This window comes from Ochotona curzoniae, unplaced genomic scaffold (genome assembly GCF_017591425.1).
Source record: "Ochotona curzoniae isolate NIBS_2020 unplaced genomic scaffold, NIBS_Ocur_1.0 contig_64, whole genome shotgun sequence".
Classification (NCBI taxonomy): Eukaryota; Metazoa; Chordata; class Mammalia; order Lagomorpha; family Ochotonidae; genus Ochotona; species Ochotona curzoniae.
Genome location: NW_024466502.1, coordinates 27,896,864 through 28,185,221, shown reverse-complemented (window position 1 = coordinate 28,185,221; position 288,358 = coordinate 27,896,864).

Sequence of the window (288,358 nt, the reverse complement as noted above, 5' to 3'; positions counted from 1 at the left end):
CCTGACTTTTGAAGCAATGAAATTACTCTGAACAGATTTAATATGGTACTTTTAAGTATGATAAAGGCATTATGTATTTCATGAAATAAATGTAGAATAAGTTTAAAAATAAATATAGACAGTCCATTTACAACACTCCAGTGAAATGCATCGGTGTTTCACTACATGTTTCACTGACAAAAAAATAATCACATAAATCTTCCACACACAGCTGCAATTTAGTAAAATATGCAGTTTTCTGTTTTCTATTACTGTATACAGTATAAATTCTTCTGCAGGGAGACAGATGGTGACAAATTTGCAAACAGCATCTGTATTCATACATTTGAAACATTAATTTATCCAGCAATAAAAACTTTGATTTCCCAAAAGGAGAGTTATGTCTAAGAACTAATGCCTATTTTTGAGACTTAAGTGAGTTTTCAATGTTAGTCATTTTTTCATGAGCTACGTGCTCCTGTGGAAAAATATACAACTTAAAAGCAAGTACAGAGAGTTAAAAGGGTCATACAAAACATAAATCTGTATGCCTAGTTTATGTATGTGTATAATTCATATAAATAAATTTTTGACTACCTATACTTTCCATTGTAGAAATGCTTTTGTTAGCAACAATATCAAAGGAGTAACAAGGAAAGCTCTATAATATATACACTAAATTCAAGGCTTATGCTCTGCATTTTTTGAAATGATAAATATTGCTCTGGGCATAATAATGAAATTTCACAAAACAGGAAAATAAAACCTATGTTTATTGGCTAGCTGTATGCTTTATTTCCAGAAATGGTATAGTATTTTAAAATGAACAACGTGAAGTAAAACACAGTAGAATTACAATAGTGCAATTCTAAGTCCTTAAGGTCTTTCCTACTTAAGGGTCCTCAGAAGCTTATCTGTGATCAAACAAGAGTCCATTTTTCTCAGTGCTATAAATAATGCCAAGAGTTAAATCTCTGCAATAAAGAATGCATTTCAATTAATCAATGTTTATTTATTTCATTTAGCTTGCTGCTACTGTTTTCACTGATATCAGTTACTTACAGTGCTAACTCTTAAGATCTTCATGATATCATTCAATTTCTTACGATTAATTATTTGATAACTATTTCACAAAGAATCAAAGCATTCAAACATGTTCTATGAAAGCAGTTTTAAAATCACTTTATGATGATGTTTATCTGTGAACCAACCACTTCTCCCAACCTTAGGAACCAAACCTCTAACAGCCCCCTTGGTGTATCACACTAAGATCCACTTTATCCTGGATTTCTGTTGCTCTACTATGATCTAAGAAATTTTGATCCAGTCACATTTAAATACACGCAAAATATAATTTTCAGATTGTAGACTATGAGGTTTTAAAATTCACACAGCTTTCTCAGCTATTTGAATGGTGACGATCGGAAATCTGCATCCATGCTGCTTTTTTAATTAAAATTTTACCCAAAGGAAAACAGTATTTAACAGTTTGTGAGCTTACTCTCTCTAGAAATTGTGTAGTGAATTGTTTGCTCAAACCATAAGGTGCTCTAGTATCTTGGGCTTTCACTTTCCTGTCTGATCTTTTTTTTTTCCACTGCTGTTACACTTTTGACCCAGTTTAATTGACAGAGGCAACTGCTTTCAAATTGTACACTGACTGATTACCTGAACAGGTAGTGGAAAAAAAAAATATTCAGCTGCGAAGCTGTCTGGGACATTCATTTCAATCACAGTCACACTAAGTTGGAGAGCAGGGAGCATCATTTAGAGGAAGAACCCAGGGAAACTTCACTTGGCAAGAAGGCAGTGACTCCAGAGAATTCCTCAGCCTCCACGTTTATGCATTTCTCATTTTTAATTAATTTCTTCTTTCAAGTCGATACATTTTCATATATCATTGTCTCAGAACTGCTGTAGGGATGGAGAAATCTGAATTGCTTCACTGTTGACATATGTGTTAGGTTTGCCTGCCTCTCACCTTCTGTGCCTGAGAAGAATATGATATTAGCAACTCTTTTTAAAGAACTCTGATTCTTCTGTCTTCAATGATTTCAACTCACCTTAAAACTCAAGGAATGAGAACTTTGTTTACACAGGTTAGCACTGTTATTTCTGTTATTTTTTTCATATCTATGCAAAGTATTAGAAAATAGATCAAAATTAACAGTATTTCTTAAAATTCCAACTGGTCAGTAAATGACTTTTCATTTCAGTCAATTGTTAACTTCTTCAAGTTTCCTTAATCATAGAAGTGTATTTACACAATCTGTATTTCAATATTCTTACAAAAATAGGTTAGGTAAATACATGACTTATTTTAATGCATCTTATTATTTAATATTTCCCCTGATTATTAGCAGGTCTGGGAAAGGACTGCATTAAAATGGCATTAGGGGGTCTTTAAATCAGTGGACTTCTTCAGGTTCTGTCTGAAGATTAGGCTTTGCCTGGTACCACCCAATATTGAGAAATACCTATTTTTATTTGGATTGCATGTGCTAAAGGATCATGTCTCAGTCTTTCTAGCTTTGTGGTTCCTCACATGAAAAGCAGTTTTTAGGAACCAAATGCTTATATCCTCTCCGCTGTAACACAGCCTAATTGACTCTACAGTTTCCTTCTCGAATTCTCCAATCCCACATCCAAGACAGTTGCAGCATTTTCTCTCAAGTCTGTGCTAATACTTGTGCTAATAATATGTGTCAATCTCCAAGAGGTACAAGAGTGAAGGGTGGATGAAACTAAATCAGGGAATCCTAAGGCTGTTAATGGTGGGATTTGTCCACGTGAAACGGAAAGGAAGATGAACTATGTTTAAGCCCTCTTTATCCCGAAGTTTAAATTTCATTTGTAACCTGAATATACACCGTCCCTTGGTCTACTGGCTTTCTTTTGTACTCTTGCCTAAGCAAATCTCCCTTAAAAATAGCATGAACGACATTTTTGGCATTTTTTAAAATTAAGTCAATTGCTTTGAGTCAGCTAATAGAACAGTATAGTGGTAAAAACAAAATAGTTTCCTAGCAGTAAATGGATTTTAAATCAGATGTTTCATTGTAGGTTTTAAGACTAGGATTATAACATGTTATATTTATCTTCTCTGGAGTTTCTATTTGTATTTACCAAGTAGATATTATTAAAAATAATATATGGATTTCCTGGAAATTTTTCATCGTTAAAATGACAGGTACTGTTACTAACAGTATTGATATTAAGTATTGATATCACAAGAAGGATGCTATTTCATTAGATGAGTACTTTATCAAGAATGAAGAGTGTGTGAACAGGCAAAACCAAAGTGAGGGAATAAATAACATTCTATTTGTTTCTAAAGAACAGAAGAGCATGTTCAAAGACAAGCAGGAAATGACTCACCATATGGTAAAAACTATACATTATGATGTTAGAAAGTACTGTATCTTGATGCAGGCCAGTTGGTTCTTCAAAAGCAAAGAACTTCCAATATCAACAAAATATTGATATGAATGTCAAGGTCAAATAAATGTAAAGAGAAAAAATGAATTTATATGAATGTTTTTCATAATGATTTAGGTGGGTTTATCCTAAAAAAGATAAGACATTTTTTATAATTATGCTTTTCCAAAAGAACAAAAAAAAAATAGCCTTACAAAATGTATAGGGTTCTGATCTCTTATCAGACGCACTTTTAGATATAAATTCTGTAGTCTCCTAACAGACGAAACACCGACAGCCAGCATGCTACTGAATGAGAACAGGTTGGAGGCATCTGCAGAAACACTCAGAACCAGACAAGGATGCCCACTGTCACCAGTGCTACTCAATACAGCTCTGTACAATTTAGCCAGAGACGTCTGGCAAGAAAACAATCTCAAAGAAATGCAAGTTGAAAAGCAGAAATTCAAGCTATTTTCTGTTTGCCGAAGACGTGATTCTCTGTATAGGGGAACTGAAAGACACTATTGAGAGACTTTTCACCATGGATTGGTAAAATTCTTATCATCAAAGTGCCCATACTACCAAAAGCAATGTGATCCCAAACAAAGTGCCTACAACATTCTCCTCAAATTTATATATCCATAGATATAGATATATAAATGAAATATGCCAACATTCATACAGAAACACAAGAGACTGCAAATAGTAGAAGAAATCTTAAACAGTGAAAAGAAAGATATATACAGCACAACACCAGACTTCAAGAGGAACGACAGGACAGCTTTCATGAAAACAGCTTGGTTCTGGCACAAAATACACAGGAAGATCAATGGAACAGAAAAGAAATTCAGAAAATAATCAACACATCCATAGCCCACTATTTTCAAACAAGCCAACAAAAATCAATCCTGGGAGAAAGAACAGTTCTCAAAAAAAAAAAAAAGTGCTGGGAAAAACAGATTTATGTGTACAGATGTCTAAAAAACTATCCCCACCTTACACCTTACAAAAATAAACTAAATGGATCAAGGATCCAGGCATACAATTATACCACCAATATCACAGGGAAAAAATTGAAAAAATTGTAGGACACAAGCATAGACAAAATGTTCTTGCAAGAGATCTCAAAAGCAAATATAAATAAATGAAATATGTCAAGCTAAAAATCTCTGTCCTGCAAAGGAAACCATCAGGAAAGTGCAGAGACAGCCAACAGAAATGCAGAAAAGAGTAGAAAAAATGTACACTGTATGAATGAGAAGGGCATCTTGAAGTGACCTCTTTACAGTCTGTGTTTATAATCTTGAGGAACAAAGGATTCTTTCTACTTTTTATTCCTTGGAATATTTACTGAATGCAGTGTTTTATTTTTGTTTTTTAAAGATTTATTTTATTTTTATTTGAAAAGCAGATATATAGAGAGTAGGAGAGACAAAGAGGAAGATCTTCTATCTGTTGATTCACTCCCCAAGTGACCGCCATGGCCAGAGCTAAGCAAATCCAAAGCTAGGAGGCTGGAGCTTCTTCTGGTTCTCCCAAATGGGTGCAGGGTCCAAGGCTTTGGGTCATCCTCAACTGCTTTCCCAGGCCACAAACAGGGAGATGGATGGTTAGTAGGACCTCCAGGACTAGAACTCGTGCCCATATGGGACTCTGATGCATGCAAACAAGGACTTTAGTTACATGGCTACCACGCCAGGCCCCTGAATGGAGTCCTAACCCTACGATTATGAAGTAAAATAAAAATACGTCATTGTAAACATTAAAAAGATTCGGTAGGAGGGTGGGTAACTGACACAGACAGGAGGGAGTGTAACTAGGAAGAATCACTATTCTAAATCTGCATTGTTTGCTTTATATAAACAAAAAAATGAAAACAATCTACCATTAAAAAAGCCATGAGCCTCCAACTACCAGGACTGCAGAAGACAGCTCAGTGATCAGCCTACTTTTTTTGTTCAGATCCAGATTTATCCCTGGTCCCTCAACAGAGGCGATTTTTTTTTTTTAGCATGAAATCACTGATCTTAACAAATGTATAATAAAAATACCTCACCATATTTTTGCCAACTTTTTTCACCTATGAAAGTTTAAACTCTCTAGTTCTGTGAATAGATCAACCTGAACAACTCTGGCAAACCTAGCTTTCTTTCTGGTCATTCCATAGGAAGTGATTTCAACGGCATCTCGTAGTAAATGTCCTTTGCTCGAATTTCTATTCTGGTGTATGACCAGAAAGGAAACTTTTCTGTACAGAAACATTAACTTATTTGCATAAATCACTGACTCAGTGTCTCAGTGTCAAGAACCATGCTATATTCCTTTTCCTCTTTCTCTCTTGCTGTCCACTCCATCCACATAGGGACAATTAAAAATACAAATTACAGGCCCAGTATGACGGCTCAGTGGCTAAACCTTCACCTTGTACCAGGGTCCCAAATGAGTGCCCATTTGTGTCCTGCAGCTCCACTTGGCATCCAGCTCCCTGATTGTGACCTGGAAAAGCAGTAGAGTATGAACCAAAACCTCAGATCCCGGCACCCATGTGCCTCCAGAGCAGGTTCCTGGATCCCGGCTTTGGATCAGCTCAGATTGAGCCATTGTGATCATTTGGGGAGTGAAGCAGCAGATGGGAGATATTTCTCATTGCCTCTCCTTTTTCTGCACATATCTGAACCATCTTTCCAACCAAAATAAACGAATAAATCTTTAAAAATACAAACTGCATTTCAGGTATTTTATAAAAATTATACAGTCTATACATTATTATACTACATTATTTGTTTAATCATAGCATCAAGAGTAAAAAAGTAATATGAAGTTCAGGAAACTGTTACTTTAGAAAAATTAGATTGATGATGCCTGTACAGAGGTATAATTAGGTTCCTGGAATTTGAGCAATTATTAAACCATATACTAGAAATAATGAATGGATTGTATATAATTTCTTCTACAATCAACGTGGTATGTTTCACAATTATTGACAGTAAATACATATGCAACTATTTAATTTTTGCTGTAATAGTTAATAATTGCATTTATTGTATTGCTTCTTTTTGCTAGATATTATTAGGAAGGAAGAAGGTACTTAAAATAAATGTTTGTCAAATGCAAATTTTAGAAAATATTTACCTATGCTATAACTACCAAATATATTTTAATGGAAAAGAAGGAAGGAAGAAGGGAAAGAGCGAGAGACATGAGAATGAGGGAGAGAAGGAGGAGTGAAATGAAGGAAGGTAGGAAGTGAGGTACAAAGAAGAGTATTTCCAAGACACAGAGAACCAGGTCCTTACCCAATAAGTCAATGTTGTTGTCTAATGCCTGTTCTGGGAACAAATTTCCGAAAACAAAAACAAAAACAAAACAACAACAAATCACCAATTTCCCTTGAGATAAACACATATACATATGTATTGATACAGATATGCAAATACATAAATGTGATAGTTCAAAAATAAATGCTGGACAAACTCAAACATTAAGAAACATGTAAATATACTAAAGGTTATGAATATATTTTCATAAAAAAAGTCCATTATGAATTGTATCTGCTATGACTATATTTTGTACTGTCCTTTCTGTTTTATATGTCTGCTTCCAAGACTAAGTTAAAAAACATAATATTCAGTCATTACAGACTAATATTATTGAAAGAATGTACAAGTTAGCATATAACAAGGAAAAGAGAAGCCATTCTAAATTTTCAGACAAAAGTTTGATCCCAAAACCTTTTCAAGAACTTCAAAAACTCAAAAAGAAAAATATTGATAAAAAAGGCACAGTAGAGGTTACAAATATCCCTGGAGTAAAGTGAGGAGCCTGTTCCTGAATGGATTCAGTTGGAAATGCTGGTAACAGCATTGATCATCATGCCCATTTCTCTCTAAAAAATAACGACTGCAATGTAGTTGATCTATGTTCCTGAACACATGTGCAAACTTATAAAACATGCAGTGTTTTGTTATTAATTTGTATGCATTAGCATTGTATTTTAATCCTTCGTATTTTTCAACATTCATTTTTATCTCTCCTGTTTGCTCAATTTAAATATAATTCATGATTTCTAACTAATTCATAGGATTTCATGTTCTATAACTCATATTTTATTTACATATTTCCTTAGTCATGTAAAACTAGGTTATTTCCACTCCCTTGCTGGCTCAAAATATCCCATGTATATTTTGATATTCCTCCTGTGGGATGAATATCAAGTCAAAGGATCACTGAGCCATGGGTGATAAACTTAATTAACAACAAAAAAATCCTGCCAGATTATGTTCCAACATGGCTATACCAGTTTATAGCCATTAATATTACATGAGAAGGGTTACTTGTTTTATCAGTATCATGAAAATATCACTCTCTCAATGTAATGAAAGTATGGTATTATCTAACTTCCCAATTTTACCAAACTTCTGCCCATTTAATTTTATGACACCTTTGATTTATATTGGCTAAATGAATCTGAATACCTTTTAGAGATTTGCATTTAATTTTATTCTCAATAAAATGCTTGTTGATCTCTATGTTTTTTTTTTCCTACTGGGTTTAATGTCTCTATGTCTTAGGTTTTCAGAACTATAATTTCAGCTCTAATTCCTCCCTCCTTACACTCAATGGGTTTTTACTGAGCACTTATCCTGCTGCAAGCAGTTTTTAACAAACAGAATATATTGGTGAACAACAGGGACAAATGAATTTAAAGCTAGGATGGAGTGATTGGGTAAACAGAAATAATACACATGTGAGTTTATAAATAAAAGAATTAAATACTATGTTAAGAAGTGATAAGCAGGCAGCTATCAGAAGAAAAAAAAGTGAAAGAGGATACGATATGGCAGCTGTGAGCACTGGGATACAGGAATAAGCAGAATCACTATGGTAAGACTCTGTAAGCACAGGGTATTTAAATAGACTTTAAAAAGTCATGGACATTATCCCTGAAGACATACAGAAGAATTATTCTAGAAAAAGATAATAAAAAATGGTGGACACACAGTGGATATTTGATGAAGGAGGACTTAAAAAGTTAGGGGACTAGCAAAAGAATAAATATGCTTTTTTTATGCAGTTATATGAGACCATTAGTGAAAATTAGAAATCAGCAGTATGGCACAGTCTGGCTTTTAACGAAAAGCAGAAAATCTCTGTTGGCTGTGTTTAAAAAGATGGTTAGCAGCCAATATTTAAGCACAGGGCTCCACCAGGGAGATAACAGTCAATGCTTTCCTAGTAGTGGAGAAGGTGAGAAATGGTGGAATTCTGTGTATGTTCTGAAGATAAAGCTAAAGGGCAACAATTCCCTGTGGGTTATTCATGCAGTGTGCATGCCAACTGCCAGTCTACCACCTGATTCCTATGCTTACTCATGGTATTCTTTGCTCAACAGAAGCATTTAATTACAGTATGATAAAATCCATCTCATTTTTACAGTACACATAGCAGTGTTCATATAAGGTTTAAGAAATTTCTTTACAGCAGCTATTTCTTATATTAGATTTAAATCTTGACATGCCATATTTTAGTCTTTGATTCTTTAAATTATTTGTCTGTAAAATGTAAAGCAGGATTCTAATGTTTTTCTTCTCAGATAGTAAATCAGTTTACCCAACAATTTTATCCAGCAGCCTTTATTTTCCCTACTGATTTGTAGTATCACCTATATCATTAGTCATGTCTCAGAATTCATGGATGTTAATAAGCCACAACTAGCCTATTTTGCATAACAACATAATAATTGTGATTGGTAATATATTAAGTACAAATTTACAACTTTTGCACAAAAAAGCTGTATACTACATAGCTAAGTTAGATTTCAGGCACCATTAACATTAAGAAATCTCACTGTGTATACACAGAGGACAAATATTTGAATTCAGGGAGATTTTTCAGAGTAACAGCTAAGAACATGCACGGCTCCTGATGGGAGCACCTGGGCCAAAGTCTTCAATCCTCTGTTTTCAATCCTGCTTCTTGCTGATGCACACACTAGGAACCAGCACTTGATGGCTCAAAGAGCTGCATCCCAGCTTCCCAACAGGGAGACTCCCAACTGAGTTCTTGGTAGTAATTTCCCACCTTACCCAACCCTTGCTGTTACAGGAATTTGAAACAGTGAGCCAGAGGATGAAAGAACTCCCTCTGCATCTGTCTTTTTTTTCTCCCTCTCACTTTCTATTCCTCTGCTCTGAAGTTACAAAAAAAGGTTAAAGCTATCATATTTCATTTCAATACTCTGATAAACAGAGTTAGGAGTTTGAATCTTGGAACATGAGAATAAAACAATTTATCCTAATTGGTTTGAGTTTATTAAGAATGAAAACTTATTAAAAACAAATTTTAAAAATCAATAGTTTATATTATTAGTAAATAGGCAGGCTTAGGTTTAATTCTGACTTTACCTCCTCATAAACTGTGTGATCTTATTGGGACAAATTTTCAGTTGCTTTTTCTGTACTAATGATTAAAATATCAATTGCTAAGTTTTACTATGAGGGCAAGTATAATAGAATATGATTAATTAATTTCTCAAAATTGTTAAGAGTGATTCAACTGTAACTCAGCTCTAGAAACAAGAGGTTGTTTCCTCTTACTTCCACTACTATCCACTTCAAGGCTCCACTGTGAAACAATTCCTAGGAGACAGCAGTCTGTGTGCCCCAAAAGCAGACATCTTCTTAGCAGACACTCCTTGACAAGAGAGCACAGAGCTCCTGAAAAGCTCTGGGGAAGAAAATATTATTTGACTGGCTTCATGTATTAGGCACTCTCACACAACTATGTTTTCAAATGAAGAAACACTGTATACGTATTTTCAATAAGTTCTAGGAACAAATATGGTGTCAACCATCACAGACATATAAAAGCATGTAAAGTATATTTACAAATAATCCTATTGGAGTAGTGTTTTTTGTTTGGTTGGTTCTTTGATTTTAAAAGAATGTGTGATAGAAAGAAAAAAACAGAATTACTTGTAATTTATTATTATTATTATTATTATGTTCCTTTTTTTTCTCAGTAGTTGACCAAGAAATGCTTATTTATCAGTTTCCATGTACTTGAGGCTGGGATGATGGCAATAATCTCTCAAATATTGTTTTTCAAATCTCAGTGCTGTTTGATACAGTAGCAAGCATATTCTGGTTTTGGGTTTCCATGCATAACTTCATTGTTTTCCTACTCTGGACTTCAGGGGTCTATTTAGTGCTAACCCCGAGCAGATGTTTGGAACGTAGGTTGATGGTTTAACAGCTCCTGACATAAGCATGACCTTCATAAAATTAAAGCCTGCGTTGTCTAATATGGTATAAGTGCCCTTTTATTTAAATCTAAGTTGGAGTTACAGAGTCAATAATCACTGAGAATGAACCAAGTGTAATAACCCAAAGATGATGAGACTGTATTTGCCCTTTATCAGAATAAGGTTAAAGCGGCTGTCAAGGTGGCAGACGCTAATCAGTGAAACCTGAACAATTATGCCCAATAATCATTAAATGAAGGAAAGGAACTAGACTCCTGGGAAAGCACTAGCATTTGGCAAAACATGATGTGCTTTTTATTAAGACAATAACAGAATTTGAAGCTGAGTGTGGTATCAAACTTAAAACAACATGAATTTCTTAGCTTTTCCCATCAGCATAGTAAGCAGGCATGACACTTTCACCAAATGTGCTCTAGTAAAAAGTCTGTACGCTAGGGAAACTAATCATTTCATCGTCCTCAGGAGAGGAATGCATGCACATTATCTTCTAAAATCATTTGTGATAGGCACAGTATTGATTGAATTTACACTACCTAGAGTTTTCCTGTGTTTGCCTATATGGCATAGATATAATTAAAGAAAATTACTGTTTTTCTTTATCAGGTAAGATAAAGAATAACAAAAGCCAAGTGCTTCACCAAACTAGGCTACTTTCTAACTTTCCGTTAGGTCACCTTCACATGTGCCTAACACAATAAAAATTACTATTACATCACCTCACTAATCAAATACAGTGCAAAATATTTTATCTGACTATAATATTTAATATAACAAAATAAAATGAAATATTCTAAAATATGAAGTTCTTTATGGTACAGAGTTGGAAGTAATGCCTTGTTTCCATTGATGAGGCTGTGTGAGTGTCTATGAAAATGAATTAGAAGATTTTCTTTCCATTGACACAATTTACTTGCTAGTAGATGGGTATTACATCATTTCACATTTAATAGTTCAAGTTTTATTCTTCATGGAGTTGATGTTGAAAACAAAAACAGAAATATCTCTACTATTATATTTTATATCATGTTTCTTCCCCATAAGTATATGAAAAAAATGAGATTTCTTCCTCATAATATGAAAAAATAACATCTCAACATTTCATAGTTCCTTGTAACTATGAAAGAAACATTCAACCTCTCAACATCTTTATATCATATCAGAGGAATCAAGACACACACACACACACACACATTGTTTAGTGGTCAATTCTGCAAATATCTACAAAAGCAGGTGCTGTGGTTGGCCTGAAGACAAGAACCGAGGAGCTCATTCCATGTCTCCCATGTGTTTGGCAGTGACACAACTATCTGGCTTGTCGCTGCTGCCTCCAGAGCCCAAACAGGCAGAAAGAAGTAAAGAGAAACAAACCACTTGGCACTTGGCACCACAGAAAGAAGTAAAGAGAACCAAACCCAGGCACTTGGCCTGTTTTTCCTATTCTTCATCTTTTCTTTCAAATATCATATTACCTTTCCATTCATATTCTTCAAAAACTTAAATGAAAATTATTGAGTGAAATCACTGCTTATTTCCAAGTTCAGTGCGAGTGCCTTCACTTCACACAGTTCCCACATGCTGCACATTTTCTTCCTTAATTGTGCAGCTTACATAGTTCAATAACAAACTACAAGTTAAAAAGCACAGGCCTTAGTCTGTTGTCTAACATGGACAAATTTCCAAAACTCTTGTTTTTAATTACAAAATTCTTCCACTAAGCCCTATCTAAGTAGCCCACCACTTCGTAACAGATTCTTCCAAAAGTATGGGTGCTTAGGACAACACATATTAGATCACAGTTTGCTCAGGTGTCAGGAATGGAAGCATCTCTCCGCGACCCTGATTTAGGTTGGCTGCCGTTGGGGTGTCCACAAGGACTGTGTTCACCTTATGTCTTAACTGTGAAACACTCCATTTCCCAGGTTCTTTTCTCATGGCTTTTGACATCCAATTCTTCATGGACTAATTTCCTTGGTGTCTTGTTGGCTCCTGGGCAGAAGCTGACCTCTGTGCTTTGCCACACTGGCCTTTTTAATGCATGCCCTTGATACTGCTATTTGGCTTATTAATATATAAATTGAGAAGAACCTAAGTAAGCACTCAACCTGCCTGGAATGCAGTCATTTATACCCTTGTCTCAGATGTGACTGTTTCTTTGGATTGATATAGTACAGGTCCAATACACACCCGAGGGGAGAAAATTACAATATGGTGAGAATTCTAGAAGCAAAATATTTTAGAAGCCAACTTTCCTAGGTAACTTCATCTTAATAGAATCACCAAATAAACATACTTTCCCCTCAATTCAGTATTTTAAATCCTTACTAAAAATTGTCCATTTAATATTAGTTATTTTGCATATTCTTCAAAAATGTGTCCAAAATGGAATTAAAATGTGTTTATTTTGATACAAAAATTCAAAATTAACTTTCCACAATATACATTTTTCATGATCTTTATGAAGATATCTCCTATAATATGCCACACTTAGGTCTAAACTCCCTGAAGACAACATTTGTTCCTAACAGCAACCTCAAAGAATTCTTTAACCTAGAAGGACCCAAACAATCCTTGAATGAATGAACGGAGACAAAAGGAAATAGAATATTACCTTCAGATTTTTTTCAGAGAGAAAACATTGAAAAATTAACTTCTTATCTTTTTGATATTTCAATGATCTTAATTTCTTTTGCTTTCCTTTGTTTATACCATTTTATGATGCAGTTTCATAGGCTCTGGGATTTCCCCAGCTCCTCCTCAAACCCTCCCCCATATTGAATTCCTCCACATTGTTACAGTAGTACAGTTCATAACCAGTCATGATTCCTTCATTGCGGGCATGGACCATGCAGAATGTCTAGCATCTTATTGTCCAGATAAATTCAAAAGTTTCATTGGGAGAACATCCTTGGTCTGAAAGTAGAATTGGCAGAATATCATCGCCTCCAATTAGATGTTACTACACAACTTCAACAACAGGAAGACACATCGAAATTAACACAATCATGAAGTTAATTAACATGCTATCGAGTGACCCATATGCTAGAAAATGCAAGTTCTTAACCACATTCTGGATGATAGCAGCCCAAAACCCTCTCATAGGATCTGATGACATAGGAACTACAGCCAGGAGCCCCGGGTGGCACTCAGAGATAAAAGGATTGTAAATTTCCTTCTGGACTCAGGAGAGGAGCTTTCTCTGGCCCTTATCTAGTTCCAGCCTTGGTTCCCAGCCCTCTCTTACACTGACCATCAGGGTTGCTGGTGAGCCCCAAAATTAGTTCAGACAGACAGAGACTAATAAAGGTCAGCTGGTTGATAATCACTCAGCTTGTACCTTACTGATCAGGCTTCCCATTTGGCTTTTCAGATAGACAGAGAGAGACAGTGATACAGAAAGTTTGGAACAGACAGGGAAAAGGCCAACTAGCCTATAATCACTCAGCCTGTACTTGCTGGTCAGCCTCCCTATTTGCTTCTCCTGGACTTTACTACATAGGATGTGGAGTTAAATTCTACCTCACTCACTAGGTTTTTGAGGATTTCCCTGCTCCCCTGCCTAAAACTTTTCTATTCTTCAATTACTAAAATGCAAAGTTCTATAAAACCGTGCTTAATCACTATATACTGCAAAGTTTAACTTGTGGCTTAAGGTTCTCCCCCAAAAACTCTATCAATTTATGACTGTTACTGCTAAACAAGATGTAACTGCATAGAAACTTTGATGTTAAGTTTGTACTCAGCTATTATATATGATGGATATTAATGTTGATCCTTTCACTGTTTCTGTGCCACTTTGATTTAGGTTAGAGTCAAAAACATGTTAACTTGGGAGATCTTAATTTCTTATTAGGAAAAATTAATATGTTGGTATGACCCCACTTAAATACAACCACATTTACTCATTGTATATCTGCTACTTTATGAGGGAGGGACATATTATCCCAGAAACAAATTCAGGTTTCATTGCATTTGTAAAAGAACATGCATCAGAAAATTCCAAACTCTTTATCCCAAATCCTCACAGAGTCAGATTTCTTGGAATGGAGGTTTGTTTATGATGTTGAGGATCTCACCAGTAAATGACACCCTTAGGCTGAGCAGAAGAGAGCATTAGCTTTAAGGGCATATGGCTGATCACTTCTATTTTTTTAAAAAAAAAATCAGTCAAAACAAATACTCAGATATATTCCTCTAAGGGAAGAAAATGCACAAGTTTTGCTAAACAGTTGCCAGTTGTTAAAAGACTCGATTAGTGCTAATGAAGAAAACAGTGGGGAAGGCAGCACAAGTGCCACCTGCAGAAGGCAGATGCAGAGGCTTCCCCCACTGTCCCGGCTCCATGCTAGTTAGCCATGAACATGGGCTTGAGCCTACGGAACTCAAGCACTGGCAGATCATTTTAAAACACCATACTGAAAAACATTCGAAAACAGAATCAAAACAGTCCAGCACTTATTAGCTGACTTAGGGGAAAATACACATGTAAGAGATTTTAGTATATTTCAATGACCAACTTTGTGTACCAAAAAAAAAAGAGTGCTTAGTAGCAGGGTTTGAAACCATTATCTGCCTTGCAAAACTGCTTTCTGTCCACTTGCTGATGAAAGAATCTAGGCAATGAACAGAGCGCTTCACTGTTTTTATTTGTGAAAATAGCAGTTTAAACAAGTGTATGCATTTTATATACTGACCAAATTTCAGTAATGGTCTATTATTCCCAATGCATGGACTTTACCTACATTGCCATGCATTCACCTACTTTTTAATGATTAGTTACTATGTCATAGGTTTTAATACACATGATTCTGTGTATTGGCTACAAGTCACACTATAAGAAATCACAGATCCTTTTGATGTGTCCTCTAACACAGTGACATGACATATATATCCAATGTTTTGTACCTGAGATATACAAGACTGTTTTATTTATCATTCTAAGTTTTTACTTGATCTCAAGTTACACAATGAGATGTTCTTATTTTCTAATTTTATCTTATTTATTTTTCTTGTAAAGACTTAGGTATTTTCACTGGAAAGGCAGATTTACAGAGAAAGATAAAGAACTTCCGTCCCACTAATTCACTCACCCAGTGGCAGCAATGGCCACAGCCAAGCTGATCCACAGCCAGGAGCCCAGAACCTCCTGGTCTTCCATGTAGGCGCAGGGTCCCAGGGTCGTGGGCCATCCTTGACTGCTTCCTCACGACACAGGCAGAGAGCTAGATTGAAAATAGAGCACCTGGCACATGAACCAGAGCCCATGCGGGATCCCAGCCAGCTATCACACTGAGCGCCTTCTTCGTTTTTATCGCTCTTTCATTCTTCCATTTCACAACCTCTTTGAAGAAACTTATGTGATGGAAGTTTGTGCTTTGTTGTATGGTATCGTCATAACAAATAAAGTCTTTATATTCATATTAAATTTTAGATCTTTGGGGGGGTATAATTTTTTTTTTTACTTTTCATATTGTAACCTAGTATTTTTCACAATCAATCCTGTTACTGGTTATATACTTGGCTTAAAGTTTCTTTTTGCTCTACAGCTTGCCTGAATTTGTTTCCACCTCATTTCACTTCTCTATCTAACAGAGATCAACCCTAACTGACCTGCAACCTGAACGAATACTATAAATAAGCTAGTTACTTAATCTCTCTTACAATACCTTTTCTTAAGCTTACATTAGTATCATTCACATTTAGGATGTTATGTAATCAGCTATGATACAAAGTAGGGTATTTCTTTTTTGTTTTTCCACTTGCCCCCTTCCCTCTTACTTGCAAACTACGTTAATTAAGTGCTTACACAGATACACTATGGAAAACTGTTTAGTGGTTCCATAGTCACCAACAGCCCAGGTTTTCTTATTCCTTTTTCATTGTTAGGCACATGACTTTCATTTTTTAGGTCATCCAAAATTTCAAAAACAAAATTAGAGCTCTAGATATCCCCTCCAGGAAGAAGTAAGCCCTTTTATTGTTGAATCAATTTGTGTAAGTTTGCAGACACATAGTTTTAAATCTATGACTATATACCAATGCAAGGATAATTGGGAATTACAATTTTATTTGGCAATATAATAGAGACAGCAAAAACGCTGTTACTCTTACTGAGGAAGGAACAACTACATGCTTACATAGGCTGTTCCGTAGGCATTTCCAAAATTGTGGTTTAAAATTTTTGCCAACCAAAAATCTGAGAATCTTTTTTTATTCACTATTCATTAAACATACATTGAAGGAACAAGCATCATAAGCGCAAGGATCTACAAAATCTGGAAAAATAGGAAAATATAATAAGTACTGTCAATAACATCTTCAAAATAAAACAAAAGGCTAGATTTTGCTGATAAACTATATGATCTGTAACTAGCTATTTAACACAACGTTACAAGAACTTTGTGCTGTTTTCCAATGTGACAGTCTCAATTACAAATGGCTTTTGACTACCTGAGGCAAGCTAAGGTGCCCATGGAACTAACTCATTTACAATCTAAATTTAGATGCCATATACAAAAACTGGCAATTTATGACAAGTAAACGTTTTCCTACTTAGTTTTCTTCATTTCCTCTTCCCATGAATGTAATTCAACTTAAATGCACTAGCTCTGCTCATCATTTCACTATCTCAACTATGTAAATCATTCTCCATTAGCAACCAAGAAAGTTATTCAAACGTTCAAAATTCTTCAGGTTCACAAAGCTGTGTGTATTATTATAGTCCATCAACAACATTTTTTACAGTTTTACAGAAATGCTATTTTATGATATAATTTCTTTTCATATTTGCTTTCTTTTTCAGTTACACTCAGAGGTCTTCCCAGGGTCTGCACTGCAGAAAATAGCTAAGGAACAGAGCTGGGAATTGAACCCGGTGTTTCAATTAGGGAGGCTAACATCTTCAACAGGATTTTAATCTAAGTTAAAAACAGAAAAATAGGGCCCGGCGTGATGGCGCAGTGGTTAAGTCCTTGCCTTGCACGCCCTGGGATCCCATATGGGCGCCGGTTCTAATCCCAGCAGCCCCACTTCCCATCCAGCTCCCTGCCTGTGGCCCGGGAAAGCAGTCAAGGATGGCCCAAAGCTTTGGGACCCTGCACCCACGTGGGAGACCCAGAAGAGGCTCCTGGCTTCGGATTGGCATAGCATCGGCCCGTTGCGCTCATGGGACGGAAGATCTTACTCTCTTTCTCCGCCTTTCCAATAAAAATAATAAAATAAATCTTTAAAAAAAAAACAGAAAAATAATTCATGGGAATTCCTTCCAGTAAAAAAAAAAAAAAAATCGCAGGACTGCATGTTGCTTTTAAACGCTGCTATGTGCCGCAATAGAGTCCATCTCAAGAGCCTTGATGATTTGTTTCTATCCCATGACAACACTGATGGGATAACAATGGTTTTAAATGTCATATTACTGAGTAAATCAAGTTTCTTTCCTAACTCTCGTTCTAAGCAAATTAGCAATTGTTAATGTTTACATTTGATTTTGAGTGTATTATCTTCTATCTTACCACTGCTTCCAAACTTTGTTTCTCTTAGGATACCAACTTAAATGACATAATGTGTGTATCTGGGTTTTGGAAAACATCTTGTGGTATTAGATTGTCATTCAAATATGTTAAAAATTTTTATTCCTGTCTTTATGTAAATCTTTCAGTCACTACAGTGTTATGCATATGTACTGTGTTAATATTTTATAAATTACTTTAGTTTTATTGCTGCTATTCATAGAATATCATCCACGTTTCAATTTTAAGTCTTTAGTGCTTATAAAAATGGCAAAATCCTGTAATATTACCTCAAACACAGCAAATTTGATGAATCTGAGTAAGTTCCTTTTTTGTCAGAGTACCTTTTTCCTCAAAATACAGTATATGCTCACAAAAAACAGATCCTTTCCTTTATACTCACATTTTTCAATTAGTATGATGGAATGTATTTTAAGTATTATATTTAAGTTTAATATTTTAATATAAGTATTTTAGTATGCATATATTTATTTCATTTTCTGGTGCTTTCTACAAAAAGAAAGGGAATGATTGAGAAAATTTTGGCTGCAATTCCTATATCCATTATAGTGAATTTAGCATTTGACAGTTTTAAATGTTACTTATAAATGTGTCTGTGGATTATGCCTTTATTACATGTTGACATGAATGATGCTTGTACATTAAACAAATCTGGTTGTTTCATATTTTTCCATGTTGGAGTGATATACTCTTAATTTCCTATAGAAATCAGCTATGAAATAGTTATTTGAGTGTATTACTTACTGATGGATTTTTAATCGGTTCCATTTGTCCTCATATTTTCCATGTATAGTTTTGATACTTTTAGTTTACTCATTATTGTTAACGTAAATAAAAAATGTTATCAGGCTAACCAGTATCCATAATGACATTTTAACTTTTCAATTTCCATTTTAATTCACTCAATTTATTTTTATTCTTTCTTGTCTAGCCTAACAAAGACTTTTTTTTGGCATTTATTTACTTGAAAATATTATAGGAGGGATGAGACTTCTATCTACCAATTCATTTTAAATCCGATTATATTTTCGTGTGTTTCTCTTAATCAAATATATATATTTTGTCAGAATTTTATGTACTTGTTGAACATATTTTATATCAAAATTTTACACGAGAACTCAAGCTTACATGTGGAATATCATTTAGCAAGTCTCGTAAGGTCTACATTTCCCTGCCCCTATGATCTTTTCTAAAATCCGAAAGAAATTCTCACTATTTTTGTCATTATTTGATTATTTTTTTAAAAGCAGGACTTTGTTATTGTTGGAAAAGCAGATTTGGTTTATTGGGAAAAGGAGAGACAGAGAGAACAATCTGCCATCCACTGGTTCACTTCCCAATACCGCAGTTGAGCCAATCCAAAGCCAGAGTCAGTTTCTTCCAAGCCTTCCACGAGAGACCAGGGTCACAAGAAATTAGGCTATTCTCTATTGCTTTCCCAAGCCATAAGCAAGTTGCTGGATGGGAAGTGCAGCCAGGACACAAACCAGTACCCACATGGGATCTCAGCAATTGCATGGTGAGGATATAGCCCCTGAGTCACTGTGCCCAGCCCTCACCAAATGGTCTTATAACTTTCACATTCATTTATGAAGTTAATATGATGATGACATCATTTAAGATTTTTGTGTGTGTGATGTGACTTCTACGTACAGTTATTTATAATCTCCTACTATTACTAGAATCTTTGAGCATTTTTTTACACGCATGTTAGTGCATGTATCCTGGTAAATATAGTCAAGATATTTAACTAGAAATAGAATTGTTGAGGAGGAAGTATTCATATTTAATATAATTAGACAAGAACAGGATGTCTTTCATGATTATTAAATTTACACTTTACTGAGTATGAAAGTTTTCACTGTCAGATATTTCAAGCATCAATTTCGGAAATTGTGATACATTTCCTTTTTGTTATTTTCAATTTTTCAAAATTTAATTTTCATTGGATTTATTAACAAATAAGTAAAAACACTTTTCTATTCCATGTATGCTTATACTATGAATTCTCTCCTGCCTCCTTAATAACAGGAGTTCATTTTTTAGTCGAACGTACATCTAACCAGTATAAAAGGTGCTTATGTTTGTGTTTCTTACACTTATAACACAGACTTTTTTAATAAAAGAACTGTGACTGACTATCTTTGGTGATATTGTCGAGTCATAGCATCCTTGGACAACTTTCCTCATGATGTTTTCAACATAAAAATAAAATTATTCAAACCATAAGCTTTATTTATTCACAGGTATGGCTACTAGTGAATTTTCATTATTAAACATTAAAAATACTTACACTGCTTTTATTTAGCTTTCCTTTATAAGTAAATTCTAGTGATTGAAAGTGTATGGTTACTGTGAACAAACCTAAGTCTACATGTGTTCCAGAGGCGGATGTCAAACACCAAGCTGCGTGGTTACAGAAAAGGGACACAACAATTAACAACTTGGGTGACGGATGTTTCAACAGAGTGCAGCTTAATCCTTGTTTCTTTGGGTTGTATTAAAAGAAGGATCATCTTAAGAATGTTAAATTAAATAATAATTTGTCTTTAACATAGTAATCAATAAGATGGTTCATAATGCATTGTTTCAAATTTCTCACTTCACTGAACATTCACACACACTCTGGAATGTTCAGGAGAGACCAGTTGGTAATGTGCAGTGCTGATGGTACAAATATTTCCTTATGGGTACTGGAAGATCTTTAATAGAAACAGAACATAAGTGAGTGATTATAATTCATCACCAAACTGGTAGTATTAAAACCAATTGTTGGGGATGTTGGAGATAGCCATTTAATTTTAACCATGAGGGACTATATAATAGCCTTAACATAAAATGAATTTCCTTGAGACACACTGTGTTTCTTGTCATTGATGGTGACTTAGGCCAAATAACCACATGGTGGAGATGTTGTAGAGCAAATTCAAGCATTAGATGGCCTGATGGAATATAGGACATGAAAGGTTACTTCCAAACTCTAACATCTATGAATATATAGAATAATTATGAAGGGGAAAAAGTTACAAGTTTGTCATTGATGTAATGTTCAACTTCTTTTATCTCAAAATTTTTGTACTTAAACTCAATTAAATTAAGCATATCCAGTATATGATACAAAACTTTTCATTATGCTGAACATTGGCTTAATTTTTAAAATTATATGTACTTCTCTACATTATAAATATCTGGCACACAAAAGCTCTAGAAATAGCGTAAGGAGGTTGTTTTCATTTTGCAAATGCATAAGAACACATAAAGGTAAAATAGTATTGAAGATAAATATTACAGAAAGAACACAATAACCCAAAAATGGGTCAGCACAAACTATCCAATTGATTAGATGCTTGCAGAAAACCACAGCAAATGGCAAAATCAATTGACCAATCAGTTTTCCAGTGTTTTATTCTAAACTCAGCCAGCTGGGCAATTAGGCATATACTCGGTGTCTTTATGTCTTTCATTGAAGAAAGCATCATTTTCCTTTGGTAGCAGATGGTCTGGAAGCATATACTGGTCAAAGTTCACTGAGGTGACACTCCTATAAATAGAGTGAATTTACGTGGTAGAATATGCTAGCTTTAGTCTTCAGAATGGTTCAAAACTGAGGCAAATATTTGTGAGTTCATATTTTATTGTAGGCTTTTGTGGCAAGATATGACTCAATTATTTTAATGCAATGATTTCCACTGTTATTTACATGGTGTTCCTTGTATTACCTAAAGGAGTATAATTTCAAGTGATTATTTTTTAAAAAGGATAAAGAATGTACAGTGTTTTGGAAAACCAACTTTGAAAACAGTATTACTGTGGGTTCAAATTGTATTATTTGAACTAAATTTTCCAGTGGTTATTTTTCCAAATGAATATCTAAAACAGAGAAGAATTATAGACTTGTACGACTGAAGATGAAATTGGTGGTCATGTATTTGGATTCCTCCATAAAAATGAAAAATCTACGTCTTAGATCTCAATACTAACTTGAGAAAGCTCAGTTCTAGAACTCATAAACTCAGAGGTTCCCAGGTGAAACTAAAGCTTGCACAATTCCATATCCCCACATCAAATACTAATACAGTTAAAGCTTTAATTTCCTGATGAAGAAGAGAACACTTCAACAGAACCACAGACAACTGGAGAAAGAAATTATATTAACTAATGGTTGATTGTGCATTTAATAAGGAATCTCTGAAAACTTGCTCAAATGTGCTGTTATTACTGTGAAGAAACACCAGTGTAAGTGTCTCAGCTCTCAAGTAAAAAAAAAATTCTCAAAAACTAGATAAAACCTCTTCTTCCTGAGGCATTTTTGGTGAGTTTATGCAGCATCCCTTTACCAAGATTTTATTTTAAATACACATATAAGGCAGGAATTATAAGCATAACAATAGGGAAACCAAGGAACAGAAACTGCTCGTCTTTGACATTCTTGAGTTTTGAGTCCCATCTCTATTTGTAGAGCTATAACCAATGAATAATAATAAAAAGTAATTCAGATGCTGGCAAAGGAATTAAAAGTCTATGAACAAAAGCAAGTCCACTCATTAAGTAAGACAGGTAATTTATCATTTAGAAGCAAACATTTTTAACCATAAATTTTGATATAATTAACGCCTTTATTATTTGTGAAAGTTCACATTTTCGCAAATGAAACTTAAATATGTGATGCAGCATATTGGTTAGTAAAAATGTAATGCACACATCTTTAACTTAGTGAATTAAGGAAAATTCTGATGACTCAAAAAAAATAGTTGATTTTACTCTTCAGCTAATAAAATAGCTTTAGAGATCCTAGTCAAAAATAGTACCTGTAGAGTAGAAGTTTGAAAGTGAGATAAAATCATTAAGTAAAAGATGGATATCATGGGGAGATTATATTACAAACATAGATTGAGATAAGTATTTTTTTTTCCTACAACATTATATAAAACTGAGACACTTCTGAAAGACTAATAGTTTACTATATTTTAATAAAAAGAAACAAAACATTTTAGGGAAAGAAAAGTTTGAAAATGTATTACAAAAGACTAATTTCCACAATGTATTAAAAACTTGTATAAGAATGTGAATATATCAACGGAAAACACACAACTGGAGCTGGTGCTAAATCTCAACTGGCTAACTGCCTGTGTGCAAGTTCCAGCATCCCAGAAGAGCAGCGCTTTGTGTTCCAGCTGCTCCATTTCCCATCCAGCTCCCAGCTTGGCCTGGGAAAACAATGGAGGATCCCTCAAGTCTTTGGGTCCCTGCACCACTTGGGAGACCCAGAAGAAGCTACTGCCTCCTGGCTTTGGATGGGTTCCGCTCCAGACATCGCGGCCAGCTGGGAAGTCAATCGGCAAATAGAAGATCTTACTTTCTGTGTCTTTTTCTCCCTACAACTCAGACTTTACAATAAATGCAAGCAAACCTTTTTTAAAAAAAAATAGTCAAATGTTTTAAAGAGATTATGAAAGAAAGTAAACACAATCGCTCTGAAAGATTTAAAGAAAAAAAAAATACCTGAACTCAGACAATATTGCTCAAAGTTCTATATAATTCTGAACTGAGAATCTATTTCTCACAAGGCAGACAAAAATACATCTTGCAAAAACATTCTGTGGCCAGCCTGGAGAAACATTGTCTTTTTGAAATGTAGTTTGATGATAATAATCATTATTTTATAAATAAGGGCTGGTACGGTTTCATAACAAGCTAACCCTCCACCTGGCTCTGGTTCATGTTCTGAAGCTCTAATTTCCATTTCTGCTCTTTGCTTAAGGCCTGAAAAAGCAGTGGAGGATAGCCTAAATCCTTGGGCTCCTGCACCTAGAAGAAGCTCTTGGCTCCCAGCTTCAAACTGGCCTTGATCATTATGGCCATTTGAGCAGTGATCCAGCAGCTCACTGTCCACGTTAACTAAATAAATCTGTAAGATACACACACACACACACACACACACACACACAGGCAAAAATATTATTATTATTGGCAAATAACATGTATAGGCAAAAAACGTTGTTGCAGATGCATCCTTAAATGTGAAAAAAATTACAATGATTTACTTCCTACATTACTATTTGTATCAGAAATATCTTAGAAAATGGAGTTTGCTGATACATGGGCTGCTATTTTGGCACATGAGTAAAGCGGCTTCCTACAGCATTGGCTTACCAGTTCTGGCTGCTCCACTTCTAAACCAGCTCTCTTCTAATTTCCTAAGGAAAGCTTCCAGAAATGGTGCAAGTGTTTGGATTTTGCTACCAACACTGGAGAAGAGGGAGAAACTCCTGGCCCCTGGCTTTGGCTTTGGCTCTTGTGGCCATTTGGGGAGTCGCCCAAATGTCGCCCAATTGTCCTTTCTGTGTCTTCCTGTGTCAAAGCCTCTCTCTTCTGTAACTCGGGCTTTCAAATAACTACGTAAATCTTTAGAAAAAAATACTGTATCTGCACAGAAGCCATGTTATCATAAAAACAAGCTGTGACATTTTATGTATAAAAGTTATGAAAAACTTTACGGAACATAACAGAATAAGTTTCAATATCAGAAAGCAATTAATAACACTGTAAGAATATAACACTATAGCTACTAAGACAACTGTTCATACAAAGAGAGAGAGAATTTAGAATGTTCATTGTATAAATACATCATATATCAAATTTTTTGACTTGGTATCCTGATTCCATCACTCAAATATCTGGGTCATTTTGCATAATATTCTGATAGTTTTGGTGTCTTAATTACCATGTTAGCATAAAGTAAATAGCAGCATACCCATACAAGGAATTAAGTTTTTTGTTCTCAGTTTATAGGAACTAATTCAGTATTAATTTCAGCAAAATGAGCATACTTATTTTATAATGATATATATTAGTATGAAACAATACTATCTAAGGAATACACAAGCATAATTATAGTAGTTATAATTATTATAAGTGCATAAGAACCTATAGATGAATGAATCAAGAAATATTTTTTTCTGAATAATATGGGATGTAAACTGAAGATAAATTTACCTCAAATAATTATTTGCTTTAAACCACGTGTTCAACATTGTTGATATTTAGGTATTCATATTGTAGTGCTGATATAATCACTAGTAGTCAGAACTGCTTATTCATTTTGCAGTGAGCATCCTACTTCAGTCACGAGCATATGTACTAACAGCAGCATTTTCTATGGGCCCCTGCACATGGAAGAAGCTCCTGGCTTTCAGCTTCAGCCCTGTTTATGGACATGTGGGGAGTGGCCCAGCAGATGGAAGATCTTTCTCTTTCTCTCTCTCTCTCCCTTTCTCTCTCTAACCCTGACTTTCCACATTAAATAAGTAAATATTTAAGAAAAATATATAAGTTGATTTCTATGGATGCCAAAGATCTTTAATCTCTTTAGAGTTACATATGAGTTTCACCATGTTTCATAGATTCTAGCCATATTTCAAAACAAAGAAACTTCAGAGTTTAGGAGAAATCATTGAAATGCTTTAATTACTCATTACCGAAATAACATCAAATCAGGGTTTACCTCATCATAAGGAATTATTGGGAAATGTACGACTAACATTATTCTCACTAATCTGGAGAAAATATTTAACAGTTATTTGGGATATATCTCTAATCATTTTGATTTGATACTACTTGAGAGACAGAGAGAGAAAAGAAAGGGAAAAAAGCAAGAGCTTCCATCCATTGGATCACATCCCAAATCCCAGTCAATGCTTCGGCTGGTCAGCCAAGGACTTGAACTGAGAACTCAGTTCAGACCTTTCATGTTTTGATGCCAGGTTTTTATTGAACTTTGAATGTGTTTTTAAAGATTTTACAATGCAGCTTCATATAACCATAAGGTCAGAAAAAAAAAGTTTCTTACAAATTCAAAGAGCCTAATAAAAATTATTTTTAATCAACAAACACTAAATCCTGTTAAAAAGCTGATAGAAAATTGAGTTTACACCATATTAGTCTTAAAAAATTAGTGAAATAGCTAGTGATTGGTGAAGCCATGGGTTAGCAAGTTATTCTCACCTGAAATAAGAATTATTTTCAATCTTTGTTATTGTTGTCACCATTTACATTTCTTCTACAGAAATTACAAAATTTACTTTCTTGCTCCACCGATCCTGCACTTTGTTTTATGGCTGGCTTTAGCTAAGCAGATAATATGAGGCTTTTTAAAAAAGATTTATTTATTTTTATTAGAAAGTCAAATAAGCAGAGAGGAGGAGAGACAGAGAGGAAGATCTTCCATCTGATGATTCACTCCTCAACTGACCTTAAGGGCCAGAGCTGAGCCAATCCAAAGCCAGGGGCCAGGAACTTCTTCCAGGACTCCATGCAGGTGCAGGATGCCAAGGCTTTGGGCGGTCCTTGACTGCTATCCCAGGCCACAAGCAAGGAGCTGGACGGGAAGTGGGGCTGCCAGGATTAGAGCTGGCACCCATATGGGATCCCGGCTGATTAAAGGAGAGGACTTTAGCCACTAGGCTACTGTACCAGGCCCCATGAGGCATTTTAAACAGAGGTGAAGAACAGAGTTACTTGTAAAGTCAAGGTGACTCTTGCTTTCTGCTACTGCCACAGGAACAATAAACTCAATGACTGAAGTTGTAGAAGACTCAATTCACACTGCTACATTAAGACCAGGCAATTCCAGTCAATTCACTTGAAACCAAGAAGAATCATGGAAATGTGCATAAATGAAGTAAATAAAACAAATTATTACTGCTTTATGCCAGTAAGATTTGGCAGTCATTTGTTACACAATTACAGCAATGGCTAACTGGTACATGTTTGTGGCAATAATGACGCATTTAGAAATATTTGTGATTTTATATTTAAAAGGAACATTGAAGTGTGTACATTTTGTAAACTACTCTCTATACAATTACTCCCCTATCAAAAACAACCCAGAAGTAGATTTTAGATTTAGAATGAGTTTCTAGTAATAATCTAAGTAAAGTATATGAATTATTATAGGTTGAATTCAGAAAACTAACCTTGTATATTAAATACTGAGAAAGGACAGGAGTGAGTGACTGCCTTCTAAGACCCCCAAATCTTCCATGCCACGGTCATGCTTGCATCCTGGATCTGTTCCCGATTCAGTTGCCTACTAATGCACACCTGGAAGCAGCTGACGGGAGACCAGAGTGAATTCCCAGCTCCCAGGCTGAGCCTGGCCAGGCCCGGCCCCGGATGTGGTGAGGCGTTCAGGATTGAATCAGTGTATGTGACATCTCTGTGCCTTCTCTTTCTCTCACCAATAGGAAGGAAATTTCTGTCTATTTAAATACATAGAATTACACACAAATTGTTTTGAAATAAATTTTCAATTAATATATACGTGCTGACAGAGAGAATGAATGAAAATTAAATTTTAAAAGTCTTAAGTAAGTTTCTTACTAGTTACAATTCCCTTGCCTGTTCCGGCATCAAGATATGCAATTAGTCCCCACCCTCCCTTTTTTAAAAATACGAGCCAGATATGATGAAGATATGATAATACTGCTCAACGGAATTTTACAGAAACGATAATGTACAAATTCTGAAACTGAGTCTCAGTAAGCTAAGCTTCCCCTTTTTCACACTTAGAAGGTTCCCTCTTAGAATCTGTCACCACTTTGTAAGGAGGCCAAGACCAAAGAGAGGCTCTATGCAGACAACTGATACACTAGCTTTAACCAACCAACCTGAGCTCTGGAGCCAGCAGCACCTGCTGAGCAGCGTGGATCATCCCCTTGGATGGTCCAGCCTGGTGAAGTTCAAAAAGGACCAGAGCCCTGGATGACTCCAAACAGAGCAGAACTGCCTGCTGGATCCCAACAAAACCCACACATTTGTCATAAGTTAAAATCTTAAAACACTGTTTTTGGGGGTCATTATTTATAAGGAACAACCAAACTCTTAATGAAAAAACTAATTCTCAGCTTAATAGCTTTGTATCCAATTTAGGCGACCCCTTTATAATCCTAGTGAAATATTGCCATTATGTTCTCCATCACCGCAGGCTCTAGAATTTAGGTGTTTTGCATGACTGTAGTTCCAGAAATACAGTTTTCTCATTTCCAGCATAGTCTATAAAGAATTTAGGGACATACTTTCCTCAGAGTGTCTCAAAAATTGGTATTTCCTGAATAACAAATTACTTTTTGTAAGCACCCGAGCATCCACACCAAAATTTTACGTCCACTGATTTTTTGAGTAATGTTTGCTACTTCGATAGCTTTGAAATATCAGGAGATTGCTCATTAGAGTGTAAGTTTTCGAATTTATCGTAACGAATACAAATTCCTATAGCACCAGATCTGAATGTCTGCATGACAATTCAGTATATTCACCAGATTCGTGTCCACGCGTGAACTTGGTTAGTATCGTCCTTATGTAAGTGAAGAATTATTTGGTAAAACAGCACAGCTTTGTCTGCTTTTCATATTACATTAGATTCCGATTTACAAAAGGTCAAAAGTCTCAACATTAATTTCAATAAGAAGGGAGGGGGGTCGGTTTAGGGTAATTGCAAAACGTAACCTGTTATTACAATGCAAACAGCACCTTCCAACCCTTGTGGCCTCATCCTGAGACAGGTAAGCGTATTTCTTTCCCCACGGAGGCATCTCCTTTCCCCGGCCTTCATTGTTAGACTCCACAGAAGCCCCCAAACTCCACGTTCACCTCTTACGACCAAGGAAAGAGATCTCGGCTCTCCTCCCGAAGTCCGTAACACATGACCTTGGGTGCGACTGGGCCGTGAGCTCATACCTGAGCGAGGCTGAGCAAAGCTCGTGGCCCACCTGGCCTCGGGAAAAACGAATCCTTACTGTAGGGGGCGGGGTGGGGGGAGACACAAGTCAGCAGATCTCCACTCCACCCAGTGCATTCACTTCTGAGGTGGGCGGTGAATTCACTGCATTTACACAAGAGCTTCTGTCTCCCAAACATAAGAATATCAAGCAGAAATGCATACACACCGGAAGAGTTATTTAGCCTTGAGGGAACAAGCACATATTGGTGAGCACAAGTGGCTGCCATACACAAAAAATACGACTGCAGGGGCCAAAGAATTGCTCACACACTAGGAAGGGAAAAGAAGCAGAAAGCTGTACCTGTAAGAGGGAAGGTCTGCAGAACACCGTGAAGAGCAGAAGCTTCCAGAAGGGTCTGTGCGCCGGCCCGCGGTCAGCAGGTCCGCCCTCGGGCGCCTTCCGGGATGGAGCGCCTCTCCTTCCAGGGTCAAGGCCAGCGCACCTGCGCCTCAAAGACCTAACCAGTGGCTCCTCTACCTGATTCTGAAGGCGCAACTAGCTGCCTGCCTATCTGAATCGGACATCAGCGTCTTACTTCTGGACTGCTTTTCTCAGGTGAGGAAGGGTGTTCCACTTTAAAGCTGTCATCCCCAAAGGCCCCGCACTGTGACATAATAGGTTAAGCCTCCACGTAAGGTACCGGCAGCCGCACACTGGTTCAAGTGTTGGGCACTTCACTTCTGATCCAGCTCCTTGCTAATGTGCAGAGAAAGCAGAGAGCGAGGCCTGCAGGCTTGGTGCTCCTGCAGCTGTGTGGGAGACCCAGGGGAAAGCTCGCGGCTTGGACCAGCTCTTGAGGCCATTCCTGGTAAGAACCAACAGACAGAAAAGCTCCTCTCTCCTCCCCTTCTCATACATATAAATAAACGCTGAGAGAAAGCTACTCATCCCACGTGAGCAGTAAGTGTTGAGAGCTGCCACAGAAATGCGTTTAGCAAAATACTTTGAGTGCTTTACAAAATATTTTAAGTAAAGTTCGTGTGTAGACAAACAACTTAGCTGAAACAGAGTTTTTGTCCACGCTTGTTTGTTGTTGTTAAAATGTGTTCTTTCTCTGGGTCTCTGATAAGGTGATAATAAACACAGCTCAGTAAGCTTTTAACTTTAGTTCAGAATGAAACACTGCACTTGGATGACTCCAACTAGTTTCTTAGGCTGTTCAAACTAAATCCAGGAAAACCTTGTCTGCTTTTAAACCCGGGGTTTAATCCCTTGTTCACATGTCTCTCTATCTTATGTTTCACTGAAGGATGAGTTTATTATGGCTTTCAGTTTGCCCTTCCTTAAAATTGTTCTCTTTTTCACAATTATCTTCTGACTTGCTGAGATACATTGGAAAAAACTCTTTCAGTGACAGATATATAACAGACTAATTAGTCATATCGGATTTGTGGCAGGGTAGCCACACAATATGATACTAATAAGGGGCCTGCCGTAGTGAATTGGAATTTTAGTTTTGCATTCAAGAAATGACCTGAGGAGTGTAGATCTTGCAAGAATATATAAATATATACATAAATAAATATATGTCTGTTTATATTTTACATTTTAGAACTTTATGTTTGAATTATTTGGTAATTCATTTTACTTAGAACATTACTGGAAAATTTGTTTGTGGTTCTCAGAGGTCTTTAAATGTGGGTTGGTTTAAATGGTTCATGAAGAAATATAGTGAAAATTCACCCACTTACTGCTATTGGGAAAGAACAAGCAGCAAAGTTCACAGTCAACTGAACAAAAATGAGGATTTCAAACCATCTGCGGACTCGGGAGATGGCACTGCTGTCAGGGGAGAAGCGAATCAATATTGGAGATGAATCTCATTTTAGCTACTGCAAACCTGCTGGACCATTTCCTGAGGTTTTGTGTAAAGCAATTGAAGATGGCGCGGTGCGATGTTCAACACTAATATTCAACTTCTTTCTATTTCTAATAATTTTCAAAAAAGTAGTAGGCAAAACATTTTTGACATGATTTTTCTGACTTCCCTCTGCCACCCATAACACTGCCATACTACGTATTTCTTTTCTTTAAAAATAATCCTGTTAAAGGGAAAAATATTTCCTATCTAAAATGAATTTTGCAAACAAAAATGCTTTATTTCTAAATAAATGGTGCCAGAGTAGATTTATCAAATTGTGTGGACTTGAATTAAAGCTTATAAAATTAAAACAAAATCTGTTTTTTATATAGCAATATTTGTAAGAGCTTCATTCTTAAAAAGAACTCTTATTTTTATTAATTTACATATTTGTGCAACTTGGACTAAAAAATTTAAACAATCTATAAATGCAACTGGAAAATGTTCTCATTTCCTGAAACATTGATTTCAGAGTGGGCCATTTTGAGGATTTACTTTTAATTCTGCTAACTTGTGTAGTCTGTATTTTGCCCCTTCTATTGCTCAATTTGCCATGGACAAGGGTAGTATTAAAATTGTGAAAAAGGTTTTGTTGGGTCACTGATTTATTCAAAGGGTATTCATTGTGGCATATTTAAATTTTTCAAATGTAAATTAGAAGAGTGAGGCAGCAGATGAAGGAAGGAGGCGTGCAGTCTTTTTGAAATAGTGGGAATTTAAACAACCAACTTATATATAACAAGTATTGTTATCAATGAAGCTTAAAAAAATATCCCGGAAGAAGGAAGAGCAAATGTGTACACAACAACAGTCAAAATATGCAGGGGCTGTAGTTCAAGAGATCCATGTAAGAAGAACCCGGGATGGGAGTTGAGCTGTGGAAAAGCTATAGCTTTTGTTTTTTCCTCTTTATTGTTTTGGGTATGACTGGGAGTTTAATGATGTTGGCACAAGGCCTGAAATGCAATTTGCTATTTTTATTACTCTGTCAATATGGCACATTAAGGTCTTCAATACTCTTCAACAAATGTTAAGAGGAAAACCTTTTTTTTTTTAATCAAGTACTATAGAAATTAAAACGCAAAATGCCTAGTGCACATTCCTCAATATCATGATCTAAATTAAAGCTTTTGGGTAAATTTTAGTTATTAATTTGAAGTTGTGGTGAAAACCTACACTATACAGAGAAATATAATTTCTAGGATTGCCTCCAGGGATTTTTTTTCAACTATGATCCTTTATTTTTGTGTCCATACTATGAAGACAAAAAGCCAAAAGAGAAGACAAGGTCTTGTTCTTATAGAGCATTTTATTTTTTGATCCTTGCTCGGGACACTAAGGAATTAATAATCAAAGGTCAAATAAAAGTAAGCAACGAAGAACAGAAAGAGTGCAAATGAGGTGCCATTCTGACGCTACCAGAAGCCATGCTTCTGGCTCTGAGTTGTGGTACACTGAAAGGCAAAAACACACCGAACGTCAATACTTCAGGCTTTGCCCTACACCTCTCAAATTTAAAGCACAGCATTTTTTTTCCTGAGAAATTTTGTTCTTGTCTTTTGTTTCAGGAATGACCATTTATGCCATGCAATGTAATTTTGAAAATTGCTTGTAATTGAGGCAAATGTGTGGTTTTGTCCAAATTTTCCACATAATTACTCTAATTCTTCACTTGGTTTTTCTATAAAATCCCAGCATAACAGCATTTAAGGTCATGTCCTTTTGGGAAAAAAAAAATCAAAAGCTTTGCAACTTAATTTAACTTGTAAAATTGTATTGTACCTTTTGTTAAACTGGTATAGTTCAACAGCAAATTAAATGCATAGTTGTTATGAGTTACTGAAGCAATTGGCGATTTTATGTTTACTTTGACTCTTTGCTATTGAAAAGAAACTGAATTCTCCTATCAACACCAAACAAGAGTTAATCCCTTCTTATATTCTAACCAGATCAATTTACTCATGTCTACAAAAATTTCAGATGTTTCACTGTGTTTTATTTGTATAATTGCTAGTTAATTTCAATATTGCCAATCTGTCTCTTTAGATTGGTAAGATGTGAAATTTTCCAATAAGGAACCCACCTTTGCTTTTGCAATTGCAATTGCTCTGTCACAATCATTTGACACTATTTTTATACTACCAAAGCAGTCACAGTTGATACATTAACAATTATATGAGGACAAGGTCTAATAAGATTTTATTTACAGAAACAAACATCTAGGTGGATGGATTTGGTCGATAATACCTAATCTGATAGAAACTGCTTTAAGTTTTTTAGACTGTCTCAGAGCAAGAACAATGATCTATATAATTCTCCCTCTCTCTCTTTCTGTTATTCTATTACTCTTTTGCTATAATGCCATAACTCACAACTTAGAATTTCATATAAGAATTCTTAAACTATATCATTGATAGAGTAATCTCTATTTTTATTTATTACAAATTTTATAAAAACAGAACCAAATGTTTTCCAGTGCAGTAATTAGAATTAATGTCAATTTATCAATATAAAACTTAACCAAGAATGCAATCTCACAGAAGGCTACTTTCCAACTTTTATTCCTACAAAATTATTTGTGTTTTTTTTTAGTTTAATGGAAAATTTGATCCTTGAGGAAATTATATACTTTGTAAAATGCCACAGTAACTTTTTTTTTAGTCTACTTTTGAGAGTTGGAACACTTTCAATATCCTCTTCTTTGAAATTTGACAAAATATGACAACTGCCAACAAAATGTCAAATTTTGGCATTTATTTCAATTTTCCCTTACTGATTTGAAAGACAACTACATAACTAGAGATATGCACACATAATACAACAAAGGAGAAGAAGAGAGGCAACAGAGGGAAGGAGAGTCCTCCCATCCACTGATTCACTCCCCAAATATTCCAATATTTGGTTGCATATTCCAGGTCTCCTCCGTGGGTGGCAGGAACTCAGCTGCCTAAATCATCACCTCTGCATCCTAGGATCCAGGTTGGACAGAAGCTGGAGTCAGAACCTGAAGTCAGGAGTCAAAAACAGGTACCTCAATGTGGGATTCAGGCATCCCAGCCAGTATGGTAAACATTGGGTTGAATCGGGCTCATAACGAGTATTGCCATGTGAAGCACGCTTTAAGTCTATTTTAAGTATGGCCTTTGTAGGTCACCATCACAAAAACTAAGCAACACAAAAATACATGGATGAAAATCTTGTCTTAAACCTACCACCACAAAATTCTATTTGTCCATGCCTGGGATTGTATTTCAATAATAAATGTAACAACAATAACAATGTACACATCTGTATTGGGTGACATGAACAATAATCTCTTTCCTGAGGTCGTTATGTATACTAATTGCATACTCACTAAAACCTTGTGAGATATATGATTTAATAAATTAATTTTTCTTTAAAAAATACCTGAGGCAGAAAGTCCCACATAACTAGTTGTGGGTTCAAGTTTGAACAGAGCAGCCTGACAGATGTGTCTGTCTGATCCATATCATTAAAAACTTTCTATATGGTAACCAGGGGAATACGTAGATAAAATCTTGTATTGTTTGACATAAAAATGTTAAAAGAAAAAAAAAAACTTAAGTGAATAACTATAGAAAGATTTTTTTTTTAATTCAAGAGTACTCATCCTAAGAATAGGTAATATTTTGATAAGATAATATTGGAAGCAAATGTTAATCACTGAAACATTGTACAGATAGAGGATGCTGTATCTTTAAGATGGAATAATAGAATGACTACACTATTCTAATAATATGAGGAAAAGCAGTGTGTGTGGAGGGGTGGGGGAAGAGTGGAGAAGTAGAAGGAGGGGCCCTATGGAAACATATCATGAAAAATTGCTTAAAATATATGGAATGAATAAATAAATAAATATAATAGAGTAGTATTTGTTGACATGGGAAACCCATTCACAACACATTTAAAATTGATATAAATAGCACACAAAATACTATTGTTTTAAATAAGTAATATACCAATGGCATGCTGGTAAATATTTAACCAGTGTTATACCTCAGAAAAGAGAAAGAATTCTGTGCTTTAAATATTACCATGATGGCCAGTTGCAAACTATCAATGTGAAACCTAAGAACATCTCAGACCCAAAAAAAAGTCACACATGGTTGTCTCTAGGAAGTTGATGTGAACTGACTCCAGCAAATATATATTTATATACACTAAATATGTGTTCTGGTAATTTCTGAATAGCTCGCAACAGCTTGCAAGGCACGGTGACAGAGAGGGGAGTTTGAGGGGCCAGTGATTATCAAAAGTGAAAATACATACTTTGTTAGGGCAATCAAATCAGATGCACAAATTATATGACTTTCTAAAGACGAGTGCATACTATATTTTAGGTGGAATATTTCTGATATGTAAATGAAACTGTTAGATTGCTGCAATTATTTACTACATGCTTTGCATATAATTAAATGTTGACATGTCTCTGGCACACAGAATTTTAACAGATGCTTCAATTCTACTCTGGCATTTGAGTTTTCTTTAAACAATAACTTATAAGCCTACATAATTATACAAAGAAAGAACAAGTTTGACTGTTTTGTTAATTATATACTTTTTGTGGGCCCAGTTTAATAATCTAGTGGCTCAAATCCTCACCTGGCATGCACCAGCATCCCATACAGGTGCCAATTCACATTCCAACTGCTCAGCTTCCCTTCCAGCTCCCTGCTTATAGTCTGGGAAAGTAGTAGAGGATGGGCCAAAGCCTTGGGACCTCATGAGAGACCCAGAAGAAGTTCCTGCTTCCTGGCTTTAGATGGGTTCAACTCCATCATTGCCTCCGCTTGAGGAGTGAACCAGTGGATGGAAGATCTTTCTCTGTGTCTCCTCTCTGTGTATCTGACTTTACAATAAAAGTAATTAAAATCACATATATCTTCTAGATCAAACCTATTCCAAAATTATCAGCTATTTTCAGAAAAAAAGTAAGCACAACATCACTTTCTTTTAAGACACAATATTATAGAGTTGGAAAATATGTTAGTGTTTATGAAGTGATAGGAATAGACAAATATGGAGGCTGTGACAGTAAGAACTTCCATTTCATCCTAATCAATTTCCCCTTGACAGTTGATTCTTGAGTTACAGTTAGAGAACAAATGAATACTGGTGAGAGTGATCCTGTGTCCGGAAATGTTGTAATAACTAATTGAGATGGTTAATCTGGTAGATATGTAAACATGACAAATACATACTTATTTTCATATTTTCTTACTTGAAAATAAGTATAATATCATTCATAGGAATATGTATGGATATATATATTGAAATCTATTTATTTATTTAAAATGCAGAGAAAGAGAAATAGATATAGAAAGATCTGAATAGGAAGCAGCGGTGAGGCTGGATCCTGAGTAATTCAATATGAAATCCAGAAGTTCTCCACGCTATACTAACCTTAAATGCCACAATGCTTGCTTCATATACTTGTATTTATTAAAAATTTAACCTTGTCACAGATTCATTCTGTTTTTGTTGATATTTATGAAAATTGTGCCAATTATTATTTCTAGCTGTCCTTGGCTTTTTTCCCCACAAATTTGGAAATAGTGCACAAAGGAGTAATCTTCATTTCTTTAAAAGCAAATAACAGTTTTTGTTTGTTTGTTTGTTTGTTTTGTAAAGACAGAGCCATGACTATACCTCTCTAGTTCCTACTTCATTCTTTTCACAAAGAAGTTGTGGAAACACCATCTCACACTTTGAACTTCATTAATCAGCAAGTTGCATTCAACAAACTTAAGCAAAAAAAAAGCATATGCTTTCATGAACAAGTGAAAAAATAGAATATCATGTTCTAAAACAAGGGAAAAGTTGAATAGGAGGTAACATAGGAAAGCTCATTTTGAACCCAAATATCTATCTGAGAATTTGCTATATTCTAAATTACTAATTATTCAAAAGAATTCAATCCTATCAGACCCTCTGACTAACAAATGATAGCAAAAATATAGCTATGAATATTTGGGGGTGGTTTATTTTTATTGTCATGGCTTTATACAAGCCACTTTCTTTGGTGCAAGCTTATACAAACACTTATTAACTTTATTCTTCAATTCAATTTAACAGAACGAAACCACTAATCATTATGAACTAGGATGTGTTACTGTCTTCTTCAGATGACTAATGGTTGGTTATTCAACATAAAAAAAAGGAAAGAAAAAAAATAGGTTTTGTTTTATTACCTTGATTGTGTGAAACTTAACCAGAACATCCTATTTATACTTTTCATAAACAATAGCTCCAGTAATTTTCCCAGACTCTCCATCTGAAGCCTCTTCTGCCAAAGATGGAAAAACATTAATCCTGTAATATGCTGCATGATGTAAGACTTTCAAAATTCAGCTTTGTGTTAATTCTACTACAAGGTTTGCTACTTTGTGGAAATCAAATGAAAACTCTTAGTTGCTACCTCTGGATAGTTACATCCAGATTTGGGGAAATTACATTGGAAATAACTGTAATTCTATTATTTCAGTAATTTTTTTCTTACCGGTATAATTTGATAAAGACTGCTGTGTACTGCTTTTTTTTTTTTATTTTGCAAAAGGCACTTTATAGTAGGACATATGAATACTGTCGCCTGCAGGGTCACTGCAAGCTGAATATATTTTCTAAATCTGTTAGCTATCATGTCAGCAATTCTTGGAAAACAGATCCAGAAGAGCAGATGGCTGAGAATTTAGGCTCCCAGTACTTAAACTAGTAGTAAAGATATCATTGCTCATCCACAGACCCAACCGAATCTTCGAATTCTTCCACAGAATGTTTCTATATATTCCTTCATTATTTTCTAGACTTGAGGGCTCAAGATAACATGAATCTTAACCATTGTGCATTGACTGTCATTAAATACAGCTTTTGGGGTTTTGTTTCAGAGACTTACTTGCAATGAAACATTTATATGGATTGGGTTGAATCATTTTTGAGTGCCTGATTCTCTGGGAGGGGAAAAATGAAAAACAATATAACTTTCTTTCTGTAAAGAACTATAATATGGGATGAAATATATCTGTACGATATATCATATTGTGTGAATATAATCAGATTTGACCTTGAGCTGAGATGTGAAAGGTTACCTTATAAATCTATATCTACCAATAATCAACCCAATCTTTTATGATTTTAGTTGTATTTAAAATTGTTTTAAATGAATATATCAATAAATTTGAGATTAGATTGTGGAGATCAAGAACTTCAATTGTATTTGCAATGTGCACTTATGGAATATTTATCAATGTATTTTGATAGATTAGACTTTGGATGTTGAAAGAAAGACTTATATTTATGAATCTTTCCATTAGGATGATATTAATAAAGATTGATTAACAGAGATTTTTTATTTAAAGAAATAACAAATCAGAGAGGCAGCACGGAGACTTCTTACTTTTTAACGATGAAGAAAAACGGTAGAGGATTTAAATAAATGTTAAAACTTATTTATTTGAGAATATGTACAAGGACAAGTAGTTCTTGAAAATGAGAACAAATGAAAAAACCTGAAATCAATTACAACAAATACTAATGGAAATATTTCAGAGGATAAGACACTAGTTAGTAAGATATTCAAAATTTATTTTACACTAAATTTTCCACTAGAAATTAATGAAAACAGAAACTCACACATACAAAGCATATACACCTGATCTCACATTTGTTTCTGACTTATTTTTACACATATTTATGTATTTATGTATATATTATGCATGCATGTATGCATTCATTTATGCATTTGTTTTTAAGTAGAGGAAGGGGGAGAGTATGAAGAGCAAGGGTGGCAGGAATCCCATTAGCCAAGTCATCACCAGTGTTTCCCAGATTCTGCACGTTGCCAGGAAGCTGCAGAGTTGCTCCAAAATACTTTAATGTGTGGTATATGCTTCGTAACAACCAAGTCGAAGGCCCACATTGAGCTCTTAACTTTGCTATGCGTTCCATCAAAATGATTAAAATTTGTTATTTAGAAATCTAGGAAATTGTGCAGAACCCATCATTGCTTAGACAATTTATGGAAATTGCCACAATTTTTTTAAAAGACTTGTTTGTTTTTGCTGCAAAGTCAGATATACAGAGAGGAGGAGACAGAGAAGATCTTCCGTCTGATTATTCACCCCCCTCATGACTGCAATGGCTGGAGCTGCACTGATCCAAAGCCAGGAGCCAGGAACCTCTTTCATGTCTTCCACGTGGGTGCAGGGTCCCAAGGCTTTGGGCCATCCTTGACTGCTTTCCCAGGCCACAAGCAGGGAGCTAGATGGGAAGTGGAGCTGCCTGGATTTGATTCCGTGCCCATATGGCATCCCGGCGCGTTCAAGGAGAGGACTTTAGCTAGGCCAACGCGCAGGGCCCCACAATTTTTATGATACCCAAAAGGTTGAAAAATAGTAAACAGAATTTCCAATTTCTTTGAAAAGCAGCTGAACACATACATAAGGATGTTTCCTTTGGAATAGGTACCATGTAAGTATGAACAGTTATTGTTAAATGAGATTTTTAAAATATTGCCAATTTCAAGAAAAATAATATCTTAGTCACACAGCTACTAAGAATCAGGATCAAGGTTTTCAGCTTACTCCTCTTCAAGAAATTCAACCTCTTCTCTAACATCTCGGGAATAAACATCTATTGGCAGAATGTAAAAATCAAACAAAAAAACTCTATAGGAAAATCAAGATCTGTGTATTAGCACTTGAGCTATGTCACCACGTGTGATCCTGGGATCCCATATAGAATGCTAGTTTGCTTTTGTGTTATCTGTACTTCTGATTCATGGTGATGCGCCTGGGAAAGCAGCAGAAGATGGCCCGACACTTGACCCTAACACCCACAAATGAGGTGAGGATATAGCTCCTGGCTCTGCCTCCTGGATCCAGCCCTGCACAGACCTGTTGCAGTGATTTGGAAGTGAACTAAAGGATGGCAGTTCTCTCTGTTTCTTTAGCTCTCTGTCATCCTGTCTTTTCGCTTACTAGATCTAAACAAAGGAGGAAAACACTGGTCTGTTAGAAAAGCACAGAAAGGTAATACAGCACAGAGGTTAACTGACCACTTAGAATGCTGGCATTTCCTAGTGCCTGTTGGAGTCAGTTCTCACCCCTCTGCTTTTGATTCCGTTATCTGCTAATGAGCATTGTGAGAGAGAGCAGAGAATGGTTCTAGCAATTCAGTCCTTGTTGCCCACATAGGAAACCCAGAAGGAAATTCAGGCTCCTGGATTTAGCCTGGCCCAGATTTAGGTATTAAAGATATTTGATGAATGAACCAGAAGGTGGTAGGCATTTTTTTTGGGGGGGGGGGGGAGTCTGCTTTTTTAAATAAAAAAGAATATAAATAAAAGTTGAGGATAAAAAAAAAAAAAAAAACTCCTGCAGCCATCTTCCCCAGCCTTTCCAAGGCCTTTACAGGGAGCTGGATTGCAAATGGATCTGCAGAAGGAGAATCAATGCCCTTCTAGAAAGCCACCATGCAGGCAGCCACTAAACCAACTAAGTCAAGTGCCAGGTCCAGTTTTTACATCTCCAACACATTTCCTTGGCTGCTGTTCTATTCTTTTGATATGTAACATTCATGTATGTTCATATGTAACTGTTTCATGAATTATTTAAAAAGCAAATTATGTAAATATTTGTAACATGTAAGAACTAGGAATCATTATTATCTCCATTTTACAGGTGATAAAACTGAGATACCAAAGCTTATATAATTTACATAGTATGTTGCAGGTAACCTAGGATACTGAAACAAGAATTCAAACCGTAACAGTCTGATCATTTATGTATAGGAATAATGCTGAGATCTTTTGGCTTGTGACATGAGATTGATAAATTTTGTTGAGGTCAAAAGTTGGGAGCCTTGTTGACTTGTTTAGGTTTTTTTTTTCCCCCAATTCTTTTTTTCTTAACAAGCAAGAAAGGATAATTTGGAAAAATATATAATCGAAACAAGTCTCAATAAAAATAAACCTTTTGACAGGCTTTTCTAAGAGCATGTCTTATTTTGCTTTTAAGGATTTGCAATTAAAATTATTTCATCAAAAATTAACATTCCAATTTAGCAGGAAGAATTTTGCTTGTAAAATCCATCACTAGCCAAAAAAAAAAATATTTCATGGGGTTTTGCTGTGTGTCTGACTTCACTATTTCTATTACAGAAACTCTTCATCACCATGGACTTGAATGTTAGGGAAAAAATTAATATGGTTTATAGCAGTAATCCTCTTAAATGCTTGAGACTTTGCCAGCTTTCAACTAACAAGCCAGGTTATTAATGGCTGCAGCCCTACAACACTCAGGGATTATTGTCTGGGTCTGCTGACGAGGCATAGCTAGTGACCAGTTTGTAAAATGCAATCTGTTATTTTATTTCACAACCTGATCAATGATTAAAACTGCTTGAAGTACAAAAATCTGCCTTTCCAGCCAGTTGATGATTTTTTCAATACATAGAATTGAATGGCTCTTTTCATGTGTGATTAAAGGTTCTGATTATTACCTGTGTAAGGTACCTGGCAGCTTTTGGGGGGGAGCTTTTGGTTTGATCAAGTAAACTTAAAAAGAACATCAAGATTAAAAAAAAAAATTAACATTACCTTTAACTTAAAAAAAAATGACAGCTCTGTCAGAGACTGTCTCCCCTCACCTGATTCTTAATATGGAGTTTCTGACAAGTATAGAGATTTGCCTTAATTATTTATTCATTTTATTGAAACCATCTTCATCTGCTTTAAATTTCTAATAAGCTTATTTAAATAAAGAGATTCCTATTTGAATGTTGATTTTATACTTTAAAAATCCTGAAGGTGTCTGTATTTATACAGAAGTGGCATGAAGCAGTGATAATGACTATATCACTAAATGGCCGAAAGAAAATGCTAATCATGTTAGGTAATGACATGATAGCATTCAAACCAAGTTAGTATAAAGTAGCTACAGAAATCAGGGGATTGCAAAACGATATTAATTTGTTAGAATAAAAAATAAAGTGAAAAATTTGCATATTTGTCTTATATTGAACATGAAGGGCATTGTAGAACACATTGCTTTGACAGAGTGAAGAGGTTAAGTGCTTTGTTCTCTCTGCCTCGGTTTAATTCAAAAGCAGGCTTTAGGTATTCCTATAATAATTTTGTTAATTTAGCTTGTTTGTTTAGCTTTCATTTCCCTATTGTCTTAATAAAAGTTTGATTTAATGATCAAGCTGTTTTCTTCTTGCTATAAACAAAATATCACATCTTACAAAGTTACTTTTCATAAATAACAAAGTCCATCATGAATTCTACTGTGTCCTTTCCTGGCAAAAGTGACAACTTCACTAGCATGTATATACTGGAAATATGAAGTCCACACTTAAATATTTCACAATCCATCTCAAAGACCTGTTATGGAGAATGTTTTATTTTTAGTGCAGTTAAAAAAATTTCCCCCTTTCTTTCAAATGATAATGGGCCAAAGGGATGTAGGGAGTGACCCAGTGGATGGAAGCTCTTCGTTGCTTCTCTCTGTAGAACTGATTTTCTAACAAAACATAGATAAATCTTAAAAAAAAAAAAGGTAGGAGAATAAAAATTAAGGCAAAATGTTTGCAGAAATGGAAAGTCATCGTTACTACGTGGAGTTTTTTCATCACCTATCTCCGTATTCCTTTTATATCCATTAGAATCCTTTCTGTGATAAGGGTAAAAATTACATTTTGATGGAGAAGCATTGTAAATGAAATAACTCCTTCTAGACTTAAAAAAGGGTAAAAACTCTATCTTCTGAATTTGTTGCTTATATTTATGGAAATGGAATTGTAAATTCAAAATAATTTTGCCTCTGAATTTTCAATTATAATGCGTTTTTTAAACATTTATTTTTTATTGGAAAGAAAGATCTACAGAGAGAAGGAGAGACAGAGAGAAAGTTCTGTCTGCTGGTTCACTCTCCTAGGGGCTGCAACTGCTGGAGCTGAGCCCATCCGAAGCCAGGAGCCAGGAGCCTCTTCCAGGTATCCCACGTGGGTTCAGGGTCCGAAGGCTTGCGGGCTATCCTCAAGTGCTTTCCCAGCCACAAGCAGGGAGCTGGATGGGAGGCAGAGCAGCTGGGACATGAATCGGCATCCATATGGGATCCTGGCACATGCAAGGCAAGGTAGTTACTTGGATACCATGCTTGGACAGTAACATTCTTACATGCTAGCAAACAATCAAATATAATTCTACATAATTAGAAAATAGTAAAAAAAGCCTGTTTTAGTCTGGAAGTTTCATAAGTGCTCATTGTGTCAGTTTGAGGTTTTTTGATGAAATATCATGATTTGTCCCTTAGTAGTTTCAGTGCAAATGCATTGGATTCTTGCATCATGCAGACCAGTGTAGCATAATCGCTGAGATCTCAAGGTCCCAGGTAATTTTCCTCTGACTAGGCATTACTTTAGGGTCTATTTCAGTTGCTTGTCCCTAGTGATTAAATTGTACTCATAGAGTAGAAAACTCTAATCACTAGTCCAGGGCAGCAAAGTCTTTTCATCTTTCAAATACACATATCTGCTTAGGAAAGATTTCACCAATAACATATATACAGCAGTGTGAGGAGTTTTGCATGAATCTTTTTAAGTGATCTTTTATAGTGAGATAAAGAAGAAACAGAATTCGAGAAATTTCTACAAAAGAGATAGAGGTTACAAAAAAAAAATTATAAAACCAAATATGCTATTGGAATGGGAAAGCTTTACTCTCTGGTCAACAACAAGTGTTCAAATTCCAAAAACCCTCACAGTTTTGAATTCCTGAAACCAGAGTAATTTGCTAGAGATACAAGGATTGAACCAAATTAGTGCTTTATAAAATTATTGATGAGCTCTGACAACCGTTCTTGTCCTTTATCCAAAAGAAGTCTAGAAGATTGATTCTTCCTTTATAATTTCAAATTCTGAATTCAATGTCATAGAACTGAATGTATCTAAATAATATGCACTAATTAAAGTCACACCTGTCTGGACCTCTGCATTGTTACATTAAGAGGGGACTAGCTGGGGAGCAGGAATTGCAGAGTTAAAGGTAAATCTGCTCTTTAAAAAGCCAGCATTGTGTATGGGCTCAGGTTCAGTTCCTAGAGGCTCTTCTTCCAATACAGTTTCCTGCTAATGGCAAGAGAAAAATCACTGGAAGATGATCCAGGCACTTGGACCCTTGCCACCCATTTGCCAGGATGAATCCTGAGGGTCTGGCATTGACCTGGCCCAATCCTGGCCTGGGCAATGATTCTGCAGATAGATCTCTGTTAACTCTAATTTTCAAAAAATACATAGACATTCTTTATGGAGGATGAACTAGATCTATATTTCCATTCATTACTTGCTAAAGCCTTCTGATTTGTGCAAATACATACTTCCTATTCAACACAAATATGCACTGATTATTTTCACTCACACAAAAATATGTAACAATTAAATACTCTGCACAGTCATATATACATACTTTTTCTTAGTAGTACAAGACAGTACATTTTTGAGGATATAGAAAATAAGCTTTCTTCTTATTTTAATATTTATTTTATAACATGTTATAAATGCATTCCTAAATATCTGTCAAAGTACAATACAGACTAACATATTGGATATTTTTGCACCTTACTCCTGGGATGTGCAAGGAATTTTCACATCAATTATCTCATTTGTTTATCCAACATTGCTGTGAGGTGGGAGCAGTTTTCATACTGTGATATCTTTTTTAAAAACAGTACTTTTTGAAGATTCACTTTCAGCTAGACTGTGGCTCAATCAATGACAGAAGGCAATTTTAGGGAAAATTATAGATATACCACTGTGGATACCATCTGCTTAAAAATATTCTCCACAGCATATTCTTTGAATTGCTTAGTGTATCTTATGATTACAACATTTCTTTGAAAGCTCCTTACTACACACTTACATCAATTTCCTCCCAAGCTCTTACATCTGATCAAACTGAATGCACCCCGGGATACTAGACAACAGTAGCAAAATTAATAATGGATGTGATGGGACACATTCTATGAAGGTCTGATATTCAGAATAATTTCTAACAAAGTATCTGGATGTCAATAGAGCATCCCTAAGACTGTGGTCTTTGTTCATTGTTTTCAAGAGGAAGAAGGAAATATGAAGGCCTTGCAACATCTCTCAGGGAAGTGCTTCTGACAAGTGATCAAATCATCGAGCACTTCTTCCTGAAAAGTGATGTTCAGATGTAGCCTAAGTATATTCCTGTGGCAGCTTGAACATCCTTTCCTCTGTGTTGACATTCATCGTAACAATAGCAAAATGTAGACAGAATATCTCACTCCACACCACAGCCCAAAGACTGTGACTCTGAGCCTTGGATATAAAAATCTTATTAATGGAATTCTCATTATATCAAAATGTTTTTGAAAACATTTTTGTCCCTTTGATTACAAGCTGCCAAAATTGTAAGAAACCTGGTAGGGAGAAACACAATGAAATGTAAGAAATAGTTTTTTTTTTTTTTAATTAAATAACTAGTAAAAGCTTCTTAGTAACATGGGCATCCTGCTTCAACATGATATTGTTATATTTTTAGGAGTAAATACAAAACTAGTTACTCAGTTTTTCTACAGACAAGAGTATATTTAAATGCCATTAACTTTTCTTACAGAAATTTTCCAATATAAAACACAAATCTAAATTATTATATTAAGATGTTATATGAGAGCTTGTCACCATAGCCTAGTGGCTAAAGTCCTCACCTTGCACACATTGGTGTACCATATTGGGGCTAATTTGTGTGGAATTGCTCCACTTCCATTCCCACACACTGTCTTTGGCCTGGGAAAAGAGTCGAGGACAGCCCAAAACCTTGGGAACCTGCAAGCATCTGGGAGAACTGGAGGAGGTTCCTGGTTTCTGGCTTCAGATGGGCTCAGCTCCAGCTGTTGGGGAGTAAACCAGCAGAGGGAAGATCCTATCTCTGCCTCTCTTTCTGTAATTCTGAGTTTCCAATACAATAAATAAATAATTTTTTAAAAGATACTATTTATGTCCACTACTCACTGCCAATCTGAATTCATTGATATTCTATCCAATTGCCTAAATATGGGTGCATTCAGATTATTTTAAAGAAAATCCCAAGTATTGTGTCATTCAGCAGTGCTTTAGCATGTAGCTAAATAGAATTTACTATAAGACTTAAACTTACCATTACATATCAGCAATAAATCTTAAATGTCATAACAAGCAATTTAGGTTTCCATATGTTACTAATTGCAAGTTTAATTATTTTGCCTCAAATGTATACATAATAAAAACAGTTGTGGTATCCCACATTTCCCTTAGTATAAAAATCCACCCTTCAATCCTTTTCCTATTTATTATGATTTACTTTTAGGAATAGTCCAGTCATTGTCATGACCTCAGTCTTACTCACTGCATTGTTGTAGGGTCCTTTCGCACGTCCTTTAACTTGTAACCCCTCTAAATGGATAGGCTATCATGCATGTTCTTTCTGTACAAAATCAGACTTTTTTTTTAAAAAAAGAAGAATACCTATTTTCTCCCAATTACATTTCTCCAAATATTGTACTTAGGTACTAATGCAAGAGTATGTACTTAGGACTAAAAAATGTGGATTGATACTTGGTAGCATTAGTGTCTGGCATTTGACATACCCTGTCTATGACTCAGTTTCCACAAATCACCTGTACAGTCTCTTTTCTAACTAATGATTATGACTTTAATGTATACGTTCAGTTTATAATTTTTGAAGCTCATATCCTCTGTAAAGTTTGTTTTAGTGGGAATAAAAGAATAATTCATTTTAAAAATTATTGTCAGGGCTCAGCACAGTAGCCTAGTGGGTAAAGTCTAAAGTCCTCACCTTGCACGTGCTGGTAACCCATGTCCCTGCTGCTCCACTTACCTTCCATTTCCCTGCCTGTGACCTGGGAAAGCAGTTTGAAGATGGCCCAAGGCTGTGTGGAAGACCAGAGGAAACTTCTCCTGGCTTCTGCTTCCTGGCTCCTGGCTCCTGGCTTCGGATCAGCTCAGCTCCAGCCACATGGGGAATGAATAAGCAGATAGAAGATCTGCCTCTCTATCTCTCCTCCTCTCTGATATCTGACTTTCCAATAGAAAAAAAAGTTCTTTAAAAGCAAACAAACAAATCAGAACTATTGGCAGCCAACATTGGTGCAATGTTTGCTTTTATGATAATTTATTTAAAGTATAGAAATGGAGAGTATTGTGAAAACATGATCGTTTTCAGTGTTGCTAGAAGTACACTTAGGAGCTATATTTTATTTTGCTCTAATATTTCACAGAAAGGTACTTGAGAAGATAAAGCACAGGTAAATGAAAATTTACTAGACTTGATTAAGTCAAAAGGCCATCTTTAAACCTTTCTCTGATATGACAACTAGCAATTAAATGCAGTTGAGGTAAGGACAGATACAAAAAAGGTTTCACACAATTTGGTGTTGAGTTATAGTTTTAAAGGTTCAAGCAGTTTGAGGCAGAACAAGAAAAGTTAATATTTTGCTTTGAACAGATGTATGCAAAGGGGTGGATTGAAAGGAGCAAAGACCACCAGACCAATCTTACAGTACCACCTGCAGAGCCCAAGCCACTCTCTCTTTCCAAGCAGTAGGGAAAATGTAACTTTCAAGAAAAAAACCTTTTGGAACTGACCTTGATCGAAATATCTGTCCGATGAGCATTTGTAATGACTTTCAATTATGAAGTCACTATAATTAAATTATCATGACTAACTCGATCATTCCCATTATGCCCGATAGTAGACTCCTTTCAAGATTTCCAAAAAGAGAAAACAAAATGGGTAATGTAGAAGTCCTTCTGAAGACTTCTCTCAAGATAATCAGTTAAATTCTTAAACATCACCTTGGAGGCCTTAATTTCATAGGAAAGGATAAATCTGACTCAGAATGCAGCTCTCTCTTGAGCATGCCCATACTGCTTCGGAAGTGTGTACTTAAGTAAAACTGTATTCATACCTCTACCTATGCCTTGCCTGTTACGCTGTCTCAGAGTAAGATCTGGGCCCAGCAGCCCACAAACAGAACTAAAACAATCAATTTACAAAAGCATCGTACATTTATCCTTTTCGATTTCTTTGCAAAAAAATATTCATTAATTTTTATTTGAATGGCAGATCCACAGCGAAAAGGAGAGAAAGATCTCCCACTTCCTGGTTCATTCATCAAAAAGCCACAATTGCCAGAGCTGAGCGGATCTGAAGTCAGGAGCCAGGAGCCTACTCCAGGTCTCCTGCAATGGTGCAGAATCCCAAAGTTTTGGGGCCTCATCTACTGCTTTCTCAGACCACAAGCAGGGTGGTGAATGCGAAGTGTAGCAGCAGGGACACAAATCAGTGCCCATATGGAATGCTGGTATTTTCAAACAGACGGTTAGCCACCTGAGCCATTGCACAAGGCTCCTTTTTTGATTTTTTGATGTGTTATACATTATTAACAACTTATGTTGAGAATTTCAACTAAAACTTGTTTAAACACAATAGAAATTTTTAATTATAAAATTTGAAAAGTGAAAGTGTTCTTAAAAATATTTTCTTTATAGATGTTTATTTTATGGCCTGGCCCTATAACTTATCATACTAAACTTTAGGTAGTGATAAGTGATTTCCAATAAATTTTATTCCTTTTTTAAAAAGTTCCTTTTTTTTTTTATGATGCAGTTCCTTAGGCTCAGGGATTTTCCTTTCCATCCTTCCCCTCCCCCAACCCTGCACTGTTTTGCCCTGAACTGTAACAATGCTTTAGTCCCTGAACAATAGTCTCAAGAACATCTTTTTTTAAAGTGTGTTCTGGCGTTGCATGTATAGAGAATTGTATAAAGTTCAGTATTCTAGTGTCAAGATACATTTAATGTGAGTGTGGACTAGTACAGCCACAATAAAAGTTGCTATGGAGAATGCTAAGGGAACTGAACATTGATCTGCCTTATTACAACCAACTATCTCACTTCTGGAAATATATCCAAAAGAAATGAAATCTGCATTTGAGAAAGTGATCTGTGATCCTCTATTTAGAACAGCACAATCAAAAATAATGATGACATGGAAACAACCCATATGCCCATTGAAAGGTGATTGGCTAAAGAAAACATGGTACATCTACTCCATGAAATACTACTCAGTAATTAAAAGGAATGAACTTCTACCATTTGCAACAAAATGATACCAACTAAAGATCACTATGCTCAGTGAAATGAGCCAATCCCAAAGGACAAATGTCACATATTTTCTCTGATATAAGGCAACCTTCATGCAAAATATAAGATTATATGTAAGCATTATATGCATATGTTTATCTACTGGATCTTTATAATGGAGCTAAGTATAACATAAAGTGGAGATACTTTGCAGTATACATTTCTTCTTCTGGATAAAAGATGGACTTCCAATACAATTTAAAAAGAGACATCTTTTTAATTTTATCTCAGTCAATCAAATGTCATAATACATATCCACCATATGATAAAGTTTTATTGAATGTAGAAGAAGTAAAATAATATAATAGATGTCCTGGACAATGTACTGCTTAAGGACTTAGGATTCTTAAATTGAAAGCTAAGATTTGACTTACATTCAATTCCCAACTCACAGAGTTGTTTTCATAGCTTTGAAGAAATAGATTGTGAATAATTAACTGCAATAAGAATTTTACTAAAAATTAAGGAATTTATAAGATCATCATTGTGATATATCAGGTTAAGCCACTGTCTGAATTGCCAGCATCCCATACATGTACCAGCTTTGTAGTCATGGCTGCTCAGCTTCTGATCTGGTTCCCTGCATTTCTGCCTGAAAAAAGCAGAGGAAGAAGGCTTAAGTGTTTGGGCCAACGAGCCCATGTGGAAAATTGAAAGTGGAGCTCCTATCTCCTGGCTGCAGTCTTGCCTAGCCCCAGCAGCAGTGGTTATCTGGAGAGTGATTCAGCAGATGGAACATCTCACTCCCCATCTCTCCCTCACTCAAACACTGCCTTTTGGGAAATAAAATAATCTTTTTTAAAAAGTGAGAAAGTTGGACAATTAGGAAAAAGTTAAAACATAGACGTTCTTTGCTCAATAGATGGAAGAACTTCACAAACATCTGAACTGGCTAAAGATAAAATGGGTTATTTTCAGCTATTATTTCACTGTAACTCATTTTTATGGAAATGGTGATAATAGAGAGGTGACTAATCAAATAATGAGAGTGCTCATTGTTATGAATTGAATATTTGTGTCACCTCAAAAATGTGTTAACTGAAATCTTATCCCCAGGATGATGGAGTTAATGTGTGGCCTTTGGAAAGTAGTTTGATAAGAAGTCTAGAACTTATTCAGCAGAGACACTTTCTGTTTGTTTTTCACCAAGTGTAGACATGGCTAGGATATAGCCATCTAGCATCTTGAAAGAGTTCCCTCATCAGTCTTTGGACCTGCAGACACATGTACAGCCTTTCACTCTCGCTTCACACCTATGCTATGGTAAGACATAAACACATGTGGAGTTAAGCATTTGTTCAACAATAATCTGCTAAAGCCACCCAAATGAAGACATCAGTCTAAAAATCTGAGCATACTTAATTGAACTGATAACAGTATACATGGAGAGATATTGTACAGAAGGTTTTACACAAAAAATAATAGCCCAGATGACAAATGTATATTTGCTTAAATAGTTTAATATAGCTATGTCATCAGACTGAATAATCCAATTACATATATATGTATATATATATATATATACACACATATGCACACACACATATATGCTTCAATTAAATTAGCCAGTTTTGTTTTCCATTTTGATTTTGAAAAAGTTACAATCAATACCATTTCTACTGTTTTCTTTGGGGAAATCTACTGGCGTGCTGTCAAAGCTGTGTTGGCAAGACATCAACTGGCAAACATAAACAGGGTAGTGCTCTGCTGTAAGGACATAGATGACCAATTTAGAGAAATGATTTTATAGTTTGCTACAATTTTGCACATTATGGTACATTTTACTTAATTATTTTACATGTTATATGATTCTATATGTTATTCAGTATGTTCATGCAGCATCTGAAAATACAATCTTAATTCATTAGTTGTTAGTGTTAACTTCATCTTTGAATGGGTATGGTTTAAAATGCTTTAGAGTCTTCCATAATATATGTACCTGAAAATCATGTGTATTTAAACTTTTTGTATTGATTCAGTTTACTACTGATTTGTCCTGTGTTTTAAAACAGTCAATTAAACACTTAAAATTACCAAGCCACAGGGGTAAAAAATGTTTAATGGAACCTCTTATGTGTCAGCCTTCTAATATAAACAATCAAAGCTATTTTAGCATGAGAAAGCAAGTAGACATATGTAATAAACCTACTCGAATATCATGAAAACAATGAAATTATTTATAGATCATATCTCATGAAACCAAACTATTATTCTTCCCCTCCCCTCCGGAGATGACTTTATTGTAAGTAATAGAGTAGATGTTGATCATTCATCATATTTTAAACTAATTATCTTTTTTTCCCCATTCTAGAGTCTATGACATAGTTTTAAATAGCAAAGTCAATAACAGTTATCATGATTAAAACTGCATTCTTAATAAGAATTTTATTGTAACATGTATTAATATTAACAAAAATATTCTTGCATTGTGGAGCCATCTGGTTTTTGCGTATTATATTACAGTACCTAAGTTCTGTTATCATAGGACTCAAGGGAGATTTTCACATAATTTTCATTTAGGATATAGGAAGCATTATACATTTCATTCAAAAGAAATAATTTGACTCAAACTCCAAAGCAGCTTAGAAGAAACACATGCCAACTTCAAAAATGGTGGCTCTATTCATAAGCTTACATTTTTTATTATCTATATCCATGGTAAGTTCAAAATAAATGAGTGGATCATACATTTCATGCCCTTGACAGGAAAAAAAAAAAGATTCTTGAGTCAATGAGTCAATTTTGAACCTCTGAAATTCTCACCAAAATAGTGGTAATGTTTTTTTGAATATATGACTTTTAAATCATCTTTTGAGCATACCAGAATCAATTAAACAATAAGTATATTCTCATTTATGAAAGAAATCAATCATCTGTCATTTTTGATTGATTATTCTTCGTTGGAGTGAACTTCAATCTATGATTTTTTGCCCATTTTTCAGCAACTGAAAAATGGTCTATGAATTAGAAATGATATCACATAGTAAATGGACAAAGGAAATGCAGGCCTTTCCCAGTTCATTCTGTAAAACCTTCCTGAAGCTCTGTGGTCAACTGTTAAAAATGTAGGGATTGTTGTTAAGCATAAAACAGCTTCTTACACAGAAAGGAACAAACTTAGCAAAACTGTACCTAAAATTTGGGCCCAAGAAAATTAAATTAATTTTATTCTGTGTAGAGTTCCCATGATTGTTTGATCACATTGTACTTGTCAGTGTGAATAAGCTTTTTTGCGTTTTAAGAACACCTAATTGCACCCTAATAACACTAGTCTAGAGGTCACTGACCAATCTCATCGTTCTAATTATAATTTAGAGAAATGCTTTCATTATCCACGTTTAATGCAAAATGTTATCACTGCCACCGTTTATAACTAATAACCTTGGTGGCATAAAAAATAGAAACCGTATTATTGTTTGTAATTTCTCTACCACTAATCCACTTTCTCATTGCTTTCACAATAACAAATTATTCCCTCTCACCCTCACCCTTGAGAAGTAACCACTGAAAATGTGAAAGCATAGCATTTCTTTTAAAAGTACAGCTAAATAAGAAATGTATCTTTTGCTGACCACTTCTTTTACTGTCACTTTTTTTTCTCTTATATGAACACTGTTCTAAAGACAATTCTTGTCTATTATTCATTAAGCACTGCATCGCTGCCTACGGAAAGAATCTGAAAGACTGCTTAGTGATTAAAGGATAGGATAAAAAAGGAAGAGAGAAACTTCAACTCAATTTAAGTGTCCTTTTCATACAAAGGAAACACATTACACACATATTATGCAGGGTACAGCAATCCTGGGTGTGGAAATTGAAATGGGAATGTTGGTCATTGTATTCATTTGGAACAGCAGAAAATAACTTAAGTTGCATTTATTTTCAATTAGAGGCACAACAAAATAAATTTTTCTAAAATGCAGTGTTTGTGACATGGTTTTTAGACTGTTTGGTACCAAGGTTTCCTGTGGATATAATATTACGTAACATTGTCAGAAATCCTGTGAATCATTTGTTAATATTTCAAAATCTCCATAGTTACCAAGGGATGTTTAGGATTTGTAGCAAGATCAATCTGTTTGTTTTTATCCCTTTGAATCAAAAATGCAAACAGTGAGAGAAATACACATGTGAGAGTCAATTCTGAGCTCTTAAAAAACTTGTTTTTATGGGAAAACTGAAGCAATACTAAAAATATGTAATTTATATATTCATATGTCCATTAAATTTTAGTTTGTAGTGGTTGAAGTGTTGTTTCGGACTAGAAAGAAGGCAAAATTGATAGCTGAGGAATGAATGATTTTGTGGATGCATCAAAGGTGTCTATCTCACTGAAGAGCCATCTTACATATCAAGCTGAAGCGCGCCGAATGTGTGTGTGTGTGTGTGTGTGTGTGTGTGTGTGTGTGTGTGTGTGTGTGCATAGCATTTGCAAGACAGTGAACACTGGCGTAGAAAATCTATCCAAACTGAATAAATTTGGCATTATTCAACCCTTTTAAGAATATATTTAAAATTCTCAACGTAGTACAAAATCAGAATGAAGGTAATTATCCACCATCAAACACAGAAAGTACAGGATTCTATTTTATTGTAAGTTTCGAGTTTTTATGATTACACTTGATTCTATGATTTTTGAGGACAATATCTAGGTTTCATTGGAAGACAGTGTCTGGACCGAACAAGGTATGTTTACAATGTTTACAGCATTTACAAAACAGTGTCAACAAATGGAGTCCTGACCCAAAGATATCAGGCCTCAATAAAGTTTCTACTTAAAAATATTAAAGATAAAATTTAGTTTATAATAGAAATTCAGGGAAATATTGTCATCCATTTTTCTCTCGTATCTCTTACAATACACCTCAAAGAAATATCGCATTGAAATAAGATGAAAAAAACACCAGATGTATCAAAATGTTACATCAAAGTACTCTGAATTTTATTAACAAAATTATTTCCTTAAACTGTATACTATTTAGGTAAATAGTAGTGTTTCATAAAATCAAGATGTGAGAGAACCATATATTTATTGCCTTTTTACATTAGAAATTGTATAATTCCTCCCAGGTAATGCTATCTTGAACAATTTACATATTTTGGAATACAGAGGAAAAAACATTACTCAGCTATTTGCCTGAAAGGTATGAGATGATGACTAAGTATTGAGTTCCAATTACACTGATCAGAGACCTGTGTGGAGCTTTTGGCTCCTGTTGTAGGCTGATTGGTCACTGCTAGACACAAATAGTAGAATTATGTCTCTTTTTTTTTTTTCTCTCTCTCCTCCCTCCTACCTTTCAAATAAATAAAAATTAATAAATATGGACAACACGGTGACTTCCAGGCTAATCTGCCTACAGCACAATCATCCCACATGGGTGCTAGCTGATTTTAGCCCTGGCTGCTCCACTTCAGATCTAACTTGCAGCTGGGAAAGCGAAGGAGGATGGTTCAAGTCATTGGGGCCCTGCACCATGTTGGCAACCAGGAAAAAGCTCCTGACTTTTGCTTTTGGATCAGCTCAGTTCCAGTATTACTGCAGTTTGAGGAATGGATCAGCCCATGGAAGATCTCTCCATTTATCCGTCTTTTGATAAATTAGCAATTTGAGTAAAATTGAAAAAAATCTTTTTTAAGGCCATAAATGTTGATAAAGATGAAAAGCAATATTTATAGGTATAGCAAATTATAGAATATGTTGCTCTAAACAATTAATATTTCCTGTTTTGTGTAAATCCATTGTATTTTAAATTTAATTTTAGTCAGTTTTGACACACAAACCTTTGAGAGCTCACTGGAAAATTATTGATCACTTTGAATTTTGGGGCATTTCTATAAATTCTATCCCAAGTATTCTGAAAAATGTGTTAACCTGAAGTCTAAAATACAAAATAGCAAATTAATTCTTGGGTTAAATTATGACTTTTTAATAATCAAAACTTAGAAAATATTACAGAAACAGTACAATAAATTGTGATCCCATTACATCTGCTTGCCTAGAAAATATTGGACAACAATGAACTGCACAGCTTTGTTTTCTGTAAAGTTTTCAAAGTGCAATAAAATACTCTACCGTAAATCCAAAATGACATGCAAAACTCAGGGGGAAAGCACATATGATCTCTTTCAGTTATTCTAGCAGAAACAATATCATTTTGAACTTCCTGACAGCTCTATTGCTTTCTCTACCGTGAACTTGCTGGGAGTTACTGGTGCTTTCAAGACATGGTCATTCACTTGCAAGTCCAGATTTCACTATCACTGGTGTGAGACTGTAGCTTAAAAACACCCAGCACAAAGTAAACTCATTTGCAAATGGAAAGTAATTTGAGCCATCAACAGCAAAGTAGCCATCTCTTCATGTTTTTTTCATGTTTAAAACCATATTGCCTTAAACATCCTTTTAAATGAAAATATTTTTATTCCCAAGCAGAAAAGTATTTTTGTTTGAAATGTGCAGATGGAACTTAGATTTTGTACACTGAAGCTCTCATTCAAGTGTAGTGTTTTAAAATTTAACAAATAATTGGTTGAGTACAAGCAGTTAATGTTCAGAAAACTGCTTCCCATTCAAGTTTGGTGTCAACAATTAAAAACATATGGGTGAAAATAACAGGAAATTAATTTCTTCCCTGAACAAATTAAGAAAAAGTGACATTTCTATTGTTAAAAAAAAAAAACTCGGAAGGTTCGAACAAAAGACATTTACTATAAATGCAACTAGCATGCTATTATTAAATGTACTGATAGTTTCCATAAATATGCTTGTAATATTGTGCTGCAGGACAATGTACACAAAAATAAATGGAAAAAGTTGATTCAAATTTATATCAAGTGTTTGCTTGGAGAGTATACTACACAGAACAATTAAGTTAAAAGGATCAAGTCCATGTGGAAAGGAAGACTATCAGAGGAGAATGCAAGGAAGGAAATGTTTTGCAGATGTACTGCATTTAAATTAATAAAATCTCATTAGGTTTTATGTTTGCCAATAACGGCAGGAAAAGTTACCATACATTGTAGGAACAATTACCCAAATCTTCACTGTCTCATTAGGTTTGTCATACTGTTTTCATTATAATACATTAGAACTTGCAAGTGAGCCTTCAGTAATGACATATTGTTCCAATTCTCCTTTCAGCAGGCTCTAAGATATTTTAGTATTTGTGCTATAAGCCAGCAGGTGTCTTCACTTTGCTTTTCTGAATCAGTTTTATACACAGACCTCCAGACACAGAATGGAATGTAAAAGGGCTTTCAACAACCACATAAAACTGAGTCTGATTAGAGTAAAGCAATACACAGTATTTTTATGATTTTATGGTAATTCAAGACACTGAAAATGTGCACCTTTAGAGTGTATGTCTGCTGTGGTAAGACCTGTTAGTGAAAGCTGTATTAATGTAGATAAACCATGCAGTATATAAAGTTTAAAGATTTGCATAACAAATGGAAGACATAGAGCTGATTTGAATATCTAAAGCTTTATAAACTTCAATAAGAACAACCAACACTGTTTGAGCTTTCAAGGCACTTGCATTCAAATGAGAAAGATTTAAAAGGATATGATTTTTAAAATGCTTTGAAGCTTCCTATTAAAGGTCTTAGGCAGCTCAAGGTTAAAATAAATATTGGATTTAAGATGGGTGAGAAAAGATTTAGAAGCAATTTAAAGTAGAAATCACTTATCAGTGGAGTAGAATGAATGTTTATAGTTAGTGTAATTGTCACCTGACCTTCACAAACAACCACTCCATAACAGATACAAGAATAAAGAAAAACTTTAAAAAGTTCTCTGTTCATTTCTTAAGATCATGCCAACAAATTTTCTTGGAAACAATAGACCCCTACATTAATTCAGTTTAAATACTTGAAACAATGAAGATCAAAGTATTTGCTGATGTGTTAAGCTACCATTGTAGTTGAAATATCAGTGCACGAAGCATCCCTTTTTATTGCAGATGATCATTCACTGGTATCTTGCCCTTTCAGTATATCAAATATGGAACAAAAGCTATTGCCAAATGAATTGCAGTAGATTCAATATTTTTTATCTCAATAATTTTTCATCTTTTGATTGGGGAAACAACGAAATACTGAGAGATCATCTTGTATCAGAAGTACTTTAAAATTGCTCTCAATCTTTTGAGGCTGTATACAAGAATACTAATTTTGTGAGATATACTTGCATATGTATACATTTAGATATGGATACATGCAAATTGCAGCATATATATTTTATAGTACAACTACTGTAAAACTATATAAACCTACTGTACAGAAATAAACAAAGTGCAAGTCTATCATTAAGTAAGGGCACAATTGTTTAATCAAACCTACCTGATTACAAGCTACTTACATAGCATGGATGAAACTGGCCATTTACCTGCTAGCTCATCTCCCGCAGCAAGCCACTGCTGACATATTCCATATGCTATGTGTGGACAGTTGTCAGAAGGCAACCAGCTCAATTTATTTTACTTAAAATCCTGCTGTGCCAGAGCATCATTTCATCTGTGCCCTAAGAAACATTGAAATTCTGCAGGGGAAGGTATCTGTAGCAAAATCCATTGCTAAGTTGGATATGCATGTTTTATTGAAATATTTTGTAGCCAGTTACATGTGAATTATCTATACTTAATCTACACCAAAACACCAGTGTGAAATCCTGTACACACTATTATACACACTCTGGAAATCAATTTGTCTTCAGTGAGCATGTTTGATTTCAGAAATATCTATCCACAGGGTTAGAATTTTCAGACGAACTCAGTTTCCAATAGGTTGGAACATGGCTTGGAAAATCAATCAAAATGGCTAAAAACAGAAAAAAAAAATGATTGGAAGGTACTTGTGAAGCATCTTGATTTAGCTTAATTTTAATAAATCATAAAGAATGGGGAAAATTACACCTTAAATAGAGATTTATTCACTTATTAATCTCTAGCTTTTCATATATCGTCTCTTCAGAACTTATTTGTGTCTTAAGTGACCTGCATGCCCCATATTTTGGTTACTTAATCTGCAAAATATGATACTAAACATAGATGATGTTAATGTCAGGCACTTCAAAATTCTCTTTCCTGAGCTAACCCTTTTATTATAATATCATTAGAAGTGAGAAACTATCAGCATCACCTTCACCATATTTATAGCTGAAAAAAAATAAATACAAAGAGTCTAGATATTTGATCTGCTGGTTCACTTCCCAACTAACTTTAATAGCCAAGGCTGGATCAGACAAAAGTCAGAAGCTTAGAACTCCCTCTGGGTCCCCCACATAGAATATCTTCATTCTTTACCTTGTGTTAGGAAAGCCTTAAAAAGTCCAGGTATTCTTATTGTCCCATGCATTCAATATCCTCCCTGTGCATCCAGAGATTTTGAGAACACTGGACAGTTCTGTGCAGAAATGGTTAGTTGAGACAGATTATAGCCTTTCAGTTCAGTTACAGAGTTATGACAATAAAGATTTGATTTTTTTTTCCTGACATTTTTTTGCAAGTGTCAGTCTATAGATGGTAATACAAAGCATATGGAAATCCAAGATAATGGAAAGTAAAAATATCTACTTTTCAAGAAAAAGGACCCAATCACAGATTCAAAAAACTCTTTCAGAAAGTGAATTTGTTTTGGGTGCCTGTAAAAATAAGCATATGTGATCCAAGTTGCATGGACACCATAATTTGTATTATTTTAAGGCTGAGGAAATGAGACAAGTATGAATATACTGCATTGTCACTCATATACACATGTTATACACTACAATTCCAGTTAATGATTTATATGTTACATGTATGACACATTGTATAGTTCAATTGTGTAACATTTTAGTAAATAAGATCCCATCTTATGCCGCCTATGATCAAAATAATTTTAGGAATATAAAGGGAGCTTAAAATATCTTCACTCTTGTTAGTAGAATCTACAATGTTGATCAAGTTACATTAACTTTTTTTTCCAGTTTCAACTTCAGGTTTAACCTTTTTCACCTGAAAAATTCAAATGATTTGGCTTTCTAAATGTTTAATTTTTTTCTATAACTTATTCCTCTTTATAAGTTGTTCTTGGCCTCTTTTATGTCATTTCTTTTGTCTAATCTCCAGTTTAGTTGGTTCCAATTTAAAAACAGGTTGTAATTGTCAGTATAGACTAAATGCTGGAAAATATTTGAAATTGCTATTTTGGTTTATATTTCTTTGTATCTTCACCAAAATTGAAAATGTGAGTGATTCAACTTACCCATGCATTATCATTTCCTTGTTTGAGAATTTGTATGGAATTTGTTATTGATTTAAATCATGCTCACAGATATGTTGCCAGTGGAGCAATGCATTGTTTCTGTTTTAGTGCTTAAATGAAGCAACTCGATTTGATATATTTTTTGTCTTAAAATCATGAAGTAAAATAAAATGTTGGTTCAACACAGTGGTCAGAAGGTCTGTAAAGGTTTTTTTTTTTCCTGTGGTAAGAATACAATTTGAGGTATGAAATTTGAATCAAACTGCTTTGCATTTTATTGTGAAAACAACTAATTTTCTCTGTAGTTTCAGTCTTGGAATTTACTGGAGAGTGTCCTCATTCATTTGCCTTTCTAATGTCTTCCTGTATCTCTCTTTTGGGACTGTCAGCATCTCATTATAATATTTAGTTTTCTATTGTATTCATAATAAAATGAATTGTTCCATAATGAAAGTGACCAAAATTACTTAAATTGAAAGCACGAAACTGTGATTAGAGAAAAAGCACCTGAAAGAATGAAAAGAGCATACTAAATCATCTTCATTTTATTTTAAAAAATATACAACCTTTTATTAATTTTTAGAAATTTTTCAAGATATAATCTTTGAATCTTTCAACTTCTATAACATGACTATTTGCCTTTCTTGATTACAGCTGAGATATTAGAGGAAAAATTTATTTTCTCCGGAGACTTCAACTACTTTATTTAATTAGATTATTTAAAAACTGTACTTTTACTTTTGGAATTAGAATGTGAGTGCTTATGCAATCTATAATTTTTAATTCTCTTAATTGCTCACAAGGATGAAAGAAAGGAAGCTGTATAGCTATTCCAGGTGAGATTCCCAAAATAATTAATTTTGACTTTGAAATATACAATATTAAAAAAAAAACAAGTTCTTTCCACTTAGATTTATTTTAAGTTTCATGTAACATTGCATTACCTTTATTTTCTACACAATGAGGGGCTTAGGCAACCACTCCTTCTGAAGAGAAACATACATACACCCAGTATTGTAGTCATGCATCTCACTTATGAGCTTAGACAAGTAGGTAATACTGGTGAAAAAGGATCAGTAACTATTTTGAATCAAAGAATCATTGTTTTTCAGTCTAAAAATGCTAGTTTCATTACAGCATGTAGGGAGTCAAACATTAAATCCTTTGCAATACAATATTACTCATTAAGTTAAATAAAAGCCAATTTCTTATTAGTATAAATCTAAACTGTTTGTAAAAAGATATGCATGGTTATTTCTTGTTTCATTCTATGACAAAGCTTACGAAAAGTCACAACACAGTGAGGATGCCAAAAGTAACCGTGCTTTATTATGTCAAAAGAGCACTTTCAATACAACTTTGTTTTTTGGAATCAGTTACAACAAATGCAATTTTCTTCAGGGCTATTGTTCAGAATGATGAACCACATATACACACATCTGGCCACCTGAAAAGAAACTCCAAGAAAATTTGAAGATACTCCCACAGAAACTTTGATGAATAGAGTCTTTTATCATCCCCTCTATACTCCTACCAAAATGAAAGGGCAAAACATCTCTGAAAATTTGTAGAGCAGTCACATATTCATTGCAAACCGGCAACAGAGATGCTTAACAGAACACTATATCCTACGAACTTGTGATTGCAAACAAGTCAAAGGCTTATATTATGAACAATATCGCCAGAAAACAGTAAACTTCATGATATAAATGTCAGCTTGACATGATGTATTGGTGTGCCACCTTCAAATATTATTCTTTAGATGTTGTGGCAGAGAATGTTCACTTCAGCAAAATATATAGGGACTTGTGACCTTTGGAATTTAACATACCACGGGGGACACTACCTCACAACTATCGAACAAATTAACAAATTCTGGATTAGACGCTCCACTACTAAGAAGGCATTAAATAAATGAAATTGCCCAGGGTTTTGGTGAGTTACACGTTTTGGGGGGCTCTGTATGAGAATTGTAACATAAGTCATTATAGCTTCAGGCACTAATAAGTTATAGGCAGTCACATGTATGAGATAAACCCCATAAGTTACTGAAGTCTATATCATTCTTTCATTATATCGAGGGACATGTGAAATAGCTAAAACTCAGCTCAAAACCCCGAAGTTCGGTAATAAAAGTGAATAGATCAGCACATCTATTGATTTTGCTGTCCTTTTGCTGCTTTTTGTTATCCTCCTCCCCTTTAACATCAACGAGATTCCAGCATTTTTCTTCTGAGACCCTTCTGTGTTGGCATTTCAGGTATGCTGGCAAACATCAAAATAAACTAGGTTTCTGTTTTGCTCTCCGCTCAAGAGTAATTATACTAGTCAGCCAAAAGTCTTTGGTACTTTCTCCTTCTAATAAATAAAGTATATTACTTTATCTCAGAGACAGAACTGTGGAGACAAATTCAAAATCCATACTCAGCCTCATAATGTATGGCGACAAATAAAAAGAAATATGAGGAAATAATGTAGCGTATTTTAATAGTGGTATAAAAGCTGGATTTCTATGATTAATGAAAAGCTCAAGAAGTAGAATAATCAAAATCAATCATTTCAGGAAGCATTTTGTGTGGCTCCCCTGTAAAGAAGATTTTGGACTGACCACTAACGGTCTTTATATTTTGTATTTTTTTAGTTTCATGTGAATTACCATCAAATAGGAAAAGCAGCAAGGGTGATACTACTTGTACGTTAGACTAAAATGAATATAATAACCGGAACATAATAAACATGATATGGTTGAGATTCAATTTGTTAAAAAAGAAGGAGTTGTAAGTATGTATGTCATTTAAAAAGCACTGAGGGCCCAATGCGGTAGCCTAGCAGCTAAAGTCCTCACTTCCACATGAGGGGATCTCATATGGGCATTGTTCTGATCCCGGTGACCCAGTTTCCTTTCCAGCTCCCTGCTTGTGGTCTGGGAGGGCAGTCAAATACTGCTCAAAGCTTTGGGACCCTGTATCTATGTGGGACACCTGGAAGAGGTTCTGGGCTTCTGGTTTTGGATTGGATCAGCTCTGGCTGTTGCAGCCACTTCCCCCAATCAACGAATTGGAATTAATGGATGGGAGATATTCCTCTCTGTATATCTGACTTTCCAGTAAAAATCATTGTAGGAGGACACTGTGAGCCTGGAAGGCCAGTGAGCACAGGTTTACAGTTCATTGGGCAGTATTTGCATGAAAACGACCAAATGGCTATATCTCTTGCATACCTGTTGGGAGATAGTTCCCACGGGTTGAGTAAACAGCATGTAAATGAGAACACCTAGCTTGATGTAAAGACTAAAGGAATTCTAATCTAGAGTGCGATAACAGTTGATGGTTTTGTTTATGAGCTCAATACTTCCTCCCCTACCCCATATGCACTTTCAGAGTATAAAGTCTGATGCCCCTAATAAACTTCGGCTTTGACCATCAGTCAGGGTCCACGCATGTTATTATCGGCTCCGTGCACCAAGTCCGTCGCTGCGGGACAGCGACAAATCATAAATAAATAACAAATAAATAAGTGAAATCTTAAAAAAAAAAGCACTAGGGGCTAGGCATGAGAATGGGAACCTCCTTTCCATTGGCTGCTTTTGGCTGACGGGTGGGGAGTGCAGCCTGGACCAACTGCCTAAAAAGCATCTGGTGCCTTCTCAGTCGGGCAGCCCGAGCACCTATCCCTACCAGGCTTCACCTGCTGGCTGCCCACCCATGAGCTCTGGGGAGTTGGGGGTGAGAAATTACTGCTAGGAACATCCATAAAAAATGTCACTGTATGTGTAGCTGAGCAATGAGTCCTGAGGGACTCTGAATGACAGGGCTGCTGTACCTGAGGTCACTGAGGGGGCTTAGATCTGGCTGGTTGTTTGCAGGGGAGAGACTGGAAGATCTCTATGGGGAAGACTGATCCACCAGCCCACATGGGAGTCCTGAGATGGGCTTGTTTACACAGAACATCATTGACCACTACATGCCATCCAACACAATAGCTAGGGCTGGGGGTCAGTCTAGCAGGGCTAGATCTCAGTAACCAACTGAGTGTCAGAATGGGGATGGGTCACATCATGCAGGGCCATGACACTATCCAGTATGTGAAAGAACCAGGTCCATATTGTCAGGGATATTGTCAGGCCCAAACTTGTAGAAATACAAGTCCCACTGGTTAGTTTAAGAGTTGGGGTGGTGATGGGCTGAACTAGGTGTGATCATGGAACCTGCCAACACTCGCAGGTACTGGGGCCGAGAATTGGCTGGGCAGGTTCAGGTTGCAACACCCACGTGCATTCTAAAACAGAGTGTGGGGCGAGCTGGGACACAACATTCACTAACCCATACAAAGGCCAAGATGGAGGGGCAGGCTATGCTGGGCAAGGGCCTAGCACCTACTGTCACGTGTGAGATCTGGGTCTGGTAGTTGGCCGAGTGGAGGAACTTGGGAAACTCCCCTAAGGGGTCATAGCTCCCACTTCTGTGCATGTGGCCCAGACCCGGGAGGTCAGGCATGCTGGACAAGGTAGCTCCATCCATTGGCAAGTGTGTGAGTTCGTTTTGGAAGGGGTCAGACTGGGCAGGGATGAGCAAACCTTAGCTCACTAGCAAGTGCAAAAACAAGGCTGGAATGCAGGTCATGCTGGGCTAGGCTGTAACACTTGCTGGTCTGCATGAGCCAGGGATGGGAGCAGTTTGAGTAGGGCCACGTGCCAGCATCAGCTAGTGAGCATTGGGACTGGGGGCAGGTCAGATCAGGCCAAGCTATAGCATCCACAGGCAAAGCCAAGGCAGATGAGGGTCTATGCCAAGCTGGGTCAGAGCATTCAATGGTATGAGCGAGATATGTGGCTAGGAACAGGCCTGGTTGGGGAGTTAATGGGATACTCTGGCTAGGTTGCGGCTCCCACTGGCTGAGTGTGAGGGCCATGGTGGGGCTGCTGTTGCGTCTGGACATGGCTGCAATGTTCTAGGCACAAGTGTGAACTGGGTTTGGAGTGAGCCAAAGTGGGGCAGACTCCAACACCCACTGGTAGTTGTGAGAACCAGGGTGGGTGAAGGATGGGCAAGGATAAGTCTCTGCCCCTGCTGAGCCATGTGTGAGCTGTGTCAGGGTGTGGACCAGTATTGGCCGGATTGTAGCACCCAGCAGTAAAAACTGGAATGAGTGAGCATCAGTCAGGAAAGGTCACTATTCCTGCTAGGACAGGAGGTAAACTAAGAAGGGTTGGCTGACAGATTCCCCAGTGGGCGTGAGATCTGACATTGGGAGAGGTTATGATGCAGGAGCTTGGGAAACTCCTGTGTCAGGGCACAGTCCCTGTAGGTGAGTGCAAGAGCCACAATAGGGAGCAACCCGGACAAGACCAGGTAATGGTAACCACCAGTATATATTTGGCTCAGGTTGGGGGTGACCAAGGCTGGGCCAGTTCATATCACCTGCTTGTGAATCTGAGCACCAGAATGGAGTGTATGTTGGGCCAGTTTGGGCCATAACACATGCCAGTTCACATGAAGACCAGGACTGGGGGAAGGCTGGGCTAGGCTAGGCTGTAGCCCCCACTAGGGTGACCTGGAATTATGGGTGTGCTGGGCCTAGCCAGGCTACAGCACCTACTGGCAAGGTGTGATGGACCATGTTAGAATGGGCTGCAGTGCCCAACCAGCACACTTAAGACCTGGCTGGGAGTGGGTATAAACTGGCAAGAGGTGATGGAGGGCTTCCCTGTTGGATCACCACTCCTACTGGAGAGCATGAAAGGTTGGATGGGGTCAGACCAGGCTGGGCAGGGCTACAACATGTGTTGGCTTACATGTGAGCTGAATCAGGGGAAATCCAGGCTGGGTTGACAGTTCCTACTGGTGTTTATTCAAGCCAGAGTGGGTATGGGTTGGTTAGGCTTTGCAGCAGCATCAAGTGACAGAGTGGTATGGGGGGGTGGTGAGGCACTAATTCTGTCAAGTTAAACTGCAGAACCATGTGTGGAGTGCAAGGTCCAGGGGTGGGAGTGGGCCCAGTAGGGAAACAGTGGGTACCTCCCTTTTGGGTTGCCACTCCAACTGGCTAGCATGAAAAGCAGGATGGGAACAGGCATGGCCAGACAGAGAGTGGCACCCGGTGGCAGGTATGTGGTATGGACAGTGGAGCTTGTTGGACTGAACTGGGCTTCATTACCTATTGACATGTATGAGAGCTGAAAGGGATGTGGGACAGACTGGACCAGTCTGTTGTACATACTGGTAAGTATGGGAACCAGGGATGGGGATGAGCCTGGTGGGGGTTATTATGGGTGGCTCCAACTAGGCTAGAGCTGCCGCTGGTTTGCATAAGGACTAAGTGTGCAGCAGAGAGGATCGGTTTGGGCTCCAACACTCATTGTTTTGCACAGATGACAGGGCTGGAGAGAGAAATGACCCAGCAATTGCAACTACCAGTGTACACGACAGACTATGCCAGAACCAGTATTGGCAAGCACATGCCAGAATCAGGTCCCAGAACACCTCAGATGAAGTTTTTGTGGCGATCCCTCCAACTGAATTGCTGGACTCAGGGCCCCAGTCATGGAGCGAATTGCAGGTTCTGTGGTCTGACTATGGAGTACATGTGTCAGAGCTGGGCCTCCTCAGTGGTTTAGTCAGAGCAGTGGACAGTATATTCAGATGCATGTGGAGGATATGGCAGTACATTGGACCCTGCAGAAGGCATCTGATACCACAAAAAAGGACAGAACAAATTGTTCAACTACCCCAACCAAGTGTTGGCAGCGAATAACTGAATAATTGGGGACGCTAAGTTGAACCACGTCAACCAATGGATTCTGGAAAGATTTCATCATGCTTGGAGTGGTGAGTATGGCAATAATTTAGAACTGTTGAACTATCAAAATCTTTTGGGCAGGGCCCCTGGAGCATTTCTGGTGGCTATCCTCCATCCCAGGATATGGAGGTGGTTGGCAGGCTGAGTATGGCTTTTCTCCTTGTATCTCCTTGCCTCCAGATGCAGGAAAGAAAAAAAGAGAGAGAATGTAAAAATCGTGGTCTCCCCTAATTTCCTGTAGCCCTTCACCATTTTTACCCTAAACGACTACGTAAAAATCATCAAAAATATTTTTTAAAATAATAATTCAAGGTGCAGTAGTACAGGGTTCTAAGCTTCACATTGTGTTGTATCTCCAATGGATAGCTAAATAATTGGGAGATCTTCAAAAAGTTCTGGGAAAGGAGAGTTCATGATAGTGACTTTGCACAAAGAAGTGCTCAAATTCATACAATTTTCCATATTATTAATTTTCTGTGACATATTTGAAGCATCATATATTTGCTTGCTTGTTCTACAAATTGGTACGTTGTTCAACAACAATAAGACATAAATAGACAAAAAGTTATTTAGTAACGAAAACAAATCTAAAATGACTGGATCCATAAGCTTTCACTAGCAGACTTGCATAAGTGTGATGTTTAAATGATTACTGCCAATGAACTTAGTCAATGATCTGATATCCTACTTACTGTAGGTAAAAGCTAAACCAGAGTGTGAAACTAAAATGTCACTTGGGCCCAGTGCAATACCTCAATGGCTAAATCCTCACCTTGCACATGCTGGCAACCCATATGGTCACTGGCTTTTGTCTCAGCTGCTCCATTTCCCTTTCAGCTCCCTGCTTGTGGTGTGTGGAAACAGTAGAGGATGTCCCAAAGCCTTGGGACCCTGCACCCATGTGGGAGACCCCAAGGAAGCTCCTGGCTTTGGGATGGCTTAGTCCCAGCCATTGGGGCCACTTAGGGAGTGAAACAAGAGATGGATGATCTAACTCTGCTCCTCTGTATAAATCTGCCTTTTCAATAAATATATATATATATATATATTTTCAATAAAAAACAAGAAACTAAAATGTTACAATAGGTCACGCATTGTATCTGTAAAATACATATTTGCAGAAGCACTGCCATGAGGAAAGACTAGATTTCCATGGAATATGCTCCTTTCCTCAGTGACTGTTTAAAACGACACAAATTCACTTCTCTTCACCACAAACTTTCTTTTTCAAATATTCAGTTATTTATTTGAAAGAGATGCAAGGATTGAGTTACAGGCATCTCATTCATTCCCCCTGGTCAACATGGAAACCATGAACTCATTCTTGGTCTCCCACGTAGGAAGCATGACATCGTGACTTCTGTCACCATCAGATACCTACCAGATTTTCAACAGCAGAAAAAGGAATCAAATGTCTCCTCTAACACATTTATTTTATTTACAATGTAGTAAATATGAAATTATCCTACTGGCAGAATGACCAAACATTCCAGCCTGCATAGGGCGGTCTCAGTTTAAATCTTTCAGCTCGGCGTAATTACTAGTTGCACTCTTTTCAATTTCACAAGTGTTCTGGTTTGGATGATAGACTGTACAATCCTATCAACTTGTATATCTAAGAAGTCGTTTTAATTGGCAGGTATTGGACATCTCCACTTTCCCTCACTTCACTACTATAAAACCATTTATGTATTTTGGCTGTCAATTAATATTTAATCACTTTCAGTCAAATAATTCATCACTAAGTCTTATTTGTATCATGTTTCATTAGTTTTACCAGGATCAAGATGATATCACAAGCAGTTAGAAATTGAAGGACAATAATAACAGTGATCATTACAATTCTAATCAAATATCAAAACGCCATGATGCAGTTCTCAGGGTGATATGCAGCCTAATCTTATCATTTGTCCTCAGCCAGCCTCTGCTCCTTGAATGTGTATGCGCTGCTACAGATAATGAAGAGCTGATCTAATTGAAATTCTGGCATTTAATAAAAACAGCAGCTAAAGAAAGTAAGATCTTATAAGAGCATCTACTGTGTCTCTTGCAAATCATGGTATTCATTATTTTGTGATTTCTTTAGAATCAAATATAATATACTATGGTAATATAGGATATTGACATGCAATACGTCATCCATAAAAGGAAGGAGTATGTTCATGCAAAATATAATTATACAACTCACATAGTCCAATGAAGTTAAAGCAATGTCTCTATTTTTCATTGGCCATTTTGTTTCATAAAAAACCATTAAAAAACGTGATAGCTGAGAGACTCAATTTACTATAATAGTAAAAGAAGACAATGTTTATTTGTTTCATTAGGTCATATATTTTCTTCTTTGGTTAACTTACACAAGGATTTTATTATTACTAATAATATTGACAACAGAAACAATCAATCTCATACATAATGTCTCCTATTAGCTCCTTACTTATTTTAAATTACCAAGAACAAATTGCTGATACCACTTGTCCTATAAGATACTTTATCTTAGGCCCCAGAGTGTTAGCCTAGTGGCTAAAGTCCTTACCTTGCATGTGCAGGGATCCCGTATGGATGCTGTTTTTTAATCCTGGCTGCTCCACTTTCCTTCCAGCTCCTTGCTTGTGGCCTGAGAAAGCAATAGAGAATAACCCCAAACCTTGGGACTCTGCACCCAAGTGGGAGACCCTGATGAAACTCCTGGCTTCTGGCTTGGGATGGGCTCAGCTCTGGCTGTTGTGGCTACTTGGTGAAGGAACTGGCAGACGGAGAATTATTCACTTGTCTCTCCTTCTCTCTCGGTAATGTTGACTTTCCAATAAAAATAAACAAATACTTAGAAAAAAAATATTAAAAAACCAAAAGCTACAAATGAGCAAAAAGATGTTACGTAACTAGTATAATCACAACTGAAAATGATGCAGAAGTTAAGAAGATTCACTGATTTAAAAACAATGTTCTACAGAATACCCTAGACACTAATAAAGAAACAATGACAATAAAATAATTTATCTCTGCAAATTTACCATCCAATGAAATGTCCCCTAATGTAGATATCACTTTTTGTAATTTAATGCCTAATTTATGGAAATAACAAAATATAGATTAAAAATGAAATCTACCATAACATTTAAATCTTTATCAATGTAACAAAATATATTTTCAGTTTAAGAATCACTTATGATCACCTACATATTTGCTTTTTTAAAGGTTTATTTATTTGCATTTGAAAGGTAGATTTTACATAGAGAAGAGACAAATGGGAAAACATCTTTCATTTTGTAGTTCATTGCCCAAAGGGCTGCAATGGTCAGAGCTGAGCCGATCTGAAGCCAAGGGACAGCTGCATCTTCCTAGCCTCCCATAGGAACTTCGGAGCTCCAAGGACTTAGGCTTTCCTCTGCTGCTTTCTCAGCTCATAAGCAGAAAACTGGATCAAAAGTCTAGTAGCTTGGACATGTATTGATGCTCATATTGGATCCTGGCACTTGTAAACTGAGGATTTGTCCATCAAGCCATTGTACTGGGCCCCATATATTTACCTTTTAATTAAGAGATTTATTGAACATTTAACATACAAGTTGTGCATTCTTATAAATGTTGATATACTCACACATGATACAAACATCCTGTAGAATGTAACATCTCTGGGTCTTGTGCTACAGCATAGAAGGTAAAGCTGCCAACTCTGATGCAGGTATATCATATGGGTACCAGTTTCCAAGATGCTTCACTTCCTATCCAGCTCCCTGCTTATGCACCCAGGAAAGCAATGGAGAACAGATTCAATCCTCTGGTCCTAGAACACACCTGAGAGAACTAGAGGAAGCTCTAGATCCTGACTTCTGACTGGCCTAATTCCAGCCATTGTGGCACTGGAGGGATACAAATCGTAGCCATATGGGATCCCAGTGAGTGCAAGGCAAGACTGCAGCAACTAGGCTACCACGCTGGGCCTAACTGGTATAATTATTACCTGGATACTTTCATATGGATAATTGGGATTTATGTTAGAGAAGAATTTTAGGAAAAATCTATTTTCCTGTTTTTTTTTTTTTTTAATGCGCTCAACTCAGGTAATACTTGTCATTTTTAGAAACCTATAAAATTTAGGGTCTTGGGATCAGGTGATGCAGTCTGCACAGTAGCTTTGAGCTAGCATCATCTAGCCTGATAAGTTTAGGCAATTACCCTGGCAACCTGTCTTCATTTTGTTGGGTTTACAAGTACATGCTTGGACCACCGTATCAATCTTCTTGGCATTACTTTAACTGAACTACGTGAGAGAAGTTTCACTGTTGTCCTACAGATCAGCACTGTCTGACCCCAGACTTGGGCATCTGTAATGACTGCTCATAGTGAGCATGGAGACAGCAAGAACAAAGAGAATAGAGAGGATGAAGTCAAAATAATTAAACCCTTGCAAGAATACCACCCTGGTGGCACTTGTGCTGTGACCTAGAGCTCCTAGTGGTCCAATCTACAAGCTGCCACAAGTGGATCAAATCTACACCCTTTACCCATCAGTCTTCAAACATTGCCATTTCAACAATTGCAGGAGTTTTAAGGAGAAAATTTCTGGATCCATATCAAGTGTGTTTCTTTTAGTTTTCATGATTCGAAATTCTGTATTAACTATAAAGGAAAAAATCATAAATATGTATTTGATGCTCCTATGAATCTTTATAATACCCACCAGTCATCTGTCATTTGGTCATAAATATTATTCGGCATCTGTTTTATAACAGAGTGAACAACATAGGGGAAATAAAAATCATGATAATACATTTCTGCCATTGGAGAGTTATATTCAACCAATAATTACTCAATCATTGCTAAGTGTTAGGGAAAGGGAAATGCTGTAACAATTCAAAAATGGGTAAAGCACACCCTTGAATTATAACAGAAAAAAAAATAACTGCATCATAATAAGGCAAGTACCATGTGTTCAGCGCAATGAGCTCAGTGACAAAGCCTGGGATGAGTTTAAAAAAAAGGAAATATTTGACACCAATTCAAATGTAACCATATTGGAGCTTTTAATATGATTAGACTGACATATTTAGTTATTCTTCATTTTTCTTTAGTTAAGATGTGCAGAGAACACAGACAGTCATGTATACATACACACACAGAGACAGAGAGAGAGAAAGAGGTGAAGGGATGAGCAGAGAGGGGAGGCAGCCTCCCAACTGCCAATCATGTGGATCAAGCAAGGTTCTCAGAAAGGAACAAAGGAATTAGGATGTCTAGCAGTCTGTGCCATAGCTCTGACTCTAACTCACACACCCCACTTCCCAGGATGCACTTAGGCCCATTATTGTCAGGGACTGCCGAGTATATCTCTGAATATGTACTATATCTTTACTCTTTTAAAGTAAAGCATGTCCCAACCTTTGTCTTTGGGTTCTTATCTCATGCTGAAAAAGAGTTTGGAATAAACACAACCAAGGAGCTTTCCCCACTACAGTAACTCCTTCCCCAAATACCTTCCCTGCTTGACTGATCAGGATTTAGCTGAGAGCCGGAGAGTCAATCCCATTCTCCCACTTCACTGTCTGGGAACTTGTCACTTACGCTGTCTGCACTGCCTTCCGGGAGCATTGGTGGCAAGTTAGGACTAGGAACCAGAGCTGAGAGACAAACCTAAGTCCTAGACATGGAGCTCCAAATCTTAACTGTAGATAAAACTGCCACTTCAGATAGGCATAGTCAAAATATTGTGGTATGTAGTGTCTTCCTTTATCCTCTAAAATTTTTAGCAATCACTGAATGTAACATTTGTTGAATATTTGCCTCATGGCAATCATAGGCAGAATTAGGTATGTCCATAAACAATTCAGGAATTCTACCTCAATGGTGCAGACAGTGAATCCATTGGAAATTTAGGGTTGGGAGAATCTGCCATGAGCTGAAGCCATGGGAAATAGTTCAGCTGGGAATACAGTATATCAACCTGTGTTTAAAGAAATACAACTCAATATTTTGAAACAATCTTTTTTTTTTAAAGATTTATTTTTATTATTTTTTCATTGGAAAGGCGGATATACAGAGAGGAGAGACAGAGAGGAAGATCTTCCATCCGATGATTCACTCCCCAAGTGAGCGCAATGGCCGATGCTATGCCGGTCCGAAGCCAGGAGCCTCTTCCGGGTCTCCCACGCGGGTGCAGGGTTCCAAAGCTTTGGGCCATCCTCGACTGCTTTCCCGGGCCACAGGCAGGGAGCTGAAAAGGAAGCGGGGCTGCTGGGATAGAACCGGCGCCCATATGGGATCCCAGGCTTGCAAGGCGAGGACCTTAACCACTGTGCCACCGCGCCGGGCCCGAAACAGACAATCTTGTATCATACACCTTAGAGTTAAAGAATATTGACAATGCTTTCCTGTTCTGGTTTACCTCCAGTAAAGAATTTCTGTAACATGGAAAGCTTAGATTCTGAAAAATCTTTTTTAAAAAAAGATTTATTTATTTATTTATTTATTTGCAAAGTCAGATATACAGAGAGGAGGAGAGACAGAGAGGAAGATCTTCCATTTGATGATTCACTCCCCAAGTGGCTGCAATGGCCAGTGCTACGCCAATCTGAAGCCAGGAGCCAGGAGCTCTTCCTGATCTCCCACACAGGTGCAGGGCCCCAAGGATTTAGGCCATGCTCAACTGCTTTCCCAGGTCACAAGCAGGGAGCTGGATGGGAAGCAGGGCTGCCGGGATTAGAACCGGTGCCCACATGGGATCCTGGCACGTTCAAGGTGAGGACTTTAGCCACTAGGCTACCATGCCTGGCCCAGATTCTGAAAAATCTTTATAAATTCATGAGTTTTCATGGCAATGAAAGTTAGTGAAAGCTTTCCAGCTGAGTATTATTGGTGATTAAGTGTAGTTTTCTAGGGGATAATCCTATAACAAACTATCTTTTAAATTCATCTGCTTTTCTCATCTTTAACCTGTTTCCCCTGAGAAATTTCTCTGATTTCCAACAACCAGTGGTAGCTCCAAGTAAAGCAGATGAAATAGAGGTAAGAAAGGAGGAAAAGAGAGAGAGAGAGAGAGAGAGATTGGTTCCTGGAGAGAATCTGTATTTCAATGTATGATTATACTAAGCCACATCGTGATCTGTGGCTCTCTGCTCCAAAAAGTCTCTGTAGTAAACAACATAATGAAACAATAGTTTTGTCAAAATGGATGAAACTTACACGTTTCAATGATGTGAAGTTCACTCTAATTATGTTTCTGTACATTTGAGGCTCGCTTCCGGTTTCCTCTTACTGGCTATGTTTCACATCTGCATTTACTCAGTTTCTCTCAGTTAATCATTTACTAGACAGAATGTGAGGGATTTTTTGTTGTTTGTTTCCAATTTCTAGATAATGCTTACATAGTTGGGCTGCTTTCATAATATTCAATCATTTATCATTATTTTATTTCCTTGGTGATTATTCTAGTGTGTTCAAATTGTTTCTGCACTGTATAAGCACCTGCAATTTTTTTCCTTTTTGCATCTGCTATTTTTCAGGGGTGAAGGGAATCAGGGACCCTAATTTTTTAGTGTAAAACTTGAAAACAAGGAAACTTTCTTGTGTCTATACTTTGAGAGGATTCAGAACTCAATAAAGTTTGATTTTTTTAAATACAATTTAGTAGTGCATCAAAATTTGTAAAATAAAATAAAATGATTTCATTTGTCTTTAAGGATCTAAATACATAAAAGAAAAAAAGTCATTTGGAGTGTAAAAAAGGTACATAAATTATGTATGACATAAATTATGTCAAGACTATCTACAGAGATACGTGGCTTTGTGCCTGCTATGTGGCCTTTTTAAAGATTTATTATTTGTTTATTTAGAAAGAAGAGAGAGGCAGGAGTGGGAGGTATTAGGTCTGCTCTTTCGTTCTTCAAATGGCTACAAAAGCTGTCATTGGTACAGGCTATGAATAGGCACTCCATCTTCGTCTTCCACTGTGCTGAGCCATCTTCTGCTGCCTTCTCAGGCATATTGGCAGGAAACTGAATGGAACTGGAGCAGCCTGGCTAGGAACTAACACTCTTAGAAGGTTTAGGGTGTTGCAAGGGGTGCATTAACATTCAGTACCACAATACTGGTACCTAGAAATACATGTTCTTATGTAAGACATGATTCTTTGGAAGAATTATATTGATATTGAATAACTGGTAAATTTTAATCAAGATTTGTTTTTTATATTCCTTTGTTAAATGTTCTTTCAAATTAGTGGTATCTGGAACATAAATAGTTCAGTAGATTTTTTTATTCAGAATGATTTTATAATGCCTTTTCTTTAATCATTAGCCATGCCATTCAGTCTGTTATTATCGGAAGGAAAAAGAGGCCAAATGTATCACAAATTCCTCCAAAACAAAGCAGCATAGAAAACAACATAACTTCATGCTTAAATACAAAACTTCTCAGGAATTTTTTGGTTTTATTTCTTTGAATTCCTATAAATTAGATGGTTTACATTGTAGACATTTGCTAAGAGATGGGGCATCTTTGATGAGAATCTTAGAGTTCAATTCTTTGTGATAGGAACTTCTCATTCTTCTGTTAGAGATTATGACTATGTTATATAAATTCTAACTGTAACATTTGCAGGTAAGGCTAGTCAAGTTTGTTGTCCTTGTATGTGTATGCAGATATATGCATTGGGCAGGGCAGGTGCATCTCTGGTTGAAAGAAGTAACCCATTTTCACAGCATATTTCCAGGCTTCATATTTATCTGTGACATCATATATAAAACTGCATATTGCTGGGTATTCTATTACAGCAGATTTTTTTTAATTGACCCACCTGAGGCTACCAAAGAATAGGACATATTAGAAATAAATAAAATTGAAGCCCAAATTGATATTTACTAACCACTTATGAGAAGATTTCCAACCTGGCTCTAAGGATGATTCTAACACATACACCGATACGGTCGAGTTACAGAAAGCCATTTTTGCAAGGCTGTTATTCACCATGTTTTTTCAATTCTTCAGAATCTACAGTGATGACCAACATCAGATACTATTAAGAAGTCTTCAAGCGTGTAAAATAATATGATTTCACAATGATTACATATTCACTCCACAGCTGGCTGAGTTTTTACATCTCCATTTGTCATTGATGATTGTGTCCAATTAAATGATTAGCTTTTAAAAACTGCTGCACATTACGGGAGTGAACTTGTGTTCCATTGCACTGAGTGATGCAGAAACAAACTCATTACAGCATGTAATTCACCCATATTAAATAACAAACAGATGGCTGCTGTAAATGAGAGCTCCTTTTTCTCTTCAAAAGTGCCAGGAAAAAGGTGTTTTTATTTATCTTTGTTTCCAGCTTCTTTCTGTTTTCTTGACAAGTGGGCAGCTGGTTGCTGAGGTTTTCAATTGGTGCAGAAGAATGAAAAGCCTGTTTCCATTAATTTCCCCATAAAATAAGTCTTTGAATCATTTCTGTTATAAATGCAAGTGCAGTAGCAAGCTGCTGCTTGATTAATTCACTTATTATGAAGATTTCATCTTTTATAAGAGGGCCTGCAGGTAATTTATCTTGTTTAGTAAGATTAGAAAAATGTAATTATCTTGATACCTTTGGACCCCTCTCATTTTAATTGTGTTCCCATAAATTTCAAACATAAAGATGGGAATTTTTTTGTGCACAAATGTTCCAACATGTGGTCGAAAATGTGCTATGATATCTGCATAAGAACTCATCAAGTAAAATTCATTATGACTGTATTAATATGAGAATCTATACAAATAAAGCTAGCACACAATTATAGCAGTGTGTACAAACAAATATTTGCAGTTCTAGATCCCTAGCCAACTAATAGCTGGAGCGAGGTGAATGGATTTTGGAATTGTTAAAAATAAAACGAACAAAATAACCTTTCTTTTTTTTTTTTCTTTTTGCTGTGTAAAGCATAAGTGTCACTAGGGATATGAACAAACCTGTCTTATACTAGTGAAGTAAATTGCTTTTATTTTGAAATATTACAAACAAATGGATTGACTACTAAGTATAAGTATCTATATAGCCTCATCACGTGTTTCCTCCTACATCTCAGCATTCTTGGGAGGTTGGAATTATCTGACTTTACAGTTTCTATGCAATTTGGTTTATTTATTTCCCAAGAGAGTGAGCGTTTGGTGGTTAGATGCCACCTAGAATGTGCATTTCTCAAGTCACAGAGCCTGGGTTTGAGTCCCTGCTCTACTTCCCATCCTAGTTTCCTGCTAGTGCATAGTCCCCCTAGGAAACAGCAACGGTGACTCTACTGGATGGATGCCCACCATCCATATGAGAATCAAAGATTGCATTCCAGGCTCCTAAATGGACCTGGCTCACCAGTGGCTTCTCGAAACATTTGTAGGCAAAAGATATCTATCTCCTAAGCTCTTCCATTTCTTTTTTTTTTTAATGACAAAAATTTATCAAAAACAAAATTACATACACCCTTCAGGAATGTAAAGAAAGTGAGTGTTCCTATTTTCCTCCATTTGTAACTTCAAATATTCTCTCTTACAGAGGACATGCTCCTGATCTCGATAGAAATGTATCCTTTTCTCTGATCTTCCCTTCAATTCTGCTCAAACCAATATTTTTAATGCCTTTGATTTCACTTTATCTTAGCATTTAATTTGTTTTTGCTGGATTTTAGAAAATATTATAATGAAGTCCTTTTATAGCAAAGTATGTATTTCTCTCATCCTGGAGTAACTGTCCTAAAATAAATATTATATTGCAGCATTATATACTCTTTCAGAGTTGTTTAATCATTTTCTGTGCTTCAAATCAAAAAGCACTTCGTCTTTGGGGTCCCCTTTCAGTAACCCTGAACCATTCAAATGGTGATTTTTGGCAAATTCTGTGTGCTCTGTGCTTCTTCAGACAAATTATAAGGTGTAGTTGGGCTGCACTGAGATATGCTACTTAAGGAATAGCCTATGTCCTTAAAATGGCATGCAATTAGGAGTCTAATTATAATCTTTTTTCAATTTTTATTTTTTATTCGTTTTTAAAAATCAATTGCATCTTTTAAAAATAGATGTATTATCTTTATTGGAAAGGCAGTTATACAGAGAGGAGGAGAGACAGAGAGGAAGATTTTCTGGCCATTGATTCATTCTCCAAGTGACCGCAATGACTGCAACTGCACTCATCTGAAGCCAGGAGCCAGGAGCCTCCTCTGAGTCCCGTTTGTGGGCTCAGGCTCCCGAGGCTTTGGGCTGTCCTTGACAGCTCCTCCCTTCCCCAGGCCACAGGAAGGAGCTGGATAGGAAGCAGGGAGGCCAGGATTAGAACTGGTGCCCACATGGGATCCTGGGGTGTGTAAGGCAAGGACTCCAACCATTAGGTTACCGCAAAGGGCCTTCTTTTTTTTTTCTATTTTTAAATCAGCTTTCATTATATTGCAACAAGATTGTATAGCATCCCATTGAATCAAACAATATAATGAAACACAGTTATAATTAGTATAGAACAGTTGTATGTCTTCCAATTTTTCTTTTTGTGAGAGAGAAAGAGGAGAGAGAAAGATCTTCCAACTACTGGCTAACTCCCCAAATGACTGCAATGGCCACATCTGAGCTTATTGGGAGCTAGAACCAGAAGCTTCTTTTGAGCTCACGAGTGGTTTATGCAGCCGAAAAGCGGGAGCCATTTTCTGCTACTTTCCCAAGGCATCAGCAGGGAGGTAAATCTGAAGTGCAGCAGCCCAGTCTTAAAGTGGTGCCTCCGTGGGAAGTTGGTGTCACAGGCAGCAGACTAACGTACGCCAATGCACTGGTCCTGAATATTCATCTCTCTTAATATCAGGAACAGAGAATAACAACAGCACCAACCAAGAACTTAATCATTTCAGTTTTCTATTGCAGCAAGTGGTTTAAGTCAGCGTAGTATTGTTTCCCATGACTATATGGGTTAAATTGCCATATTTTTTGTCTCAGGTGATATCAATTTAGATGCTGTGTTGACTGGGAGGTCCAAAATTGTCCCATTTCCTAGTGCTGACAATTTATGCTGCCAGGGGAGGGTGGTCCGAGAATTTGGGTCCTTGCCACTCACCTGGAAGAACTTTACAAAGCCCCTTGCTTCTGTGTTCAGCCTAACCTTGTCCATTACAGCCATCTGAGAAGTAAACAAACAGATGAACGCTCTCTCTCTCTTATTTTCAGGTAAATGATTTTGTTTTGTTTGTTTGTTAAGAAGCAGTTTAAGGCCTGCATGGTGGCTCTACTTCCAAGCACCAGGGCACTGGTTCATGTCCCAGCTACTTCGCTTTCCATCCAGTTCCCTGCATGTGGCCAGGGAAGGCAGCAGAGGATGGCCCAAAATCCTGTGACCCTGCTCGCATGTGGGATATCCTGAAGAAACTCCTGGCTCCTGGCTTTAGATCAGCTCAGCTGCAGCCATTGCGGTTAATTGGGGAGTGTGTCAGCGGATGGAAGATCTTTCTCTGTCTCTGCTTCTCCCTGTACATCTGTGTTTCCAGTGAAAATACATAATGCTTTAAAAGCAGTTTTACCTTAGAAAATTAGAGAAAAATTTAAAAGGTATCTTTCTCTTTACTGTAAAAACCATCTGGTTTCAGATGTTGTCACAAGAAATCTTTATCAAAATTTGATCTGGTAAATATGTTGTTTAACATGCTCTGATTCGTAGAGTGAGGGACGTCTCCAAGCCCTTATTAAGCAACAATAATCAATAATAAAATCTTATTCTTTTCAGGAAAATCAAGTTACCCCACCGGTTCTCTATATACATAAATTCTTAGTAAAACAGTCACAAAGAGAAGCTATGTGTTACAGGTACAGTAACCCCAGGACTAAATGGAGTTGATTTTGCAAATGTCTAGAAATAGCAGTGTTAGAATATTTCTTTGTTGTAGTTATTATCACCATAAATCTTGATCAGGCATTGGGAAATTTTAAAATCTATTCTTAATAAATTAACCATGAATAAAATTTATATTTGTTGCTGTATGATATAAATGCATGTCAGTAAAAACATGACCATCATACATAACATGCAGGATCTTCCCATTGCATATTCTATGCTCTGGAAAAGCTGAGATAAAATCTCAACTTCCTCAGTAAGTCAGAGCGTAGTTTAGACCTTACTAATTTATAGGTCACATTGTTCAACTTAGTTTATTTTTTTATTCTGGTATTTACCTGGGTTTCTGGCTCACACTCTCTAAGAATATGAAATGTGATAAATTATGCTGTTCACAAAATAACAGGTTAATGCTCCAAGGTTTTTAGGATTCTGGTGTAAGTCCTCAGAGGCATTTAGTTGATTTTTCTCATGACACAGATTAACCAGCATATCAGCTTATTGGCTTCAGCGACGCTGGCTTCCAAGTTTCACAGCACCAACATACAAAGGACCATCAGAGTGTCTGCATGCAGCTTGCACTTCAGGAAAGGAAAAAAAAAATGAGTTTAGGTGACTCAACTCTACCAAGTGCATAATTTCTGTCTGCACTTTGACCCAAAGGGGGGCATTATATTTAAAACACTGACCTGTTAGCATGCCTGCTTTTTTACTCTGTAGGAAAATGCTATCTTTACTATTAAAATCCACTAACTATAAAAATATTTTTAAAAGTCTCTGTGGGGCTGGAACTGTGTTGTCATAGATTAAGCCATTATCTGTTGTGCCAGCATCCCATAGAAGCACTGGTTCAAATCCTGGCTGATCCACTTCCAATCTTGCTCTCTGTAAATGACCTGAGAAAAGAGAGTGACAAAAGTCCTTGGGCCTCTGCACCCGCATGAAATACCTGACCAAAGCTCCTGGATCCTGACTTTAGATTCACCCCGAACCAAATACTTTAGCCACTTGGGGAGTGAACCAGCTGATGAAAAATCTCTTTCTCTCTGCCTCTCTTTCTCTCTATAACTCCACCTTTCAAAAAAAATGTTTAAAACCAAACCAAACAACAAAAAAAGCCAACCTTAATAAATACAGTCAATGTCTCAGTAAATAAGGTGAGAATAAATACATGAGACTTGTGGAGGGTATATTATAATCATTATAGCACATTTTAATTTTACTGAATATATGAATGCAAAAAGTGCTTTAAAAGGTAAACTAAAAGCTGTCATACCCGTTTTGGCCCAGAACATAGCCTAACAGCTAAAGTCCTTGCCTTTCATACACCTGGATCCTTTAGGGCTGCCAGTTCTAATCCTGGAGGTCCATATTCCCATCCATTTCCTTGCTTGTGGCCTGGAAAAGTAGGCAAGGAAGGCTCAAGGCTTTGGGACCCTGCATCCATATGGGAAACTCAGAAGAAGCTCCTGGCTCCTGGCTTTGGATCAGCTCAGCATCAACCATTGTGGTCACTTGGAATGTAAATCAACAGATGGAAGCTCTTTCTTTCTGTCTCTGCTCCTCTCTCTGTATATCTGACTTTCCAATAAATATTTTTTTTTAAGAAACGCTCTCCTACCCAAATCAAAAGAGGGTGATTCAAGGCTTGGCTCATTTTTGTTTAACAAAGAACAAGAAATCCAATGGGAATCATCCAATCAACCATTTTCCCTTGTGAACAGGTTTTAGTGACATCTTTTCTGAACTTAAGAAATACAGCTAAACCATCATATAAACAAAGGAATCTTTTAGTTAGCAAAAGGCCTCTTCATTTAGATTTATTATGGAGACAGATCATTGCTGAACAATACCCTGAAGTGGTTGGATGCATTATTGTAGAACTCTCAAACTGGGTCTGCTCATTTGACAAACAGAAATCCAGTCACTGACATTAGGGTGGTGGGAGAAAATAGGTATTTATTGCCAAACACAGAGCAAGCAGCCAGACATCTATTGCTTAAATCTCAGGCTCTCCAGAAAGTGAGGGGTAACAGTTCTTGTACATTGCAAACTGGGGATAAGAGATGTATGGCAAGCTCATATCCAAGCTCCTGGTTGGCCAGTGGCTCCATGACCTCTCTTGGATTGGGCAGTGATGTCAGACCCTTTAAGGAATATGTGAAGGCCAGATGAACTCCACTTGGTCTGAGGGTGATTGTGAGTGCCACAGTTACATTCTGCTCAGACCTGAAATTCCCCCACCCAAATCACTCAAGGACCATACCAGCCATTGATGTTCTTAAGTATTAGAGAAGCAAAGGACTTCTTTAGTCAGAGAGATCTGTAAGACCAGATGGATTACACTCTTAAATCAGTGAATTTCCTCAGCCTAGCATGGTAGCTCAGTGGCTAAAGTCCTTGCCTTGCACGCACTAGGATCCCATATGAGCGCCCGTTCTAATCCTGGCAACCCCTATTCACATCCAGCTCCCTGCCTGTGGCCTGGGAAAGCAGTTAAGGGTGACCCAAAGGTCTGGCCTTTGCAGATGGAAGATCTTCCTTTCTCTCTGCCTCTCGGTATATCTGACTTTCCAGTACGGAATAAATAAATCTTAAAATCAGTGAATTTCTTTTTGGTAAAAAGCAAGGACACTTTATGCTAATAGAGACAAATGGGAGGCTGGATTCTGCTTTTACACTATGGGTGTGTCCATCTTCAAGATTAGAATAGAATATATTCATTTTAAATAAATTTGCAGTACAAATGAAACTCCATTATAATAAAGTGATTCTTCATCACCTTTATTGCTCCGGCAGTGGAATGCTGCCATGAATGAATGACTAGGTTTGCTTTTGTATGTTTTTTTTTTTTATTTTATTTTCAAACTCTTCAATCTAATATTTTAGAAATTGGCTTTGGCGTTTTGGAAGATCCTTAAGTAGGTAACAATTCATTATTTTATGTGGCATAATATTAATAAAAGCTGCATTTGGACAGAGTTTAGCATATAAGTTGTATTTTATTAGACAGATCTTGTATATGAAACAACACAAAATGTCTGTCACATTTTCCAGATTTTTCACTTTGTTAAATTTTATTTCCTTCATCAGGCACATTTAACTAACAAAATTAATTTCGATTTCAGTGGCTACTTATGTAAGAATTTGGCTATTTGTACTTTGAAATTGTTATTCTACAAAAGGCTATCCTTCAACCAAGACTTGCTCCTAGAATGCATATTTATCAGTGCTTAATAAGGATTGGTGAACTTGCTGTTACATGTTGTTTGAGACTTAAGGGTTTCCAATAGATGTCTTCGTTTTAATAAAAGGATCTTAAACAGAAAAGGCAGTGTGTATAGAAATGGTCTAATAAAAATATCAAGATAAGGTTGCCTCTACTAAAGTAAGCGAAATAGAAGCAGCTTGGGAAAGAAAAACATATTTCCAGGCAACCTCTCACAAATAAAAAGGGACGTTTTTGGAAGTATATGAAAGGACAGATATGAAATAAAATAGGTAACATAAAGCATCTTAATTTGTTAAAATGATTAGACCGTTTGAAACCATGTGTGTTGTGCAGAGGAGGTTTCCAAAAGCAGTTGTGAATGATTGTAGAAGGAATTAGACTAGGTTGAAAGAGTTGGTGAAATCACTTGCAGAGTCTCTGCTCCTGGGTCTTTCTAGCTAGTAAAACATATAGTGGCTGGATGCTTAATGTCATCCCTTACACCAAAACTCTGCATTGTATAGATTGAAAATAAAGAAGAAAGTTGATATCTCCAGAATTGCTTTGAGAATAATGTGTAAATGGAAACTCGACCCAAGCCACCCCTCCCCCATTTAATAAACTTTTACTATTCAAGCTGTGAATCAGCAAAGCCTATAAACTGTAAGCTTCTCTCCCATGCCTTTGATTCTTGACAGCCTTAATTGACATATATAAATTCTTTCAAAGTGACTTCTGGAAATTTTCTCTAGCATGAATTTTAAAACAACTAGGTAGATGGCTAAGGCACGTGTTTGGATATTTTGGATTTTGGCTGTTTGTTTTGGGTTTGCCTTTTCTTCTTTTCTTTTTTTCTTTTTCTTTTTTCTTTTCTTTTTTTTTTTTTTTTGATTATGTGGAGGATCCAATTACTCTCTGTGACAATTATTAGGACATCTTGTTATTCATTAATGTGTGCAGAATATGATGCCATCCAATAATAACACATACATCTAATAACAGAACTAAGTCATTTTGGTTTTTATTGGTTGAAAGCCTGCTACAAAATAAATGTGAAACAACCTGGAGAAAAGAAGAAAAAGAACATAAAACAGGTACCGACATAAGGGTTCAACAGGCTAATCATCCACCTTCAAGTGCCAGCATCCCAGATGGGTGCTGGTTCTCCCTGCTGCTTTATTTCACATCCAGCTTTCTGCTTATGGACTGGGAAAGCAGGGAAACATAGCTCAAGTCCTTGTGCCACTTAATCCGCCTGGGAGACTCAGGAGAAATGCCTGATCCCTGGCTTCAGATTGGCTCAGCTCCAGCCAATGTCGCCTCTGGAAGCGAACCAGGTTGGAAGCTCTCTTTTTCCTTCCTTCTCTGTGTAAATCTGCCTTTCAAATAAAAATAAAAAAAAATCTTAAAAATTTAAATATTGCATAGAAGTTAGTTAAAATATTTAAAAACAACTTTGATAGAATTATTTATCTCAAACCAAATAGAGATTTTTGGCATTTAAGACCTGGGATCTTGATGTTTATTTTTTCATCTTTGTCTAATAATAGGTAAAATTATAAAGCTACTTGGCACAGATATCAGAGCTAGATTTTAATATATATATATATATATCTTCTTTTAATATATATCTTATGTTCAAACACTTGCCCTCCTATCACCACTATATTTCAGTAGCCATTTATGGTTATGGTTTGAAAACAAGAATGTCAGTGTCTTTTTTTGCCTCTATTGTTTTTATTTTACCATATTCCTCATTTTCTGTTTTGCATCTTTAAGAGTGGATATTGCATATTACCATTGCACTATATAGCATTTATCTGTTTTTTTTTTCTTTGCATACCTGGATTATTCAGTTATTTCATGAAATTTTAGTGCTTGGTATTGCAGTTCAGATAAGTTTCCTGGAGTTTATATTCATCATGTATGAACAATTTTAAGTGAACACTGAAGACCAAAAATAATCTTTATGTCGCCTGGCTTGACTCCAGCTGACATAACTTTCTCAATGTTCTTTTATACTGCACAAGATAAACTTATAAGACACATGGTTGGCAACAGAATGGTTGGTAACAGAATGGTCTACCCTTTTATAGTTCTGTTGGAAAAAGATAGCTAAAAGTAGGTAGTTATTAGAAATTTCAGTTTTTTTAAATTGGAATTTTGCAATGTCAAGGTCATTATTTCCTCAGAATATAAATGGCTGCTGTTTAAAAATTTCTACATCTCAGATATTTCTATGTTATTGCAAAATTAAAGGAAAGCTGAAGAAGCATCTTTCATGAAATTGACATTCCTTCATATTTCATTTTTCTAATTTTCATAAACACCGTAAAGATTGTAATACCAGGCGGAACACTAAATCCGTCAGCAAAAAGTATGTCTTCATGACTGAAGGTTAGCATCATACAATTCAGTGGGGATTTTATCACTACCTTGAATGGTTTCAAAAATTGTCTTTGAAGATGAATGGGAAGAGGGATAGAAGTTGTGTAGCAGTAACATGCCATATATTAGTGTCATAACTTACATGTACATGTCTTTTCCATTAACACTGTATGCAGTGAGATTATTTTATAATAATCAATTTCATAAAAAATATGTGCATGCCTGTTTTCCATGTAAGAAAGAAAACACATGCACTAATATGTATATGCCATTCTTTCTTCTCCCTCTGTGCCTTATCTATTTACATAATCATATGTTTTTTTTCTGTGTCACTCCAAATAGACAGATATTTTCACATATGTTTTCAGAATGTCTATATGGGTTAAATTATTTGGCCTGTTAGATATTAATAAGAAAAGGATAGGGACTTCTAATTTTAGTGGTGTCATTTTTTTTACCCATACAAATTGTTGTATTTGGTTTATAACAGTTTTGCCACAAGGCTTTATGCCAGTTATATCAAAACTATTTTCATGTGCATACTCAATGCTGTTCATGTTGTTTATGTCTCATCTGGCCACCAGATGCACACTTAACCACACTTTCTATCAAAGGAATTGCTTAGGTGTTTGATATGCTGGCTCAGGTTTGTTCATATAACAACTTACCATGGCCCATCCTTTATAACAGTGTGTTTCGTGACATACGGAATTCAAAAGTAAGCTTTAATTATCTCTTTGATCATATCCACAATGCTGTATTTTGGCCAAACTACTATAAAACATCCATATGATTTTTTTTCAACTGCTGAAATTGATTCCCAGAGTAATGAAGTGACATGAAAAAGACAATACCTCTACATTGGGCTGAAGTTAAGAACTCATGTTACATGAGTGTTAGTCAAATATTCTTTTGACTACAATCCTTCTTGAGAATGCTTTATAACGACCTTTTCTCATTTTCAAGTCATTTAACTTCAAGGCTCTAGCAAAGTTATAAAAACCATTCATTTTACTTAAGCACGACTCTACTTCTGGATTCTTTAATTCAATCCAGATATATAACCAAGACCCCTAACACTAAGAAAGTAGGTAAATAGAAAAATAGTTAATTGTGTTAATATCCACAGATTAGTAATGGATATGTAGCTGGCATAGTATTTGATAATTAGAATATTACATGTTTTATTCCTCCAGAAAATTGATCTGACATTATTCTCAATGTATAGATGATATACAATTATATTTAAAGAGTTCAAGATACTTCCCTAAAATGCATTCACATAAGAACTTAGAATCAGGATATATAAACCTCTTAGGCTTTCCTACGTTTCAATTCTTTTTATACTTATTTTATCAAAATAAAAAATAAATGTGGCTTCTTTTTTTTTTTTTAAAGATTTATTTATTTTTATTAGGAAGTCAGATATACAGAGAGGAAGAAAGACAGAAAATCTTCTCTCTGATGATTCATTGCTGAAATGACCGCAATGGCTGGAGCAGAGCTGATCAGAAGCCAGGAGCCAGAAACTTCTTCCGGGCCTCCCACATGGGTGCAGGGCGCAAGGCTTTGGGCCATCCTCTACTGCTTTCCCAGGCCACAAGTAGGGAGCTGGATGGGAAACGTGGCTGCCAGGATTAGAACTGGCAGCCATTTGGGATCCAGGGGCGTTCAAAGCAAGGGTTTTAGCCACCAGGTTACTGTGCCAGATTTGCTAGGACTTTGCCTTGAGTCACAGGTTCTGGTCATATTTCTTTAAACTCTTAGTTGTCTGGTTATATGTACAAATCAGATCACAGGTAGTGTTTGTAGGATAATGACCTCTGGACACCACACCAATCATTGCAAATATGCATTGTATGGAACAAAATGATTTTTCTTGGGATGAAATAAAGAATACAATGGCAAGTGAAGATATGTTGTTCATCTCTACTCATGAATAAAAGCAGGCCTCTCAATGAATCAGTAAAATACATCTTTACAGTAGGATACTAGGTTTTCTACACTTGATTATACCTAAAATGCCCTGATACCGTTAATTACCAGAATGTTAAACTTGTGCTACTAAAAGACTATACTACTGTGATACTATGCAAGAACATGATGGGAAGAAATAGTGGGAAAGAAGGTAGGGTATGCAGAGAAGGAATCCTTATATCAGGAAAACCACATCATGAATAAATAATAACAATAAACAAGAAAAAATAGTAAGTATAACTGATATATACTTTGTTTTATAGGTATATAATGAAATAGGTTTAAATGATTATTATTTATGTTAGTAACACTACTCTTATGTATCTTCAAAGGGAAAAGAAGCTGACATATTGAGTTCAAACACCATATTGCTATAATACCAATGGAAATGGACTGAGAGATAAAAAGAGGAGGGAATAAATTAAGAAGGTGCTCTTGAGAGTTTAATTTATATTGCTTCGGTAGGACTGCGTGTGCCCCACACAACAAATCATAATTGCTTATCCAGTTTGGCCTAATGTCCATAAATCACCAAAATTGTGAAAATTGTGATTAAAGTAACATAATTACTATTTTCACAAAAAAAGTTGTCAAGAAAAAAACATTATAAAATGAATACATAATAACTTAAGAATTATGTCTGTTTGTTTATTCTTCTAAAGATTACTCACCAGAACGTAATATTGACGCATGGACAACAATATTGACACATGGACAATAATATTGGTATCCTATCATCTTTGAAATTCTGACAGTCTGACAAGAAGGAAAATCACATAGTTCATATGTATTCACACTCACAGAGTCATAATGACATGGTATTTTACAGAACAGGAGGCTGAAACACAGTCTTAGATAATCTGATTTCGAATTGATTCAGCTCTGCAGTTGGGAAATCATTTCATCTATGAGAAACCTTAAGAAGGAAAACAGTATGTGAAGTGAAGATCACGGCCGTAGGAAAGATGCACTTGTCCTTGTTCTTCCCAATCCCCGCTTTCTTCTCCCTCGTCCACCTGATCCTCCTCATTGCTCCCTTCCCCTCCATTCTCCCTCTCCTTCTTTTTCATACAGTGTTTCTATCTTAATCAGGACCTTCAATTATACCTATTATAATACCTCCTTGCTACTTTAAAACCTTTTCATATCCTGACTGTTCAGAAAGCAATCCTACAATGGTCTTGTAAGGGTTCATGGAATATGCATATTGTGAAAATAGCTATACATATCTACTGCAAAATCTTGGCACAAAAGTAAATACATCTTTAATTCCATTGTTCCATAAACTCTTGGAAACTCTCTTTTACACATTCAAACTAATAACATCATGCATTTATTTTGTACTGTCAAATAAATTTGTTCGGGCCAGATGGGGCCCAGTGTTTTACATTAACTTTTCAGTTGCTTAATCAATAAGGGATGAAGTAAAGTTTCTCTCAGTTATCATGAAATAAAGATAATTTGCTTATTAATATGAATATCAGACAGATTAAACAAGGTCCCATGATTTAAATTGCACTGAAAAATCCAATCATGGGAAATAAGATTAAACTCTTCTCCTTTACCTTGATTTCTTTTTAATGTGTATTTAAATTATTATTCTTACAGTCTAAATTATTAGGATATTTACTTTTTAAATAAAGATTTATTTTATTTTTATTACAAAGTCAGAGGAGAGACAGAGAGGAAAATCTTCCATCCGATGATTCACTCCCCAAGTGACCACAACGGCCAGTGCTGTGCTGATCCGAAGCCAGGAACCAGGAGCCTCTTCCAGGTCTCCCACGTAGGTGCAGGGTCTCAAGGCTTTGGGCCATCCTCAACTGCTTTCCCAGGCCACAAGCAGGGAGCTGGATGGGAAGTGGAGCTGCCAGGATTGGAATCGGTGTCCATATGGGATCCTGGGGTGTTTGAGGTGAGGATTTACATTATTTACACTATTTACATGTAGACAATGTCAGTAAACAAAGCAAGATTTCTGTTTTGACAAAAACATGTTCTAACTGCCAACACTATTTTAGCTTATCCAGTTCACCAACCTTGAAGGTGAAGCTTACACTCGCATGTCTTCACAAATCTGGATACAAATGTTTTGGAGAATTCAAATTGCAGATACTGAAAGACTTTGCATAGCTTAAAATCCGTGTCTGCCTTAGACTGTCATTTTAGCTTTGAATGTGGAGTAGCAGTCAAGCAACAAACTAGAGTGCAACTGTTAGTAGATTGTGAATCTGTCCATTTCTTTTAGCTTTGCTAACTTTGGAAGCTTTCTGGGTCTCATGGTTGTGTTATTAGTCAATCATCTGTGCTGTACATGAAAACAGGTAGTTTTAAGACCAGCAGCAGACAGACAGGCATGACAGACAAGTGGCTGCCACACTCTCACAATTCAGAACCCTGGCAGGAACCCAAACCCAACAAGCTCAGTCCAGAAAAATGACAGGAACCCAACCTGCCAGAAACAGCCCAAACACACCAAACACAAACCAGAACTCCAACACAAACCCAAACCCATAATCCAGAACCCTGACAGATACATTCCAAACCCAATGAGAACCCTGCAGGAACCCAAACCAGAAAGACACAATCCAGAACCCTGATGACAACCCAAACCCAAGAAACTCAATTCAGACTCTGGCAGAAGCAATCCCAAACTGACAGAACCCAAATTTGGTGGAAACTTAAAACCAATGAGAACCCAGAAATCTGGTCCCTCAAACCTGACAGGACCCCATAACCATTGGGAAGCCAAGCCTGATGAGTCATAATAATGTCTTATAATGACCCTGACTCAAGAAATTATGCTGCAGGTTGGCCCTCTGAAGTCCCAGATAAGTACTCGCAGAAACAGAAATGAGTGGTGAGAAATCCACTATGGGTTAACTCACCTATGACCAATCATGCAGACGACTTATCCAAAAGGTCAGTACAAATCCGCTGAACCGGGGAGCCAGGTTTGACTGCTGTCATCTTATTAAGGCTTCAATTACGAAGTGCAGGAAGGGAAATGCCAGAGCCCAAATTTTCCTATAGTTAACCAATCTAATAGGAGACAGAAGGGGCCAGGTTCGCAGAGCCTTTGGAGCAATGTCTCATTTCTGTGCATTAATTAACCTGGATGTTGTGGGAAACGGGAGGGGTGGGGTGCACAGGAGGAGCCTCCAGTGCCAGTATCATGCCTTCAATGAACTTGAATGATGTGAGGGGAGATGAGGTGTCTGTCAGTTAATCTGACAATTGGTTGCTAGCCATTAACTGGCTGTACCTCATCACAATACTAATAATCAGAGTTAGGAGTATAAAGTAATTTTAATAGAATCACTTTGCTATCAGGAAACTACTTGAATAATTTGTAAAAAGAGGTAGAAATCAAAGAGCAGTGCATATGACTAGACTGACCTAAGGTTTTGGCACATAGATAACTAAGCAACTTTTCTCTCTAGTTAGGCTATTAACGAACAGCTGGATGCCAGTTTGGTGTGCTATAAGGGCTGGCACCATGGCATGCTAGGCAAAACCTCTGACTGTGGCACCAGTATTTCATATGGGCACCAATTTGTTTCCTAGCTGTTGCATTATTGATCCAGTACCTTGCTAAAGATCTGTGAACAGCAGAAGGAAATGGTCCGGGTGGCTGTGCCTCTGCACCCTTTTAGAAGACCCAGAAGAAGCTCCTGGCTTTAGACTGGCCTGGCTCTGGATGTTGTAGCCATTTAGGGAGTGAATCAGTGCATGAAAGATCTCACTATTTCGCCTTCTCTCTGTAATTCTACCTTTCAAATAAAAATACAATAAATCGTACAAAAACTCTGGTGTGCTATAGATTGCAATTCATGTTGCTGCTGTACGAAACTAATAATCTATGTTCATTAAGGTATTAATTGTTGTTTTCACTGTATTTCTATTCCCCTTTCTGAGTGGAATTCAAGAAATAACTGTGTGTTTGCACGCATAACGTAGCCTTCCTATCACTGCTTTATTTTCTCATTTTGTATTCATTAGATGTTTCCTTTTATATTTCCACCTTCAATTTTTATAAATTTTGCCCATGTTATATTTTTACTTAACAGTAATTTATAATTTTAAGCATGCAACAAGAAGGAATGTAGTTTTCTATTGGTATATTTTATTTTTTCTAGATTTGCTACTTCTAATAATTTTTCAATAATTCCCCCACTCTTCCTAGCTATACCTATGCAGGATCACCTAAGACTTGTCTTATAAATTCAGTTACTTTTGTGTTACAAAGGATTTATGCATTTAATTATCCAAAGGATTCATTACAGTGCTGTCTGAAGTCAACTGTGACAGCAAGATTGTCAATTAGTTTCACGGGATACTATACATGAGTAGTTGAGTTTAATTTACAAACAATGTTTAAAATAGACCCTCCAATTAGGAAAAGTTATCAGAGAGTAACTTAAAATAAATGTTAAAAACAAAGAAGAATATGATTACTGCCCAAGTGAATCAGACAAAATAGCAAATTATAGTAGAATGTTTTAATGTAACGTATAAACCCCGAAACATTTTAGAGTATAGAGTCAGTGCATACAGATGTATGAGGAAGATGCACCCCCCATGTTTTCTGTACTGTTCTTGTAAGGACTGTTCACAGTTTTGTTTCTGAGATTAATTCTAATTCTTTCAGCTTATAATTAAAACAACATGAATGGCATAGGGATTTCATGAGGAATTTTGAATTTCTTGAACTATATAATAGAGATTTTATGTATTTGTAACTATAATTCTATACATATGTGAAGAGTTTTCCTTAATAAATAAGAAACACTAAAGAAAAATACAGAAACAATCATCCTGATATCATTTGAAAAAATATATGAAATAAAACTTCATGGGTTGGCCCAGTGTGGTAGCCTGGCAGCTAACGTCCTCGCCTTGCACATACTGGGATCCCATATGGGCATCAGTTCTAATCGCAGAGGCCCTGCTTCACATCCAGTTCCCTGCTTGTGGCCTGGGGAAGCAGGCAAGGATGGACCAAGACTTTGAAACCCTTACCCACATGGGAGACCTGGAAGAAGCTCTGGGCTCCTGGATTTGGATTGGCTCAGCTCTGGCTGTTGCAGCCACTTGGGGAGTGAGCCAGCAGACAGAAGATCTTCTTCTCGGTCTCTCTTCCTCTCTGTATATCTGACTTTCCAATGAAAATAAAATAAATCCTAAAAAAAAAAAACCACTAACAACATCAGTATTTTATTTGTTAAGAACCACGCGTTTTAATGAGCTGAGTAGGGCTGGAGTAGACAAATAGCCTCACAGTTAAGACATCAGATGAGATGCTTGCATCCCATGTTAGAACACCTGTGTTCGGTTCCCAGGTCTGACTCCTATCTCCAGTTTCTTGCTAATGGGGACCCCAAGGAACAGAATAAATGACTCAAGTCATATTGTTCCTGTCACTCATCTGGGAGACCTGTATTGTGTTTCAAGCTCCTGGCTGCAGTCCAGTCCAACCCAACACCTGCCATTGTAGGGGTTTGTGGAGTGAAACAGTAGAATGGAAGCCCCCACCCATACCCCCATCTCTCTCTTTCTCTCTCTCTCTCTCTCTCTCTCTCTCTCTCTCTCTCTCTCTCTCAGTGTATGTGTTGTGCTGTTTCTCTGGCTCTCAAATAAATAAATTTAGATTAAAATGGATGGTATTTCTGAGGAACTTAGTGATAAGAAATTTAATAGTGCTCTCTGATGGTACCATATGAAAGTTTTAGAAAGGTAACCTCAAAACTGAGTTGGCATATAACACTGTTTTCTCAACAGAGGTTTTTATAATCTTAGCAAATGATAATGCCACTGCACACTTTTAAAATACAGAACAAATGGAAACGGACAGCCTGAGATGAAACTTTGTCAAATTGTATTTGGAACAGTGTAGTGGATACATGTATAGTCTCATAGAACTTTTCCCCTTCCGGACCAAATGTCTATTTACATAAATTTCACTTTCTAATGGGACTAGGTGCATAGACAATGTCAAAATTTTTCTACTTCTTACATATTTTACTTTGACTTGTGATTACTTATGGGACAAATTATAACAAATGTGTGGCTTTAAAAAAACATATTCCAGAAGTCTAAACTCATGGAAATGGCATGAATTCCATCCTCCTAGACATTCTAAATGAAAATCCACTTGTTACCTCTTTTAGTTTCTGGAAGTTGTCCTCATTCCTTGGCTCAAGACTCTGTCCTTCATCTTCAAAATTCTTCGTGCCAACCTTGTCTCTGTGGTCACATCCGTTTTCCTTTCATCCTCCTATCTCCCTTTTGTGATGATCCATTTCATTACATTGAGCTCAGCTTAATAACTGATAGTTATATCTCACCTAAAGGTCCTTCAGCTTGTCACATCAAATGTGCTTCTTTTCGTCACTCCTGGCAACATATTCACAGGGGTTGTTGATTACACTTCATCTAGGGGATGAAGATGGACTTTATGTGTTCTGCCACCTCCTTACTAAAACACATCAAATTTTGCTCTGCAATTTTGACCCATGGATTTGACATGGTGATACATAAACTGACTTTATTTCTCATCAGTTCAACCATTACTTAAATGCTCACTATGGGTGAGTACCTATACAATCAAACTGTGTGTAATGGTAACTTAAGGAGAATAAAGAGAGACCAAAAGTGTGTCCAAAACAGACCATATAAATCTGTGACAATCATTATCTATATATTTTTTAAATCAAGGTGTTGCTAACAAGTCTGTAAAATCTAATGGTGGGCCAATAGGAAAGCTTCCTTGGTAAAAATTGTCTGATCTAAGGTTTAAGGGCACGTTTTAATTGCTCACAGGGAAGGAATTGTGTTCAGATTCCAGGTCTCTAAGTTTACATAAGGAGAAGTAGTAGAGCTTTGAGCTTTTAGCCAGAAAAGAAGTACAGACATTAATGAAAGCAGTCATTAGATAGATTAATATGATTCCTCACTGGAGCAATATTAATGATCTTATAAATTAAGCCTCAGGTCTTAAATTTTGTCTTACACACCACTGAGATGAACAAATTCTTGAAAGTAGTAAAATTATAGGATTAAATTTGCATTGTATAACAATACAAATAAAAGTCTAAAGTTTTTGTTGGAAGGAAGGTGTGATGAAAGGTAAGATGTGGATTGTGTGAGAAGTAGTGAATTCTATGAACAACTAGTAAGAAAACTCTAAACCCAGGTAAGAACAGTAGCCCAGACAGCCAACATTCTCATTATTTTTTTTTCTGAAAGAATGTGGGCAATAAAGCAGCATTGCACTTCAGACTTCTGACCTACAATATCCATAGGAAAATATTTTTTGATTAAAACATTGTATTTGCATTAATTGCTTACTATGTAGTAATACAAAAATAGGCTACTAGTTATATTGAAGTATTTTAGAATGGTTACCAAAGAATATAATTTTCAATTTAATAAAGAACAGAAATGCAACTTTTTGTTTATTAAATATTAATAAATGAAAAGGGCAGTGCTTTTACATCATGAACGTATTTATTCAATGTGTAAATCACTTGGGAATATACTGTCCTTCCAATATTTTACAGATTTTATTATAAATCCAGTCACAGAAAACAACAAGATAACATATTTGCAAGGTATTGGAGATTTCAGTGTAAGTTCATTTGGGGACTTGGATAGAAAATGAGAATTCCAAAATTTGCCCATTACCAACAATACTTTTTTGTGTGAATTAGTTCCTTACATGATGGCATTTATTTTTCAATGTGAGCCTTGTAACTAAAAGACTTGTGGTTAATTAAACCTTGTTTAGAAGCTTGTAAAAGCCTAAGCTTATGGCATGATGAAATTATAGACTGTATCAGTGATCACCTATCTTTATAGATTCATTTCCATCATAATTTAGGTAAATGGCTCGCAGAATGTTTGTGAGTCAACTTCTTGAAAAGCACAAGTTGTAGACTCATTGCCACAAGCAGTTTCAACTAATGAATCTATGGTTAAGTTTCTTAATTAAGTAACACAGCAAAGTTTCCATTGTAAGGTTTAATGACAAATCAAGTTATGTGTTACTTTCATTGACTTAGGCCAGAATTTGAAGAGAAGCGCTACACAAAGATATAACTGTGCATGGAGATGCAAAAATAACTGAATGACATTAAAGCATAGAACTCATCATGTTAATATAGTATTGGAAAACATTTCAAGATGCATGCTGACAACACTACTAGTGGCAAGTCATGGGGTTTACCCTGAAGGCTAACTAAGCCTTGAGAAAGTAGAGAGCAGTGTTCACTTTGATTTGGATTTTGCTACTGTTCATCAAGTAGTTGATTGCTACTGTTTTACGCAATGATAAGTAAATTCCTACAGTACATGTGTGGGGTGCCCCAGCAATTCAATTTTTCAGAGGGGAAGTTCTAAACTAATCAAGATTTTAAAATGGAACCAAAATTATATAGCTACTAGTGGTGAGTCCTAGAATATAAATTTGAAGTTATCACTTCAAGTTTGCATTTCTACAACCTGGTACCTGCATATGAAACTCTTAATTGGATAATATAGGTTGAATAAAGCTCCAAGACTTGATAATCATCATAGATTATCCAAATGTAACTTAGAGATTTATTTAATTTTATTAGAAAATCAGATATACAGAGAGGAGGAGAGACAGAGAGGAAGATCTTCCATCTGTCGCTTCACTCCCCAGGTGGCTTTAACAGTTGGAGCTGAGCTGATCTGAAGCCAGGTGCCACGAGCTTCTTCCGGGCTCACCTATGTACGAGCACCCATATGGAATCACATGAACCGCCACCCATATGGGATGCTAGCATGTGCAAGGTGAGGTATTTAGCCACTAGGTAACTGCACCCCGCCTCCTCCCCAACATAACTTAAAACAATCTGATTTGGGGAATGATGTTGTGGCATAGGGGAGCTAAGTCTCTGCCTCTGGGATCAGCATCCGATGAGCACACCAGCTCAAGTTTCAGCTGCTTCACTTCTGATCCAGCTCCCTGCTAATAATCTGGGAAAACAGCAGAAGATGGCTCAACTCCTTGCACCCCTGCAACCGTACTGCAGATCCAGAAACAGCTCTCGGCTCCTGGCTTTATGACTATTAGGGAGTGAAGAAGCAGAAGGAAGATGCCGCTTTCTTCTGCCTCTGCCTCTCCTTTCTGTAACTCTACATTTTACATAAAAATAAAATAAACCTTTAGAAATTCCGGTATATCAACACACATTTATGAATTTTGGTTTTATTTTTGTTTATGCTATAATTAGTAATAGCTTAAATAAACATGAATGCCCTAAGGTATTTAGATTTTAATATTATACTTAGAAATTTCAAAGTACTTTTCTAAATTTGAATCCAAATGTTACATTTCAAATATTTTGTTTCTTAAATATCTGTATATAAACAAAAGTATCTTTGCATTGAGAGTTACAGACTTAATTTTGTAAATTTCTTATTCTGACTTTTCTGTCATTGGCTGAAAAATGATTTTTACTTCTTTAAATAATTAATAAATTGATACAACAAAGCTAAGAGATTATTGCATATCAGGTCAATAATTTGTGTACTAAGATGGATTAATAGGATTTATGATTTTTTCAGCTACATGTAGCACAAGCAATCCTAATTATATTTTCATTAACTTTTGAAACTCGATCATGTTCTGTAATTTGGTTCTTTATGAACTAACCCATAGCTTCATTGTTAAATAAAGTGTAAACAAAAATAAGGCCAAAGTAAATGGATGTATGTTTTAGATAAAATATGCACAGAAATAGCTTCGTTACGTTCCAAATTTGATAGTTCCATTGGACTTATAAAACTCTTGGTTCCAAAGTAGCTGTTACTTGTATTGGATAGTTTCTGTCTTTGGAATGTGGAGATTTAATTACCCTGAGTCCACCGAGTTCACCCTTTATCGCACAGTGCTTATGCTTCAAATTAACAGTATTTTGGTGAACACCCTTTCCTGAGGACAATGGAGGTGCCCACATGTGAGAGGCCTTTGCTAAGTATCCTTCTCTTCCTGCAGGTTTCTGTTTCCAACATTTACTGCATGATGTGTCAGAGACATCTCTTTCTCCTCTCCTTCTCTGGCAATAGCTACGTTAAGAGATAAAGACAATAAAGAAAAGATTGTATTTTCCAATCTCTCTTACACTAGGATATGGTTATGTAAGTTTTTATTTGTTTTGTTTTTCCCCAAAGGATATGAGACAGCAGTGATCCCTTTGAATTCTAAGTTGAACTGTTAGTTGAAAAACATTGAGTGTCTCAGAGTGGGTGTTGGGTGTGGCAGTTAAGAATCACCATGAAAAGCTGCCCGCTGTTCCATAAAACAATGTGTGTTTCCCAAAGAAACCGGAACTGCTTAGACAGAAAACAAAAAAATCTCCACGGAGCACCCACATTCCAAATCAGAATTCCAAGTTTCAAGCCCAGTTGCACATCTGGTTCTCTTAATTTGTACCTGCGAAAGCTGCAGATTACAGCTCAAGTACTTAGGTACCTGCCATCCACTTGGAAGACTCATATGGAGTGTGGCCCCGTCCCAGCTATCACAAGTATTTAGAGAATAAACGAGCAGATGCTGGGTTTGACTCTGTTTGTGTCTGTCTTTCTCTGTCTTTCAAAACAAACAAACAACCAAGAAACAAACAAACTTATAAATGCATTTCTTACTAGCTTTCCCTTCTCGTGAGAAAACATCTTTGACGGGTAAGAGCTACTGTTTCTCATAGACACAATTTGAGAACTGATCCTGAGGTTGGTATAACGAAAATATGAAAAACTTTGGTTTGATGTATGAAGGAATTATTACATTAGGTCTGACCTGTTGTGTTAGACACATTTTTGGAAAACTGCTTTATTTAAACTAATTTATAGATGGTAGGCTTTTAAAAATAGTGCTTAAGTGACATTCTAATTAAAACATACTTTAAAAATCATTCCTCACACATTCAAATTTGATGTCTCATTTTTTTTCTTTATCACACATCTGTCTGGAATACCGCAGTTTGAGAGTAAGTTAAAAGATCCTCCTCCCTGATGAAAAACAGAAAAAGAAATTCCACAACAACTATTCATCATGATTACCACCCAAATGGGCATGTTCGACATTTTCCTGAAACATTAAAGAATGTTTCTTATAAATTCTTTTTTTATTAACTTGCCAGGTATTTCCCTTTTCGTTCCAGAGCGCCTCAGAATGAAGTACTAATTCTCCTACGCCCGTTCCAACCTTGGACGTCTTCATAACCTAGTGGGAAGAACAAGAGTCACACAATGTGTAAAGAGATCAATAATTTTGTATCATTTTAATTCATATTTTTTTCCAGCTACTATAAATCCCCCCAAGTGAAAAGCCACAGAACAAAATCAACAACAGCAAGAAAAACAGAAATTTACAATCCATGAAGTTAAACAACATGCCACTGACTATGATGGTCTCCACTACACAGTTACTATACATCCCCTTAAATAAAAAGCACAAAACAAATTTAACAACAGGAAGAGAAACTAAAAACTTATAATATTATGAAGTTAAGTAACATGCTGTTGAATGACTAATGTGTCACTGGAGAATTGAGGAACAAAATCAAAAACCTTCTTGAAGAAAATGCCGCTGCTGTATGATCTGAGTCATTAAAGAATTTAATGAGAAAAAATGTATTTGGAAGAAATGAAGCTAAAAACATGAAAATCTATGAGAGATAGTTTCCACTGATCTTTGTTGGTGAGATGTATCTCCTTGAGGCAGCAAATAGATGGTAATATTTTTAATGGTAAAATTTTTAAACGGATGGTAGTATTAAGGTAATATTTTTAAGTGATACTTGTTGGCTTACAAAAGTCTGTTTACCAAGAATATCCTAGGGAACATCACAGTTTGTGATGATTAACTTTAAGTTAAAAAAACATAGCCAGACGTCAACTCTGTAGAACTCCTTGTATACACTCCAGTCATAAAAACAACAACAACAACAACAACTTGGAAGCTCCAGTATATAAGAACTCAGAAACCAACACTGCTTTGAAAACATTTTGGCTTGTCCCCAGCATAGCAACATGAAGGAGAGGAAGTTAATTTTTTTCTTGATGCTAAAACTCTAAAGCTTCAGGAAATTTCTTTATTACTTAGCACTGTATGTTCTAATCAAGCATAAAGAAGGAAAGTGACTACTATCAAAGGACCTATAAAAAGAGTTTATGATGTTTCAGAATCAGACAACATAAAAAAGGACATATTCAAATTAGAAACACTATTATAAAGTGTGATTCTATAAGACTTCTCCATAACAGTCTTAATAATGTGATTAAAGAGACAAAGTAATAGCCATATACACAAGTACTAATTAGAAGATTGAAACTATTACGCCTCATGTGGGACACAAGTCATAAAATTCAAAGAATATTTGTAAGAAACACCATCAGGCTGGCTTTTAAGTTTTTCAGTGCCTGGGGCTGATTTTGTGAACTTGTGGTATGAGTTGAAAATGTTTAAGGCAATTCAATTGCCCTAATAATGTACATTGTTTTAGAATCTTATTACAATCTAAAAAAAAATAATTTGGAGAAGAAATAGTTCCTCTCAGTGAAGCTCAATAGCAATTCACACAAACTCTAAAATTAAACAAATTTCAATATATTCCAAAAAATGAAACTCTATGCTAAATAAAATTACATTTTGACTATGACTGCATTATAGTAAGTTCCTAAGTGGTTAAATATAATAGCAAATAAGAATGGTTTGTAACTAAAGCATAGTTAACAGGTCAAAATGTATTGTATTATCTTTTATGAATTTAGATATGTAAACACAAACTACTGCACTTGAAAGGAAATACTTGAGAAATCCAGAAGAAACAAAAATGAAAATTGACAACTGGTATTTTTCTGAAGTTTTTAATGCATTTTTATGTGTAATCATAACTTTATGTATTTTAGCTAGATTAAAACAAGGTTAGAGAAAAATGTGGTCAGTGAAATCAGTTTCTTAAATCTTGGTGATGCACTGAGGATGAAATTTCACCTGTTCAAACAAATGTTTATTTTTTATGCACATTATACACATCTTTAAGAGATTCAAGTTTTGGGCCTGGTGCTGTAGCCTAGTGGCCACAGTCCTCGCCTTGCATTCCCCTGGATCCCATATGGATGCCATTTTTAGTTCTGGCAGCCCACTTCCTATCCAGCTCCTGCTTGGGGGCTGGGAAAGCAGTCGAGGATGGCCCAAAGCTTGGGACACTGCACCCACGTAGGATACCTGGAACAGGCTCAAGGCTCCTGGCTTCGGATTGGTGCAGTTCCAGTTGTTGGGGCCACTTGGGGAGTGAAACAATGGAGAGAAGATCTTCCTCTTTGTGTCCCCTCTTATCTGTAAAATCTGTCATTCCAATAAAAATAAATCTTTTTTTTTTAAAAAGAGAGATTTAACTTTTTGCCAAATAAAATTTAAGAACCATGCAGAAAAAGTAATCTATGTTAAATTTTCCTCCTTGAAAGCCCGGCATGGTGGTCTAGTGGCTAGAGTCCTTGCCTTGCACTTGCTAGGATCCCATATGGGCGCCAGTTCATGTCTCAGCAGTCACACTTCCCTTCTAACTCTCAGCTTTTGGTCAGGGAAAGCAGTCAAGGACGGCCCAAAGCTTTGGGACCTGGCACCCACGTGGGAGACCTGGAAGAATTTCCTGGCTCCTGGCTTCGGATCGGTGGAAGATCTTTCTTTCTGACTCTCTTGCTTTCATGTATCAGACTTTGCAATAAAAATAAATAAATCTTTATTTATTTGTTCCTGTTTAGATCAACACACTTATTAGCAAATAAGATAATATTATCTAAAATTTATATCAATACAGAGAATGAATTTTCTTCAGATGTGTTAGGCTAAACCTGCAATAAATTAGTTACAAAAACCAGAAAGAGAATGAGACTAAGTAGTTCAAGAAAGTACAAAATAAGTTGCATATTAAAGTGAAGATGGTAGGATAACATAATTAGCAATAGCATTTATAGTTATAACAAGAATTCTCACAGAATTTTTATGAGGGCTTTCAAAATGACTCAATAATATAAAGGTTAAGTAAAATCATCAGAAGCAATAATAATGGAAGCAAAAAGGGATAACTTAAATTACTCTGTTTCTATTCTTCCTGAAATAGGAAAGAGAGAAATAACCATGTAGTTCATCTGGAACTGAAGAATGGACTGAACAAGAGTTAGGCTAACTGCAAACCATATGGCAAGAGTGGCTACAAGATCATCCATGAATTACTAGTCGCCCTCTGATTCTCCCAGGAGCATATCAAGATAGTTTAGAGAGGTGTTCACAGAAACACCTCATCTATTCGGTCTTGTAAGAAACTCTAAGAAAGGCCTGTGGAGTAGTTTCTCAGCATTTTTTCTGGAACTGGTGAGATGCAGGACTTGCCTTATTTAGAGTTTCAGTCAAGAAAACAAGCCCATTTTAGTCTCAGTTGGCTTGTCAGTTACCGCCTAACCTATCTTCATCACTCCAGTCATCTGATCCCTCTGGTTTTTGTGTCATTCTCTGTCAATACAAATGGTTGGTACTATGCTGATCTCCATTAGAATAATTATGTAAAGAATAAAATACATGAAACCCTTTCAACATGTTGTCCATATAAGGGCTAAAAATAAGCAGGTTTGACAAATTCAATTGGAAGCTTCTCTAATCATCATTGGTTGGCTATTTATTCTAAACAAAATAACATTTTGTAGACAAAATGCATGATATATATTGATTTATAATGCCTACTGAGTTAGAGAGAGAGAAAATTAAGGCTCTCCTCTCTGCTGGTCCACAACACCATGGACCAGGCCAGGCCAAGGCTGAGATGCTGGAATCTAATAAAGGTACTTCTTTTGGGCAGGGATTCAAATTCTTGTGTCATCATCTTCTGCCTAATCACAGGATGTCCATCTTTCAGGACAGACATTAGCAAAAAGATGTTAGGAGATGAGCTGAGATATGAACTTAGGCACAGAGACATGGAATGCATGGACAAGCAGTGTGTTAACTGTTGTCAAAAATTTACACCGGCAAAACATGTATATAAAGCTAATGCTCAAAGGGAGTAGAGTGAATGCCAGCAAGTGCCGGAGGTGTGTGCAATGGATTGGGAGAGTTTGGTCAGAAAAACAAAACAAGCAAACAAACAAAAAGCTTCAGTGAGATGGAAACACCAGAGATCTATAGCACCCCACAGTGAATCTAATGAGTAACAATGCATTGCATTTTTACTAATTGCAAAGAGGTAATGATTACATTTCAAGCACTGTAGCCACAAAAGAACCGGTAAATATGTGAAGTAATGTATATGTTAATCATCTCAATTTAGCCATTTTGGAATATGCATATTTTAAAGTAACTTGTTAAATGCAGTATATATATATATATATCGATAAGTAAATATAAATACATTATACAATTGAAAAATCAAATGAGTGCTTGAAAACAACTGACATCTCTCTATCAGTGGAATGTTGATAGTATTGATCCACAATAGGAAAACAGCTGTCAGTAAAGTTCAAAATGGACTCAATTATTTTGTTTAATCATAATATAATGCTAGGAGTTCTTGAGAAATGGACCTCAAAAGATGATCTATATCAAACAGGTAACAATTTATTGACAAAATTTATGAACTCAACAACATGAATTTACTGCCCACAAGAAAAAAAAATTATTTCATCACTCTATAATGTGTAGAACAGTCCTATTCAAAATTAACCAAAAAGAATGGTTCCTAAAGTCATTTCATAATTATGAAATAAAGGAAAACTACTAAGGGCTGAAGTGTCTTGCTGTGTTTAAGATGAACTGAAGCTTCCAAATACAATCTTTAACCTATTGGACTTCATTAAAAGTGGACACATATATACCATATGTCCTTATTTGTTATTCATTTCATCATGTGTTCTGATCTCCCAACAGAGGCAGCAGGAGCCACAGAAAACAAAAAAAGATAAACCAGGATTTTCAAGCGTAGTTTCTATTTAAATGATAACTTTGGTGTCCTGCCAAATGACCATCTGTCTTAAATACTAATTGGACCTGTACTATTTAAAATACACAACTTAAGAACATTATTGAAAATAATGATTCATCGTTGAAATTTCAACACCATGTTTTTTCCAAACTACACCACAGTAAATTTCAAGGTGAAATAGAAATTTGGTTATGTAAAATGATGTCTACATTACATCTAGTCTCATTTTTCAACTGTAAATTTTAAATCAAGACTAACTAAATAGACAAACATATATCTCTTGGTGAGGGTTGTAGGAGAAGCTTTCCACTCTGGTTTCATTTCCAATTACTGTAAAATACTCTAGAGTTACCAGTAGATTATTGTAACACAAGTTTAACAGGGTGATAATGTCATCTAAATATGGAATGCTTTCAGTCATTTATTTCTTCATGACAAAAAATATAAAGCATAAATTCCTGATATGTTATAATAATTGTTGTTATACCTTTGAGCATGATGACTTTTTGTTTTTATCACTAGTTTGCCAGCAATTAATTGTGTTCTTGGAGTGTTTTAAGTTAGTTAATCATGCCTCCAATTTTTTTAGTTTCTTGGGTGTATACATTTAAAATTTTGGTGCTTGTTTGCTGGTGTCATGTACTATTCCTCATGCCATATGAGCTCCAGTTTGTGTCCCAGCTGTTCCATTTCCAATTCACTTCCTTGTTTATGGTCTGGGAAAGCCTTACAGGACAGCTCAAGTCTTTGGGCTTCTCAGCCCATGTGGGATTCCTTGAAGAAGCTCCTGGCTGCTGGCTTACAATCACCTCAGCTCTGTCTGTTCTGGCCATTTGGCAAGTGAACCAACAGATGGAAGATCTCTCTCTCTCTCTCTCTCTCTCTCTCTTTTCTCTGTCTCTCTCTTTTTTCTTTTTTGGTAAATAATGACCCTAAAGAAAGAAGGAGATATAGTTCTCTGAACACTTTTAGGATTCCCATTGTTTACTTCCTCCCTTGCCATCCTCAAATCCTATCCTGGCTTAATATCTCAGAGTCATGCCCAAATCTGACCCACATTCTCTTCATTTATTTTCTTCTCTCACTTTTGTTTTAAATGATACAATAGTATTCTTAGGAATTGAGGAAGTGTCTAGTTTGTAGCAGGAATTAATATGTGTAGATGACTCAAAAGTCTAATGTACAATGTCAAGGAGCTACTTGCATGTCATGTAGAGCTGGCAGGTTATTGGTGAAGTGAAGGGACATTCACACCTGGTTAGGTTTGGCTGATATACCAAACGTGTAACTCTCTATCAATGAGGACAGAGAACAACTTGGAAGATGTTTACAAACAGAATGAATGAAGTTAAAACAGAACTCAAAGGAAAGTTGTCTAATTTATGTTGTGCTGCATCCTTGAAACAGTGCTTCAGGAACTAGATAGCAGCTTCTTTATGGGACTCATATTAGAAATCCCCTCATTTTTTAAGTATTAAAATAGTTTTTGTTTTTTATTAACAGAAAAATGTTTTAATGAAGGAAGATCTAAACCTACTACCTTTGCACTGAGTTCATCAAAAGGTAACAGAATAGTTAATTTTTTTCTGTAAAAATCTGTTATTTTTAAGAGAAAAGGGTGAGTCTTGTTAGATCTCTTGTCTTCACTATGCTTCCCTCATGTTTTCATATTGTTTTTCAAAATTTACATTCACTGTTGGTCTCCACATACGTCATATGAATAGTTAGTCTCTCTCTCTCTCTCTCTCTCTCTCTCTCTCTATATGTATATATATATATAATTCCATTAATTACAGTTAAAAATCAGGTGTTTTCTCTCATCACTGGAGTAAGACACAAAGCAATTTTTTCCCCTCTACTTTGGGAAATACAAAGCAAAAACAAGAATTAGAATCAATAATGAAGTTGATGAGAAATGATAAAATGCTAACAGTGATGAGTTTATTTTTGCCATCTGTTACAGACATGCCTCAGTTCATATTCTCTTCCAGTCAATTTAGAATGCTAGTTTCCTTTTCAATTGCTAAAACTTTGAAAATTAAGTAAAGAAACTTTATAATGACAAAATATGCTCATTATTGATATTGTATAATCATATTAACATATAATATAAAGAAAATCAGGAATTATTCTATCAATTTAAAATTTGGTGATACCAGCCTTTTTCATGCATTTTTGGAGATTCTGTTTAAGGATGTCAAATCAGTCAATATTTACTTGCATTGAATCAGGAATTACTCTGTGTATTGGGAATATGAAATTGAATAGTATGGGACTTGAAACTTAGTTTTATCTTATTTTTTTAAGTACCGTTGTTTACCATCATATAGTTTTCAACAGGGGTCCCTTCCTTCACCTTCCAGTCCTCCCTCCCCAAGCATCCTTCTCTGCTATTCTCTATTTAAAAAATGTAGCCCTTCACATAGACACATGCTTAACATTCTGCCATCCATGTGTGTTATGGCATTGTAGGATTAGGCAATCATAGGGAATATAGCATCATACTGTCAAGCTATATTTAACAATCTCACTGGGAGTGCCCCTTTATTCAGGAGCAGAGATGCACACAGTAACACACCTTCACCTCATACCATCCTAGTTTCCATTACACAATTCATCCATGAGAATATATGTATATTAATGTCTACCCACATCTATCTGTCCTTCATTTTGTATTAATGCTACTCTTCATCAGAGACAAGACATAATATTTTTTCCTTTGGACTGATCTACATCACTGAGAATAATAGTGCACAGTTGGGACCATTTCACTGAAAATAACAAAATTCCATGCTTTTCAAAGGCTGAGTTGTGGTCCATAGAGTAGCTGTAATATTATCTTTCCATCCATTATTCTTTCGATGGACATTTTGGGTTTTTCTATATCTTCACCATTGTGGATTGTGCTGCCATAAATAAAGAGCTGCAGAAAACTCTCTCATATGCAGACTTCACCTCCTTTGGATATGTTCCCGGGGGTGGGATAGCTGGGTCATACGGTATATCAATTTTCATTTGAGCAATTTCTACCCTGATTTCCATAGTGGCTACACTAGCATATGCTTGCACCAGCAGTGGAGTAGGGTGCCCTTCTCCCTGTATCCACATCAGCAGATGTTCTTAGTAGATTTCTGAATGTAGACCAATCTCACTGGAGTTGTGTGGAACCCCAATGAGTTTCTGTTTGTATTTCTCTAATAGCTAGGAAATCTGAAAATTTTTCATATGTCTATTAGCCATTTAAATATGCCTTTTTTGAAAAAATGCATGCTCATTTCCTTTGCTCATTTCTTCATAAGGCTTTTGTTTTGCTGTTGTAGAGTTTCTGAAGCTCTTTGTAAATCCTGGATATTAGTCCCTTATCCATTGTGCAGTGTGCAAAGATCTCCCATTCTGCTGAGTGCTTCCTTGCTTTCTTGATCATTTCCTGTGCTATGCAGAAGCTTCCCAGTTTGATGCCCTCCCATTTGCTCACCTTGAATTCAACTACCTGCGTTTTTGATAACTCCTCCGTCAGTCCTCACCAACACGTACATCTTGTAGAGTGCTTCCTATGTCCTCCACCAGTAGTTTTATGGCTTTTGGATAATGATCTAGGTTCCTGATCTATCTAGAGCTGATTGCTGTACAAGGTGACAGGAGGGGGTCTTGCCCTTGGTTAACCTCTGCAAGTTGACATCCAATTGACTCAACAGCATTCACTGAAGAGGCTAAACCTTTTCCCAAGATTGTCTTCAGCCCTCTTCTCAAGGATCGGCTGGCTGCATATGTGTGGGTTCATCTATTTTTCAAGATTTATTTACAAGCTTGAAAGAGAGAGATAAAAGTACACATGTGCACACACACACACACACACACACACACACACACACAGAGAGAGAGAGAGAGAGAGAGAGAGAGAAATAGTGAGTTGCAGAAGTCAGAGAGATTTTCCATTTAGCGGTTCACTCCCCAGACCTGTTGAATAGCTGGAGCTGTTTCAGGCAGAAGCCAGGTATCAGGAGCTTTGTCTGGGTCTCTCACATTAGTGGCAGGGACCTACACATTTGATTCATATTATGCTGTCTTTGCCAAGCTGTAAGGAAGAAGCTGAGTTTAAAATCGAGCAGCTGCACCAGGTATCCGCTCCCATAGTGTTATATGTATGGTCCGAACATATCCATTAAATTCCTGTGTTGACACTTAATGCCCAATGCAACAGTGTTGGAGGGGGGACCTAAAATGGGAGATATTTAGGTTACAGGGGCTCTACTTTCATGAATTGATCAATATCACTATAAAAGGTGCTATGTAGGAGTGGATTCACTCATTTCCCTCCTGCCATGTGAGGACATGGCAATTGTCATGTACTTCTTTCTACTTGGAATATAAAGTCTTGGCATATAAGGCACAAAAAGGATCTCACTAGGCACTGGTACTTTGATCTTAGGCTTCCTGCACTCCAGTATTGTGAGAAGTAAGTTCCTGCTATTATAAAAAATATTTAAAATGTTTGTTATTATCAAAAATGTAAAAAAATGTCCATTTATGCTGAAGAATTGTGGACACATACACTTTCCTTTTTCATGAAAATGTATGTGGGAGAAGAACTCTTATATTGTTTGCTACTCCACAGCATAGCATTTTTCTTAAAGGACAAAATTTCTTAAAGTGTATTTTTGCATTAAAATGTACATTTTTACATACCCAACTGTTTCTCTGCAATTGCCAAGACCACATACATAAATCTCCTTCATTATACTATAGGTATACAAAATTTCATTGCAGTTATATTTTACATTTCTTAATAGCTAGCAAAGTTATTTTTCAAATATTTCTTATGAAATATTCCTATATTTAACACTCATAATCTGAATATGAAATTGAGGAAGTAGTCAATTTACAATAGTATAAGGAATAAAATAGTTGAAAAGAGGTTTAATAAATGCAGTAATTTAAATGTGATAAAACAATGCTGAGAGAAAGCAAATAATGTTCATGGGAATAAATACACCAAGTGTGTTCATGTGTTAGAAGTCTGTATTAATAGGACAGTAGTCTACCAAACATATGTATAAATTGAATGTAAATATCAGAATTTTTATACAATTTAGTAAGCAAATTCTCAAATTTATATGGAAATGCATTGGATCAAGGGTAATGCACTTTTAAGTATTTTTAAGTGTGAAGAAATTGCTTTATTTTAGAGCTCATTATAAATTTATGATAATAAAGATCTTGTGGTTCTATCATCAAATAGAGCTATATTCTGGATATCAATCTTTTCTCAAATATGTGATTAGTAAATGTTTTCTCCCAGTCTGGGTCTTGCTTTTACCTTTCATTTGATTGATGGTTGGAGACAGAGAAATAATTTATTTTTGTGCATCAATAATATATCCTGACACTTAAGAAAGTAGACTAATTGCATGTTTCAGATCATAGGAGTAAGTCATTCACTTCCTTGTTTAAAATAATGCCCTGTGTTCCATGCAAAGCAACAATGAAATTAAGAATATTCACACCTCTTATTAACTTATTGAAAGCTTTTTCATGAATGGTTATTTGATGTTATGGACACATTTGTGTCTAGGCTTTCTAGGTGATCAGGTGGCCAGGACAAACTTACTACATTGTCATTAGTTGAATTCAGGGTGCTAAAACAGATTTATACTACCATGATATTTGCTTATTTTAGGTAAAATGAGTTAACATGTTGTTAGGTTAATGAACGATAATACTGTGTGGTATTTTTGCTATAGCTTAATGTGATTCCCCCAGCTTTATTTTTCTGTTTCAAGTTAGCTTTTGCTATTTTTGGTCTCTTTTGTTGCATCTATTATATGACCCAACTAGCCTACTCCTGGGAATATATCCAAAGGAAGTAAAATTTGCATGTGAGAAAGTGATCTACAATCCTATAATTATAGCAACACACTGGACAGTAGTGAAGATGTGGAAACAACACAGATGCCTATTAAAACATGACTGGATGAAGAAACTGGTACCTCCTCCATGGAATACTACTCAGCCATTAACAAAGAACAAAACCCTACCATTTGCAACAAAATGGTCCTAATTAGAGATCATTATGCTCAGTATATAAGCGAAGCCCAAAAGGACAAATATCATTTGTTCTCTCTGACATAAGGCAACCTTCACACAAAATACAAAATCAATATATAGATAGGTAGAGCCTCATGCAAAATCAGGATCACATGTAGGCACTGGTTCATGTTCTGCCTGCTCCACTGATAGAAATAAATTTACAATTGACTATTGAAGTTTCTTATTATCCCCACATACAATAATGTAGAATGTTATCCAATCTTTAAATTCATGTATTTTCATTTTTTAATTTTATAAATACATGCACTTAGGTATATATGTAAGTATATATGTATTTATATATGTAGTATAAATATATGTATTAGTACATACTTACATCTCTTACAAGATATATAAGGAAATATAGAATGAATATTAATATACAGCTTAAAACTGTTTAAAACTGTTTAAATCATCCTTAAATAGCTTATTATATTTCCATAGTTGAATAAAAATCAAGGAGTAAATGGGAAATTTAATTGGGTTATAAGACAATATTTCTTTTTTTAAACATTTATTTTATTTTTGTATTGAAATGACAGATATACAGAGAGAGAAGAAGAAACAGACTGAAAGATCTTTCATCTAATGGTTCATGCCCCAAGTGGCCAGGCCAGGAGCCAGCAGCTTCTTCTGGATCTCCCACACTGATGCAACATCCCAAGGCTTTGGACCATTCTCTACTATATTTTTTAGGATACAAGCAGGGAGCTGGAATTAGCCCCCATATGGGATCCCAGCAGATGTAAGACAAGGAGTTAGTCTCTAGGTTATCAGGCCAGACACAAAATATTATTTCTAAATTATATTATGCTTACAATACGAACAAATGAAGAAATAGGAATCCAATCTTCAGCATTATTTTTCAGCATAATTTCCAAAATATGTGATTCTGACTTGTACAATTTTACAGGTCTGTCTGCTGTAAGTATACATGTAAAATTAGGTGTTGGATATCCATTAACTCCAGGAGGTTTTGTCATATTTTATTGCTGGCTAAGACAATGATATAATGGAGATCATTATCAGCTTGAATCAACTTATGAGTGGAAGTAAATGACAAGAAAATAATGTACTACAGAGTTCTTTGCATTATGTTAGGCTAATACAAAGAACGTCTTGTAGGTTTTAGCTTCATTGGTGTTGGTATGATTTCTGCCAAGTAAGCATGATTTTATTTAGCAACCTGGGTACATTGTTGAAGCCAGACAATTGCTGTCAACTTCAGGCAGCCACTGAATCTTTCTATTTGCTTCTAATACCCTAACCATCTTTAAGTTGATTCCTACATCTTAGCTTTTAAAGAATGAGTGATTACAGCTCATACACTTTCTCTTTGGCTTTATACAATGGACTGAATTACTTAATAGGTTTTGTTCTGCCCTTTGAATTTCAGGTCTGTATTCTCTGCTAAATTATCTAACAGCCTTAAAAATAAATTTTCAATGAAGTCATTGCCTGCATTTCTCTTTGAACTTTTAAACAAATGTCACAATGTCCTATTATATAAAGTTAATTCAAAACATAATATTACATGCACTTTTCCCCTGCAGCTGGTTTTGAACTTCAGTGTTGCCATGTTAGGATTTTCAGAAGCATAGGCAAATGCATATAAAGAAATTAACTAATAGAAAAAAATGAAAGTCAAATTTATATTGTCAGAATCATGAACAACGTGTTATTTTTGAAGAAGAATAGGTTTTGATTATAATTTTTTCCCTCAATAATACTATTCCAAAGGTAATTAGTCCAGCTTTCTGATAGAAGACACATAACCAAGTAATAAAGCATACACTAATGGAGTTCTGGAAGCAAAATGGGGGATAAGATGGAAACTGTAATATTTAGCTGCATTGCCAAATTACATGTGTCAAGCCATCGTTGTATTTCTTAAGTGCTAGTTGCATACCTCTTGATATTATGCAGACTAATATTATGTGGATGACATAAAAATGATGACAAAACAGATTATTTCACGATGATAAAAGGAAGAAAAAGGAATGTGGTCATAAATACTTAACTGTGAAAGTGAATTCAGAAATAATCTCAGTCAATTGCATCATTTTAAAACATCAAAAGCATACTACAGCAGTGTAAACTCAATTGCGTATTAAAAATGTTACAAACTAGATATAATAATCTTTTTTTCTTTGTTGTACCAGGAAATGATTAAATCAATGTTGTATATAAGAAAAGATTACTTATTTTTGATTTGTCAATGCCTTTATCTGGGGAGAATATCTATGGCTTCCGCATGCAAGGATAGTATCATAAGATTTTAATCCTGCTGGAAAATTCCTAACATCATTGAGAACACACTGCTCACAGGCGTATGCTGATCGTAATGTAAATAAAGATATCACACTGCCAGTGTTCTAGAAATACACAATTCATAAAATCAGTGTATAATATTGCTAACCATAATAAATTACTATGTTCCTGGTTTATTTATTTCCTATAATACACTTGTATCATTATTTTAGATTGTTCTGATTCTTATAAAAATTACTTATAAAACAGCCTCTCATTGTTACTACATGTTTATTACAGGAAAAGGCACTATTTTCAAATACCAGTGCATATGTTTAGAATTGAGCAAGCATAGAAAAAGATGCAGTAGTGCCCCAGACTTTCACATTCATGAAGAATGATGGACAGTCTCACCACCTCCATTCATGATTAGTTCCCTATTCCAGTATCACTCCGTATTTTCTCTGATTATGAACAAAAACTACTTAACCACTATGCCACAGTGGCTTAAAGTATTAAATAGTACAAAGTGCTACACAGACTTTTTCAAAAGCCAGGGTTAATCACACAACCTAGGTGTGAGGGAAAGGGTACTATTTAGATTGACATAAGTATACTTCGTGTTGTTCAAACAATGAAAAAGTCATCTGATGTTGTCTTTGTTAGAGTATGTCCCTGCAATTGAGTGGCACATTACATTATATACATTCATTAATAATTTCTTACATTCCTTTGTCATTCTCCTAAGTTATAATTAAGTTTTACTCAAAGTGTAATGATAATATTCAAGGAACAAGTTCTCACCAGCAGATCAAGAGGCCTCTTTTCTATTTTGTGTCATTTTTCTATTGACTATTACTCAGAATAGGTTCAGATTTAGTTTGAATAATGTTATAAGAAAGTTTCATAGGTACAAATAAAACTTGGAGGAAAGAGGAGGAAAATTAAGTGGTATTGGGAGTAAAATTTGTTAGTAACAAGGAATGCTTAGTACTAAAGTGCAAAGGAGTAATACAGGCCTTATGTGTATGTTTGTGTTTATGTATGTATTTATATATTCATGGACATGTGCATATACATAGTGTGTAATAAATAGATAAAAACATGTTCCAATTTTTACTACAGCATAATATAAAAAACAAATGTTTTCATGTATTTCAACAATTCATTTCTTGGAGAATTTGATAATTTGTATGTATTTCTTCCATGTAAAGCATAAACATTATGAAAGTTTGTTATTTGTGTGTATTTCATCAGCGTATTAACCCAACAGTCATTTTATTCTGTGGTCGTGCCAGTGTGATATATTCTTCTCCACCCTGTATGTTCTCTCCTACAAGCAGACAGTGGCAACAATGTCCTTCTCTATGACTCCAACTTAATATACACCATGTATTTTCTTTAAAAGTCTGGGATGACATCTAATTTTTAAACAAATTAGATTTATTAATGCTTATGTTTGAAAAGCAGAGATGGGGAGAAATAGAGAGAGAGAGCTTAGATTTTGGGGCTCAGCCTTCAAATGCCAACAGGAGCAAGAAGCTCCACTTGGGTCTCATCTATCGCCTTCCCAGGTGTGTTAGCAGGAAGCTATATTGAATGTGGAAGCATAACTTCACACACTGTTAGGGAATGAAGGTCTCACAAAAAGAAGCTTAGCCCACTGCATGCAACTCCCACTTCAGTATATTTTTGTAGACAAGTTAGATAACTGAAACACAAAGTTAAAAAATAGTAAAATTTTGATTCTCTGAAGTATATCCATCTCTAGAGATATTTTGAAAGTAATTTTGGTGCGTAAGTGACAGATAATTATGTCAAATATTTCTTGATGGACTATTATGTACACATCAATATTCTAGCTCTCAGATATAGAAAGAACAAGAGAGTCATGATCATTTTACTAAGCCGGCTATAGCATTCCAAAAACCTTATACATTCTTTCGTTTGACACCTGTTGTAAGTGTACTGAAGAGTACAGTGTCATGAGAGTGTTTAAGAGAAAAAAAAAAATGACTACATTTAGGAAGTAAAGAATGTCAGTTTCCCCATCAGTTTTAAAGTTTAAGATAAATTTACTATGAGGAGTTAAAAAACAGACAAACAAACAAGCAAACAGCTACAAAAAATAAACCTTGAAACAAAGGGAGAGGGAAAAACACTTAAGGAGGAAAGAAGGTTTCAGAGCAAATGATGAAAGCCCATATTATTCTTTCTTATCAGAGCATATTACTTATCACTGAACACTGTCAAATTAATTAATTATTCAACATCACACAGCCCTAAATTGGATTCCATGTCAAAATGCAGTTTTTCAAGTTCTTCCCCTATGTACATAGTCCACTTGCATTTGAGGTCAATGATTGATTGATTTTAGGTTGTTGTTCTTGTTGATGCCTGGGCTACTACACATAATAAATGATCTTTTAAAATTGTGTAATTTAAAGGAACAAAAGGAGTTGGCATTAGTCACTTTGAAGACAGAACAATATATGAAACGTTAAATATAATATGATTCTTTCAGGAAGTAATTTTTATTTTGAATCTGTTCACTGTTGACAGACAAGAAACAATAGTAAATCAATTTGAGCGAGAAAAAAAAATCCATGTGGCTTTATTCTAGAATTTCTTTTCCCTTTCTCATTAATGATATGAGTAACAATTCATTAGCTTGAACTTAGTGACTCTCTGAAAGCTTTCATTTTAAGATCTTTGAAGCTGAAACAATCCTATGATTAGTTACAGAAGAATCATTGAAAATCTCCCAAAATAATGTCTAGGAGATAAAAAAGCTATTCCTTCCCATTCACATGATGCAAAGTCTTTAAAATTTGGAGCAATACAAGAAGATACAAAAAGTATAGATGCTTTAAAGATTTTTCTATTAAACATATAAAATTAAACAATTTCATTATGCTTAATAAATCATTCATAAAAGGAAGCAAAAAACTCTCAAAACTTTTCGGTAGGATTGTAAAAAGCAACACACAACGCATACTTTTGAAGGATCTAAGTCTTAGGTTTCTATGGTTTTGGCAGATAATCATGTGCTTAGCCCTGCTTTTACTTTTTGCTATTGTTTGCTTTTTTATATTTACTGATATAAAAAGTTGGCTAAGTTTAAAACAAGTCTAGACTTATTGATTTAAACTTGTCATTTAACTGTATATTTTCCAAATTAATAATAGCAGGAGAACATTCTGAGTTGTTTGCATGAAGGGTGTCATGCTTAGCAAGAGGGATGGATGCATTAGAGTCTAGGTTTTTAAAAAGTATTAGCTAACCTACTTACTAAGCCGCTTAAGAAGATATTTGAAAAACTTGGAATCTGTTTTTAACAGAAAGAACAATCTCAAATAACTTGGGAAAATGATACTTATTAAAATAATGGAACAGATATTCAGAGAGGGAACGTTAAGAATAATAATAAAGATGAATTTTCAGGTGAGAACTATGAAAGGTGTCATAATCCCTACAGAATTGTCAAAGGAACAAACACACCCACTCTAGTAAGTAAAATACAGAAAAATTGTATGTATGTATAGACAATTGTACTAATGAGTTCCAAAAAAGCTTCTTACTATATATTTCCCAAACCATATTCAAATATGTAAATATTTATTCCTATGAAGAGCAAGGATTTTTGCTTAAATTCTTAACATTAATTTTTGTCAAACCTGTGGTGCTAAAACTAGAGAATTATTGAGAGAAAATACATTAAATGAGCACAAGCAGTACCATGTGACATTTCACTGAGGGTTTGTGAAAACAAATTGTACTCTACATTGGGAAACTGCTACTATATATACTGATATAAAGATATATTTTGAAATTTGACAATCTGAGCTACATTTGGGGTCATCTAACACTCTAGTTATTATTGCAAACCATCTGGTTACCTTTCTTTAATTTCAGTGTGTGTTAAAATGAAGGAATGATAACATACTTCACTCAGTTTTCAGGAGTATTACAGGCATTAGCTGTTAAATGTTTAAATTTTAATACATGGTCTATTACTTGTGGCTTTTAAACTTTTAGTCTACCTTGATTATAGGTATTCCTGGTGCTTTATACACCACTAGCCAATAAGACACATTTCTAAAGTATTGACTTAGTTCTAGCAATTGTACTGATTATGAGGAAGGCAAAAGATAAAAAATACATCTATTAGGGCCAGGTTTCTATTGGAGAGTCAAACATAAAACCACACCAACAAAGATCACAGTATCTCATAATACAACAATTATGTGCTTTTCAACTCTATTAAAGGACTTGGAAGAACAAATGCTCAGCCTTGTTAATTTTGAATATTATGGTATGATTTCCATTTTAAACACAAAACTGTTTCTACCAATCAACCGTTTTCTTACAGGTTCTGTTTTGTCTCTAGAATAATGCAATAGATAACCAAACTCTGAGAAAGTTGAAGAAAGTGCAGACATTTTTAGCTATCAATGGAATGAATGATGCAAGCAGGAGAAGGAAGGGTAAGTTAAGGGTTAAGTATGCTGAAGTCTTATTAGCCATATCAGACAGTTCATATTTGCCTAGAGGTAAAGTAAGCCAGGGTGTATTCTTTCGAGAGAATGATATATTTGTGTTTCTCTGAAAATGCAAAATTGATCTTCAGCTGCCTACTCATCCTCTCAGCCATCTATGTATTTCTCTAAATTGCTCATTGGCACCCACTCTGCCCATTTGCAAATTATTTTGTTTTTACACTGTGCACATGGTAATTCTAGTTTAAGATAAATAAGCTGCATTTACTTATCAGGAAATTATATACCAATCTTCCCATTTAGACAAGAAATGCTGCTTAGTCTGCTTTAGTAGAGCACTTTGGTAAGCCTCCATTCCTCTAGAAAGAGCAGGGAGAATATTATTCAACCTCCACACAGCTGCTTCTGGAAAATTACTCCTATTGCTCTGTGTTTAAAACCCTCTTATTTCTTTCTATAAGTCACTTGGAAACAGCCACAGTGCCCTGTACTTTATCTCCATATTGTTGTCTATTAACTTTGAGATAACTTCCTTGACATCTTCCTTATTAATTGAGCATATGGCACCTGTTCGACAGTAAATCATCAAACCTTATTACCAGTCTTGAAGGATTCAGTGTTTATGTGGACAACTTCCTCAACCTCATTATCACAGTGATCTTTGTAAAACGTAAATCACATGATACTATATGAATCCTTAGACTCTTTTAAAACCCTTTTAAAATCTCTCTAGAAGGAAGAAAAATGATCTTCTTTCGCATATAGCAGTTATTCTTAAGAAAGGATAACTTTATTTACTCAGTGAACATTCTTTTTTAAATAATACCTTGGCATACTCTTGACTGTTATACTTAAAAGTATGACGTTACCTTTGAGTGAGCAGAAGCTAGTGATGCTATGAAATTCCAAAATACCCAGAGTGACCCTCTTCCTTAAAACAAACACATGGTTTGTTCAACGTATCAATTGTTCTGAGGTTGAGAATCCCTGTTCTATGAAGGCTTCTTCTGATTTAGAACTTTCTTATCAATTTAACAGTGTATTCACAGGTTATTTCCCTCACTCACTAATTTGAAGCACTATAGTCTATATTTTGATTTGTTACATTCTCACAAAGTTTCCCATCTGAACAGTTCTAGGCATTACTGCTGCCTGAAATGAACTGGTGTGCACTGTAATCAACCCACACAGTATGAAGACCCAGCTCTCACATGAAACTGGAGAGCTTAGAGAGGATAGCAGAATGATGGAACTACCTTCCCCTCATAAAGTTGAGACTTTGCTAAAGATAGTGGAAACCCTTGTGGTTATATCCAAGCATAGAAATAGCAGGTATAAATTTCTGCATCATTATAATAATGATACTTATAAGTGACAGCATTTTCAGGTTGTTACTACACAATTTAGAATTCAGAAATTTACCTAGAACTTACAAATAGCTTCATGCACACGAACATCACTGATGGCAATTTTACAGGTGAAAAAAATGCACCAATCTATTTAAACCTGATCATACTTCTGTCACACAGGTTGTTGAGTTACATGGGTGTGGTTCAGTCCTGGAATAGTCAATTTTAGAATTGGTTCTCCTGCCCCCTCATGATGGGGAAGAAAATGGCAAACAGGTAAGATAAGAAAGTTATACTTCTGCAATAGTATGGCGGAAACAGATTAAAGGTATATGAAATATAAAGCCAATTATTAGCTCTGGAGATAGAAAAATGATAGAGATTTGCACAGCACTCCTTAGTCTTATGTTTGTAAAAAAGTTAAAGAAAAAAAAAAAAACAAAGGAAGAAGGGAGAAAGAAGAGGGAGGAGGGAAGATTGATTAATATTAGATATGCATTTAGGAATAAATTTGTAAATTTATATTACTAAAATAATAAAATGACTCTTTAACAAAAAACTGAATGTGGTAACAGATACCAGAAAACCATGGAATTCATTCAGCGACATTTGTAGACTGAGAAGGAAAGTGTTCCTAGAATGTACACAACCTTGTAGAAATTAACACGTGATAAAGTGGAAAATAAAGTAAGCTCTGGAAAAGAGTTTCTAGGTAGCAGCTGCCAGAGGAAGAGAAGAAGAAAGCCAGGCTGTTCCGCTTTTGTGGTTATGAAAGAGAGAACAGTTTCAACAAGAAGACACTGGTGAGCAACATTTCATGTTGTTAGAACTCAACTATAATAAGGATGAAAGTGTAATATGTTGGTCAGCTAGATGGTGATCAGGGACAAATCTAGATGGACAGTGCTTTGCACCAATGAGAACAGTCGAGACAATTAAAGTACCAAAGGGAAAATGGAGCAGCCGGTGCATTCACAATATTAGAGAAGGAAAGAACTGACTTATAATGCAGAGGTACACATTTTTATGTGGCATGAGCAACAAGATTTTGTCAAAGCAAAGGATAGGTTGAGTGAATGGATGAGGAAATTGATTAAAATAGAGGATGGAGGAAGAGAGAGAGACAGAGACAGAAAAAGAAAAAGGGATGGAGAGAGAGAGAGAGAGATAGATTTTTTTTTGGTTGAGAAGATTAAAAGAGACAGCATGACAACATCCAGGTCATTCTTATGGGTACAATGTAATGTTAAAAAATCTTTCACAAGCAAAAAGTCCTCCCTCATATTCTCTGTATCATCTGAGTACATATTTACATAACAAGAAAATTTAAAAAAAAAGTAAAGTTTTTAGACAAATGTCACTGTAGAAACAAACACCATTGCGTTATACATTTTAATCCTATGCAGTTTTTCATAATGTATTTAAACAATATTTTAAAATATACCTGCCATTAAGAGTGAAGATTCCTGATGGCAAGTTACATGTGAAGATGGTTGAGAATGTAGGTTGATATTTCAGAATCTTCAGTGTATCACAAACTCCTGGCTTTACTGGAAAAATGATGAACAGGAAAAATCATTTATTATCTATATTTCCTGATTTGTAAAATGAACACTGGATGTTTCCATACTGGAAATAATATTTAAAAGATTACATTTAAAAATCTATCCTCCTGAAATGATATACATTAGGCTTCATTACTAACAGTTAATACCCATTCAAAAGCAAAAAGAGCCATGGAGAGATAAAACGATCTTTAATAAACAGGTGAGTACAAAGAGATTTGAAAATCAATGAGGTAAAATTGCCTTCCACTTAAAATGAATTAAATTAAAATCAATGTATTGCCAAATCATGAACTATAATTTATTTAACACTACTATCAGGATGCAAGGGACCCAGACATTAGCTCTGACAGATTACAGAATGCAGAGACTTGACAGGTGTCACTGTGGACTTTGATGTACTTACCGACAGGAAAGACATAAAATCAGAACAGCTCTAGACATTCTCAGCTATGCGGCTGCATTTTAGCAAAATATCAGATGACATCCTCAAGTCTCAGGCAAAAGATATGCTTTATCTTTTTTCATTTCTTTTTCAAAGCAGCATTCTTGAGATACTAGTCCGTATAATAAACTGCATTGTTGAAAATGTAAAACTTGTTGTTTTGATGAATAATGGCCACTATGAAACTATGCACAGAACAAAGATAAGATAAAAATGTATATTCATTAACCCTAAAAGCTCCACTTTGTCCCTTTAAAATCCCTTTTCTTTTCTCCAACCAGATCTCACCTCACACTTTCTTATATCTACTAAATTCTGTCACTATAAATTAATTAGTATTTACTAGACTTTAATAGTAATGAAATCATACACAACAGACTTATTTTTGCTTTTATCCAATAATTTAAATAATAATTTGCACTATTGACATCTATGTGAGCACTGGTTCTGATCCCAGTTGCACCAGTCCTAATTCAACTCTGTGAAAAGGAAAACAGTTGTGTAAAACAGTGGAGAATGGCCCAACTTTTTGCAGCCACTGACACCAAATGAGAAGCCTGATTGAGGCTCTTGGCTCCTCGCCATCTAGAGAATAAACCATCTAGTGGATATAAAATCTCTCTATTTGTCTCCTTTCCTGTGACATTTACATTCAAAGTAAATAATTTTTTAAAAGTTCATATTAATTTTCAATGAGTTAGTTGCATCTTCAGGCTAATTGTAATACTACTTTGCTTACTCTTTGAACCACATCTGCCTCACTGAAGTTTGAATTCAAAATCATCCATGAAAATTATATATACATATATATAAATAAAATTTATAAACCCTTGTTAATGTTACATTTTTTTTTGCCTCCTCTCCAGATCATGAAAGTACTTAATCAAAACTGGATTTATGAATCTTTTCTTGAAATTTTTCAATTTGTTTTTCCCATTTCCATTAGGGGACTCATTATATACAGTAACTATGGCCTTACAGAAATTTTCTTAAGTTATAAAGCTGTAACTTCAAAATTAGTACACAATTTGTGGAGAGAAGCGTGGATGTTGTATTACAAGCTTTAGAAGAAACATACTTTGTACATTTTCATCAGAACTCTGGTGTGAGAAAATACATTATCCTCCAGCAGAAATAATTAAAAACCAATTGTTCTGAGAAGCACGTCTCCAAACTGGGTTTAAATGTTTTGTAAAACTGTGTCGCAGATACACATAAGCCCTCGTCAAAGTGTGGTTTTGCTATTGATAGGACATAGACACAATGTACAATGCTTAAGAGCCATAGGGTTTTCAGAATGATTCATAGGTCTTAGTTTTAACATAGAGTCCTTGCCAAAAGCCAGGCCACTGGAGATGGAACTGCCTTGGCAGTTGAAGGACTCCTGGGTTAGAACCATTGTATACCAGAAGATAAAAGCCCTTGCTGTGCCCAGCTTCAAAACCAACCATCACTCTGGCAGAGATGACCAAGGGTCAGTGACATCACAAGTAGTACAGCTGCGTATTTCCATCTAGAGATACTGCTTGCTCTGTAATAGCCTCCGATTCAGACTAGTTCTCCTCTTAGTCCTTCCAGGTAATGGGGTCATTGGAATATTTTCCCTGAAGAGATTCACACCTCCTTTATTATTATCAGAAAAGCTCAGTGGGTTCTTTCTTCAGATTAAAATGGAAGTAAAAAGTCAGGAACCAGCTGCAAACAGAAAAGTAGTATTTGTGATGTGATCAGGTGAACATCAAAACTGGGAAAGCAAAGCAGCTCCCAGGAGAGAGCTAGGAGGTGAGGTGCCTCTTGAAAGGTGTGGCCAAGATTTCAGTGGGCTTGGGTGGGCTCGTTTCTGATGTCCTCGTCAAGTACCCCACATGAAAATATAGATATATCTTGGTCTCACACCTGTCTTGGCCTTAACAACTGACCTGATTATCAAACCTCTCCTGTCAACTTCTCCTGTAATGGTAAAACTTCCGGTTCAGTTAACTTTTCTGGGATTTCTGATAACTCTGTCCTTTGGGAACTTAAGTATTTACAGTGCTTGTTAGATCTATTTTTGTCTAGATTTAAAACAGTAAAATTCAAAGTGCCCATGCATATGAAACCTCGGAAATAATTTCTGTTGGCTGGCACTACAGTTCTATTGAGCTCACATTCTGCTAGAGCCCTGGCTTGACAATAGATCGTGCTCAACTTGGAACAGTCACCCTAACTTCTGGTAACAGCCAGAGTTTCCATAAGCAGAGGCAGCGAGTGAGGGAGCCCAGGACCAGAAGCAAGCGAGACTTACTGCATCTCTTAGCTCTTTACTGAAATGTAGCCAGTAAACAACTTAGGTACAGTTTTCTTTGCCACGACATGCATTATTGTTTTTGTTTTCCTCTTTTGACACCCTGATTGCTTCACAAGGCCTCACTAATCAAACTTTTATCCAACTATTCTTAGGTGAATAACAAGCCTTTGCCAAGTGATGCTCTGGACTAAACCTCCGCATGACACTCCCACTCAGCTTAACGCAGCCAGAGACATGCTACATCCACAAGCACCATAAAGCAAAAAGGCTGGAATATTAGGCTGGGCAGAGCAGGAAAACAGCGTGAGGCATACTGAGTGAGTCAATGCATCATCCAGGCCTTGTCTCCTCAGGATGTCTGGGATGCCTTACAGGAACCATCCAGACCTTGTCTCCTCCCACTGTGTACCCTAGTCACTGACTCACATACTACGGGTCACTCACATGTAGTAACTGAGGAGTTGCTGTTTTCTCCCATCCCCTATGCCTAAGATGTATAAAAACCCAGTGTCGTATACCCTTCATGGCCATTTCCATAGCAATCATGCTGTCGTGAGGAATGGGCCATCTCTTGTAAGAGATCAACCTGTCAGATTCTTTCCACTAAAAAAATCTTTTGCCTAAAAAGCAAAGAAAACAACAACAACAAAAAATCATATGCGGTCACAGCTACTTAGCTTCTGAAACTAAAAATATCCTGTCCTTTAAATTAAATATTGACTCCTCTTCCATCAAAGTTGTAAAAGGCATCATCTTCCAAGAGCATGTTGTTCCATTTCCATTGACGCTCTGTGGTAGTCATCTTCCTTGATGATTTTAGCTAGATAACAGAGGGCAGCTTCTGTACTGCCACTTAGTGCTTCTCCATGCGCTTTTAGTTGTGGCGATAACTTTGTTTAGACCTCATGGCTCAACCTTGCTAGTTTCAAGCATGGTGTTAATTCTTCTTCAACTCTGTTGAACCCTACAAAATTAAAGAGAGATAGAATGTTACTCTGTATTGGTCATTGACTTTGGGATACGCTGAGATTGGTTTCATATTCTCTCCAAATCAGTACAGCCTTCTCAATGTCAGCAAAATACTGATGAATCTGAGTGTGCTCAAGACACATGAGGACTTTACAAATGGAAAATGAAATTACAAGGTCTGTATATTGCTGCTGCAAAAGCTTTTCCTTTTTTTTTTTTGAAATCCAGACATATGTTTTTCATAATACATAATTTTAATACAATTTCTAAAGACCCTTAACATAAAATTTGAAATAAACCATTCTAAAGAATTTTTAAAATTCTATATCAAAAAATGCAGTGGAATTTTGTGTTATTTGAAATGAATATATGTTTTTAACTATGATCTTTCCTCTAGAGAAGATACAAGAAACTTCTCAGCAGTACACAATTTCTGCTACTTGATAATTTTGGTTTCATTCTTCCATTCATATATGCAGTTCAATGTTTTCAATACCACAACTTCCAGTCTTTCCCAAATATCTCTCCTGCAATAGTTCAAGGATATACAAACAATATAAAGACACTTGGTTTTGTTTGTAAAAACTATAATTAAAGAAGAATTTATATTTACTCAGTTTGAGAAACTAAAGTATAAAATACTTTATTGAAATTGCATAATTCTTGGGAGTATATGATCAAAATGACTCCCCTGGTCCCAGAAAATGGTGAATTAACAAATCCATATTTTATGTCCATACTTTATGAAAGGCAATCTTTCGTTTCTAGAAATATATATAGCTTAAAGTAGTATCTCTCATATGTACTGGATGCCCATAATGTATCTAGATCCGTTTATTCAAAACTAGAATTTTCTGACTGTAACCTAGTAACACTCCTTCATTTTTAAAAAATTTTGCATAAAAAGAAAGATATTTTAGAGAAGCTATCATTATATTTCATACATTCACAAAATAAAAAATTCATTGGGTTTCTATGGAATACTGCTAATAAAAGAAAGTCCTCAAAGGTGTGTATCATTCCAATATTTGGTTCCTTTTGGTGTTAGATGTTAATATTATCATTTTTACAACAACTTTATGAAGTAGCTCTATAGAGTAAAATGTGTGGTACATATAATGATTTTAAAACCATTTTATGGAAACACAACTGTATTTTTGTCATTGCAAAATGGCATTTTTAAGATAGTGTCTAGATGTTTCTGCTAGTCCAGAGAATAATTATAGAGAATTTGACTCTGTTGTTGTAGAATCATGTTTTAAAGTAGTATAAGATACCTTGACATAAATATGATGTCTTTCAATCTTTTAAAGAAAAAATCAGCATTACAGTTGGAATGATTCATTCCTTATTTAAAAAAATAGCTCTATGAAGTCAGGTGCAAAGAGTGAAAAGGAGCAAGGACAATGTTAGAGGCAATTATTATCTATATTATCCCTTGTCACACAGATGAAAGCAAATTCCACTATTTCATTTTGTTTGGGTAGATTTAGACAACTTCGGAGAATTTGTGAATGTTTTCCAACGTGAAGGGAGCAGCATATTTAGGTAGATAACAGTTTTTATATCCAATCATAGATCTTTTTAAATGAATTATAGTTTTCTTAAAAATACTTCTATATTGTATTACCTGAGAAGTCAATCACTTAATTTTCAGAATCTGACTAAATTTGCCATTTTCATTTCCAGATAGCAGCCTCCTTATTTCTGGTATTTCAATCTCACTTGGGTATCTGTCCAGTCAATTATGCAACATTTAATCAAACAAGAAAAGAATCCTGTAAAATAACAGGCTATTCAAGTGAAATACTGATGAGCCGCTTCTGCATTGCTTCTCCCATTGATGTTATTCCAGTAATTTTGTCCTTGTGTTTAAGATGGTTAACCTGGCACTTATTATGATAACAGCATATGTGAATAAAAGAATAAATTACCAAGTGCATGATTCCTATTGATGTAAGCATTTGTTCTCTATCAGGAATGTGCCTGGTAACAACAGTCAAACAATGCTCTTTACCTTCCAAATTGAACACTGCACACTGCCTGACTTTAGATATAATTACTTCACATAATTGTTTCTGTCAAGAATAAATGAAGCCTTAAAAGAACAATGCAATCATTACAAGTGGAGCATCTTAAGATACATTTTATATTGGGCCTTTTACTGGTAGTGTTTTCTAGGTTAACATTAAAGACTAATTGTGCGTCTTCAAGAAGCAAAAACAGATATCTGAGCACTGAGTTATTCATGAGTAATTTTAAATGCACTCTGGTTGTTCAATGAAAACCTAGCAAAAGTAGCATTTGCTCATAGTTAATTCATTTGGTCCTAGAGCATGCCTGTCGAAAATATCAGTAAAAAAGAAATGTGAGGTCAACATCCCTGTATGAATGCTAAATAGTGATAAAAAGTGATTTGTCATTAGACTTTATCTTACTATTGATGATTTACCTTATGATTTTTGTTTTACTAATTTTGTATTTACATATAATATTTTCATAGTTAAATATGCAGGGTGGAATAATCATAAGGTAGCTTACATGTACATAATAACCTGAGACAGCTGTAACTTCGTTGTTTCATGCATGACACTTTTGTTGCAATGGTAAACTATGGAGACAATCAAATTCATTGCACTTGAAAGTGTGTCATAATTCAATCTATACAATAAAAGAGATATCATTCTATGTTATATAATTTCACACTGTGATTGAATGTGGTAAAATCTGTGGACATGGAGGGCTAAGTGCACACTTGCTAATTACACAAACATGCTAATGCATGTTTGTAATTACACAAGCCCTGTCAAACTCACATATAATTTAATTATGCTTTGTTAGACAATCTACATTTCCTGTCACTAAATCACTTGTATATTTAATAAAAAGACTGTTAGTAGTCTTGACTTTAAATTTTCCAATCTTGTAAATGAAATACTGAAAGATTCATAAGTATAAAAATACACACATACACCTATTTAAGTATTACAGAAGAACATACAGGATCCTGAGAAGGCTAAGCATGATGGAGACACCATAGGCACTTCAGAAAAGACATTGGATGCACTTTGTTTGCAGGGAAATACCTGCTTTTGTTTCAGGGATGCTGTTCTTGCCAACATTCATGCAAACCTAAACTCCAGGCAACAGTGCTAAGAAATGGACCCTTTCTGGTTGCGAATATGAGTGTATTCTCTTGAATGATCTGGTATAATCATAAAGTGAGTTTTCCTGAGAATTGGACTTTCTTGTCCTACTACGTTCCTAATCATGGGAAGGAACAGCTTTCCTCTTTTTGTAGAAGAGGTGGAGGATCTTTTTTTTGCCAAAGGAGATTTGGATTTTTACCACATCATTTGGTTTGCTATACTAAATTTTCAACTTAAAAAGTAATCCCCTCTAGACTTTTTGAATTTCAAGCCCTATAGTTGGCAATCCTAAGCCAAAATATTTCCTGGACTTCATCTGGCCAATGCACCAGGTCATTGCCCCTTCCAGAATTTTGAGGCTACACGATGTTATTTTACAACAGGAGACTGGATTCTTGCCAGAATACTGAACCTACTAATACTTCAATCTTGAAGACTCAACCTCCAGGACCAAGAGAAATTATTTTTTTTTTTTTTTTTTCTTAGCAGCACCTTTCCATTTCAGATATTTTGCTATAGAAGTACAAATGAAGAAAAAAAAAAAGGCAAGAATAAGAATTTTCCCAGGTCAAGTGACAGGTGACATTTTAGGGCTCTGTGAGATTCCTATCTTGACTGGGAAGATTGGAAGGAAGGAACATAAAAATGAAAGGATAAATTTTGTGTATCTTGAGGGGGAGGGGCAGAAACAGTACAGAGGAGGAGAAGTGGGTTACGTTGACACAGAGGATTGAATACAAGGGATTGAAAGATGCGCAGCGAGAGAGAGGTAGAGCAAGAAACAGCCTGCTTCTGCTCTTTCACTTCCCAAATGGACACAGTAGCGTGGTTTGAGCTGGACTGACACCAGGAGCCAGGGATTCCTTGCACATCTCCACACAGTTAGCAGAGGCCCTATTATTTGGGACATAATCTGTTGTTTTCCCAGGAGCATTAAGAAGAAGCCAATTTGGAAACAGAGCAACCAGGTCACAAACCAACACTTTGGTATGGAATGCCAGTGTCACAAGCAGCAGTTTGTCTCATTGTGTTACAATGTCAGCCACTTCAAATATTTTATCTAAGCTAAAAATACTTCTATTGGAGTTTTAAGAGGTGAAATTGATTTTAATGTAGAAAAATGATTGGAGAGGAGGGCACTGTGCCAAAGTGTTTATTGAAAAGAAGTTAAGTGCTATTGCAGTAACTCATGCCAACCATGACAGTAACTTAGACTAGGGATTTATGGGTAGCAGGTAGAGAGAAAGGCAAACATCTTCAATATGTATTTAGAAGAAAAGAGAAAGGAAGAAGTTATAGATTTACTTTAGTAAAGGTTCAATCACCAAAGTTGCATTAATTTCTTTCTTGTGCAACTAAAGACACAATGATGTGACTTGATGATTAATCAAGTTGCCGATAGAAACATGACAATCTTTTGATGAATGGAAGGTGAAAGAAAAATGAGAAAAAAGCTGCTCAACATATAGGCATATAGGACCCAGAGGAGATATTTGAGCTGGAGACACAGTGCTTTCAGAAGCAGTTGATAACTGTTGGCGTGCACATAGATGTGCCTTGAGAAAGGGAAGAGCTAGAAATGCACTCATTTAGAGTTTTGAAGACTTCGATATATGCCTTAACATGTAGCAGTCTAAACCAAGATGTTTCCTGCTGAAATCAGGTCAGAAAGAGGAGCAACTCCTTTCAAATTCACGACTAGGCTTCAACAAATGTTTTGAAATGCATCAACCTACATCTATAAAATATATCAACCTCTAATCAAGAATTAGTAACATTTTAAATATAGAATTGGTGCTACTAAGCCATATTTCATAATTATCTCATTGAGCCTTTTGTGAAAAATTGCATCCCACTTACTAAGTTTCAACTCCATTCAAACTTCATTATGATCTCCGTCTTCATCTCTCATTCCCACAAAAGGAGTTCAAGGTAAGAGTTTTATCTCAGAAATGATATCTGCCTTTTCTCACCCCAAGAGTATAGCCACTTAGATGTCTCTACACCACCTAGGAGTTCTGTGAATCTTTCCTATGTGTGTACTTTCAAGCAAGGCCAAATGTGTGTCTCTGTCCCCCAGGAGTATCTGTTTAAGGTTACAGGCAACTATGTTCTAATCTTGAAAAGCTAGCTTTCCTAATGCGTTTACTGCCTGATGTTTGTGAATCCCTCTGAAAAAAACTTCTAGTCTGAGCTTCTTCTGTGATTAAAAATTTTTTTTTCAGTTTTTAAATTTGATCTTTTATTGGACTCTCTAATCTGGCTTCTTAAATATAAAATTTTGTTGATTTTTCTTTGACCTTCTTTCCCCTTAATACTGTCCTTTGGTGATCTCATTCAATCCCCTAGTTTATCTGTTACATGTCTATGAAAGGACAGGTGGTAGATAAATGGGCAATGTCATAAAGAAAGGCATATGGATTTTTTTGTCATTTATGATTATACTTCAAATTATTCATGCAAAATAAAATCCAACTATAATATTTTGTGATGCAATACTATAAAATCCATCCATGTAAATTTTCAAGATATTCTTGAAAATCAGTGTTATTAAAAAAACTATGTGAAGATTTCATAAATTTGGCACCAAAACATATTTATCTCTTTTTGTTAAATGATTTAATTATTTAAAATAGTCACAAAGACAAGAGGAAATGATTGTAACAAAGACACCAATTCTGCTCTTTTTCCCAGGGCACCTGTAGATGGGAACTTGGGACTGAAATGAGCATTCATAGACCATCATTGTACACAGCACTGACTTTATGAGAACTCAAAATGACACTCAACAAACATATTCAGCACAGAATTAAAAGAATATATTCCACTACATTTTTATGTCTTAATCTGCACAGAAACTGAAATCGTAAAACTTCAGTTATCTGCAAATTTTCCTTCCCGAGTCGTATATTAACTAGCAGTACCCTTATTTCCCAATTCCCTTCAAGTTGGCCAAATGGAAGCTTAGAAGTATTGAGTTGACTGTGTTATAACCTAATCAGTTCTCTCATCAAACCAAGCTTGGAGCAAATGCATTTACAAACCAAATTTCTCCTTTTGATGCTTTTTACCATCATAACCCTCATTTGTTGGCAAGTTTAATTTATCTCTTGGCTTGTTCGCTTCTTCCTGGTACGTTCTATGTTTTACCTTACTTGATGCTGCCACCGTCACATCCCTAAAACACTGTCTCTACCACATATCCCTTAAAATTCTATACCAGATCTTTTGAGGTCTTATCCCTTGCGCAAATATAACTGCATCTCTGCAAACCATATGTTAAATGTAGCCATTCTGAAACATAGACGCTTTCCAAATCATGTGAAGATTTTCAGCCTTTATTTACTTCTCTATCTAGTATACTCACACTTCACCCTTACTTACTCTCATTTATAGTGAAGTACAGTCTCATCCTACTGATCCTCATCCCAGTTAAAGTCCCTAACATATTTGGTCACACTTCTATGTCAATATTTCGCAATGTGTGTCTCGCCTTTTTGCCTATGGTTCCATCAGTGGTTATCTTTGAGTATTTTCCATTCATCTTCAACCTTATTGGATGTTGAAAATAGTCTAATAAATGTATTTTAAGCTAAAATTTTATTTTTAAAAAGCTATGTTCTTCCAGTGATTATAAATTCTTATATTATTATAATTATTTTTTTTTCAGTATTTAAAATTTTTCAGCTGTCCTGAGCCTGGTGAAGTAGCCTGGTGGTTAAATACTAGCTTTGCAACAGCCAGGATCCCTGTGGGTGCTGGTTCATGTCCAAGCTGCTCCACTTCCCTGCCACCTACCTGCTTGTGGCCTGGGAACTCAGTAGAGGATGGCCCAAAGGCTTGGGACTCTGCACCCAGTGGGAGACCCAGAAGAAACACTGGCTCCTGAGTTAGGACCAGTTCATTTCCAGTTATTGTGGCTATTTGAGGAGTGAACTAGCAGATGAAAAATCTTTCTCTGTCTCTCTTTTTCTCTAAATCTGCCATTCCAATAATAATAATAGTAAGTAAATAATCTTAAGAAAATATTGGTTTTGGGGCCAGTACATCTTGAAGTAGAACACTGAGTCCATTGAGTAGATAAGGGACACTCAGTGAAGTTTTATAGCTTTTCTATGCCATGGTGTCCTTACATATAAAGTGTGAATAGGCTCATAGTTCTGTAATATGGTCTTCTATGAATCTCTTGGCCTGTCACCTAGGATAGCAAATATTCAGAATTTATTATTTCCATTATTGTTCTAACGTCATTTCTGTTTTCAGCAAAAAGAATTATCAAAATGATAATGTTCCTAAGACTCAACTTTCAAGGCCCGGTGGCATGGCCTACTGGCTAAAGTCCTCGCCTTGAAGGATCCCATATGGGCACCGGTTCTAATCCCGGCAGCTCTACTTCCCATCCAGCTCTATGCATGAGGCCTGAGAAAGCAGTCGAGGACGGCCCAAAGCTTTGGGACCCTGCACCCGTGTGGGATTCCTGGAAGAAGTTCCTGGATCCTAGCTTCGGATTGACATAGCACCGGCCATTGCGCTCACTTGGGGAGTGAATCATCGGACGGAAGATCTTCCTCTCTGTCTCTCCTCCTCTCTGTATATCTGACTTTCCAATAAATAGATAAATCTTAAAAAAAAAGACTCAACTTTCAGTCACCTAGAGAAGGCATAAATTTAGATGTTTGAAAATGATTTGTGTGTTTAAATACAACCAACATACATATCTCTATGACATCATTAAAAAATCTTATAATAAAATATAGTGTACCTGTTGTCTATAATGAAATTGAATCAGTGTTCATGATATCTTTTGTTTTTTGCCTATGATAACATGCCGGAAAAATAAACTGATGATTATGTTTTCAATATTATAAATATTGTTCTGGGAATCTCTCTTCTTTATATGGGAAGGCTGTTAGCTCTACTGACCTCACAGAAATTTTAGTTAAGATTCAGATTCATGACACTTGTATTTTTGAACCTATAAGTGAGAAACTAATTTAGTTTTACATCATCCTATCATAATGATCACTTATGATTATTACAATGCTTACCCTACTTATATGTCAAAATCATCAGTTTACTGGCCAGGAAGCCTTTTAGGAAATATGTGGATAAGTTACAGTCCCAGTTGACTTGTACTATAATTTTAAAAAGCAAAGAAGGTATGTGGCTAACAGCAAGCTATTGGAATATCTAAGATGTTATATATATATATAGGTGGTTGACATGTGAATTTTCACTAAAAGATTCTATCTGAAAAAATATTTTCTTGAATAAAAATTGGATGTTAAGTGTTTTTTTTTATTTTCATTTAGAAAAATATTTTATGATGCACTTCCATGGGCTCTGGGATTTCCCCTAACCCTCCCCCAATTCTCTTGCCCCACTGATTCTCCCTGTATTATTCCAATAGTATAGCCCTTCATAAATAATCACAAGTCCATCATCGTATTATCAAGATATATTTAGCAGCTTCCTTGGGAGTCCATCTTTGATTTGGTAGTGCAGATGCATAGTACATTGCATATTCACATCTGGAAATGATAGTGTTCATTTCACAGTTACTATATATCCACTTAAGTGAAAAGCCATAATACAAAATCCACAACAGGAAGAAAAATAGAAAATTTACAACTCCATCAAATAAAGTAACATGCTGCTGAATGACTAATGTGTTGCTAAAGAAATGATGAAAATCAAAAATCTTCTTGAAACAAATTATGCTGATGTATAACCGATTGAGTCTATGAAGAAATTAATAAGAAAGTTTTTTTAAGAAATAAAAATATCAAAACACTTGAGATATAGCAAACACAGTATTGGAAGGGCTATTGATCTTGCATGTTGCGAGGAGGTTCCGTTATATCATAGAGAACATACGATGTTTGTCCTTGTGTGATTGACTTATTTCACTGAACGTCGTGGTCCCTAATTGGAGCCATTTGGCTGCAAATAGTAGAATTTTATTACTTTTAATGGCTATGTAGTATGCTTGTTTTATACATGACCATGGTTTAGGTAGACACATTTTAATATGAACAGGCCCCGTTATGAGCTTTGTACATGACCTGTTTACTTTCATGTATTTGCATACCAATATTTATTTTCAATTGTAATTACAATGACTGATGTATAGTATGTAGCTTTAAAAGAGGCTATTCATAAGTGCTATGCCTTTCTAATCTCTTTGTAAGTTGCTGCCTATCATATATGCTGTTTTATTGTGTAGATACAGTTGAGATATAATTTTATGTAAGTGCAAAATATCAGTGACCTTGGCCTTTAACAGATGGCACTCATATTAGGAAACTGTAAGAATTATCAAAGCTACCTATCAGATTAAATATGAGGTGATCTTTTACCCAACTGAACTATTAAATCTGTGTTAATAAGATAATATTAACGTTGATTTTGAGCATTTCAAGAGGCAAGACTAATCACCATTTCATTTTAAAAACAACATTAGTGATACTTGGTCTTGGAATATGATTATTTCTTAGTGCCACGGGATGAGCTCCTCATAATTTAACATTTTAATCATTTCAAGGTGATCTGTTTTTATGGTGAGAAACCCTGTGTTGGCACTTTCCCCACATGTTTCCTAAGTATAATCACATATTAGTTGCAATGTTCTTTGTACATAAGAATTATGCTAAAGAAAAAGCCGCTTTTTAAATGAAAGGTGTAAAATACCTCAGATATCTAGTATGAACTAATTCGTTGACTGGAAACTCATTACCACTAAAAATGTCAGTTCTGATGAAGCATTAAAAAAATTCCAAGAATCAAATTCTAAATGTCTTTACTAAGCTGTTTTATGGTAGCATGTACCATTGGAAATGTGATGAGTCTTCATGTAAAAATGCTGATTTGAATTAGATTTAGAATGTATGTCATTCTCAATTAGCCGTTCCTTCATCAAAATGATCTCACAAACACAGAGAATGAATCTTTATTTCCTCCTTTGCACATGGGAGGTCATTTGTCAGATTTAATATACTTCTACCTATGTCTTCCTACATGCTTGGAGTTCAAGATGGATGATCATCAACTTCCAGAAAAAGTTTTTAGCTTAAAACTTAAATTCAATTTTAATATAATGCCAAAAGCATTCATATTGAGGATAAAAAATAGAGTAACATTTACTAAAATAACACTGATTTATTTCTATTTGATGAAAAAAAGAAGATAATTTGTCTTTTTTCCTCTTTCTCTTAGGATGAGTTCATGTACTAGTAATTGCCTATGTAATTTGGAATAAGAAATACTAAGTAGCAAAACATGATTTTCTTGACTCATTTATGTGCACTTAGGACTAAGATTTCAGTTGTTACTAGTGAATGAGACATTATATTTTTAGATCGTCGGTTTAAATGTAATGATCATTAGTAATTTTGCTAATATGCAATAGTTGAACATTCTTGTGACTCTAATTTCGGGATAACTTTTCAGAGATATTAAAGCCCAATAAAAAATAGTTTAGAGTAATATAATATTCACACACTTGAAAGTTTCTCAGGTGGCCCCGGCGTGTTGGCCTAACAGTTAAAATGCTCACCTTTCACATGCCAGGATCCTAAACAAATCTAATCCCTGTTCTAATCCCTGCAGCCCTGCTTCCCATCCAGCCCCTGCTTGCAGCCTGGGAAAGTAGTAGAGGGCGGTCCAAAGCCTTGGGACCCTGCACCCTGCTCCCATGTGGGAGACCTGAACAGTCTCTGGACTCCTGGCTTCGGATCAGCTCAGGTTTGGCCATTGCGGGCATGTGAAGAATTAATCAATAGATGGAAGTGCTTCCTCTCTGTCTCTCCTCCTCTCTCTGTATCAGGTAACTTGCAGTAAGTAATTATGATTTCCTAATAAGCAAAGTCTTACTCCTTTGTTAAGGAGTGGTTTGCTAAGCCTAGGGTTCATAACTCCAGTCCCCAGGAGTTTGTTTAACAGAATATTTCAGTTCTTATAATTACTTGTGCTTTGGAACATCTATGCCTTGGCAAACCTTTAAAACTGAAGTAAATAATTGCCTTCTTCTCAAAGTCCTTTCAAACACAGGAAGTATTCAGCATAATGGCCTCTCCAGGCTGAAAAAATAGAGCACAATAACGAGAGAATTTTTCCTGCTTGGGCAATAAAAATGGTGGCTGCAAAACTTTACCTTGTATAATAGGTATTATTCACTATTCATACAAGTAGCTAGAAAATAATGTCTGAATTGTGTGTTTATGAAACATCCAATTGTATAATAGCAATAAAAATTTACAACAAATTTTAGCATGTAATGACACGATACTTGGAAAGTGCTAATGAGGAATTCAAGGGAAATGAAAATGAAAGTCCCTGCTTTCTCTTGGACTACAAGAAAAGGGCAAATGGAACAGAGTGCATATAATGTTTTATGATTTTTTTTAAGATTTATTTTCTTATTTGAAAGTCAAATATACAGAGAGGAGGAGAGAAAAGGAGGAATATCCCTCTGCTGATACACTCCCCTAGTGTCCTCATCAGCCGGAGTTGCATCGATCCAAAGCCAGAAGCCCAGTCTCTTACAACGTCTCCCATGCTGATGAAGTTCTGCCTCAAACACAGAAATAGCCATTAAAAAGCTGATACACATCACGCTGCATTTCTAGCTTCTACTGAAGGTAATGAAAATATGAACATTTTGCTATAATTAACACTTGAAGTCATAACATTTAACCTATAACATAATTTCTACTGAGTAAAATAAGAGAAGCTATGTTATTAACATTAACCTACTATAAAAACTCTTTGGATGTGTTTGATTTTGCTTGTTCTATAGCACAAACACAAATAAAATATAAAATAATAATACATTTTATATTTTATTAGTTTAAACCAAATAATTTCTTCTCAACATATAATAATATACATTTTCCTAATGATGCAACATAACATTGCATAATCAAAGGTAAATATGCTGCTAGATTTTGTAATCAAGAAATTGTAAGGACACTCTAAATTTTGAAATAAATGTAAATACTTTTCCTTCAATGCAGGACATGAACAAAAAAATAGAACATATCAACTTTATCATATAAAAAATATTAAATAATCTCATCATGAGAAATAAATATTGCCTCTGAATATGGGAACAATGCTTAGAAAATAAAATCTCATGAAGAAACCTGACCAAAAAAGATCTCTTTACAGAGAAAGTAAGTAAAAACAATGAGTTAAGTTCTTAAACTATAACTTTTAAAATTTTACTGTGATTACTATGAAATCAAATACTGTTTGATTATTTTCCAATGGTGTGCTCATTTTCTACAGTTGAGCTTACATACTTTCAGGAGAGCAACAGGTAACATGTGAAATAAACAATATATAATTAGCTGTACTAGATTGTTTAAGTAATGAAACAGCATAGTAAGGTAGCAGATGGGTAAATGGAGAACACCCTTGTGGAAATGACCGTAGTGTTGACTTGTGAAGCATTCTGGGAGGAAACCATGAAAATCACTACATGATATCACTGGAATTGAGAGGCAGAGGATCCAAAAGAACCAACTGGTATAGGAGGGACATGCAAAGACTTGCTTAGTGAGAGGGGAAGAAGGATGTGGTCAGAGACATTCAAAGACAAAGGAAGTGGATGCAGAAGTTGAAACTCCACTTGGATATCTACACACTGTATCAGGGTGCCCAACTGAAGCCGAGCCTTAGTTTTGCTCTTGCTGCACCTGCACACCCTGAAAGATAGCAGGCAATGAGTCCAGGCATGGATCAAGTATTCAGTACCTGGCCTGGTGGTATTCAACACATTTATGGTAAGATGTGTGGATGGAAATCTGCCACAGGCATTATGTTTCTCACCATAAGTACTCATGATGGTACTCTTGGGTAACTATTGCAGCCATCCTGGACAGTGAGAGTAAGAAGTACATTGCGATACTTTCCCAAGTCGCATTATGTAGTTGGCCTCTGTGAAATTCACCTGCAAGTCTTAAGAAGCTGGAATCAGGAGAGAGGAATAGCAAACCCAGGCATTCCACTATGGAATTTAGGCATCTCAAGCAATCTCTTAATTGGTATGCCAAATGCCAGCCTTTATTAGTATTTATGAAATGATGGAAATCAAAAATGGTAAAATTAAGATACACTCTGCTTACTTAAAAATTAATAAATACGTGGGAGCCACTAACAGAATTAGCATTCAAATGGCTATTGTTTCCAAGACACTAGAATATCATGAAGGAAGAGGATATTATATTGATCTGGGAAATGACAGCAAGTGATGCTTATTGTATATAATAAAGACTATTGATTTTGTTAAGCAGGAAAATGGCACTTTAAAAAGCCCATTTCATATCAAGTGAATGGCACTCCCTACCAATCAAGAAGTTTTCAGAATAATTTTTGATGGAGCAAAAGATATACTTTTCAGGAACATTCTTTATACCAACAGAATGAGAGTTCATTGCTATAATGAAGATTTCCCTTTAGTATCTAAAATGAAATTGAAATCTATTCAACAAAAAATCAGAGTTACTCATTCTTTCTATAATAGTGTTTACACTAAAGAATAATTTCTTTGGCTTATCCCTAAGGAATATGAGGAGAAAAGATAGTTCCCCATAGAAAAATATGGATCCGTTCAAAAATTGATGTTGCTACTTAAACAGAAACGCAAATATGCATTATTTCAGAAACTGGTAGTTATTTCAATGAGTAATAAAACCTGTAGTGCTATAGACTTAGAAGAAACTACTGTAATCTATCATCAGATTGCTGATTCTTGATGTTTTATGTTGAAGGTAATGGAATATGTTGCCATTTTTATATAGTAATCATGAAACAAAATTAATAATTTGTGTAGTTGTATGAGCTATTGGATGTAAAGTGCTCGCTCTGGTCCACTAGGAGGTAAGCGTTTTACCTTTCTTGTGCATTGTTAGGAAGCAAGTGTTTGGTAGACAAGTTGAATCCTATTTAGATCATTTAGCTTATTATTCCTAATGTAGATAGTTTTTAGTATCTTTTCAATTTCATAGAAACTTCATGTAATTATCAACTCTATTGCTAACTTAAAAAGTAACATAATACATGTTAAATTAATTTCTGTTTATAATCTCAGTTTAAAATGATGAATTTTATGATGAAATAGCGAAGATGAATGTCCTCCTGGACTTTCAGGGGAAATTGTCACATTTAATCACTAGATGCTTTCTACTATATTTTATGAATATACTTATTGTTAAATACAGAAAAGCTGGAGAGCAGTGCTGTGGCACTTGGGTTAAGCTGCCATCTGTAGCATTAGAATCAATTTGGCTTCTGGTTTCAGCCCCCACTGCTCCACTATCAATGAAGAATCCAGTTCCCTTACAATAAATCTGTAAAAAGCTAGTACAACCACTAGGTCCCATGACAATCATGTAGGAGATTCAGATTAAGTTGCAAGTTGCTGGCTTCAACTCGATCAGCCCTGGTCATTACCGTCATTTTGGAAGTAAACCAAGAGATGAATAACTCTCTGTTCCCCATCTTTGTCTGTAACTCTGCTTTTCAAATAAATGAATCTTTGAAATATACATTTAGAGATCCTTTTAAACAGTCTTTGTTTATTCTTATTTTAAATATTTTCAAGACTGTGATCATTGAAGTTACAAAATTATTTGAACAGTAAAATAATATGCATGAATGAATACATTAATTCCTTTACATTTCTTGCTTCATATTCTTCAAGTGCTGGAATAAAACTTTAGCTAGGGCCCAGTGCAACAGTATAGTGGCTAAAGTCCTTGTCTTGCACGCGCTGGGATACCATATGGTCACTGGTTCTAATCCTGGCGGCCCTGCTTCCCATTCAACTCCCTGCTTGTGGCCCAGGAAAGCAGCCTAAGACGGCCCAGAGCCTTGGGACCCTGCACCAGCATGGAAACCCAAAAGAGCTCCTGGCTGCTGGGTTCGGATTGGCTCAGCTCCAGCCACTGGGGTCACCTGGGGAGTGAACCATGGGACAGAAGATCTTCCTCTCTGTCTCTCCTCCTCTCTGTGTATCTGCCTCTCCAGTAAAAGTAAAAACTAATCATAAAAAAAAAACTTTAGCTAAAATATTTAGAGCATCCTGACAGTCAAGTGATGAAAGAAAACTTATGTAAAAGTCATGAGAACATTACAGTAACCTATATCAATGAACTGTCCTTTGATCCTCCTAACTAATGCTAAATTTGATCATGATTCAAATTTCAATCTTTGTCATCCAGTGTCTTGCTGTGTATCTGTACGTTCTTGGCCAAATGTAATATATAAAATGGGTACAACTTGAATTTACTAATGCTCATGGCCATTTACCATAAATGCCAAAATAAGGAAACAAACCAACACACAAAATGTTTTACATGATGTTTCCTTGGGTTAGCAATGAGCAAAAATAATTGATCTATTTAGTTTTTCCACTTTGATAAATAAATCTAACATCAGATTCATCTTAGATTTAATCATTTTAGTCGTTAAGGAACCATATAGCTTAAAACATAAGACGAAAAATAAGTGTTTTTAGAACAGAAGGTCTGAAAGTAAAAGCAACATGCATATCTCATATTCTTATGATAGCACACATTTAGAGTAGAAGTTCAGGATGGTGTGTAAAAACAAAAATTACTGTCTTTGAGGGCAGAAGGTGGGATGAAAATTTGTTTCTGAACAGCTCATGTAGTAGATTAGGCACAACAAACAATTTAAGTCTATAATATAAACACACTTACATTGAACGTGAAAACATATTTAAATTATATACTGTAATTTATGTGAACAAAATACATATAAATTCTTTTAACTCTTAGAAATTGTAGGAATATTTTCAGTGCATTAATTTGAAAAATAAAATGTCAAATTCTTCATCATTTAATAAGACTGCATTTTAAAAAGTAGTTATGTTTTCCTAAATTATTTTTATAAAATGAAATTAAACTTATTAACAGGAGTCTTCTTTGAAAAAAAAAAGAACTAGAGAGATAAGTAGATAAAGACAGGCAAGAAAGTAGACTGGGGCGTTATGATGGGGCATTCATCACTTTGGCATTGATGTTAACAGATGAAAGCAGTAGATCCTTTTCTAGGTTTCAGGAGAAAGAACATATTGTGCAATTATGTCCTGTGCAGAATATATTGTTGGCATGCAACCAATTAATAATAACAAGGATGAAAACAAGTCTGTCTGTGATAAGAATAAGGCTTCCAATATTAGTCACAGTCTGCTTAGCTTTAGGTTGGCTTAGATAAATGTGGTATAGACAAGGAAAACATCCCACTCCACACTTTTTGGCTAATATAATATCTTTGCTAAGTGCTTAGGTAGTACAGTGATAGACACAAAGAAAAATGCGTGGATTGATTGCACTGATAGATAAATAGAGTCCATTTTAGCACAAAGAAAAACCTTTATAATTAGATGTGAAGACCCGGTTTCTTGCCATCCATCACATATGCAGTGTTTAGGAGAGTATTTTTGTAGTGAATTAGAAATGAGTAATATTTCATGATTCTTATGATGTATTATACACATTCTGCCACAAATGGCTCAGTCTATATGGACTATCAAGGGTCAGAAATGTTTTAGCCCTATTCAGAGATCCTTCTGTGCCAAAAATTTTTGAAGATCTAGCATTCCTAAAATACCAGAGTCATACAAATTCAAAAATGAGTTTTAAAACTTTTCTCAAGCAACAGCTGAAGTCCCTTAAAAGTTCTTAACAAATAGAAATACAGTGGCTGACATTAGGTTCATCAATAGAGGATAGACAGACCAAATAAAAGTATTTTGTGGCTCCATTTTATCCAAATAATGTTACTAGGAAATACATATTTAGATGAAAAAAATATTAACTTAAATAAACTTTAACTATTGAATAAAACAACAGTTTATATTTTGAGACTAAGAGTATGGAGATAGTTGATGAATTCTACCCAGATTTGATCTGCACAAAAATGGATCAAATACACAAAGCATATCAAGAGTAAAATGATGATAATTAAAATGGAATATACCAATATTCTAAAGCAAGACAGGCTTCACTGAATTGTGGAGCAAGAAGAGAATAATATAAAAGTCATGATATGCAAATAAATGATTTGGTTTTATACAATGATCAAGAACAGGACTGGCTGTCTCCTTAGCGCAGGTTGTACGCAGCCTCTCAACTTTCCCCTCCAAAATAAGAGAAGGGAAAATAAACAATTTTATACTGAAAATTTGTTTTTAAAATAAGAGGTTTTTTTATATCAAATTTCCACTGTAAACAAAAATAAGTAACAAGGTCTGTGCTGTTGAAATGTAGCAAGAATATAATTCTAAGTAAAATATAATAAAACACTTTGCTTGATTTATTTTTCCACAAAATACTCACGATCATTTATGCAGTTAACAGAAGATTCTTGAATTTGTATATTTATTCATACACCTTGTACTATTTGGCTAAGAAGCAAAGTTGTATTTATTTATCACATATAACATGATGTTTTCATGTGTGTATGTAGTGAGTAATGGTTAAATCTATTTAGTACATGCATTATTTCACATGACTATCATTCTATTACTCAAGGGTGTAATAAATCTTTACCAGCTACTATTACCTTCAATCCTAAATCTCCTGTCTTGTCACTTAACTTTAATTTTAGGTTTTGTGATCAATAAATCCCCAAAATAGAAGTCTAACTTTTAAAATATATTTTCTTGAAACAGATAAGGGCAATTAGTTATCGTTATTCAATTTTACAATGATTTGGAGAAATGTTGCAAAATTAGCTTTACAACTTTATTTATAAAAGTTTCTTGATTTTAAAACAATAACTGTAGATATGAAAACAAAAAAATCTTGCAACTTTATGGAATTATTAGTCAATGTGAATTTATTCATATACTTAACTCCTTGCTCAGGTAAATCTGCTTTGACAATAAAAATGAATAAAATACATTTCAACAATTAGAAATAATGAAAAGCATTCAAGCATGGCATTCAACAAAGGCAAATTAGGGAATATTGTTCTTAAAAAAATGAACATTTATAGATCAGCTGCCCTCTTGTGTGATACATCATAGATTATTAAGAAAATTGTGCATCAGTATATTGAATTGCTTGTTACTTTAGAGCAATGGGAAATGGAATTTATCCAATTAATGATGACAATGAAAGATGTAGATTTAGTGAAAGATGTTTATAAATTATAATTGAGGGCAGACATTTTCTTACCAGGCAAGACACCATTGAGATCACATTGTGGAGTGTCTAGATATGGCTCCTCGCATCAACATCCAATTTCAAATCCCTGATAATGTGCACCGTTGCAGGCAACAGTGATGGCCTACGTAGTTATACAGCCGTACCTGGCTGAGTTTCCTGCTCTTGTTTTGGCAGCTGCTCAGATGCCACTATTTCTGGCATTTCAGAGGTGAACCTGCAAGTATGAAAGTGCTCTTTCTATATCACTGTCTCAAATACTAAGCAATAATTATCATAATAAAATGCATTAGATAAAATTAAATACTAAGAAAACAACACCAAATTAGAATATACATTCAAGTAGAAAACAATTATGGGAATATGACTAAAAATAGACAATTACTAAAAAAAAAGTGTAAATAAATTTCACATGCAAATGTACAAAGGCAATGTGTCATGGACCTACAAAAGATGCAAGGTGTTCTGCAGTGAACAATTTTAGACACTTAGAGCCGGTTAGAACCCCAATGCTTTTCCATACCTTGGCTTTAATTATTCCTCCCTTAAAAATGCCAATTTTGTAGCAAAGGTTGTTATTGTAAAGTATTAAGAATGTCTAGCTCATGAGTATATTGTCAAGTAAAAATCGCTTGAAGCTTAAAGACACTTGGATTAACTAACTCTTACATTACTCGTACATTTTTTGTTGAGATCTTCCACCTGTTAGTACAACATCCTTTTCCAAGTTTTCAAACTCAAGTGATATGAAAACTCATCAGGCTAAGTTAAATAATGCATGCATATTTTAAAGTACATATAGAGGACATCACAACTGCTGGTTTAATTACCACAATTAATTATAGCTGCTATAATTATTCTATTATTTAAAATTGTGAAACCTAAAAAAATTAAAAATTGAAGTTGAAAAGGCATTTTGTATAACATAATTAAAAATAATTCTCCAGCAACATTTTAAAATTGTCATTATTTTATTCATACTGCACATATTATTTTTAAAATTGAATTGATTGATGGTTAAAAATATAACTCAGCAGACAAGATGGCATTGTTTTGATATCTATGCACTTAAATTGGGCTTTAGTAAATGATTCCTTGTCTTCCTTTGAAATAAACACATTCTGAATATGAGATTTTATTTATTTTCAGGTGTAAGAGGAACTTTTAGGAATTTTTTGTGAAAAATGTATATAGAAAAATACTGGTACATTATAGCCATTGTGTTTTGTTCATAATAATATTATACTAATCAATCTTTCATTCAAATTGCAATCTAAAATTTTCACTTGTCAAAAAGAATATAAAGGTTCAATTGTATGATTGATTTTGTGATTCAACTATGGACTCATTGGTAGAAATAATTTATCAAGATTGATGAAAATGGTAATGAGAACTTCCTTAGAACTTGGAGAATATTCCCATTGAAAAGTCATATTTGCAAATATTCATTGTTGCAATATCATCGACCCACATTTTTTTAAAGAAAGTGTTCATTGAAGTTTTCTTATACATATAGTTTTAACCAAGTTAATTTTTTAACTTTTTCTAAAGTTTAATTTTCCTTCATCTATTTGGAAAGCAACTGAAGGATGCTTTGCATTTATATAGTAAACAGAGAAATTCTGTTGATAAATTTTATTTACAAATCATTGAAAAGTTCTAAACTTTGTCTATTTTGGATGATTAGACATTGTTTAAAAAGAGTGCTAGATGACAGGAAAGAGAAATAAACATTGTAGAAGTGCCAAGATTCATTTTTGTAGGACCTCAGTTTTCATTATAACCATATATTAATCAAAATACTTTGTTATATAAAGTTTATCCTTGTTTGTCACCATCATTTTATTTGTGACTACATATACATAGTCTCATGTGCGTCTAATAACCATATTGGGAAAACAATAACCTTCAAGGCATCAGGCGAAGCCTCTGGTGATCCCCCATTCACTCTGACATTTATACTGACTTCACTGATGACAGATTGAAGGTGATGAACAGGTCCTAGTAAGGGGTCACCTTGTGTCAAGACGGGTATACAATCTGTCAAATGCAGTGACTGTGAGTCTGCTAATGAGGAATTAACTAGACAGAATATTGCTATTTGACTGTTTTCATGCACTCCAAACCTGTTAAACAATGCTAATCAGGTGTTTATTAAGTGAAACCATTATGCCAAACTTACTGCAAAACCCACCATATGTCACAGAGGTTGTAACATATTATTCATCCATTTAAAAAGCTAGTTTAATAAAACTCAATCACCAAGCTTTTCTTTTCTTAGTCTTCAGCTATACCTTGGAATCAAGGTTATACTAATGGTTTAAATTTATATCAATTTTTTTCAAGTGGATACAAATAATTCCACAGAACTATTCTAAATTAGAATTATGACTTGATGAACAGTTATTTCCATTAATTTTTATATTGCAAATGAAAATTTTAAGGAGGGAAATAAAAAAAGAGCAGCATGTTTTTAATTAAGCGAAATTGATAAAACTAATAATTCTGACAATGTAAGAAAAAAACAGGCATAAACTTTCAGTGTATAGAATTTTACATCCTAGAGTGATCACTTAAAGTTTTAGATTTCTTATTTTACAAAATCATCAAGAACAGGCAATAGTTACAAATAAATCCTGAGGCAGATAAAGAAGTTGTATGTGGGTATCTCTTTATCTGCTATTCCATGAGCTAGTAGTTCTGATACATAAAATAGCATTTATTAGGAGCGCCATGGAAATGCATACTAAACAAGGCAAGGTTGCGTTGCAGCATATGAAAGAATTCATTGAAATGCTGACATTTCATACTAGAGTATTTCTTGGAATTTAACTGTCACTTATTGAACTTGAAAAAGCAGCAGAATATGACCAAGTACTTGGGTCCCTGCCATCCTAGTCGGAGCCCCTGATGGAATGCCAGACTCCTGGATTTGGCTGGGAACAGCACTGGCTGTTCTAAGCACTTGGGAAGTGAGGCACTGAATGGAGGATCTGTCTATTCCCAACACCCTCTGTTTCTCACTCTGCCTTTCAAATAAACAGGTATTTAAAAGATAAATATAAATATTTTACAGTTTAAGCTGATGTTTCCATCTTGTTTTATGAAGCTCATTTTGAATATGCATTTACTTAATAAAAACATTCTCAGAAAAAACACCATTCACATAATTCCGAAAAAATAACATAGCCTACACAGCAATTATAAAGTTTAATATGCAAAAATACATACATTTCAAATTTGGATACAAATGTTTTCCTGCATGCTTTTTATAAGTAAATCAATCAATACAAAATACAAATGCCATTTTAAAATACATCACAGCTTAAACAAAATACTGTTTGTAAATAATAAAATAATAAAATGTTAAATATACATTAAGCCAACATATATAACCTGTGCCTATAATAAATTTAGTACAGAATTCATCAACATTGTATTACTCTTCCTTTCACCATCCTTATAATATCACATATTCTGCATGTTTAGATATTTCTGTTCAGCTACATGTTATGTTGCTAATAGCAGCAATTACATCCTTGATAACATTAAAAAGATGGCTCTCAAAAAATTATTTTAAAAATTTAATGTTAATTACATAGTTTAGAAGGAGGCATACCCATGTGGGTCTCTGATCAGTGTGGGGAGGGCCAAGGTATGGGGGGCGATGTTTAGACAAATGTTTCCATACTTTTCCTTTTCTTCAGTGTCTGTGTGAAGTGTAGAGGAAAAGACTTAAAACGGGCCACCACTCATTGTCAAACTACGATAGCACCCAGAGACTGGGAACTGTCATTTGCTGACTCTTTAGAAATCCTGATGTGAGGAAGAAGGTTCCAAGCATGTCTCTGAGTGGTGCTGATGCTTCTGAGATATTGTTAGATATTGAACGGAGCTTGACAAACATTTTGCAGGGTTTATTGACTGACAAAGCCCACATTAGTTGCATCCCCATGCCCAGATACTTGCTAGAAAGCCTGGCCAGGAGAGTGGTCCAACCCGTTCTGCTTCCTATCCTCTGATGAGGCGCTCTGCATTCTCTGCGGACTGTCACATCCCCCATGTGCATATGGCTATGCTGTTCACTGCACAGGCATCAGCAATTGACAAGATCCAGTCCCAGTTATGCACATTCCAAAGTCACACCACATCTCTTTTAAACAAATTTCTTCTTATCAGCTCAATTCACCAGACCCACCCCTAGCCCTGATTTTTCACATGCTAGCCTGTGCTGTGGCCTAGCTTGTCCTATTGTGCATATTGCATGCAGCTCCCATGCATACCTATTGGTGCTATAGCTTAGCTCATCCCAAGCAGTCCTGAGACTTGGCCCATGCATATACTGTCAGGTGTTGCTACCAAGTGCATCCTAACCTGTACACAGTCTGGCTTTTATATTTATCAGCAGGAGCTATAGCTATAGCTTAGCAGGTGAATGCCACAGCCCCCCTAGCAAGCTCATTCCAAGTCCAGCATCTTGCATTTACCAAGGGATATTGTCGTCTAGTCTGACATAACTTGCACCCAGTCTCAGCACGTGCCAACTGGTGCTATGGCCTTGCCTAGCCAACCTAGTCCAACCTGGCCAACCCTTAGATTAAGCTCACATGACAGCTAACAAGTGTTACAGCTCTACCCTGAACCAGCCCACTTGTGGTCCCGGTTCTTATACTCACAAGATGAAGCAGTGGCCCTAAATTTCCCCTGGCTCTCATTCATGCCAGCATGTGCTACAGAATGGTCCAGCCCAGCCCAGTCTTAGAGCTAGGCCAAGAGTGTTGTGGCCTTTACTGGCTTGCCTGCTCCAAGACCTTGCTCCCATATTCCCCATCTGTGGTTATGACCTGGCAGAGGAGTTTCAGAAGTTGTCTCCTATGCCAGCCCCCAGCTCCCTTTACTGGTGAGTGCTGTGGCCTTGTTTGGCATGGTCTACATCAAATACTGGCTTTTGATGTGCCAGTGGGTGCTGCAACCTGGCCCAGCCCAACCTCCACCCAGCCATGGCTATCCTGAGTGTTGAGTGAGTTCCACAGTCTAGCCTGGTTTGGCCCATCACCACACCGAACTCTCACACAAACAAGTGGGAGCTGCAGTCCCACAAAGGAGAACCTATAATTCCCATAGAGACTTTTCCCCCAGATCCAGTTTTCTTGCACTTCAGCAGGTGCCGTGGCCCCTTACAGGACAAGCATGAGGACCAGTATGATTCATTTTCTTTAACACATATTATTACTTAATCTTTTGTTCCTGAATAAGATTTTTCTTTTTCTCTCTGCTTAAATCTATTAATATTGATCATTATGTAGAACACAATTGAAAAGTCTATTAAATGAGTAAATACAGATGTCCCCAGACATTTTTGAATGTGAATGGTACTTTGATTTTAAATACTTTTTTGATTACTGGAAATGTGTAGTTTGAATGAATAACTATGTACCAAAACACATATAAATACTCACAGTTTTAGTATTCTGATTATTTATTCAGTGTTTACAGTTAAAAGCTTAGAGTTTAATTCCAGCGTTAATTGTAGTTCTTTGGTTTGTCTGAAATAATTTTAAAGAAAGCGCATCTCCGTTTCATCATGTACAGAGTTGTATCTGCCGACGTTTTGATCTCCGTGATCAACAATAGCTTCTAACTTCCGCAACAAAGCCATCCTCTTTATTGTGCACTCTTACCACTTCTCATCTCTTTGCCACAGTGTCTTGGTGTTCCAGATCATGAATAAACTTGTCTCCCAGTTACTTATGTTGATATTAATGCAAATTCTCATTTCAGTTGGGGCCCAACATTTTTGAAGTGCATGATTTTGACACTTTAAGTAATACTCTAACTCTGTGATTGGATTCATAATTTGTTTCTATTGTGCTTTAATTATTAAAAAAAAAAACAGAGAAACGAAGAACCTGCTGGTCTCCCTCCCTACTCCCAACACACACACACACACACACACACACACACACACACACACACACACACACACACACAAACACACACATCAGCGACAGCTGGTACTGAACCAAGCCAAATCCAGGATCCAGAACTGGACTTCCTGGGTGCATAACAGAAGTATAGTGAATTGGGCAATCACCTGCTGCAACCCAGGTTGTGAATAAGCAGAAAGATGCAATCAGGGCTAGAGATGGGTCTCGAACCCAGATACACCTGTTGTCTGAAAAGCAGACACTTTCACAACGCTTAATTTTATTGTACCTCTTAGATGGGCTCGTGCATCATCAATGGAAATACTCTTAATAGTACAATATGTATAACTTATCTGACAATGATTTATTAAAGTTGAACTTATTTAAACTTTATACAGGTCATCAAAAATACAAGGGTTTTAGAAATAATCAGAATTAGAATTGAATATAGTGCTCAAGACAGATGGAGTTCTGTATCAAATGCACATAAGTTTAGGCTCCCCAAAATAATACTTGTTTAAAATTATTCTCTCACATAGCACAATCTGTGATAAGACTGTGTACAATTTTTTGGTGTGCGTGTGACTTTATCTTACTCTCTTGGAAACTTTTATTTTACTATGTCCTTTCAACAAATCTCTTTTTGTATGCCGGACAATAAAGTCCATTTTCTAATAAAGCTGATAGGAGCCTGGCCTTTGAGGTTGGTTTTTTTGTCTTTGGTTGTGTCAAAAGACAATTAAGATGAGAAGCACATTTACATGAGAGCAGAAAATTGAGATTAAAGCAAGCGGTATTAGCTTTTGTTATCTTAGTAATATTCTAGGTTATATTTGCTCTAGTTACCAGAAATAGACTAAATTCAAGTGTTTTTTTTTCAAAAGTCAGTTCATCTGAAAGTGAAGTTGATTTATTTAACAGACAGAAAAAACATAACTCATACAGGTTGTAGCTCTATATTCTTATCTATTTTGAATATATGCATGATTTTAAAGATTTTCTATGATTTGAGTCACTGTTTAAAATTGCTTTGGAAAGAAAAAACAGCAAGGAGGTGCAAAAGTAGAAGAAAATCTTGAAATGGCAAAACCCAATGGGTTATGAATTTTGGATCATTGCCAAACTAATTTTATCAGTCTTATTTGTTTTATGAGATCTGTTCATTATGAAGTACTTCTACAGTGGAAAACTATTATAAGCATGGAGAGTATTGACATTTTAAGATTTATTTACTTATTTATTGGAAAAGCCAATTTACAGAGAGAAGAAGAGATAGAAATATCTTCCATTTACTGCTTCACTCGCCAACTAACCACAATGGCCAGAGCTGTGCTGACTCTGAGCCAGGAGCTAGAAGACCTCTTGGGGTCTCCCACAAAAGTGCAGGGTCCCGAGCTCTTGTGGGATTCTTCCATTGCTTTCCCAAGCCATAAACAGGGAGTTGGATGGGAAGTGGAATAGTTAGGACACAAACTGTTGTCTATATTGATTATGAAGAAGTTGATCTGCATTTGATTTAATTCTGCTGTATAAAACCTTTGGATTACAAAAAAATAGAGTTTGGGGCGGTGGTCTAGCAGCTAAAGTCCTTGCCTTGAATCCACCAGGATCCCATATGGGCCCCAGTTCTAATCCCAGCAGCTCCACTTCCCATCCAACTCCCTGCTTGTGGCCTGGGAAAGTAGTCGAGGACAGCCCAAAGCCTTGGGATCCTGCACCAGTGCAGGAGAGCTGGAGGCGGTTCTTGGTTCCTGGCTTTGGATCAGCGCAGACTGGCCATTGTAATCACTTGGGGAGTGAATCATCAGATGGAAGAGCTTCCTCTCTGCATATCTGCTTTTGCAATAAAAATAATCAAATCTTTTTAAAAAAAGAAATATAGTTTGAATATTTTGTCTAGCAAATAGGCATTTATTCATATTAATATTTCCTCACTATATAGCTTAAGTTTAATGCATAATCAATTTTTTTCATTTTAGTTTATAGACAGAGTGAGGGAAAGAGGCAGACTCAGAGAAATATCTTCATATGTGTGCACTCCAACATGTGCACAACAACCAGGACTGTGACCAGGCAAGGCCAGGATATGTAATGGCACTTGTTACAGTTCATATTAAATGGAATTAAAATATAAATTTATTGAGATGTAAAATATTATGGATTCCATACATTTGTTTTCCATAACTAACATTTTCATGGCTTTTGTGAGGTCTTCTATATTAAAGACTTTCATATTTTGTTTTTAACAGTAGGCAGTGGGTGTGTTTATTCTTCTGCTGCCTTCAACATTTTTCTTAACAAATACTTATTTTGATAGCATTGCTTTAGCAAGACCAGCTTTTCCAATTTTATTACCTTGCCCCAATTTTGCAAAATGACAATTACCACATTCTTTTTTAACCATAGACAATTTTGTACTATATGCAACTTTATCTTGTAAAATTGGTATTTGCTCTATAGTTCTTCATTGTTTATCAACAAGTTATCTACTGAAATACAGGGATTACTTCAAACTTTTCTCTGAAATATGTGACTTTTGTTATTTTCTGTAAATATAAAACATGCAGTAATTTATAAATGTTACTCACTGCAGTAACACATTTCAATAGTTGGCTTTATTGTAATAATGGACAAGATTTGTAAGTCTGTTGAAATTATACTTTAAATCAGTGGAAGTTGTTATTGTGGCAAATATGGACACTAATAATGTAGACACATGATTGAATCCTCATTGAAATTTAATGTCATGTATAAGTTAAAATGAGTTACTTCATCTCTGTGATGAAACATGGTAAGAATCTGTGCCATTCACAATGTTCTTAATAGGACCTGATGAGACCATAACAGATCTATTTTATAAATTACTGAGAAACTATAATGTTATGTATTTTGGGCTAATATTTCATCATTTGCCATGATGATACCTCCAGTGTCCTGTCCAGATCTCCATGTGCCAGATGGTCAGTGTACCAAACTATAGCACTGGTGAGAGGCCTTGCAGTTCATGGCAGTCTTCATTTAGCCCTGACTGCAAATTTGCCCTGAGGCTGAGAAACAATGGGTCCTCCTGGGAGAAGAGAAACCATCTCTCATCTCCAGGTTTGCACACAATGGCTGATGGACAAATTCAGGCAAATGCACTTTCCTCTTGCCTCTGGTGAGGCTGAATGAGAGGCAGTTCATGCTCCAATGTTTCCTGGAGGTCCTGCCTGAAGACGCCAACCTCCCTCCCCTTTCTTCTGCTCTGTTCATTCTGCTTCCGTCACTCCTTTTCTCCTGGCTGTACACTTCCGATTAAGCACATATTCCTGAATCCTTGTATTCGGGTCACTGCTGGAAACCCAACTTAACATCAGACTTTCTGTGAGTTATTTCTACCTCTCTTGTGCTTTCTTGTAAACTTCTAAACTTCCTTGTTAAGTAATAAATCAATGTTACAGAAAGCAGAATGCGGCAGAAAACGCAAAAGGCCATTTGGAGAGATGAAATTTTGATGCCCTTGCTGAGGATTTTGAGCAGTTCAAACCACTTTTAAAACTAATGAAAAAGTAAAATTACATCTGGACCTGTGGTGACGTGCACAAAACTTGAATGTTTGTTGCGTACTAAATGTAGTCTTTAATTGATTTTTGTGTTACTGTTAGACAAAATTTTCATGAAAGGAAGTCTCTTAAGGACTGCTTCTTGATTTATTGCATCATTTTCTCCAAACTTTTGATTCTTCTCGATTAAGATTTAAAATATGTAGCTGCTGCCTGCAGAAATGCTTTTTCTCATCCTAAAAGATTCAGAATGTCTAAAGAGCTCTACTTACACTCAAAAGAAAGAGGGCAAAAATCAAGAAAGTACAAAGAAGGAAAATATAAATACACGAAGAGAATATTCTCTTTAAATAAGTCCCAAAATATTTAAATGTGCCTTTTAACATTAGCAGACAACAAATCCCATTATCATAATTTATTAACCAGATCTTTTGTTCTATGTAGTAATACACACTGTCCCCATGCTGTGTGTTTTTTATGCAGTGACCTAATTTGCTTAAAAGGAAACTCTTAAAACTCCCTTGTTGTAATGAATGAAATGTTAATGAAGAACTACAGAGAAATCCCTTTTGCATTACTTCCAAATTCCCAGGAACATCATCATAAATTTGTTTGCCTGGTTCTGACAATGGTAGTGATGTTTAAGCTGCAGAGTAGCGTAGTAATGCTAAATGGTTCTGATGGAAAAGTTAAAGATGTTCAAGGCACTGTCACGTGGGAAGGGCCATGGGAAGTTATCTTTTGGAAGTTCTATTTGATGAATTTGGCTTTCATCCAATATCTTAGCATGTATTATTTGCATTGATAACTACATTACTAGAAATTTTTTCGGGAAAAAAAATGCGCACGAAAACCAATCAAGGGAATATGTGTTTCCATAAAAATGCACTCTCACTTTTCACCCTCTACATTTATTTAGCACATTTTTACGAATATAAAAGTTAATGCATATAGGCTATTAAAATGTGTTATGATTTTCTTGACCAGACAATCTAACTATTCTGTGTCTAAATCTTTCATTACATGACTAATGTGCAAATCAATAATTTAAGCAATAGCTGTTAAATAACAGTTAACTTCAACATCTAGTCCTATTTCGCAATTTAAATGCTCAAAATTTTAAGTGATTATAGTACTAATAAAATTTCAACTGTAAATTGGAAATATTGACATAAAATTTGCATCTTTATTTTCTGTTTTAGGACACCCATATCCCGGATCAGAGTGGCTAACCTGAGACACATCTCCTTGGATTCTTACCCAGCTCTGCTTGCACACCTGGAAGCAGCAGATGATGGACTAAGTTCTTAGCTTTATGATCCCACGTTGGAGGCCTAGTTGGAATTTTTTACTGTTCTCTAAGCCTTGGACAAATCCAGTGGGTGCAGGTATTGAGAAAGTGAATCAGTGGATGAAGAGACTCTACGCACCTCCCCCACCTTTAAAGTACACAAGAAAATAAAACTTTAATGAGATGCTGAGTTAAAAAGCAAATGTCGGGCAGGGGCACAAAAGCCTAGTGGCTTTGTCCTTGCATTGCAACCACCACCAACCCTATGGGCACTTGTTCGTGTCCCATCTGTTCCATTTCTCATCCAGCTTCCTGATTGTGCCCTGGGAAATCAGAAGAGGATGCTCCAAAGCCTTGGGACCCTGCACCTGCATGGGAGACGTAAAAGAAGCTCCTGGCTCCTGACTTCGAATTGGCTCAGCTCTGGACATTGTGGCCACTTGGGGAGTGAGCCAGCAGAAGAAAGATCCTTCTATCTGTCTCTGCTTCTCTCTGTAAATTTGACTTTCCAATAAAAATACATTAAGTCTTCAAAAACAAAAATAAACACAAAAAATGATAACATTACTAAATATTCAACTGTATCAAAATCTATGCTTTACTTAGCTGGTTATAGAAATATTAATTTTTGAAAATAAGATCATACTTTATGAATATCAATTGTAATTAAATTATGTTGAATGATAAACAAGAAACTTCAATTATGTCTCCACAAAATTTAACATGATTTCTCTATATCTGAAAACAAAGATGTAACTTAAAGTTCAAATTTATATTGTAATTATAAATGACAGAAATTGCAAGTCAAAATGAGGATTCTGTGCAGTGAGTATTTTCATATTTAGAGGGACATATTGTTTATTGTCCCAGTTTCAGTATATAAAGCTCTATTAATTATTAGCTTCGGTCATCTAAAATCTGTCAACTTCTGTTACAACCCAAAGCCTCTTTCTTTCAGGTCCAATACTCCAAGGATTTGTCCAGTAACTGGGTTTCCACATCAAGAAAACACCTACATGGTTTATATTCACCTTTACATGGATGGAAATTAGACAATAGACATCTATAAGATCTAAGCAGGATTGCACCTCTGGAAAAGCAGGGGAACTTAAAAACATTTCAAAACATCAAACTAATTAGTCATGAGAGATTTAAACCCATTTGAATTAAGAGCACAAAGAGAATGGGAATTGGAAATAATAGATCTAATTCGACATTGAAACATAACATTTCATGATGCGAAAACCTTCACATTTTTACAAATCTTTTTAGAGATAATTTATCCTTTCACTTGCAATATTAAAAATTCTATTGAATTGGCAATAAGTGAGGAGAAAAAGATAATATAATTTCATAACTACTGAAGATCATGAGATTTAGACAGATTATTTTAATTAACTCAAAAAGATCTTCTTAGAGAAGCATTACTGTACCCTATTAGGCAGAAGGAAACATAATTTGTGAATAACACCTTTATACACTGTTCAAACACGGTGATTGCGATTTTACTCAAGCAGGTCTGATGCCAAATACCATGTATTTTTTAATATCTCTTAATGCCACTATGTTAATAAAAGATTTAAAAAATTTAAGGCTGATTTTCTGTAAAGTAATACATATTAAAGGTTAAAAAACCATAAAGTTTAATTGTGAAGGGGTCCTAAAATTCTTAAATGTCCTAAAATTTCATGGGTCCAATGTTCATCATCAACTGTAAGAAAGATCAACAAAAATAAAATATATCTCAATCAGGCCCAGCACAACAGAATAGTGGTTGAAGTCCTTGCCTTGCACAGGCCGGGATCCCACAGGGGCACCGGTTCTAATCCTGCCACCCCACATCCCATCTAGCTCCCTGCCTGTGTCCTGGGAAAACATTCAAGGAGGGCCCAAAACTTTGGGCCCTGCACCCATATGGGACCCCCGAAAGAAGCTCCTGGCTCCTGGCTTCAGATTGGCTCAGCTCCAGCCTTTGTGGTTGCTTGGGGAGTGAACCATTAGAAGGAAGATCTTCCTCTGTGTGTCTCCTCCACTCTGTATATCTGCATTTCCAATAAAAATAAATCTTTTTAAAAATATCTCAATCTCCATATCATTAACAAACAAAAAATTTCAGCAATAATAATAGAAAATTAGAGTAATAATTGAATATTTTCAGCATAAATGTTGTGTTTTCAAACTAATTCATGTTAAGGGTTTTGTGAAATAATATATGTGTACAAGACTCATTTTGTGATATTGTTTTACCTATGTGAATATATGCATGTGTGTTCATGTCCATGGACAGATGCACATGAGACACATTGAAGTAAAAAAAAAACATGCTTTGCTGACAAGCAAATGAGGTCTTCGTGATAAGAGCAGAGTTGCCTACCTATGCTGTAGGCAACTGCCTACATTGCCTTGTACCTAGATAGTGTTGCGCTACCGAAAGAAGAACAGCCAATAACTAGCCGGCTCTCTGGGTCTGGTTCATGCCAACTCTGCATTAACTATATCAGTTATGTGTTATATTACATACATATAACATATATGTGTGTTTAAATTATTTTTATATATGTATGTACACACACACATATATATCTTTATACCTATTTTAAAGCTATGTGGAGAAGGAAGGTGACGATGGGATGTGACATGCTACACCGACCCACACACACATATCGGTCCACTGCACAGTGTGGGGCTGCAGAGAAGGTCTGGGGATGAGTTGGAGTGTCTACTGCTGACAGCACATTGAACAGGTGAGGAGTGACTTCTGGGGTTTTAATGGGCAGGGTTATCGTACTCACAGATAGATGAGGGAACTAAGACTGGCTGGTTTAGACGGGGGAGCTGGGGCCCAGCGCGATAGTGTAGTGGCTAAAGTCCTCACCTTGCACAAGCTGGGATCCCATATGGGTGCTGGTTCTAATCCCGACAGCTCTCCTTCCCATCCAGCTGCCTGCTTGTGGCCTGGGAAAGCAGTCAAGGATGGCCCAAAGCTTTGGGAACTTGCACCAGGCTCCCAGCTTTGGATTGGCTCAGCTCTAGCCATTGTGGCTGCTAGGGGAGTGACCCCATCGGACAGGTGGAAGATCTTCCTCTCTGTCTCTCCTCCTCTCGGTATAGCTGCCTTTTCAATAAAAATAAATAAAACTTAAAAAAAAAGAAGTGGGAAGCTGGAGGGCAAATTTGGGTCAGCCCAAGGCGTCCACCCATGTGGGAGTCCCATGTGGGAGACCTGGGCTGGACTGGGTAGCATCTCCTGCTGGTTATTGGGCACATGAATGATGGGGCTAGGGTATATGCATGACTGGACTAGGTCACCATACCCAACTTTTTCTTTTTGATATTTTGAGAAAAAAATAAAATATAGTGTACAAAATCAACACTCCCAATATTAACATAAGAATTTCTAACACATGAACTTAATTTTCTCAAAACAAAATGTCAAAGTCAAATAATCCCTGAAGCTGAATTACAATTTCTGCCAATTTTTGGAGTAATACAAACTTTAATTTTTTATATTAAAGTACATTTATACTGTTAAATGCAAGATTAATATTATTTTTTTGAAGTTCATATTTGGTGCAAAGGATTCATAGTAAAGATATTTGTTATTCTTATTGCTTGAAATCTACTGAACACATAAAAATAATTACATAACATACAAATAACCAATTGTGTCTATTTTATGTATGTTATCACCAAATTCTGTAAAAAAGGTCTAATAAAAAACTGACAATGAAATGTCTATGGTGGCTATGATAAAAAAAAATCTGGAACCTTAATAACAATAAAGACTAATCTTTTCTGAATATGATTTTAGTAAATACAGAGATGGGAACTTTTGAATGCTTATTTATTGAGTCAGAGTCATCCTTGTCTAAACCTAAGAGTTTCCCACACAAATTGACAATAAATGTCTAGAATACTTGAAGTAAATTGTGAATATCTGATGGTTAATGCATTTTCCTGGATAATGGTAAAATGAGAAGCTTAAAATATAGAATTTGATATATGCTAAGATGGTATTGCAAACCAGATGTTTAAAAATGGAAAATGAGTAAGGTTTAATTAATTAGATATTTAGGATACATATAATTACCTCAAAGCTTACTACTTCAGATGTATCTCAGTAATAAATCCTAAATGCTTTAAGATAGATACTGGAATCTATACATGCCTTAAGAAATATACAATATATGTGTAGCTTGGAATCAAGGGACACATTTTTAGTATCCTCAATTCCTACAAAAAGAAAAACACATTAAAAATGGACAAATTCGATCGTATAAACACAGGAAATACAATAAGTAAATAAGAAAGTAGAAATGAGCCAGGAGAAGCAAACCGAAACAGGAGACAACACTTACTGCTGATGAGGGGTAGTTCTTCCTGCTAAGCAGCTGGCAGCCAGGACACCTGTAATTATGTAACCAATTCTAGAATTCTGCCGCTTCTGATATTTACATAACACCTTTCTTACATCATTTTTGTCTGTGTTCTACATTCATGTCCATATGATGAAAGTCTTCTCTGATTTCTATTTCTATGATATCATCACTTTTAAATTAACCTGACCCAATTATCCTTTTCCTACAAGAATTTTACTTACTTTTCTCCTTCAATTAGTCATGCTTAATTGTCTTTTCTAGTGAAACATGAGGTTCACTAGGGTGTAGATCTTGTATTATTCTCCACTGTACCTCAGAATCCAAAGTTCCTAACAGAGAGTGGGGATTTTAATACAGTATTTGCTGAATGAACACATAAAAATGACTGATGAACAGGTTAGATGAGAAAGCTTGTCAAAGCAATACACGTCACTTTGTGTTGATTAAATAATTGAATTCTCCTTGTGTTTCCTCAGAAAACATAAATTGAGTAGATAGCAAAATTTATATTTTAATCCTTATTTCTCATACTTATTTTATAACTTCTGCTTAAATTACTAATCACATTACTTGCAACAAAGTTGCTGCAATTGGGTGTTATCATTTTCAATAAAGCAACTCAAACCAGAAAGAAAACAAAACTGAATGCTCTCCTTTTTTGTGGATTCTAAACTTAAAACATATGAAACAAAGCAAGAAACTACAATCAGATGAATATTGATTCCCAGATGCTTGGAGGATTGAGAGCAATAAACGGTATTTGCATAAATGAATTCAAGCTGGACATAACTCACTAACTGTGATGAATACACTTATAAATGTTACTATTAGGTAAATTAGGGTGATAGGTATATAACAGCTCTTAGCATTATTATCCCATTAATTTTGTTTTGTATAAATACAAAAAACTTTTTTGATACGGTATATTTTTTTTAATTATTTATTTTCATTGGAAAGGTAGATTTACAGAGAGGAGAGACCAAGAGATCTTCCATCCGCTGATTCACTCCCCAATTGGCCGCAACAGCTGAAGCTAAAACAGGAGCTTCTTCCAGGTCTCTGCTGTGGGCAACGGGTCCCTACTGCTTTTTTAGGACACAGGCAGGGAGCTGGATGGGGAGTGGAACAGCCAGGCAATGAACTGGTGCCCACAAATGATCCTGGTGCATGTATGGCAGGGATTTTAGCCACTGAGCCATCAAGCTGGATTCTGAAATTTTTAAAGAAAATGAATCCATAAAATGTGAATGTTAAAGAAAGGGAAATTGTGTAAAGCATTTGCTTCTTATGCCTTTCTCATAAGAATAGTAAGGTGAATTTTATTTAGTAGCAAATACCCATAAGACTGAGCTTTTCCTAATATACTGATTTACGCAACAGTACTGTAATATTTGTTTTTTCAGAGCTCATGATCCTTCTCATTGACAAAAATATGCAAGCCTCTGTGATTGAAGAAAATTTGATTTTTAACTTTGTTCTGGGCAATTTTTGCAGATATAATGTTAACTACACATATTTTAGGTGAGAAACGTAAAAGGAAGGCAATTTGCAGATAGATTTCTATTTTTCTCCCTAATTAATAAACACCATGCTGTGAGTATTTGATGAAAATGTACTAACAAGACAAATCAATAAATTTACACTGATGCTCAAAGCAACTGGTGCTGTGCAATAGAAAATGATGCATTGTGCATTGATCCTTTAGCAATCTTCTAGGAAGACAAAAGAAAGCTAATTACTTTAGTAGAGAACTGAAAATGATAACATTAAACCATGCTAATTATGTATTTTTGAATAAAGACTTTGATGTAAGTAAGGAAGTTGCTAATGTAATTCAGGTGAAGAAAATACAGGGTTTAATAATTACAGTATAATTGTGATCAATTCATATGTCCTGATCCCATTTTAAAGAAGTTTAAACATAAACAATGGACATTGAATATTCCTCTACTGCAAACAAAATATCAAATTTTGCATGTTTGCGTTTATAATGTTACTTAAAACTTACTGAGTAAAATGGTAAAAATTGTCTAGCTGTACTCCTCTAGCAGTAATTTTAAGGAAGATTCTTTTTAAAACAGATATAGTTATTTACTTATGAGGATTTTTACAGTTGATTAGGGTGACAAAGGTCAAGGGCTACATGAAGGTGGGTGACACAATTATTTCCACATTCTCTGTATTTTCTTCCTATAAGTGGGAAAAGGGGGGAGAAAGGGGAGAGATCACGCCCATCCTCCCAAACACCTCTGTCTCCTGGGATGGAGGACAGTCACCCAACACCACTCTGGGTCCACAATGTTGGGCATGCTCTGAAGGACGTGCTCAAGAGGTTTTGATAGTTCAACAGTCCTGAATTACTGCCTAATTCGCCCTGCCACACACGATGAAATCTCTCCAGAATCCACTGGTTGATGTAGTTCACCTTAGGGCCTCGATTTGCCCAAATATTCACTGCCAACACGTGGCTGTGATAGTTAATCAATCTAATCTGTCCTCTACTCACTGTTATGGCACCAGGTGTCCTCTACAGGCTACAATGCACTGCCATATCCTCCATGTGCATCTCTCCACTGCTCCATCTAGCCACTGAGAAGGCCCAGCTCTGGCACATAAATTCCAGAGTCAGACCCTAGAGCCTGCAATTCTCTCCACGGTTGGGGTTCTGAGTCCAGCAGTTCCGTTGGAGGGATCCCCAAGGAAACTTAATCTGAGGTAATTCCAGACCCGATTCTTGTGTGTGCTTGTCAGTACAGGTTCTAGCACAGTCTGTCACCCAGTCAGTTTATACTTATGCTGGTACTTACAATTGCTGGGTCAGTTCTGTTTCCAGTCCTGTCTTCTACACAAAACAATAGATGTTGCTATCCAGCCTGATACTGCCCACCGCACACTCAGCCATCACGCAAACCAGTGGGAGCTGCAGCCTAGTTGGAGCGATTCACCTTAAATCTTACTGGGTCCGCCCCCTATTCTGGTTCCCAAACATGCCAGTATGTACAACCAGACTGGTCATCTGTCTCACATCCCAGTCAGCTCTCATACATGTCAATGGGCGTTGAAGCCCAGTTCAGCCCAACAAGCCTCATTATCCAGCTCACACATGTGCTGGTGGTTTCCACTCTATTTAGCCATTCCTGTCCTTACACTTGATTCTCATGCTCACCAGTAGGAGTGGCAACCCAAGAAGGAAGTGCCCACTATTTTCTTACTGGACCCACTCCCAGTCCTGGATCTTGCACTGCTCAGGTGGTTCTGCATATTAACTCGACAGAATTTGCCCTCCATACCACTCTGTTAGCTAATGCTATGGCAAAACCTAACCTACCCACACCCAATCTGGCTTGTGTATGCACCAGTAGAAACATTCAACCCAGCCTGGCTTTCGCTAGATCCAGCGCATACGAGGCCAACAGGTGTTGTAGCCCTGCCAGGCATGGTCTGTCCCCATTCCAACTCTCACACTCACTGGTGGGAGTGGTGGTCCAGCACAGGAGCCCTATGCAGCCCCCTCCTACCAGGAATGCCCCTCCCCAAATTCTAAATGTACAAGCTTTTTATCACCTTAGTGCTATAAAATTAAAATTGTGTAAGCTAACCATTTCTTAAAGAATCATTTATATATATATCTATGTCAACTTCAAAGGTGAAGTTGAAGAAAACAACTAAGTGTGAAAAAATAGCACATGCGTGATAAGAATCTAATTCAGAGAGAGATGCACTTTTTAAAAAATATATGAAACCCTTCATATAATATACATATTTTTAAAAGCAAACTCGACAGTCCAAGAAACATCATCAAAGTTTAAAAAAAATAAAAGACAAAGATACGGCAATTCTGAGGAAAAAACAGATATGCCACTGTTAGAAAGTGAAGTTTGTTCTTGTAAATATTTCTGACAAGGACTGGTCATTTAGGGTAGCAGGTAAAGCTGCCAGCTGTGATGCCAGAGTTTCTTATTGATGCCAGCCCTAATTCCAGCTATTCCAATTCTGAGCCAGCTCCTTGCTTAAGGGCCTCAAAAAGTAGCAGAAAATGGCTTGACTTCTTGGGACCTTCCATCCATCTGGGAGAGTCAAAGCAAGCACTTGACTTCAGTCTGGCCCACTGCCAAACATTGCAGCGATTTTCAGAATGAATTAGCAGATGGAAAACTACTCTTTTTATATTCTTTTTTCTTTGTATAAAGTAGACACATTTCAAAAAATTTTGCAACATAGATTTAGGAGCTTGTTGATACTTCCCAACACCTTTCCTTCTGCCCATAGTCCTCAAACCTGCTCCACCGGCTGATGGAAATTTTTTTTTGCTGCTCCCCACCCCCTTCACTGTAACTCTGCTTTTCAAATAAATAGATAAATAAGTTTTCAAAAATTAATTTTAACAAAGGAGGAGTAAATAGAAACTGTGAAGCAGATCTATATTGGAAGAAAATATTTCTAAGAATTTGAAGTATTTGCAAAAATGGATTTTTGGGCCCTGCACTGTAGCGCAACGACTGAAGTCCTCACCTAGAAGGCGCTGGGATCCGATATGGGCATCGGTTCTAATCTTGGTGGCCCTACTTCCAAGCCAGCTCCCTGCTTGTGGCCTGGGAAAGCAGTCGAGGACAGCCCAAAGCCTTGGGACCCTGCACCCGTGTGGGAGACCTGGAAGAGGGTCCTGGATTCAGATTGGCACAGTTCCAGCCATCGCAGCCACTCGAGGAGTGACTCATTGGATGGAAGCTCTTCCTCTCTGTCCCTCCTTCTTTCTGTATATCTGCTTTTGCAATAAAAATAAATATTTTTAAAAAAGAAAACTGTGCTTCTAAAATATTGCAGGAGTAGAAACTGACATCTAGAGAGTATGCGTTTCTAACAACAGAATCGTTGACAAAGGATCTTTAAAAATACATACACGTCATCTGATTTCATAAAACGGAAACTTTCATGATCTAATAGTTATGAATTATATACCAAATGTTGCCAAATGCTTTAAAGCACATATCATATATACACAAAAACCTTTTGCAAGATTTGAAATTATTGTCACTTGTGTAGTTTTTGCTGCTTTCTCTTTACATTGACATTTAGCCAGATTAGATTTTTTGGCAAATTTATTAATTTTAATTAGTTTGTGTAATATTATATTTAGATATTTAATACTATTGAAGAAATGCATCTGTGAAGAGAGCCACATGACAGGCTAAGCTTTATTCTTTCCAAGTCACATATTTTGGAGAAATTTAGAGATTTAATTTCCAAACACTATATATGAATTTGGGGGTTGGTTTATATCTTTATCAAAATTATGAGTTATTATCAGAATAATCTGCCAGGAGTTTAACTTATATAGATACAAAATGAAGCCACAACCAGAAGTGTAGGAGTTTGTGACTGTTAGGTGAGATGCAAGATTGATTATTTATCCCAAGCAATAGGTAAAGAACAAATAATCCGAAATTTTGTACAGATAATACTTTGATTTGTACCATCCAACAAATATTTATGGGGTACAATGTTGCAATAGTTCTGGATACAAATGTAGAAAACAATCTTGTTTTCTGGCAGTTTATACTTCTGCAATGATCACAAACTTTTAAAATGTTGGATGGGGAATGAGCACTACAACAGAATTATTTTCAAGTTGTTACGGGAGTCAGCAGTCATGGCACCGGAACAAATGAAGCGTAAACGTCACAGAGTCCTCTCGATGACGGAGATCACAGGGGATGACGTAACTACTCCGTGTCATTTCAGGGAATCGCCAGATTGCTTCTCAGCAAGATTTGAAATTTTGCAACTGTGCAACAATGCCTAAAGCAGAACAGTGTAAGACTTTAGCATCACATTTTAAAAGATTAGTACAGATAGACAAAGATGAAACTGTGCATAGACGTAGAAAACAATGAAACACTGAGTGTTCCTTAAATTGAATAGTTTAATATTCTACTTCTATTAACTATTACTTTAAACACTACTTCATTTAGTGTAATTTTGTGGAAAATTTGCTACTTTCTAATGATACTCATTTAAAGGAGTCTTTTATTTGCTGCAGAACAACATTTTTCATGTATTTTGAAATAACAATGGTCTCAAATATTTCAGATAGCATGCAGAATGCAATAAATTTAAGTAATTATACTTTCACCAAAGGATAGGATAACCATGAAATTGCACGAAAACCAAGCAAAATTTACTGAAATGCTCCCTTCACATTCTGTGTGCCCTTTGGATTCCCATTCAGATTCAGATGGACACTGAATGATTGTGAATGATTCAAAGGCAGGCTACCCACAAAAGGCGCAACTTGACTTCTCAGTGTGTTATGACGTTATGTTATGATGTTAAGTCCGCCTTGCAGTAGGACTTTGATTTTTCATATTTAATGGACCAACCAGTAAGTACAGAGAGGTAACAGCATGCACCATCTAAGTACTGCAATCCAGAATTCTAGATGTGGTGATCAGAAGCAAGGTTAGGAAAATACTACTCAAGATGACTTGGATTTTCTCTATGAATCTGAGATCTGCTTGGATCCAACATATGTTCATATCTTTCAATGATATTTGTAATTTTTTTCAAAGAATAAAGGTCAATTATGTATTTTATGTGTCACTTGCCTTGTTCTCAGTATAGCCCACGGAAAAATATAGATATATATTATCATCATTGAATTACTACCAGTCCTGGATGAAGAGTGTTTTACAAACCTATTGCTCTAACACAACACCAGTGACTTCATTCAAATGCTTTCTTTCCTCCGTGTCTATAATTACAATCCGTTTTTCTGCAGGTGGAAGTGCATGCTAGTTTGCATAATTCCATGCTGCAATATTGTACCATATTGAGATGTGATGATATTTCGTTTAAGATGAATAAGTGATAAAATGTTTAGAAAGTTTATTTTTTCCAATGCTGCCATAATGGTTTTTGTTTTTTTACAAAAAACAAACAATGAAAAGCATCGTCATTAACACGCAGAGAAGCACTGCAAGGTCAACGTGTTTCCTTTTGCTGTGATATACTGTGAATGAGCTGACATTACAACAGTAAAAAGCAATTGGAAACTAAAATAATGAGAGCTCTTCTCAATTTTTCATTTGGAACACAAAATAAAGCAGAAACTAAGATAACACTGTTGCTAAAATTGCTTACTTTGCCCTCTAATCTTTCAGAGTAGCATTACAAGTTACTGAAAAGACATGGTTGAGAATGGAGTGTCATAGTACTCTCAGTGATTATACTCTAATGCATTTTAGTTAAAACATAAAAAATTATAATTTGAAACACATATATATATACACATATATGTATATGCATGTGTGTATATGCATAGATGTAGTCACATTTTAAAAGTGCATTGTGAAGTTTTATTTTTCCATATTGTGAATATTAGTTTTTGAAGTCTGAGCTTTTGATCTACAAGAGATATGTATATGCAATGGTAGACAACATGGGAGACTCAGTATCAGTCAGAATTTTTTTTTTTGATTATGGTCAAATGAAGCTCAGAGGTAAGCATGCCCAACATACGAAAATGATGGTAAAAATATTAATCATTAAAAAGAAGGTATAGATAGATACATTAAAGGCATTAATTCATATCACCACACATGTGACACAATAGTCAAGTAATGAATAGGTAGAATAGAGAAGAAAATATATGAAGTTCCTTGAGACACTTTTTCCTGATTATTACTCTTTTGAATTAATATTGCATCATTAGAAAAACTCTTTGATGCCCAGAAATATTAACTATAAAAACACATGGGGCATTTTAGTATGCATAAATTACTCAAAATCAACATTGTATGTTTATCAGATTAGCATTCATATGAGCACCCTGCTTTGAAACTGAAGAAGACAGCAGGTAGTGACACTGGAAGAAAGAAGACATTGAAGAAATTTTGCTCAATGAGCCATTTGGTAAAGAAAATACATTATATTAGTAAACTCTGAATGTCTAAAAATTGAGGGTAATTTATCAAAAACTATAAAGTAGAAATGATGTGATTAGTTCACTAGATGTAGTTGTTTGCCATAATAGTATAACTTTTCTTGACTTATTGGGGGGAGAAATGTCTTTCACACAGAAGAAAGGAGAATATATTTACCAGGTTTTTTTAAAAAAGCATTTTCATTTCATAGCATTATGATCAAACAAAATCATGCACTTTTTTCATGAAAAAATGATTGTATTGTTTAAAGTTTTATTTTATTTTTCATTTGAAAAGCACAAGTTACAAAAAGAGAAGAGTGAGAGATCTTCTATCTGGTGGTCCAGTCTCCAAAGGACTACAACAGACAGAGCTGAGCAGAGTTAAAGCAAAAAGTATGGAACTTCTTCAGGGTCTCCCACATGGGTGCAAGGGCCCTAGGACATGGGAAATCCTAATCTGCTTTCCTAGGCTATAAGCTAAGAACTTGATCAAAAGTGGAGCATCTCAGACAATAAGTGGCACCCATATGGGATACAGTGCCATAGGTGGAGGCTTAGCCTATTGCAAGATAGCGCTGGCTCAACAACATTATTTCAAATGTTTATTGGTGTTGCAATGTGTGTGATTCTCATGAAATCCTAGCTCCTGTTAGAAATAAGGCTCCAAAATATATTTCTCAAACACATTTGAAACTTTGCTTTTTGTCCTTTGAAACAGTTGTAGGACCCATTTGAGACAGGAAAACAAATTTCCTAACTGCATGACTCATTGGCCTGTGACCCTCAGGACACTATTAGCTGCATAGGAAAGTAGGAAATCCCCCTTATTGAAGAAGGTTTCTCATAAGACTTGCTTAACAGCATTTTATTATTGTTGATCTTGACTCCAATGAATCTCATGATTTTCTCTTTTCCTGGATATTTATAAAGGCAATTTCCTCTTCCTTCTTCATAATTGTTCATTGTGCATTTGAGAAGTGAGCATTTTGTGTGTGGAGTAGAGGACAAGGTGTTAGAGGCAAGCTTATGGATGCTAGCCATTGACATGTTTTTATTCTTGTTCTGGAGGATTCATATTTAAACCTAACAGAAAACATTGTGATGCTTACTGTAGGACAGCATTCATGAATTTAAAAAAGAATTCGACGGTGTCCTTTTGGAGTAAACTTCAATATTTCCCGCCTGTGGAAAGTAAACTTACATGTACATCTGAGAAAAACTTTGTAGTGTCTTCTAAATCTCACCCAAGATCCTAATTTCTCTCTTCTGAGAATATAGCTGGGCAATTTCAAGTTTGCTTTAATTGCATGACCATGATGTGACTAGTGAAATATGAATGGAATATGAATGTGGACTTGTTTTTGCCAAAATTGGCTTAGTGCAAGAAAGAAGGAGTTAGTTTATTTCTTTCATATTTGTGTGGAAGAAAAATCCCTTATCTTTCAGTTACATCAATGTTCAATAATTTAAAAAAGATTCTATTGAATTAAGTCACGTGTTATTGATAAGCATTGGCTCATCTTTGGTGATCTATACCTTCATACCAATAATAGACATGACAATGAAAGTCTAAAAATGTACAGAAATTGTTATCAGTACAATGGGTTAACAACTAAAGTAAATGTTAATCAGAAAGAGAAACAATTTTTCACTTTTATCTAGTGAGTTCTTTTAACTGTATAACCTTTATCCTGGGCATGAAACATCTTTTTTCACCATTACAATTTTGCCCTGCTTTCTATTAGTTATAATATGAACTCATATGTATTTTTTAAATTCCCCATATATGATTTTTTTCCCTATCACCCTCCTCTATTACAGCCATTTAATGGATGTAATGGACATATTCTCTTCCTGAAATGAAATAACTTTAATTTTCCAATCACCACTCAAACTCTAATTTTTAACATTTGTGTAACTTTCACTAGCTTTTATATAGTATAAAGCTTTGTGTGATTTAACTTGTAAGCAATTTGTAATGAATGATACACCAATGCATGCTCTACTTTCCTCCACATAAACAAATACTCATTAACTTAGTTTTAGGAGTTATTGACGGGGGATATGATGGTGAGATCAAATAGATATGGTATCCACTCAGAGCTTAAATACATGAAGACTGTGATCGAAGAATCACGTAAGGGGATTATAATTGGGTCGATATATTGGATCTGAAAATTATAAAGCAATTGACAAAATAAATTGGAGTTTAAGTTCTCACAAAGAAAATATTCATGAGGGCCCGGCGCGGTGGCGCAAGTGGCTAAAAGGTCCTCGCCTTGCACGCCCGGGATCCCATATGGGCGCCGGTTCTAATCCCGGCAGCCCCGCTTCCCTTCCAGCTCCCTGCCTGTGGCCTGGGAAAGCAGTCGAGGACGAGGACGGCCCAAAGCTTTGGGAACCTGCACCCGCGCGGGAGACCCGGAAGAGGCTCCTGGCTTCGGATCGGCATAGTATCGGCCCGTTGCGCTCACTTGGGGAGTGAATCATCGGACGGAAGATCTTCCTCTCTGTCTCTCCTCTCTGTATATCCGCCTTTCCAACGAAAAAATAATAAAAATAAATCTTTAAAAAAAAAAGAAAATATTCATGAATATTTGCCCAGGAGTACAGCACTTGTAAGATACCTACCTTATTTGTGATGTGTCTGAGTTTGAATTCATGATGAAATACATAGGTGAAACACTACATGTTCCACATAATTATAGGTAGTTTTGCTTGAAGAAAGGTAAAGAGGCAGACAGGAACACAAACAAAGCCCTTGGTACTTTCACATTTTGAAGATTTACAATGCCAAAGTATCAGTTTCTGCAAAACACCTTCCTAAGAGGGAATCAACCATGAATTTCCTTTACATTTTCTACTCCACTGGCTCAGTGCCTCTTGGGGTTATGTGAACAGAATCAATTATTCAGTGTATCTATATATTATTATTATTACAAGATAAATTACCTTGGTCAGGTTGTATAGTTATTTGGAATGTTCTCTGTCAGTTTCTTATTTTTCTTGAATCCTATATATGCTATAAATTCACTGATTCCACATTACAACACAGATTAGCTCAAGGGTTACATCTCTAGGCTTCCGTGAAATTAAAGCATTAATAGTCTCAAAACTTGCCATTAATTTTTGACTAACACACTGATAAAGGGGAGCATTCAACATGTGAAGAACTTGTTATGTTTATATAATTCTTGAGTATAAAAAGAATTCCAAAGAGCATCGAGGGCAAAGGGCAGTAGTTAAGCTAATTCAATAAGAGACTTTAGACCCAACATAGTTAAAATCATGAACATCTTCTTCACCTATGTTAAGAAGCAGATAATGCAAATTCAGGTCATAGAATGGTTTTAATGAGCCTGTGTTTTAATGGTAAATTTGATATTGAGAAGTCCAGATGCATTGGGATACACACTTGTGGATGAAGAAAATGCCATGCTTATAGAGGAATATCTAAGCAATGTATTATTTTCAATTAAACCAGGAGTAATGAATGAGAAGGTTGAAATCATGTATAACCGTAGCAGATATTTAAATGGTAAAATTAATGCAAGTTGTTGTGAAATTGGATGTTGTAAGGGGATATGCATATGTTAAAAGGGAATTGCAACTAGATGTTCCATTTTACAGCTAAGTGATTTTGATGAACATTAAAAAAAAAAAAGTGTTGGGCACGGCGTGGTAGCCTAGCTCCAAAGTCCTCTCCTTGCACCTGCCAGCATCTCAAATGGGCACAGATTCATGTCCCGGCAATCCCACTTCCCCTCCAGCTCCCTGCTTTCGGTCTGGGAAAGCAGGCGAAGAGGGCTCAGAGCCTTGGTACCCTGCACTCATGTGAGATATCCGGAGAAGCTCCTGGCTCTTGGTTTTGGATTGCTCAGTACCGGCCATTGTAGTCATTCGGAGAGTGAATCATTGGACAGAAGATCTTCTCTGTCTCTCCTCCTCTCTGTATATCTCTGTTTATCTCTAAAAAGGACAAATAAATCTCGTTCAACCATGTATTCATTATAAAAAGTAAAAGGTTAAATAAAAATGAAATGATTAGAATGTGCTATGGCAAATACCAGATAAGAAATAATATATTTCATTAATTATTTTATTCTAAATTTAGAAGTTTTCAGGTAACTTTGAGAAGTCCATTTACCACACAGCATAATGAAATTCTTTCAATCCTCTCATAGTAGCAGGAAAACGTTGTACATTGTTATCTACTTATTTGGCTTTAAGATGTGTTAGTCTTTCTTTTAGCTTAAATGACAAGCAAACCGCAAATGGAATAAGAATACCAGATTATGTGTGCACCAGATGTTTTATGCAATATGTAAAAGCTGTCACATAAAGTAAAAGAAAAGTTATTTTTAAAGGAATATTTGAGTGTATAACTCCCATTGGTCTGTTCTTTTCCAGACTATATCCTGACTTTTATATAAATAATAAAATGTGGTTCCATAGATGAAAGCTGTTTGTAATTTGTAGAGACCATTTTCTTATCAACTTGGTAGTCAGTCTCATAGTTGTTTCATTATTAGGCAACCCAATTAACTGTGCTCAGAGTAAGCCACATATGTTAAGCACAAAATTTGTATAAAATTCTATTCTGTTCATTACCTTTATACCAGTGATTTTTTTCCCCCGACTTAGAGAAGTGCGTTCATTTTTTTAATAAGAATTTTGTGTTTAAAATGGCATGTTGAAATGCCTGACATGAGAATTCTCAAACTGTCTTAACTAGATTTTGGCATTTAATAAGCTGTAAACTGCTGAAGCTATTTGCAGATGAAGTCTCATTTTTGTCCATCAGCAGGGGGCTGGAAGCATAATTAATTGAGTGAAAGTTAAAAGACGGACAGCACGGTTACATTTATGCAAATATTGCAGCAGAACATCTAACAGAAGAGAAAAATAGCTTGCAACCAATTGGTTTGGTTTTGGATAAAAATCCACAGGGTCTATTTAAACAGTGCAGATTGTGCACCTGACAATTAAGACTTATAGCGCTTTTTAATACTAGCTGTGATGGTATGAATAGTAGGCAAAAGTTGAAGTCCAGAGAGACGATTCTATTTCTGCTTTCATTTTTTTTTAACCTCTCATGAATGTTAAAATACACTTGCAAAAAAATCAAAAACCAAATGATGCATGTGTGTTCAACCATATGCCAGGCTGTGCTGTTTGTTTCTTTTATTCATATCCCAGGCATATGTACCCTTGCACACCAAAGGTTCCATTTAATTAAAGTTAGTTAAAAGCTTAGACCACAGAGATCAAGACAGCTGCTTGAAATATTAACCTGGGTGCTGTGTGGGAGCGATGTGAAGCCTTTGCCTGTGTCCTGTCTCCCGTTACATATTTCATTGGGTGTTTTTTTTTTTTTCTCCCAGTTTCTGTGTTTCTCAGAAGACTTTTGATTTCTCCTTAAAAGGCTGGGACATGTTAACTTCCCTAAGGATCACAGGAAATTTCAAATAGAAGTTGTGCATATTCCTCATTTGTATGTTTTTCCTCGTGACTGTGAGGATGTGCCTGACTACCTTAGTGATTGATTTTTTTTGCTAGTTCCTTTGTGTGTGTGCTTGATTTGTCGGCTATTCAGCATTACACTTCTTCCCACGGAGAAATTTCATAAACATTCTATTTTCTTTCTTCCCCGCTCGTGTCGCTGTTCATAGGGCAGATCTGCCTTGGGTTTTCATTCTAACTTACAATTTTCATGGATTGCTACCGTGAAGTTAGATTTATTGTACAAACAAGGCTATGTTTTGTGCACTCAATGAAGAATTCTGTGCATCTTAGTTGGCACTAGAATAACAACATTCAAACTTTTAAAATACACCCTTAACTTCAACTATAGCCATTGATCATCATCTGCAAAATCAAAAGTTTATTTTTAAAATAAATGAATAGAAGGTGATTTTTTTTCATGCTCTCAGAATAATGGCACTGATTTTAAATGCAAACCAAAACCAAATCTGAAAGCAAAATATACACGGTGCATTCCCAATAACGGAATAAGAAATGCTTTTAAAATAACCTAAATTGTAAGATTAATTAAAGTATCAAATACAAGAAAATTTTTAACTAAAATCAAGTAAATGAATTGATATGAAAACATTTAATATTCAACTGAGGCACTCAAATTTATGAAATCTGTCCATTATCAAAAAGTATGTTATTGAATCACACAATGCTTCCTTCACTTGAGTGTGGATGATAACCTTGTGGTAAAGACATTTTTTCAGAATTTAATAGTCCTATAATTTCTTAGAAATATGTAACATCTCATTATTCCTTAAGAATTTAGTTTTAATTGTGGAATGTGATTACATACTTCTCAGTATTCAAAATAATTCACAACACGCTGAACAGATTTTATGATGTATCTTCTGACGAACACCACCAAGCAGATTTTGATCAATAGTTCCTTTCAGAAAACATAACCAGTTTTAAAATTTTAATTGAAAAATATTTAGCAATTCTAAGTGGAACACATACACATTTACCACAAATGTTAGCTACAATCCTGAAAATACTCTTGTTTTAAATAATTTCATTAAATAGGTAGGGAAAGAGGAAAACAATTTTAGAGTAACCTTGCTTTTTTTTAAAAAAAGATTTATTTATTTTTTATTACAAAGTCAGATATACAGAGAGGAGGAGAGATAGAGAGGAAGATCTTCCATCCAATGATTCACTCCCCACGTGAGCGCAACGGTGGTGCTGCGTGGCTCCGGAGCCAGGAGCCAGGAGCTCTTCCAGGTCTCCCACGGGGGTTCAGGGTTCAGGGTCCCAAAGCTTTGGGCCATCCTCGACTGCTTTCCCCGGGCCACAAGCAGGGAGTTGGATGGGAAGTGGAGCTGCTGGGAGTAGAACTGATGCCCATATGGGATTCCGGCATGTTCAAGGCGAGGACTTTATCCGCTAGGCCAAGCCGCAGGGCCTGAGTAACCTTGTTTTAAGGCAAGTTTTTATTTAAACACATAAAATCATTCACTTGTTCCACTTACTAGCTTTCTGATAAAAGTATTCTGCAAGTAAGACTTTCCCAATGTGAAGGCCAAATATATATATTTTGTTTTTGTTTTCCTTTTTTGTTTTCCCTGGATTAGTTCTTGTTTCTTGTATCATCAAAAATGATTTGAGTTTTATTATGGAGCATCATAGCAGTGTTACATATAAATATTCTTACCATTAGCCTCATTCCAGATTTTTAAAGTTAACTATTTTCAGGATTTTTTTATTCTCAGTGAAAAGCTCAATATACCTTGGTTGAGAATTATGAAACTTTGTTTTTTTGGCATAGTATAAGTACTTTGGCTTACTTAAAAATATGAAAAAAGGAATTTTCAGCTTAACATTTTCATTCTCATTTGCATGTAAATAATACAGTTTTATCTATCAGATGTAAAAGTGAAATTGAACTAGCAAATGGAAATGTTAGCATGTTAAGTAACTATATTTATTGTAAAATAAAAAGAATATGATTTTAAGACAAAATATTCTAGGTTGTTCAAATGACATAAGATACTTCATAGCAAGTTCAATTACAGCTGTCATTCATCTTGTTTGTTTTAAATGCAAGTGAAAATGTCAAGGATGTAAACTATAAAAGGAGATATAGATGTTTATATATTTGATTAGTAATTACTCAACATATGTGTTACTGTTGATTAATAAATAGAAAAGTTTCTAGCCTAGGGAAACCAGAAAAAAGGAAAAAAAAATTGAAGTAACATCTGTCTTTTAATGTATACCCCTCTGGGATAAGTACCAGTTAAAGTACTAAGACAGAATGGCAATGAAATTTCTGCTGGTTGTGAGTTAGTCAAGCTTGTAACTCCTGACTTGCATGGAAAAGAATTAAAATAAACACCAAGCCCCTTCTTATAAAGCCAATGCCAAATTTACTCTACCAAAGTAGATTATGAAATGTTACAAGCAATATGTTATGATGGGATTAAATACTGCACTTATGGGAATAATTAGATCTCTGCAAGAAGTCAGTCTATTAATGTTGGAGTATTTCCAAAAGTAGGTTTGAATAAATTAAGCAAATATAAAATCACATTCCCCCTCACTTTCTATCTGCATTATCCAACTGTCTGTAGTTAACTAAGTCAAAATAACCAATGTTAGTAAAACTTGGACCATAACACCTAAGTGTAAAATACATATACATAGATTATATTGATCTCCAAATCTGGAAGCCAGATCAAGATGGATCTGGCACACACATGGGATGACTGCACTGCCGATAGCACCTTTATATGACATGCTACAGCAATGGTCCCTGGACTACGATTTTTTTTAAATAATTGTTTATTACTTATTGAATCATTGTTTCATTTATAATATTAGAAAATGTTAGAAAAGCAGAAAGAAAGAACCAGATTAAGATAGCTCGGCTGATGTTTCCCTGAAGTGTGATGAGTAACATACAGAGCATAAAAAATGTAATCTGAGTCAGATTTACATTTTGAGATCTGAACATCGTTTACGACTTTTGTTTATACTCTTAAGGAGTACTTGATTTTTTTCCCATTTGCTATATGTTAAAATTTACCAAATAGAGTGTGAAAACTGTGATCCTGAAGAGAACTAAAGTATGTCATTGTCAATTTTTTTTTTTTTAAAAAAAGAAGGCAGTCAGTAAGTTGTGAAGCTAGGATGGGAGCTATCACTATGATCATAAAACTGCAATGTAAAATAAGTGAAATGTGTTTGCTTTATATAAATAAAATAGTATATAACAGGAAATTGATAAATAGGTCATTTATATAAGTAACTAGAAAATATTTTAGGACAGTGATGTCCAATAATGTTTTCTGCAAATTATAGAAATTTAAAGTACTTTAAGCAAGACTGAAGAATTAACTTTTAAATTTCATTACTTTTTAGCTAATTTAAATATAAACAACTGCAGGTATATTAGTGAACAATACAATCTAGAGAAGTAAACATCTGGGTTGCATTCTCATTTTATTAAGAAGAATCATCAATAAAATAGAATATCCTGTAGCCTACAATCTTAAAAATAGAAGATAAAACGAAAGAGCACTGCATGATTTATTGTTGTTAAATTTTTCCACTGACATTTCAAGACCATGGGCTTTTTTCACGTTAAGAAATATTAATTTTCCATTCATCAAATAAACATTGCTATTTTGGCATTTTTCTTCTATTAAATAAACATCAGTTTAAATTTGAAAAAACTCATGTAATTGCAATAGTACATTTTTAAAATATGTTTTAATTGGGAGTTCCCAATTTCAACTTCAAAAGTGAATTTCAAAGTGAGGATTTCAGATCTAGGAGAAATACTCCCCAGATCAGCCTCCTTTACTCACGCTAAGCAAATGCGTAGGAGTTCTTACGTGTGCTCATTAGAGAAAGGTTGCAGTGAAGCATTTGGGTTTGAAGTATACGAGTTTAAAGGGATTCAAGAAGCTTGAAGTGCATTTGGCTGTGAGCCTTCGTATGTAAGCATCCTCAGGTTAGGCTTCAAATTGTTACCATTATTGATTAAAATAAAGCAACTAAGCTTTCTTTTTTCCCTCAACTTCAAATGTTACTATGCATTTCATAAATCCCCATTATGGATGTAATGTTCTTTCATAGACATGTATCATATGGTTTTCTGTTATAAGGGGTACTGATTATGAAGTTACTCTTTAGCATCTTTTGAACTTTTTACTATAATAATTATTGTTATTTTATGGTACAGTTCCATAGGCTCTGGTATTTCCCTTACCTCAAGTTCCTTCCCACCCACCCCACTGAGTTACCCTGTATCACTACGGTAGTATAGTTCTTCATAAACTGTCATATGTCCATCACTGCAGGCATGGACAATGTCAGAGTCCAACATCCTATTGTCAAGATATAGTGAACAGTTTAATTAGGAATCCATTTTTGACCTGGAAGTAGAGATGCATACTGCATTGAATCCTTACATCTGGATATCCTGACATCTCCGTTACAGAGTTACTATACATGCAAACACAAAATCAACAACAGGAAAAAAAAATAGGAATTTACAATTAGATTAATAAAACAAAACCCATCTATTTTTTGACTACAGCAGTCATATCTCACCAACAAAGATGAATGGAAACTATATCTCATGGATTTTGATTTTTTTTTTAAGTTTCATGTCTTCAAAAACACTTTCTCATTAAATTCTTCACTGTCTCAGACCATACAGTCACATCGTTTTCGTCAAGAAGGTCCTTGATTTTCTTTTCCATTGTTTCAGAGACACATTAGTCATTCAGTAACATGTTATTTAACTTCATGGCATTTTTAATTTTTTTTCTTCCTGTTGTCGATTTTGTTTTGTGATTTTACATCTGAGAGGATGTATAATAACTGTGTAATGGAGACTGTCATATCTAGCAGCATGTTATTTAACTTTATGGCATTGTAAATTTCTATTTTTTCTATCCCTTATCATCTTTTGTTCATTAGTAATAGCACAACTTAATTTTTTCCATTTAAAAGCTTATTTAGTGGCTTACTTTTTAAGTATCCATTAGTTTCAAGGATTCAAATTTGGTATAATAAATACATATGAAGAGAAACCATCATTTAACTTTTCTACATATAGCTTCTATCAGTTAATATTGAAATAGAAAAGTTTGAATTTTAAGATGTGAATAAAGGACAGATATTCCCCAAGGAAAATATCCAAGTGATTTCTAAGTTGACATGAAGCCCAATAACTAGAAAACAGTCATACTTTACAATTTTCTGTGTTTAGGAATTAAATAACATGCATGGAACCAGGCTGCTGAAAAGACATGGTAATGAATAAAAAATTTGAAAATCTTTCTGATCATTACTCATAGTCCTGGTCTATATTCATGTGGAATTGTGGTTATTCTAGTTTATAGTTCATTGCATAAAAATTAAAGAAACAAAGGAAAAAGCAGAGAGAGGAAAATATCACTACATTTTTAGAATTATATGTGCATGAAATCTTTTCTCTTTATATTTATTTTTAAAAGTAAAATTTTAAAAAAAGTAAATCCAAAACAAAGCTGTCCATTGCCTGGAAAAGAAGAAAGTATGCTAAAAGCAGCCACTGAGGATAAGATGGGGAGAGTCTCATCACCACGTCAGACCAACAGAAACATTTGAGAAAGTATAAAAATGTATACCTTGAAATCAGATATCCTTCTGTCTTCCCTCATCCTCATAAAAGAAAAACATTTGCAGAGCCAAGAAAACAGCTACTGAGTAACTTGACTCTTGATATAATTAGAGCCCCTACAAAATCCATGTAAACATTTTATGAACAATTTAAAATACACAAGGGAAAACAGTAGTTATACTGTGTTGATACTTATGTCTTCCAATTCAAGCTGAGCAATCCGCCAACAAGACACAGGTGCGTAAAAGATGAGCAGGTGAAAGAAATAAAATGATATTGTGGAGGAAGTATTATCTCTGTCCATTATGCGTTTACCTTAGGACTCATTAGCACATCTGTTATATATTTGCTAGTGTGCAGGTTTATGTGAGCAAGTTTTATTAGGTTATAATTCCAAACTTACCTTTTTTCTTTTCCCAAGAAACATCGGTTTGGAAACAAATTATTATGTCTGGGTTGTGGCTTTAAAAAATACATTTTAATTAACTGTTTAATATTTCTCTAGTATTCTTATTTATCGATGGCATCATTCTAACATTCTTAAGTTGAACATTTTGAGTAATGCATTGTTAACAATTAAATATGATTTGAAATGTTCTGCACTGTTATTCATTTTTTTCTCTTTTCATTAGTCAGTAATTGACAGTTATTTGACTTTTAAAAGCTTAAGACAGGGATACCATGTAATCGAATCAGATTCAAGACAACTAGGTGCCCAGGAAACCTTGGCAAGAATTAACAAAAGTTGGACCAAGTGCAATAGCATAGTGGTTAAAGTCCTAACCTTGCACGCCTGGGATCCTATGTGGCTGCTGGTTCTAATCCCAGCAGCCCTGCTTCCCATCCAGCTCCCTGCTTGTGGCCTGGGAAAGCAGTTGAGGACCGCCCAAAGCTTTGGGACCCTGAACCCCCATGGGAGACCTAGAGGAAGTTCCTGGCTCCGGATCGACCTAGCCATTGCACTCACTAGTAGAGTGAACGATCAGAGAAACTGTCTTTCTTTCTGTCTCTCCTCCTCTCTGTATATCCACCTTTTGATAAGAATAAATCTTAAAAAAAAAAAATTAACAGAAGTCCAAATTTTAAAAGGCCAAATATATTATATTACTATGTTCTGTTTATTTTTAGATTATTTTAATTTCTACCCTGAAGTAGTCAACAGTTTCATCTTCCTGTAAAAATCCATACAATGACAAAACTCAGTGACACAATTACCTAAGATGAATTTGAAAATCGTTAGAGATACTAGAATTTTGTCACTGTGACATCTTATGTGGGCTCCAGCTCAAGTCATAGCTGCTCTACTTCTGATCTATCTTCATCCTAATGACCCAGGAGAAACAGCAAAAAATAACCCAAGTGTTTTGGTTCCCACCACTCAAATGGTAGAACTGAATAAATCTTTTGCCTCTTGCTGTCAGCCTATTTCATCTCAGGCCACCGCAGCCATCTGGGGAGTAAATTAACAAACGAAACGATCTCTCAAAAAGGAAACACAAAAGTCTCTTGGGAAAAACAATGCCACCGTGTAATCCATGAGCCAGCAATGAATTCGATAAGAGAGAAGAAAGTCTTTGGAATAAATAAAACTGAGATAAAAAAATATCAAAACACATGGGAAAAAACAGTATGGAACACATTATTCAAGTTACTCTTTCCATGTTGATTTTCTTATATAAGAGAGAACATATGGTATTTGTTCTTCTGTGATTGGTTGATTTCACTGAACACAATGGTGTCTAGTTGGGACCACCTAGCTGTAAATAGTGTGATCTCATTCTTCTTAACAGCTGAATAATATTCCATGGAGTAGATGTACCACAATTTCTTTAACCACTCTCTTTGGAGGCTAAACTTTTAAAAAATATTTATTGTATTTTTATTGGAAAGTCAGATATACAAAAAGGAGGGAAGACAGAGAGGAAGATCTTCCATCTGTTGATTCATTCCCCAAGTGGCTTTAACAGCCAGAGCTGAGCTGATTTGAAGCCAGGAGCCAGGAGCCTTTCCCAGGTCTCCCACGCAGGTACAGGGTCCCCAGGCTTTGAACTGTCCTCGACTGCTTTCCCAGGCCACAGGCAATTAGCTGGATGGGAACTGAGGCTACCAGGTTTAGAACCCATACCCATATGGGGTCCCGGTACATTCAGTGCAAGGACTTTAGCCGCTAGACTTTTACACCAGGCCCAAAAAGATTGAATTTCACCTATTAGAGATCAGTAAGAAGCTGAAGGTGTTAACAGTTTGTGCAAATGTTGGTCAAAGGATACAAACTTTTAGATATATATTAAGAATAATTTTGAAAGCAATTATATAATATGATGATTTTTGTGTTAAAACATACTCTTAATCTTTTTCAAAATGTAAGGAAGTTAAAGCCTATATTTTATGTTATAGAATAGCCACACCAGCTTGCTTTTCCTTTCCATGAGCTAGGATTATCTTTTTCTATGTTTTCACTTTCAGATTCTGCATGTCTTGGTGGTAAGATGTATTTCTTCTGGGTTGTAGAAATACAGGTACTGTTTTGTTTTGTTTGTTTTTATCCTGTGCACTAATCTATGTCTTTGGAATTGATGTATTTCAGCCACTTTCGTTCAGGGTTTATACTGACAGGTTGCGAGTTGGTCCTGTCATTTTGGCATTGGGTCTGTCATTGATTGAGTTAGGCTTCTTGTATGGTCTTCGTTTATGGTCTTGTATGGTCTTCCACTTTTGTCTTCATTGATCTTGTCTTCATTGACATTTTTAAGCAGAATTTGCAGAACTGGTCTGGTAGAGGTGAAGCCCTTCAGCTTCTGTTTACTTTGAAAGTATTTTATTTCGTCTTCACATACAAATAAACGCTTTCATAGGTGTGTTATTCTGGGCTGAAAGGTTTATTTAATTATTTATTTTCTTTTATAGTCTAGGATATATCACTCTGTTTTCTTCTGGCCTGCAGGGTTTCCTGTGAGAAGTCACCTATAAGTGGCTGGCATTCTTCCATGTTCTTTGATCTTTCTTGCATGCATATTTAAGTATCTTTTCTTTATGTTCAACTGAAAAATGTTTGATTATGATGTACTGTGGTGAGAATCATTTCCAGTTGAGCCTATTGATTCTTTGACCTTCTTGTTCTTGAATTCTTTCTTTCTCCATGTTGGGGAATTTCTTATTTATTATTTCACTGAATAGACCTCTCACTATAGCTTCTCTTTCTCCACTTTCAGGAACTTCTGTGACTCCTATGATTGGCCTCTTGATTTTGTCATTTAATTATTGGATGTTTTTCTTATCTTTATGCAGTTCCTCTTTGAGATTTCTAATTGTTTCCACTTCTTTGCATGTGGTGTCTTCTGACTTTTAGATTCTTTCTTCTGCCTCACTCATTCTATTATTGGAATTTTTATTGCATTTTTAATTTGTTCTATTGAATTAAGTGGTATTGATTTATGTTCATTGATTTTTGTATCCTGCTACATTGCCAATAGTCTCTTTATTGAGCCTTTTGGTTCTTCTATGTATAGAACCATGCTGTTGTGAACATAAATCAATTATCTTGGTACACACAAATGACTACATGGCTGAAAAAGAACTTGTAATATCAATTTTGCTCAAAATAGTGGAGAATATCATTTAATGCCTTGGAATAAACTTATCCAAAGACATGGGAGGTCTTTATGATGAAAACCACAATACATTAAAAAAATAAATAGAAGACATTAAAATATGGAGATATTTGTCATGTTCTTGGATTGGTAGAATCAACATTATCAAAATGTCCATATTACAAATGATAACATACTGATTCAATGTAACCCCAACAACATTATTCTCAGAAATAAAAACAATGATGTAAATATTCGTCTGCAAACACAGGAGAACTTGAATGACCAAAGTTATCTTAAAGAACAAAAATAAATCTGGGGCCCGGCGCGGTGGCGCAAGTGGTTAAAGGTCCTCGCCTTGCACGCCCGGGATCCCATATGGGCGCCGGTTCTAATCCCGGCAGCCCCGCTTCCCTTCCAGCTCCCTGCCTGTGGCCTGGGAAAGCAGTCGAGGACGGCCCAAAGCTTTGGGACCCTGTCCCCACGGGGGATACCCGGAGGAGGCTCCTGGCTTCGGATCGGCATAGTATCGGCCCGTTGCGGCTCACTTGGGGAGTGAATCATCGAATGGAAGATCTTCCTCTCTGTCTCTTCTCTCTGTATATCCGCCTTTCCAATGAAAAAATAATAAAAATAAATCTTTAAAAAAATAAATAAATCTGGAGAAACCACAATTTCAGATCTCAAGACATATTACAGGACAGTGGTAATCGAAACAGTCTGGTACTGGTACAGAAGCAGAGAACAAGGTCAATGAAACAAAATAGAAGCCACAGAAATGAACCTACACGTGGCCAGCCATGAAAACTGAAATATCCTCAGGAAAAGCTCTGTGGTTTTTAACAAATGGTGTTGGGACAATTAGATATCCGCTTAGAGAAGTAAGATTTGAGATCTCCACTTTTCCCCTTATGCAAAAATCAGCGCTTTATGGTTAAGCATTCTAATTCTGCACCCAGAAACAACCAAGTGAGTAGAGGATAACACACGAAGCACGCCAGAAGATATAGGGAAAGGCAAAGACCTCTTAGAAAGTACAAATTCAAAATAAACAAACGGGCTACATCAAACTAAAAAGCTTCTGCACCGCAAAGGAAATGATTAACAAATTCAAGACAAAACAGAACGGGAGAAAGCCCTTGTCCACTATACAACAGTTATGGAACTAATATACAGGGCTTATAGAGAGCTTCAGAAACTCTACAACAACAAAACAAACAACCCTGTTAAAAATTGGGAGAAGTAAATGGTAATGCAATTTTCAAAATAAATACTAGTGGCTGTTAGATATATAGGAAAAAGCGCTCAGGCTCTCCAGCTATTAGGGAAACCATATGGCAGTTCCACCTAACTTTAGTGAAAATGGCCTACATTCAGAAATCTATTAACAATACCTGTTGGGTAAATATGGGAAAAAATAAGTACTCCACTTTATTGTTGGTGGAAATTTAGGCTAGTATAGCCACTACGAAAATTAACATGGAGAATGCTCAGGCAACTGAAAAATTATCTCCAATATGTTCCTTCTATCTCACATCTGGGAATATGTAAGCGGAGGAAGTGAAACCTGCATATGAGAAAGTGACTTGCAAATCCTGTATTTATAGCATCACAATCCACCAGCACAAAGACATTGAAACAACCTGGATGCCCATTGAAAGAGGAATGGGCAAAGGAACTATGGTACATCTACTTCATGCAATAGTACACAAACATCACTTTTACAATAAAATCCCACCATTTGCAACAGAATAGTTCCAACTAGAGACCATTTTGCACAGTCCCAAAAGGACAAATTATTACAGACTTATTTATGATCAAAACTTGATGTGAAAAAACATGAGTTCAAACATTTTATACTTGCCTGACAGGTGAGTTATAATTATCACTAGTTTTCACCTTTGGTGGCACTTATTCACTTTACATTTCATATCCAGGTAAATATGGTATGTTTTGGAGTAATGAAGAGAAAAACATGAGTTTAAATTAAGCTGAAAAGCAAATGACACAATCAAGAAGCAAGCTAAACATTGTAAAAATTTCAAGAAGTTCTGCCAGTACAACAGGGCTTACTGTTTTACATTAAACTCTTTTATAACAAATAAAAGAGTATCCTGTAAAAAAAAAGATTAAAATGTAGTATGCAAAATAAAAAGCTAGTTACATAGTCAGTTATGATTGTTAAGTATCATATTCAGTAATAACTCTATGTCACACATTTTTGACTGACAGTACAATATGTGTGCACCAGCCTCATCGTAATTCAGGTGAGTCCATGTTGTGGTACATTTCAAAGACAATGACATCAGAAGCAGTTGAAATTTTTCATTTCCACTATAATGTAATGGGACCAATATTGAATGAATATAGTTTGTGAGTGACTGAACTATCACATTCTGCCAATAACTGCAGCTAATAGGGAACCAAAATACATTTGCATTCATATACGTCGTTTAACACCTGTAGGAATTCACAAGTTCATCTATTCTTTTTGACAAATTTCATTAAATACATATTACTGAATATTTGTAAAAAAAATTTGTAATTTTTTATCATCAGGCATTTAATGTAAATACATATTAAGTTTTACTTTTGCCATTAATATAAAGTTTATCATGGATTAGTCTCATCAATATAATTGGAAAAAAATACATACTGTGAACTCTAAAAACTGAAAATTGAAACAGAAAACCAAAGGGAATGAGAACTTCACCATTGTTTCTTTCAAATAATTATAATTTATTAAAAGTAGATTAAAGAATGTAAGAATGACTTGTTTGTTACATGATAATTTTCTTTAAATGTGCTATTGGTTCTTTTAACATTTGGTCTCCAATTGAATATAGGTCTCCTAGAATCACTGCTGAGTTTCAAGATCATTCATATGAATCATTTTCCTTTGAAAACTATAAGAATCTTTACTGAAAAAGCAATAAAGAGCAGAATGTAGCTCCATGAAATCAGACAGATCAAATGGACAATGTATCCTAAATCATTTCCACAAATTATAATCCACCATTCCATCTTCAAAGATGGTTCTGACAAATCAACTTTTTTGTCTTCTATAGGTCATTACCATAATGTCTGGCACAAAAAAAACCAGTTGATCAAAATGAAAATATGAAGTTTTGTAAGATAACCAAATGAAGCTATTTTCCATTACAAGTGGATTAACTAGAATTTGTCTCTTTGTGATACTTTATCTTCTAGATCACAAAAATCAAAACACATCATCAATAGATTGCTAATTGGGTCAAACTGAAAAATTCAAAAGTGAAAGGCAACATTTATTTTTCAGTCAGTATGTATCAACAATCACAAGCTCCTTACTTAATGAAAATGCTATCATTTAGAGAAGCTTCGGGTGTAGAAACAGACAGACCTTGTAAGTGTAATGACTCATACATAAGTGATGACCAAGTTGGCTTTTGCAGTAGTACAGGCTCACATTGCCCAATCTCACAGATTCCCAGCAGTGGTTCCAGGGCCACTCTTCCTTCCCTTTTGTAGCTCTACTGTTTCTGTAATCATTTATATGCATTCAGAGAGAAGACAGAGAAGATGGCCCAGGCTCCTCCCCAACATATTAGTTAAGAAATAGCACATTGCACTCACTGTCACATTCTGTTATTTAGAAATGGCCATATCTCAGTTCAAGGATAGAAGAGACTTGAAGTCCAATGAGCCCTGCCAAGGACCAAGACAGCACCGCTAATCAGGCAGTTTACATTTTTTTTTCACATTGCCATATGTTAACACCGTCTTACAAAAGTCATTTGGCTTAGTGGTTCAAAAGCTTCTTGGGATGCTCATGTTCATTATGAGAACACCTGAATTTGAGGCATACATCCATAATCTATTCTGTGAGCTTGACCTGTGCATTCTGGAGGAAGTACTTGTATTTTTTTTCACCCATGTGGTTTGATTCAGTTTTGCACCCCTTAAGCCTAAACCAGTCCCGCTTGTTTTGGGAATTCATCTGCATAGTGGATCAGCAGATGTAAAATTTTACACTCTTGCCCTCTGTGTGTCTGTGTTTCACCTTATTTCTCTGCTTCTCAAATACATAATTAATAATAATAATAAATATATATATATTTCAGGCCCAGCCTGCTGGCCAGTAAACTGATCTTCTAATCTCTGTGTTGTGGCAAGGGCATTCCACATTGGGGCCAATTTGTGTCCTGGCTGCTCCACTTCCAGTCTAACTCTCCACTTGTGAACTGGAAGGCTCAAAGAAGATACCCACATGGCAGACTCAGAGGAAGCTCCTGGATCCTGGCTTCAGGTCAGTTTAGTTCTGGCTCTTACAACCTTTTGGGGAGTAAACTGGAGAATAGAGGACTTCTTTCTATAACCCTCCTTCTCTCTCTGTAAAATCTACCTTTTAAATAAAAATAGCTAAATCATAAAAGTATATATTTTTCTGACATAGATTTTAAAAAATGATCTTTGAATGCAAGAATACTAAGTATCCTAATTTATTCAGTGTGAGGCAATTTGAAAATATGATATTTGACAAGGCTTAATAACAAAATTTTAAGCATGTTTGTGATAATTTTATATATAATACTTCCAGTTTTAAACTTTTTGGAGTCAATGAGTTATTTTTCCTTTTTTGTGTAAATTAGAATCCACAACGTTATTAATGTTCAAGTTAATATGCCTTTATTTCTGGCTAAAATAATTAAGACACTTCTTTGCGCTATTAAGAAAACAAAAATATATCTACTCCTTCCAGTTTAATTGCATTAGAAAACATCACCAAGAGAAATGGAAAAATCAAACATGAGTGTATACTGTGAGAAATGACAAGTCCAGACATGCTCAGATGCTCAAAGTGAGCATAATTTTGATTTTAAAACATTTTAAATATCCTGCTACTTCTTTATGATTAATTTCCCATACATCATGTACCTTCATATACATTTTCGGTTGTGAGAAGAACCATTGTTAGGTAAGACTTTTCGCAGAAATACACTCTTTGTGCGCAAAACACTTTTAAAATATGTCTTTGATAAAAATGAACAACTACAAAACACGCCTCAAACAAAATGTTTAATTAAAAAAAAGCAGAACCAATAACGTGGGCATTTAGAGCTTGAGAATCATGCTGCCTTCTCTTTTGTTCAGAATGTGGTTTTCATGGTTTATTGACAGCTCCAGTGGATGGTCCTTTATTTTCAGCTCATCCCAACCCTGGTCAAACAACACAACCCGCCTGCTTTTTTCAATATTTTCCTAATATCTCAGCTCATTTAATTCTATTGATCCACTGAAGAGTATAATGGCACTGGAACTGGAATTAATAGCACCTCCCTTTCCCAGTGCTAAGAGCTTTCCTATTGAGTCTGTGGACCATCACACGAAATCATAAAAGTAGACAAAAAAGTAGAGTGACCTTTATCGGCTACTATTGTGCTGAAAAATTCAGCAAACCTCAGAACATCATTTTCAATTTTATGGCACTGTTTTCTTAAATAATAAGAGAAGGGGGGAAAAGGAACAACTGACCCCTGTTCAGCATTTACTTAAGCAGAATTGGCATTAATAGAGTATTCTGTCAAAAATTCAAGCTCAAGAAAATGTATGGCTTTGTCCACAGCAGCAGCTATCTTAGCAGATTGCACTGTCACTGCCTCACACAGGCGCATTGCAACACCATTAGTGGACATAAATAATGCACAAGCTCTTATGCAGTACTCAGCTAAGTGCATGGAAACCTTGGGCTCCTGTTGTCAGAAATTCAATGGATTAGTACCTAGATTTATTTTAAGTCTGTAAAGCACTTTGTTCTTGACAGCGTTCAAAGTAGAAAGAGTGCTATCCTGAATGTGCATCTTAATACTGTCATGCCTGTCTTGTAAGAGTAGATGATATATGGGCTGCAATATTTCGTTTTAATATTTAAAGTTTCCACTGTGCAGATGCAAAGAAATTTATTAATAGTTATCTGCTGCTACTTTATTGATCAGGAAAAGAACAAAGATAACCTGTAAAATTTCACAGTGAGACTAGTAACGTGGAGGCATGACAATTGCCTTACAGTGAGAAAGATACATAAGGCTAGTTCTTACGCAAAATCTTTGAAAAATGTTGAGATTTGAAAGCAGGTTTTCTTCTAACATGGTGTGTTTGAAATCATGTTAGAGGGAAATGGTTAGTATGTTACATGTTAATTTTCTGTATTTTTTATTGTCTTATCAACTACAAAAATACTGTTTTTGAAGGCTAAGCAAATTGCTGAGCAAGAACATTGCTAAAATGATACTCAAAACTGCTCTTGACACTTTTAGAGATTGTGGGCAGTTTCTGTCTGTGATTATTTAAACTGGGAAACCTTTCAAGCATTGGAAGGACAAGAAACCTTCTGGTGTAGATTAATAACATATTTTCTATTGATATCGAGGATATGCTAGAGGGACAAAGATATCTTATATGAAAGTCAACCTTTCTTAATTCTAAAAAGACATAAAATCTTGTTTTAAAATAATAAGTTGACTTTTTCACCCGGCCCACATGGTCCATGTGTTTCAATACAATTTGTTGTGATGTCGCTCAATGGATTAACTATTCATTATCAATCCATGGGTTTTTAAAGTATGTAGTTCTTAAATATGAGACTAACGACTACTTACAGTTACATATAGTTATCACATGCATTTCTGCTGTTTCTGTAATGTCATGTCAAACAGCTCAAATTTGATTATATCTGTTTGCAAATAAATTTGATTTTAAAATTTTCCCAAGATTTTGAAATCATAATTTCTCTTATTGCAAAAGGTCATTGTCAAATGAAAAGAGGATGTGCAACATTCCATTATTTCACAAGAAAATCAAAGGCAATGAGGAATTCAACCATATTCACTCATAAAGATATCATAGGGAAAGGTAACTATTTCCTCATTTTAACATGTATTGAATATACTCTGAAGTGATATGAACATATATGTCGAGAATGAAACTGACTTAGATCATTTTAATTTAAGGAACTTTAATCTTCAGCCTGCTGGGTTCATTTTACTCCTAAATTACAAATCTGAAACTTCTGAGGAATAAATAATTTGCATATTCTGATCAGTAGGTGGCGCTTTTCCTCTTCCTGAAGGTTTATACCACAGTGTCCAACTTTTTAACTGCTGTGAATTTTTAGTACTGCCCGTAAAATACCAAATATTTTCAACTAGCTTCAGGATGATTTCTAGTCCTTGCGAGTTTTTAAGAATTTACATTGTTGTTGGCTTTTAAAACTGTCTTTTGATGCCTCATCAAATTTTCCTGCTAATGATCACAGAAAACTCAGTTATTTTCCTTCTGTAAGCATTCATAAAGTACCAATCAGCTTCTTAAAATTTTTCATCATTTCCCTCGTATCAAAGTAGAAAACTTCCGGAAAGAAGAGAAATCTTCCAAAAGTCCATATGAAATACCTACAATGAAAAAAAAAAAGTTTGATTTCAAGTACTTTTTTTTTTTCAGAATAAGCCTGTTTTTATTTTGTTTTCCATGAACTCATTGTTATATTATTGAAGAGTTATTGGGTATCTGGATTCATGCCTATAAGAGTCAAATGAATAAAGCACATAGTCATAAGTGAGTATATCAAAATATGGGTAAAATGTATATAAAGCATATTTAAGATTTTATTACTTAAAATGCGACCACTTAGTAACAAATTATTCCAATCTTATGAGAAACACAAACATTTGCTCATAAGTTAAAATACAAATATATAAGTAAACTAAGGCATTATATGTTAGAATGTGTGATTAAAGAAGTAGTTCTAAATCTTACACAGGTTTATGTGTCTGATTAATTTGTTTTTCTTATTTGTTTTCAAGACTTTTCTGCAGTTTAGTGGTGTGCTTGTTTTGCTCTGTTTCATTCAGAAACTCTTCTGTAACAAAATATTTTGACACAAGTATAACCAGGTAGAAAAATCACATGATACAAATTCCATATATTTTTTATTTCAAGCAATCTAACTTTTCTCACCTCATTAGCCTTAACAAATGTTTATTTATGTTAAATATATTTATTATGTTGAGTAATATAATTTGAATTATTTTTAGGATTTTTTTAGTGTAATCTCATAAATTTGAATTACAGTGAGAAAAGAACTTGGCTACAAATTAAACTTATCAGAGCAGTTACATTTTTTTTCCTCAACAGAAATGCAATCACATAAAAAGATTGGCCATCATTTGTGATGCGCTGTCTCCTCAGTGACTCACCTTTCCTGAGCCGGACTGTCCACTTCAACATATGCCAAATGTGTGTGAACACATCTCACTTTCCCTACCACTCAAGGTCAAAGTGCTGGGCGACTCTGAGATTCTTTTGCATCTCTTGTGATTCACTATGTCTCTTTTCCCAAAGGTGGAATTATTAAGGTCAGATTCAAAAGATAGTTTATTTTTGCTTTCTTATCAAAATGAAAGATGTTTCTAGAAGAAATTATTTTCTAAAGTGAGCATTATTTTCCAATAATATGCAAGGAATTATACTGAAACATTTTAATTATCTTAAGTTTCTTGTACTCTGGAGCTGTTGTGGGAGAGGAACAAATTGCATTACGTTGTAATTGACACCTCTGGGAGAATCAATATACATAGACTGTACTTTAAAGAGCATTGCTCTTTGTGTAATTCTGGGTTGTGCTTATATAGAACCTGACATTATTACATAACATTATCAGATATATCAAACACAAATTCCAAACCCTCTAAATTTAAAAGGATCGCTGTTACTCTGATAAATGTCAAGTATCAATAGTACTATGGTTAAACAGTTCTGCAGAGACAAAAACTGATATGATAGGCATAGCCCTCCATTATCCAGACAGCAATGATAAAGTACAACACTTAAGAGATTCTACTAACAGTTTAAGAGTTCTGGCAAGGTACAGCTTGGGTATAATGAGGCTTCTAAATGTTCAGCTCGCAGGAATTGCGTTCGAAGAGATAAAATACTTTACAAACTCTATTTCATTAATCTTTACAATATCTCTGTGAAGAATTATGAACACCAATCAACAGATTACAGAGTGACAGCACTGAAATATTGAATGAATTGCCAATCCTCTCAAAGAGACTGCAAGAATCTCCTTACAATAAAGTTTTTTTAATGCTATTCCTTTAGACCATGCTAATGTGTTTAACCCTGTAAAGAATATGTTGTACATTGTTAGATTTAAGGAAAAGTGGATCCTTTGTGCAACAAAAACCTGAAATCTCAATATTTTCATAATAGTAGGTTAAATTAATGCCTCAATACCAAATTAAATGACGGAGTCATACCTTCTTAAAAGTCACTGTACATAATCTTAATTCCAATGCCAACATTAATATCACATAGGATTTTCTTTTTTAAGTTATTATTATCATTTTATGATACAGTTCAATAGACCCTGGATTTCTCTTACCCCATCCCCAACTAAATCCTTGCCCCACACACACGATGAGTTCCCCTGTATTATTACTATAGTATAGTTCTTCATAAACAGTCATATGTCCATCAATGCAGGCATGGACAATGGCAGAGAGTCCAGCATCCTATTGTCAAGATATAGTAAACAGTTTAATTGGGAGTCCATCTTTGACCTGGAAGTAGAGATGCATACTGCATTGAATCCTCACATCTGGATATGATAGTCTCCAATACAGAGTTACTATATATCCCATTAAATGAAAACCACAATGCAAAATCAACAACAGGAAGAAAAAAAGACATCAAAAATGCCATGGAAGTAAATAAAATGCTACTGAATGGCTAATGTGCTGCTTAAAAAACGAAAAAGAAAATCAAGAATCTTATTGAAGAAAATGATAATGCTGTATGATCTATGAATCAGTGAAGAATTTAATGAGAAATGAAGTGTTTCAAGTTGATGAAATTAAAACAAACAAACAAAAACATTAAAATCCGCAGGTCTAGTTTCTGTAGATTTTTGTTGGTGAGATTTTTCTCCTATAGGCAACAGATAGCCGGGTTTTGTTTTTTTCAATCTAGTAATCTATGACATTTGATTGATGAATTTAAGCCATTTACATCCAGGGTTAATAAGAATGGGTGGTAATTTGATCCTGTCATTTTAGCAATGCATTAATTGATTTTGCCTTCTGTTGTCATTTTACTGGGACTTTCTTCACATTTGACTTTGGTTTTGGTGGATGCTATTCCTCTCTCTTCTCTGTTAAGAGAACATCTTTAAGTATCCTTTATAGGACAGGTTTGGAAAAGGTATATTCTCTTAACATTTCTTTACTGTATGGAAGAATTTTATTTCATTTTCAAAGACAAAGAAAAGCTTTACTGGGTATGTTGTCCTGGCCAACTTTTTATTATTATTATTATTATTTTTTTTTTTAGAATCTGGAATATGTCGCTCTGTTCTCTCCTGGCCTGTAGAGTTTCCTGGGGCTGGGGAGGGGGGCTGGGAGGGGAGTTCATATGATTTTAATTGGAATCCCTTTATATATCAATGGATGTTTTTCACTTACACATTGAAGAGTCTTTTCCTTATGTTTGATTGAAGAAAGCTTCAGTATCATGTGTCATGGTGAAGATTACTTTAATAAACCCCGTTGGGAGTTCTGTGCCTCTCCTGGATGTTGTTTCACAGTTCTTTCTCCAGATTAGAGAACTTTTCCCTTATTAATTCATTAAACTGATTTTTAAACGCAGATTCTTTTTCTGTACCTTTTGCGAGGCCCATAACTCTTTTATTTGGCCTTTTGATAGTGTATTTCAATTCTGGATTTTTTTTTTTAACTTGACTCAGCTCTGCTTCTAGCTTTTTGTTTGTTTCCCCCTGGTGACAGGAAATATCTTTCAATATATCTTCCAATTCTGAGATTCTTTCTTTTGCTTGATTCATTCTATTTTGTAGACTCTCCACTGTGCTTTCAATTTACTCCAGTGTATTCTTAACTTTTGAAATATCAGCTTTCATTTGATTCATTTTCTGTGTGAAGTATTCCTTAAATTCTTTGAACTGCTGTATTATGTGGTTCTCGTTGTTGATAATAGCTTTACAATCAGTGTTTTGAGTTCTGTATCTCCCATTTTCTCAATGTGTTCCTCAGTTAACTGAGTTTGACAAAAGCTTTTGCTCCTTTGCAAGGTAGCCTTCCATAATATTGTTTGTGTCAGTGTTTCTTCCTTTGTTCTTGGCTATTGTACTTCTGGTTAGCAGATTCTTCTGCTTGGGGCAAGTTTCTAACCTGTGTCACCCACAGATCTACAATTCAATTTTATTTATTGTGGTTGGTACATGGCTTTTTATTTGTAGTCACTTGTGCAATTTTCCCCAGTGAGTTCCAGGTTTAGTTCTTGTGTGAGATTTCCACCATGTTCTCCATAGCTCCAGCTCCTGTCTTACCTCACTCCACCACCTGTGATATTGAATTGAGGCTGCACTGTTGTCTGTACAACCTTTCTCCTACTTTCAGTTTGAGCAGTTACCAGGATTAGGGAAACATCAGGTGTCCTGTATAGCCAGGTTGTTGGTGGTGCTGATCTTGCCGGAACCTGTTGGCAGTTGGGCCTGGAGGCCACATGGACCTCTTTTGACCCATACAATCCCAGAGTCAGTATTGTTTTCACTGTTGGTTCAGTGCAACATAGAACTCAATGAACCCACTTCCTGCTCAGCATATGTGCTTCTCACTGTTGTCCTTGAAGTCTTAAACCCTTTTCCATACTATACAAAATAGTTGATGATAGGCCACTACTAGAGTTCTTGATCTGCTGTCAATCAAGTCTGAGGGCTACCTAACCTATCTTTAGTGGAACGTGTCTAATATCACATTATTGCAGTTTACTGAGCCAGAGATGAGTTCACTCTCAGCATAGTGCATGTTCAGATCTGTCCTATATCTGTTGCCTCCTTACTCATAATGGCACCCAATTTTGCTCTTGTGGATGGAATGGCCTGTGAAATCCACTCTGATCATGCACCACCCATCTGGGACCTGCTGCTCTGTCTCTGCTTCTGGTCAAATCAAACAGAGCAACAGGATGGGTAGTTCTTTGCTTGGATTCACCTCCTGAGTTCCCCATGAATGCCCCTTGCCAGCTTGTTGCTGATGGAGTTCTGGCTGCTAATGTAATTCAGACTGTTGCTCTCTGAACGCCGCTGGGGTATCAGTCACTGCAACACTACATCACTGTGTCTGTTGATTTCCTGTGTCTGTCAGTCTCCAGGTGTTCTTCTGCTGTCATTTTGTCCTCTTCTATTTCCTGGAATGTGCCCTCTCTGCTTCACACTGCATGATGTTTCTCTGATTAAAAGTGTCAGCCATCTTGATTATCCTCTCAAATAGGATTTTCAATTGTACAGTAATTTAACCTAATCATGCTATTAAATAGCACATACAAGTGATTTGCATTGTATAGCTCTTCAAAGGGCAGACATCATCACTATCAATAAATAGTTATTGATCACTTACTGAGTGTTGTTTAAGATTCTGAAAGATAATGTTGTTTCCAATTTGCTAAGATAATTTTCTATAGATCTTTTCAGTGCTGACTAGCTAAACTCACACTACATCTAGGCAGCAAATAAATAGCCTAGTGTTTTAAAAAAAAAATAGGACGTTAACAATTTTATCAAATACATTTGGATTTATTTAGCTGTACATAATAATAAATGTAAAAGGAAATTATAGAAACATTTGAGAATAAAATAGCATCAATATCTGCCAAATTCTAAAATAAACATGAGTTCTATTTTCTCCACCAGTACCTATACAATTAGACGGAAATGAGCATGTTCAGGGTGGTATGTCCATAGACTTGTGCATGCAATTAAAAAGCATTATTTATTTTATTCTAATATTTGCATTGATTTGATCAGTTCTGTCCATCTACCACTTCTGCTTTATGAGTAGGGTATTGGTGGATAGTTGTGTAGTTTTTCATAGTATAACCACATAAGAAACCATTAACTTTGCAGTCCATAAGCAGGACTATATACAATGTGTTCAATATATACAATCACACACAGCAGCACTTTGTCTACATCGTCATCCAACTCATCCAAAAGACAGCAATAGTTATTTCAGTTGCTTCCGTTATTACCTGTTCTAATTGTAGCAGCAAAAGTTATCCTTTAAATGTATACAGTGTATCATGATTTTTAAAAAGCATTTAAATCATTTTCCATTACATTTCAATAGAATTTTCCATTACTGCTTTCTGCCTTAATTCTACTTCCTTTCTATTTCCTTAGAATTAACTTTTTCTTTTATCCAAAAGAATATATATGTCTCCTGATCAGAGAAATATCTGACCATCCACTGTAAATTAGCATTTCTATTCCCTTCTCTCTTCTTATTCTTTCATTCCCCAACTGACTCTTTTTCATGTTTTACGTTACAATTAACAAGTAGTTCTGAAGTTTATTTAAAATTTTCCTGTTAAAAATGATTGCGATATGTGAATTATCAATGTTGAAATTGACGTGTAACACGATGTCCCTATATATAAATACCTGGCTTGCTTATTGAATTTTATGTTTCTGAGTCAGCATGCTGCTGATGTATACTATGGGTAGCTGCTAGTGACGATTGGTCCTTCTCACCCACACAGGGACCCAGATTGAATTTCTGTCTCCTGGCTTCGGGTAGTGAACTGGCCAATGGAATGCTTCTGCCTTTCTATGCCATCATCTGTTGCCTACCATTGTAGACCTTAGACAGAAACTGTACTGAGCATGAAAGCCAGGACTTGAACAAGGCACTGTGACATGAGATGCAGGCCTCCTAAGCACCAGTTTAATTACCATGTCAAATGCCCATACTGGCTTCAGTTTTCTTATCTGCAATATGAGAGAAACACAGACACCATACACACACACACACACACACACTCCAAATCTGTGAGATGTTATAATCCTAAATATTTAATTCTGTTTCATTGTGTTTTCATACAGCTAAAATGATCACTATTCAGCAATTCACATGCCAATTGGATAAAAGCTAAACAAATGCAAAATGATTTGCATGCATTAAGTTGTCATAGAAATTTAACAGATTATTGAGGTTTTCTGGATACGTACAAATGAAGGCCATGGTGGAAGATTTGGAAGCTCTTGATTGTTTATCATGTTAGGGTACATGGTATGCTATGTATGTACTATTTCTTACAAAGCTCTCTATGTACTCCATGCTGAGGCTTGAACTCTAGACTCTTGTAACTACATCTAGAAATCTTCCATTTTGGCATTAAAATTCTAAAAAGAATGGCAGGTGCTTCTTTCTAACACCAGTACCAACTTATACATAGAAGTGTGTCATGTTATGCTTATTCCTCTTCAAAGATGTTTCCAAAGGATACAGAATAGTGGCAATTTAGAAACGAAGTTTCCATCATGCTGCTGATTATTTAATATTAACTTTTAACTTGTTATATTTCAAGTGCTGGTAAAATTTGGACATGCAAACATTGTAATGTTTTTGAAGATATATTTATTTGGCAAAATACTGAGAGAAGAGAGAGAGAGAGAAGAAACAGAGAGAGAAAAAGAGTTCTTAACTCAGCTACTCACTCACTTGCCATTATAGCCAGCAGCTTCATCTCAGTCTCTCAGGTGGGTAACAGGGACCCAAATACTTGTTCTACCTTCTGCTGATTTCCCAGGTACATATCTGGGAGCAGAATGAGAAATGACATAGGCAAGACCCAAATCAGTGCTCTTAAGGAATGCTAGTGTTGCAAGCAGAAGCTTAATGTGATATTGTGTGACACCTAACCCAATGCGTAAATTTGTTGCTAAAATAAATTTAATCTTGTCAACATGCAGAATGAAGATACTCTTTTTTATAAATTTATATTTAATCATATCTTTATGGTAAAAAAAACACAATAGAGACTTCAAATTTTATTTTGGATTCATAAACAGATAACATCAATAACATAACAGTTTTATGCCAAGGTAAGAATCAAGTCTCCAAACATTACACATGAAATGACTTAAGATGTAAGGACAACAGTTTGTTTTATTGCATGCAACATGTGTGCATGGAAATCTATGAAACTACAGACAACTCACATTTTAATAATGAATTAATACAGCAGCTCTAGTGAGTCAGCTGATTTTCATAATAGCTGGAGGCACTGAAAAACATATTTCTGTTTTTGCAAGGAAAAAAAGTGCTAACACACAATTTTTTTTTCTCCCTCTTTGCCAGCATCCACCAAAATTGTCATGCCAGGGACTGTGTCTAGTTCCAAAGTAGGGGTGATTTTATTATGGTAAAAGAGTATTGTGGGGGATGATATTCCTAGTGGCATTCAGTCTTGTACTGCATAACACATCCAAAGATGTGTGTTGTCCCTACATAACAATAATACTGTCATGTCTAATTGCTTAATTATATTCTGACAAAAGAGAATGTGGAGAGGGAAAGGACCTGCTCAGTACAACACTGCTATTGTCAGTAATCTCATTCAGAAGTTAACATACCCTTGAATTCTAAAAGAATGAAACATGATCCACTAAAACAGAATAAAAGTAAATGTTATTTGTCCTTGGATATGTATTGCTGATTTTAAACCTATCCCTAATATGAAAGAAAAATTAATCCTGTTTTTCAAGGAGAAAATACTCTGCATTAAGTTTCAATTTTTTTATTACGTTTCCTTATTCATAGGCTTTGGGATTCCCCCAACCTCTCCCCATGCCCTCCCCCCATGGTGGACTCCTCCACCCTGCTGCAGCATTACAGATCAAATTAAGTCCAGATTCTTTCTTTGCAAACATATACCAAGCATAGAGTCCAGCATCTGACTGTCCAGATAAATTCAACAATTTCTTGGGGAGACCTTGGGTCTAAAGGTAGAGCTGGCAGAATATCATCCCAATCAATTGAAAGCAGAAACAGTAGAACAGTAAACTTCCTTCGGGACTAGGGAGAACAGCCTTTTCTGGTCCTTACTTAGTTCCAACTTTGGATCCCCACCTTCTCTTGCAATGACCAGCAAGATCACTTTGGAGCCCTCCCCCCACCTCAAAAAAATTAGAATAGATAGAAAGAGAAATACAAGGAAAGCATAGAACCAGATAGGAAACAGTCAGCGTGGATCCATATTTCTCTTACTAGGTAGGACACAAAGATTGGTTACTCCTCACTGGGGTATTGAAGATTTCTCTGCACACCCCTCCTAAAACTGTTCTGCACCTCAACTGTTGACAAATGCCTTGTTAGATTTATAAGCCAGTTTAGACTATCCTAAAATTTACCAAGTTCAGCAAAATTATGCTTCAACACTATAATCTGCTAGTAACTAAAATGAAAATAGACAAGAGACACCTGAAGAGTACGCTATAGCCACTTTAAGGTGTATAGCAGCCAGTTCTGTGTATAAACAAAAAATGAAATATCAATGAAGTAGTCACGGGAGGTGGTTAAGAACTTACATTGTTTTAACATATTAATTATTCAATTAATTTCATAAAGCTTCAATTTTTAAATGAGGATGTATTCTATCAATTTACACATGAAACTCAAGTTGCTTGAGAAATGATATGCAGACGTTAAAATTAATAAAGATATAGTACTAACAGAGGGCAAATAGCTGAGGAGGTTAAAGTCAAATCATTTGAAAGCATTACATTTCTTTTTTTCCCACCATTTCAAATTCTTTATTTTTCAGCCTTTTTTTTTTTACCATATTTTAAAATAATCTTACTTAGTTGATTAGGGTACAAAGGGTCAAGTGCTAGAGGAAAGTGGGTAATACCATTGTTTCCACACTAACATCATCCTTTTTGCCCTGTATCTGAGACAGGGGGAAACAAAAGGAAAAGCCCCACCCAACCTCCCACCCATCCCAGGTCCATGATGTGAGGCACGCTCTGAGGGGCCTGCTCAAGCAGTTTTGATAGTTCAACAGTTTTGAATTGCTGCCAATCTCACTGTTCCATTCTCGATGAAACCTGTTCAGAATCCACTAGATGACACAGTCTCTTCATGGTTGGGGTTTTGAGATCAGCAGTTCAGTTGGAGAGATCTCCAAAGAAACTTCATCTGAGATGACCCGAGACCTGATTCTTGTGTGTGCTTGCCAATACAGGGTCCGGCACCATCCATCGCTTCAGTCGTCGTATGTACATGCTGGTCGTTGCTATTGCTGGGTCAGTTCTGTTTCCAGCCCTGTCTTCCACTGGAACCAGTGGGTGTTTCAGTCCAGCTCGATCCTACCCACTTCATACTCGGTCCTCACGCAAACCTGTGGGAACTGTAGCCTAGTTGGGACGACTCCCCATAACCTCCACCGGCCCTGCCCCCTACCTGGTTCCCATGCATGCCAGTATGTAAGGCAGGCTTGCTCAGTTTGTCCCACATCCCATTTAGCTCAACCCAACCAACCTAGTATGCAGTCCACACAGATGCTGGCATTGCCCCTCTGCCCAGCTACCCTGCCCATTGGGCAATGATGTATCCATTTCTGTGACCTTTTATGTCATTTTTTTTTGGTGGTCTAAGTTCTATTTATGTTTTTTTTCCTAATTGAAATTATTTCTTTGAACTTTCTAATTTTGGTTTCAATTTTGTCATTTTTATTGATGATTAACATTCATTGCTAGATAATTTCTTTGATGGCTTTTTGATTACATGATGTAAGCACTAATTGCTCTAAACCTCCCCCTTACTACTCTTCTGGCTGCATTCATGCAAGTTCTGATATTTTGTACTATCATTATTTGTTTCCAGGATTTTTTTTTCCTTTTAATTTTTTCTATGGTCCACTGTTCATTCAGGAGTATGCTGTTCCTATGTTTGCATATTTTCTAGAGTTTTTTTTTTAAGTTTTCAATCCTCAACTTCATTCAATTGTGATCAGAGAAATTGCATCTTATATTTCACTTTTTTATATTGCTGAGACTTATTTTATGGCGTAGCCTATGGTCTGTTCTACAGATATTTATACACACTGATGAAAAACAATATATAGTCTTTAACTCTGGCAAGCAATGTTCTGTAGATATCAATTAGGTTCATTCTGTCCACATTATAAATTAGCTCTGTTGTTTCTTTGTCTAGTTCATCTATTAACTGATGAAAATAGAGCATTGAAACTCTCCAGTATTATTGCATTTGAGTGTATGTGTTCCTTTACATCCATTAAAATTGGTTTTAAACAGCAAGGCATCCAGGCATTTGATGTGTATACATATTTATTGCAGTCAGATCTTCCTATTTAATTGATCCTCTAATCATTAAATAATACTTTTTTGTCTCTTCATAGTTTTTGCATCGATGTCTGTTTTTTATAGATTTATTTATTTTAGTTGAAAGAGTTACATGGAAGGGAAGAGGCAAAGAGAAAGAGAGAGAGAGAGAGAGAGAGAGAGAGAGATCTTCCATTCATTGGTGCACTCCCCAAAAGGCTATAACTGCCAGTGTTTGATTGGAGCTTCTTCCAGGACTCCCATGCAGGAGTGGGTTTCAAGCTCTTGGGCCAGCCTCTGCTGCTTTCCCACTTGTAGGGAGCCAGATCAGATGTGGAACAACTAGGACTCGAAGCAGAGCCCATAGAGGATGTCGACACCACAGGCAGAAGATTAACCTGCTCTTTCATTGTTTCATCCCCAAGTATATTTTGTCTGCTATTAGGATGGCTACTCCTGCTCTTTTTTTACTTTTATTAGCATAAAATATCCTTTTGCTTTCAGTCTATGTATATCTTTGTTGGTGACCTGTTTTTCTTTCAAACAACAATAGATGAGTCCTATTTTTAAATTAATTCTTCCAATCTGTCTTTTAATTAGTTTATGTCATTTACATTTGAAGCTACTATCAATAGCTTGACCTTATTATTTTTTCGATGTTTATTATTTCTTTGGTTTTGCTTTGCTTTTAATTTCCCTTGTGTTTTTAGTAGGGGATGTTCTGACTTCATATTTTTTTTCATAATAATGACTATTAGTCCCTATTTCTGTGTGTGGCACCTGCTTAAGTATCATTTACAGACCTGGATGAGTGCTGCCAAATTCTTCCATTTCTAGTTGTTCTGGAATGTGTTTACTTTACTTTACCTTCATTTATAAATGGGGGATTTGCTAAGTGCAATATTCTGAATTTTTTCTTCCTTCCTTCCTTCTTTCCTTCCTTCCTTCCTTCCTTCCTTCCTTCCTTTCTTCCTTCCTTCCTTCCTTCCAACAGTGTCTGTCCTCTCTTGTTTTGACCCATAAGATCTTCCTTGATTTTTTTATTTCTTACTTTTTTGGATGAAAAAATGTGCCACCCAGGCCCCTGGCATGGTGGTTCTTCTTTCTGTTCTTATCCTAGAATAACTTAATTGAGTTAAACTCTATTCAGCCATTTTGGATTCTCTGAGCGTATCCTGCATATTATGTACTAATGGTGGTGCTATAAAAGAGGCTTACTGGCTCAGAATCTTCTCTGATATTTTAAAAAGTAATTTCAATTTAAATAAAAAGAAAAATTTGGAATTTGTCATTTCTAAAGTTGTAAATTTCATGATGAACGTATTCTTCAAAACTTATTATAAGCTATTTAGAGGATCCATTAGTAACTAGATTCTCAAATATGAGTTTAATCAGCTCAATATAAATTGTAAACTAACAAAATTATAAGGTTAAGACACATTATATCTACACATTCATTTTAAATTACAACTTCAGTATATAAAAATAGACTTCAGTATTCTAATTCAATTAATAATTTGAGAATTATAATATAAAATAATGTCTCGGTGTGATGTGTTCTATCAACCCACCTAAGAATATTGATAAAGGAAGATATCCTGATATACTCATCTTACTTGAAAAAAATATTTTGTTATTATGTCACTGTTTATGTTATTAATACCACTAATAAATGCATCATCTATCATGCAATTCGGACATTTCAGAGCTGGAATGTAGGCAGTGAAGTGGGCTCGGTATGGCTGTAGCATCCCTCAGAATCAGTTTGGATTGGGTTTGGGCTGTGTCAGATTGAGGTTGGCTCCAGCACCTGTTGATGCTTGCAAGAGCCAGGGTAGGTGTAGAACAGGCTGGGAGCTGCATATTGGAGTAGGCCAGGTGTGGCTGGGCTGTAGTACCCAACAGTAAAGGATGGAATGTGTGTGGGCTGATCAGGCAAGCCTGCTGTTTCTACCAGGTCAGGAGGTGGGCCAAGTCAGGTTCACCAAGAATCCACTGGTATGCACAAGATGTGCAAATGGGAGGTAGCCTGATAGAAGAGCTTGGGGAATTCCTTTTTCAGGATGTAGTCCTTGCAGGTAGGTGCATGAACCAAGGCTGAGAGCAGTCCAGACCAGGTCAGGGTACAGTACCTGCTGGCACACCTGTGGGTCAGGTCTAGGGGTGGGTCAGGCTAGGTCAGTTCAACTCCCCCTCCCCTGGGCAGATGTGAGAACCAGGACAGGGTGCAGGACAGACCAAGCCAGGCTGCAATGCCAGCCAGTTCACTGTTCCTATTGGTGAGCATGAAAGCTGGGTCTGGAGATAGATTAGATTGGGCATAGGGCCTATTTGGCGTGCATGTTAGGAGGAGTTAGGAGGAGAACCAGGCTGGGCATATCAATGGTCCATGCATAAACCAGAGTCAGTGCTGGCTGACTGGGCTTTTTCACAGCATTGGCTTGCAGATTCTTTCCAGCACTTGGAGTCAAGTCCTGCCAGGTTGAACTATAGAACCACATGGATAGTGCAAGATCCAGGACTGTGATTAGGCCTAGTGGGAGACTGGGCACCACCTGATATGCTGCAGCTCCCACTGGTAATCATGAGAGCCAGGGTTGGGAGCAGGCCTGCTCTGATAGGAAGTGGCACTCACTGTCATGCGTGTGGGCTGGTTAGTTGGGGGTAGCTGGGTTGAGCCAGGTTCCAGCACCCATTGATGTGTGCTACAGTTGAATGGGATGTGGGATAGCTGGACTAGTTTGCTGCACATACTGGTATTCACAGGAACCAAGGCTGGGGTGGGTCTGGTGGGAATTATTGGGAGTCACTCCAACTAGGCTGCAGTTCCTGCTGCTATGTGTGAGGACAGAGTGTGGTAGGCAGGGATGGTCTGAGCCACCGCATCCATTAGTTTGTATGAGATAGGGTGGGGGATAGAACCAAACAGGTGATTGCAACCACCTGTGTGTGTGTGTGTGTGTGTGTGTGTGTGTGTGTGTGTGTGTGTGTGTGTGCATGCAGGCTGATGTGAGTAGCAGCTTGAATCAGACTGCATATTGGCTCACACACACACAGGAGTCAAGCCTGGGGTCACCTCCGGTGAGATTGCTTCTGGGACCACCTTCCAACTGAATCCCTGTACTCTGATCTCCAACCGTGAGAAAAACTACAGGATATGTGGTCTGACTCCAGTGTGTATCAACCAGTACAGGGTCTGGACTCAGCCAATACAGGGGCTTGTCTTAGCCTGGTGGCTGTGAACATCCTGGGGAATTGGCAGCACACCTCTACCACAGTCGCCAAATATTCAGCTTATTGTGTGTGAAGTGAGATATAGATCAGCTCTGAAACTTGGAAAGTAAATGCAGCCACTTGAGATGAGATCACATGAAGCCAGGATCACGGAGCTTCTTGGTCTCCTACATGTTCACAGATCCCAAAGATTGGGTCATACTTCACTGGGCCACACTTTGCTGGGCCACAAATAGGGAGATGGGTGGAAAGTGGAGTGTCCAGCAGGACTAGCCTGTTGGACCAAGGCACTGACCCCATTCCTTGATATTTATATTACTGACTCATAAGAAAAATGACACTAATATGGTAATATACACATGGATTGCTAACTATGTTTTGGACAATTGCAAACATATAATTTAAGCAATGCTTACCTTTAAAACTAAAGCCAGAGTGTTGGTCTTCCACGGATTAAACTTTATTCCTTTCAGGTAAACTGTAATTACTATACATTTGATTATTTTGAGTATGCTATACATTTATTGTTTTAAAACAAAGAGAAAATGTCATAAAACACATCACCTAATGAGTCTGATATAACTACTTTTGACTGTTTATGTCACTAAATATGACAAAGAATCTTTTTACAAGTCCATCAAAACTAAGTTTTGTTACAATCATAGAGAAGCACTCTTTGACATACATCTCTTGAAAAATGTAAATAATGTTATTAAAACAACTACCAAATAGAGTCTGAAAAGATACTTGACATGTAAATTAGCTTTGAGGTGTCCTGAAAGAATTGTAGTTGAAAATATGTTATACAGACATAGCTTGCGGTAGCTCTTACTAAGAGTGAAACATTCATTATTTTTTCAAAAATCTAAATAACCTCTTTCAAGAATATATTAAGTGTATGCACTGTACTTTTATATCTTAATTGATGTAAATGCATCCTTTTATTATGTGCTTTTATCATATGCTTTAGGTACACAGTGGCTTCTATTTTTGATTGAAATAATCTTGGTTGTTTTATTGAAAATGTTTCTTCTCCTCCACATCCCATGATGATATTGCATTACTTTTGTGAAACTTTGAAGCAGGATATGTTAGCCAGCACGTATACAAATAAAACAATGCAGAATAGAAACGCCATTGAGGAATAACCATCCAAAGTCCCTAAAATGCTGTTCTAAATGTTGCTAATTCTAGATGCGCAGTTAATTTCACCAAATCATGGAAAATTCTTTCTTGCTTTCTAGGAACTTTATGTGAGCTTATTACCCACATGTGATTCAAAACTCTCTGAAACCAAATGTCTAAATTTGAGCAAAACAATGGTTCATAACCATGAAGAAAAAAGTAAAAATGAAATCTAAGGTGATTTCAATGTTAGCCAAATGATTTAATGAATGTATAAAATGCTTAGTGAAATGTAAGATGCTTGTATATTTGTTTAGGAAAAAGTAATTCCCCAATTTGTATTTATAGTGATCTTTCATTTAGTTAAGACTGTTATATACTGAAAATCAGCAAGCATGTTAAGTTTACAAAGACTTCATTAAATTAAAGAAAAAGCAGAGGTGTATTATTTCAGTCTCAACAATTAGAAAAAAGAAAGATGCTAACAGTGTAAAGAATGTTTGATAAAGAATAGTGTCTATATAGGTATTTTCTTAAAAGTTAATACTGTGGTGAGATTCTTAAGTGACACTTTTGTTATGTTGAAAAAAAATCAATGAACTGTATCTTCAGAGCAAAATTTCAATAATATAAGAAGAAGCAAAGAAGCATCACTTTTACCTCTAATAAGTTGCAAATGAGGACTTAGTTTACTTGTAAGAAGTTTGTTGTAAGTGACTTTTTGCTTTTCAGACTGTTGGGCTAATGATTAACGTCACAAATACTGCATCGCAGTCTAGATGCTATGGTGTCTATTAAATGTAATTACCTTTCCCCATGGCTTTAAATTGACGGCAGATTCAAAATGAAGGTGGCTTCTATTAAATTTAATTACTTCCCCTGAAGCTTACTTGGCAAAACTGTGACTAATAACGAAAGTGGATTCCAAAAAGTCAAGGTGTGGCTTCTAAATTAGCATTGTTGTTGGTGAGAAGAAATATGGAAAATATAATGTTCAAAGTGGAATTTTAGCATTCATGTACATTTTTATAATAAGATTGATAAAATTCTCAGGCTTTTAATTTTTTACCAACTAGTTTCATTTTTCAAACAACAGTCTATAATAAATGGAGGATGTTAATTTCTAAAAAGATTGATATAGTGTTATAATATACACGAGTGACCTTTCTTTCACTTAATTCAATTGGTAGTTTTAAACCAGCATGCTGTAATAAATGATAGAAAAGCAAAGAATTAGAAAAACAAATCTGTTCGTACTAGCTGTGGAATTAATTCTTTCTTTAGCTAGTTATCTAAGAAATTAAATAAATCTTATCTACTTAAGATAAATATTAAGGTTATTAAAAGGAAAATGCAACCTATTAATGGCTTGGGATTCCTTTTCTTTTTCTTAAAAACCATCTGTTTCAGATGACTCTATTTGAGGAAGGTTATTTTTCTGCACCTACATCTGTTTGTTCAGTTTTCATTATTCAAGATACAATTTATTATTGTGCTTAGTGTACCAGCCATGTGTTAGTTACATGTACAAAGATAACAGAATCCCAAGCTTCTGCTACGAATTGGAAGAAGTTGGTGGAGATGTTTTGGGTAGTATAGAGAAGACGCCTCACTTGTTGGCAGCATTCTCATCCCTATTTTCATTATTTGATAGGATTATGTTTGAATCAAATTTAGCTTTACACACTCATTCACCCACAATACAGGCCAAGAAGGCTGGTAGGGACAAGAGTCTGGCACCACTTGGCAGAATGCATAAAATTCAGGGCACACATTTCAAATTTCTGGAATAATCTCCCGAAGAAAGTTTTAGATTTTCTTGAGATAACAGAGTTCATCTTTTCCCTGGGAGTGGGTGATGCTGCCAGCATCAAAGAATGGCAACACTTCCGTCAAGAAAAGCCACTGCCCTAATGATCATTGCATTGTCATTCTTTGATACATGTTAGACTATTCCATGGCACTTTACTATATTCTTTGTATGTGGTGACTTAGTTATAAACTAATGTCTTAATATTCCTATGTATGAGAATGCCTCATAATATGGCAAATAGAGCATACTACATAAGATGTTAAAAACAGAGGAAGCAGGGTGCAAGGTATATGAAAGATCTGTACTATTTCGCAATTTACGTTTTGTAAATTTGAAACTGGCAAAAATTCTGAATTAATATTTATTTATCTCTCTAAAGTTCTCTGTTACACAAAAAGGAGAGACATAAAGGGAGAGGGAGGAAAGAGAGAGAGATACAGAGAGACAGAGAGAAAGACAGAGAGATTGTCCATCCGGTTCACTTCCAGTTAGCCACAATAGGCAATTTTGCCCACTATGCTTCAATGCTACTCCCCGTGACAGGATTTCTGTTTGTTTGCTTCTTTGTTTTTGTTTGTTTGTTTCTTTACAATTTATTTTATTTTTATTGGAAAGTCAGATATACAGAGAGGAGGAGAGACAGACAACAAGATCTTCCATCCGATGATTCACTCCCCAAGTGAGCGCAACGGCTGGTGCTGGGTCGATCCGAAGCCAGGAACCTCCTCCAGGTCTCCCACGTGGGTGCAGCGTCCCAAAGCTTTGGGCCATCCTCGACTGCTTTCCCAGGCCACAGGCAGGGAGCTGGATGGGAAGCAAGGCTGCTGGGATTAGAACCGGTGCTCATATGGGATCCTGCTGACTTCAGGGCGAAGACTTTAGCAGCTAAACTACGCCACCAGGCCCTGTTGTTTGTTTTTAAGAGAATGTTATGTAATTTTAGAAACAATGAAATAAAAATACACATTTTGATGTTAAATTACCATAAACTTCCCGCATAATTTCCTATAGCATGTAGCTTTTAAAAACTCTTGATACTCTTTTGTGTCGCCCACTTCTTATTTTTGCAATGGTTTTCTAATATAGATCACATGAAAATGTTTTAGCACTGTTTTAAAATGTGTGATATGTGAGAATTGAAAAATTGAGGATAAACACAGATACATAGCCTAGGCTGGTCTGAAAGGTCTGTGAAATCTGTTAAGGATAAATAAGAAAGAAGAATGCATACAGAGAAGGACAAACGCTTCAAGTTCTCCATCATTCATCAAAGTTAAAACAAAAACTAAACAAAACAAAAAAATGTGTTTTTTGAACACAGAATAGTGTTTACCAGAGACCAGGAGAGGTAAGGGGATAGGAAGGAGTTACTGGATACCGAAACAGGGTCGTATGAAAGGACCAAGTTCCTACTGTCACATATCACATCAGGGTGGCTTTAATACACATAATCTATTGCATATTTTCTAACCAAACACAACAGTGGATTTAAAAGACTAAAATCAGAAAGGGATGAAATCATCATTAACCTGACTGGAGCAGTATGTATCATATATACACACTGAAATACTGCACTGTTCCCATATATATGTCTACTAAAGTTAGCATCTTTTTTTAAAAAGAATGAATAAGTTTTCTGAGTGAAAAAACATGCTGAACAAAGCAAAAGAGCTGAAAATGACCCTAGGGACATCCATAAAAGCAGTATTTGGGGAAATCTTGCTGCAATCTGTGAAATATATTTATATAGGTCAATTCTGTGATTGAACTTCAGCGTGCCTTATTTCTTTTTCCATTGTAAATGTGTTTGTTTTCACTTTGCTTTAAAAACAAAGAGATAGAATGACAGTGACATCTACCTTTTACTGATTCACTACCCAAGGGACCACAGCAGTAAGAGCTGGGACAGGCTGAAGCTAGGACCATGGAATTCCATCCAGGTTTTTCACGTGGGTAACAGGAATCAAACTTCTTGAACCATCACCTGCTGCTTCCTGGTGTACATATTCATAGGAAGTTAGATCAGAAGCAAATGATCCAGAACTCCAACCATGCACCCTGAGATGCAGGTATCCCGAACCATGACTGAAGCCCTGCCAAATATCTGCTCTTCGATTTTCTGCCTAAAATCCTCAGATTCGCTCCAATAAATCTTCCTTAATACTAACAAATTTTAAAAATTCAATTACTCATTTTTATTCTTCCTGTCATTTTCAGTATTATTTTCAATAAACTTCCTTCTAATAATAAAGATAATATGTTGGAAATCCTATATTGTTTTTTCTCCTATGGATGGACATAACAAATATATCACTTTAAATTTGCCACTTTAATTTTCAGCAAACTTTGAATGTAATATCACAATTTTAATTTTTTAAACTTTTTAAGAATGTAATATTAAAAACACATTTTATACAAAACATTGACAAGTGCTTCTGCACTATTTTCCAATACTCCATAACAAATTAAAATTATCATTTATATTTTATAAAATTTTATTCATAAGCTATTTATTGAGGCCATTAAAATGTATTATTTGCTGTCCTGGAGGTCAAAATTTCATTATGAACATAACTGGCATAAAAATCAAAGGGTCATTAGGGTTTTTTTTTTCCCAGGAGAATTTGGACCAAGTTTGCATATCCATGACTTGCATTCATTTTCTGTTTTGTTTAGTTGAAAGGTAGAGAGAGGATGGGAAAGGTGAGACAGAAAGAGATCTCACATCTGGCTCACTTCCCAAATGACTCAAATCAGCCAGGGCTGGAAGAGGCCCAGCCTGGGTCCAGAGACCAAGTGCATTTGTGTTGGCTCCAGGCACCCACTATGTGAGGCTCTTCCCAGAACATGAATTAATAGAAAGCTGGAATCTGAAGCATTGCTGGGACTTGAACCCAGGCTCTGTGATATGGGCTGCAGGAGTTCCAAGTCGCATGACAATCACTGGCTGCCCTTGTTACCTTTCCTTATTACATTTCTAGCAGCCATCTGAATTCTTTGCATTGTAGCCCCTTCCTCCTTATTCCAAACCAACATTGTATGTCCATGACCTCTTTTTCCTTTATCGCATTTTTTCTCAGATTTTCTTCTACTAGTCTCTTCCGCTTAAAAGGACACCCATGTTAATAGTTGTATTGAAAACCCTAAACAATCTCTATCTGAAATTCAGCTGATTTTTATTTGCACCTGTTACCTTAATGCTTCTTTGGAGACTATACTTTCCACGTTCAGAGGCTCCAGCCAAAGAGGCTCCACTCGTCCAGTGGCACTTTGACGAGATCGGGGACACTATTCTGCTTGCTTCAATCAAAAGTGATAACAACACGAATTTGATCTGCAATTTGATATCAAAGTTCATGATGGATTTTTCAACAGGCAGATTATGCTACCATACCAAAAAATTAAAAATAAAACAAAGCTCCAATTCATTCTAATGCTCCATCATTATGTAATATAAACAGAGCAGTCAGTTTCTCAACGACTGCTTGTTGCTATGGGACAATAAAAAAAAATACTTGGTGTTGAAGATTTCCTGCACCAAAAACTGATACCTGTGTCCCAGAAATGACATTAGCTCAACATTTATTGCTCAAAATTAATCCATTTTTTAAATTATAAAATTTAAGATTATAAATCACATCTATTGATGATTGGAGGGTTTCTAGTGAAATATTCTGGTATAGCACAAATCAAAGAGAACTAAGACATACAATGTATGTACCAGAAACTGTAATCTAAGTCTGGCTGTTCCACTGCTTATCTAATGAGTATGGGAAGGCACCGCAATATAGTTCAAGTGCTTGGGTCTCTGTACCCAAGGGGGAAGCTTATATGGATTTCCTGGATCCTGCCTTGGGCATGGCCAGACACGGCTATGGAAGGCGTTTTGAGAGAGGAATGGTGGATGCAAGATCCATGTCTACCATGTCTCTCTCTCTCAACTCCCAGTCTCTCCTCCTATTCTCTGTCACTCTGTCTTTAAAATAGATAAATACTGACATTGATACTTCTTAAATGCTTCAGATAAACAGCAATGCATCAATCTCAGAAGTTATTTGAATGGAATAATTACGTGTTAAACTGAGTTATCTCTGCCTTTTGTAAGAACTTGACTAGCTTGCTACATAGCATGAATGAGAAAATCCTTTGTAAAAAGATGGAGTATGTTGGGTCAATTTAATTAAGCCAATTGTGTTTCATTTAACAATCTGATAATCTGCCAAGTTTGAATTATTATGAGGACATTGTAATGGTCCTTAAAAAAGGATTAGGTGATAAAAAATTTTAAGATGTGTTGATTGAGTTTAAAAGTATGCATTTTTCTCTCTATGCTGGTGTATCCACTGAAATTAAGGTTTTTATTGTTTTTAGGATTTTTATTGGTCTCAAATCCTGGATCCATGGGTATTTTTTAAAATTGTAGTTATTTAATTAAGAAATAGAGGCAGCCTGTCAGAGAGAGACAGTCCTCATCCCTGGCTTACTCCCCAAACTCCACTGAAGGTCAGGGCTGGAGTTGAACTTCAGGAGGCAGACACAGAGTCTAGGGTACCCACAATGACGGTGAGAGCCCAAATGTTACTTTAACCATCGCTACACTCTCCCATGTTCTTCATGGGCAGGATGCTGGAGCCTGGAACCAGAGGCAGCTATCACATGCAGGTACTCCAGTGACAAATGTAGGTGCTATAACCAGTTTAAAATGTGAATCTAAATGTCTGCCTCATGATTGAGGTTAAGATATGTAACTTGATAGATTACACATCACAGGCCACTTTTCAAATTGAACAACAAAATGCAATGCCAATGCATGTTAAAATAAGTAGATCTAAATAAACTTCAGTGATAACTTCACCAGAAAAGCTGAGATTTAAGCGGGGAACCCTGAATGTTAAGAAAGAACCAAACCCACATTTTATCATGGGAATGTGTACCCTAAGGGTATGCGGTGAATGCAGAGAGTCCTGAGGATCTATTTTGAAGATCATTTTGGACTGCAGAGAACAGCAGATAAACCCCCAGCCTGTATAGGATTGCTAGCAGGAGACATCTGTGCAGAACTATGACATCAAAGAACCATTGCCTCTGAAAAATAATTGATGAAAGATGAAAATTATTTCCTGAAGAGAATATCTACAAATGCTGTCATTTTAAAAACTGAAACAGGATGGGAAGGGACAAATCTCTGGAAAACTTAGAAACAACAAGCTGTATTTTATAGATTTGTTTCAGAATATTGTAAGTATTTCTAGAGTCTTAAACCTTGGCAACAAATATGTAAAAATCAAATTGATATTGTGCAAATGTGTATTCATTCTAAGGAAATCTAATTTCACTTCAGAACTATCAAAATAATGTTTTCTGAGAAATAAACTGTTACGAATAATAAATATAATTACAACAAAGAAAGTACAAGTGTGCATTTGGACTAGCTGCTCAGATTCTAATTAAGATGTTTACATTCTATATCAGCATGCCTGGGTTTGATACCTTGCTCTAGTTGCTGTTAATGCAGATCATAGGAATGAGTGATGACCATTTAAGTAATTGGATCCCTACCTCCCATGTGGAAGATCTTGATTGAGTTTCCAGCTCCCAGTTTTCAGCCCCAGTCAGGGGCAATTGAAGTAAGTTGGGAGAGAAAAACAGGGAATGGTATTTATCTCTCTGGATGCCTGTATCCTTTCTGTTTGCAGAATTTACTATTTAGTTTAAAAAAGAAAAATGCTTCCCTGTGAGACACTGGTGTTCCATATGGGCACTGGTTCAAGCCCTGGCTGCTTTGCTTCCAATCTGGCTCCCTGCTTATGTCCTGGAAACGCAGCTGATGATAGCTCAAGCCCTGGATGCACATGGAAGGGTCAGCAGAAGCTCCTGGACCCTGGTTTGAAGTAGACTCAGCTCTGCCATTGTGGCATTCAGGGGGAGAATCACAGGATGAAGGACATTTCTCTTTCAGTCTCTCCACTTTTTTTTTTTTCAGTAAAAAAAAAATCTGCGTTGAAATAAAAATAGACAAATCTTTAGAAAGAAAAAAAAATCCTGTTTCAGAAAGAAATAAGAGAAAGAGAGAAGGCGGGAGGGAGGAAAGAATGAATGAAGGAAGGAAGGAAGAATGACTTTTTAGTCAAAATTACGTTAAGCAGAACTATATTGCTACTATAATGACTACAGAATAACAGAGTGTTTGAGAGAGTACTTCAAAATATTCTTGAAAATAGAATTACAGCAACATCATTTTGGTGGAAAAAACGTTGCATATATTTCCTATAAAACATAGTTTATATGAACAATTTAAATATTACATATATTCATGAATTTCAATTTTGTTTGCTGTGAAATAAATTTATATCTTGATTCCATTTTGCACAGATATTTTTAATTGCCTAATCTGTAGAGAGGAATATGTACACACATACAGTATGTTATCTGTCACATGTAACACACCCTTTGTTTAAAGGCTCGAAAATGAGAATTTAGAATCAGCATTTTTTTAAATTATTAGGACAATTTAAAAAATGTAGAATTTGGGAGCAAGCATTCAGCACAGAAGTAAGGACACCATTTTGAAAATTGGCATCCTACATCAGAAGGTCCCAGCTCTGCTTTCTGTTCCAGCTTCCTCCTAAAGGGCTTAAGTAGGTGTATCCCTGTCATCCACATAGCTGACTTAGATTGAGTTTGAGACTCGCTTGGGGCTGGTTCATCCACAGCTGCTGCAGGAATTTGAGAAGGGATCCAGGGTACTCACACCACCTTCCACTGCCTACATAGGTCCGTTAGCACCAAGCTGGAGTGGAAGCAGATGACTGGGACTCGAATTGATGCTTACAGATATGCTGGAGTCTCAAGCAGCTGCTTCCTGGTTACATCAAAACATCGCTTAACAGTTCTCTTAATCTAAGTTGGTATCTTGAATCTAATCACAGATTTTCATGAATTTGAACTGATTGTTCTGTGGAGGAGGGTCGACCATTAGTGTATTCTGTTTTCTGAAGCATGCCTGATCTCTCTCCCAGCTTTGAAAGAGACAAGAGACTCATTTATGCCTTTAGGATTCCTGCTATGATTTTTAGCATCCAGCATTGAACAGTTTCAAAATTTATCAAAAGACTTGAATAATAATGAACTCAGTCATCAAGTTAGTTGTTTTTTATCCCAAATTTTAAAAAATGGAAAATTCTTTATTAACTTCCCACTTATTCAACAACAGGTTTCTATTAAGAGACCATGTCTGTATTCTTATAATCTGTCTACACTTGGAATCGAGAAGTGTCCCAAGGATAACCTTGATCTAGTTCTTCAAGATGTGCATATATAATATGCATATATATATTCATTTAGAATTCCATTTGTTTAAAATACATTTTCCCTCTATTATTTTTTGTTTTTAAAACATCAGTGTTTTTGCTAAACCCTTTATCCAGCATTTTTTTACTTTTTACACTGTTAGAATAAAGAAAATATCTTAAGAAACAAATATCATACATACGAGGACGTTCAGCTTTGCTACTTGACACTGGAACCAGTGTGATTTAAAAAATAAACCCAAATAAGAAAAAAAAAATCTCTTGTGATTTATCAAAACCAACCAAACAAACAAAAACATTTTATCTTTCTGCCTCAGGGTTCCTTTTAGACATCACACTTCTACTTGCTTATTGGGCAAGGAGTATGTTAATATATAATTTTGGGTATGCTAAGAGCAAGTTCCCCCAGGGAGAACATGCAAGGAACATCTTGGGATGACCCATGAATCATTCTGCAGTTCACACATACATGTTGACATGCCTGAGCCACTTACGATCTTCACAAGATCAACAACAGAACAAGCAAGAATGCAAACAAAAGAATATAACTTAGCGGTAAGTTTTTTGGTTCAGCAGCTGATCTAGGATGCTTATAACGTAGGATGCTTATAACTCATGTTAGAGTGACTTTTCGAGTTGTGCCTCCATCCCTGATCCAGCTTGCTGCTAATACACACCTTAGGAGGCAACAGGTGTTGACTCAAGCACACCAGATTCTGATGGAATTCCTGCATTATGGCTCCTGGGTTCAGCCTGCCGCAGCTCAAGTTGTGGTGAGCACTGGGTGAGAATCAAAGGATGGATAATCTCTGTCTCTTTCTGTCACTCTGGTGTTCAAATAATCAAATACCTGTGCACATGCAAACAAACCAAAGAATTAGCAGTTACAAGGCTGAGTGAGTTCACTTTAGTCACTCAAAATGAATGGAACTAAGAGATAAAGAACTCTGGTTTCCCCGTGTTCTTACTGTAAGTTGAGTTGATATTCAAAGAAAAAAATCAAGGGCTCTGAAGTTTCAAACATATAATCAGTTCTGATTCAAAAAGTTTCTGGTTGCAAGCTTCTGTGGAAGGCAATCCCAGTGTGAATCCCATATGTGCTACCATCTTGATGAAGAAAACTGAATCACAGCATTTGAATAGGTATATCTGATGTTTTAGTTTCATCGCAGAATTGAAACTCCCTGAGGTTGCATAGGACAAATGACATGTATTTCCATTATGAAGAAACTGTTAATTATTAATTTTTCTACTTTTAAATTATAAATGCATTAAACTATTTGCATTTTTTAATTCACAAGTTGATATGGTACCTTTCTCAGGTCTTGCTTCATGTCAGTTTTGACATATGTAACAAAAGATTAGTGAAAACAGCAGAATTTCCCAATATAGAAGATGTGAAGAAACTATTCCCATGGGTTGAATGTGGTGAAAAAATGGGCCATGTATAGTTCCTTAATTAAATAGTTATGACTTAATCATGCAGTTGTAACTATACTATCTTTTACTACATAGACAAGTGGTTTAAACATGATTTCTACAAAAATAGCATTGACAAGAAGTAAACAAGCAGAGTTGGGAATATATGCTTAAAATTTTCTTTGATGTGATTTATTTGAAGGAGTTGAAGGAGATAAAATTTGTATATAAACATAGCTGGAATATTTAGAATTTTTGCTGAGAAATGAAAATAATTAGAAATATCTGAAAAGCAGATTACACAGACTGGCAATTATGATTTTGCCCAGGTGTATAGTATTTGGGGATATTAGTTGTTCACAATATTAAGCTTTATTTTTATGAATATATAAATACTTTACTTAATGTACAATATCTTAATGTAAATGCTCATGTATATACTCTATACATCCAGCAATGTAAACAAAATATAACAAATAACTGGAATCTAAAATTGTAGTGATCATTTTAGAATATAAAGGTATTTTAAAAAATATTTATTTTATTTTTATTTAAAAGGCAGAATTAAAGAGAGAAGGAGAGACAGAAATTTTCCACCCACTAACTCACTTCTCACATGGCCACAGAGATTGGAGATGAGACTCTCCAAAGGCAGGAGCCAGGGGCCTCCTTAGAGTTTGCCATGTGGGTCCAGAGGCCCAAGGAGTTGAGCTACCCTCTACTGTTCTCCCAGTTCATGAAAAGGGGGTTGATTCAGTTATTGAGCAGACATGACACAAACCAGTACCCATAGGGATGTGAATGCCAGAGGGAGAGGCTTAACCCAACTCCAGAATATATAGATTTAATTTAGAATGTTACAGGTAAACATTGTAGGATGCAAATTAATATTTAAACATTGGAAAGATTCATGGATGCAACATCTCACAGTAACTTACAAAGCTAGAAAATGTTTGAGATATGCAACATCATCTTGAAATTTATCTGCAAATTTTCTTCTGGACTACGTCCATCTTTATATAATATCTTACAGCAATCAGAACACAGGACAGAATGTCAGATTAAAGATCACTTAGGTGTTTAAGCTAATTCTTGGTTGAATATATAACCATGGCTTCCTAGATGCCACCTGTTCCGGGATGGTAATATAGACTGGGTGAGGGCATCATCAGTCATAACCTGAAGTATTTTTTCTTTGATGAAAGTGCCTTCTAATTTTAAATGGTTTAAACATATTTTCTAAATCATGGACATTTTGTTTACAAAATCTTACTATATTCACCACCAACAACAAAATGTGTTGGTTCCGAAGATACATAAATAAATGACATATGTAGGCTTTCAATCTAGAACTGTTCAGCTTTCATTCTGCAGGGTTTCAAAAGCTCCTCTACTGCTTAAACAGTTGTAGTAAGATCCAAGTGTTTTCAAGAACTCTTCCAGACACTGCTATGGTGATGAGAGATAATAACTAATTATGTAGCACTATGATCAGTTTTACAGGCATAATCCTCTCTGATATTATATTCTCTTTTTTTCCCATTACAAAAGTTGTAAATAAGGATTCTACTTGTTTTCAGTAGTATGTGGTAACCAAGTCTTTGTATTCCTATAAATGTTAAGGATTATCTCAGTAAAGTTAGATGAATAGATTAAAGAGTAATTAGGGACAAATATCTCAATATTTAGAAAGTGAACTAAAAAATGAAGTGAAAACAAACAATGCATGCTCATCTAATATAGAAGTCATAAAAATATAATCTCAGTAGATATTTAAACTGTTTTTATGATAAAATACAACAATTCTTAGAAATAGCACCTTTAAGTAAATGCACTCTGTACAACTTTATATGATATTTTGTAGCTACTTGATCACCACTCATAAAGATATTACTGCTATTTGCTCTACTGTTCTGCCACTGTTGACACAAGATTTAATGAAAAAATTGGTTGGACTATAAAGTTTAACAAACAGATCATTTATGAAAATACCCTCCAACATTAATCAATTCGAAGAAACTTATAATTTTGTCCTCACCAAATATTTTCATGCTGCAAGTGGATACTAAAGCAGCTTATTTCAGAAATACACACTGCAAGAAGACACAAAATACTGATGGTGTTCAAAGACAAGTAATGCATGCAAATCCTTATATTCTTACAAGGTTGTTAGAACTCACAAAACAGGTTAACTGCATTAGTTTGAAATTCAGCTCATCTGTGATTTCAATAAAATGTTTTTATACAAATCTTTATGTTCTTTTAAAAATTAGTATCAAAGGAGCTTTCTACTTTGACTACATTATCTTTCAAAATGGGAGATAGAGTAAATCAGTAAATGGTGTTACATTACTAATTAGCGTACTGTCTCCATTACCTATAATACATTACAAAAACAATGTGGCTTCCATTTTATCACATAGATGAAACAGTTATCTTTCAGGGTTTGAAATTTCTGTGATCTTTATGCTTAATAAGCTCAGTAAAAGGCATTCAAATTGTATCACTTTTGTCTTGGAAGTTAAATTGGGAAATATTGCATTCTCTGAGATGATAAACTCTGCTGAAGATAAATTATCATGAGAAATAGTTTTAATTGATTTACCATAATAAAAGTTGTGTGACTTTGAAGTGCAAATGACACATTAAAATGAATCTACAGTATGTTGATAATAAAGTGGCTTCTTTGTTAATGGATTTACTGACACTGCAGATGCTTTCCGGAGCAATGCCTTCCACTGTTAATCAAGAGACATCAGTATAAAGTGAGCACGCTGTTTAGATCCCAGCACAGCTTTCTCACCTGCTTTCCAGGAGATAAAAATTAAGGTTAGAAAACAGAAGGTTTGGATAAACATAAATAGTCAATAGAATAACTGTTCTGTTGTTGCATTTTCCTGAACATCTTGCCTCTGCTCAAGTTCTGTATACATATAGAAATCAGGAAAAACAAAAAACAAAAACAAAAAACCCATTACAGTAAAAGCCAGTGACAAAGACTCCCATGGAATTCAGTACGAGTGTTTATATACAGGAAGGGTGTGTGTGTGCTTCTCCCCACAATATATGTTACATTCTGAAAGTAAGATTCAATGAAAATCAGTAATTATTTTAGATTTTGGGAATTTTCTAGTTTTCATTTTGCTGGAAGAGCAGTTGTTTTTGTTAATGTGTCCATAATTCATAATGTGTAACTCTTCAATCACCTTCTACAAAAACTCCAGTTGAGACAAATGATAAAAACAATATAAATATACATATGTGCATGTTGTTTTTTTAAGATTATATTAATCATATACTTTTTTAGTTGTTAATATATGACTATTCTTAGTATCAGCATATACAACTAAGGTTTAGCCCTATCTATCTCTATTATGCAATTGAAAATTAATTTTATTTCCATTCTCATATTTCAAGCAACATGGAGTAGGCTGGATAGTGATCCCAGGAGTGAAGATCTGACAATGAAGCCACGTCACACTTAGTTGGGACTGAGTGCCAAGGTCACCTTCTGCAAATGACTCTGGGTTCATACTGATGCAGAACCTGGTAGGTAAGGATGTCGGCTCCACTACTGAGTTTCTATCTACATACACACATTAGAGACTTAGATGGAGTTCCTGTTTCCAATGTTTCTCTTATGCCAGCCATCTGTGGAATGCACTGGAAAGTGTATTAGTAGATATGAACTTGCTCTCTCTGTTTGCTTCTCTCTCTTATTACCTGTATGCCTCAAATAAATTCATGGAAATTAAGACATAAAGGAAATTTGGAACAATATGAATGGGAGGTGTAGAATGTGATGGTGAACAGCAACTACAACAAACAGAACATATGGTTCTGTCAGTTGGCTGTTCCTAGAGCAACACAGGTTATGTGCCATCAAACATTTTTTTTGCTTCAGAACATTGGAAGCAATCATCTTAGATAGATATAAAGAGGACTTACCTCACCAGCAATTATATCTGTGAGTTGAGGAATCTAATTCTCTGTATTTAATACATATCTCTTGTTGATAGAAATGTGAAAGCACATTTCAATAATAAACTCAATTTTTAAAAGATTTATTTATTTTAAATTTCAAGGCAGACTACACCAAGCAAGGAGAGACAGAAAGAAGGTCTTCCATCTGCCAGTTCACTCCCCTAATTGCTGCAATAGTCACAGCTGAGATGATCTGAAGCTGGGACCCACCGACTTCCCACATGGTTGCAAGGTCCAAAGGCTTTGGTCCATCCCACTGAAGTTTCTGTTAGGCTTGGATCCAAGCCTAAACAGAAAGCTGGATCGGAAGTAGGGCCTGGACTTGAAACAGTGTCCAGATGGGATGCTGGTAATATAGGGCCGAGGATCAATGTGCAGTGCCATTAGGAAAGCCACAAAAACAAATTCTTTCTTGAATGTTTCATGCTAAATTTATTATGACATATTCACTCATGTTTAATAAGTTAATGATGCATTAGAAGACTATGTGTTTTAATATATTTTTATGATTAATAAGCCATACCTAGTTAATCTTATGAACATTATATTAACATGTTTATCACAACTAATAAACCATATTTAGCTTACCCCATGTTTGGAATCCAAACTTTCTCAATCTTGATACAAGATGTTACTAACAAGGAAAGCTGGCGCTGTCACGTGGCGTACCGTGCTGCTCCTCTGTCTTTTATTACTGGACTGTATCCCATATGGATTTCAGTTTGTGTCCTGGCTGATCTACATACAGCTCTCTGCTTATGACCTGTGAAAGCAGCCTAGGATGGTCCAAGTCCGTGATCTTGTACCCACGTGGGAGACCTGAAAGAAACTCCTGGCTTCCAGCTTTGGATAGGTAAGTTGTGGCCATTGAAGCCACTGCGGGAGTGAACCGGCAGATGAAAGACCTTTCTTTCTCTTCTTCTTGCTTGGTAAATTATGCCTTTCAATTTAAAATTAAAAAAAAAATAGGAAAGCTTTGGAGGGGGACCTAGCAGCTGAAAGAATGTATTCTCTATTTTATCCTCTTTCTCTGTCACATTACCTTCCAGACAAATAAAAAATAAACAAATGAAACTTTAAAAAGCCACTATTGTCTCAGGCAATAAGTTTATACTGTGTGGACATATTAGAGAAATAAACCTATATGAAAATAGTAAAGCTTAGATGACAATTGCAAAGTAGCCACAATAGAAAAACGTTTTCAAGATGCGTAATATCAAAATTTCCTGTACCAGAAAGAAAAATAGTGATATTTAGAGCAACTTTTGATTGAAGTAAGTTTTACGAATATAAAGTTTCACTAGAAACAGAAGAAACTTCCGGAGCAGAAGCGAACAAATATTTGATATTTTAGTTGGAATAAATTATTTCTAAGGCTATTAATATTTTACTTTTTAAAATACTGTTAATCTATTTTGCTGATGATTCTGTCATCCTCTGTGATCTGTAGTGTGATGATCTATTATTAAATCCCTGAAAATATTAAGCCATGCTTAAACTCTCAGAGGCGAGCATGAAACGTTTTCTTGCATGCATTCATTTACCCATTTGCACCACTCATGCATTCCTTATCCTTTCAAGCTGGAAAGCTTCTATCTGATTTTTTTAGTGGCTGTTTAAACAAAAATAGATGTTTATCTCTTTAAAATTTTGCCAGGAAGCTGTCACTTTCCCATTTACTCAAGCTATGTTGTGACAGAATGTGTCAACTTCTCACACAAATGAAAAGAGATATAGACTCATATTTACTTTAGCTGAAAAATAAGTAGTCATCAATTCAGAGAAAAGTGTTTTCCATTCTGAAAAGATGAAGTAAATAGGAGTGGTTGAGAGGAGCAAGTATTTCCTCCTACTTAAAAGGGAAATGTAAACCAAACACACAGCACTGATTCATTTTTCCTTGTGATCTTGAAGTGGATAAGCTCCTGGTAGGTAGAAGTTGCTGCTTCATTCTGTGCACTTTGCAGTATGTTATTTTGTTTTTAAAATGATAAATGTCTATGCAGTTAATCTCACATTCTCTCCGATGCAAGCTATAGGCTTTTGAAATTTAAATGGAGGTAACAATGTTCTTCAGGAATAGTATTTGAGTCTTGTTGGACTTAAAACAAGCACAATTGACAAAGATTGATCTCACATCTTATAATTTTTGAGGTGCTTGGATTAATAAAAATAATGTCCTTACATATTTAATATTGAATACGTATTTCATTATTGTTTTTCTTTAATCTGTCTAATTTCCATGCCATATTCTGGGGTATATTTTTGTTAAACTATCTCTGAAAATACTTAACAGTATGGACAGTGAAATAAAGATATTTAGTGACAGACTTTGGTTCAAACTTGGTTATAGTTATGTAATTATATTGAAACCCACCCTTCTCCATACAACAGAGGGAATAACCTATACTAAAAGAGGAAAAAGATTTTAAAGTTGGGCACGTATGTGTAACAACTCGCCTGAGTGGTTGTTTCATGTTGGTAGATGACTTAACCACAGGTTCATTCTTTGTTTCCTTACATGACTAAAAGAGTTAAATCAAACCTACCTAACAGGACTTGTGTGAGTCTAAGCCTATATGAAAGCCAGGAGCCAAGAGCTTTTTCCAGGTCTCTGTTTATTCAGAGTCCCAAGGACTTAAGCCATCCTCTGCTGCAGGGAACTGGCTCAAAAGTGGAGCAGCCAGGACTAGGACCAGCTCCCATATGAGATGCTGGCACTGCAGGTGTAAGATTAGGGTGGTAGACCAGCATGCCAGCCCCTACTTTTCCCCTTGTGTCTGAGACACCAGTTTGAATGCCTACTTTGGAGTGTACATAATAGTCTGGAGGAAATCAACAGGAATATGCAAACAGCCTTCATTTAATCACCACAATAAAATACAAGATATACATTATTTTTACTTACACATGAATATTCACCAAGTTAGACCATATGTTCATCCATAAATAAGCTTCAATATGTTTTAAAAGAATAGAAATCATACAGATTTTATTCCTGACCAAAACAGAATCAATTTTAAAACCAACAAAAAGTTTCTGAAGTCCTAACCATCTGTAAATTAAACAAGACATTTCTCTTTTTTTAAAGATTTATTTTTATTATTTTTTTATTGGAAAGGCGGATAAACAAGACATTTCTAAATGATTATTGCATGAAAAGAATAAGCACATAGAAAATGGACATTTGACAGATTATATAATCCAAGAGAGTAATTTTTAGATTTTAATGTTTTTATTTGTAAAGAAAAGTTTAAAACACAAAAGTATGCTTCTATTTTAGTACAAAATGGAAAAAAAAAAAGAGGAATAATATAAACCAAATTAAGTTTAGGGACCAGAAAACAAGGAGCAAAAATCAGCTAAATATAGGAAGAATATAAATAACACAGAAAATTGATAAAAATTAGAAGTCTTTATTTAAAAACCTCCATAAAACCAATATGTCTCTGAGTATGAACACAAAAATGAGGAACAGAAAAAAAAATTTAAATTACTACACCAAGAATGGAGGAGGTGAGAATGCCCAGGACATTCTTAGATACTGGGAATGGTAACAGAGTGGAATAATTCGTTGGGTTACAGTGGAATCTCCTACTAAAATCCACAGTAGCATGGATGGTTTTTGAAAAAATATGCCAGGCCTGGCACAACAGCCTAGAGGATAAGGTCCTTGCCTTGCACACACCAGGATCCCACATGGGCGCAGGTTCTAATCCTGGTAGCCCGCCCATCCAGCTCCTTACTTGTGGCCTGGAAAGGCAGCAGAGGTCGGCCCAAAACGTTGGGACCCTACACCCACGTGGAAGACCAGGAAAAGAATCCTGGCTCCTGGCTTCGCATTGGCTCCTGGCTCCGGTTCCATCATTGAGGCCACTTGGGGAGTGAGTCAATGGACAGAAGATCTTCCTCTGTCTCTTCTCCTCTCTGTATATCTGTCTTTCTAATAAAAATAAAAATTAGGGCCCGGCGCGGTGGCGCAAGTGGTTAAAGGTCCTCGCCTTGCACGCCCGGGATCCCATATGGGCGCGGGTTCTAATCCCGGCAGCCCCGCTTCCCTTCCAGCTCCTTGCCTGTGGCCTGGGAAAGCAGTCGAGGACGGCCCAAAGCTTTGGGACCCTGCACCCGCGTGGGAGACCCAGAAGAGGCTCCTGGCTTCGGATCGGCATAGTATCGGCCCGTTGCGCTCACTTGGGGAGTGAATCATCGGACGGAAGATCTTCCTCTCTGTCTCTCCTCTCTGTATATCCGCCTTTCCAATGAAAAAATAATAAAAATAAATCTTTAAAAAAAAAATAAAATAAAAATTAAAAAAAGAAACAATATGCCAAAATTGAAACTGGCCAAATGCAATAGATGACATCTTATAGGATTTAATTTACGAAAAATGCAAGGAGTGCACATTAATCTATATTGTCTAACAGTAGATTAACACTAGAATGGATCTTGAAACAGGGTTCAAAACAAATTCCTGAAAGTTGGGCCCGGCGCGGTGGCGCAAGTGGTTAAAGGTCCTCGCCTTGCACGCCCGGGATCCCATATGGGTGCCGGTTCTAATCCCGGCAGCCCCGCTTCCCTTCCAGCTCCCTGCCTGTGGCCTGGGAAAGCAGTCGAGGACGGCCCAAAGCTTTGGGAACCTGCACCCGCGTGGGAGACCCGGAGGAGGCTCCTGGCTTCGGATCAGCATAGTATCGGCCCGTTGCGCTCACTTGGGGAGTGAATCATCGGACGGAAGATCTTCCTCTCTGTCTCTCTTCTCTGTATATCCGCCTTTCCAATGAAAAAATAATAAAAATAAATCTTTAAAAAAAAAAAAACAAATTCCTGAAAGTGCTTACAATAAAAGTTTGGGGCATGGTGCAGATGTTCTAAATCTGAATAGAGTTAAGGGTATGTTACAGGTATATTCATTTTTCGAAATGCATCAATACATTTAAAAAATAGCTGATAATGGGAAAATAGACACAGAAAGTTTTCAATCCATTGCTGTCCGGGTTGTGTCATTTCACAGTCAAAGTCATATGATGAAGTAGGAGAATGACTGTGTTTATAGTCTTCACAGAAGTAATCAAAGAAAATAGGCCTTCTTATAGTGCTGTTAAAACCCTAATTTAAGAAAAGGGAATTTGGACACAGATACCTGTGGGCAAATGCAGTAAGAACAGACGGAAGAGAAAAATCATCTATAAACCAGCCCTTGTAAGGAATCAAAGCTTCTGACATCCTGATAGAAGATTCTGGACTCCAGAACCATTAGAAATATGCTTCAATTGTTTAGGCATTTTTACCTGTAGTAATTCGTTATGTCAGTCCTTGTGAACTAATATCCTATAAATACATGCAATTACAATGAATAACAATTTAAATTAATAATGAAAACTCATTTTTATCAATTTTTGTGCATTACTAAATATGAAAAGCGTTGATGTAGAGTGATGTTTCCTGACCAGTTCTGGGACTGACCCTAGAGGTTTCAGCACATTTTCATTACAGTCACAGAAACTCTCTGCTCAGTTCCGGCCAGCTGTTTAATGAGGGCAGCTATAAACTTCAGACTACATGAATGTGGTGTATTAGTCTTTTTCAGTATATTCGTTTTTTCATGTTCTCATAAATCTCCCATTCCAATCTGTTCAAATTACCTTCCAAAGAGAAAATATGAGTTGTCCTACTTAGAATAGTTCATGGATAATGATGACTCTTGTAAAACGAGTGTTTGAAAGTGTCTTGAAAGTAACAAGAGATTTTAAGAAGTAAAATATAAAAGAAATCAGCGGTGACTAAAAGTTGCTAGTGTTATCGCAGTGTCACACTGGAAAGAAACTCGAGTTTGGTAACTGAATTTTAAAAATTCTTTCTGCCTCCTCTAGCAAATCTTCTGAGGAGTATTGAACTGACAATCCAACAAAGGTATTGAAAATTTCCTGGTTTGGAGAATGAAGAAAACGATGGGAAATTAGACAGGATGTTCCAGGCTGCCAAAAGAGCCGCAGACGCAACACAGGAAATCTGTTTTCGTGTGTTAATGAACTTTGTGTGATTCGTTAAAGAAATGGGATATCAATCTGGGTTCTTGGAAAAAAAAATAAAAATATTGTTTGTTATAATCAAATTAATGTCTACCTGTTTGTCTCACCTTTCAGTACCAAAATCTTAAGCATGTAATTTTATTCCATGTCATTTTGCTCTTACTAGTATGCAAAAAAAGTTTACTATTTGTTTCTAATGTCTTCCAAGCTTTCCCATCTTTAAACATGACATGGTATAAAACAGGACGTTCGTATGATTCTGTAATTTTCTTGTAAGACATTTTCTCATTTAACTTTATGTCCTTTTGGACAGTCTTGTTCATTTAATACTTTACTACAATTTGTAAATAACTATTGGTTTTAATTGAATGAACATATTTGTAACACTTCATATGACTGAAGAATAGATGTGTTAGTTTATTTCAAACTAGGTCATCAACTGAGAGGAATAATAATAAATGAATGTGAACAATAAATATATATAAATGAATAAATTGAAATTGATTTTAGCAAATTGTGGATATGAAAAGGTTTATCTTTGAGCAGTGGAAAACTCACTTCCATTAACTTACAAGCTTTAGTCTTTCTGTTTTACTCTCGGAACACTTGTAGGAAGAGGTGTAAATCGTGTCTGAAATTTTTACAAACATCTGTAAAATCTCATTTGTCAAGAACATTAGATAGAACAAATGTGGCTCACACTGCTAATGCATACTAACCTTACCTTTCAGGGTGATAGTTTACTTTGTAAAATTCTTTCCAATATCTATAATAATAAGATACTAACTTCTTCAAGATAGATAAAATGGTTGTTGATATTCCATATGCAATTTCAACTGGATTAATTTTTTTCACAAATCCAATGAATAATCAATGCGCTTACTACATTTTCAAGTAGTGGGAAAAACGCTTTAATACACTAACTATAAAAGCAAATGTTTAAGTAAATAGGCAAACCGTTTCCCTTAAGATATGAATAAAAGACCAAGTTGGTTAAAAGATCTAAATGGCTATGCCATATTAATGAGTTGCACTGTGTCAAGCCCACAGGATTTAAGATGCAGTTCATTCTTTTACCACAAATAGACATGCTCTTAGTGCACCAACCTATCCATTATACTCTTTCCTTTTAAGCAAAACCACTTCAGCAGTGTACTTAGTATAAACTGATCGTGGCTAGAAAGAACTGATGACCTCGCCTCACAGCTCACAGGGCTCAGGATAATTTGTAAAACTAAACTCTTGAAATAGGCTGTCTTTTAGATTAAGAGTAATATACTAGAAATACACAGATAATCTACTTGTTTGAGAATACATGCGGTGGCTTCCTCTCCTCACAGAGGTTCCAATTTGCTCTCTAGGTCACACCAAAGAAATTCTCCCTGTGGGATTTTTGCCTTTGGAGAAACAAAGTGAATTGATTCTGTTGAAATATTCATTAAATTAAAAGGCTTCATTTACTATTCTAAAAGCAATTAATCAGTTTTTCCCACTTTGCATAGTGCCGTACTAGCCACCACTTCACAAAAGGGCATTACTGCTCTAGGGAGAAGAGAATGTATTGCAACAAAATTGATAGGATCTGTTAAGGAAATTAGTTACAGACACTGAGAAAGTTAAATTTTTATTGGAATATGGAAAACTTTGAAACAGCCAATTTAAGAAAATTGCTTACAGAGAGCAACTGAAATTTTAAAACAATAAAGACAAAGAGAAAAGGATCTTTTGAAGGTTGAATACTTTTGAAGGATTTAAAGTTGTCCAATATAATTTGAGCCTAAGTGTAAGTTAGGATAATTTTTAAAGAAGGAAATGGTTAATGCTGAACTTTGTTTCATTAAGGAAGTCCTCCAAAAACATTTATGGCACTGATGTTAATGCTATAAAGTACAAATGCTTATGAATACAAATGCTTCTGATCATGAGGAAAATGCCAATATCTGCAAAAGCCCCACATGCTCACATATTCTTGATTAATTATTCTAGTAGCAATGTGTGTAGCACATCAATCCAGGGTCACTAGTGGGACATAGCCCAGGTCAATAGTTACAGGATGTTGTAAACTAGAGACATATTCTTCTGACAGTATTTCAGTGAAAAATGTAAATCATTTTATGGTTTCAACGTGTTGAAAAATTATGAAATTTTGCTAGTTTAAGCAGAAATCCTAAGTAAATAAGATTATTACTCTTAAAGCATTGGAAATATAGAAAATAATATATTGAAATTGGCAGATATCTGTATCAACAACTACAACAACAAAAAATAGGTTAAAGGGAAAACAAAGACTTAAAATTAGTAAAAATCAAAATTGGTTGTCTTAAAATGCAATACATCTGTGGCTGGTATGGTAGCAGCTTAATCTTCCACCTGCAGGTGTTGGCATGTCATATGAGTATCAGTCCATGTTCTGGCTGCTCCACTTCCAATCCAGCTCTTTGTTTATGGTCTGGGCAAGCAATGGAAGTCGGCTCAAGATCTGAGGTTTCTTACAGCCCTGTGGGACCTGATAGAAGCTCCTGGCTCCTGGCTTCTGACTTCACAGCTCAGCTCTAACCATTGCGATCATTTGCGGCATGTATCATCAAATGGAAGGCTTCTCTTTGTCTCTCCTTCCTCTTTAACAATCTGTCTTTCAAATAAAAATAAATAGGTCTTTAAAAAGTTGATACACCTTAGCAATAATTCTGTTTGATATCATAATAATGGAAAGCCAGCCTAAAATCAGGAGTTTATTAAGTTGTACCTGTTGCTTTACAAAGTGTTCATTAGCAGGACGCTGGAATCAGAAGAAACATGAGATTTAAGCGCAGACATTCTGATCTGGGATGCAAGTTAAAAAGCAGTGTCCTACCCACAAAATTAAAAGTTCATGTGTGATTTAAACAAAACAAACAATACCATCCTGAAAATCCTGACTTAAAAGTAATTTTGCCCTGGATTTAATAGAAATTTGGAAAGTGAACTAGTTCAGAGGAGATCTCTGTTTCTCTCTATGTGTGTTTATCAAATAAATCAAATTGTATAAGACATATATGTCTTTATATTGGATATAAAATCAGAAGTAAACTAAAAGATGGTTTTTCAATAATATCGTGTAAACAAAAATATATACCCAACAGTAGAAATTTATTTTGAGGGAAAGATCCAAACTGTTCTCCAGCACAAAGATTTTTTTCTCAAATATGGTAGCAAACAAATAACAATTAAACAAAAAACAACAACAACAAAAAAATAAAATAAAAACAAGCAATGAAAGAATTCTTTAATTAGATACTGGCCTATCTTTAATGTACTAGTTTATAGTTTGTATCATCCTTCCAAATCTTTACAATGAATGTGATCTTGACATTCTGATTTTCACATTGTAGCAAACAGACTGAAGAGGTTAGATGGTTTCTCAAGATCATTAGTTTAGAAGGAGCAAATCCAGAATCTATATAGACATTTTTTCATCTATAACATCACAATAATTCCAATTCTTCTACAAGGGAAAAAATGTTGCCAGTAGATAGACAACCCTTTGAAATATGCCATCATAAATTATTTATAAAGATACATAGTCTCACCTGCCTACCAATTTTTGAACATGCACTTTTTAGTGTCTGAAATGCTAGATTAAATTTATCTAGGAATTTCCAACAAGGTAATAAATATAAGTAACATTTTCAGACTTTTTAAAGCAGAAATAAATGCAAATATCCATACTGAAAATTATGTGAGGGCCCCACATGGTACTGTAGGCCCAGGTTCCTGTCCAGTGACCCTGCTTCCCACCCAGCTTGCTGCTTGTGGCCTGGGAAAGCAGTAAAGGACGGCCCAGAGTCTTGGAACCCAAGACTGCTGTGGGAGACCTGGAAGAAACTCCTGGCTCCTGGCTTTGGATTAGCTCGGCTCTGGTCACTGCAGCTACTTGGGGAGTGAACAGAAGGATGGAAGATCTTTATCTCTGTATATCCTCTACTTAAACTGCCTTTCTAAGAAAAATAATAAATAAATTATTGAAAAAGAAAATTATATCAAAGTTTTATTTATGTATGGAAGTGACTATATGGAACTTCTAGGACTCCAAGGCAAAATGAAATAAATAAATAAATAAATAAACAAAAAAGAGAAAAGACAATAACACTGTATGATTTCTGTTCTCCTGAAGGCCTTAGCTTAAATACTACCATGCATACCTTCTTAGACTGTCGTAAAACCTGCACTTCCAGGTTCCCACTATGCCCTACTTGTACCCCTGAAATCAGTATTAACCTTGATATTAATGATTAATTGTCTATTATTATTTCAAAATAGTTTCAATATAAGACAATGAAAATTATCTCATAGTTTCTATATATCAAAACTTCTTGGATGCCTGAAATGAATTGGAGATTGGAATCTTTAATACGTTTCAGTCAATAAGGCTTCTGAAAGGTTGCCTCGGGCAGACTCTGCTTCCAGGATGGTTTGCAAGACACATCTGCTCTGTTGGCAGAAGGCATCCAGTCCTTGCAGTGTGGGCATTTTTGTAAAATTTCTTTAAGGTTCTCTTAGTATGTTGGCTAGTTTGTCCAAGAGCAGTTATTCCAGAGAGGAAGAAGCTGTTTTATTTATTGTGTAGTCTGGGAGTTAAGCCACAATTACCACTTTGTTCTGCTCTTTAGAAATAAGCACTAAGTGTATCCTTTGCTCAAGAGAAAGAGATCTAGTTTATAGAAAGAAGGAGAGACAAAAAGATCTTCCATCCCCAAGTGGTTCATTCCCCAAGTGGACAAAATGGACAGAGCTGAGCTGATCCACAGTCAGGAGCCAAGAGCTTCTTTTGTGTCTCCTGTGTGAGTACAGCATCCCAAAGATTTGGGCCGTCCCGGACTGCTTGCCCAAGTCACAAGCACGGATCTGGATGGGAAGTGGAGTTGCTGGTCCAGAGCATGCAAGGAGAGAAATTTATTCACTTGGCTACCATGCTGGACACCAAACTAGCTATCTTAACACTTGGTTTGCTCTGTACTGAGCTTAGTATGTGAGTGTGGGAGGCAAAATTTCTCAGATATTTCAACCAAAAATATGTATCCTGATACAATGAATATAAAGAAGATACAAAAAAATCTAGCTGTTCCCTATTTATCCAGACTTAAAATTGTATTGCTAAAGAATATCATCTTTAATATTACTTTTAAAATTCATTTTTATCACGATATATTATATCTATTTTAATTCAAAGTACTAATATGAACCTTTAAAATTATTTTGTTTCTATATGAAAGATGCTAATTAGCATAAATTACACACACCACAGCTTTTCAGAATCCACAAGAAATTTTAGGCATGGGAACAACTATCAAAGATTGAATGTTTAAGAGCTACAAGCCTAGATTAACTTAAACAAGGACAAATAGGTTTTAGAAAAACAGTAGAACTGAGCCAGAATAATATTCTGCAAGGGGTGTGATTAATTAACTTTATAATGACACTGTTAGCTTTAGTAAACTGGTTTGAGTCACAAATTCAAGCAAACTTACGAAGTTGTGTAGAGTCAAGGTCCTTGTACGTGAAATGATTTGAGAATAAACACTTGGGGTTTAATGGAATTTATTCACTGACCCTGAAATGTCAACTTACCATAGATACTAATGTTGCATACCTTTTTCCAGTGTCCCATGTTATATAAGGCTATATTTAGAACACTCTAAATGCACAAAAATGGTTATTTCAGGTAGATCTAATAAAATGGTGTGAAGAAAAAATTATTCTATATTTCCAGATGAAGCTTGTCTTAATGATTCACAGTGACATCAAATGTGTACTATGGAATCTTATTATTGCATAATTTTGAGCCTGATTCTTCAAAATCCTAAATTGCTTTCTTTATGCCCTAGAGTACTGACCTAATAAAAATGTGATCATCACATAGGTAGAAATCATTACTTTATTAGGGGCTTTTTATGTGAGCACAGAGCAGGAAAGAAACTAATTTGTGTATTAGGAAGATAAATTAATTAACAGAACAAAGACTAAATGAAATTTACTGTTAGTAGTTAAATATTAAAATATGTAGGTTTGTCAGTCTCAGAATGGGATTGGTTGTGTTATGAAAGCTAAGTTCTGGATCTTTAGATCACAGCTTACATTAAATTCCACTTAGAAGTAACATTTATACATTTATACTTGCAATAATATGTAAGACAATGATGGATTTGTTCACCTCTCTTTCTTTATTTATCTGTATTTGTCTATCATTTCTTCCTGAAAACATGCCAGTTCCATCATATTTCTGAAAAAAATATACTATAGTTTGCTGAAACATGAATCATTTAGAATAAAGTCTGAACTCATTTTTTTTGGTAAAATTGCATCTAAACTTTAAAAGTTATCAAGATAAACACTCAAACATCATGTGTCTTTAATGTAATCCATGCTGAGTACATAATTTAAAAATAAAGCTAAGATTATCTCAATTATGTCACACATTATCATACATATTCTTCAGTACACTTAAAACTATGAAAGTATGGAGTCTAGGTAGGTTTCACATTTCAATACTCTAACATTTTATAATAGTTTATCATTCTAGGTTATTTTTATTTTATCAAAGTATTATTCATATATTAAAGTAATTTGACATGTTCATTATTGGGAACTATTTTTGCTTATTCTCTTACCTTCAACAAGTATCTTACCTTGTATACCTAGACACATATTTTGTTTGTAATTACATTTCCCTGAAAGGAAAATAATATGTAGTGAGTGGTCTCCTGTAAGGACAAATTCCAATTCTGCTTTTAAGAGAACTACTTAAACAGAATAAGCCAAACAGAGAGGGTTGGGGCCAAGGAGCTCTCCTATCCACTGGCTCACCAATCCCAGCAGGGAGCTGGGAACTTCATCCAGGCCTCCCAAATCAATGGCAAAAACGCAACAACTTAAACCAACACCATCACCATCACCGTTGTTTCTCGGGGTGTGCATTAGCAGGAAGTTGCGATCAGAATCCAGAACTGACCACCAAACCTCAGCACTCTGATAGAGAAGGCTATGCATTCACTCTTCACCAACTAGGTCGTAATAACCGTATTTTGTAGTCAATGCTTCTAGCATGTGAACATGTAGAAAGCAAGTTTCAGTCTAGAAATCCTTTTTCCTCTACTTCTTCCTGTTGATGCATCAGTCTGCCTCCAACCTGAGCTGCAGTGAATGCATAAAACTAACACGTTCTATTATTGAAATCAAGATTGTGTTTATACTAACATGTTCCACTTCAAAATTATTATCACCTACCTGAGATGATACTATTTTATTTTTAAGCTCCTGGTTTCTACCTAGGTTTCATATGTATTTTTTATTTCTTTTTTTAATTTCAGAAATAATTACAGGTAAAGAGAATTTCTCTTTTTAGATTCTGTTAGTAGCTTTTTATAAACTAGTAGGTAGAAAATCTGAGCACCTTGTGTTGTCATTTGTAGGTCACCAAAGTCTGACACTTTCTGTAGTGCTATTTTTTTTCAACAGAGTTCAACGCAAACCTGCTTTATCAGGGCTTCTAGTTTGCTCATCTATATATCATGCTCATTCTTGTTTCATGCTCTTGTCCCCATTTTCTCCTACTGCAGTGAGGGATTCTTCTTCCATTTTCCATCTCAAACTGAAATAGCTACAGAAAGGTATTTATAACTTTTTGGTGAAATGACTATTTTTTATTGTGCATTTTCTTTTCTTTTTCATGATATGCCCTCTTCTGCTCCCCCTTTGCCTCTCGTCTGTGAATTCTTTATTGTTCTTTTTGTTTTAGTCCTCTATACTGATATCTTTTATATTAAGGATACTTGAATAACTGAAGGTCAGAGTCAAATTCTTACTTTTAAGTTCTACTTTTGATACATTGATATTGTTAATCTATCAAATCCCAAATTTTCAATTATATGGATATTTTAAGACTGCAGTATATATATGCAGTATTTATTTAAAAGCTCTGGTACGAAGCACAGGTACTACTCACCTTAAGTATTTATGGGTTTTCTCAGCATTATGATACCAAGGCATAAATTAATGTCGGTTGCACAAATCTGTCTGTATCCCAGTCATTCAACAGCTCTTTCCACATTTACTCAAGCTTGTAACATTCTTTGATCAATGGGATGTTGTCCAATAGAGTGACGGAACACACTGGTCTTTTCCTACTTCTGTGAGAACATGACTATCCAACTTACTCTAACAGAGAAAGGGGCCATGTGACCCTATGCTAAAGGAGCCACAGTTTTACACATACCAACTTCCAGTGAATAACCAGCATATCCATGCCAAGAATGACACCAGTTAAAGATAGCAGTTCACCTGCTATCTTTGAGCCAAATAAATGACTACTGTTTTGAAAGACTGAGTGTTGTCCCATTTTTAAAGCATTTTCATATTATTAGAACACACATGCATTACTGCTACATCCAAGAGTAACAGTCTTACAATGCTTTGCCCAGCTCCAAAACTTACTGAGGTTTGGTTGGAAGAAGATATTCCAAACGATGTTTAAAGATGACTCCAACACAATCACAAATTTTTCGAGACATGAGGCCAGGAAATCAGATTATTTGAGCTTCCGTGATGTACCAAGTGTAAAGTGCTTGATAATGTCATGTTTGATCCCTGTATTCTGCAACAGAAAGTTATGAAACAATTGCTAAGAAGCTCATGATGCAGACAATGGGAGTAAGATCTGCAAGGGCAATGAGTATCATCTAGCTGATGTATAGAGTATAAATGGATCTTAAATTGCATCATTCCAATATGACAGAAAGCTGTGTGTATATCATGCCAAAAATCATCACACAACTTCTCTCAAAGCAAGGATATTTAGTGCAATTTTAAAAAACTGTTCAGAGGCAGACATGAAGTAAAGTATGTTAAGCTGTTGTTTGTTAGATCATCCCATATCTAAATGCTGCTTCAAATTCCAGCTGTACTTCTGATCCAGCATCCTTTCCTGCAAAAGCAGCTAAAGACTGTCCAAATGCTTGGGCTTCTGTTGGAGATCTAGATGAATTTCCTGGCTCTTTGCTTTCGCCAGGCTGTGTTTCAGTTGTTGCAGCCTTTGAGGGAATGATTCCACTCCTAAACTAGCACCTACTGGTTCATTGGTAAAAGCGGTGGAAGATGGAACAATTGTTTGGGTCTCTGCCACTTATACAGCGCTAGTTGTTGCCGTCATTTCGTGAGCGAACCAGCAGATGGAAAAACTTTCTCTGTGTCTCTTCTCTCTCTTTGAAACACTGACTGTGGAATAAATGGAGTACATATTAAACTGTGTTTTATTTCATAAACAAAGACATTTTTAGAAACATATCTTAGTGAAAATGAACACAATTGGCCAGGTGCGGTAGTCTAGCAGCTAAAGACCTTGCCATGCACATGCCAGCATTCCATAGGGGTGCTGGTTTTAGATCTGCAGCCTTGCTTCCCATCCAGCTCCCTGCTTTAATTCTGGGAACACAGCGGAGGACGGCTCAAAGTCTTGAGGTCCTGCACCTGTGTCGGAGACCTAGAAGAGGCCCCTGGCTCCTAGGTTCAGATCAGCTTAGCTCTGGCCTTTGAGCCACTTGGGGAGTGAATCAACCAATGAGAAATCCTCCTCTATGTTTCTCCTCCTCGCTGTCTATCTGACTTTCCAATAACATAAAGAAACGAATAAACAAATAAATCTTTAAAAATGAATACAATTACTCATAGTGTGGTACTTTCAACAGTAATCCATATCTTCCATAGGGAAAAGTAAAAAAAAAAAGATTTCAATGGTATGAGAAAAGTTAAAATAGATAAATAATACATCAGCAAATTATAGAAGATACCATTTCAGAATACACTAAAAATTCCTGAAAAGCTGATTCTCTGTGAGACTCACAGAAAAGCAATGAATCATAAACCAACCTTGTAAGTTTGGTGAGAAGTAAAGAAATGCACGTGTTTTTAAACAAGGACACTGAGGAAAAGTATCTTAACAGGTATTAACTTTTACAGTGAAACAACAGTTGCTATTGTTGAAGGCTTACACATTCAAAGTATTATTTTAAGAGACTGCATGAATTAACTCACGTATTGTGAAAAGAATCCAAAGAGACATAAAATTACAAGCAGACAATGATGCTCAAGGTTATGCATTAAGTAGCAGAACCAGGAATAGATGCATTCATTCTAGATCTCATTCTTCACTGCCTTGATGTTTTATTGTGTCCTTGTTGCACTCATCATCATGTTTGCATGAAAATTATAGGAAGAAATGAATAGTAGACTGCTATCCACCAACACATTTAGCAGGTAGGAACAACCCGTAAAGAAAGAAGTGAGACTGATACATTCTCCAAAGCATTCTAATGAAACATCTTCCGGCAAACACATAAATGATATGAGCTCCTAGGGAATGAAATGCTATCACCTGTCTATCTGTATTGACTATGTACAGTTTGAATCTATGGAAACATGAAATGGAAAGCATAACAACTGAAGTATACAATGGACCTGTTTCATGCCGAATACAGCTCTCATGTCATAAGTACTATAACTGACTTTAAGAGCTCTCATATAATAATCACGAGCAGAGTACCTCTGACAAATATGTAGTTTATTGCACATGAGCTTGGCAATTATTGGTGTCCTTAAATCTCCATGAGTGTGAGTCTAATTTGATACACTGATCTTTTGTGTTCACTCATATGGAAATTGGACAAATGAAAGACTGAGTGTTACAGGTCAGCAGGAAAATAATGTCCTGATCAATAATAGTTATCCATGTGCACGACATAAATCTGGAGGCTTGTTTCAAGCCACTGGCAAAAGTAAATTCTGTGTGAACGGCAAGACCCAACTATGACATTAACCTTTAAAACTTTTGTTCAAAGAACAGGAGAATATGTTGATGACCTCAGGATAGGAAGAAATTGATTTAGAAGATATAAAATGTACAAACCATTAAAAAATTATAGATCTGACTCCTTTGAAATTAAAAACATCTTACTGATAGAAGTCACATGAAAATGAAATAAAAAAGATCAAGGACAAGCGTAAAGCATCAGAGGTCAGCATCTGAATTTATTAATAAGTCATAGATAATTTAACTGCCATGAATATTCTAACAAAAAAGTGAGTAAAGTGCATAACTGGCAGTGAGGAAAAGATGGAATCTGAATGACTGCTAAACAAACGATCAAATTGATCAGACTTGGAAACGTGAGGAAAAACATATGAAAGGCACATAAACATACTATCTAATATTAATCAGATTGGTAAAATGTTTAAGTCTGGCAATATCATGTTGGTAAATACTTGAAATAGCAGAATATGTATGTGCCACTACTTTACTGACAGATTAAATTGATTTAAGAAATAAACTAAGGGCCCAGTGGCGTGGCCTAGCAGCTAAAGCCCTCGCCTTGAACATGCCAGGATCCCATATGGGCATCGGTTCTAATCCCAGCAGCTCCACTTTCCATCCAGCTCCCTGCTTGTGGCCTGGAAAAGCAGTCGAGAACGGCCCAAAGCCTTGGGCTCCTGCACTCATGTGGAAGACCTGGAGGAGGTTCTTGGTTCCTGGCTTTGGATCAGCGCAGAACCGGCCATTGCGCTCACTTGGGGAGTGAATCATCAGATGGAAGATCTTCCTCTCTGTTTTTCCTCCTCTCTGTATATCTGAATTTCCAATAAAAAATAAATAAATCTTAAAAAAAAAAAAAACAAAGAAAGAAAGAACCTAAGAGGGCCCAGCGTGGTAGCCTAGTAGCGAAAGTCCTAGTTTTGCATCAGCCAGGATCCCATATGGGTGCCAGTTCTCATTCCAGCAGCCCAGCTTCCCATCCATCCCCCTACTTGTAGTCTGGGAAAGCAGTCGAGGACGGCCCAAAGCTTTCAGACCCCTGCACCTGTGTGGAAGACCTGAAAGAGGCTCCTGGCTCCTCCTGGCCTTGGATCGGCTCAGCTCCAGTTGTAACAACCACTTGGGTGGTGAATCAGTGGAGGGAAGATCTTCTTCTCTCTCCTCCCCTCTGTATGTCTGACTTTGCAATCAAAATAAATTTTAAAAAAGAAATAACCTAAGAAACAATTTAAAAACAGTGATATTTGGAATCTATATGCCATATAAATTAGCAATTACTCGTTATAAAAAGCAAAGACATTCTTGTATACAAAGAATCTGTGAGGATTTTGGACCATTCCATCAAATCACATAATTTTACATGTAATTACATCAAATTACATTAAAAAATTATGTAAATCCTTAGATATCTATAAGCTGAATAAATGTCTAAATAAACCATTTGGGTAGTCAAACACTTAGATAAAATACTATAAATAAAATAAATGTCTAATGCTTTATTTAGTAATATTACTTTAGTGAATTGTTTTTGTCAACTATTAGAATAATAAACACTTTATATTGCTATTATGGAATATGTACAGCTGAATCTGTTGTATAAAAATATTTATGGAATTTAAAAAGTGAACTTCAAAACCAAGTTCATATCTGAGGAGAGGAGAAAATGAAGGCAATTGAGGCAAGTTTTACAGAAAAGACTCATTCTACTGCAAAATTATTATTTCATTTTCTGTGAAAACTTTTGTAGCTCTATGTGCTCCCCTCATTGTCCTCCCCATTCTCTTTCCTCATTTTCCCCTCTCAATATTTTCTCCATATTATTATAGAAGTATTGTACTTCAGCAACAGTTCCAAATTTTAACATGTTACAAATTTTAACGTGGAAATATAGGTAAAGACAAAGGTAGAAAATCCAGCATCATATTGTCAAGGTACGTTTAACAGTTTCACTGGGAGTGAAGATGCCCACATCTTTTTGGGCAGCGTGTCTTTACTTCTTGGTATGTTAGTCTTCATTATACGATGCACCTGTAAGGATATTTTTATGTATTTGTTCATCTACCTATTTATTTGGTTTGCATTCCACATGGATGATGCCTTATATCAGAAAGAACATATGGTATTTGTCCGTTTGGGATTGGCTTATTTCCCTGAGCACGCTGGTCTTCTTCAATGGCTGTGCAGTATTGCAGGGAGTAGATAAACTCCATTTCTTCTCTATTCCTCTTTTGATAGGGTATCTGCGTTGGTTGCATATCTTCATTTTTTGGACTGTGCTACTATAAATATAAACTTGCATGTCACCTTCTCATATGCAGATTGTACTTGATTTGAATATATTCCCAGGAGTGGGGTAGGAAGGTCACACGGTAGATCAACTTCAGTTCTTGGAGTGCTTTCCACACTGACTTCCATAGTGGCTACACTAGCCTCCCTCCCACCAACAGTGTAGTACTGTAGCTTATCCTCACATCTGCACCAACAGGTGTTGTTAATAGATTTCTGAATGTTCGTCTTTTACTATTTAATCTGTGTGGGTGGTACTTGAGAGAATCATCATCTTATTTTCTGTATTAATTATGATATAATAATTGTAGTTAAAATACACAAAGAAAGAAGGGAAGGTGAATGTTCAACTGAAATATGGGCATGTGTGGGTAAGCGGAGACTGCACTGAGGGACTCAATGGCTTCTGTCACACTGGCTGAGAAGCTAAAGTAGTAGAGATCTTGGCGCTCACATGTTACACTGGGAGGAAAGAATGAATGCAATAAAAATATTACCCAACAAGAAGCTAATGAGACAGTTTACTTCTTATGAAATTGATTTAAATAAAGCCCCAGTGTTGCATTTTAGCAAAGTTCAACATTCAGAATTATAAATTTGTAAGCACATTTCCTGGAAATATCAATGATAGCCTCATTGCTTATTTGTGATGCACAGGTCCCACATATAACACAAAATTGCTCTGGAATGACAGCCTTCCACACACAGAGCTGATGATGAGTACAAGTTCCAAATTATGAAACACTTTAGAACGGGAGAAGGTACCTTCAGCTCAGGGCAAATGTACATGAGAATAAGATAGCTTAGATGTTTGATGGTTGTTTCATAGAATTGGCTGTGATAGCACCTAAGAAAATACCCAGCGTTTACAACAACAATGTAAGATATTAAAAACAGAACATAGATAATAAGAACCCCAAACTTGTACTTAATTTTAGTATTTACTATATTCCTAGGAGTAATAAGAATGCCTGGTGTAGAATTGGATTTCAATAATATTGATGAACTTTAAAGAGAAGTGAAATAAATAATCTCAGAAGCACTTATTTCAAAAGAAATATCAAGGTGTTAATATAAATGTAGGACTCACTGGACCAAAATGTTATTTTAAATACCAACATTTGCTTTTGAGCATAAACAGACACTTGAGAAGACAATCTACAGATTTCTATGAATATAAATGTCTCCTTCCAGACAACAGTGGTGATCAAATGATATGCCAGAATACTACTTTCCAAGAACTACTCCTTCCGCTCCCTTCTCTTCCTGCACCATAAACACAGACATTTTCCTGGTAGGGTAAGACATAAATTTGGTAAGTCACGATGATTAAAACTGAGAAGTCCCATTCTTCTCCTTTTCAAGTTACACAACTCACCTTCCAGAACCCTAATCACTTTTGGAAGGACACTGATGCTATCCACGGCTATCCCCAAGTGAAAAACAGGGAGAATACAACTGAACACGATCTTGACCCTTAATGTCACCAGTGAAAGTCCTAATTTTTCCTGAACCATTTCATTTGACAAAGTGAGTACAGTTGCTACGGTATATCATAGGATCTGCCAAATTACTGTGAGCCCCACCGGAGTGTGATAGGATATTGTCTTCATAAGTTATCCCATCTGACTGCTGTTCCAATATGTCAGGCGTGAGAGCCATCTGAATATTTGCTCTTGTTGGCACAGTATGAAAGTCACTATTTTACAAGCTTACTAGAGATTTTGAAGGAAAAGTATGAGAGGGCCTTTATGCAAATTAACCTCCATGTCATTTTTTTTTAAATTTCAAAGGAAATGAAAGTGAAAAACTCAAACTTCATCTTTTTCCTTCTTCTGATCTAGACTTCTTCCCGTGTTCCTCTACTGCCTCCTTAGACTTCTGCGTCTCTCTTGCTTTCTCTCTTACGTGAACACATAAACCACACACACCACGCCAACCATCAGAAATCCCGGAGCATGGAACACGTGCAAGGCATGCTTCCAAGAAACTCATTTCTAAGAAGTAAATGAGGATGTGATGTGGATTTAAATGCATATCCTGCCTTCCTGCTGCCTAAACAGTACTGCAAAAATATCTCAGTGTAAATAAATAATTCTAGCTAGAATATAATTAGCTTACAATGTTTGTGAGATACTTGGTCCTGCAACATACCACTTGTATATTGTTTGTCATACACATGGTCTATGTAAACATACCTCATTTGTGCCTGATCGACAGACACTGCTACTATAGTCTCTAATGTGTTGTTGCAGTAGCCCAAACGGATGGAAGACAACCCCTACCCGAGATACAGCTATCCATCCTCTAAGGTCAGAGACTGAGTTTACAATTCCAACTGAAAGAAAATGATTACCAGTTGCAATTAAGCAGGAAAAGTGTTAAGAACCACATGAATTTTTCACAGGTATTGTGGCAGAGTAGAAAACTAAATGGTCAAGATAAAATGAAAGTTTTTTTTTTTCTGATATGACTTCAAATAACAGTATGTAGGAGAATGAGATAGCTAAGAGATTAACTGAAAGAAAAAATAAGACTCAGGATGCTTAAGAACCCCTTTGTTTAAAAATATTCAGCCAACTCCTAGTAAAGTATTTTTAGCATAAAGGTTGGTATATAATTCACTATTTAAAGTTAAATATTCTCTCAGAAAGTACCACTTGGTGTGAAACATTGAACAAAACTAAACATGTTAAAATTTACAATTGAGTGACATGCACAAAAGTTAAAACCATCTTGCCGTTGACTGAGGAACTAGAAAGAAAGAAAAGAAAAAACGAAAGAAATGGAGTAGAAAGAATCTTTCCCTCTGGAGACAATAGATTCATGAGATGATGATAAAAGTCCAATATCAGCCCTCAAGTGGGAATCAGGATGTAATGAGCAGGGGAGACCAAAATGATGAAGCTACAATGACAGCACATATGAATAAAATTTTACAGTGACTGAGATTGGAAACAAAATGAAGCCAAAGGGCAAAAATGAGAGTTATTATCAGTGCCTCGATTTTTTTTTATTCAGTAATGATAAAAGTATTCCTCTCTCTCTGTTTTTTTTAAACAAAGATTTACTTATTTTCATCTGAAAAGCAGAGGAGAGTGAGAGACAGAGAGGGAGGGAGAGAGAGAGAGACAGGGAGAGAGAGAGAATATTTCTATCCACTGGTTCACTCCCCAAATAGCCCCAATGGCCAGATGTACCAGGACAAAGTATGGATCCAGGAGCTTCTTCTAGGTCTCTCACATGAGTCATCCTCTACTGCTTTCCCAGGCGGCTAGCAGGGAGCTGGATCAGAAGTAGAGCAACTGGGACACAAAGTGATATCCATGTGGATGCCAGTGCCACGGGCACAGGAATAGACCACTTATGCCCTAGAAAAAAGTGGGGTATGGTCCAAGTTCACAACAGTGAGGATGTCACCTTGATTTTCTCTCTTCCCCCAAAACATCTACCACGATCTTAAAGGCATTTTATTATTTTATCACTATTTTTATTATATGATAGAATGATCTAGATTTAAAGAATTATAGACATTGGAGTTTCATCCAAAGTTGTGATCAGAGTTAAAATCGACATGCCAATGAGCGAGGTGTTAGAAAGAAAGGAAAAAGCTATAGAGGATGAATTAGAAAGAATCTTTCCACCTGGAAGTAATAGAGACTCATTAGGTGATAGGAGTTCAACCTATTTTGAGTCAGGCCTGGTAAATACTGTTACACTGTCACAAAGGACTCTATGTCTTCTCAAATTACTTGTTTTCTTCAACTGTAGCTGAAATAATTATAGAGAACATCACAGTATCAACAACAACACGTTCCATGCAGAAGTCTGGATTTCTCTAGATATTTTTGAGTATACAATTTTATGTTCCAAAAATGTCCAAAGATTCTATCTTACTTTGTACTGACATTGCCAAAAACAGTTATTGGGATCTTGCTGCAGCTTTGGAAAGATCTAAACTCTGTTTTAGTAGGATTTTTAGTCACTCATGGAAATCCATTTTACCCCGTATTGATATGCATGAACCTCTACTGCTGCAAGTTGTGAGGGTTAAAGAAATTGTTTTTTGAGGGGAGTAAAAACTTTCATTTTTCTGGTGTTAAGGGTATATTCATACATGTGTTATTCACTGCTAGCAAGCTACCATGCAAATGATCTGTCTTCTTGTATGGAAGGCAACTTCTGTGTGTGTGTGTGTGTGTGTGTGTGTGTGTGTGTGTGTGTAGATACTGTAATAGTGTGTGTGTGTACAGTTTCCTCCACAGACAGTGTCTACAGCAAAAACCACAACATGGAGTCACAATGAGCTACCATTTGGAGAAATCCCTCCATGACCTTCCCACTGCTCTTCAGATTTTCCTTTAGTGACAATTGCATCTCTGTTGCAGTTAAATAGAGATTCAGTGACGTGACAAGGCACCATTTAGCAGTCACTTAGGAATTTTACATATAAATCCATGAACAGTGTTCCAAGGAATTTGGAATTTTTAACAGTAGTGTTTATAGGCCTGTCTATAAGATTCTATGGAAAAAAAAATAGCATTGTCTTCTCTAGCCACACTTTTTCTGTTACAACAGACAGATTTGGGGCTTGAAACTCAGTCATTCCTAAAAAATTTTATTCTGGATTACTTCAGAATGACTCATAAGAGAAAACTGACAAATTGTAACATTTTATGACCTAAAACATTTTAAAAGCTTAATAGAACAAATTGAATAAATGACTAAAATCAACCTACAATAATGCAACGAATGTTATTGAAGCAAAAATAAAATTAATCCCTAAAAAGCAAGTTATCACATATAATTAAGTTGGAATTTCATATGCACAATAGATTAAAATTCACTAGCATGAAGATGTTCCAAATATCACATGGAAGACATTTTGTCATCAATACAAATCTAACTGAATAGCCTACATTTTAAGTGTAAAAGTCGGAAGTCATAGTCAACGAAGGAATGCCAGTATATTTAAATACTTAAAGTTTCTTCTCTATTTTTCTCTAGTTCCATTGTATAAAATATTTAGAACAAATAAAGAAGATGCTTCACTCAGCAGGCAGTCACCTTGTGAAATTCACTGTCACCATAGGTCACTGGGCTGGATAATTTTATGACCAATAATAACATTTGTCTGAATGCATGCTGAGAAAAGGTAATCAAATCTCACACTTTAGGGAATACGTTTCTCAATGCAGAAATTGGGAGAGAATGACTTCCTGCACAATTGGCCATGGATATTATAAGGGTTACGGTCATTGTTAGCCTCCACGGGACTGTACGGAGGCTGACACATCAATGTATGTGGTTCCAAAAATGGATGCAAAAGCCACCAAGAATAGTGAATGTGACCAAATGTAAAACAATTTTTTACAGATTTATGTACAAAAGGTAACTCACACATTTCAGGAGAAAATAGTTATTTTGAGATGAATTAAATGTTATAATCAGGAATTCATTTATAAAGTCTGTTTTCCCTCTAGAGGGAAAATTACGTGAAATCCAGAATGAAGCAGAACCACTCGTTTGCACAAGCTGCTGTTTTTGCTTACAGTCCCATTTTATACACACGCTGCCTGTTTTAGAAAGTTGCTAAATAATATTTGCTCTGCAGCCATCAACTCCTTGGCCTTCCTTAAGATACTGGATAAGCAAGGCTCTCTCTCGCATTTATTTGCTTGTAATTATGATTGGCCATTCACACAAAAATAGTTCTAAAGTGAAATAGACTCCAACAAAATGAAAATTCCTGTTACTGAGCAGTGATTTACCCAATGTAATTAATATCCAATAGTAGAATTTCCACAGCTACAGGGAAAAGTTCTTTGGCTTTCCAAGTTACTCTTTTATTTATATGGTGTTAGTACATTTTATGATTTCAGCTGTCTGGATCCAGGGTCTCTTTCATTACTATCTTATTTAAATCTAAGAAGTGGCATAAATCATGAAGAAGTCAGGCAGTAAGAATGTGAAGAGAGGTCCTCCCTGCTCAGCTACCGAAAAGTCACAGAGAAGGCAAACTAAGCTCAAATAACTACTATATACTGTTACCAGTTAACATTTAGTATTGCATTGTAATTCAATATCAATTTATCTTTGATACTGCAGGATGATTCTCAAAATGACAATTACTGAGCACAATAGAAAAAAGTCTTCATGGAAAATAGCAATTAATAGACTTACATAAATATTTTCCAAATTGCTATAGATCAAGATGATTCACAAAAACAGGACAAACAAGGGTCTGGCATGGTGGCCTAGCAGCTGAAGTCCTTGTCTTGGACAAGCCAGGATCCCATATGGGCACAGGATCTAATCCCAGCCGTCCTGCTTCCCATCCAGCTCCCTGCTTGTGGCCTGGAAAAGCCACAAGGGTGGCACAAAACCTTTGGACCCTGTGCCTATGTGGGTGACTCAGAGGAAACTCCTGGCTTCTGGCTTCGGATTAATGCAGCACCGGCCGTTGCTGTCACTTGGGGAGTGAATCACTGGACAGAAGATCTTCCTCTCTGTCTCTCCTCCTCTCTGTAAATCTGACTTTGTATAAAAATAAATACATTTTTATTAAAAAAGGGCGGGGCAAACAGGCATTTGGAAGAATAGGATGATCACTTCCAGAATCAAGTGGTTTTATTTTTTTTTTGCTCCATCAAAATATGGAATTACTTTACATTTTTTACTCTAAAATATATCTAGTTACTTATGTACTAACTAATTCAGCTATTGAAAGCAAACTAAAACTGCAGATTTATTCTGTGTACCTTAAATTCAAACTAGAGTAGAAAATCAGGGGCTGGATTAGTTCCAGATAAGAAACCATTTTTTTATCTCTAAAATGTAACTTAATCTTTAAATATGGTGACATAATTTAAAAAACCAAAAGCTTGATGCCATATTTTAATATCTAAGGCAATAGTTTATAGTATTTAATGTAGTGACCAATAGAAATATTGTATAAAAAGATTAAAAACTCGTTGTCAAATTTTTTACATCAAAATACAAGTCATGTAAATACACATTGATAACAGCAACACTGCTAGCAAACATGGCTAAATGTCTTGTTTGTCTACTTTTACAGTATCACACGAGTAATAGGAATTCAATATATTCACTAAATTTTTCTCTTGTACATTGAGTTCATTGTAGGTATCTCCTCTTCCAACACCTTAAATAAGAAGGCAAATTTTAAATTAAAATGTATTTGTTTAGCAGTAACTATTTCTGGCATATGGTTTATATATATATCTCGTATGGTTTATAGAGTTGATTATTATCTTCCATACCATTTTAAAACAGTAAAATATCTAGAATCATTACATTTAAAAATAAATATGTTAATTGGTTAAGTAATTAATTAGCATTCTTTTCAGGAATAAAATGGACATGATATACCAGTAATTTTTCTTACTAAACCATTTACATCATTATCATCAGTCTACAGAAAGTTAATTCCTTTACTAATGTTATTATCTGTATCAAGCTGCTATCAAACAAATGCATGGACACAACAAATTGTTCTAAATACATGTAAAGTTGTGTCAACAATCTTTAAATTTAAAACTTTCCCATTTCCCATTTTTCTTTCTTTTCCCCCTTAGGTTATAGTAAGCAAACTTTTTTTTTCATCATACTGAAAAACTGGAGGCAACTTGTGTTTGGCCTTCAAAGGCTGTATAATCTTTCACTGAAGTAAACAAGCCTAATTTTAGAAGCATATATTGTGGTAATTAAAGTGCTCCATATGTGGCTATATTATAAAATGCTGGGGAGAGTTGGATTTTGTTTAGTGTCTACAAGTACTCGGTTTTATAGATATTTCCCAACTAACACATACAAACATACTTCAACCTTATGGCTGGAACCAATATATCACCATCTGTGTGTTTGTATTTTAGGCAGAACATACTATGAAATATAGTAAAATTATACAACAGAGAGGAAAATTGAAGTTTTAAGCAAACTAAACCTCAGCTTAAAGTATTTAGTGTGCCAAGCATTATTATCTATACTTTTCTGAAATTCTGTTTGTAAACAAACATAGATGGACATTTTTTTTGCTAGAAAAAATGCAGTAAAAATGGGTTAGACAGGTAAAACAAATTAGTTATGTGGGAAAAGACTATTTTAAAAAGTATAGTCATATGATGCACCCAATATTCTCTTCTTTGTTCTAAATTATCTTAAAGGTATCTTGTGCCTTAATTTAACAAGAAAAGTCCCAATACATGTATGTAGCTTAACTGTATTCACTGATTTCTCAATACTAATATTTTTCCTATATCAAACTGAGAATGTTTAATATGACTAACTCAATTGATATCATATGTTTTCTCTGGCTTCTGGATGAGTTTTTGCCAATGGCTACACATTTTGTGATGCAAATGGAAATAGTAAATTATATGCAATAGAAAATTATAAAGTAAATTATACTATAATATGTTTAACTCACTAGAATAAGCACAAATTTGAAGTTTCCATTTTTTCTAGATGTTTAATACATTAAAATTGTAGGTTTGTGTTTTCTAATACATTGAAAAAGGCATTTAAGATGTTTGACTTTTTATTTGATATATATTTTAATGCTTGGTCATAACATCTACATCTGGTTTTGAATTGACTCACTTATTTGTAAAAGCAGCCAGCAGAAGCTATAAATACTAATACTACAAATAGTTCAAAAGACACAAAACAGTATTATGTCTGCAGATTTTTAAAAGATAATAATTTCTAATATGTCTAAATAATAATCAATGGTACAGAAATGAAAAATGAAATACATATTATTTTGATTTCAAATGAGTCAAAAATAAGGAAATCAGAAAATACAAAAATAACTTAAAGCTGTATTTGGAAGATACAGTAAGTGAAACTGGAGTTAACCTCCAACATGAAGCAACAACAAAATGGGCAAAATACATACAACATTAATCATGTGAACGGAGATGGTCCTCTAGAGATAGGAAACTAACGGCTTTGATTTGCACAACAGTGTTTTAGCAGAATTTTCATTCTGATAGTCAGGGAAGAAAAACTAAGTGGACCCACAATGGTTTGAATTGAGGAAACGACCGAGATGTGGGGAGAAGCAGGTGGTTAGCGCACTCCAGGGAAAGTCCTGGAGGACAAGATAAAGGTGTAATGTAACTGCAGAGAGTTCCGCTGCTGAGGCACCTGAGTGCCATGCGGTCCTTGTGCATAATTAAGCTGTCTAACCCTAGGACACAGACATCTGGGTGGATTAGGGGGACAGCTCCCAGCAATCACACCAGTCAAGGAACTGTGTCTTCTTCAACTCATTGAGGACAGTGCCTGAGAGCATTCTGTCTTGGTAATAGTGTTTAATTAGCTTTTTATGAATCACTGTTCCTTCCTTACTTAAAATTGTTTTAAAAGAAAAATGACCAAGCTATTTCTAAGTGATTTTGATATGACTAGGAACAATGATAAAGAATATCAATAAGAGCATAAAAACACCCACTGAGTAAAAGTGTCCATAATCTTAAAAGGCTAAATTTACAAAATGTATCTTCCAATCAAATACTGTCAGACAAATGAAGGAGTAGGAAAAAAACAAGTCATAACACAAGGATTAAACAGTAATAATTAACTTAGAACTAACATATATGGTAGGATTAACAGACATAGAAATTAAAGTCATCATGAACTCCATGTGTTCACAAATCCAATATAGAAAGGAAAGCTAATGTCTAAATTGAAAATATGTTGGATAAGATTGATGATAGATTAGAATTGGCAAGTAAAGAGGAAATGAAGTTGAAGACGTGTTGACACAAATTATCCAAAGTAAAACCCAGAAAAGATTAAGATAAAAAGAATTTAAAAGTGTAACTGCTGAGATAACCTTAAAGGGCACACATGATTGGAATAGCAATATAGACAAAACATATTTTTAAAGTATTTTCCTGTTTGCATAAAAACAAACAGACCACAGAATCTCAATAGTCCCCATTTGCAAGAAAATAATATATAGTTTAAGAACAAAATTACGTTGAGGAACAAATTTGGAAATGACAGCTCAAATGTCATTAAAAGCAATGGAAACAAGAAGGAAGTGAATAGTCAAGAGTGGGCAAAAATATATGAACAATTTGACATAAGTGAAAACAGAAAATCCCACAAATTTCTCCATATAATGTTAGTGTAAGATGAAATTGAGGATCTGGCTCAGTTGCATGAATGTTCATCTTGCAGGTGCTAGGATCCAAAGACGTTGACAGTTCAGGCCCTGGGTGCTCCACCTCCCATCCAGATCCCTGCTTCTGACCAGCGAAGACAGTAGAGGATGGCCCAAGACCTTGAGATCACAAGAGAACAGGCAGAGGCTCCTGGCTCAGTTCCAGCCGTTGCAGCCATTTTGGTAGTGAGCCAGTGGATGGAGCGCTTTGTCTGTCCTTCTCTATGTAAAATTTAACCTGCCTTTCTGATGAAAAATAAACACATCCTTTAAAAAAAGTACAAATTGAAATGAGTGAAAGTGCATATACATTTTTTTGAGGCATGGTATTGTGGCACAGCACATTAAACCAGCACTTGAGTTGCCAGATTCCACATCTGAGCATGAATTCAAGGCCTGGGGGAATCTACTATCCAATTGCCTAGTAACATGCCACTTAGGTCCTTCCTACCCATGTGGAAAACCTTAATGGAGCACTAGGCTACTGATTTTGGTCCAGTCCAACCACTGCCTTTTAGACTTGTTAGGGAGTAAATCAGCAGAAGGAAGATTCTATGTGTTTTTTTGTATGTGAGAGTGAGGAGGGGGGTGGTTGTGGTGGTCTATAGAACAGTTTTTCAAATAAATAAATGATTTTTTAAAATATTTATCAAGTTATTATAAACGAGCAAGGGTGTGAAAGAGAGGGAGAGAAAGAGAGAGAGAGAGAGAGAGAGAGAGAGAGAGAGAGAGAATTAATCTCCCCTCTGCTGATTCATGTCATGAGAAAAATGGCCACAAAATCTAAGGCTGGGCCAGGTTAAAGCTAGAAGCCAGTAGCTTCTTCTGGGTTTCCAATGTTGGGTACAGGAGCTCAAGCACTTGGGTCACAGTCTGTTTCTTTCCCTGCAGCACTATCAAGGAGCTGGATCACAAGTGAGCTGCTAGTACTTGAACCAGCTGGCATATAGGATGTTTGGACTGCAGGCAGTGGCTTAGCTCACCTTGCCACAATGGCAGCTCCAGTAAACAAAGCATGAGAAAAATTTGTATGGAATAATATGAAAGCAGTATTTAAATGAAAGTTTATGCCTCTTTTAAAGATATGTGTAAATGTATTTACATATATACTTTTTAAAAATAATAAATGCATTTGTTTTTGATGATGTTTACATAGGTGAAATCCCTTTCACCTATGTGGACCATCAACTAAGGTGGGGAGGGTTGAGGAACGGGAGAAGTAGATGAGACAATTGCCTCCAATCTCTTTTTTTCTTTTGACGTCTAGGTATAGTGGAGAGAGAAGGGGAGAGGGCCGCTTTAAGCAACCCAACTGCATCATATCCAGGAATGGGGAAAGGCAACCCAGTGTCACCCCAGGGCCACTATTGTGAAGCATGTTTGAAGGATAATGCGTAAGCTGTTCTGATAGTTCTGAGATGCTGTTGATTTCATTGCTCAAGGTTGAGGAAATCCTTCCAAGGTCCTTTGGCTGGCATAGTCCACCTTATGCTCTCCACTATCCCTGATGCTCATCCATAGAGCTGTCCAATTTGTTTTGCCTTCCATGTTACTAGATAAAAATTTATAAAAATGTGTGTATCTCTACTATTTGTTAGAAGAAAGCACAATCACACACATTTATTCTGATGAATGTGAGTCATGAGAGGAAGGTCTCTGCTCAAAGCATTTGAATAATAATTTAATGTTTGTTATCTCATTTAATACTGAGGGCAAACCTTGCAACTAACAAAAGTTTACTGAGCTTGAGTATGTGTAAATAACTCTAACAGAGAAGATTTGAACTTCGTTCTGAATCCAGTCATGTTTTAAACACTTCACCCGGCTGCCTGTTTGAATAACTATGGTGTTGCTGTCTCGTATTCACCTTCAATAAGTACACAAAACAGAATATTTACAGACTCTATTGCATGTCTTTTAAGAAACGTAAAAATAATGACTCAAAACTATTGCTGTTTGTTTCTGAAAATAAAATGAGATCATTATTATCGTACACAGATGGAATAAAGGCAGATGAAAAGCAAGAGTTCATCCATAATGATTTCATTAGGACAAATCTGTGGAGAGATGAAAGGAACAGATCACTAACAGATTGCAAGTGAAACACAGTCTGTTGAAGTCGTTGAATGTGATAACACTTACAGAAATGAAAGTTGAAATGCTTTAGAGGACTGAAAAAAATGAAAAGGGAAAGCAATATTTTTTCTCTTAGCACATCAGGAATAAGGAAAAAAACGCATTTTTGTAAATTCAGCCAAGTCATTGATCTCTTTTGAATGCTGAGTCTAATGAGGCCAGAGAAGTAATGCTTAATGGCTGTTACACATGTGCATAGCTGGGTTCAGATTACTGTCTTTGACAGCTACATTGTATTTCACAAAAGAAGACATTTAAATAAGTTTACCAATTATTACAATAAATTGTAAAATGGAACAAATTAGAGATGAGTTGCTTAGAAAGTTAGTTAACTTTCTGCTTCTCTGGAAGCCTGACATGACTTCAGGTCATTGCAGTTAAATAGATGGCAAAAAAGGGAAAGCAAGCAGAAAGCGCACACAGATTTGTGCTTTTCCTGTAATACAACATGTCTTTGCTTTTCTGACTGTTTTGACCTCTGTCGTAGGCTTCTGTCACGGAAAGGTCATTCTGCATATTCTACATCAGTCATCCTTTTAAAAACATGGGTTTTTAGTTTAATTTAAATTCATGAACAGAAAACATATACCAAGACATATGCTCAAAAACAAACAAGATATGTAATCATACTAAAAAAGAAGTTTCTACAAATATTTTATGATTGTACATTCTTCTATCGAATATAATTACTTCCCTTCCATGATTTTAGCTGGATTTCTCAGCTCATGGCTAGATGTTCAGGTAGCACTCAGGAGCAAACACAGGATTTGTGCACAGAAGTCTCAAAATATAGAAAAGTAAAGGAAGAAATGGAAACTATCAGTCAGTAAGAACCTTGTCATTATTTTAGTGCATTTATACAATTTTCATGCTTTATTTAGAAGAACATTCTGAATTATGCATTGCCTGTGTAACTAAGTAGAATTGGAAGTTTTTTTCTAATTCTCAGTGATATTAAAGCCAAATCACCTGTTATAAATACAAAACCATCACCCAGTTATTTGTTTCCTCATGCAATTCCAAACACATTTCTTAACATAGTTATGATTGATGATTTGAAATTTCCTAGAATTATTGGCACATATTTCTTAATTATGATAAAAACAATTATACCCAATATATTTTCTTAAGAAATTCCCTTTTCCTTATAAATTTTCATTCATTTAAAACAAGTCTCCAAACCTCCGAGTAGTAAACCTTTGTAAATTACTTAAATCAAAATTATTTTAAAAACTAACAGAACTAAGAAACTTTCCCTTTTCCTATTATCAATGACCTTTTACCAATTCTGTTACAGTGATAAAATATACATAGCATAAAATTTGACACATTAATGATTTTTAAGTGTGTAGTTCATATCATTGTGCAACCGCATGCACCATCTACGTCATGAAAAACTTTCTGTTTCCTTTCTGCTCAACTCCTGGATACCAACGTCCTATTTTTGACTCCCATGGCTTTGACTACTTAATAGTTCATATAGGTAGTTTATGAAGTGTTTGTCTCTCTATTACTATTTATTTAATTTGGCAAGAAATCTTCAGTATTCATGCCCATTATAACATTTGTCACAACGTCCTGGTTTTTTTTAATGAATAACATTCCATCATATGTATATCACACAATATTTTTATCTATTCAGCTGCTTGTATTCATTTGAGTTGCCACTATATATTAGCTATCATAACAGCTATTTTTATATATGTATAATAGCTACACAAATCTGTCATTGAAAGCTTACATAAAATTCTATGGGAGTTTATACCCAAAAGAAAAAAATTAGTTGTATATGAACTCTATGCTAAATTGTTTCCAGCAGCTGCCACACTATTTTTCCTTATAGTTGGGTCATCTTTCATTCCCAGTTATTCACAAAGCCTCTAGTTTTTTCACACAGCTTCAGCAGCACTTGTTATATATGTTTGATGCTCCAGTTCTAACAGTTGTAAAGTAGAATCTCATGTGCAAATTGTTTGATGCACTTTTTTCATATACTCTTGGTCATTGATATATCTTCTGTGGGAAAACATATATTCAAGTGTTTAGCCTATTTTTAAATTGCTTTTTTTTTAACTTATTGAGTTTTAAGACTTTGTTCTATATTCTTTTAAAACCAGTTTTTAGATTCACAAACAATAAGCATTTTCTTGCATTTGTGAAATCTTTTTACTTGGGTTATTTTTTAATTATTTTTTTAACCATTTGAAAGACGATGTTGAGAGAGAGAATAAAAGGGAGAGAAAGAGAGAGAGAGGAAAACAGAGGCAGAGGAGTAAGAGTAGGCAAAGAGGAAATCTTTTCTTTGCCAAATCATTTCCAAATGTCCCAAATGGTCAAGGCTGTGCAAGGCTGAACTAATACGTAATGTGGAGATTCTAAACATGTATATTAATTCATAGCCACAATGCTTGCCACTGCTTCATAAATACTACATTATGTCTTTCTTAATATATGTTTTTGTTATTTCAATGACCATCATCTGCAGTTTTATGCTCCCATTTTCAATCTTACATACTACCAACATGTATGTGGCATGCATCATATTTACAGAATTAATTCTTAAAAGATTTTTAAAAAGACAAATTTACTTATTTCAAAGGCAGAGTTATAGCAAGGGATAGAGAAGGAAAAAAAAAAAAGAAAAGAAAGAAAGAAAAAGAAAATCTTCCACCTGTTTGTTCTCACTGAAATTGGCTGCAATGGCCAGAACTGGGCTGGTCTGAAGCCATGAACTGGCAGCTTCTTCCAGGTCTCTGGCCAGGATTCAGGGGCCTATGCACTTGGGCCATCTCTGCTGCTTTGCTTGGTAAATTAGCAGGGAGCTGGATCAGAATTTGAACCGCTAAGGCTTCAAATGGAATGCTGGTGCTAAGTGGCAACTTTACCTACTACACTACACTAATGCTCCCCATCCCAATTATTTTATTATTAATTTTTAAGACAGAAAATCTTAGCTCTTCCATCTGGTGTACATCCAGAAACTCTTTCCTTGCTATGAGTAACAGTTTTCATAAACTTCTAAGATGTGTTTCATATAAGCTAACAAATCCAGAAATATATTGGTTTAAGTTTAGCTGTTGAGTTGATATGATATTCCTAAGGCAAGGTCAACATTTTATTTGCAACTTTGTTCTCAAAGCCTAATACTGTGTGAATACCTAACATGAACTTTTTCTCTATTTGTTTGAATGACTAAGCTTTAAGTTTATAACTTATACACATATTCTATAATTAGTTAAAGCGTCTGTTATAGATTGTAAAAGCCCTTAGGTACACAAGCATTACTTCTAAAAGCACTTAATAAGGAATTGAAAACCTGATTTTTATGTGCGTTAATAACATATGTTCAAAATCACACAGTTGAACTTTTATCCTTATTATGAATAACTGGCACATATTGAGTAATTTCACAAACTAATGTAACCTAGAATGAAAGTAAGTACCATTTTAGAGTATGAAAGCATATCTTCAGATCACAAAAAAAAGTAAAAATTGTATAAGGATAAAAGAAGATAGCATATTTGTCTTTTTGAAAATATCTGTTTCTTCACTTTGAAAAGTGAGAGTTACTGAGAGAAGAGACAGAATGAGAAATCGTCCATTCTCTGTATCACTTACCAAGTAGCTGCAATGCTGGTATTGGGCCAGGCTGAAGCCATGAGTCAGTAGTTTTATCTGGGTTTGTCACACATGTGTTAGGGGCCAAACCACTTGGGCCATCTTCTGCTTTTCCAAGGTCATGAGCAGGAAGGTAGGACAGAAGTTAGACAACCAGGACTCAAACCAGCACACATATGAGGTGCCAATGTTGCAGGTGGCAGCTTCACAATGCATGCCATTTTTGGCATAAATGAAAAAATAATAAATCAATTTCCAAATTGATAAATTGTCATATTGAAAATAAAACTGCATGCCTCTTTCTTCCCTAACCTTTATCTTTGTTTGCTATTAAATTTAGCACTATTTCAAGATGACTTCTCAAAACATAGGTTGGACTGTTAGTGACAATTGCTAAGGATCCTCCAGAAACTTCTAATAAAATTTATTTGCAGACAGAAAACAAGGAGCACGAATATTCATGAAAACAAATTTTGTTTTTATGCAGTTTATGCTCTGCTGGTAACTTGTTCTCTCTTGATATTTCAGTGGAATCCTGTTTGTTTAATGTTAATTCTATTTATCCAGTTGCAGAAAACTGATTCCTTTAGATATTTTCTGTTTGCTTCTTCACTTTTTGTCTTCGTTAGTCACTTATGAAACTTGGAGTTCAATGGTTTCATTAGCCCTGAATTGTGTTGTGTCTATGCAAACGTGATTTTCTAACAACATGATCTTGAGAAAAGATGCCTCATAGGGCAAGAGTCTATGCAAGTTCATTTCTATTTTTACTGTTATAATTGCTCCCAAGAAATTGTTAGTCTTGCTTCACCTTTTTTCCTGATTATCGATTTCTTTTAAATGAAAAGACATATGAGTAGCACAAATCTGGAAGTGTGAATAATTTATTGACTGCTGTATTTAATACTAGAAAATAGAACTGTGATAATAATGTATTTCAGAACATTGTGCTTATCATACACTACTAAATAAAGGATATTTCAAAACTGAATTATGCTTAGTAGAAGACCTTGAATGATTTTTGAGCAATGCCACATTATATATAATTTTTATTTCTCAAATAGTACATGAGTGAAAATACATGTGATTTTAGAACATTGGTAAAGTGTTATGAATGCTATTACTTTCCCCTAAAATTAAGTTGAATTAATAACATGTTGTAAACACTTTATCCTAATGTACCAAAGTAGACTTGCATACAATTGCACTGATAATTCTTTTTTCTATATCTTTTTACATAAGGGTTCTTTTCTATAGTTTTTAAAGGCAAATCAAAATTATGACATTGCCATGTCATTAACAAGGTCAAATGTATAATTAGCATTTGTATAGTATGTTTCACTATGTAATGAAGTTGTGTTAACACCATTTTAAAAGGATATAGACTAGAGGGACTTGAAGTTGACAGATGGCAGTGCAGAAATTAAAAGCTTACAATCTGAAAATGAAAGATTTTGCAAAATACCAATCTAATGTTCAGCTCAACAATATGATAGCAAATACTGAAACTAAACGTGTTCACAAGGAAATAATTTTGCTAATGCTCAACTTTCAAACACTAATGTAGGAATGGCATGTTGAAGATAAAAAGGTATATTTTCCACTTGGGATTTTGATATTTCATAATTTTGGATATCCTGATGTCACCAAGCATAGGTATTTTACAAAAATATTAATTGTTAATAAATCTACCTTTATAATGATAACAACAATTAGATTATCCAGTAATTTTCAATCTTAACTTTGTCTGCGGACCATTAAACAGACTTAAATTAAGAAACAAAACAAACCTATATTGAGTTGATAAGGCAAAAAGTTAGCATTTGCCTCAATAACTATGAAATTAATATTTTAGCTAATACATGAGTTTGAAATGTGTCCAAAGAGCACTTATTTCTTGTCCCATGTTGTATATTCTGATACCTGGCATAATCATGTCTTTAGATATCTGTGATATATCTTTGATTACTTAGATATATCTGGGATATAGCTTTGATTACTTTTATATCTAACGTACACCTTTGCAGACCCTGTACCACCTAACCAACCAGTTCTTTTTCTTTCTCCTGCCTTTTTGGTACACTGTGTTACAGCTACCCTCATACACTTACTCACTATTTCAAATCTGCATTAGTGAGAAACTCCAAATTATCATTCTAGTTAGCAAATTTCTTCTGATCTTATCCTTTAATTTCCCAGGAAATATTCAAAGGAATTTTCTGTCGCATGTATAATTGTGTTGGTCATAGCAAAGAGCAACCTAGACCCGTCTTATATGGCTTCCAGTTCCGACTAGGGTTCTCTCAGTTCCCTGTAGATCAGGCTCCAGGTCTAGAAGAGACCATTTTTCATCTCTTACCTTTTCTTTAAGGAATAATTTTATTTATTTGAAAGGCAGAATAACAGAGACAGAGAGACACAAAGAGAATCTTTCATCTGCTAGATTACTCCCCAAAGACCACAGACCAGGGCTGGATGAAGCCGAAATCAGGAGCCAGGAGCTCCTTAAGATAATGTGTGTTCAAAAGAAATCTGCCAAACTTTCAAACACATCTATTCTCTATTTAAATGAAGAAATATAAAATAAATATTCCTGAAGGGATGGGCAGAATAGTGCAGAATAGTTAGTCAAGTCTGTCTGAGACACTTGAATCGCATATCAGTGTGTGGGGTATAGTCCTGGCTGCTCTGCTTCTGACGCAGTTTCCTGCCAGTGCATCTGCGAAACAGCATGCATTGGTGCAAATACTCTAGATCCTCCATTCATTTACGAGACCTCAATAGTTCCCAGTTCCTGTCTTCAGCATGTGCTAGCTCTCTCTCTCTTTCTCTCTTTCTGTCTCTCTCTCTAACTCTGCCTTTCAAATAAACAACAAATAAACAATAAAAAATAAACTAATTCTTCTGTGAGGTAGTATCTCCTAAATGCTCGCTGCCTGCTAGCCCTTTGTTTATGGTTTCATACATTCAGTGTATTAAAATTCTCACTAGCCTCTTCGTAACAACGAGCAAACAGTGTTAGACACTTGGAAAGGTTTTTTGCTATGCAGTCAAGACAGAGCAAGTATGAATGACTACCAACAGCGAATTCAGAGCACATGCTTTTTTCTTGTCTGGCCCTTGAGTTTGCTGCTCAATAGAGATTTGTGGAATGAAAGATTAAGAGAATGCAAATTATGATGCTGGTATTCTATATTTCCAGCTCCTAAGGAATTTTTAATCTATATAATGATAGAAATAATAAAAGGAAGGTAAAGAGGCTATTCAATAAATGTTAATTGAATACCCAGGATGTTTGACGCTATCTGGAACGTTGGCAATAAAGATGGAAGTATAGGCGAATAGTTTATATAATTAGAAGGCAAATAATATATATAAGGATAAAAATCTACTGAACACAGAACAACAATTGCATTATATAAATTTTTAAAAAGTGATGTTTCTAATATCAATTAAAATAAAGGGAAATGTTATAATGAAATGTGTTTATTTAAGGTGTTTTAAATGGAATAATTTAAGTTAAGCTTCATTTTTCTTGATTAAATATTTACAAATTCATATCAATATAAATTCACTTTCCAAATAAGTGTAAATTATGTTATTTAACTTAAAGATGGAAAGATTATCTAGTTACAATCATTGTGCCCATTTTTTATCTTAATATTAAGCAGTTCATTTCATAAATCAGTTATGTCTGCTGCTGACTACAATCGAGGGGTGTTTGAATCAAAGTGATCTTCACAGGTAAGATTTGGCTCACAATTCATTCCCCCCAAAATTGGATGCAAAGAGGAATATTCAGAATTTGAGACTCATCAAATATTGAGGCTGATAAAAAGAAGATAAAACCGTTTCAGGTATTTACTTTCTCTTATAGAGTTTGGTATCTCATCTACTTAGTGGCTAGATGAGAGAAAATGCGACCTTCAAGTGTATGAAGCATTTAGAATTGTGTGATTTCAGGGGGTGAATACATCCAAAAATTCTATCTCCTTGAAATTTGTTTCCAGAATGTTAACTGCAAAGCAAGTTATATATAGCAGTAAATGCATGCTTAATTTGTGCAGAAATCATGGTGTGATGAATACAATTAAGAGCCTCGGAGGGAATAATTATATTACTGCATAAAGCTGGTGGTTCTCAAATTGCTTGGTGCCTGGACTTTAAATTGGCCTGATTTCCTGTTGTGAAAGTCATCCATTGCAGCAATACAACTGCAGCAGGAACGGCATAGTTTCAAAGTCACACAGAAAGCACATTCCTTCTGATCAATTGCCATATACTCCTGTTTAAAGGCAAAGCCAAAAATTGACAGTGTGCATCCCAAACTGGATTAAACTGACAAATTAAAATGCTCTAAAGCAGGACTATTGTTTCTTTTAATCAGAAGAGGTATTTTTAAACAAGGTTGACAAGGCAGCTTATAAAGTAGACTTTAAAATATTTACATAATAGCTTATAAAAAATTACCTAATTTGTGTAGTAATATTTTAATTTAATTTAATTTGATTTTCATACCTGGAAATAAATAGGTTACAGATTAGGGTTCCTGTCTCAGGAAGTGAATCATATCAGGTAAAACCCAAATAAAACTGCATAGTCCAAAATGGAAATTCTATGATATTTTGGATTCACAATTTTCTCTATGTTACTCAGTAATTTCTTTGCTTTGTCTGATTGAAGGAGCAATACCTGAGCTTGAACAATTTTGCATTTTTAATGAGCAGTTACGAATCAATACATTTTATAATACTACATATTTGTGAATGATCCTCATGGAGTTATGTATAGTTAACACTTTGAAAAATAGTTTCTCCATCTATTCAAACAGTAAAAAATGATAAGCAAAGATGGATCATAGTCATTTAATCAATACTGACTCTAGCACTACTGACAAAGAAGCTTAAGCAAAACTAGTGAGTAGCGTGTGTTTAAAAGAGAAGGTAAAGAAATCAGCAAAGTGTTTTCAACAACAGAGCCAGACTAGTCGGGAGAATCCAGAAAAAACAATCGGAAGAGTTGTAATTCAGGAATGCCAATGGAGCCATCACTATGTATAGTGCACTTGACAGTTCATTACTAACCAAGGGAAACTAGAAATCACACTTGGCTTTAGAAAGCAGTTAATCTAGTGGAGCTTACAGTCACTATGCTCCTAGTTGAGTTCATGACTTAACCGTCTGATGAAGAAACTGAAGCTCCAAGAAGCTGTATCATTTACCAAAAACAGTCAACTATTCAGAATGGCAGAGCTATAGCCAGAAACCCACATTCTTTTATAAACATTCATCTTATTCTATTTATCTGTTGTTTTCATTCTTTCCTTTGTTCCTCATTTAACACAAATTCTTTCTGAATGCCTATATACATATCACTAGATAATAAAAGTATTACATGAATGAATTACAAATACTAATTTGAATGTGATTGAGCAAAAAACATGGTAATAGGGCCCATTTGTATTAAACCCACAACAAATTTGGTTCCTACTTGAAGTAGGGAAATTACAATGGTGGAAAACCTGGGAAAAAATCCTGTCCAATAAAAAAGAATGAGACTAAATTCCATGGTAGCTGCAAGACAATTGACTCAGATAATCTAAATCTGAACTTTGCAGCAAATTTAACTCCCTAAAGAGTTCTCTAGTAGAACCTTTGATTTAACAGAAAACAAACTATATAGGGCGTGTTCTACATACAAAATAATGTTTTCTTGCTTTTCCAATGTATGTAAAGTTGATCTTATTTCTAACCACAATGTACATACACACAAATACACCTGAACACTAACAAAGCTACAATCTTGAATTAAAAGCACTACTGACCTCTCTGTCTTTGGAGGTGATTTGAGGAGGTAGGCAAGATTAAAACCTAATAATTTTATGTTCCTGCTATTTTTCCAAGTATACTTTATCACCAATATACATTTCTGAAATTGTCTTATGAGATTAGCACTGCTTCTGTTGATGAAGGATTGCCACTTTCCTAGGGATTAACATACTGGACACAATGTGATTCATGCTATTTCTTTAGTCAGATGAGCATACTTGTTTACACTCTCGAGAGATAAGATGTGGTTCTGTCTATTCTTTGTTCTTTGAATTAAAGACAACATATATTAAGAGCAGGTGACTAAATCAGGTTCTGTGGCTTAGCAAGTAAAGCTGCTGCCTCCAGTGCCAGCTTCCCATATGGATGCTAGTTTGTACCCTGACTCATCTAGCTGTGAGCCAGCTCCCTGTTCCAGTTGTGAGCCAGCTCCCTGCTAACATGCCTAGGAAAGCATGGGGCATGGCCCAAGGCCGTGGGCCTCCCAGCCCACATGGGAGACGTAGAAAAGCTTCAGCTTACTGGTTTAAAAAGATCCAGACCTGTCCAGTTCAAAGATTTGGATAAAGAATCAGTGGAGAGAGGATCTCTCTCTCTCTTTCTCTCCCTTTGCCTTTCAAATAAATAAAAAGCAAAATTAAAGAAGAAAAATGATCAATAATAATCAGTGCATTTTTATAAATGATATTCAGTATAAATATCTATTTAATTTTAATGCTGTTATTATTGCAAAGTATTATCATGATTATTTATAATTATTTGAATAATGGTAATTATTTAAAAAGCAAAATACTGATCTGTTAAACACAAAGAAATAAAACTTATTATTCAACAGATGAGCAAGAAGTACTGTGGATTTGGCTGATCATTAAATGGCCATAAGAAGGTCTGTCTGTATTTCAATGTTTTTAAAAATCTATGAGTTAGTTCATAAATAGACCCTTATTTAGAAACAAAGACTCACGAGTATAAATGGTGTATGTTGGTAATTACGTAGAAAAATACTGAATTCTTGGTTAGGAAAAAACATATTTAATGTTTGTATTGATTGCAGAAATGCTTTGAATTTATCATCAACTAAGATCTACCAAGCAATATTTTAAATAATATCCTCCTGAGCTTTAAATTCCATAATATCAGGTACCTGTTTTTAAGAAATTTAATCTTATGGTTTCATTACTAGATATTGAATCATAATTTAAAATAATTTGAGGGACCTCATCCATGGCATGGTTGGCTAATCCTTTATTGCAGTCCTGGCATCCGATATGAATACCAGTTTCAAGTACCAGCTACTCCACTTCGAATACAGCTCCCTGCTAATTGCCAGGCAATGCAGAAGATGACCCAATCGTCTGTAATTTTTTGGTTGCCCACAAGGCACAAGCATAGTCTATACTGTTACAGCCTGTGTGTTGGGTAAGTGTCTTCACCAAAGTGGTCATTGACCAAAAGGGACACTAATTGCCTGATCAAGTTTGGTTTTGAGTTTTTAAATAAATAAAACAACTCTATTATGTTTCTTTCCATAGCACATATAGAGTGTTTAGATAAGCATTCTGAATTCACCTCTGAAAAACTCTGCTTGCCCTTGTTCTTTCTGGATTGCATTTACAAGACCCAGATGCTGAGCTGAGAAAATTTTCTTTCCAGCAATAGCATCTGGCTCCTTGGCAGCTCTGTTTGCCCTTTTGTTGGCTGCAACACAGTTGTCTTCAGGCTGTGAAATGGTTAGGATGCTGATGTGATATCTTATTCACTTGGCTGCTATTTCTTTCATCTTTCTGAAGCTTTCCATATATGCTGCAGTTTTCTCATTTATAGTCTTTCAGAAATACAATCTATTAGAAAATAATTGATCTGTGCTATAAGCTTTAGTATTGAAGTATTATTTAAATGTTTTTTTCTCAGAAATAATGCAGACAAGTCATATAATGAAATCAATCATTTTCTACTGAAATTTTGAAAAAATAAATTTTCATTGCCTTAACTGTTATCCTTCTCCTTCTATAGAAATATATAATTTTTTTTTTTTTTGCTTTTTAGTAACAAAAGTAGCAGGATAGGCATCTAATGGTTAAGGCATTGATTAATGTGCAGTGTTCCATATCAGAATTTCTAGGTTTCATTTCTGTCTATCTTCTCACTCCAGTTTCCTGAAAATGCTAATTGAAGGTAATCTAATGATTTAAAATTTAGGGTCCTTCCTTTGTGTGAGAGTACTGGATTGAGTTCCCAGTTCTCAATCCTGGGCCTTAGGGATATTTAGTGAGTAAATCAGTTGAAAGGAACCTCTAGCCTTGTCTCTCAACCACATAAATTAATCAATAATTTAAAAAACAATATTACTTATGAAAGCATGTTTTTATAAGCCTGGGAATATACTAAATTATCTTCTTTAGTTACAATTAATCCTTATTGCATTCTGCCAGGTCTGGCAGTCAAATGGAAACAAATTATGAATTTAACAATTAGTAGTATATAATCAAGAGAGAGTTGAGGAAGAAAGATAGTCATTACGAAAGGGGATATTATAGAAATTGGTCCTGAGGCTATATATATACATATTTTTTCTTTCTGTACCATGCCAATTACACTGGCCACAGTTTGGTACCAAGTTGCCTTTCTCACCTTGTTGCCAGCCCACTCGTGTTCCTTATGCTTTACTCTCAGAGGAATAACTGTACTCAAACATTTCAGCTGCCATTCTTCTAATTGGTGTGCCCTTCCTTAACTCTCTCACTCTGCATTCCTCTAAAAACAAACTCAATTCTGAACTTCAAATAAACCAGAGAGTCTGCTGCAAAACTTAAACTGTGAAAAATGTCTATTTTTTGTTCAAAGTTAAAACGGTTGATTAACAGTAATAACATCAGCAAATAATCACTGTGAATTTATTGAGTGCAAGGCATTTTTCTGGGAGCTTACTTGTATTAAATCATTTCATCCTGGCAATACTCTATGGGATGGAGATCATTATGAAGCCTCTTTTACAAATTGTTTAAATGAAGTGCTATGATTCAAATGCTTTACAAAAATTCATGTTGAAATTTAATTCTTTCTGTAAAACAGGAGCTTTAAAAAATAAGCTCCTGAGAGCTCTACCATTATCAATGGATTAATCCATTCATGGGTTAGGGCATAGTGGAGTGTTTACACAGTGGGTTTGATATTAGCCAGTTTGATTTTGTATCTTGGATTCCCCCAATGTCAACGTGATTTTATGAGCCACCTCCATATTCCAAAAATTCAATTTACCCTCCCATGTATATGTGTGTATATAAACATACAAGTTCCTGTATTTGTCTGTATGTAAACATACATGTACAAGTTCCTATATTTGTCTGTATGTAAACATACATGTACAAGTTTCTATATTTGTCTGTGTACACATTTGTACGTCTAGACAAAAAGAGCTCTTTAGCTGTGTCCACTGCTTTGAATGTATTCATCTTTATCCATAGATAAGAAAAAAGATACATACATATGCAAACATAATATACAAACATGAGGCCATAAAAAGGCATATAGACAGGTAAGAAAGTTGGTTTTACATTAGAATATGACTCATATTCTAAATAAATATTTTGTAACAGAAGGTTTGAAATACACTGTTTGCTACTGCACTTGAGATATGTTATACAAATTTAGCAATGTCTATTTAGCTATAATATTCACTTAAAATGATATCTCCAAACCTAAGAGAATTTTGTTAAAACAAAAATCAAAATGAAAGTAAAATTAAACTCTTATGCCACTCATATGCATGATTTATAAAAGAAAAGCATTGGATGCATTCACATGGGAATCCTGCTGTACTAGAAGTACAAATATGACAAGTATAAATATGAAAACAACTTATGGTGAAAGTGTTCGTAATAAACCAGAAGTTAAAATACATGGGGAATTCAAAATATCCATATACTGATAAGCAAAGGGGACCATGTAAACCAGCTTTATCAGTAAATAAAGCTTTTCTCAGTAAAGACTAAGGTTTAGTAAGTATATGGTAGAAGTCCAGAGTTTTGAAGATGATTGAACATCTGTCACAGGGTTGGTAGGGGACAATCTGGAAACAGGATACTATTCCACTTCTGCTTGGGGCCTGTTCTGAATGACTTCTGTTAGTATAACCATCACTAAGACATTCTAAAAATCCAGTTACCAGGGTATAATTTTCTTTCAGTTTAAATCATGTTAATTGTTAATGACATTGTGGCATAAGAAAGACACAACACATGCTCATGTTACCAGAAACAATTATTTTTGAGAGGCAACCACAAAATGAGAGTAAAAAGGTGACCCTGTGATACCACAAATATTTAAATTAGATGAACTATGTTGTAGATGCTATTAAATATTATTTATGCCATTGCACTTCAGATAAGATTATTTCACTCTGCCAGATCCTTCATTTCCTTAAAACTAAGCTAAATTAATACTTCCTTTTGAAATATTAATGTAATTGAGGATTTTTCTTAGATAGACTGTGTTGAATAATTGCCTGAGATATGCACTTAATTTTGAATAGCTTTCACAGCCTTACTTTTCTCAGTTGTCTTAAATCTCAAATAAGTGAATTCCAATGACAACTAGCAAAACATATTTACAGCACTTGACACTAGCTAATACATTCAATTTACAAAAATTGTATGCATTTCATTTTTTAAAAAGATTGCAATGACAGAAATCATACAAGGAAAAGAATATAAAACACATAAAAAGAGTAAATGAACCATAAATATATGAAAACTACACATATGTATATTACATATATGCATATAATTTATAGACACATGCATTATAGACATTACACTTATCAAGAACAGTAAAGTGAATAAGGAAACATCCATGAATTCTACTAAGACGTAAGAAAAGGTTTTGTTAACTAGGTTACGCTCTAAAACAGAATATACTGAGAATCTTAGAATCAGGACATAAGGAAACATGTACAAGTGTTAATAAACAAAGCAAATGTCTAAGCAGTATGTTCATTGCAATTACTTTTTCAGTGGTAACATAAACCCAAGTGAAACGTTTATCTAAAATGAAACAAGAGGTGACGGAGACATCTTTCAGTAAACTGTGTCTATTTGAAAGAGAATTACAGTACAACAAGTTGTGGGTCACTTTCAGACTCAGGCAGAATATCTCTATATTGAAATATCACAAAATTTATGACAACAAGACCATGGTTGTGAGTCAGAAGCAGTCTCTCTAGGTGCTATTTGTCAAGGATACGTTTAAAAATGTCTCTAAAATAGAATTAAAATGTTTATGTTGTTGTAAAATTATTTTGGAACCCACTTATTTTTTATGTTATGCCTTTGCATGAATCTTTTGAAGATCCCTCATAGTCACTCATATATTACAAATAAGGTTGAATAAGCTATCAGCAAATTCTGTATTTTAATCATTCTGAGCAGATTTAGAAGAGATAGTCTTACAGATATGGAGAATTTGACCATTAAAATAGGGGGCAGTCAGAGGTGGGCAAGAGAAAAGTTTCAGTGTGGGGAAATCTTAGACAAGTGCAGACTTTCATTTAGGGGACCTACTTGCAGAATAGAAGTTTGCTGTCTATGAGAAAAAAGGCTTGAGATAGAGAAATTAGAACATTGAAACAGAAGCTCCTTAAAGAGGTTCTACAATTCTACTTGGCATTAGAATCATGGTATTTTGCACTTATACAATGAAAAGAAACCCAAGAATACTGAATTCAGCCTGCATCATCTGATCAACAGATAAAGTATACATCTGTACAGCTTTATAACATTAAAATAATTTTTGTCTAAGAAGTTATTGAACACTATGTATCTTTTCTACCTTTAGATATGAGAGTGCAAAGAATGTCATTATCTTTTACTAAAATTTCACTATTAATATTAATAGTAATTGAATCAATCCCTTCATGGAATAACTGAATGTGTACTATGTTCCCAGCATTCTTTGGAGACCTGGCGATTTTGTAGAAGCAAAGCAAACGAACACGTGTCTCACGGGGTTCATAGTCTGGGAAAGAACATAGTAAAGGAAACGAATGCCTATCAATGTTTAAAGTGCCTGAAAAAGCTTTGGGTAAATGTAAAGCAGAATAACAAGCAAAGAGAAAGGAAAGCCTCACTGATAATGTCACACTACCTGAACGAAGTGATGGAACTAACCATGAAAATGCATGGAGTGAGCACATGTCCTGCAGAAGAAACTGCAAAAGCTGAGCACGGAGGAACCAGTGCTCAGGCACACAAGTTAAACTTCAGCCTGTGGCACCAGCGTCCCATATAGATGCTGGTTCAAACCCAGGCTGCTCCTCTTTTGATACAGCTCCCTTACAAAAGTCTGAGAAATCGGTGGCGGATGGCCCAAAGCCTCTGGTTCCTTCAACAAAGGGAAGACTGGAAAGAAACTCCAGGGTCTGGCTTTCAACAAGCCCACCTCCCAGCATTTGTAGAATGAACCAATAGATGAAAAACCTGCCCCAAGTCTCACCTTCTCTTTAATCCTAACTTTCAAACTAAAATAAATAAATCTTAGGGAAAAATAGTTGAGAGTCCATTTGGACTGTTTGTGGACCAGCGAAGAAACTACTGTGTTTAGAACCAAAAAAAAAAAAAAAAAATTAGAAAAACAATAAAAGATGAGTTCATAGCTAACTGCAGGACCAGAACATGTGGGATCAATTAGATCAGTGCAAGAAGTCTGGGTTTTGAGTTAATTATACAAGATTCAAGACACAGTATTCAAGCAACTAAAAAATGAAATCTTGGGTTTTAGTGCATCATCATGGTATTGAAATAAGTGGTATGCTTTCTCCAAGAACATAGGAAACCTCACCTACCATGTCATTTTTTCCTCCTCAGTGCTGGTATTTTTATTCACAATAATTGGTTTCCCTTCTTTGATAACATGTGTACTGCTGATTTCTTTACATAGATTAAATTTTATATTTCTCTTAACCATTTTGTAAAATTTAAACTGCTTTATTCATTTTAGAGAAGGTATATTATAAGCAAGGAAGTTTTCCAAGAAAAAGAACAGTGGAAACAAGACAAAGTTAGTATTATCTTGAAAGTAATATTTCACTTGCATGAAGTTGCCAGCTCCTCATCAATGTGTTCACAACACAACTAGATGGGGATGTATACATCATGGTGACAGGTGAAGACCCTACTCATCAAAAGGCGATGCACTAATCTTCTCACAGGTGAAGAATATTAACACCAAATGTACTTTGATTTTATTAATATCAGAGACAGATTCTAGAAAACTCTTGCAGAAAATGGTTTCCATGCCGAATTCTGAAGAATTATCTATAATTATGTAGCTGGTGCTAAGAGTCTACATTTTCAACAGTTTCTCCTGAAATGTTCATATGCTGGTCTTTCTTTCTGGTGAAATTAATAAATTCACAAAAAACTTCTGTAGGGAGAAAATACATCACACAAATGATAATAACATTTTAGAAATGTTAGTTTCTTGGAATGTTGTTAATAATGACTAGTTTCAAATTCTACCCACTTTTCCCTCTGTCATACATGAGCCATTTCTGTTTCCCAAGCCCATTCTGTATGGTATGATTAGCTTGCCATCAGTCATTCCTCAAATGAATCTCTGATTTGGCTGGGTCCCCTATATGACCTAAATATTCATGTTCCATTTCCTCAAAATCAAGTAGAGGAACACATTTGAATCTCCTGGATATAATAATCAAATTATAAATCCCATTAGAATTGTTAAAATTACTAACATGTAAAAAGTAATGGGAGTTCTGAACTTCTGGGAAAAAGAAAACTAACAATGTAAAATTTACGTCTATGCTTAAATCAACAAATATACCTGTTTTCCTAGAGGTTCTATAGTTTTAAAGGCCAGTTTAGCAATCAAACAAAGTACTTAGAAGAAATTATGATTAGATCATAATAATGATCTTAATAACACAAACAGCAAATTATAATAATCTCTGTAATTATACATATGGTCTCCATAAAAAATTTACATGGCTTGCATCTGATTATGCTCAGAATACAAAAGGAAAAGCATTCTAAGTTAAAAATCGGTCTTAACAAATTAAACAGACTCCTTAAAATATCTCATAACTTACAAATTATATTCTGTATTAATCATGCTTCACTAGTTAGACCCACGACAAGAGAAACTATTCAACTGCTGCAAGAGAAACAGATGGTGGAAGGTACCTGCTGACCACACAGGAGCAGCAGGGTGGAATCGGGGTGGGTCAGCTCATCTGGAATGGATGTTTGCAATTGTCATTACAAACGTCAGTTGTTTCTGATACTACTGTATTTCATGCAGTGCCCAGGGGCTGAACGGCTTTCCTTCAAATGTTTAATGTAAAACTGCTGAAATATAATTTTGTTCTCCCATTCCAAAGTGAGTTGCTAAATCCCTACAATAATAAGTTGATGCTGTCATCATTATATTATTTTAATTAAGCACCTTTCCCTTCTGTTAATATGCAGCAGTTTGTTTGATGCATTTCCTATTTGTTTGCTAATCTACAAAATAAAATGATACTGTATTATTGTTATAAAGTTAATCAAGACTTTAATGGGACAGTTACATTACTATCAAGGATTTTTTATTATTTCTCTTACTATAATATATGTTTTCAATGTGCTGATTATGCAGTGTGACAATGTTTTCTCTAATTACAAAGTCATTACTCCATTTCTAATGGGAAGAAATTCCAGCTCCCTATGTTGCAGATTTAAACATGGAGATCTAATTCCCGTGGAAAATTAGTAAAGAAAATAAATTTGGAGACCCATTAAAGTATAAATTTAGACTATGTGTTTCTGCCAATATATTATTTTGCCCATCCCATTTTTTTCTTTATAAATTTTGCTTCACAAATATAAAATGTCAAGTAATTTATTAAAATATAACTATAAAAATTAGTTTCCTATGAAAGATAATAATTGGAATATATAAAACATTTAAGAGATACCATGGACAATATTTTGTGTCTGTTTCAAAACAAATATGTATTTACATATATATATGTACACACACAATAGTCCAATAAAATAGAAGGTTTAATATGCATTATATTTTAGTTCTTAATTTTTATTTTCCATAGGTTTTAAAGATTTATTTTTATTATTTTTTCATTGGAAAGGCGGATATACAGAGAGGAGAGACAGAGAGGAAGATCTTCCATCCGATGATTCACTCCCCAAGTGAGCGCAACGGGCCGATACTATGCCAATCCGAAGCCAGGAGCCTCTTCCGGGTCTCCCACGCGGGTGCAGGTTCCCAAAGCGTTGGGCCGTCCTCGACTGCTTTCCCAGGCCACAGGCAGGGAGCTGGAAGGGAAGCGGGGCTGCCGGGATTAGAACCGGCGCCCATATGGGATCCCGGGCGTGCAAGGCGAGGACCTTTAACCACTTGCGCCACCGCGCCGGGCCCTTTCCATAGGTTTTAAATTTAGGAAGTTGATTAAGATCTATTAGTGGATATTTTATAAATAAATATAAGATACTAACAGAACAGGAAACTTCCTATGTTCCTTTAAAGAAAAAGCATACATATTCAATGCCTTTTTAACTTTAGCATTTATTATTTTTTACTGTTCATAAATTAGAGCATGATTTTCAAAAGTGCAGGGTTTTTGTCTTTTTACAATCTAGTACCTATAACATACCTAAAAGCACCTTTTAAATGAAAGTTCTTTTTCAAACATTGGATAATAACATTGAAGAGATCATTTCAATACTTTTATTTAAAGGTATTTGATTAAGGTAAGATTATTTCTAGTTGTCAATCTGTTTAAAATACCAGTTGTTGATTAGTAAGCTAGAAATAACATAAAATTAAAATATACACAAGCATAGAAGCAGTCTTTATTTTGAACATGCAGCTATACACACAATTAATAAACTGTTAGTGCAGTTGATAGTGTTATTCTGGACATACACAGTTCTGAATCTGTGCTAAAACTGTCATAGTCCATGGTATGCAATCAATTACTAAATGTACATTATAGACTAATTTTCTTTCTTGTGTCTTAATCCTTTCAGGAATGATCTTTAGAATACCTGTGGAACCTTTTTTTTAAGTAATCTAATGGGCCACGTAACTGTTCTTTGATAAACATGCAATACTTATTACCTTTGCTAAAAGTAGGCATCGATTATTGGAATCCAGTATAGCACTACTCTTATGTTGTTAAATGTAATTCTGAAACAATTTGTTAGTCTACGCTGGATTAATGATTTTTAAAAATTCATTTATTTTTATTGAAATGTAGACTGACAGAGAAATGGATACACACACAGGAGTGAGAGGGAAAGAAAAGGATCTTCCATCTGTTGCTTCACACCCAAAATGAACACAATGCTTGGTTCTGAGCTGACTCAAAGCCAGGAGCCAAGAGTTCATTTCTGGGTCTCCCAAATAATTGCAAGGCCCCAAGGATCTAAGCCATTTCCCACTTATTTCCTAGGTCATAAGCATGGAACTGGATGGAAGTGGAACATCCTGGACACGAACTGGCACCCGTGTAGGAAGATGGGGTCACAGGCTGAGAATTAGCTTACTACGCTAATACACTGGCTCCTGGATTTATGATCTTATTTTTTTAAATGAGATATCTATGTTAGAAGTACAAAAGTTCATTAAATAGCTTAATTAAAAGTATGAGAAAATATTTTTCTCATCATATGTAAAAAAATACATATTAAGAAGTGTATATATGCATTTAACAATTTTTAGTAACAAAGTAAGCTTGTAGTTTTAACTTCATTTTCCATAAACACTTTGAAGTAGAAATGTATTATCAATATTCTATTTTGTCCAATTTTTAATTTTTTTATTTCATAATTATGTATATTATGTTATCATTTTCATGAATAATTAGGTCAGTTTTTATCATCATTAAAGTTGATTAACTTACCTTTAAAAGAAAACAAAACTTATTATCGTTTCTCGGTCTTTTGGCTAAGATCATGTGTAAAAAAAATTTCATTTCCTGTTAATTTTTTAGTTCTCTTTCAGTTTTCAGTGCTTTAAGGTCCTAAAAACATTTCGATCAGCAATAATCTAGATACTGAATTACACAAAGACTCAAATGATGAATGCTAGAAACTACTGAATCCCTGATTTTCAGACACTAAATAAAAAATCGAGACAATTCCCATGTGAATAAAGAATTTTTTCAAAAATAGAAAAATGGACATGTAGCAAGTAACAATAGTGAACTTCTGTATATATGTACATTAAATACTCATTAACTCACATTAATTTGTGAGAAGATAAAAATGAAAACAAATGTTTAGGTTCTCAAGCCTTTGATCTCTATCCTATTTCTAAAATCTAGACATTACTAGACATTATGACATCTAAATATTTACAGTATTTAAATGTACTTTACTGTTGTTTTTGTAAACAATTTTATGCATGACAATATATATTCACTAATGCTCCATACACATGAATACATTCATACTACCTATAGTATTTTATGTATTTAGGTACAGAAATGATAATTTTTCAAAAATTGAAAGAGGTTCTAACTTTTAGTAATTTGTAGATTATATATGCACCTATGTTCATTGTCATTTTTTCTTATAAATGTAAACATTTGAGTTGTGTGAACTGTTAAAAACCATACTAAATAGTCTCTAGTGGAGTCACAAAAACTTTAATTCCCAGCATCATCAAATGTGACTATAATTGATTGAATGATGCAGAAATTGAAACACAAGTTCACAATGGAATGACAGAAACTGCCAATAAGTATAACTTCAAAAACTTGAATTAACATGGACCAAAATGAAAATGCTAAAGGGGGACGGTTATAGAAATAAAATTGTGGCATGACTTTAGTTTTTGTGGCTTACCAAGTTATAATGATCGCATCCTTTAATGAGTATGAATGAAGTTTCTAAATAAAGCTATTAGCATTCTACAATGAAACAGAATCAAAGAAAATAAACCAAAAAGTAACTCAAGTAGATTTATTGTTTGGAATTCACTAATATGATTATGGAAAAGAGCAAATTCTGCAAGTGGCCAGTAACTTGGAGATACAGGAAAGTCAATATTCCAGGTCAAATATGAAAGATATCCAGATAAAAGCAAAGTTGCATATACTGGAGAATTCTCTCTTACCTGAATAAGAGCTGCTTTTGGTACTATTTAGATCTTTAGCAGATTAAGTGAGGCTCACCACTCTTAGAAGTGACTTTTACAATTTACTTGAAGTTTGTGGGCGGTTGCCTCCTGGATCTCTGCCTGTTTAGGTCATAGGCACATGGCACACTGTGTCCCTGGGGGAATCCCTGACAGGAATCTCAGCAAATTGAGACCCCCAACTTGGTCTGTTCACTGGGCATTCAGTAAGAGCGGTGGTCTGCACCCCTGTCTCTCTTCCCTGTTCTTGGATGAGCCATGCTAGGACTTCCCTGATAAACAACTCTAGGAAGTTAAATGTTAAATCCATTCTGTTTTTCAGCCACATACGTGTTTGCCCTGAGGCATAACTTCCTGCCCTGCATGCAAAACATGGCCAACAACTTGATGGGAGCATTCAGAGAGATACATGTGCCTACAAGCCAGCCACAATATTGATGTTGGGTGGGAATACTATCAGGACTGCCCTTCTGCTTTCCCCCTTTTCTACTCAATACAAGCCTGTAACCTCTTCCAAATAAATAGACATCCCTCACCAGTTTGTCTCCAGTGTTTCCATTGAAGAAGCATGCCATCATCTCACATCTCCATAGATTCGGGCCCTGCTGGACAGAAAAGCCCGGAGAGAAGTTGAATTGTATAAGTCTCATCCATAACTATATTACAGGAATTTTCACAACAATTTTTGACTGTATATTATTGACTGAATATAATATGCACGTTAGGACTCAGCAAATGTATTTAACTGTCACAAAAGTTATGCATCCTGAAAAGAACAACAGTCATACACTGTGACTATTGATGGGTCGGAAATGAGGTCTTCTGGTAAAGAATAAAAACAGATCAACAGGTCTGTGGAATTATGCCCAAACAAAATCCTAGTGAGGAAGGCAATTCCTGTTGTGGGACAGAGTCTGTGTTTAAAGGTAGCTTGAGCAATGGAATGTCAGTATAAACATTTGCTAAAATCCTACACTATGACCAAAGCAAGATGTATCTTGATAGAGAAAATAATAGATGGTCAGAGTATGTGTCAGAGATAGTACAGAAAGCATATTACATTGAATGGCATAAATTCAGGAATACTTTAGACAATGGAGATCCAGAAAGAATGATGAATCAGAGAAAGGCAATCATAAATCCAAGAGCATGAATGTTTAACGTGAATCTTGGTAACCAAGGACAGAATTGGCTTGAGACACAATTTTGGAAACATGTTATGATTGTGTCACCAATTGTGATAAGCAAGAAGATATTTAATTGAAAGATTATCAGATCATAAAGGAGGACTACCATTGCACATTAATGCAAAACACCTTCATCATTGTTGCCGTGAGAAATTACAAAGGCATTGAGTTGTAGATCAGTGAATTGTGGTTCATTCCACTTTTTTGTCTTTAAATGTGATCACAGTCAATGGCTAAAATGTATTTGGATCTGAGATAGCTGTCTTCCTTTTTACCCATTTCTTTCAACTTCTTTTTTCTTTTGAAAGCTTTGGGTTGCCACAGTTACTCAGGGATTATCACCAAGGCTGTTTTCTTCACTGTTTTTCTCACTCTCACAGATCACACTGACATTGAGCAATTTTCCCAAAGATGTTATTTTAATGGACATTACACTGGTGATTTGGCAACAACAACACAAACGGCAGAGTTGGGAGAAACGTGGCTGTTTCTATTGCATCTTTTGGCAGAGATACAGGCTTTAGATTTACTATCCCCGCATGCCTCATCCGACTCAGTTTTATTATTTGTACAACACAGGAAGATGTTTTGGTGTTCATAGGCCAACCTTTAACTTGCCATAACCATATCCCGAAGGCCTCGGTGTTATGCTGGTCCTGATCCTTGATACTATTGCAAACACTTCAATAAAATCATCATAAAAAAGCCTTATAACACTAGCCATATACTGCAAATGTTTCCTTTCCCTTGCTCTTGCTCCAATCTGTGCTTGAGGGATGTTTTCTGTGCCAAATCCGGTGCCTTTGGAGTGGGTCCCCAAAGATTTCTGAGCTTTCTATTCTAGCTCTTTGAATAAATGAGAGAGTTAGAGTTGGCAGGACTTAGTCATCATCTTCGGAGCCTCAGGGATCCAGGGGAACAGCTTCTTCCTGGTGTTCGCTTTTGAAGTCTATCTTTTTTTGTCTTTTGTTTTTTTTTTTTTGTTTTGTTTAAATATTGAAGCCCTGGAATCAGAAGATGTGACTTTAATTCTTTATAATAAATTTACCCTTACCTACACATTTAGAAAAATTATGAAATTACATAAGTATATGTTTCCTTGCACTGGAGAGGAGAAAATATTTCTTTCCTAGATTTTTGATGACTAAATAGCATATTCTATCTGAAGTAGTTGGTAAACAGAAAGGAAAGCTTATTGTTAAGCTCTGCTGCTGTCAATTCCATTATGAGCCATAAAAATAAGCTTATTTTCCTTGAACAAAGAGTAGTCATTAGTGATTTTTGATTAATTAAGCCACTGGTTACCAGTTACTTAACTTCCCTTTTCCTGTTTGACATATTTGAAAAAAACAAATCCAAAGGAAATATGAGGACACTTACAAATAGTTTGAAAAAGTGGAGTTAGACGATGCTTAATTTGATGCAAGTATATTCAAAACTGCTATACAGTTGGGGTTTTTTTCTGTTTTTGTTTAAATGTGCATTTTCCACACATTTCTGAAGACCATTTGTAAGCATAGATTTCAAATGTTGGATGTCAAAATGAAGTTATGTCCTAATTCTGTTTTTCCATAAACTTTCATAGTTTCTTCAAGCAGTCATTTAAAAGCTTTAGTTTGAAGAGTTTAATTTAAAAGATTTTATTAAGAATAGTGGATATTCTTGGTACTGAAAAGAGAAAGTACAGCCATTCACAGAAGGTTTCATTTCCTAATACAGAAAACTTTGTCTGTAACTTACATTTGTGTCTGAAACACATCGCCAAAAATATGAATGAAAGCTTTGAGCTTTTTGTTATTTTTGTGCATATCAAGTGTGAAGATTCACATCAGTGTATATAAACACAAATTGATTAATTGATTTGTCAGAAATGGTTCACATAGTTACAGATGGTAAGAATTCAGAAAATTTGCTATCAAACTGGACAGTAAGAGTAAGAGAAATCAATGTATAATCCAATGTGACTCTAAAGCCCCATGAGCCCAAACCACCAACACTGGAAGTCGCATGTCCCAGCTCAAATAAAGACTGATTTCACCCTTACTTTGTTTGCTATATACTCTATTAAGGCCTGCAACTGTTAGAAAGATGTTGACATGCATTGGTTGAAGTTCTGTTTTTCCTACGCTTACCACTTCAAATTTTAGTCTCTGCCCTGAAGAATGTCAGAAAAATACATCAAAAATCATGCAAATCATATTTTACCAGATCTCCAATATGCTAACAAATAAATTTACCAAGACACAGATTGATGAACATATTTCAAAAATCAAATTGAAGCACAGCCAAATCTCAGGGATCCAACCATATTCTCAACTCAAAATTAGCTCTTCTAGGTTAGTCACAAAAATGAGATCAGAAAGGCTTCAATTTCACGTAAAAGCATACTACATGTGCAAATATTGACCAACATGTACAGGCCTGAAGTGACCCAGATCTTACCCATCCTCATAAGTATCATCAACATGAAATGTATTCTCTTCCAATATGTAGTTTAGATATGATTTGTCATCTAGATCTGACCAGAAATCACACAGGACTCAGAGTGAAACTGATGTCATTAAGGATGCACCATTGAATAGATGATAATTGCAAATATCCCTTGGTTCTTTCCACTTCTTATTGGTAGAACGGACTTATTTTCTATTTATATAACATGAAATGCACGAATTGGTGAATTAACTTTATGGAAAAAATGTGTAGTTCATGACCCTATCATGAACTGTAAACTAATGACTAGTCATTCTATCCAGATGTCATGATTTGAAAGTGTCTGCAGATTGGATGTTGAACTTTAATGAAGGTTGAGATGGTATTAAGATGTAAATCCTGTAATAGATGACTAGAACATAAGAATGCTCTCTTGGGGATGACACAAGACCCTTATAAAGGATGCTTTGTATAGAACTGAAATTAGTTTACTTGTCTGTCTTCCTCCATGTAAAAATAGAGTTCTTCACTGCTAGAGGAGCCATCTTGGAAGCAGAGAGCAACTAAACATTCAAACCTGTCAGCACCAAAGTCTTGAATTTCAAAATATTCAGAACTGTGAAAATATAAATTTTATTTTTAAGACATTTTGCTTGTAGCATTTTTATTAGGGTAACTAAGTTAAAGTAACTAAAATGTAAGATTTGGTAAGTCAGGAGGTAGTTTTGCTGCATAGAAGATTGTTCGTTATGACAAAAAAAAATAGCAATATAGTTCAAGAGATACCAAAACAGTAGAAAATTTAATTTCAGGTACTCTTCTACTTCATATGTTGCCTCATCTGCTTTCCATCTTGCAATATTTCTCATTTTGCAATTATAAATATCTCAATTGTTCTATTTCCTTTTTTTAAAAGATTTATTTTTATTATTTTTTTATTGGAAAGGCAGATATACAGAGAGGTGAGACAGAGAGGAAGATCTTCCATCCGATGATTCACTCCCCAAGTGAGCGCAACCGGTCAATGCTATGCCGATCCAAAGCCAGGAGCCTCTTCGGGGTCTCCCACGCGGGTGCAGGTTCCCAAAGCTTTGGGCCGTCCTCGACTGCTTTCCCGGGCCACAGGCAGGGAGCTGGAAGGGAAGCGGGGCTGCCGGGACAGAACCGGCGCCCATATGGGATCCCGGGCGTGCAAGGCGAGGACCTTAACCACTGTGCTACCGCGCCGGGCCCAATTGTTTTATTTTCTAGTGGTGTAGATTTTGTAGACAGAAGAAATTTCAGAAGTTGGACATTAGGATATACCATTGCTTAAAAACATTTATGCGATATTTTTGGCTTGCAATCATAAAAGTACAGGAAATCGCACACATATTTTTGTTTTACTTTAATACTATTTTATTTTCTTCTAATTCTGTATGCAATTACATGGAAAATAATTTCTTACATGTATGAAAATAGTATTAATATTTTAAATGCACCAATTCAAAACTAAGAGCATAATTACATTTAACTTTTGAATAGATTTATAGAAAAATGGCAATCCAGGAATACCAGCTGTGATATTTGCTTATGTATTTTTGTTATAAGTTAGAACAGATTATTGAAGAATATCATCTATTATATACTAATAAAACTTCTGTTTTAAAAAATTGGAAAAAAATTTGTTAATCAAATAAATTTGTGCAAAATTAATCATCAGTAGCCATACTTTAGTGATACTGTTTCTTAAATACGCATGTAAGTATATAAACTTCTAGGCTTAAACACCACATTTCTTTAACATTTTCCTTTCAATATATAGTACTAAGAAATTACATCTTAATCTGTATATTTTCATTTGGCTCTCTAAAATCAATACTGTAATATTAATGAATTGTTCTTATTCGTTATACCAATTTTGTACTTATCAGAAAGTGCAACTGATACTAAAGCAAAAATCCTATTATTTTGTAATTTTGTAAAGTTCTTGTAATTGCCTATCTTATCACATGCATATATATGGATATTGATACAATTCTGTCAAGTAAAAGTATTAGAAGAGTTAGCAGTGTGTGATAGGTATTTAATGGGGTGGTGTGAAAATATCAGTATGACAACATACAGAATAACAATATGCTGAATGGCCTAAGTCCATGAGCAATCAGGAAATTAGTAGATAGAACCAATGTTGACACTTCAGTTCTTAATTATCCTAATTAGATACCATCAGAACAGCAAAATAATGCTTATTGAGCCTGGCAAAGTGAAACATTTTCATTGTGCTTACTGCTTCTTTTGGCAGCCATGTTACGCTCTTGACTCACATGCTGTGTAGTTAGCAAAATCTCATGAGCCATTTTATATGAACCATGGTTAAATAAGACCCCTCTTATCTGCAGCTTGAAGATTGCTATTTTGAACCCAAATGTAATTGCTTACACTTTCCATCTACTCTTTACTCAAGAATATTGGATTTTTTGACAGTACATGAGGAAGTCACACTAAGAGTGATAGCTATACCTGTATAATTATAAACAGCATTTCCTTATTAAAACCACATAGAATATATTTCTTGTCCTAATAGTCTAGAGAAAATAAAATTTAAATTATTATAGCATCAAGCATTAACTTGTAATGAACTACATGCAAATTGTATGTAACAAGGTGGTACTGTTTTTACTGCTTTTATTTGTTAATTGCCAAAAATTTTGAATATATTTATGGTGTACAATATGATACTTTGAAATATGTATGGAATGGTGGAATTGCTAAATCAAGCTAATTAACACATGCGTTGCCTCACACACTTATTTATCTGTGGCAAAAACACTTAAAATCAACTCTTAGCAATTTTCAAGGATATAACACATTGTTATTAACTATGGTCATTATGTTGCACTATAGATCTCCGAGCTATTCTTCCCATCAAAATGAAATCTTGAATCACTCGAGTCACATTGATTCTGGCTTCCCTGTCCTCTATCCCCAAACCTCTGGTAAATCACTATTTTCCTCTGCTCCTATATTTTTGGCCCTTTTATTTTCCACAGTAACTTAGGTAATGCTGCATTATCTTTCTGTGCCTAATTTCACATAACAGAAGGTAAACATGACATTGAATGGGTCTTAGAGGATGAGAAAAATGACAAATAGCAAAAGTAGAAGGGAATATAATCATCTGATGCTGCTTCTAAAGAGTCTATGCAGAGTGTTCAATGACACAAAGAAGGGGTTGCGAAAACCATGGACAGCTTTTATTTTTCTTTCTTAATAGCCAGTTCAGCTGAATTGTTTCCACAGACGTCTTGTAACAGAATACTATTACACAACATTCAGTTTTTCTAGAATCAACATTGTCATTTGAAAAAAAAAAACAGTAAACAAGAACACATTATTATAACATTAGAAAGGTGTATTAAAAATAGTGAATTTTTCTATCACAGAGTTGCTGGGGTTATCTTTACAACAAGGAAAATAAGTAGGTGCTGCATTATTTTGGATGAAGCCTCCATGGTGGGTTCATTCAGTGTCTGAACAACAAAACAATTTATTTGTCTTTTGATATCAGATATACAGTACAATATGTATTTATTTGGCATATTTCTTTCATTGACTTTGCCTAGCATTAACTCTGTCCATTTAAGAGGAATCCTTCATTTGAGGGAAGGTTTTCCTTGCCAAGTTCTGTACGGGTCTGTACGGGAGTCTGTACGGGAGTTCTGCTCTTCAAACATGATAAAGGAGCAGGTTTCTTTTTAATACTTAGCTAAGCACTGAGTTTTCTAGAAGTCGAACTTAAAGAAGAAAATGAGGGCAATGATAGAACTAGCACATATCATATCAACTGAAATCTTGAAGATAAGAATTTAATCACAGGGTTTCAACTAACCATCGGAGTGCAAAAGTGGTGTTACAACTGAACAATCAATTGTTCAGATGCAGCCCAAATAAGGCACCAAGGAACAAGCTCTCAGTCTCCACAGCCAAAATGGAACTCATTCGCATCTTTCCTCTTGGAAAAACTTGAAGAATGTTCTAGAGTCAAATTGTTGCTGTTATGTGTCCTTAAACATTGTGACAAGTATTTTAGGTTTTAATTTTAAAGAAATTGGAGTTTTGTCATCATTCATAGAAGCAACCATTCCTACCTCCAGGTTTCTGGTATTTTGTCCCTATTACTAACATGTATAAATTTAGTTACCATAGCCAGAAATTTGTCTGAAAAAATATTCTGGAAAAATGTTATATATTTTGCTGGGTTATGTTCTTCTGTCACCTTTCATTTCATTACTTAATAGGAGTTCTTTTACTGTCAGTTCCAGACCTTTGTTTTGGATTGGCAGTCCCTTATCAAAGATAGAGTATACAATAATGAATTCCCCAAAAAATCCCTCTTCAAAATTAAAATGTAGTTCCTTTGAGATTGCATGATATAGAATATCCTACACATCAGACAGGAACAGTCTATTTGATGCAGATACTATGGAGATGCATAAAGCTTTGGAAGTGAAGTGTGGTGCAGTCAAGGACAACGTGACTGTGAATGTGAGTTTTGATAACACCCCTGATTTAAGTGGTGCTAAGGTTTAACTATAGTGTAAATATGCTGGCAATTTTTTTTTAAAGGGTCCTCGTTGCCACTGGGGCTGAATTTTCAGCTGTGGAGCCTGGTATGAGATCATCGCTGTGGATGTGGCCCTCAGAAGGCATTAATTCTGGTCTTACTTGAGTGAGTTATAATGAGACCAAGTTTATTTAACAGAGCAAAACTGCCTTTTCCCCACCATCTTCCTGTTTTGTCATGCCATCTCTCTCTGGCCTGCTTTCTTACTCTGATTCCACCTATCATGACGAAGGTTAGATGAGGGGAAACTCATACAAATCAATTTAGTTACCCCAACTAGTACCTTCAGCTTTCAAATCTGTGAGCTAAATACTTCCTTTCTTGATTAACTACCCAATCTCAAATATGTTAGTGGCAAAGAAAAATGGACTAATACAGATGTGAAAGTAAGCATTGTGAACTTCTGAAGAACGGAGTAAACCAAAACAACAACAAATATGCCTTGAGCCAGAAGCCTAATCAGCAAATCAGAATGACCAAAGGATAATATAAGGATTATCATTTTGTAAGGAAGAACAGTATAGCTTGCTCGTGCAGGATCTTGTAAGAATTTAGACTTTACTTGTGTTGTTTTTACTTCAATGACCTTTTGGTCATTGAAAAATTTTGAATGGGTCAACAATGTCGTTTGCCTGATCCTTAGCTGTGTTTGACTTAGTTGTTTGGATAGAAACACAAAGCCAGAGAGAGAGAGAGAGAGAGAGAGAGAGAGAGAGAGGACCTTACTACCAATTTGCTCACCAAATGAGCACAACCAACTGTAGAGCCAGGAACTCAATGTAAGTTTGCTACATGAATCATAGGAACCGAAATTTATGTGTAAGGTCAGCAGAACTTATATATTTTTCACAACTTTCCTGTAACTGTGTTACTACTTTAAAATAAAGTATTGATTTTATAAAATTCTAAAATGAGTAATGAATAAAAATCATAGATTTAATTATTATAAGTATTTAGTGCTGTCTTTATTTTTAATTCTTGAACATTTCTAAGTCTTGACAAATAAAAATTTTCTCAGTATATTTAAAAATGTTAGAGATTCAAATAAATTGCATGATCATAGAAGTTAAATAGAATTGTATACTGAATACTCAGTTGCCTTAGAAATGTCAAATTGAATATTGCATTCAAATCTAACATAAGTGCATTTTTATAAACATTATTTTTAAAGCTGTTTCACTAAAATAACCCTTAAGTATAATTTTGCAACTGAAAAAGCCAATAACATTTTCTTGCTTGGTTGATTACATGATAAATATTTTGTTGCCTACTATGTAACACTTACCAATAAATGCCAATAATAATTGCAACAAAATCTTTTGCTTTTAAAGCTGTGTAAAAGGCAGAAATAATCATGTAATCATCTTGTAATTATATGGTACTTACTATGCAATTACATAGTAAATACATTGTAAATTCGAAATAATTACATGGTTATTTAAATTATGCATAGTATCTAATCCAATTTTGACAAATAAAACAGTGGTAACATCCAAAGGTTCACCCAAAATTCTGTCAACTACACTATAGGATCAGTAATAATGGGATTAATTAAAGCTAGTTCTTGAACAAATGCTTGATAGCAAATGATTGGAAACTCAATTCATAGTAAGACATAGGTAGAATAATAAATTAGTGCAGAATTGGATGAGCAATTAGAGTATAAATTATTGGTTAAAATTTATTCTAACTATGATTTGAGTGTTAGTGATATCAGTGATACATTATTAAGAAAAATTAAATTGATATTTTATCTATATGAGAAAAAAGTTGCCAAAATGAAGTTATATGTGTTTATTATTATAAAGCTTTACATTTCACATCCTGTTAATACATTCATTGTAACAGAAACTTTTAATCTACATAGGATATTTATAAAATCCTATAATATTTAGGATAGGGTTGCTATTTCATATTTATCATGCATAGATCCGATTTTCCCAGTATAAATTTTTAAAGAGGGTGTACTTTCTTCATGAGTTGATTTCATTTGTTAGATGTTAGTTGGTTATAGTTGGAATACATTTCTGGGGCTTCTATATTGGTCCACATTTGTTTCGACTACAACTATTACATAGTTGTTCTCGAAATATGGTTTGGTGATGCTTCTGGCTTTGCTTTCCTGTTCAGGATAGTTTTACTAACAGTAGTGTAAGTTACAACAGTTAGAAGTGTAACATTTTGTTGTTCAAGTGCATCATGTTATTGTAGGTATAGACAAAAGCAGAGCACCTAGAATCATGTTGTCAAGGTATATTTAACTGTTTCATTGGGAGCCTTCCTTTTATTGAGGAGTAGAGATGTATCCTGCAATGTATCTTTACTACTGTAGCAATGTGTGGAAATAATGATAGGCAAAAACAGGAAGGGAGAGAGAAAAGGGAAATCCAAGACTCACAAAACAATAAAAATTATTTTTAAAAAGATTGTTTTAGCTATTCAGAGTCTCATGTTTATACATATGAATTTAGCATACTTTTTTCTAGATTTCAGAAGTGATTTGAATGAGACTAGTAAAGGCCTAGCACCCACTTGCACACACAAGTTCTGGATCTGTGGGTGGGTCTGGTGAAAGAATTTGGGAAACTCCTCTGGAGGGCCATAGCTCCCACTGGTGATGATTCAAGCCTAGGTGTTGGTCAGACAAAACAGAGTAGTTCCACCTGTCAGCAAGTGTGTGAGTTGATTTTTGAAGGGGGTAGACTTGGCAGGGCCAGGCCAACCTTAACTCACTGGCAAGTGCAGGAGCCATGCCAGATTGGACTATCGTACCTACCAGTTAGCATGAGTCAGAGATGGGCACCAGGCTGTAGGACTCGCCACCAAGAGTTGGGACTAAGTGTGGGCTGGGTGAGGCCAGGCTGCAGCATACAATGATACAGGCCAAGAAAGGGAATTGTCCGCAGTACCCATTGTTTTTCAGAGGAAGGAAGGCAGCACAAATTGATCAACCACCCCAGTCAAATGTGATAGCAAACTTCTGGGTAAATGGAGACTCTGAGATGGACTATGTTTGTTGACTTTGGAAGGATTTCCTCATCCCTGGCACAGCAGTATCAACAGCATCTCAGAACATGCTCCACAACAGGGAGCCTGGGATGACGACAGGGCCTGGGGAGGCTGTGCATAGGCACTCCAATTGTATCCTCCCCTCCCCCAGATACAAAAAGAAGAAAATGATGCAAATGGTGATAAGGACAATAAGCATATAGATGTCAACAGATTCTTAGTATGAGGAGTAAGGAATATGGCAGACCGATGCCTTATTTACTGGTCTGTTGGATTGTTACAAGGTTATCAAGACAGTTAAATGAAGAAACAACAATCGTTTCATTAGTACTGAGGCTATATCCATATGTAAAATAATGAGTTTGGACTTCTACCTCACACTATAAATAACTATTTAGTCAAAAGGGCTAGCAGAACTAAATGTAAATGATACTACTCTAGGAAGTCTTAGAATGATAAGTAAAAATAAATTCTTACATCTTTTTTAGCTGGTTACAGGATAATTTTATAAATGGTTACCGAAAACAAACAGAAATAGATGCATTTGGCTACATCAAAATTAACATTGCTGCAGCAAATGACACCTTAATGACAGAAAAAAGGACATTACATCAAATTGGAGAATATAAAGAACTGGATGTGAGACAGTATAGAAAGTTGAGAATAATAATTATATACTTATTCAAATTAATGCTAAGCAATAATAACAAGGCTATTGTAAGCACGTCAGATGCATACTCATATTATTTGTTTTGGCTTAATGGATCTGAGTTTTTCTCACAGATGCTAAATACATTTTCAAGTAACATGAGAATCACTGCCTAATTTCCAAATGCGTCCTTATGTTTAATTCTAATGAGTAATATGATTTCAACTTTCATTTAGATTTTTGCTGCAACCTTAAAAGTGCATCTCACATAATGTATTATAATATGGATTAAATCAAGAGAAATATTGTTCATTCAAGTCAAGGTACTTATATATACAAATCTGATATTTGCTTCTTAAAATATTTAACAGGCATAAGTGCCCATAAATCAGTTATGACAATCATTGTTAAAACAATCAATAGTAAGGAATATGCATTAATTCAAATAATATTGATAGGCTCATGAACCTGCATCAGTCTTCTGTGAAGAAAAATGAGACATCTTCCCCCAAAATCAATATTTTTCTTTTTATGTCCTTCACTTGAAGATTATCAATAATACATTACTTTTTTACCTTATGTGTCAATGGTATAACTTTTAAATACAGCATCTTTAGATTTTAATGTAAAATGATAATCAGCAGCAGAGGAGAGGGATCACTTTTCTTTAGGTTTAGTTTAAATATTGCTTAGGGATTTGTCAACACACTGTACACTGCATCTGCACCGGCATTTCTGTATATTTCTTCGCAACAGCATGAAAAAGTTCCATCTTTTAAAAAGCACATTTTGAACCATAGAAAAGGCTCATTTGTCTAATTCCAAAGGTAATCACATGAAGGAAGTAATGGAAATCTTGGTACACATCTTTTTTAGCCCTTGTGAACTGAGATGTTATATTGGGATGTATTTGGGTAGAATATACAAAATGTGAAATTACAACACTCATTCATCAAAAAAGAAACGTTTTAATTGGTTATAGGTTGAAAATATCTACTTGACAGTCAGTTTCTCACTTTCACGTAAGTGCTTTGCTGCTTGGATGCCTAATCTTGTTTAGTGTAGGGAAAGTAATTTGACATGAAAGTACCTAGATGGCTGCCGAAAATTAATTGCCAATTAAAAAAGAAAAATGTTTGTGCTACTCTATAAACAAGCCAATGTATAAACCTTTCAGTCTTGTTGCTTTATTTATGTCTGTATAGATCTGGTTTCAAGCTATTTGCATACAATTTACAAATTCATATCATAATTTTACAGTATATTTATGATTTTGTAGTTGTATATATTTTACCTCCATGAGAAATATTTATTTCTGTATGCTTCTGTTGCTTATTATTTAACAAAACCATCACATTGCACTTGATGGTTTATGTGTCTTCTCTACAATAAGAGATTTTTATATGGGAATGGGAAAGAAAATACGTAACAATACCAAGAGGCACAGATTGAAAACAAACACATGCACATACACATTTTCCTCACAATTTAGAAAATGCTCCATATCCTTCTGTGTGGTAGCTTAGATAATGTTTTGGTTAATGTAGTTTCAAGGTAAAATTGAGGTCCTTCCCATACGAAGAAAATTCCTGAAAAGTTATAAAGGGCCTGGAGGTATTTAATTGGTGTAAGCTATTGCCCATTTGGGAATCTGGACTGACGAAAATGGAGCCCATTCAGACTCTTAGCCCTGTCTTTAAGTGGGTAAACTTGAATGAAAGACAAAATCTAGAATGCTTGGGTAGAGGAAAATAAAGTGATGAGGGGCAAAGTATCAATGTTCTAATATGTTAGGGGATAAACCAAAATCGATACACATGGGAGCCATGGCGAACAGTTGAAGAAATAAGTGATCTTTAAATTTAGGTGAGATAGCAACTGAATATTCCCGGCCAAAAAAATATATATAGAATATTGTAAAAAGACAAGACAAGCCTTTTGTGAAATAGAGCTATGTGATGTCTGCCTTAAAAGGCATGTGCATCATGAATACTGTACTCAATTTAAAAATGTAGCTTAAAATTCCCATAAATAATGAAAATTTTACTGTTTTGGTTTATTTGTGTCCTTTTTTTTTTTTCTTCTAAAGTCATGTGCAAAATGAGCATTTGTACTTGATTTTTACTGCATTGTCTTCCCATTTAGGAATGTTGGCAGTTCTTTATTGGTTATGCAAAAATGCCACTGAGATGGAAACTGGCTGTTCATTCTAAATTAGGCACTTACCAGTTATCATACAGTACCTGAAGGGAGCTATAGTCTCTAAAATAATAGCAGGAAATTCAGCACCCTACTGAGGAGCAAGACATGTTTCCCATTAATGGCTTTACGAACCAGTGCATCTTTCACCTGTACCAGGAAACTAGAATCAACATGCTGACTCACCATTCCCACTGCCACACTGCGTCTTCACATTGGAGTTATCTCTCTTTGTCCCTATATTAATTAGGACATAGAAAGGCTTTAAGACATTCAGTACTGCATGATAAGTGTTCTGTATATGTGTGTTAACTGAACAGAATGATGCAGGCAATATATTTGTTACATCCCTGGCATCTGTCTTGTGTTTTCGTCACAACGTCCCTGTCTTCTGAGTCCCTTGTCACTTCTAAGCTGAAGTGCTGCAGACACTACCAACAAATGTATTTATATTTATTGATTTCTTACTGCATGTCCTATACGCTGAGAGCTGTATTTATGTAGATTGTCTTCTTAGTCCTTTTGCAAAGGAGATATTAATAGACCTAAAATCTCAAAACAGGATGCATTTAAGACCTCTCTATGTCTGAATTCATGGATCTACAGAACAATTTATTGTTCTATATCTGCTACTCTTCGTTACAAACTTCTTTACAAAACACTATTTCCTAAACGTACTTTCATAGAGCATATTCATTCAAAATTTGGTGAATAAACCTGCATACTATATTATAACCACATAGTGATTTGGACAATTGGTAAAAGATTATTTGATTCATGTCAGATGTCCTGACTAGATTGTAAGCTTTGTGAATGTAAGAATGTTGTTCACTCTCTTATTGTTTACTAAATTTTCCAGAATCACAATTGAAACTTGCACATTGGACACCATACATGTTGAGTTCAAAAATGTTTGTTGACGTACATGCTCACAATACAAAATCCCTAGATCTATATTTCATATTGCACATGCTTACTTTAGGAGGTATTTCCGAAGTCTGTCTGTAAAAAGTTTGCGTATTACTTTACCGTATTTGTAAAACTAACAGCTAGTTTGGAAGACCATCACGATCCCATTGTTATCTGAAGAATGAATAAGCAGAGAGGTTGATTGATATTGGAATATATAAGTTCTTATTCCATTTCAAGTCATCCATGACAACTTTCATATTTTGCATTTAATAAGTTATAAAACCTGCTAAATTTGAAAAAAATACATTTTTTCCTCACAAGAGCGAATATTACAGAAATTCTGAAACTAGAATTAAAACCATATGCATCATTACATTTTTTATATGCAACTTCTAGTTTTGAACTTCTAGTTTATATTTAAACTGTTAATCTGTCTTGGTGGTTGCACAAACAAATGGAATCATGTGTAGCAAAATGCCTTGTAAAATATAATACACTGTATAAACTTGTTCAGAAAAAAAAATCTGGGGCTTGAATTCAGTATCTAGAATAGGGCATATGAGTGTCCCAAGCAGTATCTTTACTGAACTTAAATGATAGGAAGATGAGATAATAGAGGCAGAGACAGTGAGAATGGGAGTGATAATGATAGAGAGATGGAAAGGGGGTGAGAAAGATCTCATCAGCTCATCTTTCGATTTCCATGTCAAACGTGAATAGTGGCTGAGCCAAATCTGGGAGTCTGAAACTCAATCCATGTCTTCAAGTTATAATTCCTTGAGCTTCCTTTCAGGGTCTGTTGCTTTGGGGCTCTGTATTAGCAAAAAACTAAAATCAGGAGCCAGAACAAGGTGCTAGAATTTCAAGTAGCATCTTAACTAGGCTAATTGCCTATATAAAAATATACAAGTTTTAAAGCAAAATGATTTTACTACTGTAGGCAATAGCATGTATTTTCAAGGATTTTTTTCTTCCCCCTCTGCTTATGTGAACATCCAGATTCTGGAAACCCTTAATTGTCTGGAAAGTAGAAATGCTAGAACTATACAGGCCCCAAGTTCAAAAACATCTTTGAAATTGAGTTTTTCTGAATTTTTATGTTCCATAAATGCTTCTAATTCCTTGGCGTCAGCTAAGGTGTTATTATAAGAACCACGGTTACTAAACACATTAGTGGTAGGTGTTTAACTTAGAGGTTAAGATGCTGCATGGAACACCAGAACCTCGTGCTAAGCCCCGTTGGTTCAAGTCCTGGATCCATCTCTAATTGCAGGATCTTGTCATTGTGCACCAAGCGATAGCTCAAATTGGTAGGTCCTAGCAACCCACTTAGGACCTCTAGACTTGGTTCCCAGCTCCTTGCATTCATACAGCTCACATCCAGACTGCCAACTGGGGAGTGAATCCATGGAAACTCCTTCTCTTTGCCTCTCATTGTCTTTCTTTCTGTTTTTAAAGGAATCATCATTTCAATGTACATTATTTACAAATCTACTTTTGTAAGGTTTTTCTACTTATATATCAAATTTGGAAAATCTAAGATAACAAAAATGGCAGTTATTAAATTCAAAATGGCATTCAAAATTAGATGACTTGTAAGTTTATAAAGTTTATAAAGTTAACAAAATAACACAAGACTCAATTCGTAAAATGGTAGTTACATTATAAAAATTATTAGCTCATTTAAAAAATCAAGAGCATTTCAACAAGCAGTGTGGAGTGAGATAGAAGCAAAGAATTAAATATTTCAAACATTTTTTTTTAATCCCCAGATGTCAACCAATACTGGTGGCTGAATACTTTACATATGTTGTTTTAACTATCTTAAAGTAGATAGTAAAATCCAATTTAGAGCATTAAAACTATCCTTCCCTACTAAATAAACCATAGGTGGCCCCAACATTTCTGACACTAATGTAATTATTATTAGCTTGCAATTCATATCTGAGACAGTTATATAGATAAAGTAAGCCCCAAGTAACATTAAATTGGCCAGTTTGACATTCTTCTCAGTAATGACCCTGACATGGCTGTTTTCCTACAGAAACATTGTATGATTAAGTAATAGCAGGTGGGTCTTTACTGACATTAGTTATTTACAATTCACTTAGTCTTACTTTATCCAAGCTCTTTCAGTCACAGATGAAGAATATATAGTATACATTTTCGAATATTCTAAAAGTTTTCATTTGTATATATGTATGTGTAGAGAATTTATTTTTTAAGATATTGCATAAAATGTCCTAAAATTGGAATTTAATGAAATTCAAATACTCGAATAGATTTCATTCAAAGACTTTTTTTTTTATAAATTGTCACTTAGCTAGGTAGATTTTCAGCCACTGATAGATTAGTTTTCTGAAATCATCTTTCCTATTGTCCAAAGAAGTTTTTCAACACTCACATAAAAAAGTTCTTTTTTAATACATTTATTTTCTGGGCTTATATTTTTTCACATTTCTTATACATCAGCATTTGCCAGTGGGTGATGTAGTCTGACCTGGCCTGGTCTGCCTCCAGTTTCAGCTCATGCTGGTGGGTGTTAGAACCTTGCCTGACCCAGCCAACCCCCAGTGCCATCCCTAATGTAAACTGGTGTTATTGCCTGACTTGGCCTGTTCCACTCCCCACCTTGGTTCTCAGAGCTGCCAATTGGGGTTATGAACTGGACCAGCCTGGCCTACCCCGACACCTGACCTACACATATGCCAGTGGGTACCATAGCCTGGACTGGTCTGGGATGCTCCTTGCTTTGACTCTTTTGCTCACCTGCAGGGATTATGTCTTGACAGAGATGTTTCCCAAGCTCTTCTATCAGGTCTCTTCCCAGTGGCAAATTTCATGTATGGTGGTGGGTCAATGACCCAGCTTGACTTATTCCACTAGGTGTCCTCTCAGGAACTGTGGCCTTGCCCAACTGGCCCACACCCATTCTGGTTCTTACTGCTGTGTGCTACAGTCCAACCACACCTGGACCACACCCAGACACAGCTATTGTGTGCTCAGTGGAAGCAGGCAGCTAGCCCAGCTCATCCTATACCCACTCTTCCTCTTAGGAGCCTCAGTGGGTGCTGGAGTCTAGTCCAGTCTGGCACACCCCAGACACAGTCCACACCCATACTGTGTGATGTTGCAGTCATGTCCAGTCAAGATTGCTTCCCCATTTTGGCTCTCGCACTAACCAGTGGAAATCACAACCCAGCTAAAAATCTTGTGTGAGCCAGTGGTTGTTCTGACCCATTTCGTGTCTTGGCCTGTGTCATTGGATGTTGCAGCCTAGCCCTGCCTAGTCTTCTCCCATTAATGTCTCATTCAAACATGGGATAGCCTAGCCAGGCATAACCTGCATGTCAGCTTAGCTCCTGTATATGCCAATGGGCTACAGTTTGTCTGTCCCTTCCTAATCTGCCCCACTCCAGAACCAACCCACATGCTTGCCGACAGGTGGAGTTACTTTGCTCAGCCTGACCAACACCCAAGCCTGAACTAAATATGAACTAGTGGGAGCTGCAGCCCACCAGGAAATTTTCCCAAGTTCTCCCACCAGGCACCTTCCCAGGTTCAAGTTGCACATGTGCCTATAGGTGGTAGACTCTCACCCAGTATAGTCTTCTCCCCTTCATCCTAGCTTTGTATGATCTGGTAGATGTTGTGGCCTGGCCCATCTCATATCCTATTCTTTGGTACACCTTCAGATGCTACTGCTTGGACCTGCCTGGCCTGTCCCAACCTCAGCACCCATAAGCATTAGAGGGTTCCATGCTCATGCCTAGCTCAGCCTGTCACTAACCCCAGATCTTAAGCTAACCGATCGTCACAGGATTTATCCCTGGAATGGGTTCTCTCACATCCTGGTTAATATCATATTCCAGCCTAAGGCGATCTGTCCCCTGTTCCGACACTTACTGGCAGATACTGTCATCTTGTCCTGTAAGGGAGGCTCCCAAAGTGAACATTGACTGTCCCAGGCTAACTAGCCCAGCTCAAGTCTTCCACATGGGTTGGCGCATAGGTCTAACCCGTAAAGGTTCTCCACCCTACCCCCTCCCAACTGCTCTGTCTCATCCCCTTCTCTTACCTATGAGTACAGAAGCCTTATCATTTGGAGTCCTTCAGAAGTCATCCCTCACCTTCAACACACTCCCTCAGCAGTTCTCCCTTCCCCAACATCCTCCTGCCCCTTTTGTTCGTCAGTCCACATCCTTACACCCAGAAACACATGGATTTCCGAGCCCAGCCTTCTGACTTGCAGCATGTATGCTGGTCTGGTACTTTATCCTTCCACACACCCAAGCTCCAGGCCCATCTGTAGTTCTTCAACTCCAGGTCACCTGCCTACCAGGCCAGAATGTTTACCTGGGGCTTTCCCTACCCTCATTCTACCCCAACGAGGACATGCACTTGGAGAATAAGCGTACATTGTTTGTGGGACTGTGAGACTAAATACTAGGTTGAGGACAGCTCTTAATATCTTTCATTTCAGGACCAAAACTAAAGAAATGCCACTATGTTGAGAATTTATCGTTTTTGTGTTGCACAGCGAGAGAAGGAAAGAGCATTCCAAGGCAGGAAGTCCACAGGTTTAATGCCAATGCATCTTGCACTGTCCAAAGGAATCTGTGTGACTATGTCAGAAGTCAGTGTACTTAGTTCCTTTTTCCTGATAACATTGGAAATTATACTACTTCTATAAATGATAGGAAGGCAAAGGTAAACATATTTCTAAACAGTGATACAATCTTCTAAACCCTGAAAAGTGACAGACAAGTTAATGCATTTGTAGACTGCTTACCGGAAATTTAAAAATCAAAAGTATTCGGTAAGCATTTTAAGAATTCAAAGGCAACACAAGATGCATTTGATGACATGGCTTTAAGACATCCAATGAGTAATCTGAAAACTGTCATCTTTTAGTCGCGTCATATTTGGGAGGTAATTTTCAATGGGTTTTTGTTCCTCATGCAACCAAGCTACTGACTGCTCTTTTATGCAGGATTTTTGCAAGACCAACAACCTTAGAAGATAGACAGAATGTCTCCAGATGCAGCAACGGGAAAGTGAGCTTCAATCTCCATATCCAATTTGCT